At 35.4% G+C, this 232674-nt stretch overlaps 1 protein-coding gene across 2 annotated transcripts; it reads right to left on the bottom strand.

Moving 5' to 3' along the window:
* Positions 1-17485: 17485 nt before the first annotated feature.
* Positions 17486-206570, bottom strand: HMGCLL1 (3-hydroxy-3-methylglutaryl-CoA lyase like 1). Of its 2 annotated transcripts, XM_079148680.1 has the most exons (9): positions 206350-206570; positions 164018-164098; positions 163695-163802; positions 103902-103997; positions 101688-101836; positions 92499-92562; positions 90449-90637; positions 23148-23273; positions 17486-19478 (listed from the first exon to the last, which is right to left on the bottom strand). In XM_079148680.1, exons 1-9 carry the CDS (start codon positions 206455-206457, stop codon positions 19377-19379), a joined length of 1023 nt encoding a protein of 340 aa, XP_079004806.1. In that variant the 5' UTR covers positions 206458-206570; the 3' UTR covers positions 17486-19376. The 2 variants fall into 2 exon arrangements, with proteins under 2 accessions (XP_079004806.1, XP_079004807.1); XM_079148681.1 differs by lacking the exons at positions 163695-163802; positions 164018-164098; positions 206350-206570 and adding exons at positions 131966-132069; positions 132281-132364 and having other exon boundaries at positions 17487-19478.
* Between the last annotated feature and the right edge of the window lie 26104 nt (positions 206571-232674).

Genomic DNA, 232674 nt, shown 5'->3' with positions numbered 1-232674 from the left:
TATGGTGGAACAATCTTTCAGGTTACCTGTTGTGACCTTGAGTTTGCATCATGGGGGGAAAATATGCTTCCAATTAAAATTGTCCTATGGGGATGCTATTCTTTATGAAATCAGGGTGAAGGATAGCTAAGGAGTCTGGTCTGTGTCTGACAGCTGGTGCAAAGCACCTTGAATCAATAAAATTCTTATTAATTCCATCCTAAGTACTTGCTATTGGGTCACATGGACATGATTCTACAAATAAGTATAGATTTGGAAACTGATGATTTGGGTATTGTAGAGATAAATATCCAATATTCCTGAAAAAATCCCTACATACTAAAAAAAAAAAAAAAAAAAAAAAAAAAAAACCACCAAAGAAATAGTTGCACACCAGCACTTTTATGATCATTTGTAGGTGATTTGAGGATCACAAATTTAAAGACATAATTTCTTCTCTTAAGCAATGTTTCTAGAAAACAAGACATAAATTTTACCTTAAGTTTTATGTGAAGCAGGGCAGATAGAAATTCTCAAATAGGTGAATTTATTTTCAAAGATGATCCAACCATTCACAAGCTACTTCCAATATTGAACCCTACATAATGTTAAGCCTACTAAATATTGTGCAGAGTCAAGTAAAACCTATTAAAAGTTTGATTTATCTGTTTTTTTCCTTCACTGTTCTCCAGTTTTTCAGACTTCTTTTTATTGTACTTATTGCCCAGTATAAAAGAATATATCATGTTAATTATTTATTATTCACCCCTCATTAAAAGAGTTTTTGGGATCCTATGCCTTGTTTATTTCTGGAACATTTTACAACTTTACCTTCTGATTCATATGTGAATATAAAGTTCCAAAGAGACAATACCTTTATTTGCTACATGTACTTTAGCCCCTGGCCTCCAGTAGAATATCAACTTCATGGCCAATAATGGGGACTGAGTTGACCCTTCTTACTCTCCCTTTCACTGTAGGAATCTCGAGATAATTGCTGTGGTCCGAATATGGTTGAGTGTGTCCCTTCAGGTTCCATGTGTTGAAATCTCATCCCCATTTTGAAAAATTAAGAGGATGAAAATGTAATCCAACTACAGTGTTTAGAGGTAAGGTCTTTGGGAGGCATTCAGGATTAGAGAAGATCATTAGGGTCATCTCCCATGGCTGAATCTGGTGACTATTAAACACAGAAGAGACCACAGGAGACATCAATACACATGAGTGTTCCCTGTCTCCCAGCATATTAAGTCCTGAACCTTCTTGGGACTCTACCAGCAAGGTCATCACTAGTTGTGACCCCTCAACCTTGGATCTTCAAAACTGTGAGCCAAAATAAGCCTCTGTTCATTAAAACTTACCCAATTTCCAGTCTTCTGTTATTTACAATAGAAAATTGACTACTTCATTAATTAAGAAAAAAAAAAATTAGACTCATTTCAGATGCTCCTTAGTAGCCAACCAATGGGAAGAAATAATCTCTATCTTTAGTCCCAAGAAATTGGGGTATCATTCAAGAAACATTTATTAGAATAATAATACTACAATACATGGCAAAGCTAATTTTTTACATAATTTTTGATTTATGCCTTCTGAACAAATAGGCAAGGAGAGAGACTGCCATGACTCAGAAGTTTGAATTAGTAAACATGATTCCCAAGCATCTGCCTGAATGAATTCCTTACACATTACACTTTATGAGATTCTTATTACCTAACTTTTATTTATATATGAACATCTCCCCATTTTCTCCTATGCTTTCATCACACTTACCTTCTTTGGATTTCTGAAAGTATACTGTGCTCTGTCCTTACAGAGGGTCTTTACATATGTGTTTCCATCACAGGAAATGGCCTTTTCCCTTCTATTTAGCATCTTATTCATCTTTCAGATTTCATGTGAATCATGAATTGTGTCTTTTGAATGGTCATGCTTGGCACATACACTCTTAAAGACAAATGAGTTTCTCTTTCATAGCACTTATGATTATAATTATCATTTGATAATAATTTCTGTGATTGCCTGCTTACTGTTTCATAAAAAATCATTATTATTCTATATGCCTTATACCTAGCACATGACGAAGCCTGGCCCCTATTTGGAATTGCTAACATAGTTGCCATACATAGAATGATAATTTTGTTTGGAATGGCAATACCCCTAAGTAAAATGCTTGAATTGTCAGAGTAAATATGGTGATGTGACACAGTTGTGGTCAATGACATTTAGCATTCCTTGATTAACTAAAATTTTCCCAATAAAGAGGGTAGATCCAGCAATATTGTTATTGTTCTTTCTGGTATAAAATATGGATGGAAAGTTTGAGGTACAGTATCTTGGTACCATGAGGAAAACAGCATAATGATGAGAGCTAACATACTTCTAAACTATCCAGGATGGTGGAGTAGAAAGATGGCATTAAGAATGTTATGACTTACACAGACACTGTGGACCTCCCCCCAAAACTGGCCCAGATATTCAGACTGATGATAGCATACACTTACCAAGAGAGTATAAAGAGATTAATTACTTACACACTGAATCTTTCTGAGAAGAGAAGGACCAATAGCCAAGTAGAATCACAGATGCTTTGAGTGAAGGAGAGGTGAGTGGCACTAGTTTTATTGTGTCTAAGGCATAGAACCAGGGTGAGGGTTCCTATCATTTGAACTTACCTGCTGGTGATAACATGGTCAAACTTCCTCCACCGATGAAGGGGACACCTGGGCTTTCTTGCCAGTTTGCACACATATAGAACAAAAGTGGAAAGGAAAAGTGGGATCTGGAAGTTATCAGCATCAACTACTAACTTTTTATTGTACATGGCATTAGCACAACAACTGCATCTGTGTATCTCTTTACTCTTGTTATTTTCAAGCAAATGTGATCCTAACTGTCCATAAAGTGCTGAATAAATACTGGTTAACAGTAAATACTTGTTAGTAATAAATACTTGTTAAATAATGAAGAGATGTATGAGAATTTACAAGGTGTACAAAGGCTTAGACATTCAAGGTCTTAATTTTAATTTTACTTTTTTTCTGGGTAAAATGTCCTTTAATTTAGTCATGTGACAGAGAGCTGAAGATAGATTGGATAACTAAATCCATGCAATGGCTCATGATCATCTTTATATGCTAGAATTTGAAACCAGACATTGAATCAAAACCAAAGTAGGCAGTCTGGAGCTATTGTGACTAAGAAGGAGAAAGGTTGACCTGAAAATAGTCAAGTATGTAGAATTAAGCAATATGGCAGAAAGGCCCAAATTTGACATTAATTTCACCCATCTAGAAATGCCTTCATATTTTTCCACATCAGTATAATTGATTCCCAATAATATGGATTGATCTAGATTATGGGATCCATGTAAACACTTACCTGGAAGACCCTGTTGAGCATATCAGATATGCATTAGAGCTAGCCAGCAACATCTACTTCTGTCACTAGTACATCTATTAGATCTACCAACCCAGGTAAGTAAACCCCAATCCTGCACCAAGTTACCTTTCCAGCACTGGAGGGTGATATCAATAAAGACAGGACCTATGTTTGCTTTATTCACTATTAGGTCCTCAGAACTCAGTATTTATTTTGCACATATGCTTAATACGTATTTGTTAATCAATTAATAAAATGAACTATGCTGAAACTTACAGGCAAACAAGAATCACAATTTGCACTTGGACTTTTTTCAATTGTCTTGTAGGAGGATCTACAAGTTCATCCATAGTTCATCAACTTGCATATAAGTCTAGTGAGAGTGTTTCAAATATCAGACATATCTCAACTGCTTACGAACACTCATTTGGGCTCTTCATCTTTGGAGATTTAAAATAATAAGTGAAATAAAAAGTGTCACAGCTTTACAAAAAAAAAATTTGTTTTGGGCCACTGAGGGCAGGGCTTACATTTTGTCCTATATATCTCAATATTTACTTAGACTGGTATAAAATAAAGTTTAAAATCACACCTCCAATTTATTAAGATGGAAAATTACCTGAATTTATTCAACAAATGTTTATGGAGTGCTGCAATATATTAGGCTTTATGAGAGTCACTGAGGATACAGTTGAACATATGATTTAGCCTCTATATTTCAGAATCTCATGTCAAATGAGAAAGACTGACACCTAACAAATAGTCACACCCAAGAGGATTGAATATGAAGAATGCCATGGGGCATGCTGGATGAGTACCAGCTGCCTGAGAGAGAAGGACAGCAGAGGCCAAAACCTGAGCATGAAGAAAAGGCAGGAATTCAGGAGCAGAGAACTCCTTCCAGATATTTGAACAGAAGCTATGGAGGCAGAATAGAAGAAGATAATAGACAATAATGATATAACCCCAAGTAGCAATAGCCCTGTGTTTTGTTAGAAGTTTAGACTTAAGACAATTCTGATCAAAGCTCTACTTCTTACAGAAATTTTTACCACCCCCTTTATTTTTGAGATGGGGTCTCACTGTGTGTTATGGCTTGGATTGAGGGGTCCCTTGTATCTGGTGAGTAGAGTCTCTCTCTGTACTTTCTGATCATCACGTGAGCTACTTCCCTCTACCACACTCTTCTGCCATGATGTTCTGCCTCACCTCCAGCCCTGAGGAATGGAGTCAGCTGTCTATGTACTGAGACCTCTGGAACTGTGAGCCACCAAATAAACTTTTCCTCCTCTACAATTGTGCTGGTCAGATCTTTTAGTCATAGCAGCAAAAAAGTCGATTAAAACACTGTGTTGCCTAGACTGGTGTTGAACTTGTGGACTCAGGCAATTCTCCCACCACAGCTTCCCAAGAAGTATTTATTCTTTATATATTTGGCAAGTAAAGTGGAAACTTTGTTTACAATGGAATCACATGTTTTTAATAGTTCATCCTTAATTTGTTTAGGCAAATTACATTATATGGGTTATAATGTTTAACAAATAAAATGATGTTTGATGAAATAGAGAAGTAAATGAACACTCCTTCAAACTTGTCACTTTGCCACTCTGGACATGCTCATTTTGCCAGAAAGCAAAGTTACTGCTTATTGAAATTGTCTTAGAAACATTTGAAATATTCTTCTGGACTACCTGGAAAGTAGAAAATTTTCACTTGTTTCAACCTGGATTTGACTTTTAAAAAATTATTGAACATGGTTCGTACTAAAATCTAGTGAATAATATGGATAAGCAAATTGGTTAATGTTATGTTTGTTAATAAAACCTGAAAACAAAATATAGTAAATGCTATCATTGCTAACAATATCCACATAATGTAAAACAGAATAGTACAGTAGTAAAATTTTGTTTCTTATATGGAAAGGACTCAATACTATTTTATTTCTAAAATATAATGTCACTGACATGAATACATGACTTTCTCAAATGACAATTTCAAAGGGCTGTCTTGCCTGTACATGTTAAAAATGACCTCATGACAGTGGCATACTCTTATTGAAGGCCTGAGGTCCAAGCAACAGCTTCTAGTTACATGAGTGGTAAAAGAAATTGTCCAGGAGTCAGAAGAAGACTAAGAGGCTTTCAGTGTCTGTGTTAAACATCACCTTTTACATGTGTGTAAATCTCCTACAGGACAATAACCTCTATCTCCACCCCTGCTGCTAGTATTCATCTACACATATTTCTTCCTTGTCCTCATTGAGCATAATTCTAACCTGAACTCCTCTGATCCTCAACATCTATGAAGACTTTTAGAGTCAACAAAAACTAAGATATACTGCTCTTTGTTTAAAGAGGATCCATAGATGTGCTTTGTGAATGCCACTGTACAGTATTGAGTGTAGAGGCTGCTGTAAAAAACTGCTAGACACTAGTATTCCTTTGTTCCCCTCACCTGTAGAGTATACACACATTTACAAGATGAATTTTGTAAGTGACTCTAGACAATCTGTTTCATGTAGTGAAGCTCCTAGGAAGAACAGGCAAGTTCTGTTTGTAATACAGTGACCTCTCTGAATGCTTCCAGAATGTCAACCCTAGAGTCTGATACACTGGTATTCATGTACAGATAGAGAAAGACCGCTGTACAAACCTGCAGACGGAGAGCTATATTTTTGAGATTCATACAATACAGGATAATGGTCTGGTTACCTGGAACCTGTGGTGTACTTACCAATGACAGAGGCCTTAAAGAACTGACGAGAGAAAGGAAATTTAGATGAAACAGTCATTAGAAATTTTAAGGTGCTTAGAAGAGCCAAAATCCTTTCATAAACTACATAAGCTCAACACTATGACTCAGGTTAGAGGAGAGATGACTACCATGGAAGTCAAGAATAGTACTCTTTTTTCTAATAGAACCTTGTAGAACAAGAAGAAAGCAGAAGCCTGCCTAGTTGGAGAGTCCACCAAATAAATACCGGCCATTCATGTTGCAACAGGTATTAAAATCCACCTGCTCATGTGTCCAGCTGCCAAAAGAGTGGGACAAATTACTAATGTTCATAAAATTTCTGAATTTAGATGATACAGGATACAAAGACTGAGTGTACTATGATGTTCCACATGTAAGTTTACTCAACAAAGTCTCATAATAAATTACTAAGGCAAATTATACTCATATAAACTGCAGAAAGAAGTAACTCAGAGTACAAAGCTCAATGATATAGCATAAAAGGATATCATGCCAATTTAAAGTTACATGGTTTTGGGTTTGATAAGTGGTTGTTTTGGGAAATCCTGGCAGGCCCTTTAAGACAACACAAACTTAACCTGCAACAGGATAGATGATGATCTTTTGCAAGAGCCTCTCTGGGACTTTACTCATAATGGGGGAAGAAGTTCCACTCCAGGGCAGGGACATAGGAAGGAATCATAAAAATGATGATAGTTAACATTTATTGATTACTTACTAAGTGCCAGGCACTTTGCCAAACACATAAGCATTATATCATGAAATCCCTCCAACAGCTGTGTAAATAAGTACTATTGTTACTTGAGTTTTACAGGTGAAGGAAGTGAGGTTTAAAGGCATTAGATAAATTGAACAGGGTTGCATAGACAATGAATAACAGAACCAAGACTCAATACCAGCTGCCTGCCTTCAGAGCCCAAGATCAGATGTTGCCAAAGAAGCACCCCAACATAGAAATGTCTTAAGTCCATTAAACTCCTCTCACCGGTTCACCGGTTAGGTGACGACAATTTCTCTTTCCTGCAACTGATATATTAGTATCATCTTCCTTTATGTTTGTCTCTAGTACTCACTTTATTTGTTTTAATATTTTACAATGATTTTGATGGGTACCATGTATAGAAACCTGATGAAGTTTGTATCAGACCCAAGTTTTCTGGAAAAATCCTAATGATAAACTTGTACACATAATCCTTATACATTATAAGTTTGGGAAACAGAGTTAAGGGGATGAATGTGACAGAGGACATCAATGTTTGTTTTGCATGTTCTGTCTCTTCTATTCACATTGGAAATGTGCAATGATATGTTTAGATTATATGAATGTCAGTTTAAAATGATGCTTTGCTTTTATGGACATAGGACATGCAAAACTGAGTCTTGTCCATTTTTTCTTCTGAGCTAATTTCAAGTGTGGCAAATCATTATTTTGGAAGACAATTAACCCTTGGGCAGTGATTCTCAAACTTGAGGGTCCTTTACAATCATGTGGAGGCTCTGTTAAAATACAGATTACTGGGGCGCAGTTGCTTCAGGGACCAGGACAGGGCAGCCAGGGACTTCCCAAGCAGCCCAGCTCCCTCCAGTGGGAAGTACCTTTCCAGGCTAGCTTCTTGGAGCAGACTGCCCAGTGAGAGCCTTTCTACGCAGAGCCAGCCAAAGTCCCCAAGCTAGTGGAGAGCTCTGACCCGCAAGCAGCCTCTGGGACCAGGGCAGGGCAGCCAGAGACCTCTCCAGACGGCCCTGCCCCCTCCGGCCGCAGGCTTTTTCCACAGGGTGATCCAAGATGGTGGACAAGAGGGTGACTGCATCTCCAGTCGCTCCAGAACCCAGGATTCAAGAAGGGGAGGCATTGAGAGACTCAGACTAAAATAGAGCCACAGGGTGAGTCTCCCCCACCCGGTGAAGCTCGGCCTGGGTGGCAGGCCCAGATAGGGGCGGCTTATGAAAGTAAGACAGGGCAGCTAGAGTCTTCCCCAGGCAGCCCTACCCACTCCAGCGGTGGGCACCTCCCACACAGCCAGATTCTCGGAGCAGGGCCCCCAGTAAGAGCCTTTCCACATAGAACCAGCTCCAAGCCCTGGAACCAGTAGCAGGCTAGGGGCAACTTTCTTCAGAAGCACTGCATTATCAAGTTCCTCCAAGACTTCAGGCTACTGAAGGCTGGGAGGTGATACACTGGAAATCTATAGGGACACTATAAGCCAATAGAGGAAATCTGCAAGATCACAAAGTCCCACTGACATCTGACCAATATGAGAAAACAAGGGAAGAAAATGTCCCAAACAAACCTAGATACTATATCAATAAAGCCCAATGACAGCACAGCAGAAGAAATGTCAGAAAGGGAGTTCAGAATGTACATAATTAAAACAATCAGGGAAGCAAACGAGGAGATGAAAGAGCAAATGCAGGCATTGAAGGAGGAGATGAAAGAGCAAATACAGGCATTAAATGATCACACCAATCAACAGTTAAAAGAGCAAATACGGGAAGCAAGAGATCATTTCAATAAAGAGTTAGAGATACTGAAAACAAACGAACAAACAAACAAACAGAAATCCCTGAAATGAAGGAAACAAAAAACCAAGTTAAAAACTCCATAGAAAGCATAACCAATAGGATAGAACACCTGGAAGACAGAACCTCAGACACTGAAGACAAAATATTTAATCTTGAAAACAATGTTGACCAAACAGAGAAGATGGTAAGAGATCATGAACAGAATCTACAAGAATTATGGGATATCATGAAAAGGTCAAATTTAAGAATTATTGGGATTGAGGAAGGCTTAGAGAAACAAACCAAAGGAATGAACAATCTATTCAATGAAATAATATCAGAAAATTTCCCAAATCTGAAGAATGAAATGGAAAACCAAATACAAGAGGCTTATAGGACTCCAAATATACAAAATTACAACAGACCCACACCAAGGCACATTATTATGAAAATACCTAACATACAAAATAAAGACAGAATTTTAAAGGCCGCAAGAGAAAAGAGTCAAATTACAATCAGGGGGAAACCAATAAGAATATCAGGAGATTTTTCAATCCAGACCCTAAAAGCTAGAAGGGCCTGGAACAACATTTACCAAGCCCTGAAAGAAAACAGATGCCAACCAAGAATCTTATACCCAGCAAAACTTACTTTCAGATTTGACAACAAAATAAGATCCTTCCATGATAAACAAAAGCTAAAGGAATTTACAAAAAGAAAGCCAGCATTACAGAACATTCTCAGCAAAATATTCCATTTGGAAGAGATGAAAAACAACGATGCAAATCAGCAATGGGAGGAACTAGCCTAAAGGAATAGCCAAATAAAGGACACCAAATCATGTCAAAAAACAAAAAATGAGTCAAATGACTAGGAATACAAATCATATCACAATAATAACCCTGAATGTTAATGGCCTGAATTCATCAATCAAAAGACATAGACGGGCAGATTGGATTAAAAAGAAAAATCCAACAATATGCTGCCTGCAAGAGACTCATCTCATAGAAAGAGATACCCATAGACTAAAGGTGAAAGGATGGGAAAAAACAAACCATGCACACGGACACAGCAAAAAGCTGGAGTATCCATCCTCATTTCAGATAATGTGGACTTCAAGCCAAAACTAGTCAGAAGGGATAAAGAAGGACATTACATACTGCTTAAGGGAAGCATAAATCAGCAAGATATAACAATCTTAAATATGTATGCCCCAAACATTGGCTCATCCATGTACGTCAAACAAATCCTTCTCAATTCCAGAAATCAAATAGACCACAACACAATAATACAAGGTTATTTTTACACATCTCTCTCACCGCTGGATAGATCTTCCTAACAAAAGTTGAATAAGGAAACCATAGATCTCAATAACACAATCAACAATTTAGACTTAACTGACATATTTAGAATATACCATCCAACAAAGAACGAATACACTTTCTTCTCAGCAACACATTGATCCTTCTCTAAAATAGACCATGTTTTATGCCACAAAGCTACTGTTAGCAAATACAAGAAGATAGAGGTACTACCTTGTACTCTATCAGATCATAATGGATTAAAATTAGAAATCAATGACAGAATAAAAAACAGAAACTTCTCTAATACCTGGGGATTAAATAATACACTATTATATGTATTATATGATGAATGGATAGCAGAAGACATCAGGAGGGAAATAAAAAAATTCTTAGAAGTAAAAGAGAACAAAGACACATCATATCAAAATTTCTGGGACACTATGAAAGCAGTACTTAGAGGAAGATTTATTTCATGGGACACATTCAACAAAAGAAGTAGAAATCAACAAATAAACGACTTAGCACTACAGCTCAAAGCCCTAGAAAAAGAAGAACAGACCAACACCAAAAGTAGTAGAAGACTGGAAATAGTTAAAATCAGAGCCGAAATCAACAAAATTGAAACAAAAGAAACAATCAGAAAAATTAACAAAATAAGTGGTTGGTTATTTGAAAAAATAAAAAAAGTTGATAAAACCTTAGCCACACTAACAAAGAGAAAGAGGGAGAAAACTCAAATTACTAAAATTCAGAATGAACAAGGAAATATCACAACACACACAAGTGAAATACAAAACATAGTTAGAAGCTATTTTGAAAATCTATACTCCAACAAAACAGAAAATCTCGAAGATATCAACAAGTTTCTAGAGACATATGAATTACCTAAACTGATCCAGGAGGACATACACAACTTAAATAAATCAATTTCAAGCAATGAAATAGAAGAGGTCATCAAAATCCTACCAACAAAGAAAAGTCCAGGACCAGATGGGTTCCTCATTCCAATACTCCTCAAAGTATTCCATGAAATAGAAGAGGAGGGAACCCTCCCAAACTCATTCTATGAAGCCAATATCACCCTGATACCTAAATCAGGCAGAGACACATCGAGGAAAGAAAATTTCAGACCAATATCCTTAATGAACATCAACGCAAAAATTCTCAACAAAATTTTAGCAAATCACATACAAAAATATATTTAAAAGATAGTGCACCGCAATCAAGTGGGTTTTATCCCAGGGATGCAAGATTGGTTCAACATCTGGAAATCAATAAATGTCATTCACCATATCAACAGACTAAGAGTTAAGAATCACATGATTATTTCAATAGATGCAGAAAAAGCATTTGATAAAATACAGCATCCCTTCATGCTCAAAACACTAGAAAAAATTGGGGTAGTGGGAACATTCCTTAACATTGTAAAGGCCATCTATGCTAAGCCCATGGCCAATATCATTCTAAATGGTGAAAAACTGAAAGCATTCCCCCAAAAAACTGGAACAAGGCAGGGATGCCCTCTTTCACCACTTCTATTCAACATCGTCCTTGAGACTCTAGCCAGAGCAATTAGACAAACCAAAGAAATTAAAAGGATATGAATAGGAAAAGAAGAACTCAAACTATCCCTGTTCGTTGATGACATGATTATAAATTTAGAGGAACCTGGAAATTCCACCAGAAAACTCTTAGAACTTGTAAGTGAATTCAGTAAAGTAGCAGTTTACCAGATCAATGCTCATAAATCCAATGCGTTTTTATACATAAGTGATGAATCTTCAGAAAGAGAAATTAGGAAAACTACCCCATTCACAACAGCATCGAAAAAATAAAATACTTGGGAATCAATTTCACAAAAGAGGTGAAAGACCTCTACAATGAGAACTACAGAACACTAAAGAAAGAAATTAAAGAAAACCTTAGAAGATGGAAAGATCTTCCATGTTCTTGGATAGGCAGAATTAATATTGTCAAAATGGCCATACTACCTAAAGTGCTCTACAGATTCAATGCAATTCCAATTAAAATCCCAATGATGTACCTTACAGAAATAGAGCAAGCAATCATGAAATTCATCTGGAAGAATAAAAAACCCAGAATAACTAAAGCCATCCTCAGTAGAAAGAGCGAAGCAAGGGGTATTGCAATACCAGCTCTTCAACTCTACTACAAAGCAATAGTAACAAAAACGGCATGGTTTTGGTACCAAAATAGACAAGTAGATCAATGGTACAGAATAGAGGACATGGACACAAACCCAAATAAATACAATTTTCTCATACTAGACAAAGGGGCCAAAAATATGCAATGGAGAAAAGATAGCCTCTTCAACAAATGGTGCTGGGAAAACTGGAAATCCATATGCAACTGAATGAAACTAAACCCCTATCTCTCACCCTGCACAAAACTCAACTCACAATAGATCAAGGACCTTGAAATCATACCAGAGACCCTGCATCTTATAGAAGAAAAAGTAGGTCCAAACCTTCCCCTTGTTGGCTTAGGATCAGACTTCCTTAACAGGACTCCCATAGCACAAGAAATAAAAGGAAGAATCAACAACTGGGATAGATTCAAACTAAAAAGCTTTCTCTCAGCAAAGGAAACTATCAGTAATGTGAAGAGAGAGCCTACAGAGTGGGAGAATATCTTTGCCACTCATACTTCAGATAGAATGCTAATTTCCAGAATCTATAAAAACTCAAAAAACTCTAAACCAAGAATACAAATAATCCAATCAACAAATGGGCTAAGGAAATGAACAGACACTTCACAGAGGAAGATGTACAAGCAATCAACAGATATATGAAAAAATGTTCAACATCTCTAGTAATAAGAGAAATGCAAATCAAAACTACCCTAAGATTTCATCTCACTTCAATTAGAATGGCGATTATCAAGAACACAAGCAACAATAGGTGTTGGCTTAGATGTGGGGTAAAAGGTACACTCATACATTGCTGGTGGGGTTGCAAATTAGTGCAGCCACTCTGGAAATCAGTATGGAGATTCCTCAGAAAGCTTGGATTGGAACCACCATTTGACCCAGCTATTCCACTCCTTGGCCTATACCCAAAGGACTTTAAATGAGCATACTACAGAGATACAGCCACATCAATGTTCATAGCTGCTCAATTCATCATAGCCAGATTGTGGAACCAACCTAGATGCCCTTCAGTTGATGAATGGATAAAGAAACTGTGGCATATATATATATACAATGGAATATTACTCTGCCATGAAGAATGATAAAATTATGGCATTTGCAGGCAAATGGATGAAATTGGAGAATATCATGCTAAGTGAGATAAGCCAATCTCAAAAAACTAAAGGACTAATGATCTCGCTGATAAGCGAATAAGGACATATAATGGGGGGCAGGAGGTGTTAGTGTTAGTGTTAGGGTTAGGTTTAGGGTTAGGGATAAGGAGGGTGGTAAGAATGGAGGAAGGAAGGACTATATAGAGGGAAAAGAGGGGTGGGAGGTGTGGGGGGGACAGGAAAAAAATAACAGAATGAATCAAACAACATTGCCCTATGTTAATTTATGATTACACAAATGGTATGCCTTGAATCCATGTACAAATAGAGAAACAACATGTATCCCATTAGTTTAAATAATTTTTAAAAAATACAGATTACTTGTCCTGGATGCAACCCAGAGCTTCTGAGTCAGGAGATCTGGGTTGTAGTTTGAAAATGTGCATATCTAGTGAATTTGATCAGCATTCTAATGAGTTGGTGTTCTACTACTTTCCCTCATCTCTGAAGGACACCCACAGTCACAATCTAGATCTTATGACCTAACTTCCAGATGATCCAGCTCATCTGAATGAAGCTGCTGGGAAAAGCAGGTCATGATGCTTGTGCTGCTGGTCTTGAGATTACACTTTAAAAACTATTGCTCTAAAATGATGATTTTCAACTAAAGATTTAGTACATGAGAACTTCCTGGTATATATGTACATGTCTGTATACTTGTATATATAAATATACACACATATATATCTGTACATATTTAGTGCTAATGCATGAAGCCTAACTGCAGACCAATTAAATCAGAATCTCTGGGGCTGAATACCAGGCATTAGTATTGTTAAATCACCATTTCCTATCCTATACTGATTAACCTGTTTACCCTGGAATGAGACTGCAGAGAGTAAATTATTTTTATGTATCAAACACAGAGAATTGGAGGGTTTGTGGGAAGGTTAGATAGATATAGCCAATATTACAAATTTGATTTTGAAATATCTGTAAATGAAAACTATTGGAGGAATATTAGATTAATAAGGCCTAGGTATGAAATTTTTGTATACCTTAATCACAAGATGATAGCTAGTATAACAGTCACTTGTCCTTGACAATATGTTAGAGTGGATATTTGAATGAACAATGCAATTCTATTCCTTGAACAGAGAATAGATTACAGAGAATGTGATCAGGAAATTGAGTTTTATCAACCAATACTAGAGTAGCATGAGTGTGTGTGTGTGTGTGTGAAAGAGAGAAAGATATAGCAGGCAGAAAGTAATCACATGAACATCTTAGTGCCCCAAGCAAAGCTGCTTAATTGCTCTGTATAGCTATTGTCCCTTCTCCACTTCAGGAAGGTTTTTGTTGTTAATGAAATTGATTTGTTCTTATCAATTGCAGCAATTTCACTTTGGTCTGATTCCTGCTTAAAAATACATCTGTTTCCCTTACACTTTTGATTTCTTAAACATTTCTTAGCAACCTCTTTGATGCACATAAGCATTAATTCCCTAATTCAATCATTTATTATATGTCTTAAGGACTTGCAATAAGCATTTGCTTCCAAATTGAAACAAATAAATTCTGAAAAACCATTAGGGGCTCAGGAAATTCACAGATGCATACATATCCCCAAAACAGCTCTGTTGAGATGGTCTCCTTCCTTAAATTCCCAAATGTTTGAATTTAACCCATTTTTCTTCTTCTCTTCAACTAATATTTATTGACAGAAGTGGAACCAGGCCCTGGCACTATATTCTGGGCACTAAGGAAGTCAGAGTGCACAAGATAGGGAGTGTCTATTCTGTTAGGGAAAGAAAGAAAATAACCTAAAGAATAAGGAGTTAGAAATTCTAGAATAAATATTAAACAAGTTGATGTGAGAGAAAGTAACTTGAGGACTTACTTTAGACTTAGTTGTACAGGAAGACCCATTTGAGGAGGAGAAATTTATGCTCAGACCTGATCGACATGCTCAGGAAAAGAGCATTAGAGGCAGAGGCATTAGAGTATCCTGAGGTGGACCTGAGTCAGCCTCACTGGAGGAGCAGAGAAAAGACATGGGCTGGAGTATAATATAAGAGGAAAAAAGTGGTACGAGGTGTTTTGAAAAACATGAGGCTTCCAGTGCCTGTTACACATCCAAAGGGAGGTACCAAGCATGCAAATACTTCTCAAACTTAACATGCCCATGAGTCATATGAGAATACTGGTAAAATGCAGATTAGAATGCAACAGGTCTGAGATAGAGCCCAAGACTCTACATTTTTTAAAATATCCCAGGAGGTGATGATTCTTCTGGGCCTCAACCAAAATGTTGAGTAGTGAAAATATAGGCAATTGTGTATTTGTGAGGCTGTATCATGGAGAAAATGAGAAAGCCAAAGAATAAAATATGTGAGAGAAGGAGCCAGAGAGGTAGTAGAACACAGGGAAAGCAAAAAAGTACTTGAAACAGGTGGGAATGTGGCCCAGGCTGAATGGTAAAGTTGGCTTGAGGACAGATCGGTGTACTTGGATTTAGCACAGAACAACCACTGGAAAACTTTTGTAGAGTACGTTAACCTCTAATGGTGCTCTGTGTATGTTACTACCTAGTCCCCACACACTGGGCTTCCAATTTTACTATTCCCCCATCGCTAAGCCTGAAGACCTCACTTCCTACCTCCTTGGGGGAAAAAAAAAAGAGACCAATTATCAGCATCAACTACACTCATCTTAAAACATATTTCTTTCAAATTCAAACAAAAAAAGTTTCTGTTTCCATCCCTTTCTCCTGTCTCAGAGTAGTCAGATATGAGATCCTTCCTTGGAGTTGTTCCCTTGGGTTTTCTTCCCAGATCACCAGTGACCCCATTTGGTTTATCCAGCAGGTCTATTCCCATAAGAATGGGGTGTGTAATATCCTTCTCACTGGACTCTGAGGGGAAGTCTGGAACGGGGTGGAGAACAAACTTTACTGATTAATAAAGACCCTGGAGGTAGAGGCAAAAGCCCCTGCACCTGCTGAGCACTGTGGAATGTGAAGGCTGAAAGTGCCCACAGTCTTGCACCTGTGAGGAGCAGGGCTCTGAAGGTGCACCCATACCTTGAGGATGGACAAGAAGAAAAATGAGGAGAAAATGTTAACTTGTAACATGATTAAGCCGTTGAAATAAACAATGGAAAATCATTTTTTTTCTGAATACTCGTCACACAAAATAATTTTTATTGTGCTTAAGCCTAGTGAGTTTTCTGTTACTGATGTACCCTATCACAGCAGAATCTGTCCTTCTGTTTGAGCCATTCAAGGCAAGGAAGAGCTTCTCACCCTCTCTCTCTTTCTTTGCCTCCCACTCTCCTTCCCTCACTCCACTCCTGCATTCCCCCTCTCTGCTGCTCTCATTTTTCAATCTACTCCTCCCTATCTCTATATCTCTAAAACTATTCTTTTAACTCTTGGGCCTGCCCCATTCAAGCCCCAAATCCACATCGTTAGTCCACAAAAGCAAAATGATCATCACCAAATATAGCAGTCCTTCTCCTGCCTATTATTTGAATTCAGATTTCTGATTGTTTCCCAGTTCTTAGTTTTATTTATTACTTACAATTGTGACGGAGATAATATTTGTTACTTATTTATTCTGTGCTAAATAATTCCATGACTAATATTTGGAGTTAACATCTAGGAGACACAGAATGCACATATATAGAAATTAATAACCATATAAGTATAGCTAGAAGGGAATTTATGATATGTTACAGTGATCATAATGAATAATATTAAAATGGCATTCTGAATTTTCCCAGAAAGTCATAGCCAGATTCCATTCATTTGCTTTGTTTTGTGAATTTCAGGAATGCAGGATTTTAAAAATTGTTATTTTTCAAAGAATGTAGTCATAAAATATCTGTCTATAATAAGTCATCAATACACACAAAAGATAAAAACACATTACAGGTTCTAGGATAGAATAAATATTTTCTTGACTTAAGCATGAATATTATAAAAGATCATTTTGATTTGCATTTCAACAAAAGCTAAAATTACATTTTATCCTTAAGTCCTTCCACCAAAGTTAACCTGGTATTGATATATGAGCAGGTGAATTATTTGGGTGGGTCTTGCAATGATTCCAAGGTTTCCTGGTTAGCTGAGACATAACTTTGGGTGGATTCTGTCTGTGGATTTCAGACAGCTTTATGTGATTATCTGAGTTTTCCCCTGAAGCCTGAAAAAAAATTCTCATTTATCTAGCAAAGAAGTTGGGGTAAAAAAAAAAAAAAAAAGAATTCCAGATAGTTAAAACAAGATTTCTTGTTGCAAATATGATTAGGTAGCATCAAGGTAATCATGAAAATGAGTCCACAGATTGATATGGAGGCCATGTAACTGTGAGCTAGACTGCACCTGGAATTTCTATTTGCTCTGTTTTTTGAAGAGTCCATGGTTGTAATTTCAAAACAGCAATACTTCTCCTTCTCTGTTTCTATCAGCAGTTTGTATCAACAGGTACCTTGCCAAATATCTCAAAACTATAAACTCCACAGATTTGAGAAAGAGGAAAAGTCAGTCTCCTGCTGTGCACACTTGGTAGAGGTAACTCGTTGCTCCCCTATTATGCAAGGGTACTTACTTCATGATGAGAGATGCACAGGGGAGATGTAACTGAAACAGATTGATAACCGGTAGCCATTTTGTGTGCTACCTGCACTTCCCCCACCCCCACCTGAACCCCCAAACAGAGAACTGCTTTCAGTACTCCAGAAAATGAATGTGCTATTATAGCCCCTGCTCCAAAACTGTGTCACAAGCTGTTATGCTGGCTGCTACCATGGGAATTTAGTTTGGCTTTATCAATTATCAATGTGGACCTAATTCTTTTCTTACTCTATATCTTTAAAGATGACTTAGTTGCAATCCACACTTATTTTCTTAAATTTATTTTTATATTAATGGTTTTAAAGAATATGCTCCAAAAAGTCCATAAAGCTCACTTTCAAATTTCAATTTATATTAAAATTTATTCAAAGATAAGATCACCAGTAGCATTGGAAAAGTCTTTATAAGTAATAGAACTGACATTCCAGATCCACATGTAATAATACCATCCCCATATGATTTGCATAGGCTACAGTAATGTTTTTCTTAACACAGTTCCCTGTTTCCCCCTCTTCTCAATCTTTAATATATTAAATTTTGCTCTCTGGCAATGTTGTTTAGTACAAAAGACAAAACTTCTCTCATTTCAACTTTAAAATAATCATTTTAAGAGGTGAACCAAAAATGATCTAATATATTCAAAATACCCTGAATTAACATAAACCAGCACATTTCATGAATTTAAAATCACCTTAATATCCTTAGGATCACAGTGATATTTCCATGGACAATTTGGAAGTCAACTGAACATTATGGAGGTTAATTGTGGTACTTGAATCTACCTGTTCTCATTACTGCAACTTAAACATTAAGACAAAAATCACATCTTATGATTTCTCAATAGTTTAGTAACACCATGCTGTTATTTTGTCATTGTGGATGAAAGGTGAAGTATTGTAAAGTGGATGCATGTAACAAACATGGGTGGCTTTAGTGTGTTTTCAGGATATGGCGTCTTGCCATTGACCACAGTCTCTTGGAACCAGATAAAGTCACTGAAATAGTTAACATATGTTAGCCTTCCTTGAAATATAAAAGTTCTATTGCTAAAATTATGCAGGGTCAGATGGAGATTTGGCTCTTTGTCCATAACTTAACTGACTTGGCAAATGGAAAGTTGAGATCCAGAGGCATAACACATAATATCAAGGCCACACACTCTGCACACTACGCGGGAGCTCATAAACTACTGACAATATGTACACTGTGCTAAGCTAGCATGATTAAGTATTAACATAGTATGTGACACTTAGGGAAATCTGAGGTCAATATTCACATCTACTAAACTAAAAAGTCTTCTCTACCAGAGCAAAAGAGGAGAACTTTTTCCCCCCAGTTGTCTACTAGCTTCGTTCCTTATCCCCAAATTATGATTTACCTGATGACTGGTATTGCTTACTATTGATTCCATAGTCTATTCAGTAATTATCTTTTTTAAAAGTAGTTCTTTTTCTACCCTTGTCCATTACATTTCGAAATGAGTTGGCACTAATGATTTTCAGATGACTCTGCAGCTGAATGGATCTTCTCGATCTTAAGTAATAAATCCACCGATGTCAAGCATTGAAGGAGGCTTGTGCTACTTTAGAGTTTGTATTTTTATGGACGGCTTTGCAAATAAAGTCACCAGCTTCCATTACTTTGTAGAGATCCACACCCTAGTGAGGAAAAGAAGGGATAGCAAAGGGAATGGGGCATTAGAAAGAAAAAAGGCAAAACGGATCTATTTTAATTTTATTAGAAGCTGAATAATTATTTAACATTTCTAAACATTGTGCTGCTCTTATTATTGATTTGGGGCCAACATTTGTTTTCATGAATCATGTAGTCAATATTGAAGATTTTTCTGCTTCATTGAGACATAGAATCTTACATAGGCTAGGCATGCCTTAATAACTCTGTAACACCAAATTTCTAAGAAGTACAAATTGGAATTAGACGAGTTCACAAAATATCAGTAATAGATAATGAAAATGATAATGTCTTGGAGAAGTTTGTATATGAGATTTGAATTAGGAAAAATAATCTCTAATATATAAGAAACAAATTTGATAAAGCCATCTGGATTACAGGAAAGGTGAATGTTAGCTTTTTTTATTCATTATTACCCATATGAAGAGGGTAATTGCAAGTTAGGCAAAATGAGGAAGTATTTAGTACACATCTGGAACTTCTTTGCCTGGTAGGATGTACTATCTGAGTGTATAAAAAGGATCAATGAAAGCTTAGGTAAATCCATGGATGACAGAGTATGAAGGCCAAGTTCAGGGCCTGCTCCTCATCTCTGAACCTTGAAGTAGAAAAAGATCACCATCAAAGTCTGCACCCAGAACTCTTCTGTCCTAGGGAGAGTCACAGCATTAAGTGGATCAACCACAGCTTGGTCCTTGTGTAGCATTTCATAAACTTTTGTGTCCTGCCTTCACATGGACTAGAGCCAGTGAGGGCTTACAATTAAACATGCCCAGTCTTGCTTGCTATTAAGGAGCAGTTTTAATCTTTCTGGAAGTCTGACTTTGCTAAAATAGACAAGTATAAATATTCATAAGGGTCTTCATAACAATGATCATCATTTTAGAAAATAAAGACTTTATAGAAAATAAAGACTTTTTAAACACTTCTATCTGGAAACATTTAAAGCACTATTTTCTTTGTAGTTTACTTTTCTTCTCAAGAATAATCAAGAAATATTTTGTAGGATAGCACTTAAATGATTGCTATTATTTCTCTTTTATTGTAGAGCTTTTTTTTTCAGGGTAGTTGTTTTCAGAAGTGAATTGGCATTGGTATGAGAAATTTGGTTTTGTCATGGTAATGACTTTAGAAAGTATTGGTTAGGCACATTTTAACATCTTAATTCACAATTAACATCTTAATTCAGTGATATTTAAATTTTGTAAAGCTACCTTCTTGTTTCTTTTGCTTCTGAATGATATTCAGCAAGGGTTCATAGGAAGATTTTGGTCATTAATATTCTTATTTGCTTTCTAAGAATTCCATTTTATAACTATTAAACATGGAATTTGTTGATGTCATTCCAAAGAAGAATTTCATCTTGGCCTTTCTCTGCCATTTTTATTTAGTTCATAGAAATCCTTATGAAACAACAAAGCATTTATTCTTAAAACATTCATCAGGTGTCTAGACATGTCTCATGTGTTATGATTTGTTTTGGTGCTTTCATGATCTGACACAGAATGTGGTTTCTGTCTTTAGGGAGCTTCTGCTCCCTGATATAGACTCAGAAGCAGAAAATTCAAGCCATGGAGATAGGCTCAGCTGCTTATGGAGGCAGAAGTGTGGAACAACCAGCCCATGAGGAAAAGGAATGGAGAGACTGTGTCAGGTAAGGGTGTAGGAGGGGTAAATCCTGACTTGAGTTTTATACTGAAAGAGTCTTTGAGAGGAAGGAGGATATGGGGGGCATTATAGGCAGAGAGAAAAGCAGTATAAGATATCTGAAAAATAGCGTACCTATGGATGACACTGAACAAGCTTACCATGGTGTATATTGAAAAAAGGCAAAACATGCCTTTGGTACTAGAAAAAAGTATAAATAGGTCAGATTATATGATAGAGAACAACTGTGTTTTTGAGGAAATAAGAACACATTGATGGGGGCTCAAGTCACAATGGCATATTCATACTTGTATTTTAAGATAAAATGTTCTGATGGCAACACGGCGGATGAATTCAAAGGCAAGTTGGAAGTTATCATCAATGTAGGAGATGACTACTCAGGAAAGAGATAAGAGCCTGCCCCCAGATGGAGTCATGGGGAAGACAGTAAAGAAGGTACAAACAGCCAAAATTAGAAGTCAAATTAATGGTTTTTGGCAGATGATTGAGCCTGTGATTCGTAGTCAGATTAGATTCTAGAGAGGCTTGGCTTATTAGCTTGGACAATGGTTGAAACATGGCTACAACTCAAAGCTATAATCCTCCTTGCAATTCTTAGAACCAGACTGATTTATTTGCATTTGGATCTCAAAACTACTTAATAGGAACTGACACATACTTAGCATCATCGGTCAACCGAATTTGATTCTATTTCTCTACAGCTTCTGTCATATCCTTCTGATAGAAGTGATTAAGCTACTTTGTAAATGAAATTATACTTATTCCTAACCAGAGAAGATAAGCAATAGCTTTTGATGTTTGTGGAGAACAGCTGTTGGTATTTGGTGCCAAGCAAAATCTCAATGGATAGTTCTTGAACATTTTTTATGTCACAGGCATTGAGTATGAATCAGCTACAATATTTGCAGCCTGGCTGTGCAGGCAGTTGAACACATAAGCAGGGTTGTGATACAATCTTGTGTGGTGCATTCAGAGGTAAAGATACAGAGGGTAGCAGATAAGGACTAAGGAGAGAAGTCTTACCTGTTGACCTAGGGGATAGACAGGAAGCTAGAATACTTTCAGGATGAAGGTGCCTCATTTTCCAGCTGAAATGGAGTATGTGTCATAAGGCAATTGCAATGGATGATAAAAACATAAGCAACGGGTGGAGGAGAGGAACTGAATGTGGACAAGAAGCAAGTTTGGTACTGCAGGAACATTAATGAAATTAGGGTGAGAAAGTTGGAGAGGCAAAAGTGGGAGAGGAGAAAGATCTGTTTAGTAATTTAGTAGCTGCTTTCATATCTCAGAAAACAGTTTGGATTTCTATTCATCTGTGTGTAGGTTTCTTGCCTTTCATATTCTTTCTTTTAAAAGGCAAAGTCTGCCCTACAGTCTTACAGATTGCTATCAAGTACGTGGTAAAGCAGGACATTGATTTGGGTGGATGTTATCACATAGTATATGCCTTCTCAGGTGCTACTTGGAAAGAGACTATTCTTGCCATCAGTGTCTCACATGCTAAATATTTCTAAGCTCCACCCCCTCAACGATCATTTGAAAAGTGTCCTGGGTCTTTTCCAGAAGCCCTAGTTGTCACTGTGAGATCATCAAGATCTCATTTTCCTCCTAGGAAAACATCCATACAAAACATGAAATGGCAAAATTCAACAATCCTAACAGTGAAAGACAGAGACTCTCACAAAGTGTATAAAATCAAATCAGATTGTACTGGAAAGTACTTTGGAGTTCATAAAACACTACAAAATGTGAAACAGTAGCACTATTGGTGATTGAACTTTAGTAATACTTTATGAAGTTCCTGGAAAAAAAATAACTTTATTGTATTTTCCCACTGTGCATTTTAGCAAATAACAAATATGCAGTAAAACTTTGACCTCAACATTGCTTCCCAAATCTGAGAAGCATTTCAATTTGGAGCTGGAAGTCACACGTGACTATTGAAATATGTTAAAATAACTTACTGTATTGAGCCCCAGGCCATTAAGCATATATATCAAATCCTCAGTGGCTACATTCCCGGAAGCACCTTTTGCGTAAGGGCAGCCACCTAATCCGGATACTGCAGAGTCCACCACATTAATTCCCATCTGGAAAATAAACCAAAACACCTAAGGCTTCTATACTTACGGCGTGTAAATAGTTTCATTTCTAGTCAACCTTGGCAAACAGCAAATAAACAATACTGGAACATGTTATCCAAACATATTCACTTGCCCACCTGCTGCTAGAACAGTCCCTGGGGTGCTCAATTCTTTTCTGACTCATCTTGTCTCTTAGACTGACAGAAACTCTGCTGAGGATCTCCAGGATTAGAAACTCTTTCAACAGAAATTAAAATGGTGTTTTGTTTTGCTTTGCTTTTTGATAATAGCCCAAACTGTAGGTAGTAGAGCTTTCGAAAGTGAAGGTTAGTTTACTCCCAGTTTTATTCTCCAAGTTTCTAGCTTTATCCTAAAACCATTGCATAAACAACATTAAGTAATTTCAACATTACAACTCAAAATCAAGGTGTCTCAGAAGACCTGTATGTGTGCATCCGAGTGCAGACACTGAAACAGGATATTGTGGTTTGATTCACCCTTTCAGTTTGTCCGATTCTTTTTTTTTTATTATTTATCTTTTAATTTTCACAGACTGCATTTTGATTCATTGTACACAAATGGGGTACATCATTTCATTTCAGTGGTTGTGCACCATGTAGATTCCTACCATTCGTGTAATCATACATGTGCATAGGGTAAGGATGTCTGTCTCATTCCACCATTTTTCACATCCCCCCCCTCATTTTCTTCTACATAATCTAAAGATTCCCCCCTTCTTCTCTCACTCCCCACATCCCCACTCCCACTATATATCATTCCTCACTTATCAGGGGAAACATGAAATATTATTTTGTAGACAAAACTCTGCCCCTTCAGAAGAGAAGAGATATTTAAGAGACAACACACATCACTAACGATAACACCAGATCATTTATTGAGTGCTGGATACAAATCTTAGCACTCTATGTGGCTCAACTCTGCATTCTCAGAAAGTCTCATGAAGAAGAAAATATTCTTTTGTCTTTGCATGCATGCATAGGCGTATGTGTATGTGTGTGTATATGTGTGTGTGTGTGTGTGTTCCTGGGGATTGAACCTAGGTATGCTTTAACACTGTGCTATATCCCAACCCATTTTTATTTTATTTTTGAAACAGGGTCTTGCTTAGTTGCCCAGACTATCCTAGAATTTGAGGTCCTCCTGTCTCAGCCACCCAAGTAAGCTGGGATTGCAGGAAAGTGCTGTCATGCCAAATTTAAGAAGATACTTTTGGATTATTCCCTAATATCAGAGAGAAAAAGATAACAGGTACAGAGGGATGAAAAAGTTTGCCCAAGATCGCTGTCTGGCAGGTGATGTTCTCTGTCTCTAGAGAACTCATACTCTGCCTTGATTCATAGCCTCTGGAAACACACAAGGTGGTACCTGACTGTATGCTTAGAGGCAAAGAGGTGTAGACTCTGTGATAGGACACTGGAAGATGAGCACAGTGGAGTCCAGAGGGCTCTGGAAATCAGACAAAGTGTCTGAAAACATGACAAAGAGAGGGATACACATGTCGTTCCCCTTGAAAGGTAACAATTTGATGGTCAGAAGCTACAGAAAGACCTGACCTAATTCTTCATGGTATTGAAGAAAAAGTACCATAACATTATGTAAAATAAGAAGCTCCTTTCAAAACACTTGACCAGCTGGCTCCAAAGTGGTTCTCAATCACAGAATCTATCGTCGCAATCATAGACTGCTGCTACATCCTCAGTGTCCAGGAGATCTGGGTTGGGACCTGGGAATTTAAATTTTTAACAAAAAAGATTCCAGCAACTGCTGGTCCTCCTTCCTTGTTGCATCTCCATTTCTCCCTCCCTTCCTTTCTTCCTTTCTCCATTTATTTAACTTTATTTTTAAAATAGACTATATTTTAGAACACTTTTAGATTTTCAGAAAATTTGTGAAGATAATTCAGAAAGTCATCATGTACTACTCAGTTAGTTTCCTTCCTCCACGTTTACCATATGTTAAAGAAAACATGATGCAACCATACTTGTTAAAGCAGGATGAGGAAGACTTCATTCAGGTCATTGTGATAGCTATAGGGATCCCTGCGATATGGTTTTACTGTGGGAGAGAGACACTGAGCCCAACTCCAAATACAGCATACACAAGTGGGAATTTATAGCTAAAGAGCAGGGGGGGCGGGGGGGTCAATGAATGGAAAATTACTAAGAGGAAACAATAGGGGTAAAGGGGATTCTAACTAAACCAATTTAACAGACTTTTTCTGAAAATAGGCAGAGTGATCAGTCATCAGGTGGGGAGAGTAGAGGATGAGAGACCTCATCAGATACAGAGGGATCGGATATCAAGGGTTGGGGTTCTTGCTATACTGATTTAGCAAGGATTGCTAAAATTGGATTTTTGAAGGACATATACAGATGAACCTAGAAGAACATTCAGAAGTCTGACTAAAGTTTGGGTACACAAAGAATTTGCCAAATCTTACATTATTAATGGTATATTTATCACAACTATTGAACAGATACTGAAATGGTGAAATTAACTAATATTGATACTTCTTTAGACATTTTAAAAGAAATTTCTAGGGCTGGAGTGTGAGTTAGTGGTAGAGTGCTTGCCTTGCATGTGTAAGACCCTGGGTTTGATCCCTAGGTCCTCAAAAAAAAGTTCCTTAAGATATTTTTTAGCCAACATCCTCTTTTTTCTGTCCCAGGTCCCAGGTGCTCGTCAGGACAAAACATTACATCAGTAGTGATGTCTTCTCAGGATCTGCAGGACTGTGACAGTTTCTCAGACTTTGACTCTTTTGAGAGGTACTCTACTAATTTTGTATGATGTGCTTTAATTTGGGCTGCCTGATTTTATTTTTTAATTTTTTTCTTATTGCTAGACTGGAGGTATAGAGCCCTGGAGGGAAAACCACAGAGGTGAAGTATCATTCTCAAACATCATATCGAGGGTACCTACTGTCACCATGAGTAATGACTGCTGATATTAACCCTGATTACCTGACAGAGGTGGCATTTGCCAAAAGTCTACACCACAAAGCCTCTCTCTCTCTCTCTCTCTCTCCATTTCCATATTATAATCTTGGGGGGGGGGAGTTACTGTGTGCAGTTTGCCCTTAAAATGTGAAGAATATCTACATAAATTATTTGGGATTCTTCTGTACAAGAGATTTATCTATTTTACTTCACTTATTAATTATTTGTTTGAACATTTATTTGTATAACTAGGGACTCATAGACATTTAGATACTTATTTTGCACTTTGAGTTACAATCCAATACTGCTTTCTATGTTTTATGATATAGAAATTTTTCCACATTTGGTCATTGGGAGCTCTTTCAATTGGCTAATGGGATTGCAGTTTGGAACCACTTTTCTAGTTTTCCTTGGAAGACTTAACAAGGTATTCACCAAGACTCATGAGACCACAACTACATTTCAACATGCCATGGTATTATCAGGACCAGCTTATTAAAGATTGGTACACTGTTTTTGTACCTTCATTTTTCTCATTATATTCCTCAATAGGGGAAAGCCTCAATCACTCTTTCCATTCCCTGTAAACTTTCTCAAATAATGATCTGATAAGATCAATTATATGCAGGTGTTAGTAACTAATCAGCTAATAGACTAGTCTACATAGGGTAATTTACATTTGATATGAAACAAAATACTAAGAACAAAGGATTATACTCTAGAAGTGATATTGTCTAGTGGTCTAAAAAGGCAAATATTGAGGTGTTGGTCCATTTGGGAGAGTCTGCCATGACATTAGGTAGTCAGGGCTTTTATTGACATGTAGGTTAAAACTGACCTATTTAATAGAATTTAATCTATTACCTGACTAGACATAAATTTCAGTAGTTCTCAATTCTGTTTGTCTATTAGAATTACCTATGCCTCTTTAAAAATACCAGTATCAAAGCTTCTCCCAAAAGTAATTAAATCAGAATCTCTGGGTGTGGGGTCAGGTATTGGTATTTCTTTAAAGCTATGCCTGGTGATGTGTAGCTAAATCCTCTGGGGCAGAGGTTCTTCTCCATATCACCCTTTGCCAATCTCAGACATGAGTCAACCTGAAGAAGTCAATCATGGCCTTCCTTTCATCCAGAACTGCCACATTCCAGAAATTTGCCAAAACAATGAACACAAAGGGAAAGAGGTGAGGCACCCAATACTTTGCTTTCTGTCTTTTAGAAAACCTGGAGTTGTTTCCTTGGCCACATATGTGCACATCTGCAAGAAGGGTGTTGTTGTAGACATCAAGGGAATGAATACTGTTCAAAAAGGAACGCCCCACAAATGTTTCCATGGCAAAACTGGCAGTCTAAAATCTTATCCAGCATGCTATTGGCACTGTTGTAAATAAACAAGGACAAGATTCCTGCCAAGAGAATTAACACGGATATTGAGCACATGGAGCACTCTAAGAGGCAAAACGGCTTCCTGAAACACATGAAGGAAAACAATCAGGAAAAGAAGAAAGTCAAAGAAAAAGCTATCTGGGCTCCACAGAGCCTGCTCCACCCAGAGAAGCACACTTTGAGAGACCCAGTGGAAGGAGTCTGAGCGCCCAGAACCTACTCCCTACAAATTCACAAATTTTGTTGTAGAGTGATTGCAACAAAATAAAAGACCCCTGGACTGTAAAACAAAACAAAAGATGTTAACCATGGCCAGTCGACATTTCAAAGAGACTTTGAAAGAGGACCTCAAAAAACTCTGAGGCAGCAAAAATCGGAGACACTAACATGATAGGCAAGAGAAGGCTTCAGCCCACCATGTGATGATTCACCTCTGGGGTCTGAATTCCAAGCATCATATCCATTTTCTCACGGCTGAGGATCAATATCCTGCAACTATAGGAGGCCCAGAAGGAAAATTCTTTTCCTTTTCAAAAGAGCATAGGTCTTAGTCTTAATTGACCTTTGGGGAAACAACGAAAAGCAAAAACTCACTCTTCTATTTTGTAAATAAAGGCCCCTGTGACCTGTTGTTTGGGCAAAAATGAAAGATTAATTCACAGTAAGGCAACCGGGGTTACAATAGAAAAAAGAGTAAATGGCCAAAGACACAACAGAGCCAAAATAAATCACCCTGGAGGTCAAGCTAACTGTGCTCAGTCTCACAGAAAGTCAAAGAGGGTTAGAACTACAACACCAGGACTTCACACTTCCAGGCTGAGAAAGATGAAGAAAGAACATTGGCAGTGAAATGGGATAGTTAGACAACAAAACGTGTGACTTCAACGGCAAGCACACATCTCACAAAGAAAATTTTGCATTAAAGAAGTTTAGACCCAAAGAAGACATAAAAATGATTCCATTCAGATGAAGTCCTGAAATAGCCCTGAACAAGGCAGCTAGAAGCCAGAATGATAGCCATCCTTTCCCGTGTGAATACAGATGGGATCAATACAGAGAGGTTCTGGGCTGCTGGCTCCTCTCCTTTCCCGGAGCTTATCATCTGTGTGTTTTATATATGTGTGTTACACTTCAATGAATATTTTTAAAAAGGGCAACATTGTTGGAACTGAAGGGAAACAGTCAAATTTAAACTAGTAGAAATGTAAATGGAGTCTTTTGTGGTTAGCAATTAATTAGTATTATCAATATTCATTGTCCCAGAAATTCCCTATGAAAAAAGACCTTTTAATGAATATTTAATAAATCATCATTAAATAATTAATTAGAAGTAAATACAAATAAACACATACGGATGAGAGTATGTAGGCTGACTATGATAACCCATGCTATCTGTATATAAATATAGTGCAGTTATATTTTTCTAAGAAGGGAATTTTGAAAACAATCCAAATGTCTCATACTGGGGAGTAATTTAAATTACTTACAATGCATCAATAAAATGGAATGATAAATGCTATATAAATTTATAATTTAGGGAAATAAACAGGTTAGAGGATTTTATAACAGTATAGTCATTATACCATTTTCTAAAAAGTAAAGGATTTAGATAATGTATACCAAAATGTTAACACTGACATGTTAACACATGGGTAGAGTGTTGTAGTAATTTATTTAATTACAATTCTATTCATGTACTATAAGTAGACAATGAAAAAAAAAAGTTTTATGCAAACTTCAGCCTATGCAGTATCAGAGCAAATAAATGAGAATGATTGTCAACAAATCAAAGTCTCTGAATTTCTCAGTGAACATCATTGTTCTGCAGCTCATTCACCTTTCTAGGGCCTAAGGTCACAGGGCCACTCTACAGACATGACCTAGGGAAGAGATTAACTGGAAAGTGCTCTTTCCCTCTTTTCTAACATCACCTTAGCACTAGACACAGATCTTCCCCAGTAAGCTCTACTTACAGATTAATTGAATCAATCCTAAGAGCAATACACGGATTTAAGGTTTAAACAATTTTAAAGACAGTTTATTAAAAAACCTGAATGTATTACCTTTGAAGAAGAATATTAAGATATCGATTCCTCGAAATGGAACAAATTATATTTGATGCATATATGATTATGTCAAAATAAACCCTGCTATTATGTACAACTAAAATACACTAATAAAACATTTTAAATGGTTTCATATATCTTAATTTAAACAACAAAAATGATATTAGTTTCCTCTAAAGTCTTTTCTAAACAAAATTACAGTATGTAAAATATTTCATTTTATACAGTAACCCCTAAATTCTCTCCTCTATTAAGTGGGAATTCTCTTTCCTGGAAATAAAGATTTCAACGGATAATGTTATCTATGTACTACTATACACCCTTAAGATAGTAAAAAAAAATGACAAAAACAGTGTTCATTAACTGATGAATTGATAAAATATGGTACCTATATACATAAGAGAATACTTTTCATCAAAAAGAAAAATAATTCCTATTATTTGTGACAAAATGGATGGAACTGGAGATCATCATGTTAAACAAAATAAGCCAGGCCCAGAAGACAAGTTCTGCATGATGTCACTCATATGTGTAATCTGAAAAAGTTGTTGTAGAAGATAAGAGAGGAGCAGTGATCACCAGAGGCTGGAGGGCCGGGGAGGGGCATGGGGAAAGGCTGGTCAGGGAACTATTTTGTACCAAACAGGAGTAAGACTTTCTGATGAGGTATATTACAAAGTAGATTGACAATAGATAATGATACTATGTATAATGATACTATATATTTCAAAAAACTGGAAGAAAGGACTTTTAATATTTGAGGAGATAAATGTTTGAGGAGATAGATATGTATAACTGATTTAAACATCACACAGTGTATACATGAATCAAAACATCACAAGGTAACCTATAAATGTGTACAATTTTTATGTGTACCAGTTAAAAATAATTTGATTTAAAAACCTAAAATAAATTATGTGCTCTTATTTCTGATTAAACTGCTTTGTAAATTTCTAGGCATAGCTATAAGAAAGTTTGATTTTAATGTGGACATTGTCTTCAGATCAATTTCCTTGTCTAATTGAAAATGATCTGTAATATCACAAACACATTCTGAACAGATTTGGAATGAAAACATTATTTATTTTCATCAATTATTTATTTTATACAGAGGGAACATTTTTATATTTTTACCACTGAAATCATATCATCCTTTACTTGAAAATAATGGGCCACTTAGTCATTTTATCATGAAGGAGATTATCAGCATTAAAGGATTTCTCTTAAGAAATGTTCCCTTTTCCTCCTCTTCAAACACAAAGCACTACTTTCAGACTTCAGACTCAGGTTCTTGGTCTGTGGGCACGTGTGCATGTATGAGTACAGAGAGTGATTTTGTTGTTTTTTGTTTTTAAACAAAAGTGCATTTTAGATGAACATCCACAAGGTGGCAATGTAGCACCAAAATCCACCAAATTAAAGTTGCCTGTTTGCAACCCCATATGTTCCAGCACAATAGCAAACACATAAATAAGTAGTTTCATATTTACCAAATAGAAACTTTGATTATATTTAAAATAAGGATATTTTTACTAGTGGTGAAGAACACATGAAACTATAATTTAAAATATCCAGTATATTTTTGCTTATTTTTCCTTTTGGCTTAATGTGTTTATTAAGCATATTCTCTACACCAGGAATATACACAAAGCTGAATATACACAAAGCTCTGTAGCTCATGAAATCTAACATTAGAATATAAAACGATTACATGTTACTACATAATTAGATTAAGATTGCTACGTCAATTATTTCTCACTGGTAAGTGGCTTGTTATTAACAAATGAGAAGCAATTGTTGCTCTTGTCCCTCAAAAACAAAAACAAAAACAAAAACCCTCAGAGGATTGAAGTGTCCTTAACTCCCACTGTTCTCAAATTTGGAATTTGGTTATTAACCCATGGCCCCAGGATATGATAAACTTGGTGACTTCTGTTATATGTGTTCTGCTCCACAGAAAAAGTACTTGGTCTTAAGGACTGAGTAAAACACATAAAGTAGTAGTGGTCACTGCTGGCAAAAGCATATTGACTGCAGACATATCAGCGGCATATGGCTCTTATACTGCAATCTTCGGTGAGTTCTAAGAAGTGTTAATTTTGTGTGATTCTCAGTTACTCAGATCATCCTGAAAAGTTAAGTAAAAGAAAAGTGCTAACTTGTCTTTTTCTTGGTCCTGTTAAGAACTTATTCCCCAAGCAAAACTGATAAACACAATAAGAAGATAGAAAAGAAATCATTTTGCAAAATTTAGACTCTTCTACATATTCTTGTTTTCAAATTATTTAATGAAACCTGAACTTTTAGGTATTGAGGTTACAAAAGTACCAAAGAACATGCAGCATTTGAATAACGTTATTTTTTTTAATGTCATCTATTTTGTTCTAAAATTTTCTTTAAAAATCTGTAATTTAGATTTAATTTAAAATAGCAAGAAAATTCCCAATAGTGGAATTATTCATTCTGGGGTTAAAGTTACTCATTTTTCCAGTATTTTTCCTTCTCAACTTGTTCTTTAAAGCCAGTGTTCCCTCCAGAAAAGGAACAGAATTCCTTTGGGGCATTAGTCTTCAATGGCCAGGCCAGATATCACTAAAGGATATCCTTTCCAATAAGCACAGATTCTGCCTAGGGATGCTTCTGACCAGTACCCTAAATCATTATATACTGTACCTTGAGCAATGGGAACCCCAAGAGAAGAGTCTTTTTGCTATTTAAGTGTATTGAGAACATAACATGCTATGGGAGCCATTGATGATGACCAGTTAGCATATGTAAATGAAACCCAGAATTTAAAAACTGAAGTATATATCAAAATTGGTAAGTAAACAATTATACACACACAGACACAAAGACAAACATATACTGTTAAATTCAGGAATAAGATAACATAATTATTAATGCTTTTATATAACATCTTTGTCCTTTAGAAAAAGGTTTTCCTAAATACCTCAATCTCAATCCTTCTGGCCTCAGAAAAAAGAGATAGATTATTTTCTTTTCTTCTTCTCCTTTTTTTTTTTTTTTTTTTTTTTTTTTTTGGTACCAGAGATTAAACCCAAGGGTTCTTAACCACTGAGACACATCCCCAGCCCTTTTTATTTCTTATTTTGAGACAGGCTCTCACTAAACTGCTTAGGGCTTCACTAAGTTGCTTAGGGCCTCACTAAGTTGCTGAGGCTGGCTTCAAACTTGTGATCTTCCTGCCTTAGTCTCCTGAGCTTCTGGGATTATAGGACTATACCACTGTGCCCGACTTTTCTTACTTTCTTTTGGTACATTCACATTCAAATAGAAAACGCAGTGTGTATATAGAAGGGATAAGAAATGAAAAATATATGTAACAAGAAAATTCTCAATTTCAGTTAAGACTTAGAAAAAATAAATGATATTAATGAATGTTTGAGTCTTATTTTGTCAAAGGCATTGAACCATATGCCTCATATAAGGTAAAGCTCTGCAAAATCAATATGAAGTGGTTGTAATACATATCCATTTTACTGATGAGGAAACTGAGGCTCACAGAAGTCCAGTGATATGCCTTGCTTCATATGGTTGGTATAAGGCAGAGTAAGAATGGAAAAACTGTGCACTATTGTCCCATATTAATAGTTCAGATTCAACAAGCACTGACTATGCACCAGGCACATTACTAAACTACGTGCGTTCTTCATTTAACTCATAAACATCTCCAGGCTGCAGAGCATGAATTAAGAGAGTACTAACAAATCAAAAGGCTAAAGGCTTCATTTTCTTATAAGACTTCCTTGAACATTCTGAAAAGTTTCCACACAGCCTAGCAATATTATCAAGAGACTTCGGAAAATAAATGTTTGTTGTCCTAGTGTTTGTATTTCTAGGAAGCTAGCCCAAGAAAATAGCCAGCAATGTTGAGACAGATTGATGTTTGAGGATGGACATTCTTTGTAATAGTACTTCTAACAGTAGGAATAAGTCCTTAAGTGTACAACAAGAGGGAAATAGTTAATACACCCTGTAAGATAGACTATCATGAAATAGTTAAATATTTTCCAAGAACATTTAATGGTTTGGGGAAATGATTATGAGAAAATGGAAGATAAAAGAACAGGATACTATGTTTGGTCCAATTCATTTGTGTTTCCAGATTTTTTTTCCAATCCTGTATAATAAATACATATCATAAGTGAATTCTCACTGAGGCTCTGGGACTTGTACCTAGATCCAACATCAAGATCACTTTCTTCATTTTGGCATTAGGGTCAGGGCTCATTTGCCATATTTGTGCAAAAAGGAACCTTATTAGTAAATATATATTCTTCTTTCATAATCATTCCTTTCTTCTGCCAGTTCAATAATCCCCAAAGTATACTGGTCTGTCTCAGTCTCTCATTTCTTGGATTCTGTTCAAATTCTCTAGATGATTCCTTTCGGCATCATCTACTTTTGTCTATTCTTGAGTGGATGTTGCCCCTATCATTTCATTTCTTCAGTAGCAATCTATGTTTTCTAACATATTGGAATAAGATAATCAGATCAGTGATTCTTAATCTTTAAAAAGTATATTAATTTATTTAATGGGTCTGAGGTGATGCCTGAGATTCTGCATTTCCAATTCCTAAAATATGCCAAAGCGGCTGGTCCCCAGGACACTCTTGAGTGGCAAGAGACTAGAGTTAATCCTAGAAACATCACAGATGTCAATACATCCTGCTCCAGTCTCAAGGACTCCCTCCTGCCTTGTTCAGTCTCAGAATGAGAACATCTGAGCATTAGAATTTCCTGAGGTCCCTAGTTAACATGCAGATTTCTATATTCTATGCCAAAATCTATTTTTTCCATATAAAACTCAAATATATGCATTGTTTCAAATTCTGGGATGACTCTGGATAAAAAAAAAAAAAGTTTGGAAATCTCCTAACTTTTGACTTGACTGCTGAAGTATGGCAGATAGTGCTAGTTCTTTATCAAACATCCATTTCTTTATCTTCTGAGATTCTCAGCTAGATGACATTACAAAACCGCCATTGTTGTTAACAGTGAGTATGTGACTGTGTCAGTATGGCATATGAGCAAAGTGACACAGGCCATTTCTAGAACAGGTCTTTTCAGAAACCACGCACCTTCTACCTTCAATAGTCAAAGGCAGATGACAAAGGCCCTAGGAGATGATGAGCACAAAGAAGGAAGAAGCCTGGGTTCCTGAATAAGCACTTGGAGGGCAGACGCCCACTGACTAGGAACACTTGCAGAGTGGCCTGTTACATTCGTGAGAAACAAGCATCTCTGTGTTGGAGCCATTATTCACTTGGGGGTGCAGTGTAATAGCAGCACATACAATTAGAACTCAGGTACCAAGATAAGGTTGGATTAAATCCTGTCTTTTTGTGAGCTGCTTTCCGTTTCTTCCATCTGTCCATTCATTTTGTTTGTTTTTTTTTTTTTCCTTTTTCATTCCTTCTCTTTTGTTAGTTGAATATGTCTATCATTTTATCTCCTGTATTGACTTAATATTTTGTCTTCTTTAAATTATTTAATAGTTGCTCTCTGGTTTACAATATACATCTTTAATAACAATCTACCTCTAAACACTGCATTGCATGTAAGGAATGGAGCTTCTAACAACACAGTCCCAATTTCTCCCTATCCTTTGGGCTACTGTTTCCCTACTTTTTACTTTTGCATATGCAATCCCATAACTCAATGATACTCATTTTCCTTTAAGCAGCTATCTCTTACAGCAATTAAAAATAAGAAAAAATCTTTGATTTTATCTAGACATCCCATTTCTGAGATCTCTGAAGGAACTTGTCTGGAGTAAGAATGGCAGATATTGAAGTCATGGTGCTGGGTTCTCACTTTTATGGGAAGGAGAAGGAAGAAGCAATCAACAAACATATGGAAAAATGCTCAATATCTCTAGTAATAAGAGAAATGCAAATCAAACCCACCCTAAGATTCCATCTCACCCCAATTAGAATGGCGATTATCAAGAATACGAGCAACAACAGGTGTTGGCGAGGATGTGGGGAGAAAGGTACACTCATACACTGCTGGTGGGGCTGCAAATTAGTGCAGCCACTCTGGAAAGCAGTGTGGAGATTCCTTAGAAAACTTGGAATGGACCCTCCATTTGACCCAGCTATCCCACTCCTTGGCCTATACCCAAAGGACTTAAAATCAGCATACTACAGAGATACAGCCACATCAATGTTCATAGTTGCTCAATTCACAATAGCCAGACTGTGGAACCAACCTAGATGCCCTTCAATTGATGAATGGATAAAGAAACTGTGGTATATATATACAATGGAATATTACTCAGCCATAAAGAATGATAAAATTATGGCATTTGCAGGCAAATGGATGAAATTGGAGAATATCATGCTAAGTGAGATAAGCCAATCTCAAAAAGCCAAAGGATGAATGATATCGCTAATAAGTGGAGGATGACACAGAATTGGGGGGAGGGAAGGGTTAGTGCTAGGGTTAGAGTTAGGGTTAGGGAGGGGGACAAGTATGGAGGAAGGAAGTACTGTATAGAGGGTAAAGAGGGGTGGGCGGGGTGGGGGGAAGGGAAAAAATAACAATGAATCAAACAACATTACTCTATGTAAATTTATGATTACACAAATGGTATGCCTTTACGCCATGTACAAACAGAGAAACAACATGTATCCCATTTGTTTACAATAAAAGAAAAAAAAGAAAAAAAAAAGAGACAAAGAATTCAGGAGAAAGTTCAAATTAGGAACCTGGGTGGATTTATTTATTTATTTATTTTAATACTCATACCCCTGTGAAGAATCTGCACATAGTTAAGAAACATAACAGCTGAGAAAGTCCACTGGATTCCAAATATTGAAATGAATCATTTCAGCATCAGGGCAGGACAGAGTAGAGCTGACAATAGGTTTAAAAACCTAGTATAGAACCTAGTGCTTAAAGGATTCATTTTGGAAGGTAGACTTCTATTTGGACCTGATCTGTCAGTTGTTAACTTCGTGATCCTGATAATGTTATTTTACCTCTTTGTTCCCCCAACTTAAAATGAGAGCAATAGTACTGATTCATAGACTTGTTAAGGTACCAGTGAGATCTTTCAAAGAAATTGTTTATCATATGTCTTGGCACATAGCACTCAGTAAATACTGGATTTAAAAAGTATATGACAAGGATATAGAGGCAGAGAGAGGACAGTGACAAAATTAATAAGAGTGATTAAAAAAAATGTCGAGGGACTCATATATGCATGGAAGGGCATTAGAGTTATGTGAGACCTTTAGGTTGGAAACCACAAAGGACAGAGCTAATTAAAGTGAAGAATGATACCGTCCACAGAAGAGAGAAATTAACAATGAAAAATCCTTATAGATGGGTGTGAGTTGGGGATTAGGGTAGAAACAGAGAGGCAAGCCAGGAAATTAATAGGGAAAATATCCTTTGAACTGGGGTGAAAGGGAAGACAGGCAGAGGTACAGAGATGAATTAAAGGAACAAAGACCCTAAAGCTTTTGAAAAAAATAAATGACCAATCCTCTCAAAAACAGAGCAATTGAGTTCATCTGTTAAGAGTCCAGGAAAAAGTTGATTATGTTCTGGCTCCCTGACAGTCGTTTCCCTCAGACTCAGCCCTCCTTACCCTCACAACTCTTTTCAATCCACGTATAAAGAGCCGGGGATGGATATAATGGTAATGGGATGATGCAGAGGAAGAAAGTGGGATAGAGACACAAAGAACTTGTATAAGAGAGAGGCCACCATAATCTATTTCATAATAATCTGCAAATCACAGATTTTTACAACTAAATAAACCCTTTATATAAGTGATATTGATTGGTCGATATAAAAGGAATTAAGTCCCATAGCTCTTACAAGGAGTTTTATGAGCTTACCCAAAGTTACATAGGTGGCAGTTTAAAAATGATCTGGAACACCAACCTTTATATTTCTGGAATTTCTCTGGTAGTTCCTAAGTGGATGCTAGTGGGAGGCCTCCCTTACATGGTGAAAATAGAATTAATTATTAATAAGTAAAAAGAAGAACATTAAAAGAAAAAATAATTGAAAATACAGTGATTCTGTTGAAGAATGAGCAATGTTACCAATATTCACAAACCAGGGAGACTTTGTGAGGACATATGACCAAAGTTTTGGAAAATGTCAAAGCAGCAACCAATTTAAATTAACTTAATGATGACCAGAACGTCACTCTATGGCACTCCACTAAACTTTCAGTACATGGCACAGGACCTAGACCATAACAGGTTATTATTCAAATATTTTTGAAAGCAAAATTGAACAAATGATATATACAGAACTATAATGAATGCAGTATCAGGACAAGTGCAAATATGATGGCAATAATTGAACTTGGTACAATTCAATTTGGAGAACTACATCTCTGAGGATACAAAATCCCATGAAACATCTGAGTGGATCATTACCTATTTTGTTTGCTCCCTGAACCTTCTTCTCTTGGAAGTGCTTTCTCATAAAAATGGGTTTCTGGAAAGTGTCTGCTTGGTGACTTTTTTTATTAATCCTGGTTGCTGGTGATTGGACCTAAATTGGGTCAATCACACTCTCCTCCCCAGATTTGGAACAGAGACAATGACAAAATACATCCACCTAAGAGATGAGATGTGCAGCATGCAGGCTATGGGCAAACAACTCTTTCCATGAGCAATGAGGAACACAGAAATTCAATCTAGTAAAAGGGAAAATAAAGCATAGTTGAATGAGAGAAATGAAGCCTGAATTCCAGACATCATTTTAGTTCTTCCAGAAGTCCAACTTTATTCCTTTTCCATCTTTGCTTTTTAAATAACATTTAATGAGCTGATGTATAGCACTGTGGTAGAGCACTTGCCTAGTATGTTCAAGGCCTTGGCTTCAATCTATAGCAGTAAAAAAAAAAATAAGTAAAGGAATAGCATTTAATGATAGCCATGCAAAGTACTATAAACTATGCAAGAATCCTAGTAATAGGTATGTTAGTTAGCCTTTTGTTGCTGTGACCTAATTACCTGACAAGAACAACTTCCTGAAGGAAAAGTTTATTTTGGCTCATGGTTTCAGATAGCTCAGTCCATGGTCAGCTGACTCCTTTGCTTTTGGTCTAAGGTTAAGACAGAATGTTGTGGTGGAAAAACACAAAGGAAGAAAGCTACTCAGTTCATGGCATTCAGGAAGCACAGAGAGAGAGCAAGCAGGTGGGACAGATATGATCCTAAGCCACGTCCCCAGAGTCTTACTTTCTCCAGCCACACCCCACTGCCTACAGTTAACACCCAATAGTCCATTCAAATTATTTTTTAATTTGTTCTAATTCATTATACATGACAGTAGAATGCATTTTAACTTGTACACAAATAGAGCACAATTTCTCATTTCTCTGATTGTACATGATGCAGAGTCACACCATTCATGCAATCATACATGTACATGGGGTAATGATGTCTGTCACATTCCACAATCCTTCCCACCTCAAACCCCTCCCTTCCCCTCACTCTACTCTGGCCAATCCAAAGTCCCTCCATTATTCCCTAGCTCTCCCCATGACAGTATGAATCAGCATCCACATATCAGAGAAAACATATGGCCTTTGTGTTTTCAGGACTGGCTTAGTTTAGCACAATATTCTCCAACTCCATCCATTTACCTGCAAATGCCATAAATTCTTCTTTAAGTCCAAGTAATATTCCATTGTGTATATACATCACATTTCCTTTACCCATTCATCTGTTGAAAGGCATCTAGGTTGGTTCCATAGTTTAGCTATTGTGCATTGAGCTGCTATAAGCATTGATGTGGCTGTGTCATTGTAGTATGCTGATTTTAAGAACTTTGGGTATAAACTGAGGACTGGGATAGCTGGGTCAAATGGTGGTTCCATTCAAAGTTTTTGGAGGAATCTCCATATTGCTTTCTAGAGTGGTTGCACCAATTCTCAGTCTCACCAGCAATGTATGAGTGTTCCTTTTCCCTCACATCCTTGCCAACACTTACTGTTGCTAGTATTCTTGATAATCTCCATTCTGACTAGAGTGAGATGAAATTTTAGAGTAGTTTTGACTTGTATTTCTATAATTGATAGAGATGTTGAACATTTTTTCATATATTTGTTGATTGATTGTATATCTTCTTCTATGAAGGGTCTGTTCAGTTCCTTAGCCCATTTGTTGATTGAGTTATTTGTTGTTTTGGTGTTAAGTTTTTGCATTTTTTTATATATCCTGGAGATTAGTGCTGTATCTGATGTGTATGTGGTAGATTTTCTCCCATTCTGTGGGCTCTTTCCTCACGTTCTTGATAGTTTCCTTTGCTGAGAAGAAGCTTTTTAGTTTGAATCCATCCCATTTATTGATTCTGGATTTTATTTCTTATGCTTTAGGAGTATTGTTAAGGAATCAGGTCCTAAGCCATCAGGGTAAAGATTTTGGCCTACTTTTTATCCTATTAGGTGCAGGGTATCCAGTCTAGTTCCTAGGTCCTTGATCCACTTTCGCTACATACAGATTTCCAGTTTTCCCGGTAACATTTGTTGAAGAGGCTATCTTTTCTATAATGTACCTTTTTGACAACTTTGCCTAGTATGGTTTAACAGTATTTATGCGAATTTGTCTCTGTGGCTTCTATTCTGTTCCATTGGTCTACCCAGGTATTTTAGTGCCAATACTTGCTGTTTTTGTTACTATAGCTCTCTAGTATAGTTTAAGGTCTGGTATTGTGATGCCTCCTGCTTCACTCTTCTTGCTAAGGGATTGCTTTGGCTATTCTGAGTCTCTTATTTTTTCAAATGAATTTCACGATTGCCTTTTCTATTTCTATGAAGAATGCCACTGGGATTTTAATAGGAATTGCATTAAATCTGTATACCAGTTTTAGTAGTATGGCCATTTTGACAGTATTAATTCTGTCTATACAAGAACATGGGAGATCTTTCCATTTTCTAAGGTCATCTTCAATTCCTTTCTTTAGTGTTCTATAGTTTTCATTGTGGAGGTCTTTCACCTTTGTTGCTAGATGGATTCCCAAATATTTTATTTTTGCAAAGATATTGTGAATGGGGTAGTTTTCCTAATTTTTCTATCAGAGGATTTATCACTGATGTATGTATAAAAATTCATTTGATTTATGAGTGTTGATTTTATATCCTGTTATTTTTCTGAAATCATTTATTAGTTCTAGAAGTTTTCTGATAGAATTTTTTAGATCTTCTAAATATAGAATCATTTCATTGGTATAAACAGTTTGAATTCTGCTTTTCCTATTTGTATTCCTTTAATTTCTTTCACCTAATTGCTCTGGCTAGAGTTTCCAGAACTATGTTGAATAGAGATGATGAAAGAGGACATTCCTGTTTGTTCCAGTTTTTAGAGGGAATACTCTCAGTTTTTTACCATTTAGAATGATGTTGGCCTTGGGCTTAGCATAGATAGCTTTTACAATGTTGAGGTATGTTCCTACTACCCCTAGTTTTTCTACTGTTTCGGACATGAATGGGTGCTGTAATTTGTCAAATGCTTTTTCTGCATCTATTCAAAAGATCATATCTTTAAGTCTATTGATGTAATGAGTTATGTTTATTGATTTCCATATTGCATCCCTGGGATGAACCCCACTTGATCATTGTGCACTATCTTTTAAACATGTTTTTGTATGTGATTTGACAGAATTTTGTTAAGAATTTTTGCATCTATGTTCATCAGGGATATTGACCTAAAGTTTTCTTTCCTTGATGTGTCTTTGTCTGGTTTTTGTATCACGGTGATACTAGCCTCATTGAATGAGTTTGGAAGGGTTCCCTCCTCTTCTAGTTAATGGAATAATTTCAGGAGTATTAGGACTAATTCTTCTTTGATGGTTTGTAGAATTTGTAGAATCCATCTGGTCTTGGGCTTTTCTTGGTTGCTAGGCTTTTGATGGTGTCTTCTATCTCATTGGTTTAAATTGTGTATGTCCTCCTGATTCAGTTTGGGTAGATAATATGTCTCTAGAAATTTGTTGATGTCTTTGAGATTTTCTATTTTATTGGAGTATAAATTTTCAAAGTAGTTTCTAATTATCTTCTGTATTTCAATAATGTCTGTCATGATATTTCCTTTTTCAACATAAATTTTAGTAATTTGAGTTTTATCTATCATTCTTTTTGTTGGAGTGGATAAGGGTTTATCAATTTTGTTTACATTTTCAAAGAAAAAGATTTTCATTTTGTCAATTCATTCCATTGTTTCTTTTGTTTCAATTTCATTGATTTCAGTCCTGATTTTAATTATGTCCTGTCTTCTACTTTGGGTATTGATCTGTTTTTCTTTTACTAGCGCTTTGAGATGTAATGTTAAGTCAATTATTTGTTGACTTTTTAGTCTTTTAATAAATGAGCTCAGTGCAATGAACTTTCCTCTTAGCACTGCCTCCATAGCATCCTAGAGATTTTGATATGTTGTGTCAGTATCCTCATTTACCTCTAAGAATTTTTTTAATTTCTTCTCTGATTTCTTCTACTATCCATTCATCATTCAATAGTGTACTATTTAATCTCCAGGTGTTGAAGTAGTTTCTTTTGTATTTTATTGCTGATTTCTAATTTCATTCCATTATTATCTGATAAAATGAAAGGCAGTATTTCTATTTTTTAATTTATTTGCTAAGACTTTCTTTGACATTGGTCTATGTTAGAGTAGGATCTATGTGCTGCTGAGAAGAAATATATTCACACATTGATGGATGAAATAGTCTACATATATCTATTAAGTCTAAATTATTGATTGTATTATTTGATAATTTCTTTGTATTGTTTTTGTTTGGAATGTCTATCCAACGATGAGAGAGATGTGTTAAAGTCACCCAGTATTATTGTGCTGTTGTCTATTTGATTCTTGAAATTGAGAAGGATTTGTTTGATGTACAAAGATGATCCATTGTTTGGGGCATAAATATCTATGATTTTTATGTCTTGTTGATGTAAGATTCCCTTAAGCAGTATGAAATGTCCTTCTTTGTGTTTATCCCTTCTGACTAACTTTGGCTTAAAGTCCACTTTATTTGATATGAGGATGGAAACCCCTGCTTGTTTACACAGTCCACATGAGTGATGTTTTTTCCCATATTTTCACCTTCAGTTTGTGGATGTCTTTTCCCATGAGATTAGTCTCTTGAAGACAGCATATTGTTGGGTCTTTAAAAAAAAATTCCAATCTGCCAGTCTATGTCTTTTGGTTGATGAGTTTAGACCATTAACATTCAGGGTTATTATTGAGATATGATTTGTATTCCCAGTTATTTTGGTTTATTTTTGGTTTTTAAATTGACTTGGTTTCTCCTTTGATTGGCTTTTCCTTTAGTGGTTCCTCCATTTGTTAATTTTCATTGCTTTATTTTTTTCATTTCCTTCTCATGGAATATTTTGCTGAAAATGTTAATTGTGCAGACTTCCTAGCTGTAAATTCCTTGAATTTTTATTTATCATGGAAAGTTTTTATTTCATCATCAAATCTGAACCTTAATTTTGCTGGATATAAGATTCTTGGTTGGAATCCATTTTCTTTCAGAGCTTGGCATATGCTGTTCCAGGACCTCCTTAGCTTTGAGGGTCTGGGTTGAGAAATCTGATGAGGTCCAAATTGGTTTCCCATATATGTAACCTGATATTTTTCTCTTGTGGCCTTTAAAATTCTATCTTTATTCTGTATGCTAGGCATTTCATTATAATGTGCCTTGGTGTGGGTCTATTGCATTTTTTTTATATTTGGGGGTCCTATAAGCCTCTTGTATTTGATTTTTCATTTCATTCTTTAGATTTGGGAAATTTTCTGATATTAGTTCATTGAAAAGATTGTGCATTCCTTTGGTTCTTAATTCTGTGTCTTCCTCTATCCTGGTAAATCTTAAATTTGGTCTTTTCACATTGTCCCAAAATACCTAGACTTTCAGTTTATGGTTTCTTACCATCCTCACTGTGAGGTCAACTTTATTTTCAAGATTATATATTTTGTCTTCATTGCTTGAGGTTCTGTCTTCCAAGTGGTATAGTCTGTTGGTGATGCTTCCAATTGGAATTTAATTTATTGTTTCCTTCAAACATTTCTGTTTTTTTTTTTTTTTCAGGATCTCTATCTCTTTATTGAAGTGAACATTTGCTGCCTATATTTGTTCTCTTATATCATCCTTTACTTTGCAGATCAGTTTAACCCTGTACATTTTGAACTCCTTCTCTGGCATTTCTTCTACTGTATTCTCAATGGATTTTATTATTGTAGCATCTTCATTTGTTTGGGGCACTTTTTTCCCTTGTTTTTTCATGCTGTTAATGTGTCTTCCATTTAGTAATGTGGACCTGAGGTATTCCAGTTTCAACCCTATAGACTTATAGTTCCCCTCCAGGTTTCCAATACCTTGCCTTTAAGAGAGAGATCAATATTAACAGTACCCAATGCAAACAATATGCAGCCTTAAGCCAAATAGCTCTTATTAAGACATTAAAGATTTTTTTTTGCAATAAACACAACTGATGTTTTCAATTACTGTCCACAACAAACAGTACGTTTGCAAAAGGGTCTACAAGTTCTAATAGTAGAGAGAGAGAGAACAGGGGTGGTGTAGGATGTGGTATTTATAAGGTAGGAGGTGAGAATATAGATGTATTAAATAATATAGGAAGACTGAAAGAGAAATCAATAGAAGTTGGTTGCTAGCAGGAGAAAAGAGAGAAAGAGAATCCAGAGAAAGAGATAAGTGAGAAGAAAATACAGAGAGTAAATTAAAAAGAAAATAAATAAAGAAAAAAAAAGAAACATACAATGAAGTAACCAAAAAAGACAAAGAAAATAATGTAAAAATAAAAGAATATACAAAATTGTAATATAGTATTCAGACATCCCAGTCCTCAATAGTCTGATGCATGAAATATACTTGGTTTCAAAAATGGTTGGGATGTGAGAGTGGGGGGAAAAAATCATATCTCAAGGGGACAGGCACAGTTGCACATACCTGTAATTCTAGTGGCTTAGGAGGCTGATGTAGGAATATCATGAGTTTGAAGCCAGCCTCAGCAAAAGTGAGGTGCTAAGCAACTCAGTGATACCCTTCTATAAATAAAATTCAAAAATAGTCCTGGGATTTGGCTCAGTGGTCAAGTGCCCCTGAGTTCAGTCCCTTGTAGTCAAAAGGAAAAAAAAAATCTCAAAGGAAAATTGAACAATTATTTCTATCTCTGTGAAATTCAACAGTTTCTCTGCTTCCATTCTCATCTGATAAGTGGGGTTGTCTGGAGTTTTCTGATATCTCTGCCCTCAGGAAGGTAAGAGTTACTAGGATAGGAGGGGTAGTCTTGGAGGCAGGACTCCTAGAGATGGGGTATAATAATTGCCAGTCCCCGCTGAAAGAGTGAATCCCAGGAATCTCCTTTGGTATCCACTCATGTGATGTAGGGGCATGATTTTAGCCCTTTATGTCACTTGCATGTCCCACAATTCCTGGTCTTAATTTAGTCTGTAACATATATCTCTCCTGTCCTTGTCCTTTAGACTTCCCAATCAGGTACCTCTTTCTCCAGAAGTTCTGAGAGCTGAGCATCAGCGCCTGTGTGCTTGTTGTAGTGGAGAGCTAAGTGGATCAGGGTCAGGCATTGACAGTTGAGGGTCGGCCACATAACTGTAAGTGCTGGACTGGGTTGGTGGCTACTGAGGGGTTAGGAGACTGGAGATTGGAAGCCTGAGGGCCCTGTTGATTGTCAAACTGGTAGGACCAGGGGATTGGTGGATGCTGGATTGGGGAAGGAGTTGGGGATCAGGCTGGTATCAGGTCCCAGCAAATGCCTGCCTGAGGTGCCCTGGAAACCTGGTGGGTTGGCTAGTTGGTTGAGCAAGCCAAGAGCAAGATGGCCTCATATCCTCTTCAAATCTACCCACCCTATGTGACTCAGTGGTCGAGTTCCCCTGAGTTCAATCCCTGGTACCCAAAAAGAAAAACAAATCTCAAAGGAAATTTGAATAATTGTTTCTGTTTCTGTGGAATTCAACAGTTTCTCTGCTTCCATTCTCATCTGATAGGTGGCTATTAACACATCTAGCAGGGAGAACTCAGGTATAACCAAGCCTGCAGGAACCTTGATGGTGGTCTTCCAGGCCCTGGCTTCTGTTCCTAGATGGAAGTGGCCACATCCCTAGATGGTGGTGGCTCTTGAAGCAAACCTATAGGTACCTTGATGTTGGGCTTCTAGGCCCTGACCCATGTCCCAAGATGGAGGCTGCTGCAAAACAAGATGGTGATGGCAGTAGCAGATGTAACCCAAGAAGGTGGCAGAGGTGTCCCAAGATGGAGGCAGTCACATTGGGCCTTTCAAATTATTAGTCCATCAGCTGGATTTATCTACTGATGAAGTTGTATCCCTCATGACCCAATCTTTTCACCTCTGAACATTGCTACATTGCCTAACACATAGCTTATGGGGGGACATTTTTAGATACAAACCATAACAGCAGATAATATTATTAGCATTCCAATTTTATAATTGAGAAAACTGAGACACTGTCTGCTTAACATTATTATGCATATTGTTGTGTTTGGTTTTAGGTAAAGATGAAATTTAGGATCATGAGGAAAGATTTCCTCCCAAATTTCTCGTCTTAATTTGTCTGTATATTTCCTCAAAGAGGTATCTATAAGATATAGATACCCCTATATAGATCTCCCTTTTGCATATAGTGGATTGAGTTGGCCACTTTGACTTGCAAACAAAAAGTAATAACTAACATATCACAAAGTTAATGAACTGTCAGAGAAGATTTTTCTAAATTTGCATTACTATAATACAAAGTAAAATTCAGTAACTCTTATGAGAATTATAAACAAAACTATTCAGAAACATTAGTTAGATGGTTTTAGCTTGTGGTGGAGCAAGTAAACATTTTTATGAAGAGTTTGCCTTTGAATCAGACATGTTGCTATTTCAAGCAGGGGCATGGTGAATGAAGGGGCATTCTACAGAGAGGGGATGGCCTGTAAAAAGTCATACATAATGAACACATCAAGGATGTACTACACAAATTTCAATGGGACTTTATTGTAGGAGCTCCATTGCAGATGGAATGCAACTTCTAATCATGAGAGGCCCTGAATATCTTTCTATGGGCATGAATTTTACTACAAAATAAAGGTCTATTTAAGGCTAGAGGTTTATGAATAATTATGAATTCACCAGCAGTTCGTTTTACACATATCTCACCATCAAGGAAGTAAAAAGAAGATGGATAGAAGACTGAGAAATCTGTAAGTAGAATCACTAGGTAGAAAATTGGTACCATGAATCAAGTCATTAGTGGTGAGTATCTAAAATAAAGCAAAAGAAAGAGTTTTGTTAAGTCATATATTTGACATGAATTTATAAGGTAAAATAGTGTATAAAAGGATGAGGAAGGACTAAAGAAGTGAAGTGCCATTAACCAAAGCCCTGTGGCTTCTAGCTTAACATCTAAGTGGAGGGTGGTATGTTAACTAACACGTAACATAAAATAAACCCTAGTGTAAGGTAAAAATAGCTTTTTGAAAATTATTAGACACAGAAAACTAGATATTTACCACGTTTCTTTTGAAGCATTCCTGATTGCTCAAAACTAATTTTATCTTTCATTAAATGCCCCTTTCTACTTGCTCCTTAGAACTTTCAGTGATTTCATGTCTTTTTTATCTTTCTTTTTTTTTATTAGTGCACTACAGTTATGCATAACACTGGGGCTCATTTGACATAATTATATAAGCATGGAATATAATTTGCTCCAATTCAGTCCCCAGTTATTTCCCTTGCCCTCCCTTCCTCCTGTTCCCTTTCCTCTACTCTACTGGTCTTCCTTCTATTTGTCCCCAGTTCTTTTTTTTTTTTTCTTTTAATTAGTGTTTTATGGATATGTGTAAAGGTAGAATTCACTGTTATATAGTCATTTCGCTTTTCAATCCCCTCAACCCCTTGCCTCTACTCCTCTGAACTCACTTCTATTTTCATAGGATTCCCCACCTTTTCCCCTTATTTTGGTATAGGAGAGAATACACTCAACCCTTGACTTTCTGGATCTGGCTTTTTTCACTTAGCATAATATTCTCTAGTTCTATCCATTTACCAGAGAATGTCATAATTCGTTCTTCTTTATGGCTACATAAAACTCCATGGTATGTACATACTACAATTCTTTATGCATTCATCTGCATCTGGGCTGGTTCTACAACTTTGCTATTGTGAATTCCACCTCTATAAATATCGGTGTAGCTCTATTACTACAGTATTCTAAGTTCAGATCTTTGGGGTATATACTGAGGCATGGAATAACTGGATCATATATGGTGGTTCCATTCCTAGTTTTTTGAGGAATCTCCATATTGTCTTCTTGTGAGGTTGCACTAATTTGAAATTCCACCAAAAATGTATGAGTACACCTTTCCCCTCACATCCTTACCAACATTTATTATTATTTGTATTCTTGATAATTGCCATTATGACTGGAGTGATATGTAATGTCAAAGTAGTTTTGATTTACATTCCCCTCATGGCTAGAAATGTTGAACAATTTTTCATATATTTGTTGACCATTTGTATTTCTTTTGAGAAGTGTCTGGTTAGCTCTTTTGCATGTTTATTCATTGGGCTTATTTGGTGTTAAAATTTTTTGAGTTCTTATATATTCTGGATATTAATGCCCTATCTGTGGAGTAGTTGGAAAGATCTTCTCCATTTATGTAGGCTCTCTCTTCCCATTTATATTTCCATTGCTGTGCAGAAGATTTTTAATTTGATGCTGTCCCACTTATTGATTCTTGGCTTTAATTCTTACCCTTTAGGAATCTTGTTGAGGAAGTCAGTGACTTTGAAAATGCTCACATTTATGACTAAACATTCTTGTAACCCAGATAATTGGGTAGTAAAAGAATTCAAAAAATTTTGACAAGGTGATTTATGGTTCGCTCAGGAGATTATAAGGCCCTCCTCTACTGAGTATACCAGGTTGCGGGTAATGGGTGACAGCAATTCCATACAGGTTTAGAGGAGCGCTTTAATAGAGGGGTCTAGACTTGATTGTAAAGGGGTATGTTAAATGGTAAGACTCAGAAACTTTACTTCTGCTGACAAGGATGCCAGGCAGCAAAGGTCAAGGAAAGAACATGGTATGTAGTCTCAGGCAACCTTAAACACAACAGGATAATCAAACATGGTGGCATAGAAAGCAACTGATGACTTCTGATTTCTCCAAGAAGAACTTAAAGTGCACTGGCGATCATGACCAGGAGGACACAGAGAGTGTGGGTCATGGCTGGGGCGCCATCAAAGGACAGAGGCTGAATCGCCTGTGTAGTTGCATCTCAGGGACAAGAAGAGAGGATTAAAAATGCAATTCATTGAGACCAGGAAAGTCCCCCACCAAGCCAAGATGTGCTTAAATCCTCTCCAAATTTAGGGAGAAGAGGAAGAAGGATAGGAGAAACTTGAACCACATTTTAAATGAAAAGTAAGAAGTAAGGCAGTTTACACATGCATTTGATAATTTATCGATACATGTTTTGGTGGAGCACTTAAACTGCAAGATTTATTAAAATGAATACTTCATATAGCTCTAGTATATTATTAGGTATATTATGAGGTATAAAATATTTTATAGTACTACTTCACTATATGAATATTATCATTCACAATCTCATCATTCATTTCTGAGAGCTCATCATGATTTCTAAATGATTCACTGTAGAGCTACCATTGCTCAAAATGGCTAAATAGATATTTACAGTAACAATGGTAAGAATTTTTCTAAGCATTGATACCACTTGGAAGAAGATAGAGGGCTGTGTGTACATGAAATAATAGAGTTTTTCTCGCATAAGAAATAGGTCAGTTGAAGCCCCCAGGAAGAGTGTGATGGAAGTCAGTTACTCAAATAAGGTACAAAACAAAAGTAGGTATCATTATAGCTATACATAGGAGTTAAAGCAAGTTTGGAGCAAACCAATGTATCAGGAAGACATGATATATTCCATCTGAGTGGCAGTATGGCATACTTATCTTATAAAAGAGTTGTAGTTCCTTAGTTCAAGATAATTATGTAAGAAAGTAGACATACTCTGTATACTTCCAGAGGAAAACAGACAGAAGTAGATTTTGGTTCACTGTGAGGAATGACTCTCTAGCCATTTAATGCTGTCCAGACTTACATGGATGGCACTCCATGACACTTAAAAACTGAAAGACAAACTAAAGATCATAGAACGAATCCCTTCTAGAGTGAAAGAAGCCACCAGCTTTGATAGCCTCTAAGCAGCCATTCCTCAGGTTTTCTATAAATGCATATTGAATTTAGTTTGCTCAGTATCATCTAATGCTGTCATAACATTTTAACCATAGTGAAATTTGAATTAAAAATTATTAAGAACTTCAGCTATTGCAGTTTTGGGCACCAGTGTTATGGGGACAGAAAAATACTTTGGTGTCTAAAGACATAACAGACAATCTAAGCAAGGACACTGTGAGTTTGTGGGAAGCCCATATGCACATAAGCCTTCAGAATGTGTATAACTATGATGTCCAGTGCTGACAGCCAAGAAAAGAGCCGTAGTTTAAAAAGAAACACATTTGCTGAAGATTCTCATTGAGTGGGTGCAAAACCCACATGGATTTGGTGTTTGTGGCAAAGCTACCATATACCATGAGGTTTATGAAAGCTTCTATTGAACCTGTAATGTATTTTAGAATTTTTAAAACTTTAATACTTTTATTTTTTTAATTAATTAATTAATTAATTTTTTTTTTTTTTTTTTTTTTTTTTTTTTTTTTTTTTTTTTTTTTTTTGTGGTGCTGGGGATCGAACCCAGGGCCTTGTGCTTGCAAGGCAAGCACTCTACCAACTGAGCTATCTGGCTCAAAAGTATTGAGCCAGCCCAATACTTTTAAATATCTAAAATTCAATGTCACTCTTTAAACATGAAAATATAAAAGCAGATAAAAATTTTTAGGTCTCAGTAAAATTCAAGGGCTATTTTACTCACTACCTAGGTAATTTAAAAGAAAAGTCACCAATGGAGTGTTCAGGAAAACACACTAAATACTAATCATTGACACAGACAGATATGACTAAATATTTTTTCTGGGTAAGAATGTTTAGAGTCTCACATTTACACAAGATCAAGAAAGCTGCCATACCTCTGATATCCAAAGAACAACCTGTGGCGCCAAGCACCTGTTCTTCTTTGTCTATCCTTTCTCTGCTCTTTATCATAGGGGGCAGATGAATCCCTGCAAGCTGAATCCCCCAGTCTCCCATATCAGCTCAAATCCTCCTCTATTCAGCCAAGAGATGACGCTGGTAGGAGGGAGAAACCAGGATATTTTCCCCGTCTCTGTGTGCTTTTCGTGGTATCTCCAGCAGATTTATTTCCTCTGTGGCTTCCAATATACTCTGCTGACCGTAGACAGGCCAGCATGGTCTCCTGGCATGTCTGAATCTGGGCTCCAGGGGCACTACCTTCTCCCTTGGTCCTTGCTGCCTAGGGGCCCCACTGCTTATTGCAGCGGTGGCTTCCTGCTACTGCTAATCTCCACGAGTGACAGAAATAACAGTGTTTCAGTCACTACTGGGGAATGCTATTGACCAAATTATATTGTTATATTACATGTATGTATGAATATGCAACAAGAATCCCACTGTAAGCATAACTATAATGCAGCAGAAAAAGTTGCAAAAGAAAACAACAATAACAACAAAAGAACAAGATCAGTCCTAATGCCTTGAAAAAGGAGGATGCTTGGTGTGTTTAGAGTAAGAAGGAGACAATTGTGCTTGGAGGAGAGAGGACCTGGAATAAGATCAGATACACAAGGCCAAGGCCATAGCTTGTGAATAAATATGTATTAATCAGGGCTGGGGTTGTGGCTCAGTGGTAGAGCACTTGCCTAGCATGTGTGAGGCGCTGGGTTTGATTGTCAGCACAACATATAAATAAATTAATAATAAAAAAAGGTCTATCAACATCTAAAATAATATTTTTAAAAATATGCATTAATCAGATGAGTGTTACTAATGTATCAACTTAGTGTCTCAACCAGCATTTTTTCGATAAGAATAAAATACAACATATCTTTGTTCATTGTTGTTTCTTCCATCTCACAGAACATTCTGAATAAATAAGACACATGAGGAAACTTGTTATGGACCACCCACAAGTCCATTAACAAATTATGGTCATATTTATGCTTTCTTATCACTTAAACTATGTTTTAGTTTTTCATTTCTTGCTTAACAACATATTATGAATTTCATAAATTTCCATAACTTAAGTCAGAATTTCATGGAGGGAGATCTTCTTTTTTGCCAAAGTTAGTATGGAATAACTGTTCTGAGAGCATTCAGATTTATGTAAGATAAAGAGTAAACCATGCAACCAGCCAATATTTAATAATTATTCACTCACAAAAGGCCAAGCATCTAATATATTTAAGATACAATTGGATTCAAAACTTATAATCTAGTAGGAAAGCTATGATATACATGTGAATAATTAAAAAAGATTGTGACAAGTGTTAATTCAGGCCACTTGAGAAAATATTGTTAAGAGTTTAAATGTAATAAAATTATTTCAGGCTGGGTTAATCAAGGAAGGTTTCATGGAGTCAATGACATTTGAACTTGGACTTGAAGAGTAGGAGAATTTGTCAGGCACAGATAGGCTTAGAGAACACCAATTACAGAAGTATAAACAATACCAATGACTGAGTTTCTTAATAGAAGTTTCCTGTTTATGACATTTAACATTAGCCTGACATAACACTGGATCCTTCCTGCTATATAGCAGTTTGGTAAAATTATCCTCATTAACTATTTATTAGAAATTATTTACTAAATTATTTCTATGTGTAACTCTCTGGAAGATATAAATAAGAGTAAGATGCAGTATTATAAATAATTCTAGATACTCACTGGAATGAATTTTTAATACAACAATATATTCATCTATATATGTGTTTGTATGTAAATATGTATATATGTGTATATATTTGTATATTTGTGTATATATACACATATATAGGCAATATATACACACAAACACATACTTTTCAAATGTAACTCAAATGGCTATGGTTGAATAAGTTTAATATATCCACAGATAAATACATAGATATGTATACCTGCATCGAGTTGTGTGTATGTGTGTACTTTTGGACATATTGTGCAGTAAGTATTTAATTTAGTATTTAATTTAGAATTCTCATTGTTACAGATTCTTCTTCCCAGCTCATGTTTATAGGACATCAGTAAGTACTATTGAGTTTTTTAGTAGAACTATGTCTGCTCTTGCTCACTATTTCAGACCAATACCTAATCTTGCATCAATTACTCACATCTCACATGTCCAGGAGGAATTTACATCAAGGTTTGCGAGCTAACAAAGGCATGCTGCCTTTGACTCTTGCAGGCAGCCTATCTTACTAAGGATTAAAGAAATCCAAATTTTAGCACAAAAATGTATAATGTAGTACTATAGCTATGCATGCAAAAAGTTTTAATATATACAAAACCCCACATTTTATTTTCAAATTGGTATTTAGTTCTAAACTGACTCATATATGTACACAAACAACTCATTTCACTCTACTAGATACACAGGACAAACAAATGAAATCATAGAAAGCACTAAAATTTAATTTTAATCACATTTTTGTCCCTTTTTTCCAAACACATCTATATAAAAATTATTTAAAACTAGATAAGATTTGATAGAAAAAACACAATAGCAATTGACATTGAATTTTTTTTTTTTGACATTGAATTTTGTTTATAGCTCTTCACTAACTAAAGAATTAACTTTGGAAAAGTCACTTTACTTCTTTGGACCCCTTTTTCCATATTTGAAAAATGAGTTGTTGAAGTAGTTCTCTTAAAAGCCTTATTCTTAAAGTCATACAAATATTATTTTAAAAAAATATAGGGGAAGAATAGAGTTAATGGTTACTCAGCTGATTATAAAGTCAGTAAGTGATACTTAGGACTTCCTTTTGCTTTTCTAGAGGCTAATATTTATACCTGGCAAATATTGTTTGGCTATAGCATGATACAGGCTTGCATGAGGTAGGCAAGCAGTCTAAATATTTGTTGATTAAAAATTAACATTTGTACTTCCAATATGTTACACTATTGATAAAATAAATGAACATCTAAAATGCATGTTCAACAAAAGAGATGAATGTGTTTATTGTGCTATAAATCCACATGCTTCTCAAGATGAAAAGAGAGTTCTTTTTCAAAATCAAAGTTTTAAATGTTTTATAAGTCATAGATTCCTCTAAAAACCAGAAGAAAATATAATATCCTCTTGGTAGGAAAAAATTCACATATATAAATACATACTTAAAATTGTGGACACTGATCTGATCTATGGCGGAAATGCTTTTTTCAAATGAAATATATTGATCTGGGCACAGTGGCCCATACCTGTAATCCCAGGGACTTGGAAGGCTGAGACAGGAGGATCTCAAGTTCACAGTCAGCCTCAGCAACTTATTGAAGGAATAAGCAATTTATCAAGACCCTGTCTCAAAAAATAAAAAAGGACTGAGGATATAGCTCAGCAGTAAAGTTTCCTGGGTTCATTCCCCAATACCAAAACAAACCAAAAGTGAAAAAAACAAACTCAAAACAAACAAATCAACAAACAAAAAACCAGAATAGAAACACGGTGAATTCACTTGTTATCCAAATGGGGAAAGGGTATATTATGTTCTTACTTGTGACTCTGTAGTCCATGTATCTTAATAATGATCCGCTATATATTTTTAGTTGTCTAGACATTCTTTTAAAGCAGTAACATTTTTTGTTTTGTTTTTGTTTTTGTTTTTAAGAGTAAATGGTTTTTTGGAGAATCAAAAGAGAAACATGCAGGCCTAGTGGCACATTCCTGTTATCCCAGTAACTTGGAAGGCTGAGTCAGGAGGATCACTCAGCCAGCCTCAGCAATTTAGTGAGGCCCAAAACAACTTAGAAGACTGTGTCTCAAAATAAAAAATTCAAATATAAAGGACCAGGGATGTTGCTCCATGGTAAAGCACCACTGGGTTCAGTTTCAAGCACCAAAAGAAGAAAGAAGAAGAAAAAAGAAAAAAAGAAAGAAGAAAGAAAGAAGAAGAAGGAGGAGGAGGAAGAGGAGAAAAAGTGTATAATCCCATTCCTAAACTTTCTGTAATCTCTAACTATGAGTGACATATGTATAGAACTTTAAAAAGTTTTTAAAAGTGTAAAACAAAAGTCAAAGCACAGTATAATTCTCCAAATAAAATAATACTATGTCCATCAAACATTATTGCTATCACGAAGGTTAGTAATAAACCAATTTGCACTGCCTGCTTATCAACACTGAGGGATGGGGTTGGGAGTGGGGGTACTCGTGTCAAATAGTATATGAGAAGCTGATGCTAATTTTGAAATATAGTAAGGGCTGAATAGACTAGCCAACATGGTAAGAACAAGATTATAAATATCTTTTTCCTTCAAGTTATTTTGACTAGTATATTTATTTATTGAAAAGTGACTTGTTTTGACATTTCACCGGAAATTAAAACAGAAGGTAACTAAATTCCTCAGAACTTAAAAATTAGCATCATAAAATTAAAGCAATATATCTTCAAAGGAATAATTTCTATTTTAAATATCAGTACACTCAATTAAATTATTTGTATTGAAATAAACTGAAGACGTGCACAAGACAGTCAATTAAAAAAAAAAAAAAAAAAAAAAAACTTGTCACACTGGATGCTACAAAACCCCCAGTTGTGCAGAAGTACTTAAAAGCACATTTCTAGTGGAAACAATAGTCTCTCTCATTTTAGAAGATAGAAGTTAAATTGTAGGGAAAGCAAATAAGAATACAATTCAGGATGGCTGCTTCCTAACATCCAGAAACTGTGTGATTCTTGGTGGTCCATGTGAATGATATCTCTACCAAATGCAGCATATCAAGACCAATCTTACCATTCCATTAGGTATGCAAAGACACATGCAACGTTGTGATCTCTAGGGTACATAATACAAGCTGCCAAAAATTAAAATTAACAAGGAAGGATATGGAAATACTGCATAATTAACAAAAAATAAGAAAGACTGTTTTGCTTCTCTGTACTGAGTTTTCTAAAACATAAGTTACTTCTTGTGTCAAACACTACTATCTACTCTCCACATGCCTTGCCTTTTTCTCATCTTTATCTGTCACAACTATGTATAAATCATTTCCCTCCTTCCTATACTGATCATGTATGCTCACCTGTTACATCTCTGGACTTGATCCTTTTCTAAATTATATCACATCTTAGCTTTCTCTCCTCATTCATGACTTCCTAAACCATTCTCTCCCACACATCTGCCTTCAACCCCTATATCTTGAATAATAATTACAGAGCTGTAATCTCATCAAAATATTTGTTTCAAAATATAATCCATACATATTGTGTCAAGAGAGTCTTCTAATTTCTTCAAATTTGACTAAATTAGAAAATGCAAATGATCAAAGAAAAGGCCAGACATCTTTACCTGTGCTTGGATAACCTGGCATAATATGGTTTAAGAATTACTTTAAAACCATCTATGCAAACGTCCTATGTTGTAAGCATGGCTCAGCTATAACTTATAATGCTGCTATACATTTCAGTTGTCTTCTTAGAAGTAATTAATTGCAAAACATGTAAACACAGCACAACTCTATTTCAAATAAAACATCATTGGGAGGGTCAAGTCTGTACAGTCTTTACCTGAGAAGAGAGGGAAATTAAATATTGAAACAGCAGCCCTTATGATATAAAGAATTATTCAGCTATTTTAAAGTGAATGAAAAAAAGGATGTTATGTTTCATAATGAAGTTATTTACTTTTTGTGCTTTAATTTCCTTAAGAATTCTCTACTAAGGAGAAAATCAAGAAAAGTTATGATGGAATATGCAAATTTTCAAAGAAGTTCCTATAAGACAGTAAAATATATTCTGATACAAGCACTTTAAAATGTAGCAATGGAGACTAAGAATTTGGGTGGGAAACACTGGTGCACTTGCCGACTTTCAAGTATTTAGAACAAAATATCTATTTCCTCCCCCCAAATCCAGAAAATCCAGGCACCTCTCCAAATGGACTCATCACTGAAAGAAAGTGAGCTTTGTCTTTTGTTCTGTTTCTGATTGAGCTGTTCATTTTTCTATTCCACAGACTCCTGCCTTCCTGAGAGAACACTTGGGATACACTTTCAGGATAAAATATTTCCAAGTTCTTTTGAACGTGTTGGGCCTCACCTCCAGGGTAATATTTTGTATGTATAGGATCATAAAAAGAAAAAAAAAAAAGAATACAAAACAGGTGGAAATCAGGAACTACACAATGGATTAGACTAAAGTATTTTATTTTAGCTTCTTTCATTCTTCAATTATTCATCTATTGGTAAATCAATATTCATCTAATAATAGTAAATTGCTAATGAGGAATGAAATAAAGTTTTGATCAAGGCACACATATCAAGGGACAATCACTGTGAATAATATTATCATTAAAGACAATTCAATTTATTTTATTTGCTAATATATATAACCAACTGAAAACATACTTTTATGTCATTAAATTTTCATGAAGATGATTTCTTGTTTATTTTTATTTGAATTTACATGAATGTTAAAGAATAAAAATGTGAGACTCTTAACTGCAAGTAGAAATCAAATAAAATGGGCCAAAAGTGAAAGATGTGAAAGTCCTATCCAGGTGCAACACTGACTGGTGTGACTTTTAGGGATTTAATTATTTTTTGAGTTTAATAAAATGTTTTTACTACCGAGTTTCTATACACGCTCTGGACCGCCATCTAAGGGATACTTTTAAATAAGTAGAGCCTCCTACAAAATTCTCCAAAATACAAACAAGTCATTTGGCAATAGTGAGCTTCACACTCAGTTCTGAATGTGGCTCAAAGTTATTCAAATTAACAACATAGTCAAGATTAACAATTAAACAACATTTCTTCCTTCTCAATGTTCTTGGAGTTCCTAAAACTTGTCACAAGTAAAACTAAAGTCCTAACGGTGTGAGAATTTTGGAACTCAGAGCTCAAGCCTTCCTACCCTCTCCTCCTGTTCAGCCTGAACCTGCTCATCTGAGAAGATTATATCTCTAGCCTTTTATCCTTATTTATTTATAGATTTCCAATAACATTTTGTAATTGTTACATACAGGTTTTACAACAAAAGTTTCAACAGTATTTGATTTTAAAACACATTTTATTTCTTCTAATACTTTACAGTTTGTGTTGCAAACTTGAATTTTTTTTCTATTATATCTTTCTTTATTGGTTGTTGTTTCTCTGTATAAACACTATTATTTTAAATGATTTTGCTTAACACTCTACCAAATTCTTTTTTTTTAATTTCAATAATTTATTAATATAGTTCAACAGGTGACAATTTTTTTATTTACTATTTTTTTATTGTAAACAAATGGGATACATGTTGTTTCTCTATTTGTACATGGAGTCAAGGCATACCATTTGTGTAATCATAAATTTATATAGGGTAATGTTGTTTGATCCCTCCCACCCCTCTTTTCCCTCTATACAGTTCTTCCTTCCTCCATTCTTACCACCCTCCTTAACCCTAACCCTAAACATAACCCTAACCCTAACGCTAACCCTTCCCACCCCCCATTATATACCCTCCTCATCCGCTTATCAGCGAGATCATTCGGCCTTTAGTTTTTTGAGATTGGCTTATCTCACTTAGCATGATATTCTCCAATTTCATCCATTAGCCTGCAAATGTCATAATTTTATCATTCTTCATGGCTGAGTAATATTCCATTGTATATATATGCCTAGTTTCTTTATCCATTCATCAACTGAAGGGCATCTAGGTTGGTTCCACAATCTGGCTATGGTGAATTGAGCAGCTGTGAACATTGATGTGGCTGTATCTCTGTAGTATGCTGATTTTAAGTCCTTTGGGTATAGGCCAAGGAGTGGGATAGGTGGATCAAATGGTGGTTCCATTCCAAGCTTTCTGAGGAATCTCCATGATGATTTCCAGAGTGGCTGCACTAATTCGCAACCCTACCAGCAATGTATGAGTGCACCTTTTTCCCCACATCCTCGCCAACATCAATTGTTGCTTGTGTTCTTGATAATCGCCATTCTAATTGGGGTGAGATGGAATCTTAGGGTAGTTTTGATTTGCATTTCTCTTATTACTAGAGATGTGGAACATTTTTTCATATCTGTTGATTACTTGTATATCTTCTTCTGTGAAGTGTCTGTTCATTTCCTTAGTCCATTTGTTGATTGGATTATTTGTATTCTTGGTGTAGTTTTTTGAGTTGTTTATAGATTCTGGAAATTAGCACTCTATCTGAAGTATGAGTGGCAAAGATTTTCTCCCACTCTGTAAGCTCTCTCTTCACATTACTGATAGTTTCCTTTGCTGAGAGAAAGCTTTTTAGTTTGAATCTATCCCAGTTGTTGATTCTTGCTTTTATTTCTTGTGCTATGGGAGTCCTGTTAAGGAAGTCTGGTCCTAAGCCAACAAGTTGAAGATTTGGACCTACTTTTTCTTCTATAAGATTCAGGGTGTCTGGTCTTATTCCAAGGTCCTTGATCCATTGTGAGTTGAGTTTTGTGCAGGGTGAGAGATATGGATTTCGTTTCATTCTGTTGCATATGGATTTCCAGTTTCCCAGCACCATTTGTTGAAGAGGCTATCTTTTCTCCATTGCATATTTTTGGCACCTTTGTCTAGTATAAGAAAATTGTATTTATTTGGGTTTGTGTCCATGTCCTCTATTCTGTACCATTGACCTACCTGTCTATTTTGGTACCAAAACCATGCCATTTTTGTTACTATTGCTTTGTAATAGAGTTGAAGAGCTGGTATTGCAATACCCCTTGTTTTGCTCTTTCTACTGAGGATTGCTTTAGCTATTGTGGGTTTTTTATTCTTCCAGATGAATTTCATAATTGCTTGCCCTATTTCTGTAAGGTACATCATTGGGATTTTAATTGGAATTGCACTGAATCTGTATAGCACTTTTGGTAGTATGGCGATTTTGACAATATTAATTCTGCCTATCCAAGAACATGGGAGATCTTAACATCTTCTAAGGTTTTCTTTCTTTCTTTAGTGTTCTGTAGTTCTCATTGTAGAGGTCTTTCACCTCTTTTGTGAGATTGATTCCCAAGTATTTTAATTTTTTCGATGCTATTGTGAATGGGGTAGTTTTCCAAATTTCTCTTCCTGAAGATTCATCACTTATGTATAAAAATGCATTGGGTTTATGAGCATTGATCTTGAAATCAGCTACTTTACTGAATTCACTTACAAGTTCTAAGAGTTTTCTGGTGGAATTTCCAGGTTCCTCTAAATATATAATCATGTCATCAGCAAACAGGGATAGTTTCAGTTCTTCTTTTCCAATTCATAGCCTTTAATTTCTCTGGTTTGTCTAATTGCTCTGGCTAGAATGTTAAGAACGATGTTGAATAGAAGTGGTGAAAGAGGGCATCCCTGCCTTGTTCTAGTTTTTGGGGGGAATGCTTTCAGTTTTTCACCATTTAGAATGATATTGGCCATGGGCTTAGCGTAGATGGTCTTTACAATGTTAAGGAATGTTCCCACAATCCCAATTTTTTCTAGTGTTTTGAGCATGAAGGAATGCTGTGTTTTATCAAATGCTTTTCCTGCATCTATTGAAATAATCATGTGATTCTTTAAGTCTGTTGATATGGTGAATGACATTTATTGATTTCCGGATGTTGAACCAACCTTACATCTCTGGGATAAAACCCACTTGATCGTGGTGCACTATCATTTTAATATATTTTTGGATGCAATTTGCTAAAATTTTGTTGAGAATTTGCGTTGATGTTCATTAGGGATATTGGTCTGAAATTTTTTTTCCTCGATGTGTCTCTGTCTGGTTTAGGTATCAGGGTGATATTGGCTTCATAGAATGAGTTTGGGAATTCCCTCCTCTTCTATTTTATGGAATACTTTAAGGAGTATTGGAATGAGCCCTTCTTTAAAGGTGTTGTAGAACTCGGCTGAGAACCCATCGGGTCCCAGACTTTTCTTTGTTGGTAGGCTTTTGATGAGCTCTTCTATTTCATTGCTTGAAATTGATTTATTTAAGTTGTGTATATCCTCCTCATCCAGTTTAGGTAATTCATACGTCTCTGGAAACTTGTTGGTGTCTTCGAGGTTTTCTGTTTTGCTGGAGTATAGATTTTCAAAATAGCTTCTAATTATGTTTTGTATTTCACTCGTGTCTGTTGTGATATTTCCTAGTTCATTCCGAATTTTAGTAATTTGAGTTTTCTCCCTCTTTCTCTTTGTTAGTGTGGCTAAGGGTTTATCAATTTTTTTATTTTTTCAAAGAACCAACCATTTATTTTGTTAATTTTTCCGATTGTTTCTTTTGTTTCAATTTCGTTGATTTTGCCTCTGATTTTAACTATGTCCTGTCTTCTACTACTTTTGGTGTTGGTCTGCTCTTCTTTTTCTAGGGCTTTGAGCTGTAGTGTTAAGTTGTTTATTTGTTGACTTCTACTTTTTTTTGTTGAATGTGCCCCATGAAATAAATCTCTTGCTTCCCGTATTTGCTCTTTTAACTGTTGAATGGTGCGATCATTTAATGCCTGTATTTGCTCTTTCATCTTCTCCTTCAATGCCTGCATTTGCTCTTTCATCTCCTTATTTGCTTCCCTGATTGTTTTAATTATGTACATTCTGAACTCCCTTTCTGACAATTCTTCTGCTGTGCTGTCACTGAGTTTTATTGATATAGTATCTAGGTTTGTTTGGGACATTTTCTTCCCTTGTTTTCTCATATTGGTCAGATGTCAGTGGGACTCTGAGATATTGCAGATTTCCCCTATTGGCTTATAGTGTCCCTGTAGATTTCCAGTATATCACCTCCCAGCCTTCAGCAGCCTGAAGTCTTGGAGGAACTTGATAATGCAGTACTTTCAAAGAAATGTGTCCCAGCCCGCTACTGGTTCCAGGGCTTGGAGCTGGCTCTGTGCGGAAAGGCTCTCACTGTTCGGTCTGCTCCAAGAAGCTGGCCATGAAAGGAGCCTGCTGCCAGAGGGAGCAGGGCTGCTTGGGGAAGTCCCTGGGTGCCCTGTCCTGGTCCCTGAAGCTTCCTGTGGACTGGAGCTCGCTGTTGTCTCCAGGACTTGGAGCTGGTTCTGTGCAAAAAGGCTCACTGGGGGGCCTGCTCCAAGAAACTGGCCGTGTGGGAGGAGCCCACCACCGGAGGGAGCAGGGCTACCTGGGGAAGACTCTAGCTGCCCTGTCCTGCTCTGAGCCGCCTTTTTCCGGGCCTGCCGCCCAGGCCGAGCTTCACCCGGTGGGGAAGACTTGCCCTGTGGCTCTATTTTAGTCAGAGTCTCTCAATGCCTCCCTTTCTTGAATCCTGGGTTCTTGAGTGACAGGAGATGCAGTCACCATCTAGTCCTCCATCTTGGATCGCAACAGTGACAATTTGACATCACTTTCCATCTACATTTCCTGGTGTTCAAAAACCAGGCCTGCTCCCTGGGATCTTCAGCACCCCCACAGCTGAGCAACCAGGGACTACAGAAAGTGAGTGTGAATCCTAATGCCAAATCTCTACCAAATTCTTTTATTACTATAGACACACATACATATATATTATATATACATATGTATATACATTACATGATATATATACATATATACATCATATTATATGTCTATATGCCCATTATTACACATGCACACACAGAACACGCACAAAATGCGTGTTCCTTACTACTAATCCTTACTACTAATGATGATTGTCTATATGAAGAGTCAAAAATTTTTAGCATACATATTCCCTCATTTGAAAAATTGTATAACTTTTTAAGCATGCATAATCCCACATTTGACAAAGTGTGTAACATTTTTTATCTCTAATTATTTTCATCATTTCCTCTTTCTTTATTCTACTGGGTAAGCCTCCTGAAGTGCTGAAGCAGTGATAGTTAACTTGTCTTTTGTTTCTTGAAATCGATACTGTTTCTAAGTTCATCATTAAGTATAACATTGATTACTAGTTTTGGGAGGATATCCTTTATGAGTTCCAAGTATTTCCTAATCTATTCTTAGTTTTAAAAAGATTTTAACATGAAAGTGTATTTAATCTTATCAGATTTCCTGTGTTCCTTAAAACATGCTTTCTCTTTAATCTATTAATATTATGATTATATCAATTTTTGATATTGAAAAATATCTTTCCTTCATTATGGTATAAACCTTACTTGGTTATGTTGTGTTCATCCTTATTAGATTCTACATTTTAACAGTTTAAAATCTGAGTTGTTAAAATTATCCCTTGTTATCTTTTAAGATTTTTGTTTTACAGTTACATGTAAACCCATCTATTTTGAAGACTATTAGACTCAAAAACCATTGAAGTTACCCTCTATTGTATAGCCCTCATTAGTAATGGAAGTGAACAATTTTGCTAAGACATTGATGACTGTGCTTCTCTGAGGCTCTATGCTGCAACCTAGCAGGTCCTACTCAATAAACCTTTATGGGAAATAAGATAGAAATCCAATTAAGATTATGCCTCATGCATTTAATTATTTTGACTAATCAAGAGGCAGTTGTCAATGACCATGCAGGAGGAATCTTGATCAAAAAGGAACCTTAGAATAATCATAGCTGAGGACATGGAATGAGACTGGGAATTAGGAATAAGAGCTTTGTCAAGTGCCACAGGAAAATGATGACTAAGTCCCATTTTTATATACAAGTTCCATTTATATATATATATATATATATACATATATATATACACACACATACATGTATGTGTATATATAACAATATATGAACTGATTTGCAATTCTCACTGGCCACTGTGCCTTCCATCATTTATTTCCACTGACCTGGCTTAGTTTAGGCTTGTGTCTGTGCTCTGGCAACAGTTACAGCAGTTAGTAAATGGATCCATGTGTTCAACCTTGGTCATTGTCCATCTGTCATGCCCTGAGCATATGATTTAAGCTCTGACTCTACCCTCTCTCTTGCCTTCCATTCTTAGACATGAGGTTCTACTCTTCTCTTAAATACATTTCCAATCTGCTTTGTTCTCTTCTGTAATGTGTATGCCCTGCACACAAGGCCTTCAATATCTCTTGACTGATTTACGGAAAGAATCTATAATCTGAATTGTTTTCTCCTATGTTTTGGAAATCTGCCTTCTATAGATACACCAGAAAAACTTTTCTAAAATACAAATCTAAATAATCCCTTCTCTGCTTAAAACCCTTTGTGGTTCTCCATCATCTACTGGATATAGTCCAAAATTATTATCATTATTACCGAGGCCTCTGATGACCTGACATCAGAATATCTGACCCAGCCTCATTAATCATTGTCTTGCAGTATGTAACTTTATAACTCTCTTTAAGTTAATTCTCTTGGACTTTATGTTTCAGCAGCATAAAATTTCTTGTAGATTCTCCCACACTGTTTTTAACCTCCTTGTGCTTACTGGAATATCTTTTCTGCCTGGAATCTTTGCCTATATATTGATTAATTCTTCCACAACTTGAGGCATTATTTCTTTCTTAAGAAGCTGTATTTCTAGGGTATAATTTTGGCTTCAGCTAATAAAGATCTTACTTTAAGACATTCTTGCACACATGTAAAAAATATTCAGTGGATTCCCATGCCTGTAGTTCAACTATATAGCCACCGTATAACATGAAATATATTTTCTCTATGTGGATATTTTCATCACATATTTTACAAATGTTTCAACCAAGTGTCAGTCCTGGTTTCTTAGGTACAAATAATAAGGACCAAGTTGCCATGCTACCTGACTGAATATTTTCTCATTCCTTGTTTACCTTATAATCAATTCCTACTAGAACTAGATGAGAATAAATACTCAAAGAAAATTGGCAGATCTTAAAAGACAGAGCTCTGAAATGTAAGTCACTTTGCAAAGGCTCTTAGTGTACCCCTTTGAGTACAGGTGAGCTGCTCCTTTTGTACCCTGGGTACTATGAAATCAGGTAACCTACTATTCTACAAGGAAATCAGTTTTTAAAAAAAACCCTATGGATGTAAGAAATGGAGTGCTTCTGTTGGAGCTATTTTGACAGTGTGCAGTCATTCCTTGAAGACAGATTTTAAGTATTGATCATATGCTATGTGCTAGATCCTGTGGTAGAGACCAGGATCATGAAGCACAGTCCTCCTCACTCACCAGTGCAGTAATGAGATATGAGTGAGCAAAGGAGATACCGTGTGAATAGCACTACCATCGAGAATTGCCAGGTGGCTCAGCAGTACAGCCCAGAAATGCTGATTCAAGAAGTATGTCTACATTGTGGCTTAAAATTGGGTTGTAAGAGGTAGAGAAGGATGAGGTGCACCAAAAGAACAGCCTGTGCAAAGGCCCCCCATCCAGGGAATGTGGAAGTAAAAAGAAGCACAAGAAATGAGCCTACAACAGCAAGCAGAGGGCAGCTGAGCAAGAGTTGGAATCTGTTTTGAGGACCTTATATTAAATGTGCAATAGAGTCACCAAATGGTTTCCAAACTTTTGAGTTCTTATATCTAACAATGTGAACTGTAAAATGACAAAAATTCAGCCTTAGTGATTTTGGAATTGTTCAAAATGAACCACCCACATACCACTCTAAAGTTGCATTTATAGTAACAGCATACACGTTCTGTCAAGAAGTATGATAGTGGAGTCAACAGAGAACTTTCAAGCATTAAAGTATATGATATGAAGATGACCAGTTAAACCTAGCATCTGGCAAAGAACCACATCTTATAGGAGGTACTTGATAAATGAAGAATTCCCTTGAGGGAGAAAAAGAAGTGTTCTTAGAACATAACACTGCCACACCCAATTAAAATAGGCATCTATCTTTTAGATTCAGTACTGAGAGAAAAAGCCAAAGGTGATATGAGTGAGTGATATTCCTGATTCTGCTATGAAGATAAGACTACTCACAGCTGGGGAATGGGATCCATACAGAAGAGGAGGAAGAGCTGAAATACCCAGTGTCTGATGTGTGCCCACATCCAGTTCATTCTCACAAAGACTCACAAGCAGAAGCTCTTAATATCACAGTTAAATCACTTCTTCCAAGAAGCCATCATTTAATCCTTATAGCAGTTTACATAACAAGAAACATGGAACATAGAAGAGTTAAGTAATTTTCCCAAGACCACAGAGTCAAAATTTAATCTTAGATATTGAAATTCCAGAGGTCCTGTTTATAACTGCTGTGAAAATATCCTTTCAGGATCTGACACACTGTAGGTACAATCAGAAGAAAAATAAACATGGCTTGGTTTAGTAGAAGCAATAGCTCTTCTTTATTTCTTTTAAGTAATTTATTTATTTGCATATTTGTTTTGTGGAGAGACTACCAAGAATGTTTGAGCAAAAAAGAAAAGCTAAAGTTTTAAGCAGCATGTATTTAATGAGGAATTATGTAAACCTATGTTTAATTGTACAATATTTCCTTTATTCTCTAATTCATTTTCTGAATTTCAAATCCAGTGTATTGGGGGTAATATTCTGAAATTGGAACAAATTTATTAATCTCAAAAGAGGAATTTAGTGGAAGTAAAAAGAACTGGAAAAAGAGAGAGAAGCCTGCTAAAAAGAACAACTCATGCCGCAGTTTAAAAGTAAGGGAGCATGCTACATGAAGCAGGAAGCGATTTGCAGACAGACTCAACATGAAAGATGGGGTGACAAGTAACAAGAAGTCCAGATCGTGGCCCTGTTTCACTTACTGCTCTATGTGCCTTAGGAATACTGCAAGATAGAGATGACTTCTAGGGTCTGTTAACCTTGAAGATGGCCATCTATTTATTGAGGGACAAGTCAAAATGCAATAATTATAATTTTGGTTTCATGTATACACATTCACATCCTAATATATTTATGCAGTGACGCTGAAGTTCCCTTATTGATAGCATGCAAATGTGTGTGTGAGAGAGAGAGAGTTCTTTTGTTCTTGATTGACTCCTTAATTCCTTAATTACCTGCTAAATGTAATAAAATGAAAAGGAGGGACTGAGAGAGAAAGGGAGCACCTAAGGAGGCCTGGAGAGAGTGAGCAGAGTAGGAATGAGGCAAGAACTGGGGACAGAGCAGGAGGAGAAACAGAAGAAATAACTCGCTACTGTTTGCTAATTTTCAGTGGCCAAATGAAACCAGTGCAAAGGTGGACAGATTACAAAGCCCAAGTGTAAACAAAGAATTCAGGGAGCTTCCTATGTCATGGGATGGATGCAGGTGCATATTCATGTTGGTACCTTTGGGAAATAAAAATTCTATTCTGTATTCAGATGCCATTAAGTTATTTACAACTAGATCTGGAGGCTTCATATTTATCATTATGAAGTATAAAGCCAAATGTCCCTTTTTCAGGAGCACCAAAGATTAACAGATTAGAATGTTTTCCACATGTCCACTTTTACTGTCAAGAGAATTTTAAAGAAGTTTTCCAGCTTCCGCAGCTGAACCAGATGTTGGTGGATCCCACAGTGAAATGAAATTGGCAGAGTAGCCTTCTCATGACCCTGGGGTTGTTTTATCAGGGATCAGTTTAATGTCTAAGAGCCATGCCTTGCTAAAAGACTATAAAATTTGGGGGTCCAATCAGCCACCATTAAAGAAATCTGCTGACTTGCTCGAAGTACTGAAACCCAGCAATATTTCTTAGTTTTTGCACGTGGTGCTGTGATTGTTGTTTGTGTTGGCGCAAGAACAGTGAAAGGTCTCGTTTCCACTGTGTGTTTCCGGTCTCTAGTTTCAGAAACAGTAGAGAATATTTTACAGCCACATTTGTGTTGTGTAAACAAGTCCTGGTGATTTACCTTATCAGTCTTTTCACTGTGTTCTCAAATGACCATGGGGTTGAAAGATCATATGGATCATTTCTAACATAACTTTAGCAGTTAACGTATTTTTTTTAACTGATAGCTTTAGTCCAGGAAATCATGGCCGAAAGTTCAAACGTGGATATAATGACTTATTTTATTATTTTTTCTTTAACTTTTACACTTCTGTTACCATTACTATAAAAGTCTATTTAAAGTACACATATACTGTAAAACATAGTAAAATGAACATCTACTCACCACAGTTTAAGAAATGGAACATTACCAATATATTTGAATCCCTGCAAGTTCTCCTTAATTGCATGTTCCCCTTTTCCACAGGAAAATTCTGTAAATCGTTCCTTGTCTTTCTTTAAAGCATTGCAATACACTATGATTGCAAATTTTGTCTGGTTTGAGCTTTCATAACTGGAATATTACTTTATATGTTCCTTTGTGAATTTTCTCTTGACATATCCTCCAGCTCACTTATTTGCTCCTTGGTCATGTCCACTCTACTAGTAAGGTAATCAAAGGCATTCTTCATGTCTGTAATAGTGGGTTTTTCGTTTATTTCTAGCATTTCCTTTTAAATTTTTCTTAGAGTTTCCATCTCTATGCTTATATTTCCATCTTTTCCAGCATCTTGACTTCTTCTGCCTGTAAACCACTTAACCTATTGGTCTTGTTACTTAAAAGTTCCTGTCTCACCACTCTTATCTATCATGTCAGTCTGATTATTAGTGTCACTGTGTCACTTCGGGTATATTTTTTCTTGTCTTTTTGCCTATTGCATGATTATTGATTTATTTAGTGAAGCCCAGAGGCTTCAGATTTCTCTAGCTTCGTGGCTTTGTCCTCCCTCTTTTCGGTGGGCTTCCCTAAGTGTTCCTTCTCGGTTAGGCTCTGAGTCTTGCAGCTCTTCTGACCCTATTGCACTGTTATTGCAGCAGAGCCCTGTTTGCGTGGTGACAAGGTGCGGGAGAAGGAAAGCATTTGACCATCTCGTGATTAAATCACAGATGTTTAAAGGTCCTACACGTTCCCAGCACTGACCTGCACAAGCATTTCTCCAGTGGTATATAGTTTTAAACACCTATGGTGAGACAAGAAGTCTAATGAGGACCGAAATGGAATGAACACATATCTCCCACCAGGGATAAAGCTCTAGCAAGCTCATTTTCTCCAGAGAATAAGCCCATCTTATGGAGAACATTCTGGCAATATTTCATAGTTGATTATTCCTCCTTTCTTTTTGCCAGAGTCATAGGAGGATCCTTCTGGACTCCTCACCTTCAGAACCAGAAAGAAGATGAGACTCATGAAGCCGTGGTGACCCCTCTCCCAGGACATCAAATGTTTCCCACTCATGCTCATCTATCTTTGGCCTCCAGCAATTTGTCAAAACTACCATCTGAGGAGAACTCTACTGACTCTCTCTGGCTTAGCCTGTCTCTCCAGATTCTGGGGTGGAAATTTGCAACCTCACTTCTCATGAGTCCAAGAAAAGCTATATATTTTAACTTTGTACAGCTTTTCCTCACATTTTTTTTTACAGAAGGAAAACCTAATTTCAATGTCAGCTATTTGCCAATCTTTTAAAAATGTAGTTGTATATCAATCTCGGTATCCTTTTTCATGCAGAATGTAGGAAATCTCTGCCTATGCAAAATATTTCTTTTAAGCTATTTAACCTCACACAGATTTAACAATCAGTTAGGAGGTGACTTTGTGCATAGTATGAGGTAAGGGTTAAGATATTTGTTTCTTCATGAATATTCATTTTGCCTAGCATCATTCGTTAAAAAGATCATGATTTTCTTACTAAAATAGTAATACTTTAATCATAAATCAATGATGGGTTACATCCAGGTCCTGTTCAGCTCTCTATTTTATCATTTGGGTCTATATGGCTTTCTTTGAATTATTAGTATTCTTTTTATTTTTAGCTTTATAGTAAGATTCATTATCTACACTCCCCCCATCTTCTTTTAGATTGTCCAGCTATTTTGTTTGAGATCATCGTCATTCCCATGTCAACTTTAGAATCGTTTGGTAAAAACTGACATTTGTTCACTATTGAGTCTTCCAAGTCAGAAGCTTACTTTTTCTCCATTTATTTAAATTTTAAAAAACTTCTTTCCAAAATAATGTTCCTTTCTATAAAACAACGTTACATTTGTTGTTATAGTTATGCCTTATTATTTGATATTTCAATGATACTTTAATTGGAAATTTGTTACCACTACATAGAGAAATATTGTTGATTTTTGCATGTTATGATTGTATTCTGCAATCTTGCTTAAATTTATTGACTTGAACAGTTTAACTGAGAATTCTTTTGGAATTTTGAATAAGCAATTGTGACAACTGATGTAATGATATTATTTCATTCTTCCCACTTACTACTTCACATAGTTCTTTTCCTTTCCTTCTTGCACTGGATAGAGCTTCCTATTTGGATAAGTATGTCAAATAATTTTCCTCATCATTTGAGATGATTGTAAAATTGTTCTTCTTTATTTTATTATTGTTAATTTCAGAGTGACTGATTTAATAATGTTCCCCTTGATTGATTTTAGAATATTGAACTAGAATTTCTGGGACAAATTCAATTTTATTGAAATGGATTAATCTTTTTATATATCACCAAATTCTACTTGAAAAAAAAATTTAGGGGTGTCATGAAATCAATTTGGCTATAATTTCCCTTTCTTATGCTATCCTTGTAGGATTTGGAATCAATGTTACGCTGACTTCAAGTGAGGAGGGTTGAGAATAGTGGAACTAGAATGGGGGATCTAGCTAGCACCACACTGAGCCTTGAAGCAACTTAGCATTTTGCTTCCCTAGCTGTTAGACCTATTTTTAATTAACAATCCAAAAAAAAAAAAAATCCCACAAAAATGAAGTCAGAAAAACAATGCCTAAATATCCCATGATGGAAGAATAGAGGCATTTTTTAAAAGTTATGATTTATACATATTATACAGCCATTGAGATAGTCATATCTTTTTATATCTAATTAATCATTGAACCAAACTTAAATTCTTAGAATAAAACAAACTTCTTTGTGATACATTTTCTTTTCTAAATGCATCATTTGATTTGGTTTACAAATATTTTGTTGAGGATTTGGAATCAATGTTCTTGGATGAAAGTCTTAATTTTCCTTTAATATGCTCTCCTTATCTAATTTGGGAACCAGTAATATACTATGTGTAAAATTGAATGGGGAGATGCTGTATTTCAATATGTTCTGAAAATGTTTGTGTAACACTGGATTTAGTACTTTTATCTTCAGTATAACTCACTGATAAAATATTTGGACTTGATGTTTCATTGGGTAAAAATATGAACTACTCATTTGATGAGATTGTAATTTTTCTGTTATTGATAATTCATCTCATTTTATGTATTTTATTTTTTGGCTAAGTTTTCAGGTGTTGGCATAACCTTTTCATAGGATCCCTTTTTATATGTTGATATCTGCTCTACCTGTAATGTGCCTTTTGTATTCTTTTATCTCTCCCTATGACATAAAAATAAGATAATGTGTTGGTTGCTTGTAAATCTTCTGTGAAGTGTCTGCTCATTTCCTTAGCCCATTTATTGATGGGTTATTTGTATTCTTAGTGCAAAGTTTTTTGAGTTCTTTATAGATTCTGGAGATGAGTGCTCTATCTGAACTGTGTGTGGCAAAGATGTTCTCCCACTCTGTAGGCTCTGTTTTCACATTGTTGATTGTTTCCTTTGCTGAGAAAAAGCTGTTTAGTTTGAATCTATCTCAATTATTGATTCCTACTTTTATTTCTTGTGCTTTGGGAGACATGTTAAGGAAGACTGGTCCTATGCCGACATGATGAAGATTTGGACCTACATTTTCTTCTATAAGATGTAGGGTCTCTGGTCTAATTCAGAGGTCCTTGATCCATTTTGAGTTGAGTTTTGTGCAAGGTGAGAGATCTCTAATAATAAGAAAAATGCAAATCAAAACTACTCTAAGATTTCATCTCACCCCAATCAAATGTCTATTATCAAGGGTACAAGCAACAATAGGTGTTGGCGAGGATGAGGGGAAAAAGGTACACTCATACATTGCTGGTGGGGTTGCAAATAGGTGCAGCCACTGTGGAAAGCAGTGTGGAGATTCCTTAGAAAACTTGGAATGGACCCAAATTTTTATCCAGTTATTGCACTCCTTGGCCTACCCAAGGCACTTAAAATCAGCATACTACAGTGACACAGCTACATCAATGTTTATAGCAGCTCAATTTACAATAGATAGATTGTGGAACCAACCTAGAAGCCCTTCAATAGATGAATGGATAAAGAAACTGTGGTACATATACATAATGGAATATTATTCATCCATAAAGAAGAATGAAGTTATGGCACTTACAGGTAAATGGATGGAGTTGGAGAATATAATGCTAAGTGAAATAAACCAATCCCAAAAAACCAAAGGCTGAATGATTTATCTGAGAAGTAGATGATGACACATAATGGGGGATGGAGGGAAGGCAAGAATGGAGGGAAGTATAGAGGAAAATGAGGGGTGGGGAGGAGGTGGGGGTAAGGAAAAATAATAGAATGAGACAAACATCATTACCCTATGTACATGTATGGTTATGCAAATGGTGTGACTGCACTTTGTATACAACCAGAGAAACGTAAGTTGTACCCCATTTGTGTACAATGAATCAAAATTTTTAAAAAATAAGATAATGTGAGGTAACTCATGAAGGAATTCAAAGTTTCACAGAAAAATAATTTAAAAACGCATTTTTGAAGTTGGAGAGGAATATAATTGAATTTCCACATATATTTTTTTTCTCAGTGCTGGGGTTCTAACCCAGGGTCTCAAGCATGATAGGCAAACACCCTACCACTGAGCTACACCCTTAGCCCTACCACATATTTTAAACTGGAAAAGTGAAAAAAACAAATAGAATTGTAGATACAAAAGAGATGATGAATTTGATCTGTCAAATTCATTGGGTGAATGGATTAGAAGAGAACAGATATATTTTAAAAAATAAACATTTATTACCAAAATATTCCCTAGAATCCCAAACAAGAGTTTTTCACGAGGGAGATGGTATCTAACCAGGTTACCTAGTTTGGTTTCAAACTTGCAAACTCAAGTGATTTTCCTGCCTCAGCTGCCTGGAACTACATGCACCTACCACCACACTGGGCTCAAAAAAGTAATGCTCAATGTTGGAAATACTTAGAAGAAACCTAACAAAAGTGAGCATGGGAAGGTAATTACATTAAAGTCTAAGTATTTTCATATATAATTGTTTTTTCAATGATACAGCAAAACACCCCAATCATTAGTGACAGACCTTTGCAAGTCAGTGTCCTTGACTTTTTTGTACTTGTTTTTAGATATACATGATAGCAGGGTATATTTCGACATATTATATATCCACAGGTGCAACCCATTACAATTTTGATCCCATTCTTGTGGTTGCACATGATGTGGAATTACACTGGTCATGTATTCATATATCAGCATAGAAAAGTTATGTCAGATTCATTCTATTGTCTTTGCTATTCCCACCGCCTCCCTTCCTTTCATTCACCTTTGTCTAATCCTATGAATTTCTATATGTTCCCTTCCTATTATCCCTTGTTATGAGTTAGCATCTGCATATCAGAGAGAACATTTGGCCTTTGAATTTTGGGGACTGGCTTATTTCACTTAGCATGAAATTCTCCAATTTATCTGTTCACTAGCAAATGCTTAAATCTCATTCTTCTTTATGGCTGAGTAATATTCCATTTTGTATATACACCACATTTTATTTATCTAGTCCACTGAAGTGGACTTCTTGTTCAACTAAATTATTATTAAACTAATTTTAATTTAGGCTATTCTCACATGGCACTGTATTGGCTAAATGAGAATTTCATATGAATTAAATATCAATTTATTTTTGGATAAATAGATTAATTCATTCTTTCTCTTTTTTTCTTTTTTTTTTTTTTTGTTTGATATTGGAGATTGAACTCAAGGTTGTTGAACCACATCCCCAGGATTTTTTATTTTTTATTTGGAGACACGGTCTCATTAAGTTCCTTAGGGCCTCATTAAATAACTGAGATTAGTCTCGAGTTTGCAATCCTTCTGCATCAGCCTCCTGAGCTGTCAGGATTACAGGAGCCCACCATGATGCCCTGTTTAAATATCTTGGATAAGAAATCATCACCTCGAAGATCAAGGTTCTTAATGTCCTTCTGCCTCTTAATTGGTTGTGTGGTGTTTTGGTTTTGTTTTGTTTTGTTTTGCCTGTACTCTGACAATGAAGTTAACCAGGTCTAGTTTTAAGTGGTTTTGATCTGAAGTCAAAGCTTTCAGGGATCTCAGATCCTCACTGACACTCAGATTTTGCAGCTGACAAGACCAAGTATATGGACACAGGGAGCACCCTCACCAGGCTTGGGCATTATAGATGGATCATTTACTATGTAACAGGGAAGTTCTTTGCACATTCTTCATGGGAGCCTTTGCTGTGAGTCTATCTTCCGTTGAAAGCCAGACATCAGATACATATAAACTGCAGACTTTTCCTTCTAGCATGCTTATATTTGGAAGTTGCTTAGGTGTTTGCATTATAGTACATCCTGAGATATGTGTGGTTTATTTGAAATATCAGGTCTTAATAAAATCTGGGCAGGTTTAATGAGTTTCTGAATCATTTTCATTGACCGTGAAATTACTAACCCTTTGCCATACTCCTCCTACACATTTTGTCTATGGAGCCACAAGCAATTCTCAAAATAATCCTTTACTTTCTTTTTACTTCCTTTTTACCAATTTTCTAAAGAATTATTTTATTGACACAACAGGTTAGTACAATGTAGACACTCATTTGTAGACATTTAGTGACTTTCAAAATAAAAAAAGAGACTATACCAGTTTATGGAGGTCTGAAGGTTAAAATTATAATCAGTAAGATAATGACTAATGTGCATGTGTGTAGCAGTAGTTTTTCCTCACTGTAGCTTACCACAATTCAACAGGATTCATTTTAAGCCCCACTTTCTACTAACTGAATTTAGGATGCATCTGCTTACTACAGGTGGCCATCTTTCTAATTGGATTCAGGATTACTAAGGAGTCTAGGATTTTGTTTATGCATTTACCATTTCCTATTCCCACTACCACCATCTCTTCTGTTGAAGATTTAGATGGGTTCCTAAAACTCAAATGAAGATTTAGAGCAGGATCCTAAAACTGAAATTCTTGCAGGGGTAAGACAGGTAAGTGGGATAGAAGATGTGAATTAGATCTAAGACATTAAGGCATGGCCAGTTTATGCATACTGGACAAGACATACCTATTTCTGGGGGTTATCTGTAACTTAGTATCAGTCTTTTTTCTTTTTTTCTTTTTTTTGGTCATGCAATAATGTGAAATCACTTTAGACAAGTTAGCCCTCCAATTAAATTCACAACAAAGCAGAGTTTTATGTGAATTCTCTCAATTTCAGAAAGCAGGCAACCCATGTATACCTATCCATGTTTGTGTACCAAGACTGGGGGGTGGGGAAAGGATAATAATATTTGGCATGAGATATTTCCTTTCTTTCTCTTTTCAATTGCACATTTCAAGTCAAATACTCAAGCAAGGCTCCTTTTCATCTGTCTCCCTCTTATTATTATTTTACACTCTGCACCCATAAAACTTCCTTAAGAATAGTGGTTTCATTTCTGCTTGTTTATAACTTAGTCACATCTTCCCACTCATGCCACATATGAACTCATATACCTGGAATCTGAGACAAAAAACACACTTCCAATGTTGGATTTTATAGTAAGACACTACGATTTTAAATAAGCAAACATCATTACATCATTGACAAATATATTAACATTCATAAATCATAATTATTTTAAATTAACTTAGTCTTAGAGTTCCCCATAGGGGACTCTCAGTCCATAGGGAGTTTTCCTTTTTTTTTTTTTTGTGCAAATAAGGGAAAATGAAGCAAGGTAAGATTTAGTAATTGCCTTGATCACTTTATTGAGTTGTGTATTAGCATATATAAAGTTTTCCTTCTTTTAAATACTTCATTTTAATGGATTCATCTATAGGTATTCTTTTAAAATAATTTTGTCACACTTCTTACAGCTGAAGAAGTTACTAATACTTTTTACACTAAGATTTGCTATCTACAAAGTCCTGTGTAATTTCAAGGAGAAATGTTCCAAAATGTCTATATAGAAAAATAAATGACATTTTCTTTCCTTACAGAATAAAAACACTATTCTTTTAATTTGAACCTTCAACTGAAAATGGTAGGTTTGGGTTACTGAAGCAAATGTTTCTTTTAAGAATGTTTACTGAACTGAAAACGTTTTACTGAAAAATGTGAGCTTTATTTGGTTATCTGTAGTTACTGTGAGATCAAAGTGAAAGGAACCTAATTCCCAAACCATCCTTTTTAAACCTCAAGATTTTTACCTCAGGAAATTGATGTCATAAAAATATTTTCCATATCCTGCAAGCAAAGGTTACACCCCAAAATTGCTTGTGGTATTCGTATACTTAATATAAACAAATTTAAATGTTTTATATATAAATAAATTAAAGAACATTCTGAGAAATTAAAAAAAATACTTCTGTTTAATGAAAAAAATTAGTCTTGGAGAGACTTGATTTCTGAATGAATAGAGGACAGAGTGAAAAAATAGCAGGAAAGATGCAGTTCAAATGAGAAAGAGAAACAGAAGCAGTATTTAAACAGGAAAGAAATCGAATGAATAGGCCTTCTAAAAAACAAACACCCCAATTTCATTTTTATATAAATAATAAACATAATAAAAATATATAAATGTATAGTATGGAAAGACAGCATTTTCTTTGTTAATCATCTCTAAATTAATCTATATATTTAGTGTTTGGAATATTTGGGGGATGGAATTTTTAACATATTTAGTTAAATTCTATTAGATAACATAAGCATTAAAATAATCAAGAATATTTTAATAAAAGTACTGATAAATAGGACACAATCTTTCAGATTTAAAATATGATAGTGTTTTGATTAAAATAAATATGAGGATCCCCAAAAGTTCACATGTGAGACAATGCGGTAAGTTTCAGAGGTGAAAGATTAGCCTATGAGAGCTATAACCTAATCAGTGGATTAATCCATTTTATGGATGACTAATTTGAATGGATCAATGGATAGTAACTGTAGGTGGGTAGAGTGTGACTGGGGGAAGTAGGTCACTTGGGATGTGCCCTTGGGGATTATATTATCCTGTACTCCTTGAACTCAAGCACTGTTTCCTGACTGCCATGTCTTCAGCTGCTTTCCTCTGACATCTTCCTTCTGCCATGATGTTCTACCTCATCTTGGGACCAGTGCAATCTAGTTGGCTGGTCATGGACTAAACCTCTGTAACCATGAACCAAAACAAAGATTTCCTCCTATAAATTATTCCTGTTGTTTGTATTGGTCACAGTGACACAAAGTTGACTAATATGAATGTTAAAGCCTCATTTAAATTCAAGGGAAATGAAATCTGTAGGACAAAGAGATATCTACATTCCCATGTCCCCTGAAGAATTTTTATATTAACCAATGCAGAATCAACCTAAGAATCCATCAGTGGTTAAGTGAATAAAGAAAACGTGGTGCATATACATCATGGAATACAATTTAGTCATGAAAGGAGGGAAATTCTGTCACTTGTAACTACAACAACAACAAATAAAAAGCTATGTCTTTACTAACCATATAAACTTTTTCCTTGTCATTTTTACATAGCATTACATTGTATTAGGTATAATAAGTAATCTAGCGATGATTTAAGGAATATGGTAGATGTGTGTAGGTTATGTGCAAATACTACATCAATTTAAATAAGATACTTCAGCATTCATGGATTTTTAAAATCTGTGAGGCAGGAAGGTTTTGTCCAGAATCAACCTCTGGTGAATACAGAGAGACAAATGTACTTCCCAGTTTACATCTTCAGCAATGACATCTTACCCAAGAACAATTCTTAGTGTCACTTCCTGCTCTACATCTTCATCTAGATGTTTAATAAATTTCTCAAATATAGCATACTCCAAATTTAAATTCTAATCTTCACTCTCAAATTTTGTCCACTCAAAACCTGAAACCAATTCAAATTTCAGGATACATCTAGAATCTTCTCATTACCTCAGATAGTATTCACCTTTATTCAAATCATTTTCACTTGTTGCCTTAACTATAGTAATTGCCTCCATCCTAACTTGTCCTCCCATTTCCAATCTTAATCCCTTCCAGTCTAGTCTCAACAGAACAGCCAGCATGATCCTTTACAAAACTAATCCAGATCTGCTCAAAACCCTGCAATTTTTCTCCATCTTCTACAGATTATAAGGGAGCAAACTTAACAATGGCTTACAAAGATCTATTTCCCCACTCTTTACTCACCCAGTTCCAGTCACACTGAACACATGGTTGTTTATTGAACTAGAATCTTTGATGTAACTATTCCCTCTATCTGGAATGCTCTTTATCCAGATGTGAGACAGAGTAACAGCCTCATCTCCTTGAGTGTTTGCTTCAACTTATCAAGATTGCCTCCCTAAACTATTCACTTCCCCATGCTTCCAATTTCCCTTTCTGTATATTTTTCTTTCATTATTTTGGTTGTCTTTATCATCAATTAATATATTGAAAATGCACTTTTATATCATGTATTTTTTTCAGCATCTATACTTCTGAAAAGAATATGAACCGTCTGAGGACTTTTTTATGTGCTTACAAAAATATTTGGTAGGTAGTATACACTCAGTATGTTTTTGAATAAGTTCATTAGTGCAGAAATACAAATTTAAAGCATATAAACACTAAAACAAGCTAAAATGAAATTTGAAAAATAATTTCACAATATGTATGGACATAGGGAGAGACAAGTGATAACTTACTAACATATAAGTTGATCTTAAGAACTTAAGTTGATCTTAAGAAAAAGGACTTCAACAGAAAAGGTACTACCACAAAAAGCAGGCAAAGACCTGGATTAACATTTTGTCAATAAAATACAAATAGTCAAGCAAGAAAAATTGCTCAACCTAACTAGTAACAAATTACATCCAAAACAAAATTAAAATGGCATAACAATTGTACAACAATATGATATGCATTTTAAGTTCTACTGTTAAAGATTGCTGAATTCAGCAATATTATATAAATATAGTATATAGGGTAAAAATATACTTTCTGAAGAAAATTATCATACCTAATACATCAAAAACCCTCTATTCTTCTTATTATTTATTCTGTAAATTTCGTTCTAAGATGAGCAAAAACTTAAAAGAATGTTCAACACAATTATATTACAAGAACAGTAAAATAAAATAAATGCTCCCAATCAAAGATGGGATTGGTTAAAGTAACATAAACATTTAACATACACACATACAATGACAGGCTATGCTTAATAGAAAAATCATGTGTACTAAAGCTATAGTGATAAGAGTGCTTATTGTCTACAGTGTATTAAGAAAAATAAACTTGTGTCTCAGGATTTTCATCATTCACATGAATATATATGTATAAATATGCACATACATATATGAATATGAATGATATATTTTAATACTACCACTTTCCCCTGTGTGGCAGGATTATATGTCACTAATTTTTATTCTTTGTACTTTTTATATTTTCTAAATACTTAAAAATCAACAAAAAATTTAATTAGTAGAAAACAACCAGTAAGTCTCACTACAACAGTTTCAACCAAAAATAAAATAATAAATGCAGAATTTAGGTTTGACTGTATACACTACTTTATTTGACAGGCAGGCCTTCCAGAAGTCTATTTGCCTAAGGGACTGAGGAGGTCCTTAGAAATTATTTCCACAATATTCTGGGCAATAACTCTGCAGGATGGACATGGCCCTGTGGAACAAACAGCTTGTAAAATGTGGATTACTATCATTAGCAAGCTGGTTCCACATCTGTTCTCATGAAGCTGGCAGTGCCAGAGGAAGTTCAAATATTCTGATGAAATCCACCTAATTTTCTAATTTTGCAACTTCAGAGTCATTGTGCTCTTTCTTCTTCCCAAACCTTCTCTATCACCTCACCTTACTTGCACTCACAAGCAATTCCTACTGGCACTGATTCTGCATTGAATAGCATTTCTTATACATACCCTTCCTCTTGCCTTACAATTTGTCCTAGTTTTTTTAGGATGTCATAACAAAATACCATTAACTGGGGGGCTCACAAACAACAGAAATTTCTCATAATTCTGGAGGTTGGGAGGCCTAGGACAAACATGCCAACAGATCCAGTGTCTGATCAGGGCCTGTTTGGTTCATGAGTGCTACCTGGAACCTTTTCTCTGTGAACTCACATAGAAGAAGAGGCAAAGAAACTCCCTCAGGCCTCCTTTTTTAAATTACATTTTTTATTGCTACATTATAATTACACATAATAGTGGGATTTATTACTATATATTCCAACATGCACCACTGCCATTGGTATTTATACTGGGAGTCAAAGTGCAAAACATGCTGCAGAGTGGCAGGGTCTCAGGCCATGCAGAATTGACCAGTCCTGGGTACCAACCACATCCTTGCTTGGGAACACTGCAATGCAGTCATACTTCTGTGGTTCTTCTCCATTTCCTTTTGCTGTTTCTCTCCCTCACCAATTATTGTGTCGTTCAAGCCCTTGGTTTCTCACTGTACTTCTGAGAGCCCATCCTATCTCTGGATTTACCCCAGCTCTGAACTCCTCACGATGACCATGGTATTATTGGGTATCTAAAAATGACAACACTATTTTGGCAGCCAAGATGAAAGCTTGGAATTATCTTTCAGTTGTGTGTGTGTGTGTGTGTGTGTGTGCACGTGTGCACGTGCACATGCATGCACATGCATGCACTGAGCATTAAACCAAAGCTTTATACATGCTAAGCATGTGCTCTACCACTTAGCTTTATACCCAGCCCTCTTTCGGGACCTTAAAGCTAGGGCCTCTTTTAATAAGGGCATAAATCTCCATGAAGGCTCTGCTCCAGGATCTAATCACCTCCCAATGTTCTCACTTCTTGATCCCATGACATTAGGAACTGCATTTGCACATATGAATTTGAAGGGTACACAAACATTCTGACCACAGCACCCCTCATCATTTTTCATTAACCGCAGAACTTCTTCAGTAGTCTTCTCCTTAGTCTTGGTGTCTCTGATCTCTACATCTGTTCATCTCTGCAGCACCCAGAATTATACCAGTTCATATTTCACAAATAATTTATATTCCATTTCCTAAATCAAAACATTGGTCAAGTCATCCCAATTAAAAATATCCAGATGACTGTCCATCACCTTAAATGTTCGAAACAAAAAAGAAAGAAGAAAGGAAGGCAATGTTAAAAAAAAATAAAATATAAAAGGAAAGCACAACTCCCCAGGTTTGGGGCAGTGTCTCCCCTGGGTTCATGTGACATAGCCCAAACCTACCTGCTCCTACCTGAAACTCGGAGATTGGAAAATTGTACTTACTCTTGTGTGACTCTTCCTTAGTATTTGAGCATTTTCTTGTTTGAGTTAGATTGAAACACATAAAAAGTTTATGTTTTTAAAGAAAAAGAATAAACTACGAAGTATGATAAGAAAATTTTCAGTACTATGGATTATATCAAAATATAAAATGACATTTTGGACTAGGATGGCTCAGGCTATTATGATCTTTATATTTCTTGGGTAATTTGTTAACAGTTCCCATTCGGAAAAAAAAAAAAGTTACTACAAAAGAGTTTCACTTAATCTAAAAAGTCTTTAGGAAAAACATATAACTAAGGACTGGGGATGTGGCTTAGCAGTAGACCATTTGCCTCGCATGCATGAGGTCCTGAGTTCAATACCATCCACTGTAAAAAAGAACAAGAGAAATATGTAACAATAACTTGATTCTGACAGTTATTATAGTACACAATTTAAAAAAAAATTAAAATCAGCCTAACTTAAATTTGTAATATGAATGAATATAACTTGATCTTTACCTAAGTGGCTTGAAGTGATTTCTACCTTTTTTTTTTTTTTTTTTTTTTTTGGTCTTTTCATGTCCTAGGGATCAAACAACCTGGGCCTGCCTCATGCCTACTTGGCAAGTGCTGTACCACTGAGCTATATCCTCAGCCCTCTACATTTTACTAGATAGATCAAGAAATTATTGAGGAAAGAGGACTGGGGTATAGTGCAGTGGTAAAGAACATGCTTAGCAAATGTGAGGCTCTGAGTTTAATCCCCAGCACTACACTAAATAAATAAAATAACTTAAAAAGTTATTGAGAAAAAAGATGGTATTTCATCCTGCTTTTTAATTATTCACTATACCTAACAGCAGAAAGACTATCACAAAAAAGGGAGTCATTGAATCTTTTTTGGTTAAAATAATTTTTAAAAATAATTCTAAATGGTCAGAACTTACAGAAATAATTTCCATTCAATAGTCTGCCTTATAGTAAAAAGACATTTATAAGCAAATGGAAAGAGTTTGGGGCCTTTCAGATGGGGATTCCAAGTGTTTGACTTGCAATTATTGAACTCATCCTCCATCTGAAAAGGCTTTAGTTGAAACATATAACTACAGGCTGGAAATGTGGCTTAATGACAGAGGGCTTGCCTGGCATGCATGAGGTCCTAAGTTCGACAACCAGCACTGTAAAACTGAACAAGAAAACTATGCAACAACCTGACTCTGACAGTTATTATAGGTGCCATTGTCTTTCAGTGTTGAATCTAATCTTTACAGGTACTGATATTCTATACTGAGATATAATTTCCTAAGATTGAGCCAATGTGATCTAATGTTGTAAATACTTCCTCTTAGCTCAAATCCAGAAATAGAAATATTTTGACAATATATAAGAAAGTTGTTCATACAACAAAGTTAACAGCATCTTGATTTGGGGTTATTATAATTATTAGTGGCTCTAACTCTGTGCGTGTATGTGTGTGTGATGTGAAGGCTGGACATACAACAATTAATTAGTTGCATGATATAAAAAAACAGTCATGAGATTAAGAGTTGATTTTCAATAACAAACTGGACAATTGTGAACCAATATTCTAAAGGAAAAGATCTATGTTACATTATATTCAAGGGCAAGAGTGTATGTACATAAAATTTCCTGTAAATATGATCTTTGAAGAGAGATAAAATTTTTTAAAAGCATGAAAAGAAATTAGAAAATGAAAAGCTTAATGTGTTTTGTACAAACAGAAGGGCATAATAACAAGATTTCCAAATTAAAGCCACATGTGTTGAGAGAGATGTGACAAGTACTTGGGAGAAAACAAGATACTGCAAACAAGATTAAAGTAATGAGACATTTGCAAAAGTGACAGGAAAGATGCTCAAAAAGGTAATATGTTTTGAAATTTCCATTTCCTATGCCAAGGAAAGAATTACATTTCCTAGTCCTATTCCCTACAAATAATAAAAAAGACAAAGTTTAGTCCTAAGGAGCAGAAAGATTAGATTAAAAATAAAATAATGGTAGTAATATATGATGCAGTTTTTTTTTTCTCTCTGAAGATGATAATAGCAACAAACATTGATTTTAAATTAAGAATAACTAATTTTAGAAAAGATGAAGATTAAGCAAGATGACTCTATCCTCCTGATTCTAAATATGATAAAAGCCGAGGCCCAAAATTGTTGTTTAATTTGGTATAATTAGTAGTGCAAACAAAGAGAAACCCATGAATTTAAATTCTGGAATTCATAAGATCACACAAATCAAAATTTCCAAGAAAACGAACAGGATACTTTGGTTAACTATATGTACTTTGAATTGATAGAAAATTTCATTAAAAGGTATTAAAATGCAGCTTGCAATTTCTTTTGATAGAAAAAGGAAGTCCAGAAAAACATGACATTTCTAACATCATAATCTACAGGTAATCTGAAGTCAACGTCCTTGTCAGTGTAACCTTGCTTGCAACCTGAAGGGAAACACAGAAGTACCCTTTGGGAGGACATTGGGGAATTTCAATAAAATGAAGCAAAACCACAACCCTTGGCTTTGTGGGAAATGAATGGATTTCAGGGAGCAACATTCTACATCTGATTTCTCTCAGTTGTATGGCCCTTCACTTTGCTTTGCTACCACCTACTATCCAGTGCTCCACCTCCGACCTGATCAGTCTCTAGACCCCAAGTAAAATATTCTGTCTAATCCATATTCGAGATTTCCCTTGGTCCAGTGAGCTATGACTTTTGGAAATGCAGATCACAAGGTATATAGTTCCCTATACTTATCCCCTTATCCCAGAGTGCTAATCCATTTTAAATCAGAGCCCCCACAAGGGAGAAAACAATTTTTAAAAACAATGACTTAAAAGAAAAACAAAACCCCAAACACCTTCTGCTGATAAATTTCAGCGCTCACTTTTTTTTTTTTTTTTTTACTAATAGGAAAAACATGGTAATGAATTTTACAATGCTTCCCTGTTTGGCCAGCATGGATGAAATGATGTGGAATCAGCAAAGCAGTTTTAGACACATTTGCTTTCCTGTCTTGTCTTTTCCTTTTCTTTTTGGGTGGTACTGGGGATTGAACCCAGGAATGTTCTACCAGTGAGCTACACCACAGCCTTTTAAATTTTATGTTTTTATCTTGAGAAAAGATCTTGTTAAGTTGCTGAGGATGACCTTGAAGTTGAACTTGTGATCTTCCTGCCTCAGCCTCAGGACTGGCTGGGATTCTAAGCATGTGTCACTGAGCCAAGCTAAACACATTTACTTTTTTTGGTGAGTTTCAAGTTTATAGCCTCTTACATGAAGAATAACTACTTTCATTTTTAGTTCTTTATGGTATAATTTTACATAAGTGTTATTTTAAAAATGTTGGTTAATTGAATGTCATGTAGTTTAATAGCACTTTTCTCCAAGTATCCACTGATTCCTATGGAAATTAATGAAAATTAGAATACCCCTGAAAACAAACTGACTGGTCACCTTTATCAAAATCAGAGAAAAGAGTGAATCAAGTGCTATATAAACCCCTAGACTGGCACACTTGTGAGGACAAAGCTATTATCAGGTCCCCTCTTGTACTGCAAGAGTTCTATTCCTATTTTTCAATAAATCCTACTGTTCTACTCTTACACTCAAAAAAAAATCAGAGAGACATTTATATTAATAAAAATATTTGGAGGCAAACTGAAGTGAAAGGAATAACTCAAATATTTAACCATTCCTCACCAATGTAAGCAGTCTAGCCACTTGGAAAAAATATATAGTAAGGTTCTGTGTTCATCTTTTTCTCATAGCCATCGGTGACTCAGGAACCTTAGTTATCACTTGAACATCCATCAATCCAACCAATCTAACCAATGTCTTGCATTTTCACAAAGCTTTGTTCTAGAAATCCTGCATTGCCTCCCAATTTTGTATAAGTCAGGAAAATAGACATAATTACAACCATGGTAGCAAATGGCTTTCCCCTATCCCTCTCTACTATCCTCCCCTCCCCCCCCCTCCTTTTTGTGGTAACTTGTTTATTATTCCATCTTTCTACAAGAATATTTTCCTGCAGAACACTATGTTGAAAGAATTAATTGTGTAGTGAGGACTATATTTCATAATCCAAAAGACTTTGGGAATATGGATAAATGATAATAATTTTCCTTATAGCAGTAAGGAAATTTGAATCAGTACTTTTAAAATCTGAATATAATTCAGGATTGATATATCTGCTAAATAAATTAATGATGGCTTTTGTAAAACCTCTGTGGGGGGATAAAGTTTTCAACTTCTTTTCATTTTTAGACATCTATTTCTATTTAATTGTTTAGTAGTTGTTGTGAAGAAATAAATACATGTAATGTATGTATTTATAAAACACATTTATAATGCAAATCTTTATATATTCTACTTCTACTCACAAATAAGTTGTATAATTAAAGTTATTATTACCCATTAGTAGTAGTAGTAATCATAGTAACAGTAAAGATACTTCTAATCAAGTGCATTATATTATTCTAGAAAATCTGCACCTCATGTCAATTTTGCATAATTCTGGGAAGCAGACCTCATCACATCCTTTGTAACAAGATTTTAACTGGGAAACAGAGAAGTTTATCTGGCTAGTGATGGGAATTTTTAAAGAATTTCTTCTTTAGAAATCTGAAAAACAAATTACATGAAGAAAGATTTGTTGCTTGGTGGCATTTTAATGTGGTTTATTAAGAGTCTATATGAAAAATGAATGTTTTTGATGTGAGAATTAGGTTAACAATTTGGTCTTTCTAAAAGAATAATAAACATATGGAAAACATTATGAGCAAAGGCACATTAGCTAAAAGTCTATTAAGTTTAAGAGACAAAAAGGCACACAGTATTTCTTCATGAGGAACCTAATATTGCCTGTTCTGTTTTGTCTCTGTGCTACCAATTAGCATGTTCCGTTATTTGAGGTATTGGATCTCATTTGTTTTATTCTGCTTTTACCAAGTTATGGAGACTCAAATCATTGTAGTGAAGGAAAATGACCAACTTTTTAGTATTAAGTAGATTAAAGAATTTGTTAACTGGTGTTTGACTTAGGTACTTGGGGAATATGCAAGGGAGTGAAGTTCAATTTTTACATTAAAAATTGAGACAAGAATATAGAACCAGGTATGTTTCTTCTGTTACTAAAATGTTGTACATTTTGTCACCTCATTTTCTTGCTCTTTTGCTTTTGGGTGGTTATAAATATCCCACACCTAAATCTATACTCTCAGAATAATTTATATTAAATAATATCTAACAATTATGAATTCTTGACTTCTATACAACCATCTCTAGTCCCATAAGTCATATGTTTAAGTAATAAAAAAATACAATAAAGCCTGGGAACCCAAGAAAGATCGCTCTATTACATGATTAGTATGTGCTTTCCAGACTGAGGGGGCCGTTCCATTTATAACTCTCATTTGTTTCCTACCATTGTGGCCAAGTTTCCACTTATTACATGTCTCCTTGCCTTAATATTAACTTCCAGTTTGGAACACTGTAAACTGTTTCTCTACCCCTAAATTAAAGCAAATGATATCCACCCCACATCCACCACCAATTTTACTAGCAGCCACTTCAAAGATTCCATTTTAAAAAATAAAGTATGGCCACTGCTTCCTGAAGCCAAGATCTGCCCTGTTCATAATGAAGCTGGACTTTCTCTGACTTCCCTTCTATTTAAACACTGCAAGTTTTTTTCCAAGACATTCTTCCACCTCCAAAGTGGAACCTGGTTGTTTTGCTGTTGTTATTATGGAGGGGTAGAAGGATAAGAAATGGGCTCTGGTGGGCTCTCCCTAGGCAGTACTGGTTGGGACCACCAAGTGGGCATTTACTGTGACATTTCAAGACCGCATCCAATTATCTTTAATAAACCTTAAAATTCCAAAACATTTAAAGATTGCCTCAGTTTCATGCAGTTTCAGGAAAGCAACAGTGTGTTTCTTTTTAAGATTATCAATGTCTTAATCAAACTATATGGGAGTGGATGGCAAAAAAAAAAAAAAAGAAGACAGACAAAAAAAAAAAAAAACTCTATAATTGTTCACCTTTCAGTTTTCTCAGCTCATCTCTCCTTTTTGACCTTTTTCTCAATCGTTCATTGATAGTGACCTCACTGGCTTCATGTGATGTTGCTTATTATACAAGTCACTGTTACCCTTTGTCCATGTATGCACACTGTGACTATTAATTAAGCTCTGGGGCAAGGTAACATGAAGCTAAAAGTATACCAGTACTTTCCTAGGCTCTTGCCTCCCTCTGTACCCTTGTCTGCCATATATACATACAGCTCGTGTATATAGGAAAAAAGGAAAACACAATGGCAAATGCTTTGTAATAACCTCCACGGGAGCTGCTTAAGGGTAGAAAACCTGCCTTTCCCCTGATACACACACACACACACACACACACACACACACACACACGCACAGTAATCCAAATAGTAGTTTTGCTTAAATTGATGACGTGTTCCTTCAGAAGAGACACATTCTTGGAATCTGAAGGTTCTGACTCTCACCTATCCGAAAATAATTTATATGCTTGGGTCTTTCAAATTCTGCAGTCAATGTGAATTTGAACCCTAAACCCACATGAGGGCCTATGAAAGGTTATGCGGTACAAAAGGAGACTTTGTAATTCTCCCCGACTCACAACCAGAATAACAGGTATCTGTAGATTATCATCCACGTTCCCTGCCTTGCTTTTGCCCACAGTTGTTTTTTGTCCCCTGCATGGCTATAACATGATGCTCAGGTGCCCCAGGATTTCACCTCTTATCTACAAAGACAATGCAATTGAACTAAATCTGTAAATCATATAGATCTTGATATTTCCTTTAAACACATTAGTCTTCTTTCAGTTCTGAGGACACGATCCTCCCATCCCTCAAGACATTTTGCCCAAATGGTTTTTAAACATTCTTTTTAACACACACACACACACACACACACAGTGAGAAAGAGAGAGAGAGAGAGAGAGAGAGAGAGACTCCTTACTGGAGATTGTTCCTTATAATTCTTTAGATTTGATTTTAACAATTACAGTCATGCATCTTTTAAATATGGGAAAGATATCATTAGGTGTTTCTGTCACCATGTAAATATCAGATAGTGCACTGGCTGATCACTCCAGATGGCTTCTTAATGCATCCCAGAGACTCAGTAAACTTAGGATCTATGAGGCAACTGTTTGCATAACATGGCATTACTGTTTTATAGTATTATTTTAGTAAACAGAAGGAGCATATTCTAAAATACTGATGGAAGCCAGGCATGGTGGCACACACCTAAATCCCAGCAACTCGGGAAGCTGAGGCAGGAGGATCACAGCTCAAGGTCAGCCTGGGCAACTTAGTGAAAGTCTGTCTCAAAAAATAATAATAAATAAAGGACTGGGCTTATAATTTAGTATAGACTGACCTTATTTTCAATTTCCAGCCCCACAAAATCAAAAAAATTAATTGATTAATAAAATAAATAAAATAATGTTATGGCTAGGGGTGGAGTTCAATGGTAGAGTGTGGGCCTAGGAACCGTAAGATCCTGGGTGGCTCTAATCTCTAGAACCACCAAAAAAAAAAAATCCTCCCCTGAAATCAACAGGAAAAGAAATAATAAAAAGTACAGTATAGTAAATGCATAAACCAGTAACAGTTCTTTATTATCATTATAAAGTATTATGTGCTGTACACAATATTTTATGTGCTACATGGTGTGTACTATGCTGTATGTGCTAGACTTTCAATGGCTGGTAGCCTGCTAGGTTCCTTTACAGGTCATCACCATAAACACATGAGCAGCACATTGCAGTAGGACATTATGATGGCTGTGACATCACTAGGCGATAGGAGCTTTTCAGCTTCATTATAATTTATGAGACCATGGTTGACTGACACATAATTATGTAGCATATGATTATTCTTCCTCAGGCAGACCTTCCTTAAGCATTAAAGTCACAATGGGGAATTGGAAATACATTTTATATTTGGGCATTTTCAAGAGGCATACAGAGGCCGCAAAGAAAAGTTTGGGTTCCCAGATTTTGCACTGTTTAACTCTCCATCCCCAATAACTAAACTACCATTCATTAAGTAGTAAATATGCTACACAAATAAAGTATTCAAATATGGAAAGTACATCTTACAAAGAGAAATAAAAGAATGAAAGAGAGAGGGGTGGGGGGAGGGAGACTAAGACCACTTCAGGAACTTGCTCAGGAACACTTAATCTGTTTCAGTTGTAGCTAAAATTCAAAACCCTGAAACGAAGACTAGTTGTCTATTCTATTGTTTTAGAAACCAGAATACCTAGACAAGGAAAATTGTAAAAATCCCCATGTCTGAAATACCATAGGACAACATTTTCTCTTCTCTCCAAGTCCATAGAATGTTCCTCACTTGGTACCGTAAGATAAATAAGGATTTATGCACATATGTTACTAAGTCAAAATAAGCTCTTGTGGAGCTTGTTCTTTCCATTGTTTTTTAACATTTGCCAAGCAACTGTACACTTCTGGGTTGTAACATTAAGCTTTACATATTGATTTTCAGCCTCACCAAAAAGCTTTCATACAATCTTCTATTTAATTGGCAAAATCTTGGGTTCTAAGAACATCAAACTCGTCTATTTCTAACTGTGTTTAATAAACTAACACTAATTTTAACATACTGCTCACAAAATGCTACTTACATCTATTTTTCAAAAAGTAAACAAAATAACTCAATTTAATAATCAATTCCTAATCTTGGAACTTTCTAGATCTCTTTATTTTATCATATAATGGAATACACTTGATTTTTTTTTTTTAAAAAGGCTGTCAAATATGGGGTTGCCAACATCAGGAAAACATTTCAAGCAAAATATTCTGCACTTTGTCTTCATATATAATCACCAAGGCTCATGAAATAACAAAAAGCATTTGTTTCAAAATTACAAAAGTATATTCTACTATTTTTGTTTACACTCCTCAAAATACCATCATGTTTCAGTCTATTAATTTTTATGAGAGTAAATGGGAGTTGAAACAAGCAGACATAGTTCTACTACAATTAATAATTTAAAAAGAACAGATCCACAAATTTAATCATATCAAATTAATAGCAATGAGAGCTTCACCTCCCTAAAAAGAGCATGTTGAATTTACAACAGCTTCCTGAATGCCCATCATATTTAAATCATATTTTTAACATTTTAATATGTTTTATAACATGCAATGCTTAAACATTATACTCATAACACTTTATAAATGTTATGCCATTTTAAAAATACTCTTAACATGCTTATATTACAAATAGGGAGACACATGCTAACATGTAACTCAAAAATGCAAAATACCTGAAGGGCCGTAAGGATATTTGCTAAGGCCTGTCCGTAAGTGTCATGACAGTGAACAGCAAGAGCACCTGGTGGGATTTCTTTCATTACACTTTCCAACATTCTCTTCATGCTTCCTGGAGTCCCCACTCCAATGGTGTCTCCCAGAGAAACCTCATAACAACCCATGCCATACAATCTCTTAGACACCTGTTGAGAAAGACCAAGTGCTTGTAAGACAATGGAAATGAACGGACTCACACCCTCTTGTTCCTCAGCAAACATCATCTAGAGGTAAAATCACGACTAAAATGACTTTATCCATGGAAATAAATACTTTAGGTTTCTAGTCCTTTCCCTTGCTCATTAGATTCAAAGCATTACATAATGAATGAAATCACTACCATTATCCTGTTCTGATATTCAGGTTTGTCTAGACTCATATCTGTTTGATTATCTATTTATCTGTTCAATTGTGAAATTATAAATCACACTTTCAATGATAGAAGGCTTATATGCGTTAACACTTTAATTAAACATAAGAATTATAAATTTACTTGGAAAGTAGTAGTTTTCTAGGCATGTTATCAAAGTTCAATAGATATATATCAGTAGCAGCTTCAGCTTTTCAATTGGTAGAGTACTGGTCTAGTTTTTTTGGCTCATAAATGAGTGCACTTGTGCAAGGTAAATTGCAATCTCTCTTCAAACCCAATAAATAATGTCACTATCAAAGGACAATGTGAATTTGCATGAAGACAGCATGATACTTTGACAAAGACATGGGTTCTAGAATCAGAGAGATTTTGATTTAAATATCAGCCCCATTCATGCTAGTGATGGATCTACCTATTAGGACATTAAGTCCTAATCTATAGGATACAGACAACAAAATTTCTTCTTTTGGTATGTTTTCTAAGCCTTAGTTAGGCCATTTTTAAAATTTATGTTAATCATAGCAATGTTAACGGCATGTTTGGTTGTGAAAATGAAATAAGAATGTGTAAAAGTCACTCTACAAAATCTGGCACATAGTACTCATTCACTCATTCATTTTTTCAACATGCAATTTCCCAGTACCTACTTTATGCCAGGCACTGTGCAAATTAATAACAGAACCTTGGAAGGGTCCCATGCAAGTGAAGGACTACAAAATCTAAGTGTCATTATTTCATAAATATCTCTTTCATAACATGCCTCCGTGTGCAAGTGTTTTGTTTCAATTAGATGATGAGATAGTTCTCATTTGAAAAATATGTAGCAAGTTTCAAAAGTTCAAATGAGTATATGAAAGAGAAGTGGCTTTAGTTGGACTGAAAGTTTAAATTCTGTCTAAATTTGGATTTTCTAATAATGCCATCTCCATTGCTTTAGTGACACACTACTAAATTTCTGACACCTCACATAAAACCTTAGCAGCAGGTTCACATTAATATGCTTCATATACAAATAATTATCTGAGAAACCTAACATAATTCCCAAGAAGAGCATTACATTCATTAAAATAAAGGAGGAAGTAAAATATAAAAAAACTTCAATAAGAAGATCCTAATGACTGTAATCTGTTGCTGTAAAATTGCTGTGGAAAAACAAACTTTATCACAACAATAAGATCTGCAGGATCACAAATGAACAAAATCCCTAAAGTAGTTCACATTCTGATCTGACACCAAACTATAAAGGAGAAGCAACAAAGGCCAAGTTTAAGTATGGATACAAACTGCTTCAACATTCTATCAGAAAAGGGAAAAGTCACTATGTAAATGCCACATAAAAATGAAACGGAAGTTTCTATTCCATCCACCTTAAAGCACTCAAATCATAAGAGTCAACTGTCATTTAACATTGAAACATGGTAGCCAACATGTAAATCTCAGTGTTAAAATAAAATAATTAAGTGACCAAATCTGTCTTCAGGGACAGTCTTCATTCTACAGTTCTCTTTAGTCTTTGTTGTGTAGAACCAATAAATAGTAAAAAATTAAAAAAATTTAAAAAATTAAAACCTACTTTAAAAAAATAATATGCATTATTTTTACCATTAACCAAAAAGGCTGGAGATGTATCTTACTTCTGTGACTTTTTGTGGTATAATACTTCCTTCGTATGGGCAGCCCAGGGCACAAGACACATACCTAAATTTAAAATACAGAGCAAAATGAATATATATAGGGTGGACATGTGGGATTTTCATTTAATGAGAATGAAGTAGCCAAAAATGCACCATGAAATTTCACTCTACTGTCTTCCTTCATTATTATTTTATCATTAAACCAAACAAATTGAGAATTTTCAATTAGTCCATATTTTTAATCTTTCTAATAACTACAATTTCATGCATGTTATTTGATGGCAGATGAGGATAAAATAGCAGATCTTTATCTTGTGAAGATATTGATAATATAATAGCATGCTAATGCTCAGAGCAGAAAGTACCAGTGAAACACTTTAAATAATTTCATATGTCCAGCTGTAAAATACTGAAGTCTTCAGAATTATCCATAGGCGACATGTAAAAGACTCACTGAATTTCTCTCTGCATTTCCATCTAGATGGAGGTTCTGACCTCATTTTGATGCACTCATCAATCACCACCCCCTCAAACTCCTGGAACTAGGCACAGCCTCAAAGTTCATCTTGCTTCTCTCTCATGGGCTTCCCTAAACAATTCCAACAGGAGAGTATCTAATGTGCTTAAAAGGCTACAGATAAAAAGTATTCTATAAGTAAGCTTCTTCAGCAATTCACTCTCAGTTAAGTCAGGTCTTTTCTGCAAAGAAAATGGTCCCTTTCCTTAATAAATTATTAAGCTCGGGAATAGCCTGTTTTAGCTATTTTCAGCTCATCACCAATTCCATTTTATTAAACTTAATTCAGATACTTTTACAAAACTCTTATTAAAATAGTGCATCTTGTGTCTGGCCATCAGGAGTAGAAGCAAGCCACAGAAAGGAGAGAGGGGTGGTGAGAAATGATTGGGAGATACAGATTTTGGGGTCAGAATAGGAAAAGTTTTACATACCCAGTTCCCTTAAATGCCACACCAAAGATGCTGAGCTTTAACAAGACTAAAAATTATTTGGGGGCACTCAAAATTAGTAGGTAAGATAGTGACAAGGTCAGATTTTTTTTCACCCAGAAGTATAATCTCCACTGGAAGTACTTGTCAGAGGAAAGACGGAAGCAAAAACAAAAGAGAAAATGTTATCCTATCTCCTTGATTTTAAGAGCTGGTGTTTATTGGAAGATAAACAACGCAACTCATTATAGGCTTTGGGGTACAGAAACAAAGCACATATTCATTGACTTAGAACGTATACATTGATTCCAAGATGTCACTAAAATTTTGAGTTATTAAAATATCAATAAGAGTAATGTTTATGGATTAAAATAAATGAGCAGCTTTAAGGCCAGCAATGTAGCTCAGTGGTAGAGCACTTCCTAGCATTGTAAGGCCCTAGGTTCAATTCCCAGGAAATATATGCACAAATAACTCAATAAATAAATAGCCCCAGGATCCAGGCAAGCAGCTGGAGTGATCGGCAGTGATGACAAGGAAGGAGAAAGAGCAACAAGTAATAAGTTGAAAGTTATCCTGGATAGGAAACCTATGTCTCTTCTCTTCTAGTTACTATACGATAACTGTTTAATAAACTTTCTAAATTTAATCATGATATGTGAAAAGAAAATGTTCTTATTTGAATATAACCCTGGAGAAGATGGTTGAGGATGGAACTAAAAAGACTAGTTTGAATACAAACAAGGATTGCAGTAACATGCTAAATACATGCCACACATTGATCCAGAACCCAAAACATCTAGATGAGAGTAAACAGAAAATTCAAGCCATCCATTTATGTTTCCTCCCACAAAATGTGAAAAACAACAAATAAAATATAATAAATGCCCAAAACAGACAAACCTCTCATGTATTTTCAACTCATTACTTGGCTGTAGCAACCTCATTGCCAGAATCCTAACTCTCACGAGGGCATTTTCGTTCATTCGGTTTTTCTCATTAATGACCTTTCCAGGTCTATGGTAACCTTGGTCTTCATGCTAGATTGCATTTTATTTTCATATGCTCTTTTTCTGTCTTGCCAGTGTCTGTTTTGACTTTTCACATGTGGATTTATCTTTTCCAAAGCTATTGTGATAGTTCTCAACTACATTTTCTTAACTTACTTCAACACTCTAAAGCAGGGGTTGACATACTTAGGCCCAGGAGCCAAATCCTGCCCATCATTCTTTTGCAAATAAAATTTTACCAGAACACAGCAAGGTCCATATGTTTACATAGAACATACGATTGCTTTTGCACTAGAACAGCATAGTTGTAGTTGCAACAGAGACCCTCTGCTTCCCCCAAACCTAAACTACTATCTGCAAGTTCACAGAAAAAGCTCTATGAAAAAAGTTAGCCTCCTTTTCCTGAGTGTGGAAAGTTCACTGCCATTTGAAAATGAAGCTCTGCTTTGAAAAGTGACTAAATCCAGTTTCTGAACTTCTCTTTCCTAACAATCCATTATACTGGTCCTCAATCTCAGCTGCACAGAATTACCTGGAGAGCTTTAAGAAACAAAGCAAGGACTGGAAATGTAGTTCTATGCTAGCTCAGTGGTGTGAGAATGACCCTGGATTCATCCCAAGCACCACAAAACCAAGGCAAAACAAAAAAACTCAACAACCACTACCAAGCAAAACTCTAATACTTAGGACACATTCAAACATGTTAAATAAAAAAGTGAGAATAGAATCTATTTCCCAGTATTTTTGAATTTTCAAAATCTATTATTTTTACCTAGATTCAAGTTAAAATTTTTTAAGCTTTCCTTGAAAGAGAATACCAAAACTTCCTTCAGTAGTCCATTCTAGGTGAAGCTGCTCCATAAAACATTTAATAATATGCTGAGCTATACATTTGCTTAACATATGATAATCTGCATGATAAATCCATTTTATCAATGGCAAACCAGAAGCTAACAGGAATTAAGTAGGTTGCAGAATGTAAATAAAGAGAAGATCCAGATGGATGAAATCTGTCCAACTTCAGGTTGAGTCTTTCTATTAGATCAAATTAGTTGTTTATAATTATTTTAAGTCCAGTTCAGAGAGCCACTTTAACAGCTGGGGTCCAGGGAAATATATCAAGTTAGACATACAGACTATTTATGATAGACTCATACCTTTAAAGTACATTTATTTGCTGGTATTTCTGACCACATCCTTTGAAACTTGCTACACTTCTCATCCATTTGCCTTTCTACTCTAATTGAACCAAGTATCTTATTTGGACTTTATGTTTTTATCTCCTGAAATGATGCATCCTTGGGCTAATTTTAATTAAATGACTTCAGCCTCACCCATAGGAATCATGGAAGGACATTAGAGCCCCATATTTATAAAGGTCCCTTGGGACAATCATAGTGGGACCCTGCACCACAAACTCCAAGCTACACCTAACTCCAGATCTTGACAGGCTTCCAGTGACCTACTTCAGATACCTCAAGTCATGTTTCATGTTCAAGCTGACATTCAATTATATTGTTGTTAGCTATTCAGAAGAGATTTGAAAAAATATTATTTTTAAATGACATGATTGTATACAGTATACAAACAAAATCAAAACAATGACACCTCAAGAAATTTTTCCTCATAGTTTCACATTTCTTGGCTTTTGCTCCTCTAAAATAGCCTAGCTCTCAAATTTTTAATGATCCCCTTTAATCTCAGAGACATGAAACTTACATCACTGAGTTGTTCTCCTAAGATACTTGTCTCCCTAACCCCAGATATTATATTATATTTAATAAAGTCTAATATCATGCCTGTTTTTTGGACAATATGAATCAAAAACCAAAGCAGTAATGTGAAATTCATCGTCCAAACTTTGTTTTTGTGATCTGGTTCTAAAATGTAAATCAACGTAACTTTTTAGCCAACCACTCAAAATATCTATCTCCCAGGTAATTTGTCTGTAGAACTGATTGATGTATCCAGAAGTGTGAACTGAAGAAGACTAGCCACATGAGATGAGTATTGAAAAGAGGATACCAGACAAACAATAAATTTGGGTAATCGATCCCTTACTTCTCCAGCCAGAGTTTAAATAAGTTTTTCATTTAGAGGAGCTGCATGTCCTTGTTCAGTCCAGATGCTCGCAAATTTTTGAATCATGAAATCTACCTTCCACAACCACTGATTTTACTTTAATGTGACACCACAAAACATGTTAAGCAACACTTTGGGAAAATCCATCTGAATAGTTCCCAAGGCACAGCTCTGGGCTTGATCCATCTCAGTCTCTAGCTAAAATTTTTAAAGAAAATTTTTGGATTTTAAATTAAGAATGTCTAATACTAAGTATATTTTCTTTAATTACCATGGGAAAGTTAAGTAAGTTTATATAGTGTGCCAGTATTTTTTCAGAATACTTCTTCCAGGTATTCTTTATATTCTGATTTCAAGTAAAGTTTCTATATTTTTTATGAAAAAAAGTATTTTTCATATATATTTTTAAGAAATTCATAGTTTTTTAAAATTTGGAGTTGAAAAATGTTTGCCTCACCAATTAAAAACTTTGAACATTCATTTTTCTATTTCATATGATACACAAATCTTTCTATGCTTATTTCTTAAACTTACTGTCACAGACCTGCTTTTACACAAATTCCACACTTAAAACAAATAGCATGTTGAAAATACTTCTAAATTGTTACGAGTGACTATATGCAATAAGAACATATGCCATTCAACCAGAACCTGGGCTAAAGTAATTTCATACATTAGAAACAAGTTGCTTAAAACAAATTATAAAATTATAAATCCATTTCTTGCCCAGATATGCAAAGGTATTACCTAACCAAAAAATAATTAATAACAATAAGGTCTTATTGCTATTAATTTTATTGCTAATTTTCATTTAGAATGAAATTCTAAATTTAATTTAAAAATTCCCTCAGAATTTCGAAATGAAGGCTATTTTAGACAACTCTGCAAACATAGCTTACACAAGATAACTACTGTTGGGTATGTGTTATTGTGGTACACAGCAGTGCGAGAATAATATGTAGGGCTAATAAAACGCATGAACCTTTAAATCAACCATATATATGAAAGAAAATAATTTTAACGGATGTCTGATTTTTAGTTTTAAGTTTCATATTTAGTTACATATTTTGATATCTGTTTTTTTTTTAATTATTCTTCCAGGTCAACACCTACACCTCAGTTTAATATAAGTTAAAAACAAACTTCTATAGAAAGCAAGAAGCTGCCCATTTATGACAAGAGAGCAATACATATACAAGTGTATTCCTCAGAAGTACATCATTCACTGAATCTCTCGAACTGGAAACTGACCATTTTGAGGGGGAGGACTGTGTCCTTACTTCATGTCATTTAGGAAGATTGCCATTTTAAAAGCTGTCAATTACATAAAGTTGGTAAATATATTAAAAATAATTAAGCTCAGGAAGAATTTCTTAGCAATGATGGTCTTTTACTAAAGACTAATTAGATCACTACTATAAACGATATGATCTCTTCTGGAAATCTTTAAAATCAGACTTGATTTTGATTGGTTTTGGGTGTATTAGATAAAGAGATGGAGAAAATGAGCATTCTGCCTCACCTCCTCCTACAAATTAGTAGGTATTATCCACATTTTGTTCACAAGTTATGAAAAAAGTCAAATATTATCTTATCCTACAAGTGCCTTTGTTTTCTGGGTATAAAAGAACTCTATATATTGTTCACATTAGCTTAGTTTTTGTTTTCCCTTTATCTTTGATCTCATTATTTCCAGTTTTACTTTATTGTAAATTTGAAAAGAAATGCAACAGGTACAGTTCACAGATGAATATTATTGCATTTTGTAACTTTTAAAACAATGGATGAATAATTTAGTTGTTTCATAGGAAAGTGTGAAAAATATACTTCACTGAGTTTCAGTAGGCTCAGACTTTCAAAATAAGTCATGAATCCAATTATTCTAGGCCATTTTATAGAATAGCTTCTCTAGGCCACTTTGTAGAAGAGTTTTCACGGTTTATGCTTTGATATACAGAGCTGCTGACTTTTTTATTTTTTTTATGTGCATGGATAAGCATTTAAATAGTGAAATTAATGGAACCTTAATGATGATTTTCCCTTTAAATTTATACTCTCACAGAGAGAGTGAGCATACAATTCATGTGAGTTCATTAAAGAGAAGTTACTACTCATTTTAGACAAAGAGCAATAAATACTAAGTATTTTAAATGATAAATAGAACATTATTTCACATCTGAGACATTTCAATTTAATAGAATCCTGGCAAACCAATTATTTCTTTCCATAAATGCTATTAATAAGAGGAGAAAAAATGATTATATCCTACACAGACTTTCATGTTTCTTTATCTTTAGACTCTTTTAAATTTTAGATAAATATTAGATAAATAAATCAGATTTTTAAAACCTATGACACATGAATTAAGTAATAAGGAATTAAATATAAAATGTAGACATTTCATTGTTCATGTACATATATGTATATGCAGCAGTAGTGTCTCAGAGATTACATTAAGTTCTGAATATGTATAAATATATGTACACACATATGTGATGCATGGAATTGACAGGAGCAATTGAGCAATCGTCTTCTTAACTCTAATGAAACCCACTGGTTATTTCACATGAAAGTTACCTTTTATAAAAAAAATTAAATGGTTTTAGTGAACATTTAGAAAGTGTGTACTACATTATAGCCTTTAAATCTGATGGGTGATGACATAAATTTTCTGGATGATGATCAAGCACATACATGATAGAGCAGCCGTTGCCATGTGAGACAAGCTAAAGCATCTATGAGTTTCAGCTAGTGGAGAAGGCTCTTTTCCTGGCATGACTACCAATGGTTTGTGAATGACAATAGCAAGTACCTAAAATCTAGATTGCACATAAAAATAAAATCTTATTTAAACTCTAAAAAAAATTCTGTGGGAGGGAGAGAGAGAAGATAATTTAAAGGGCAAAGATAACTAATAAACTCACATGCTGAAAGGTCTATTCCTAAAATGGAATAGTGTTCCAGAAAATCCAGAAGTTGATTTCAAATAAAAAATATCATATTTGAAAACACTTACTCGTTTACAGTATTCTATAATAAAGTTTTCCATAAAGTTACTTTCTTGGTTTTACTGAGTCATTTCTCATCCTTCTGGAGCCTTCTTATCAGAGTCTGAGAGGTTTTTAGGTTGCAGCATGGTTAGAAGTTTCTTTACTGATGGGGCAATATTAATTGTGAATAAATGAATTTCAAGATGACTTTGGATTTCAATTAGTTCAATTACATTAACCATTTTTATATGAGAAAGCTAAAACCTAAGAGTTGACTTCATACAATTTATGTTTATATATATCGTTCAACAGTAAAAATCCCCACAGACTTCCTGTTTGAAGAGCAACACTGTTTACAGTTTTGTCTTTTTTCAACTTTCCAGTGAGGACTACTTTAGAGCTTACACTTCACATTTTAAAGACACTGAAATAGAATAGGGGCTTCTTACTTTCCTTTTTTTTTTAAAGGTAAACAACACAAAACACCTTATTCATATTGAATTTAGGAACTTATAGTACATACTTCTTTGATTATGGTTATGTAAATTTTGCTTAAAAAAACTACCCTTTGTTTTGTGCCTATGGAAAGACATTAGCTTAGCTTTTAATTTTTTTTGCTAGTTCTTCCTATTGCATATATATATATATAAATTTGAAAATTCCACATCTTAAATAGCTCATGTTGAAGACTTACCATGAAAAGTGAAGAAAGAAGTTAAAAAATAGTAAATAAACCAACAAGAAAGTTCACTATGGCATAGCCTAACTCTACGTGTTCTCCAAGTGACCTCAACTAATTTCCAGTCCTTTTCTAATATCCCCACTTAAGGCTGATTCACTTGTCTTTCTTATTAACTATTCAATCGTTCTCACCACTATGGACTTTGGTCACCTCAACTAAAGGAAGTACAACCTACACCTAAATCAATTTATGGCACTCAGTCTTCCCTTGCAAATGCCATCCTTTTCAATTTATGATATTACAGTATGTTTTTCAAATTTGTATATTTATGAAACCAATAGACAATTTGGTAATGTCTTTCTTCAGTAACAGAGACTTTATTTTGTGTGCTACATCATGTAGGCATAGTTGTAATATTTGCTGCAACTGCTGGTCCTGGTAGCAAGCAACAACCAAGGTAGGTGGTTCTCTCTTTTCCCTCCATCCTTGGCTCTCATAGCTCCTAAGGGCCTCCTTTTACCATTTTTTTTTTCTATTACTCTGTCTTGTCACTGATTTGCATGTGGCTCCATCCTAGGAACCCCAAAAGAGAGATCTCAGCAGAAAAATTACATAATCTTTAAACTCAGGTGACCAGGTTTACTACCCCATTTCAAAACTCCTGGAGAGAGAAAATTGGGTTTGTGGATCCTGGGCCAGGAACCACCTGGGATGAAAAAGCTGATGGCTCAGACCATGAGCAATGCAATTTCTACAAGAAAAAGGCAAGACAAGGAGAAAAGGCCAGTATCCTGGATATACCTGCACTTACAGAAATAATGAAACATATAATAGAAAATAGAGAAGAACTTAAAAAAAATCTATGTTTATATTCTGTATGCAGTTTGTCAAATATTTTTAAACAGGGCTCTGCAAGGTGCTATGAAGGTGCTTTGGGGTTATCCATCGAAAGTAAGGTAGTCAGCAATTAAGGAGAAGTTGAATGGGTGAAATGATGGTCCCAACTTCCCTGAGCAGCTCAGAGGCTCAATGTTATGTCCAACATACCCTTTTAAAGTAATAGATAAACTTGCCCTTAAAACAAGTCATGCTTTTAAAAAAACATATTTGAAACCACATTACATGATTCCTTTCTTAAAGCTGCTATGACTTTGTATCAATATATCAACACTCACGAGGATGAGATCAAAAGATAGTTGAACCTGGACAGCTGAGTGTTAATGTAAGAGTTAGTGCTGGAATTGCATGCTAGTCCTTCTGATATTAATTTCATATACATTCCACAGGCCAGATACCCACTAATACTCATTAATGGCATTAATGAGATGTGACTATATAGATTGCCTTGATTAAATAAGGCACAAATAAGATATTGAATGTCTATTTTTATACATTGCAAAAGGATGTCTAGAGAGTTCATAACTAAGTTGTAACAATAGATGCTGATGAAATAGAATTTGCCAAATTCCATAAGTACCCTCGTACTGGAATATTCATATGCCTTGCAGACTTAACGACCTCTTCAAACTTTCCCATACTTTCTTCAATGGAACAGTTAATATTCTTCTTGCTAAAGGATTCAGATGCAGCACCAAAAACTGATATCTCAGTGGCTCCAGCAGCAACCTGAAAAATATAGTTTAAAGCCGAAAGTGAAAATTTTCAAAAGTATAAATGATAGCAGATGAGTAACTATAAAAGTATGCTTATGTTACCATTTCATTTAAAATTTAAAACTAGAATCCTCTCATCCTGCCACACACACTGTTTTGAAGTGGAAAAACTTCTTAATAACAGAGTAATTCTTCAAACTAACACTTGTACGTCTATGAGGCACAGAAAACACAGTGATGATGTTCCAATTTAATTTTGCCTTTCAACATGTTATCCTGAGAAATACTTCAACCCTAATTATGGAAAATACTTGCACCCCAATAAAACCTTTATTTTTCATGGAAAACATTATTTTCAAACCAATTATTAAAATAAAGGATAGAAAACATTCTGTTTTTGTTTTTCTTCTTTTCTTACAATCCAAGAGAAAAATATTTTTGTAATTCATTTTGGATTTTTGCCCAAAACTTTCCTCCCAACTCTTAACCCAGCTTCTATTGTTTTGTATCCTGACTGCTGCAAGCACACACTTGTGTGTCTAAGACTCTAAACTTCCTGCCAGTTTTTTATTTTTATTTTTTGTATGAGGGATTGAACTCAGGGGTACTCAACTACTGAGCCACATCCCCAGCTCGCTTTTGTATTTTATTTAGAGACAGGGTCTCACTGAGTTGCTTGGTGCCTCGCCATTGTTGAGGCTGGCTTTAAACTTGGGATTCTCCTGCCTCAGCCTCCCAAACTCCTGGAAATACAGGTGTGCACTACTGCCCAGCTAGATTTTTTAAGACCTTCTGCTCATGCATCACTAGGGCTCTGCCTAGGTTTCCCCCAAGGGGTCTGATCCCCTTCTAATATATTAAAAAAAAAAAAAAAAAAAAAAAAAACTGTCACCTTTTCCCCAACATTAAAAAAAAGTAGTTTTATGCCTCTATCCAAAATAAGTTTAGGCCCTCTAAAATAAAATGGCTGTTCATTGAACACCTACTATTCACCAGTACTGATGTTTGCACTTTGCAGATCATTTTTGTAATTCACTGACAATTCTGTAAACTAAGTAAGATTATGCCAATATTGTGGCACAAAGAAACTAATTAGCAAGCATAAGCTCACATAGTTAGTCAAATTCAGGGAGCTGCATTTTAGTCCAAACCTGGCTGACTCCCAAGCCATCTGTTCCATCCCAATGCTTGCCCTCTACTCTATCCTGAGGATTCTTCTCAGTAACTTTCTCAAGTTGGAAGATGGAAACATGTACACATTCTTCAAATGCCTCTTTCTTTATAAACAAGTAATCATATCAAATAAAAGGAAAGAAAAGATAATTGGTTCTAACAACATATACACACACAGGTAATACACTAACTAGGATTCCACGACTTCAACTTTATCCAATACAGTCTCAAATGCAGAAACAAAAACATTCTTTAACACTGGAGTAGCTACAGCAGAACCATTGCAATAAACCCAAGTAAGCACAATATAGTAAGTTTCTGCTTGAAATTGGAATGGCTCTTCTTGTATGTATATTATTTAAATCATTCACTTAAAACATAAATCCCTAAATCACACAGGATTGGAAGAAAAAACAAAGAAGAAGAAAATTCATTAGATATACATATAATGAAGAAGTTTAATTTTGCCTAGAGGGGGGAAGCAACAGAAACAAAAAATTGGCCAAAGATTTTTGACAAAATACCCACCAGTAATATTAATGATTATAATATTTTATCAATAAATGTTTGAGTTGTACTCTGTATTACCTACTTAAGAGGAAGACAAAAAATACACTCTCAAAAAATTCATGACAATGGAGAGTATTACTTACATATTTTGTTTCTGTTGTTTTCATGTTTTGATTCTTTAATCTTCTTGAATGCTTAAATTGAAAGAGCCAATTACGTAGCACTTTGATCTCTAAAATGCCAGGAGGGTACTGATCTCTATGCATTCCTGTTAGTATATTAGTAGAGTACTTACATAAGTTAAGTTAATTACACATGATGCCATTTTAACTTTGCAAAGATTTTTTAAACAATTAAGGACATGTAAATTTCAGAAAAACGAGTATCACACTTACAGCACGGTGGAAACCCTGAAGATTAGGAGTAAGGACAGGATATCGAACTCCTGGATATTGATTAATGCCTTTCATCACTTCAGTGTGATCAGCCATCTTAAATACATAAGAGTTATATTTCAATATGTAACTGAATACTAGATCAAACATGTTCTTAGATTTTCAGGTAGGTTATCATTACATATGCAAATATATACTACAAAATAATGTTTGAAATAATAACACTATGCCAATATGTGTCATAGGTATATAATGACTGGATATGAGTTTCATTAACTCACATAATAAGATCTGGCCACATGAGTGATGACAGAGTCTCAGGAACTTTCCTATTTTCCTTTGACTAATGTTCACTGGGCCAATACTTATTCCCTATCATTCTGTATAATTTAATAGTTCAAGCCTCAAACATTCCTGATAGTGGGGAGAGTATGAAAGTCTCTGTGCTATATCTTTACCTCCCACAGGAGAATTTTATGACTAAATATCTTCTAGTGCATGAAATTTTACAATGTTTAGTAAGATATGAATTATGTATGTCTATTAGAATAACTTAACGAAGCTGAGCTATGTTATTTGGTTAGCACAGGTATTTCAGTTAATAGTTATAATGCTTAATATAGTAAAATCAAAGAATTAATATATTTTTGCTTCTTCTCACAAGCAAAAAAATAAATGCAGTAGAGGAAATACCCATGACAAAAATTTAACCCACCCTGTCAAGATTTTATTTTCTGAATCTCTTAAAAACTAAACTTTGATTGAAAATATCCAATGGGCAAAGTCTATCAATTACTCTTTTAAAGCAATAAATGATAATCAGATCCCATGATCAACACAAAAAATTATACTTTATATAACTATAAGTATTTCATATTTTAAAATATAAAACTATGCATGAACTGTATATACATGAAATAATAAATGATGGAATGTATACAAAACAAACTGGAGAAAACTTTGTAAACTAATACCAAACAAAAACTGATATCCTTACTACGGGAATGGAGAATGAAGACTATTGTTTTATCTCTATACATTAGCTTCTTATAATGAGCACATAGTATTATGAACTTTAAAAACACAAATTAACTAAAGCATAGTGGTTTTCCTTAATATATGTATACATACTTTATATTTAGTGTGATTGGTCTATTAGTCTTCTTAACTCTTAGTTAAATGCCGGCAGACTTAAATTAAATATTTTGAATGATTATAACTTGGATTAATTAAATACCTTAAGTATATTTTTAAATTTAAGTTAAATATTTTAATATGTAAAAAACCTCTCTGGTTGTCATTTTCCAGGCTTACTGGTAAAGAAGATTGCTCCATTCATTCAATCCAGACACACTTATATATGACTAACATGTGATTCTTGATCATTTATTTCTAAGGTAACATATTCACTATTGCCCCCCCCCACACTATTATATCTTTTCCAAAGTATATAATGGCTACCATATCCATTCATTTTTGATTCATAAAAGCCAAATCTCTCATTTCATTTTAATCTCATTTGATGTTAACTCAGATGTTTACTGATCATCTACCATGTACAAAACCATAAGCCAGATCCCATGGGAAATACAGACCTTACTTTTCTGTGAGAAACTAAAGTCCTATCACTGCAGTCATTAACAGAATAGTTGTGGAGATAAAAGAGATACACATGGAGAATTAAAAATCCAAAGGAATATACTGGTTGCTAATGAAAACACATAAAAGTTTGGAAAGTAGAAATACTAGTATGACCTATCATAGTCTATGAATATTTAAAAGAGAATAGGTAGTACAAACTGAAGTCCTTGATTATAGCATATTATAAATTTTATAAAATGGTCATAATAAGTTTTCCAGTCCCACATACTCTTCCAGGTTCTCTCCACTGTCAATCAAGTGGTGTATTCTATTTACTTCCCCTCCTGGCAGCTGGGTGGGCTGTGATTGTTCCAACTAATAGTATACAGTGGAAATAATACTATATGACTTCTGAAGCTAGGTTATAAAAAAGGATATAACTTCCATATGGCTTTCTATTTGGAGAAATTCACTGTGGAGAAATCAGCCAACATGCTAGGAGAAAGCACAAATTTGCCTATATAGTGAGACCATCTGAAGAGGCCTCCTGGAGAATCTATGTGAGGAGAGACTGAGGCCCTGAGCTAACAGCTATTATCATACCCTAGATTTGTCACTGAAGTAACCACCATATAACATTGACTTCTGAAATAAGTCATGCAGTTGAGATCCTAGACATTGTAGACCAAAGACGAACTGTTTCCCTGTGCCTTATTCAAATTCCTAACACACAGAATAAGTAAACATAATACATGCTTATTTATACCACTAAGTTCTCAAGGACTTCATTACATAGACATAAAATTTGGAATTCTGAAAAATGGATAAGACTGGAAAAGAAGGATGGATGAAAAACATTTGACTAGAGAACATCACTGGTGAATAAGGGATGAGATTATAAAGATGGAAGGCTTACACTGTGACACATCTTTGATGTACATTCGCATTAATCTAAAGATCCCTAATTTATCCTGGAAGCAACACAAAGGCATGGAGAGTCAGTGTTGAAATGTCACAGGTCTGAAATAAAAGCAGTATTATAGAAGGATGAACCAGAGAGAGGTATAGAAGTCAGTCTAGAGAGAAGGAGATGATTCTTAGATGATGATGAGATTCCAGCTTGTGGGAAATTCTGTTGTAGAAAAATGACACTAGGAATAGAACCCCAAAGAAAAACTAATAGAACATGGAGCTGATCACATGAAGGATTACTTGAAAATTCAATCCTCTCTCTTTTATAACCTTCCTTTTAAATATTTGACATTTGTACAGATTTCAATACAGATCTTGATTAACCATGGATATCACCTTGGTGCCTGATGCTATTTAGAGTGTGAATTTTCTCCATCTCCTTTCTCCTTGCCTTTCTCTCACACTTGCTCTGTCTCACACACACAAATGAGCATGAATATGCAAATTGTAAGAAAATCAGAGCACTTCTTTATAATTTGAAGCAGAAAGAAAATAAGTTACTTTTAGTTTTAGCATGTTGAAATGAAGGAAAAAACAAAATTCTCTTACTAGAAAATAATGTTAATTAAAATTATTAATGTTTAAAATTACTTAAATATGGTAACCTTAAACATTTATCGGAAACATCTATACTACCAGGATAACAGAAATGAATGCTCTGTCCCTAACCACATATAGATTAGGATAAAGTATGGCACAAAGGGCAAAGCAGAAATTTTAATCTACAAAAAATATTGGTTATGTCAGCCTACAGGAGATTTTCCATTCTGTATGTAATTTCATGAAAGTCTTGAATCAATGTGAAGAAACTTACATGATGAAATAAACATAAATTGCTTTTCATAAATATTTCAACCAACAGAATAACAAAAGACTTAATAATAACCATGTTTCCGCATCATAACAGCTGAATTTTGATAATCATTGAAGATACCTTCTTTTTATGATAAACACATTAAATAGAATCCAAAAAATTTCTACTTTTTGTTCTCAAAAAAGTCACATAATGAGGTCATTTAGAAAATAATAGTATTCTGTCTTATTTTGTTTAATAAAGGCAATAAGAAAATAGATTTAGGATATTCTAATAGGATATGATTTTATTATAAAGGATAAAATAAAGTAGGTTTCAATTAAAGCTATAAAATCCTTGATTTAATTTTTTTTTCTTGGAGAGTTTATGTTATATTTCAATCTTGATGTTATTTTAATGTCTAAAGTTTAACTATTATTCAAACAATGGAACTAACTATTCCCTTACATTACTGGTTTGACATTTAATTTAAAAAAAAAAACTTTCTACATCTGGTTTGATTTAAAATATTTTTCAGATTTTGCTGTGGGTTTTTATTGAATAAAATGAAAAATCAAAAACCCTCATGATTTGGATAGTAACATGTTTTGCCATCATCTGGATATAGTCTGGAAACAAAAATACCTGTGACTATCTATCCAACAAAGCAGGCATGCCATGGGTAATCAATTCCTTAAGCATTCACATGTTGATATGAATTCAAATAGTCACAATATTTATGGAACCCTTTGTAAGAGTTTTAATGATATACAAAAGGTCACAAGGATTAGAATGTAATAAGCTTAGAGTTTAGAGAATTCATTAACAACTAATAATATCATGGTACGAGTAAATTTAAGCAGTCCATTTTATACATATTTAGACATCCTACTAACATTTTGTTATTCTCTGAACACTATAATCTCTCCTAAACATGTAGACTTTCATTATGTTCCCCAGTCAATGGCAATGGCTAAATACAGATTGAGAATTGTTCATGAACAGTTCTCACCCCAGTTTCCTGAGATTAGTGGAAGTTCAAGATAATGCATATGAGTAAACAGTGATAAACAATGACAAGAGTTTCTCATGAGCTTTAGAAAGGCTGTAATATTAAAAGCTTTAATTTTATTTTGTAAATACTCTATTAACTTTACAATTGAGGGAATTTAAAAGTTAAAATATTTTTAAATATCATGAGACAATTAATTTTTAAAGTCTATTTCAATATTTAAATTTTCATTCATTTTAATATTTATTTATATACTTACAACTACGACCTAACAGTTAGGTGTAGGAAAATGAAGCAAATATAGTCCTTTCTTTGATATATGAACTAGTGAGGGGGCATATACAATGTGTGTGTGTGTGTGTGTGTGTGTGTGTATGTGTGTGTGTGCATTTGTATGTATTATATAAAAACATATACCAGAAGTACAAAATAATACATAACCACGTCATCTGAAGTTCCAAAGAACATAAATCAGGAAACATTTTTCTTTATACTTCAAGCACACATAATAACACACCTTATCTATGTCAAATGTAAATAACCCAGGAGCCTATTTTTTAGTGGAACAATATTATTCATGGTATTTGAAAGTATTCCAAATTTTTCATTGAGCAAAGTTATTCAGATACATATATGTGTGTGTGTGTGTGTGTGAAATTCAATTTTATCCCTTATTAAAATGATAACTTTAGGTGCCCCTTCCACCCTGCCATGCCAGCAGCTGTCAATCTACCAATGGCAGCCCCCTCCATAGCCCCCTCCATGTGGTAGCTTCCACCTAGGGACACCATACAGGGCCTGGAGGCAGCCGCTTGTCATAGCACCACCTGCCACAGTGCTGCAACTCCTACCATATTGCCCAACACCACATGGCCCGCCTTCACTGCCCCACCTCTGAAATAGTCGACTCTGTCTTGAGACACTTCCGCCACCATCTTGGGTTACATCCGCTGCTGCCATCACCATCTTAAGGTGGGGCAACTTTCATCTTGGAGACACCAACCGGGAACTGGAACCTCAACATTAAGGTAATTACAGGTTAATTGTCACCATTGCCACAAACTTGGGACATGGCTGCTTCCATCTAGGGACAACAGTCAGGGCCTAGAAGACCATCATCAACGTTCCTGCAGGCTTGGTTACACCCTAGGTCACCCTACTAGGTGTGCTAATAGCCACCATCTTGCTGAAGAGACAGGAGAGAGCTTTGCACAGGGTTGGTAGGTTAGAAGAGGGCGTGAGGGCATCTAGATCCCTGCTCACCCAGCCAGTCAGTCTGGCACTCACCAGGTTCCCAGGGCCAACTCAGGCAGCAGTTGCTGGGACCCAACACCAGCCCAGTCCCTGGCTCCCTCCACAATCTGGCATCCACGGATCACCTGGTCCTGCCAGTTTGGCAATCAACAGTGCCCTTTGGCTCACCAATCCCCAGTCTCACAACCACCCCTTAATCACCAACCTGGTCCAGTACTTGAAGCTAGGTGGCTGGCCAGCAGTTCTCAACATCCAGTCCTGATCCACCAAAAACTGAACAGCTCTCTACAACAGGCCCACAGGTCCTTTCTCAGGACCTCCAGAGAAAGATATTCCTGATAGGAAAGTCAGCATGGATGGGAGGGATAAAGTTCAGAAACTAAATTAGGAACCAGAATTGTGGGGTCCACAGGTGTTGTTAGGGACTAAGACCAGGTTCCTATATCACACAAGAGGACCACAAAGGAGATTGCTGGGGTGCAATCTTCCAACAGGGACCAGTAACTCCTGCCTCCAGGAGTTCCACCTTCAAGACTAACCCTCCTACCCTAGTATCCTTCACCATCCTAAGGGTGAAATATCAAACTCTAGACAACTTCACCTATCAGATGAAAAGGAAAGCAGGGAAGATACTGAAATTCAACAGAAACAATTATTCAATTTTCCTTTGAGATTTATTTCTTCATTCTTTTCCCACTCTCACATTTGCAACATTTTTGAAACCAAGTAGTTTTCATCAATAGGCTACTGAGGACTGAGATGTCTGAAGAGTATATTACAGTTTTGTTGTATATTCTTTGATTTTTACATTTTTTCCTTTTTCTTTTCTTTCTTTCTTTTTACTCTATATATTTTGCTCTCACTTATCTGTTTCCTCAGAGTCTCTTTCTCTTTTATCTCCTGCTAACAACCAACTTCTTTTGATTTTACCTTCTCTCTTCCTATGATCTAATACCTCTACATTCTCACCTCCTACCTCATAAACATCACATCCTACACCCCCACCCCACCCTGGTTCTCTCTTTGTCCACCATTAGGAACTGTAGTCTCTTTTGCAAAGAGAGCTACACCTTAAAGGTGAGATATTGGAAACCTGCAGGAACATTATAAGTATATAGGGTAGAAACCGTAATGCCTCAGATCCACACTGCTAGAGGGGAAGACACATGAACAACACAAAAACACATGGGAAGAAAGTGCCCCCTCCAACAAAAGATACTATAATAATAGAATCCATTGACATAACAATAGAAGAAATGTCAGAGAGGGAGTTCAGAGTGTACAGAGTTACAGTAATCTGTGAAGTAAAGAATGATATGAGAGTAAATACAGGCAATGAAAGATCACTTCAATAAAGCAATGAGAAAGTAAATATAGGTAGCAAAAGATTACTTTAAGAAAGAGATAGAGATTCTAAAAAAGAAAAAAAAAACAAGAAAATCTTGAAATGAAGAAAACAATAAACCAAATTAGTAATTCAATATAAAGAACCACCACAGATTACCTCAGGCTATGAAGACAAGATATATAATCTTGAAAATAAAGTTGACCACACAGTGAAGACAGTAAGAAACCATTAACAGAAACTCTTTAGAACTATGGGAAATGTGAAAAGACCAAATTTTAGAATTATCACAATAGAGAAGGCACAGAGATACAAACCAAAGGAATGCACAGTCTTTTCAATTAAATAATATCAGAAAATTTCCCAAACCTGAAAAATGAAATGGAAAATCAAATACACGACACTTAAGGGACACCAAATGTACAAAATTACAACAGATCCAAACTGAGGAACATCATAATGAAAATGCCTAGTGTATTAGTCAGGATTCTCTAGAGGAACAGAATCAACAAGAAGCATGATTAGATTTGCTTACATGACCAGAAACTGGATAGTCCACAATGACTGTCTGCAGGCTGGAGTACTGGAAGCACCAGTAGCTGTGCAGCCCAAGAGATGGAAGTCCCAGAACAAAAGGGGTAAACAGTGCTACTTAGTCCAAGACTGAGGCTTCTGGAAACTACCTAGAGAATCACTGGCAGAGTCTGCTTTGGACATGAGAGTCTGATATCCTCAAAAGATCAAAGCAGTATTCAAGAACATGTTCAAGAAGAGTGGAGCCTCCATCTTCATCTGTTTCCTTGTTCTTCCAAGTTTTATTCCATCCAAGCCACTATCCTATTGGGAGGTGCAGCCCATGCTTAGGGATGATCTCCACTTTTGTTCACTATCCTACATTTCAATCACTCCTAGACACACCCTCACTGACACACCCAGAAACCTCATAATCATTGGCATCTCTTAATTCAATCAAGTTCATGATTCATATTAACCATTACCCCTAGCATACAGAATAAGGATATAATATTAAAGGTTGCAAGAGAAAAGTATCAGATTACATATAAGGGGTAACCAATACGGATCTCAGCAGTTTTCTCAATCCAGAACCTCAAAGTTAGAAGGTCCTGGAACAACATATACCAAGTTCTAAAAGAAAATGGATGCCAAGCAAGAATCTTATATCTAGCAAAATTAAGCTTCAGATTTGAAGATGAAATAAAAACATTCCATGACAAACAAAAGTTAAAGGAATTCACAACTACAAACTACAGAATATTCTCAACAAAGTATTCCATGAGAAGGAGATTAAAAAAAAAAATGTAAACCAGCACAGGGAGGAACTACACTAAAGGAAAGGTCAATTAAAGGAGAAACCTAATCATGCTAAAAAAATAAAATAAAATAACAAAAAAAAAAAAAAAAAAAAAACCGAAATGACTGGGAACACAAATCATATCTCAATAATAACACTGAATGCTAAAGGTCTAAACTCATCAATCAAAAGATAGACTGCCAGATTGAATTTAAAAAAAAGGTCCAACAATATGTGGTCTTCAAAAGACTCACCTCCTAGGAAAAAACATCCACAGACTGAAAGTGAAAGGATGGGAAAAACATATCACTCACATGGACTATGTAAACAAGCAGGGGTTTCCATTCTCTTATCAGATAAAATGGACTTCAAGTCAAAGATAGAAGGGATAAAGAAGGACATTTCATAATGCTTAAGGGAATTATAAATCAACAAGACATAACAGTAGTAAATATTTATGCCCAAACAATGCCGATTCTATATACATCAAACAAACCCTTCTCAATTTCAGGAATCAAATAGAACACAACACAATAATACAGGGTAACTTTAACACATCTCTCTCACCACTGGAGACATCTTCCAAACAAACTCTAAGCAAAGAAAGTATAGAACTAACTATTAAGTCTAAATCAATAATTTAGACTTAATAGATATGTGTAGAATATTTCATCCATCAATGAGCGAATATACTTTATTCTTAGTAGCACATTGATCCTTCTCTAAAATTATGCCACAAAGCAAGTCTTACCAAATACAAAAAATACAGATATTACCATGCATTCCATCAGATCATAATGGAATGAGATTAGAAATTAACAATAAAATAAAAAATAGAAGTTACTCTAACACCTGGAGGCTAAATAATATACTATTGAATGATGAATCGACAGTAGAAGAAATCAGAGAGGAAATAAAAAATTCTTAGAGGTAAATGAGAATACTGATACAACATATGAAAATCTCTGGGACACTATGAAGGCAGTGCTAAGAGGATGCTTTTATTAAAAGAATAAAATGTCAAGAAATAAATGACCTAACATTACATCTCAAAGCACAAGAAAAAGAAGAACAAATCAACACCAAAAGTAGTAGAAAACAGGACATAATTGAAATCATGGCTGAAATCAGTGAGACTGAAACAAAAGAAACAACTGAAAAAAACTGACAAAATGAAAAGTTGGTTCTTTGAAAAAGTAAATAAAATTGGTAAACCCTTAGCCACTGCAAAAAAAAGGAGAGAGAAAACTCAAATTACTAAAATTCATGCTGATAAAGGAAATATCACAACGGACATTATTGAAATACAGAAGATAATTAGAAACTACTGTGAAAATTTATACTCCAAAAAAATAGAAAATCTAAAAGACATCAACATATTTATAGAGACATGTGATCTTCTCAAACTGAATCAGGAGGACATACACAATTTAAACACTTCAATTTCAAGCAATGAAACAGAAGACATCATCAAAAGCCTAGCAACCAAGAAAAGCCCAGGACCAGATGGATTCTCAGCCAAGTTCCACAAGACCATCAAAGAAGAATTAATGCCAATACTCCTGAAATTATTCCATGAAACAGAAAAAGAGGGAACCCTTCCAAACTCATTCTATGAGGCTAGAATCACCTTGATATGAAAACCAGACTAAGACACATCAAGGAAAGAAAACTTCAGATCAATATCCCTGATGAACATAGATGCAAAAATTCTTGCAAATCACATACAAAAACATTAAAATGATAGTGCACTATGATCAAGTGAGATTCATTCCAGAGATTCAAGTTCAGTTCAACATAAAGAAATCAATAAATGCAATTTATCACATCAATAGACCTAAAGATAAGAGTCATTGATCTTCTCAATCCATGCAGAAAAAGCATTTGACAAATTACAGGACCTCTTCATGTTCAAAACACTATAAAAACTAAGGATAGTAGGAAGATATCTCAACATTATAAAAGCTATCTATGCTAAGCCCAAGCCAACATCACTCTAAATGGAGAAAGATCAAAAGCATTCCCTCTAGCTGGAACAAGATAGGGATGCTGTCTTTCACCATCTGCATTCAAATAGTCCTGGAAACTCTAGCCAGAGCAATTATATAGACAGAAGAAATTAAAGGGATATTAATAAGAAAAGAAGAACTCAAACTATCACTATTTGCCAGTGACATGTTTCTATTTAGAAGATCCAAAAAATTCTACCAGAAACTTCTAGAGCTAATAAATGAATACAGCAAAGTAGCAGGGTACAAAATCAATGCCTGTAAATCAAATGCATTTCTATACATCAGTGATGAAGTCTCTGAAAGAGAAATTAGGAAAACTATTCCATTTGCAATAGCTGCAAAAAAAAAATACATGGGAAAAATCTAACAAGAGATGAAAGATCTCTGTAATGAAATCTACATCATGTACAACCATAGAAATGAAATGATGTACCCCATTTGTGTACAATGAATCAAAATGCAGTCTGTAAAAAATTAAAAATTAAATAAATAATTTTAAAAAAGAAAACGATCTCCAAAAAAAAAAAAAAAAGAAAGAAAACTACAGAACACTAAAGAAGGGTGAAGCAGGAGGCATCATGATACCAGACCTTAAACTATACTTCAGAACTATAATAACAAAAATGGCATGGTATTGGCACCAAAATAGATGGGTAGATCAAGAGTACAGAATAGAAGACACAGAGACAAACTCACATGATTACAGTTAACTCATACTAGAAAAAGGTGTCAAAAACATACAATGGAGAAAAGATAGCCTCTTCAACAAATGGTGCTGAAAAAACTGGAAATCCATATGCAGCAAAATATAATTAAACCCCTATCTCTCACCTGCACAAAACTCAACTCAAAGTACCTCTAGGACCTAGGAATTAGACCAGAGAACCTGTGCATAATGGAAGAAAAAGCAGGCCCAAATCTTCATTATGTCAACTTAGGATCTGACTTCCTTAACAAGACTCCTATAGCACAAGAAATTAAATCAAAAATCAATAAATGGAATGGAATCAAACTAAAAAACTTCTCAGCAAAGGAAACAATCAGTAATGTGAAGAGAGAGCCTACAGAATGGGAGAAAATCTTTACTACATGCACCTAAGACAGAGTACTAATCTCTAGGATATATAAAGAATGCAAAAAAAATTAACACCAAAAATCCAAGAAATAACCCAATCAATATGAATGGGCTAAGGAACTGAACTGACACTTCACAGAAGATATACAATTGATCAACAAACATATGAAAAAATGTTCAACATCTCTAGCAATTACAGAAATGAAAATCAAAGCTACTCTAAGATTTCATCTCACTCCAGTCAGAATGGCAATTATCAAGAATACAAGCAACAGTGTTGATGAGGATGTGGGGGAAAAGGTACACTCATACATTGCTGGTGGGACTGTAAATTGGTACAACCACTCTGGAGAACAGTATGGCAATTCCTCAGAAAACTTGGAATGGAACCACCATTTGATCCAGTTTTCCTAGTACTCAGTTTATACCTAAAGGACTTAAAATATACAGTGATGCAGCCACATCAAAGCTTACAGCAGCTGAATTCACAATATTTAAACTTTGGAACCAACATAGATGCCCTTCAGCAATGAATGGATAAGGAAACTGTGGCATATATATATATATACAGTGAAATATTAGCCTTACAAAAGAATGAAATTATGGCATTTGCTGATAAGTGGATGGTGCTAGAGAATATTATGCTAAGCAAAATAAGTCTCCGATATGCAGGTGCTAGTTCACAATAAGGAGGGGGCTAGGGAAGATTAGAGGTAGTTTGGTTTAGACAGAGGGGAGTTAAGGGAGGGAAAGGGCCATGAGAGTAGGAAGGACAGTATAACGAATAGGACATTATTACCCCTATGTGCATATAGGATGATATTACCAGTGTAACTCTACATCACGTACAACCAGAAGAATGAGAAGTTATACTCCATTTATGTATGATATGTCAAAACATATTCTATTGTCATATATAATTAATTAGAACAAAATAAAATATTATTTCAAAAAAGTTTGCACACACATTGATAGCAGCATCATTTCAAAGAGTAGAAATAACTTGAATGTCTTCAACTGATGAAAGGATAAATGAAACAGTATATACATGCAATGGAATACTATTCTGCAATGAAAAGGATCAAGTGACTGGTACATGCTACAGAAATAGAGAAATCTCAAAAACATTATACTAAGTAAAATAAGTCAGAAACAAAATACCATATATTGCATGCATTGGTTTACATTAAATGTTCAGGCAAATCTATGAAGATAGAAAACACACTAGCATTTTCAAGAGGCTAAGGGAAGAAGTAGGTGGGGAGCAAGTAGGAGGTACAGGGCTTATGAGGGGGCTGATGGAAACATTCTAAAAATTAATGAGATGATTGTTACACAACTCTGGGAACATATTAAAATCCACTAAACTGCAAAAAAAAAAAAAAAAAAAAAAAAAAAAAGATTGTATCTTAAGCTTTGCTCAAGTATCGTCAAGGTCCAGAGTAATATGAAAAGGTCACACCACTCTGAACATATTGGACATTAAGAAATTGGAATCAGGTTGTATCAGACACCTATGACCATTAGAGATTCAAAAACAGCATTACATCAAGATTATTCATTCCCCAGCTGAAATCCTGTTATCTTCTCTGCACTGTAGAAATTCCAGAATGTTTTGCAGCTAAGTCTTTGAAGATATTGAGAACTCCAAACTCCTCATTCTCTTTATCAGAGCATCCAATTCTTAAAGAAATGCTCCCAGCTCATCTCTAGCATCTAGCATCTAGGTCTTCAATGCTACACAAGCTGGTTCAGATCTCGAATCCTCCATATCATTCCATCTGCCTAAAATTCATTCCTCCCTTTTCCATCCAGTTAATTGGCTTAATCTTCCATTTTTAAACTCAAAAGCTCATCTTCTAAGACCTTTTCAACAATTAGCTTGATTTAGATGCTTTCTACTTTCATAGGTCCCTGGGTATCTGTTCATCAATGCTCTTATCAAACCTCATATAATTTGTGTTAATTTATGTGTTTTTCTCCCGGACTAACTTATCTGATCCTAAAATACCTTGCATAAAAGAAGGATTTAATAAATGATTGCCAAATTAAATGGTCATTTGTCCTCCTTGGTTCCATCCCTTTATTGTAGTTTGAATTAACTTTGAATTCAATTAACTATAAATCATGACTCTTTTTCTCCATTAATTCCACTAATATTGTATTGCTAGTAATAATAATAATGACAAAGGCACATTTACTTTATGCTGAGCTAGAGGTTAGGTCTACATGTGCTAAGTTATTTATGTGCTATCTCTTTAAACATTTCTAACTATTCAATGAGCGAGATGGTTTCTGTAGAAGAAAAAATAGGTTTAGAGATATAAAGAAGAGGAAAGTCATCTATTCACTGAGTGGAATTGCTTGACTGACATTCAAATCCACCTGACCATTAAGTGTGTTCTCTGTCTAACCTCCTTGATAAATACATCTTTCAAATCTTCTGCATGTTCCTCTTGGCTACTGCTAAATATTTTGTATATCAAAATATTAAGGACAAAGCCCATAAAAAGAACTCAAGTACTCAAGTTTCTCTCTCTCTCTCTCTCTCTCTCTCTCTCTCTCTCTCTCTCTCTCTCTCTCTCTGGTGGTGCTGGGGATTGAACCCAGGGCCTTGTACATGCGAGGCAAGCACTCTACCAACTGAGCTACATCCCACAATCAACAGTTATATGAAAAAATGTTCAGCATCTCTAGTAATAAGAGAAATGCAAATCAAAACTACCCTAAGATTCCATCTCACTCCAATTAGAATGGCGATTATCAAGAATACAAGCAACAATAGGTGTTGGCAAGGATGTGGGGAAAAAGGTACACTCATACATTGCTGGTGGGGTTGCAAATTAGTGCAGCCACTCTGGAAAGCAGGGCGGAGATTCCTTAGAAAACATGGAATGGAAACACCATTTGACCCAGCTATCCCACTCCTTGGCCTATACCCAAAGGACTTAAAATCAGCACACTACAAAGATGTAGCCACATCAATGTTCATAGCTGCTCAATTCACAATAGCCAGATTGTAGAACCAACCTAAATGCTCTTCAGTTGATGAATGGATAAAGAAACTGTGGTATATAAATATATATATATATAAATATATAAATATATATTATATAAATATATATAAATATATATAATAAATATATAAATATAGATATAGATATTTATTTATATATATGGAGAGAGAGAGAGAATGGAATATTACTCAGCCATAAAGAAGAATAAAATTATGGCATTTACAGGCAAATGGATGAAATTGGAGAATATCATGTTAAGTGAGATAAACCAATCTCAAAGGATGAATGATCTCACTGATAAGCAGATGATGACACAAAATGGGGAGTGGGAAGGGGACAAAAATGGAGGAAGGAGGGACTGTATAGAGGGGAAAGAGGGGTGGAAGGGATGGGGAGAAAGGGTAAAAATAACAGAATGAATGAAACATTATTAATGAATCAAACACTATTATCCTATATAAATGCATGATTACACAAATGGTATCCCTCTACTTCATGTACAGAGAAACAAGTTGTATTTGTTTACAATTAAAAAAAAAAGCCAACCAAAAAAAAAAAAAAAAAAAGAACTCAAGTTGAAGAAAAAGAAAACAAAGATATCTAACTTTTAAAACTTTCATTAAGATACATAACTAGGTGCTTTAGTTAGCTTTTTGTTCCACAACTAAAATCCCTGACTAGAGTAATTTAGAGAGGGAATAGTTTATTTTGGCTCAGGGATTCAGAGGTTCAGTCCATGGTCAGCTGACTTCATGGCTGAGGTAAGTCAGAACATCATGGTGAGAGGGTGTAGCAGAAGAAAGCAGCTCAGGGCATGGGAACAGGAAGCAGAGAAAGCTCCATTCACCACAGACAAAATATAAACCCCCAAATCACTCCCCCAGTGACCTGCTTCCTTTAGCCCACCTGCCTATAGTTACCACCCAATTAATCCATATCAGTGAGCTTTTGGGGGCACCTCATATCTAAATCATAACAGTAGGTAAACACATTGATAAGATTACTCATAGGGCTTGGGGAGGGACTTAAACAAATCTGCTCCTGTCTGTATCATGTATTGAGGTTCAACAAAAGATTTTATCCAGGGTAAAAACAAGAAGTTTCACTGATTAAAAAAATGAAAGTTTGGAAAACACAGCCTTTGTGAAATTTTCTATCTTCCATAGTGACATCATCATGATAGTCAAGGAATTTTCTGAAATACAGACTTATAGTATCCATAATATTCCTTTCCCTTCTCACTTCAGAAATACTACCAACAAAAAATGTGAAGTCAGCTGAGTATGTCTTATTCTTGGCATATTCATAATATTTCTAAGCATATCTATGTTTCTAAATTCTCTACTTGATAAACAGTCTTAAATATTGCCAGGAAATAGACTTACATTCACAGACCTATAACCCCACAGTATGCTAAATATTTTTCAAAAATATTTTTGAGGGATGCTTTGCTTTTGCCCCACAACTGACACCATAATCCAGGACAACATTCATATTTCTTCAAGATAAGTAGATACCATCAGGAATTGTTTGTCTACCATTTCCACTGGCCAGATTAGACATAACTGATGGTATTATTTTCTGTATGCAGGAGTACATCAGGAAAGAGATACAGAGCATGCAATTTCTTCAACACATGCCATTGATTACTCTAAAAATGTAAATAATGTGGTTTCAGACCCTATAACTCAAAATTCAATTTGAGCTGTAATTCCTTTTAATGGTACCATTCATAAATTCAGTAATGAGAAAAAATGGTTCTAATGGCAACTGTCCTGACAACTCTGGGTGAAAATACTCTGGCCAGCTATGCGTAATGCTGTAGCCTGGGCACCATAACCCTATCTCATTCACAGACTCTTTACACAAACTCCATATATCTTAGCCTCAGTAGCATAGAGGAAATCTTCGTCTGCTTGAAGAAGTAAGACAGTTTTAATAAATCACAGTCTTATAATAATAAACACAGGAAATCTCTGGAAAATTGAACATCCAGTTTTGTTTTGTTTTGTTTTTTCTCTTCCCAATACTCTGTCTTGGCTGCCAAAGCTAAAATGGTCTGACACCATACTCACAAAACTTCTTAAGTCCAGAAGCCTGAAAACTAATTTGGTCTGCTGTATGGCTTCCTGTATTTCCTTATTCAACCTTCCCTTTGTATGTCAAGGACCTCTGTACTGCCCTCTCCTGGGTGGAATGCCCATGCACTTCAAGAGTGTCCACACCATGGCCATACTCTTCCCGTAAACACAGGCGTTTTAATCCTAATCCACCAAGGACTACAAATATTTATTTTTAAATTATAAAATAACCTCAACCTACTCGTATGAATTTGGGGGTTGCAAACTGGGAGGGCGATGTTCTGGATGGGGAAACACAGGTCATTTTATTCAATAACATTTCCCAGTATCCTAAGATAAACATAAGGACTACGCATTAGTTATTCTTTGTTCAGGTCAATGCCTTTTGTGACAGCCCTCCTGGTCTTCCCATGTCAAAACAATCACGTTCCCAACATCATTCTGAAGTAGGGGCAAGAAGTCTCAAAGCTCCCAGTATAATTTTCTTCCCACTCAACTCTGCTACCTCTCATATATTATGCCTTTGTGTTCTATAATAACACTGTCTGTAGTTATTTTCCTTGCATGAAAGCAGAAGTGAGTTTTAAGACTGGATCTAACTGTACTCCTTCTGTACTGACTATAAATGGAGTTTCCCTTCTATTCTTAAAGTCCCTTCTGCAAGCCAACTTTAACACTATAGGTGGCTGCAACAATGAGAAAAAGGGTTGTATGAGGTAAACAAACTCCCTGGAAATAAAACACTGACAGTGAGAAAAAGTTGAGGCAAAATGTATTTTATTGTCATAATAGTCAACACCATCACTCCAATGGCTTTGATTTAGACATGATGTAGCTCTGGAGATCTCTGATTGATAAACAGCACAAAAGACAAAAGAACTTTAAAGGTTGGTCGGAATGCCATATTCTAGAGTTATTTGATTATAACTCTGTTACAGATATTCACTGGATTTTAGAACATCTTTGTATGAGTTTTAACTATTTTAGTGATTTTATTGCTAGTATTCATTTTAACTTTATAAATGCCTTTTTAGGCATACACTGGGGTTACTGGTAGCAACTGCCTGTTATTCATTTTTTGAGCCCTACAAAGAATTTGATACAGTTGTTAATAGAGACAAAATAAAAGCAATGAATGGGAAAATGAATAAACAGAAAGGATCCAAGAAACAGAAAGATTAAAATACTTTGCCAAATCATATCATAAAATGAGTAAGAGTCAAGTACCATATTTTTTATTGCTCCATCAAAAAGCACAAGTTAGATAATAGATAAAATGGTGTCCCCAAAACTTCAGAAAACCTACAACTTGGAGGATGTGGGGGAGGGTGTCAGAATTTATTATACTTAGACTACAAGTAATACATTTCTTAGTATACACTATAAGCAGAATTCCATAGAAGAAACATCCATTTTTTTCTAATGATTGCATTAAATTTATCAATATATCTCATAGCAGTAAAAGGTCTAGAGTAAGTAGGATTACTACTGTGAAGTTATTAACATGAATTTGCTTCAACATATTGATATTAGAGTGTTTAACTATAACCTTTAACTATAAGCTTTTTAAAAGCAAATTTAAATTTTTCAAAGGCATTATGAAATGAACAGTATTCTTCAAAAGAAACTCCTCTATATTACTGTGAAGAATATCTAAAATCTATAGATGTTACAAAATATTCTATTATTCTACAAAGTAATAATCCAAATTAGCCTATGGTTTTATAAATCAGATATTCAAGATAAATGAATAGAGATAAAAAATGTAAAGGACAATAAAATCACAAGCTTTAGAAAATGCTTTCTATTTATAGATATACTGAAAGGGAAAATATACTTATTCATTTTATTTAATCAAATGTGTGACAAGTAAAACATTAGCACTTTTAAGTTTAATTAGAGTTTAATTTTGAAATATAAAATGTATTCATATAATGTGATTATGAAGATATAATATTACTTTTAACATTAAAATTTATCCAGTTCTCTCTTTAGTCCATATTCTCTCTAGAAGATTTTCCAGCAACTTAATCAGACTAATATCCAGAGATCTAAAAACTAGAAAATCTTCTTTTTATTTTTAAAAATTACTTTAAAAATGAAATTCTTTATAAATATCAGCAAAATTCATATCTTTTAAAGTCATTATCTATTTCTAAAGAACTGGTATGATGTGTTTCATTTCTAGTGCTCAGTATAGAAGGATCATAAATTCTTGAAAACCAGTGCTACTTGAATATACTCAAAACTGGTGAGCACATTAGAACACATTAACACCCTACTGCTTTATATTTTAAACCAGGTTTTGAGTAATGGATGTGATTTTTCAAGTGAGCAAGTTGTAACTATGCCACATAGGAAGGACTGTAGGTCCCCCTCAACTAGTCCTTTGGGCACATTCTGCATCTCCCGGAGTAGATCACATTTAAGTGGCTTAGCAGGAGAGACATCAATGGAACGAGTTTCTGCTAAAATAAGATCAACAAACTCATCAGAGAACTGCAAAAAGACCATTAAAATGTCAGAATCAAGTCTTCCTGGGCCAAATGGACCTTTATTTGCTCAACATTTTACACAATTATATTATGTACAGAACTTTCAAATGTTAGTACATCCAGATAGCTCTACTAGATCAAATTTTAAGAAAATTTTGGTCAGATACAAAAGTGGAATTGTAATATAGCCCAATGACTTTGAAAATTTATTCCTTTATTTTAATGGGGAAACTTACAGAAAATTTGATGAAAATAATAAACTCAGTGAAATTGAAGAAAAAGATGAGGTGAAATGTTTTATTATAATATTTTGTTTTGGTTACTCTCATAAATCTAAGAACAAAGAAACCCAATTTGTTAGTCAAAATGTAACTGATCAAAGCAACAAACTATCATTTATTGAAAAGTAGTACAAACTTGGCATGATGAATCTTTTAATATAATTGGTTCTAGTCTAATGGGGGAAAAGGCCAAAGTAAATTGGAACTAAATGTTGCCTTGAAAAAAAAATCTAGCCAATAAAATTGCTGGCATTATTGCTTTTAATTATTAGCTTTGCTTTTTCTTTGATACAGTAGTGTAACTACATCTTAGCTGCAGAAAAGGTCACTATTGAATGCTAAAAAATACCAAACAATACTAGCAACACATTTATTTTCCTCATTTTATTGTATACTAGCCTTAAACAGGTTCAAAGACAGAAAAAAATGCTATGTTTTCCCACCTGCCAAACTTTTATCCACATTTCCATATTCTGTTCTCAGAGAAGCAATGGGTATTTTAAAAATGTATGAATATACTTCAGTCAACTGCTTGCCCTATGTGATAACAGTAGTAGGGATACAATTGTACAATGCAACAACTTTAAAATATTGTATTTCAAGTTAATCATTGCTTAAGCCAAGCATGGTGGTGCACACTTTAAATCCCAGTGACTTAGGAGGCTGAGACAGGAGGATTGCAAGTTTGAGACCAGCATCAGCAACTTAGCAAGGCCCTAAGGAACTCTGTGAGACCCTGTCTCAACTAAAACATCAAAGAGGGCTGGAGATGTGGTTAAGCACTCTGGGTTCAATCCCCAGTACCATAGATATAAAGTTAATACTGCTTTAAACACAGAAATGATGAAGTAGCACCCCTCCCTTCTCTTGATCAGAGAAATGTAGAAATTTAGATCATCATTCTATGTAGAGATGTAGTGAGATCAAATACTATAAAAGCAACACTTGCATGGGATATAAATCAACTTTTACACTATTGTGTAGACAATGCCTAGTTTAATATTCAGAATACAAATTATTTTCATTTAAAAGGAGAAAACCTTACATATTTAGACAAACATTTTAAGAGAGCAACTTAAAATAATGCAGGGGACTCTGTGCTAAGAAAAGATCAACAAAAATCTAATTGCTACTTTCCATTTCTGGAGTATAACGACTTTTGCTCTAAAAAATGCCTTCCTCACATTTTTTTTTTTCTTTCAAGAATAAGTAGACATTACCTCAGTAATGTAATGCACTGAACTGATTCATGTGTCACACGTGAGACATGATAGGTAGGTTACAGATTTTCTGCAACAGTGTCCATCCAGAGTTGGGACATAAATGACCAGGTCTGGATATGCAAGGCATGCTTCAGAAATACATGGAAATAACACATTCTTACAACAATTTGTGTAGCAGTGTGTGCTCACTATTTTCAAAATGGGTTTCAGGGGCTCGTTGGGTGAAAAAAGGAAACTGTAAGCTCTCATTTTTGCCTTTTACTTTTTGTCTTTTTCCTTCTTCCTTTTTAGTAGAAGAGTTACTCCCCCCTCCTGAAGTATTTCCCTCTCTAGCTTAAGCTCCTTATTTGGTAATAGGTATACAGGAAAAGTCTGGCTTCACTCCAGAAGAGAAGTGGTTATAAAGGCAAGTGCCTATGACTCCCCTTCACCAGTTTCATCCTTAATGCAGTTTTTCTCTCTCATCTCATGTTGTCTACACAACACCTCTCCCTCAAATGTTCAATGTAATCCCACTTGAGGGAAAGCAGTTTTATAAAGGGCATGGGTAGGAGTGCTGCTGTTATGTGTTCCATCTAAGTGAGGGGCTACCTGGACTCATTTCAAAAGTGCTGGTAACCATGACAGCATTAAGGTATGTATTGCTTAGAATTTAGGCATTTCAGAATGCAGAGCTCGTTTCTCTATAAACTATATTTATTCTTTAATTATTTGTAAGGAAAAAATACATAATTAGGTTAATTACCAGGCCATTTTAACATCTAAGTGTGATAGATTTTTAAAAGTGGCCCCAGTGATATTTCCCTTCCCACTTGCCCTCCTTCCAGAATGCCGCACTTCGCTCAAAAGGTAGTGCCTTTATCCTCCCTTGGGTAATGGGTGAGCTTTGTCACTGTCTCTACTAAGAGATCATGGAAAGGTAATGCTATATAATTTGCAAGGCTTGCTTATGAAAGGAACACCACTTTTGTCTGACTCTTGGTGCATTCATCTTTGGAGCTCTGAGCTGTATTATTAGATGTCCAAAGAGAATCTCATATTCATATTGGAACCATGTGGAAGAAGCCCAGAGAACATGAAAAGAGGTGCCCAGTCTGTCCCTATTATCTCATCCACTCAACTCCACCTTTCAGCTCTGACCACTATCTGTCTATTAGTACCTGAGAAAACTCAAGTGCCCATCTGAGCCATTCCTGAACTTTTGATCCACAAAAATTAATGTTGCTGTGTTTCAAGCCACTAGATTTTGGAATTATTTGTTATACAGACAATGAGAAGAACCTGGTCAATTTTACTAGCTCTCAGGGGTATGTGGAAATTGTACATATTTGAAAACACACACACAAATGTGTACACACACATATGCACACAGAATATAAGTCACAAACTATATACTTATTGGAGCAAGTCTGAAGGGTCTACAGTTCATGCTATTAAATATTAGGAATAAATGAGGTAGCAAATAGTATATGCTTTTGTATTTTCTTGAAGAACTAATGTATTTCATCTATATGAATATAGTTCTTATAGTAGAATTTCCCCATTTATATTCAATAATCATCTAAAGTCATTTACAAAAAGCACTTAGCTTCTTCAATTCTCCCCTAGGACCAAATATTGAACAAACAATGTTTATCTGACATGCAAGAAATTCAGTATGCTCTAATAATTTGAAAAACAATGTTTAGACATAGCTTCTAAATAAAATGTACTATGAAAACTCTTAATATAAAGCTTTGTACAAGGAAACAACAATGTGCACATGGACTTCAACTCATAGAACAGAAAAGATATAAACTTCAGGATATTCTTGGTGATTTGAAATGGTTGGTTCCTGAGGCTGACTGAGTCACTAAACAGATCCATCTCTATGATAGAAATACATGGAAGGTCTACAGGTACGGAGTTAGGACCATGATGGAGAGACAGGTCACAATGCAGCATTCACTTCCATGGCAGCATCTTATTGGACATTAGAAAATAGTGCATTAAGCAGAGAATTTCGAACTCCAGAATTTAGTATTCCAAGTATTCCAAGTCAAACTCCTTTGGAGAAACTTGGGTCAAGTCTTGCTCCCTTTCAACTTATGTCCTGCTGCTCCCACCCCACATCTGGTTAAAGGGATTCCTGTAACACCAGAAATAGGAACTGAGATCTTGATAAATTTCACCAGGATCTTTTGTGTAGAGATGGCAGGGGACAACTCACCTGGTGACATAATATGCTAGAACCCTCCAAAATGATTCAGATGCTCTGACAGCTGGCTGTGCCTTACAAGCAAACAATCTGGGGCTCTGACTTCATCCTTTCTCACTCCCATTCTTTCTTAGACATACACATACATTCTACATCTCCGCGACATTATCCTCTTTCTACTCTTTTCCACACACCATGTTCTTCAGAAAGAGCAGAGTTAGAAACACCAGGACAGGACTGGGGCGCAGAAGCTACAGCCTCCTGCATCTCATCAATACAAATTTACAACTGAAACCTCAATCCAGGAAATGTGATTTCATTGCCAATAAAGAACTAATTGTATTACATACTAAAAAGCAAGTAAGGAAAAGTTTACACATTCCTCAGGCTAACCTGTGCTTAGGCCATATTTTAAGTATTAGAGTGAGTAGTAAATAATTGTTACTTTTCTTTCTACTTTTATAAAGCAAATGCATTTCTGATCCTGCTGTTAAAACTTGTAACCTTACCCATTCAAATAGTTGAAAATTAATTAATCAGGGATTAAATATTCATAACTGAGTCTTTGCATATGGAATACATAAAAACACAATGTTAGATACAGTTAACATATTCTTTTTAAATAAATTATATTCATTTTAATCATTCATGTGAATGAAAAAGTTTATAATCAAATGAGTAAATTAAAGATGAATGAAAATTCTAGTTTACTTTTTAAAATTATTTATAACAATTTAAACATCTTAACTACTAACAGATACATTCCAAAGTTGCAAGGAGCCTATCTTTTTTTATAAATGTGTTTTTTTTCCTCTATTATTATTGCATATTCCATCCAAGTGAAGGGCTACTGGACTTGTTTCAAATGTTCTTACATTACATGTCACTCTAAGGAAACCTTTTTCCAGATAAGTTGTAAAGAACATGTATTTTTTAATGGCAGATATTTTATCATCTCTGGCCATTTAGATTATAGGTGTGGGATCCTGTTTTATATGGCACCCTGCTACTGTGGAGCTATTCTTTTAGCTGTTCAAGTTAGAAAGTCTTTGCCAAACAAAACAGTAGGAGGGAAGCTGTAAAAAATAAAAAATAGCCTCAAAATGCTAAAAAAAGAAATAAGTGAACAAGCAGCAATGTAAACACCAACTAGAGTACTATTCCCATGACCTACATTTGATAGAAAAAAATATATTTAAGATGCAGAGAATTCAGAGAATAGGTATTTAAAACAACATACATTTGTCTTTAGAAACAGAAATTAATTCAGACAATATTATAAATAAGCTATTGTGCTACAATAATTAATTGATCAGGGATTAAATCTCAAATCACAAATCTCAGACCTTATTTTAAGGTAAATGAGTCTGGTCTATGATTTTCTTCTGAAATGAAAATGATGTAAAGCTTTAAAAGAAATTTTAAAAATACAAGCTCAATGAAATCTAAATAGTCAAATTGCACAAATAGATTAGGCTCAAGATTGCCTTTTGAAAAGCACTCCGTTTGTTACGTAGAAAGTGACAGGTATGACTTAGGAAGATGAATCCCATATCTTTCTTTGATTCAAGCACACTGCTCTTTTACAGATATGCACTTTATTTAAATCACTTCTTTTTGGTTTGGAGTGGATATAACCAGATAAACATTAAAATGAAATACATGGTAGCATGGCCAATGTGGAAAACACTGTGCCAGTGTGCTCCAGATGCCGGGCATTCACATGCAAGGACCATTTGTGTACCCTAGGAGCCTCCTCACAACCCTCCTGTACTGCAGGCATCACTGCTGGGATTTCTGGGGTTCAGAGAGGTTAAGTCACTTACTCAAGTGCAAGGCAGAATGTGGACAGGGACCCAGTTCTAGAAGCACTTCTCATCACAGCTGTCCTCAAGAGCTATGCAGGGGAATTCAGTTGCTTATTTGATAATACTTTGAGCCTAGAAAGAGCTCATTAAATCTCAATAGGTTAAGTCCCAAATTCAACTCAGGATCAAACTCAGAATAAATCATATGATTTTATAGTCTGATCACATGTATCTATTTAAGGGAGGCCAGGAGGCATTTTCCCATTATTGCTCACAGGGGACTGCCTTTCCTTTTCTTTTGTCCATCTTTCCTCTTCCCTAGCTGTGTAAGAAGTATGGCCTTTAGAAAGAATTCCAGCCTCATCTTTTTAAATGTCATCAAAGATGGGTCTGAAGAATAACCTATCAGTCAATGTTTACTCTTGCGTAATAACAGAATATGGCCATGAGAATCATTGTAGGGAAGAATATTTTATATGAAGCTTCATACAACCACTGCAGGGGGGAAACACTCTTGAAGAGGATTAGCAAAAGTTGGTATTTGAAATATAACTTTGGTTAGCCAATATTCCTTGGTTAATATTATCAAGAACTATCCTTTCCTAATCCCAATTCTAAAGTTAGACCAGCCTGTCCTATTTCTTTCCAACAGTAATCAAACATGGGAAGTGAGCACAGACAAAACAAACAAACAAACAACAACAAAAAAAAAAAAACAGAAGTAACTTCATGAAGATTTACAGATGATGGAAAGTCTCACACTCCTTTACAAACAATGAGAGCTAGTGAAATAATTAGCATTTTGCAAAATAAAAAATTTCAAGGAAATATGCCTAGAATAATCAAGCCATTTGTGTTTACCTAAGGAAAATAGGTATGCCCTTAATTATGCAGAAATAAATACATGAATAAAAATAAGAATCATTTGCCCACACCAGAGAACTGAAAATAATACTTCATTTTTCTTTACGATTGATTCCTTATTCATTTCACAATAATTTACTGTGTACCTAATTATTATATCCCAAGCACTGGGGATACAATGATGAATAAGAGTCCTATTCTCAAAATGCCCATGGTCCAGGTAGTAGATAATTGGAGAATATTTACAAAATACAAAGTGATAGTAGGATAAGAAAAATAACTGTTTGAGGAGAAATAAGGTAACTGAAAAGTGACACATGAGTAATAAACCTATTGCAGCTTCTGTTACCTCAAATGCATTGTAATAAAAAGGACTTTAATGTTTTCACTGTTTTTACATCATTTTGTAATAACTGCAGAAAATGGGATGAAAATAAACAAGTATATATAAGCAAGCAGGATATGAAAATCGGGAACAAGTAGCAGTTTGGTTCAGCCAGATCTTCAGCAAGTGAAATAGAGTAATGAAGTTAAGCCTGCAAAGAAAAAGAGAGACTGCAAATGGAGGACCTTGAATAGTAGACCAAAGTTTCCAGCCTTCTTCAATGGGGAGAAAGGAACTGTTAAAGAACTTAGTACATGAGATGACAAAGGCTGATATTTCTGAACAATTACTGTAGAAGCAATGAACAAAACATATATGAAAGGGAGAAACAATGCTTAGAAACAGCATTTAAAAAACAACCACATGATTGGTTGATGAAGGTCGGGGTTACTAATATACCTGAGATTGAAAACAAGAGACAAGTATAGCCTACACTAGGGAATAAGAATTCTAAGAGCCATAAATTGTTATGCACCAATGTCTGAATCCCTCCAGAATTCATGTTGAAATTCTAAACTCCATTGTATTAGGAGGTAAAGCTTTGGGCAGGTAATCAGATAATAGAGGATATGATGAGATCAATGTTCTTATAAGAAGAGACAAGAAAAAACTTGCTTCTTTCTTCTATCCACTATATGAAGATACAATAAGAAGACAGTTTTGTACAAACCAGGAAGAAGTTTAATCCCTAGATACTAGCTCTGCTGAAATCTTGATTTTGGATTTCCCAGTGTCTAGAACTATGACAATTCTGTCACCCAAGCTACCAAAACTATGGTATTCTATTATAGCATCCCTGACTACAATAGCACTGAGGAAATAAAAAGGATACTTCCCTTAAGAATTAAAGTCCAAGATTCCAAAAGGAACAGTTGAACTCTTCATATAAAGCAGGATGGACACTGTGAGCTTGATTTTGAGCCCAGTGAGTTTAAGGTGCCAGTGGCACATTCTAGTGAAATTTATCAGAAGTGGTAGGACAAGAAGTATCAATTTGCACACCTCAAAGAGATGGATGTCAGCATAGGAAGGACACCCAAAGAAGCATAGGTAGAGGACAGTACTAGAAGCAGAATCAGCAAACCCTGAAACTTAATGGTCATGAAAAGATGTAATAGATGATAGGGCGCGAGTAGGTGGTGAAACAAACTAATTAAGAGTAGAGAATAACGGAAACCAGGGAGTGGGATCAGAAGTGATCTGCAAAATTAAGTTACAGGGTGGAAGGAGACTGAGGGATCCCAGGTTGGAGAACAGGCACTGGATTGGGAAAGGAAAGGGCTGTCCTGGTTGCTAAATGTTAATTGTGGTTTAGAAACTAGAATCCAATCTCAGAATCAAGGACCATTGCCAAACACCTAAAAACTCTGGACAAAGCTCTATCATCTTATCAGTTTTCAAGGAGAAGATTATGGATGACTGTTCTCACCCCATCTTTGATGACTCTCAGTCTATCTCTAGCAAATATAACATAAAGAATCAAAGTTAAGGGAACATATATGTATTTCTCATCCTTTAATATGGAAATTCTGTCAGGCCAATTATCGTCACTTCCTTTTAATACACAAAAAAGCCTAAAGCACTTGGAAGTGTTTAGATTATTCATAGAGGAAGTCGTAAAATGGTAAATGGATGGCAAGTCCTTAAAATTCTATTTAAGAGCTTTAACTTCTACTCATTACATTGGGCCATATATTCACATGAAATTAGTATGGAGTTTCAAGTTAGTTTTCAATTCATATAAGATTTCTTAAAAGGAGTTTTGTTTTAATCAAATCAGTGCATAGGCTAATAGTCTGTAATAATATGGAAAGTTAGTGTTTTAGTCAGCTTTTTAATTGCTGCAATTAAAGGACCCAACCAGAACAACTGTAGAGCAGGAAAATTTACTTGCAGGCTCATGATTTCCGAAGTCTTGGTCCATAGAGAGCAGACTCCATTCCTCAGTGCTCAAGGTGGCTGTACATCATGGTGGAGAGTGTGGCAGAGGGAAGCAACTCACACAATGAACAGGAAGCAGAGAGACTCCATTTCCAGATATAAAATGCATACCCCAATGAACCACTTTCTCCAGTCCGTACCCCCTGCCCCTGGTTATCACTTAGTTAATCCCATCAGGTATCAATTTACTGACTAGGTTAAGGCTATGAACCAACCATTTCTCCTCCAGACCTTCTTGCATTATCTCACCTGTGAGCTTTTGGGGGATACCACATCTAAACCATAACAGTTAGTAATTACAATCAATTATATCATGTTAATATCACAATATTATTTATCAGAGTTCTTATTAAATAATTTTTGTTAAATTAAAATATAATTAAAAATTATAGATATTTAAATTATGGATTTAATACCTGTGGTACCCATTTGGAGGACACAAAGCTGGTTACTTCTATTACAGTCAAGCCAGTTTGGGAAAGTCGATTGATATTCAATTTATATCTGTAGGAACAATAACCTATAAAAACATAAAAGTTATTTTATTATAAGTAAAATCATATAGAGTCTATCATAGGACAAACAGAAATTTACTTCCTAACTGAAAAGAAATGTGATTTATAAACTCAAGGAATAAGTGAAAATGAACATGTCTTTAACATCCTAAGAAATTAATATTTAAACTGAGTATTTCAAACACTCAAATGCTCTGTAAAACTATATAAAAGTACCTTTTCATTCTGCAATCCATCCCTAGGTCCAACTTCTACTATTTTAACATATTCGGGGAGCCCAGATAACTGGGACGATTCCTGAAAAACAAACATAAAACAAGAAAAATACAACAGTTTTAGATTGCAATTGAAAGCTAAACAATTATACTATATTAATAAAGCCTCATCCCAGAAAGCTGCCAACAGTAAGAAAGCAACACATGATACAATCTAAATAACCCTTCTATATATTTGTAACATAAACATTTTTCTTACAAGTGTCTGATATTTTATGATTGCAATTCAAAAGAATAATTTTTGAAAATATAACTGTGGAATAAGTGATTTACCCAGGATCTAAAGAGCAAAACTGTTGAATAATTCTGCATGTGATTAGATCACATGTGTTAATACAAAAGTTAATTCATTGCATTTGCAGATTTCTACCACACACAGTCACACCAGCTGTCACCTGCAATACAATGCACTTGAGGGTGAATTTGGTATTCTGGCTCATGCACAGAAAGATGAGGTTAGAGAAGAAAGTATGCTGTTTGCTTTTCTGTGTCACACAACACAGCTACCACACAAGCACCGCTTCCTAATGGATATTCACCTAGTGGGAGGTAAGCCTAAATATCCTCCCAACATTCTGGCTTTAGCCCAATGTAAGAAACATGTTCTTCTGTTTTGCCCAAATCTGAGATAACAAATGGGTTAGTTTCTGGAATTTCTGTCCCTAGACTAGGCAGGATGGACCTAGTTTAAAAGAGGTATATGCCTTCTAAATATATGGAATTAAATTTTATTATTTAAAATAAGAAAAGCAGAAATAGCCTACGTATCACATCACAGTTTAAATGAGAAGGAAGCTCACCTTTTTCAGACTACCAAAATAATCTCTTGTTACCTCTGAGCCAAGTGTCAGTAACTCATCACCAAATTCTTCAAATGGATAGTTGGTAGAATCAACCCAGATTCACAGGAACTGTGCCTTTCATCAGTAAAGACAAATTCTAGCTGACCAATTCATCTTGTCTCACTCTGACCTTGTGACAATCATTGGCATAAAATGGCGAAGTGGTTGTTTCAGATGAAGGATGCAGTTTGTGTCTATAACAGAAAAAGGCTCACTGGCCCTTTAGTGTTCAAACTGCATTAGACTTTATTAGTATTCTGTGTTAATTCAGTTGAAGAAACCAGATGGTCCCTGATACAATGTTAACAGACCATCCTCCACAATTTCCCTGAAATGGGGCCATTTGTTAACAAAAATTAGTCAAGAAGGAAGAGAATTCTCATTTCTGCATCTTCTCTGCAGGTTATGATGCATAAAGTTAACAGGAGAGTAGAGAGTTGAGAGAGGAGCATGAGTCCTACACTTTAGGTTCAGTTCTGAATGGCAATCATGAAACCATGCCTAATTATGGAGTGCCTATGTCAGCCAAGCAATAAAGAAAATGTATGACATGGGAATATAGTGTAAACGAGAGAAGTTCATTCCTTTTTCTAGACCTAAATGGCAGCAATGAAACAAAACCAAAAACAAAACGAGACAGCCTTACTTAGCACATGTGGTCTCATTATTGATGGTTGTTTCACAAAACTACATTTTTGACAGCAAATAGTTTGCAGCATACATGGACAAAGAAACTTCTTTATTAAGTGGCAATTTTGACCCAAAGAAAGAGCATAGTGTTTTTTAAGGCAGTAACAATATGCTTGAGTACAATTAAAGAGCTGGGTACATTTCTCTGCATCAATTTGATAAAGCTGGATAATTATTCACAGGTAATATGAAGAAAACCAACAATTACGGTCATTTCAGTCCAAGCAGCATGTGTGTCCATTTGATATGATTTTAGATTCTTCTTGAATCTGATGCTACTTACTCTTCAGTCTTTCTAGACAATTTGAATTAAGCTGGTGATCAAAGATATTCCCCAATAAAATCAATAGATAATCATTATGCACAGTCTATGTGTCATATACTGTAATAGGTGCTGGAATTACACCAAAATGAAAACTGTAATGAACCAATTACATAGAAACATTAAGAGATGCAAAGAAGGAATCACACTAGATGGAGTATCTGAGGAGAGACATGTTCTGTGTTCTAATGAGAAGATTATGATCAGGTTTTTATTTATTTAGTTTTTGAACTCAGGTTTGGTCTAGTTAAGACTCACCCATAGCCACATTGAAATTACATGCAATTGTATTTGCTTGTGTGTGTGTGTGTGTGTGTTTAGGGCTGGGGATTGAAACTGGGTGCTGTGCATGCTAGGCAAGTGCTCTACCACTAAGTTACACCCCCAGCCCCATGTGCTTATATAACATTGAGGTGGGATTTTACATTAGTCATTATTATCTGTGGTAGCAATGCTTAGAAAGAGATTAAAGATTACCAGGAAAGGACTCTCACATCACACATATTCAGTTAATATATGTTAATCCTAATGATGACCCACTGAAGAATAAGAAAAGATCAGAGGACACTTGCTTGTGCTGTGGGTTGTATTTCAGGAGCTGCACTTGGGGAACCTTAGCATTTCCTAGTGGGCAGAAAGTATGCCTGCCTTTGCTCCAGATGGACATACTATCTCTTCTTCCAAGGCTCTCTGCTAGATGAACATCCCTGAAAGATAATCAAGGAAAGATATCTGCTACTAAGACATGCAGATATGCAAGACAAACAAGAAGAAAAATTTTCTGACAATTACTGCGATTAATATTCAATTATTTTCCTCAACCAAAACTCTAATTCATTATCCAAGATTTCATTTGTAATCTACTCAGGACCTCTTCAGATAAAATTAAGTAATTTAATTTCTATGATGCCATAATACTTTAAAGAGACTAATTTTTAAAAAAATATATCTGCAAGAACTTCTTTCTTACCTCTATCTCTCCTTCTCTCTCTTTCTTTTTAAGTGAATCAATTATAAATAATGAATGAATTCACACCTAAAATTTAGATAGTAAGGCTGATCTTTCAATTAGCGAGTATATTACCCAATGTTATAAGTTATTAGGTATATGAAATGAACAATACAAACAAAACTTTCTGCCCACAGCTAGTAAAGATTTTAATGGCACTGGGGTCTTCATGATACTCTGAGACAGGGATGAGGGGGTACTTTTTCTATACACTGAACATGAATGACTTAGAAGTTACAGGAATTGAGGTTTTACAATATTAGGCTGCAGAATTTAGTAACATAGTCCTCAAACATTTTAGCCTATACTCTAAAATTTATTTTATAACAATAAAAGTCCTATGTTACTGAGCTCAGTGTATCCTGTTTAATGCTCAGTATAGTATATGATACTAGTGAAAACAAAAGAGGTATTATCTAGAGTGAGGGTTTCAAAAAGCTGTGTTATACAGCTGGGTGTGTGCCCACATTTGGCATCAGATTTCTAATGGTTCACTTTCATAGAGCAACAATAAAAGAAATACTATCTTGCATTTATATGTTGTATTTTTCCAAAGAACTTGTCTATCTACATTTCATCTGTGAAGTTACCCTATTAGCAAGGCAGAACTGAAAGAGAGATTAAATGACTTTCTAAGTTTACCTTGCTAAATTCCCTGGCTGTAAATCTAGTTTTCTTGAAGATGAGATTAAATACATCATCAACTATTGAATTTTACTTGAAAAATTAGTAATGAATCTTACTTTTAAATATCATAAGTATTTTGCTTTATTCACAATTTTCAATTGTGCAGAAAATTAAAAGGCAGGCATAATTTGATGCACAAGTCTGAAATTGTGTGTGTGGGTGTATGTGTGTGTAATACATATATTTTTTTAGCAATAACAATGGGTGACATTATACTATTCATGGTGATAGATGTCATTTCTTATTATCTACCCTACAAGTACAGTTTTTATCCCTACACAAATAACACTATCCATAACAGAAATTTCTACACTGATTTGTATATGTTCCACTGACTTCATTTCTTGAGAACTAGTTTTCTGTGTGTAAAGTTGAAATATCCTCTTTCATAACCAGTATTCCCAAGGAGAATACCTATGAAGACCAAAACAAATGCTCCCACTACACAGATGAGAAGTTTGAATCAGGAAATTGTGTGATTTTTCTTTTGAAATTAAATCAGACTTCTTAAGGGGGCATTAGATATCAGCTTTTCCAAAAGAATCTATTTTTGTCATCACATCTGAAATATGCACGTGGTTCATTTGGTGGTAATGTTAAAATCGTCACTCTCTGCTATTTGTTATTTCTTGGATATTAATTTCTCTTTTAACTCAATATAATCAGAAGCATGTAAACCATTATCAGTGACGTAGCAGATATCCACAGAAACCTTGGTCCTCCAGAGCAATCAAAAGACATTTCTCTCCCTGGGTGCCTCTTTGGAACCAAGAGATGAATAAGCAAAGCTGATATTTGAAACCATACTTCCAGAATATCCATGTGCCAGGGTTAATTCAAAGGCAATCTCTGGCAATTTAATATGAATGCATTCACAATTAATATGGTTGTAATGCAAAGTAATTTATTTTTACCTTTTTATTTTTATAGACTGCATTTTGATTCATTGTACACAAATGGGGTTACAACTTTTTATTTCATGATGTAGTTATACATGATGGTTATACATGATGTAGATTAATACCATTCATGTAATCATACATGTACATAGGGTAATGATGTCTGTCTCATTCCACCATCTTTCATACCCCCGCCCCTTCCTCCATCTCATTTTCCTTTATGTAATACAAAGTTCCTCCATTTTTCTCTTACCCCCACTCCTGCACCCCCATTATGTATCATCAACCACTTATCAGAGAAAACATTCAGCCTTTGGTTTTTTGATATTGGATTATTTCACTTAGCATGATATTCTCTAATTCCATCCATTTACCTGCAAATGATATATTTTATTCTTCTTTATGGTAGAATAATATTACATTGTGTATATATAGCACAGTTTCTCTATCCATTCATCTATTAAGGGCATCTAGGTTGGTTCCACAATCTAGCTATTGTAAATTGAGCTGCTATAAACATAGATGTGACTGTGTTACAGTAAGGTTGCTAATGAAAACACATAAAAGTTTGGAAAGTAGAAATACTAGTACCTATCATAGTCTATGAATATTTAAAAGAGAATAGGTAGTACAAACTGAAGTCCTTGATTAAGCATATTATAATTTTATAAAATGGTCATAATAAGTTTTCCAGTCCCACATACTCTTCCAGGTTCTCTCCACTGTCAATCAAGTGGTGTATTCTATTTACTTCCCCTCCTGGCAGCTGGGTGGGCTGTGATTGTTCCAACTAATAGTATACAGTGGAAATAATACTATATGACTTCTGAAGCTAGGTTATAAAAAGGATATAACTTCCATATGGCTTTCTATTTGGAGAAATTCACTGTGGAGAAATCAGCCAACATGCTAGGAGAAAGCACAAATTTGCCTATATAGTGAGACCATCTGAAGAGGCCTCCTGGAGAATCTATGTGAGGAGAGACTGAGGCCCTGAGCTAACAGCTATTATCATACCCTAGATTTGTCACTGAAGTAACCACCATATAACATTGACTTCTGAAATAAGTCATGCAGTTGAGATCCTAGACATTGTAGACCAAAGACGAACTGTTTCCCTGTGCCTTATTCAAATTCCTAACACACAGAATAAGTAAACATAATACATGCTTATTTATACCACTAAGTTCTCAAGGACTTCATTACATAGACATAAAATTTGGAATTCTGAAAATGGATAAGACTGGAAAAAAGGATGGATGAAAAACATTTGACTAGAGAACATCACTGGTGAATAAGGGATGAGATTATAAAGATGGAAGGCTTACACTGTGACACATCTTTGATGTACATTCGCATTAATCTAAAGATCCCTAATTTATCCTGGAAGCAACACAAAGGCATGGAGAGTCAGTGTTGAAATGTCACAGGTCTGAAATAAAGCAGTATTATAGAAGGATGAACCAGAGAGAGGTATAGAAGTCAGTCTAGAGAGAAGGAGATGATTCTTAGATGATGATGAGATTCCAGCTTGTGGGAAATTCTGTTGTAGAAAAATGACACTAGGAATAGAACCCCAAAGAAAAACTAATAGAACATGGAGCTGATCACATGAAGGATTACTTGAAAATTCAATCCTCTCTCTTTTACCTTCCTTTTAAATATTTGACATTTGTACAGATTTCAATACAGATCTTGATTAACCATGGATATCACCTTGGTGCCTGATGCTATTTAGAGTGTGAATTTTCTCCATCTCCTTTCTCCTTGCCTTTCTCTCACACTTGCTCTGTCTCACACACAAATGAGCATGAATATGCAAATTGTAAGAAAATCAGAGCACTTCTTTATAATTTGAAGCAGAAAGAAAATAAGTTACTTTTAGTTTTAGCATGTTGAAATGAAGGAAAAACAAAATTCTCTTACTAGAAAATATGTTAATTAAAATTATTAATGTTTAAAATTACTTAAATGGTAACCTTAAACATTTATCGGAAACATCTATACTACCAGGATAACAGAAATGAATGCTCTGTCCCTAACCACATATAGATTAGGATAAAGTATGGCACAAAGGGCAAAGCAGAAATTTTAATCTACAAAAAATATTGGTTATGTCAGCCTACAGGAGATTTTCCATTCTGTATGTAATTTCATGAAAGTCTTGAATCAATGTGAAGAAACTTACATGATGAAATAAACATAAATTGCTTTTCATAAATATTTCAACCAACAGAATAACAAAAGACTTAATAACCATGTTTCCGCATCATAACAGCTGAATTTTGATAATCATTGAAGATACCTTCTTTTTATGATAAACACATTAAATAGAATCCAAAAAATTTCTACTTTTTGTTCTCAAAAAAGTCACATAATGAGGTCATTTAGAAAATAATAGTATTCTGTCTTATTTTGTTTAATAAAGGCAATAAGAAAATAGATTTAGGATATTCTAATAGGATATGATTTTATTATAAAGGATAAAATAAAGTAGGTTTCAATTAAAGCTATAAAATCCTTGATTTAATTTTTTTTTCTTGGAGAGTTTATGTTATATTTCAATCTTGATGTTATTTTAATGTCTAAAGTTTAACTATTATTCAAACAATGGAACTAACTATTCCCTTACATTACTGGTTTGACATTTAATTTAAAAAAAAAAACTTTCTACATCTGGTTTGATTTAAAATATTTTTCAGATTTTGCTGTGGGTTTTTATTGAATAAAATGAAAAATCAAAAACCCTCATGATTTGGATAGTAACATGTTTTGCCATCATCTGGATATAGTCTGGAAACAAAAATACCTGTGACTATCTATCCAACAAAGCAGGCATGCCATGGGTAATCAATTCCTTAAGCATTCACATGTTGATATGAATTCAAATAGTCACAATATTTATGGAACCCTTTGTAAGAGTTTTAATGATATACAAAAGGTCACAAGGATTAGAATGTAATAAGCTTAGAGTTTAGAGAATTCATTAACAACTAATAATATCATGGTACGAGTAAATTTAAGCAGTCCATTTTATACATATTTAGACATCCTACTAACATTTTGTTATTCTCTGAACACTATAATCTCTCCTAAACATGTAGACTTTCATTATGTTCCCCAGTCAATGGCAATGGCTAAATACAGATTGAGAATTGTTCATGAACAGTTCTCACCCCAGTTTCCTGAGATTAGTGGAAGTTCAAGATAATGCATATGAGTAAACAGTGATAAACAATGACAAGAGTTTCTCATGAGCTTTAGAAAGGCTGTAATATTAAAAGCTTTAATTTTTTTGTAAATACTACTCTTTAACTTTACAATTGAGGGAATTTAAAAGTTAAAATATTTTTAAATATCATGAGACAATTAATTTTTAAAGTCTATTTCAATATTTAAATTTTCATTCATTTAATATTTATTTATATACTTACAACTACGACCTAACAGTTAGGTGTAGGAAAATGAAGCAAATATAGTCCTTTCTTTGATATATGAACTAGTGAGGGGGCATATACAATGTGTGTGTGTGTGTGTGTGTGTGTGTATGTGTGTGTGTGCATTTGTATGTATTATATAAAAACATATACCAGAAGTACAAAATAATACATAACCACGTCATCTGAAGTTCCAAAGAACATAAATCAGGAAACATTTTTCTTTATACTTCAAGCACAATAATAACACACCTTATCTATGTCAAATGTAAATAACCCAGGAGCCTATTTTTTAGTGGAACAATATTATTCATGGTATTTGAAAGTATTCCAAATTTTTCATTGAGCAAAGTTATTCAGATACATATGTGTGTGTGTGGTGTGTGAAATTCAATTTTATCCCTTATTAAAATGATAACTTTAGGTGCCCCTTCCACCCTGCCATGCCAGCAGCTGTCAATCTACCAATGGCAGCCCCCTCCATAGCCCCCTCCATGTGGTAGCTTCCACCTAGGGACACCATACAGGGCCTGGAGGCAGCCGCTTGTCATAGCACCACCTGCCACAGTGCTGCAACTCCTACCATATTGCCCAACACCACATGGCCCGCCTTCACTGCCCCACCTCTGAAATAGTCGACTCTGTCTTGAGACACTTCCGCCACCATCTTGGGTTACATCCGCTGCTGCCATCACCATCTTAAGGTGGGGCAACTTTCATCTTGGAGACACCAACCGGGAACTGGAACCTCAACATTAAGGTAATTACAGGTTAATTGTCACCATTGCCACAAACTTGGGACATGGCTGCTTCCATCTAGGGACAACAGTCAGGGCCTAGAAGACCATCATCAACGTTCCTGCAGGCTTGGTTACACCCTAGGTCACCCTACTAGGTGTGCTAATAGCCACCATCTTGCTGAAGAGACAGGAGAGAGCTTTGCACAGGGTTGTAGGTTTAGAAGAGGGCGTGAGGGGCATCTAGATCCCTGCTCACACCAGCCAGTCATTCTGGCACTCACCAGGTTCCCAGGGCCAACTCAGGCAGCAGTTGCTGGGACCCAACACCAGCCCAGTCCCTAGCTCCCTCCACAATCTGGCATCCACGGATCACCTGGTTCCTGCCAGTTTGGCAATCACAGTGCCTTTGGCTCACCAATCCCCAGTCTCACAACCACCCCTTAATCACCAACCTGGTCCATACTTGAAGCTAGGTGGCTGGCCAGCAGTTCTCAACATCCAGTCCTGATCCACCAAAAACTGAACAGCTCTCTACAACAGGCCCACAGGTCCTTTCTCAGGACCTCCAGAGAAAGATATTCCTGATAGGAAAGTCAGCATGGATGGGAGGGATAAAGTTCAGAAACTAAATTAGGAACCAGAATTGGTGGGGTCCACAGGTGTTGTTAGGGACTAAGACCAGGTTCCTTATCACACAAGAGGACCACAAAGGAGATTGCTGGGGTGCAATCTTCCAACAGGGACCAGTAACTCCTGCCTCCAGGAGTTCCACCTTCAAGACTAACCCTCCTACCCTAGTATCCTTCACCATCCTAAGGGGGAAATATCAAACTCTAGACAACTTCACCTATCAGATGAAAAGGAAAGCAGGGAAGATACTGAAATTCAACAGAAACAATTATTCAAATTTTCCTTTGAGATTTATTTCTTCATTCTTTCCCACTCTCACATTTGCAACATTTTTGAAACCAAGTAGTTTTCATCAATAGGCTACTGAGGACTGAGATGTCTGAAGAGTATATTACAGTTTTGTTGTATATTCCTTTGATTTTTACATTTTTCCTTTTTCTTTTCTTTCTTTCGTTTTGACTCATATATATTTGCTCTCACTTATTCTGTTTCCTCAGAGTCCTCTTTCTCTTTTATCTTCCTGCTAACAACCAACTTCTTTTGATTTTACCTTCTCTCTTCCTATGATCTAATACCTCTACATTCATCCACTCCTACCTCATAAACATCACATCCTACAACCCCCACCACCCACCCTGGTTCTCCTCTTTGTCCACCATTAGGAACTGTAGTCTCTTTTGCAAAGAGAGCTACACCTTAAAGGTGAGATATTGGAAACCTGCAGGAACATTATAAGTATAGAGGGTAGAAACCGTAATGCCCTCAGATCCACACTGCTAGAGGGAAGACACATGAACAACACAAAACACATGGGAAGAAGTGCCCCCTCCAACAAAAGATACTATAATAATAGAATCCATTGACATAAACAATAGAAGAAAATGTCAGAGAGGGAGTTCAGAGTGTACAGAGTTTACAGTAATCTGTGAAGTAAAGAATGATATGAGAGTAAATAAGGCAATGAAAGATCACTTCAATAAAGCAATGAGAAAGTAAATATAGGTAGCACAAAGATTACTTTAAGAAAAGAATAGAGATTCTAAAAAGAAAAAAAAAAAACAAGAAAATCTTGAAATGAAGAAAACAATAACCAAATTAGTAATTCAATATAAAGAACCCACCACAGATTACTCAGGCTATGAAGACAAGATATATAATCTTGAAAATAAGTTGACCACACAGTGAAGACAGTAAGAACCATTAACAGAAAACTCTTTAGAACTATGGGAAATGTGAAAAGACCAAATTTAGAATTATCACAATAGAGAAGGGAACGAGATACAAACCAAGGAATGCACAGTCTTTTCAATTAAATAATATCAGAAAAATTTCCCAAAACCTGAAAAATGAAATGGAAAATCAAATACACGACACTTAAGGGACACCAAATGTACAAAATTAAACAGATCCAACTGAGGAACATCATAATGAAAATGCATAGTGTATTAGTCAGGATTCTCTAGAGGAACAGAACAACAAGAAGCATGATTAGATTTGGCTTACATGACCAGAAACTGGATAGTCCACATGACTGTCTGCAGGCTGGAGTACTGGAAGCACCAGTAGCTGTGCAGCCCAAAGATGGAAGTCCCAGAACAAAGGGGTAAACAGTGCTACGTAGTCCAAGACTGAGGCTTCTGGAAACTACCTAGAGAATCACTGGCAGAGTATGCCTTTGGACATGAGAGTCTGATATCCTCAAAGATCAAAGCAGTATTCAAGAACATGTTCAAGAAGAGTGGAGCCTCCATCTTCATCTGTTTCCTTTTCTTCCAAGGTTATTCCATCCAAGCCACTATCCTATTGGGAGGTGCAGCCCATGCTTAGGGATGATCTCCACTTTTGTTCACTATCCTACATTTCAATCACTCCTAGACACACCCTCACTGACACACCCAGAAACCTCATAATCATTGGCATCTCTTAATTCAATCAAGTTCATGATTCATATTAACCATTACCCCTAGCAATACAGAATAAGGATATAATATTAAAGGTTGCAAGAGAAAAGTATCAGATTACATATAAGGGGTAACCAATACGGATCTCAGCAGGTTTTCCTCAATCCAGAACCTCAAAGTAGAAGGTCCCTGGAACAACATATACCAAGTTCTAAAAGAAAATGGATGCCAAGCAAGAATCTTATATCTAGCAAAATTAAGCTTCAGATTTGAAGATGAAATAAAAACATTCCATGACAAACAAAAGTTAAAGGAAATTCACAACTACAAACTACAGAATATTCTCAACAAAGTATTCCATGAGAAGGAGATTAAAAAAAAAAAATGTAAACCAGCACAGGGAGGAACTACACTAAAGGAAAGGTCAATTAAAGGAGAAACCTAATCATGGCTAAAAAAATAAAATAAAAATAACAAAAAAAAAAAAAAAAAAAAACCGAATGACTGGGAACACAAATCATATCTCATAATAACACTGAATGCTAAAGGTCTAAACTCATCAATCAAAAGATAGACTGCCAATTGAATTTAAAAAAAAGGTCCAACAATATGTGGTCTTCAAAAGACTCACCTCCTAGGAAAAAACATCCACAGACTGAAAGTGAAAGGATGGGAAAAAACATATCACTCACATGACTAGTGTAAAACAAGCAGGGGTTTCCATTCTCTTATCAGATAAATGGACTTCAAGTCAAGATAGAAGGGATAAAGAAGGACATTTCATAATATGCTTAGGGAATTATAAATCAACAGACATAACAGTAGTAAATATTTATGCCCAAACAATGCCGATTCTATATACATCAACCAAACCCTTCTCAATTTCAGGAATCAAATAGAACACAACACAATAATACAGGGTACTTTAACACATCCTCTCTCACCCACTGGAGACATCTTCCAAACAAACTCTAAGCAAAGAAATATAGAACTACTATTAAGTCTAAATCAATAATTTAGACTTAATAGATATGTGTAGAATATTTCATCCATCAATGAGCGAATATACTTTATTCTTAGTAGCACATTGATCCTTCTCTAAAATTATGCCACAAAGCAAGTCTTACCAAATACAAAAAATACAGATATTACCATGCATTCCATCAGATCATAATGGAATGAGATTAGAAATTAACAATAAAATAAAAAATAGAAGTTACTCTAACACCTGGAGGCTAAATAATATACTATTGAATGATGAATCGACAGTAGAAGAAATCAGAGAGGAAATAAAAAATTCTTAGAGGTAAATGAGAATACTGATACAACATATGAAAATCTCTGGGACACTATGAAGGCAGTGCTAAGAGGATGCTTTTATTAAAAGAATAAAATGTCAAGAAATAAATGACCTACATTACATCTCAAAGCACAAGAAAAAAGAAGAACAAATCAACACCAAAAGTAGTAGAAAACAGGACATAATTGAAATCATGGCTGAAATCAGTGAGACTGAAACAAAAGAAACAACTGAAAAAAACTGACAAATGAAAAGTTGGTTCTTTGAAAAAGTAAATAAAATGGTAAACCCTTAGCCACTGCAAAAAAAAGGAGAGAGAAAACTCAAATTACTAAAATTCATGCTGATAAAGGAATATCACAACGGACATTATTGAAATACAGAAGATAATTAGAAACTACTGTGAAAATTTATACTCCAAAAAAATAGAAAATCTAAAAGACATCAACATATTTATAGAGACATGTGATCTTCTCAAACTGAATCAGGAGGACATACACAATTTAAACACTTCAATTTCAAGCAATGAAACAGAAGACATCATCAAAAGCCTAGCAACCAAGAAAGCCCAGGACCAGATGGATTCTCAGCCAAGTTCCACAAGACCATCAAAGAAGAATTAATGCCAATACTCCTGAAAATTATTCCATGAAACAGAAAAAGAGGGAACCCTTCCAAACTCATTCTATGAGGCTAGAATCACCTTGATATGAAAACCAGACTAAGACACATCAAGGAAAGAAAACTTCAGATCAATATCCCTGATGAACATAGATGCAAAAATTCTTGCAAATCACATACAAAAACATTAAAATGATAGTGCACTATGATCAAGTGAGATTCATTCCAGAGATTCAAGTTCAGTTCAACATAAAGAAATCAATAAATGCAATTTATCACATCAATAGACCTAAAGATAAGAGTCATTGATCTTCTCAATCCATGCAGAAAAAGCATTTGACAAATTACAGGACCTCTTCATGTTCAAAACACTATAAAAACTAAGGATAGTAGAAGATATCTCAACATTATAAAAGCTATCTATGCTAAGCCCAAGCCAACATCACTCTAATGGAGAAAGATCAAAAGCATTCCCTCTAGCTGGAACAAGATAGGGATGCTGTCTTTCACCATCTGCATTCAAATAGTCCTGGAAACTCTAGCCAGAGCAATTATATAGACAGAAGAAATTAAAGGGATATTAATAAGAAAAGAAGAACTCAAACTATCACTATTGCCAGTGACATGTTTCTATTTAGAAGATCCAAAAAATTCTACCAGAAACTTCTAGAGCTAATAAATGAATACAGCAAAGTAGCAGGGTACAAAAATCAATGCCTGTAAATCAAATGCATTTCTATACATCAGTGATGAAGTCTCTGAAAGAGAAATTAGGAAAACTATTCCATTTGCAATAGCTGCAAAAAAAAAAATACATGGGAAAAAATCTAACAAGAGATGAAAGATCTCTGTAATGAAATCTACATCATGTACAAACCATAGAAAATGAAATGATGTACCCCATTTGTGTACAATGAATCAAAATGCAGTCTGTAAAAAATTAAAAATTAAATAAATAATTTTAAAAAAGAAAACGATCTCCAAAAAAAAAAAAAAAAAGAAAGAAAACTACAGAACACTAAAGAAGGGTGAAGCAGGAGGCATCATGATACCAGACCTTAAACTATACTTCAGAACTATAATAACAAAAATGGCATGGTATTGGCACCAAAATAGATGGGTAGATCAAGAGTACAGAATAGAAGACACAGAGACAAACTCACATGATTACAGTTAACTCATACTAGAAAAAGGTGTCAAAAACATACAATGGAGAAAAGATAGCCTCTTCAACAAATGGTGCTGAAAAAACTGGAAATCCATATGCAGCAAAATATAATTAAACCCCTATCTCTCACCTGCACAAAACTCAACTCAAAGTACCTCTAGGACCTAGGAATAGACCAGAGAACCTGTGCATAATGGAAGAAAAAGCAGCCCAAATCTTCATTATGTCAACTTAGGATCTGACTTCCTTAACAAGACTCCTATAGCACAAGAAATTAAATCAAAAAATCAATAAATGGAATGGAATCAAACTAAAAAAACTTCTCAGCAAAGGAAACAATCAGTAATGTGAAGAGAGAGCCTACAGAATGGGAGAAAATCTTTACTACATGCACCTAAGACAGAGTACTAATCTCTAGGATATATAAAGAATGCAAAAAAAATTAACACCAAAAATCCAAGAAATAACCCAATCAATATGAATGGGCTAAGGAACTGAACTGACACTTCACAGAAGATATACAATTGATCAACAAACATATGAAAAAATGTTCAACATCTCTAGCAATTACAGAAATGAAAATCAAAGCTACTCTAAGATTTCATCTCACTCCAGTCAGAATGGCAATTATCAAGAATACAAGCAACAGTGTTGATGAGGATGTGGGGGAAAAGGTACACTCATACATTGCTGGTGGGACTGTAAATTGGTACAACCACTCTGGAGAACAGTATGGCAATTCCTCAGAAAACTTGGAATGGAACCACCATTTGATCCAGTTTTCCTAGTACTCAGTTTATACCTAAAGGACTTAAAATATACAGTGATGCAGCCACATCAAAGCTTACAGCAGCTGAATTCACAATATTTAAACTTTGGAACCACATAGATGCCCTTCAGCAATGAATGGATAAGGAAACTGTGGCATATATATATATATACAGTGAAATATTAGCCTTACAAAAGAATGAAATTATGGCATTTGCTGATAAGTGGATGGTGCTAGAGAATATTATGCTAAGCAAAATAAGTCTCCGATATGCAGGTGCTAGTTCCCAATAAGGAGGGGGCTAGGGAAGATTAGAGGTAGTTTGGTTTAGACAGAGGGGAGTTAAGGGAGGGAAAGGGCCATGAGAGTAGGAAGGACAGTATAACGATAGGACATTATTACCCCTATGTGCATATAGGATGATATTACCAGTGTAACTCTACATCACGTACAACCAGAAGAATGAGAAGTTATACTCCATTTATGTATGATATGTCAAAAACATATTCTATTGTCATATATAATTAATTAGAACAAAATAAAATATTATTTCAAAAAAGTTTGCACACACATTGATAGCAGCATCATTTCAAGAGTAGAAATAACTTGAATGTCTTCAAACTGATGAAAGGATAAATGAAACAGTATATACATGCAATGGAATACTATTCTGCAATGAAAAGGATCAGTGACTGGTACATGCTACAGAAATAGAGAAATCTCAAAAACATTATACTAAGTAAAATAAGTCAGAAACAAAATACCATATATTGCATGCATTGGTTTACATTAAATGTTCAGGCAAATCTATGAAGATAGAAAACACACTAGCATTTTCAAGAGGCTAAGGGAAGAAGTAGGTGGGGAGCAAGTAGGAGGTACAGGGCTTATGAGGGGGCTGATGGAAACATTCTAAAAATTAATGAGATGATTGTTACACAACTCTGGGAACATATTAAAATCCACTAAACTGCAAAAAAAAAAAAAAAAAAAAAAAAAAAAGATTGTATCTTAAGCTTTGCTCAAGTATCGTCAAGGTCCAGAGTAATATGAAAAGGTCACACCACTCTGAACATATTGGACATTAAGAAATTGGAATCAGGTTGTATCAGACACCTATGACCATTAGAGATTCAAAAACAGCATTACATCAAGATTATTCATTCCCCAGCTGAAATCCTGTTATCTTCTCTGCACTGTAGAAATTCCAGAATGTTTTGCAGCTAAGTCTTTGAAGATATTGAGAACTCCAAACTCCTCATTCTCTTTATCAGAGCATCCAATTCTTAAAGAAATGCTCCCAGCTCATCTCTAGCATCTAGCATCTAGGTCTTCAATGCTACACAAGCTGGTTCAGATCTCGAATCCTCCATATCATTCCATCTGCCTAAAATTCATTCCTCCCTTTTCCATCCAGTTAATTGGCTTAATCTTCCATTTTTAAACTCAAAAGCTCATCTTCTAAGACCTTTTCAACAATTAGCTTGATTTAGATGCTTTCTACTTTCATAGGTCCCTGGGTATCTGTTCATCAATGCTCTTATCAAACCTCATATAATTTGTGTTAATTTATGTGTTTTTCTCCCGGACTAACTTATCTGATCCTAAAATACCTTGGCATAAAAGAAGGATTTAATAAATGATTGCCAAATTAAATGGTCATTTGTCCTCCTTGGTTCCATCCCTTTATGGTAGTTTGAATTAACTTTGAATTCAATTAACTATAAATCATGACTCTTTTTCTCCATTAATTCCACTAATATTGTATTGCTAGTAATAATAATAATGACAAAGGCACATTTACTTTATGCTGAGCTAGAGGTTAGGTCTACATGTGCTAAGTTATTTATGTGCTATCTCTTTAAACATTTCTAACTATTCAATGAGCGAGATGGTTTCTGTAGAAGAAAAAATAGGTTTAGAGATATAAAGAAGAGGAAAGTCATCTATTCACTGAGTGGAATTGCTTGACTGACATTCAAATCCACCTGACCATTAAGTGTGTTCTCTGTCTAACCTCCTTGATAAATACATCTTTCAAATCTTCTGCATGTTCCTCTTGGCTACTGCTAAATATTTTGTATATCAAAATATTAAGGACAAAGCCCATAAAAAGAACTCAAGTACTCAAGTTTCTCTCTCTCTCTCTCTCTCTCTCCTCTCTCGTCTCTCATCCCTCATCTCTCTCTCTCTCTCTCTGGTGGTGCTGGGGATTGAACCCAGGGCCTTGTACATGCGAGGCAAGCACTCTACCAACTGAGCTACATCCCACAATCAACAGTTATATGAAAAAATGTTCAGCATCTCTAGTAATAAGAGAAATGCAAATCAAAACTACCCTAAGATTCCATCTCACTCCAATTAGAATGGCGATTATCAATGAATACAAGCAACAATAGGTGTTGGCAAGGATGTGGGGAAAAAGGTACACTCATAATTGCTGGTGGGGTTGCAAATTAGTGCAGCCACTCTGAAAAGCAGGCGGAGATTCCTTAGAAAACATGGAATGGAAACACCATTTGACCCAGCTATCCCACTCCTTGGCCTATACCCAAAGGACTTAAAATCAGCACACTACAAAGATGTAGCCACATCAATGTTCATAGCTGCTCAATTCACAATAGCCAGATTGTAGAACCAACCTAAAATGCTCTTCAGTTGATGAATGGATAAAGAAACTGTGGTATATAAATATAATATAATAAATATATAATATATATTATATAAATATATATAAATATATATAAAAAAATATATAAATATAGATATAGATATTTATTTATATATATGGAGAGAGAGAGAGAATGGATATTACTCAGCCATAAAGAAGAATAAAATTATGGCATTACAGGCAAATGGATTGAAATTGGAGAATATCATGTTAAGTGAGATAAACCAATCTCAAAGGATGAATGATCTCACTGATAAGCAGATGATGACAACAAAATGGGGAGTGGGAAGGGGACAAAAATGGAGGAAGGAGGGACTGTATAGAGGGGAAAGTAGGGGTGGAAGGGATGGGGAGAAAGGGTAAAAATAACAGAATGAATGAAACATATTAATGAATCAAACACTATTATCCTATATAAATGCATGATTACACAAATGGTATCCCTCTACTTCATGTACAGAGAAACAAGTTGTATTTGTTTACAATTAAAAAAAAAAGCCAACCAAAAAAAAAAAAAAAAAAAGAACTCAAGTTGAAGAAAAAGAAACAAAGATATCTAACTTTTAAACTTTCATTAAGATACATAACTAGGTGCTTTAGTTAGCTTTTTGTTCCACAACTAAAATCCCTGACTAGAGTAATTTAGAGAGGGAATAGTTTATTTTGGCTCAGGGATTCAGAGGTTCAGTCCATGGTCAGCTGACTTCATGGCTGAGGTAAGTCAGAACATCATGGTGAGGGGGTGTGTAGCAGAAGAAGAAGCAGCTCAGGGCCATGGGAACAGGAAGCAGAGAAAGCTCCATTCACCACAGACAAAATATAACCCCCAAATCACTCCCCCAGTGACCTGCTTCTTTAGCCCACCTGCCTATAGTTACCACCCAATAATCCATAATCAGTGAGCTTTTGGGGGCACCTCATATCTAAATCATAACAGTAGGTAAACACATTGATAAGATTACTCATAGGGCTTGGGGAGGGACTTAAACAAATCTGCTCCTGTCCTGTATCATGTATTGAGGGTTCAAACAAAAGATTTTATCCAGGGTAAAAACAAGAAGTTTCACTGATTAAAAAATGAAAGTTTTGGAAAACACAGCCTTTGTGAAATTTTCTATCTTCCATAGTGACATCATCATGATAGTCAAGGAATTTTCTGAAATACAGACTTATAGTATCCATAATATTCCTTTCCCTTCTCACTCAGAAATACTACCAACAAAAAATGTGAAGTCAGCTGAGTATGTCTTATTCTTGGCATATTCATAATATTTCTAAGCATATCTATGTTTCTAAATTCTCTACTTGATAAACAGTCTTAAATATTGCCAGGAAATAGACTTACATTCACAGACCTATAACCCCACAGTATGCTAAATATATTTTCAAAAATATTTTTGAGGGATGCTTTGCTTTTGCCCCCACAACTGACACCATAATCCAGGACAACATTCATATTTCTTCAAGATAAGTAGATACCATCAGGAATTGTTTGTCTACCATTTCCACTGGCCAGATTAGACATAACTGATGGTATTATTTTCTGTATGCAGGAGTACATCAGGAAAGAGATACAGAGCATGCAATTTCTTCAACACATGCCATTGATTACTCTAAAAATGTAATAATGTGGTTTCAGACCCTATAACTCAAAATTCAATTTGAGCTGTAATTCCTTTTAATGGTACCATTCATAAATTCAGTAATGAGAAAAAATGGTTCTAATGGCAACTGTCCTGACAACTCTGGGTGAAAATACTCTGGCCAGCTATGCGTAATGCTGTAGCCTGGGCACCATAACCCTATCTCATTCACAGACTCTTTACACAAACTCCATATATCTTAGCCTCAGTAGCATAGAGGAAATCTTCGTCTGCTTGAAGAAGTAAGACAGTTTTAATAAATCACAGTCTTATAATAATAAACACAGGAAATCTCTGGAAAATTGAACATCCAGTTTTGTTTTGTTTTGTTTTTTCTCTTCCCAATACTCTGTCTTGGCTGCCAAAGCTAAAATGGTCCTGACACCATACTCACAAAACTTCTTAAGTCCAGAAGCCTGAAAACTAATTTGGTCTGCTGTATGGCTTCCTGTATTTCCTTATTCAACCTTCCCTTTGTATGTCAAGGACCTCTGTACTGCCCTCTCCTGGGTGGAATGCCCATGCACTTCAAGAGTGTCCACACCATGGCCATACTCTTCCCGTAAACACAGGCGTTTTAATCCTAATCCACCAAGGACTACAAATATTTATTTTTAAATTATAAAATAACCTCAACCTACTCGTATGAATTTGGGGGTTGCAAACTGGGAGGGCGATGTTCTGGATGGGGAAACACAGGTCATTTTATTCAATAACATTTCCCAGTATCCTAAGATAAACATAAGGACTACGCATTAGTTATTCTTTGTTCAGGTCAATGCCTTTTGTGACAGCCCTCCTGGTCTTCCCATGTCAAAACAATCACGTTCCCAACATCATTCTGAAGTAGGGGCAAGAAGTCTCAAAGCTCCCAGTATAATTTTCTTCCCACTCAACTCTGCTACCTCTCATATATTATGCCTTTGTGTTCTATAATAACACTGTCTGTAGTTATTTTCCTTGCATGAAAGCAGAAGTGAGTTTTAAGACTGGATCTAACTGTACTCCTTCTGTACTGACTATAAATGGAGTTTCCCTTCTATTCTTAAAGTCCCTTCTGCAAGCCAACTTTAACACTATAGGTGGCTGCAACAATGAGAAAAAGGGTTGTATGAGGTAAAACAAACTCCCTGGAAATAAAACACTGACAGTGAGAAAAAGTTGAGGCAAAATGTATTTTATTGTCATAATAGTCAACACCATCACTCCAATGGCTTTGATTTAGACATGATGTAGCTCTGGAGATCTCTGATTGATAAACAGCACAAAAGACAAAAGAACTTTAAAGGTTGGTCGGAATGCCATATTCTAGAGTTATTTGATTATAACTCTGTTACAGATATTCACTGGATTTTAGAACATCTTTGTATGAGTTTTAACTATTTTAGTGATTTTATTGCTAGTATTCATTTTAACTTTATAAATGCCTTTTTAGGCATACACTGGGGTTACTGGTAGCAACTGCCTGTTATTCATTTTTGAGCCCTACAAAGAATTTGATACAGTTGTTAATAGAGACAAAATAAAAGCAATGAATGGGAAAAATGAATAAACAGAAAGGATCCAAGAAACAGAAAGATTAAAATACTTTGCCAAATCATATCATAAAATGAGTAAGAGTCAAGTACCATATTTTTTATTGCTCCATCAAAAAGCACAAGTTAGATAATAGATAAAATGGTGTCCCCAAAACTTCAGAAAACCTACAACTTGGAGGATGTGGGGGAGGGTGTCAGAATTATTATACTTAGACTACAAGTAATACATTTCTTAGTATACACTATAAGCAGAATTCCATAGAAGAAACATCCATTTTTTTCTAATGATTGCATTAAATTTATCAATATATCTCATAGCAGTAAAAGGTCTAGAGTAAGTAGGATTACTACTGTGAAGTTATTAACATGAATTTGCTTCAACATATTGATATTAGAGTGTTTAACTATAACCTTTAACTATAAGCTTTTTAAAAGCAAATTTAATTTTTCAAAGGCATTATGAAATGAACAGTATTCTTCAAAAGAAACTCCTCTATATTACTGTGAAGAATATCTAAAATCTATAGATGTTACAAAATATTCTATTATTCTACAAAGTAATAATCCAAATTAGCCTATGGTTTTATAAATCAGATATTCAAGATAAATGAATAGAGATAAAAATGTAAAGGACAATAAAATCACAAGCTTTAGAAAATGCTTTCTATTTATAGATATACTGAAAGGGAAAATATACTTATTCATTTTATTTAATCAAATGTGTGACAAGTAAAACATTAGCACTTTTAAGTTTAATTAGAGTTTAATTTTGAAATATAAAATGTATTCATATAATGTGATTATGAAGATATAATATTACTTTTAACATTAAAATTTATCCAGTTCTCTCTTTAGTCCATATTCTCTCTAGAAGATTTTCCAGCAACTTAATCAGACTAATATCCAGAGATCTAAAAACTAGAAAATCTTCTTTTTATTTTTAAAAATTACTTTAAAAATGAAATTCTTTATAAATATCAGCAAAATTCATATCTTTTAAAGTCATTATCTATTTCTAAAGAACTGGTATGATGTGTTTCATTTCTAGTGCTCAGTATAGAAGGATCATAAATTCTTGAAAACCAGTGCTACTTGAATATACTCAAAACTGGTGAGCACATTAGAACACATTAACACCCTACTGCTTTATATTTTAAACCAGGTTTTGAGTAATGGATGTGATTTTTCAAGTGAGCAAGTTGTAACTATGCCACATAGGAAGGACTGTAGGTCCCCCTCAACTAGTCCTTTGGGCACATTCTGCATCTCCCGGAGTAGATCACATTTAAGTGGCTTAGCAGGAGAGACATCAATGGAACGAGTTTCTGCTAAAATAAGATCAACAAACTCATCAGAGAACTGCAAAAAGACCATTAAAATGTCAGAATCAAGTCTTCCTGGGCCAAATGGACCTTTATTTGCTCAACATTTTACACAATTATATTATGTACAGAACTTTCAAATGTTAGTACATCCAGATAGCTCTACTAGATCAAATTTTAAGAAAATTTTGGTCAGATACAAAAGTGGAATTGTAATATAGCCCAATGACTTTGAAAATTTATTCCTTTATTTTAATGGGGAAACTTACAGAAAATTTGATGAAAATAATAAACTCAGTGAAATTGAAGAAAAAGATGAGGTGAAATGTTTTATTATAATATTTTGTTTTGGTTACTCTCATAAATCTAAGAACAAAGAAACCCAATTTGTTAGTCAAAATGTAACTGATCAAAGCAACAAACTATCATTTATTGAAAAGTAGTACAAACTTGGCATGATGAATCTTTTAATATAATTGGTTCTAGTCTAATGGGGGAAAAGGCCAAAGTAAATTGGAACTAAATGTTGCCTTGAAAAAAAAATCTAGCCAATAAAATTGCTGGCATTATTGCTTTTAATTATTAGCTTTGCTTTTTCTTTGATACAGTAGTGTAACTACATCTTAGCTGCAGAAAAGGTCACTATTGAATGCTAAAAAATACCAAACAATACTAGCAACACATTTATTTTCCTCATTTTATTGTATACTAGCCTTAAACAGGTTCAAAGACAGAAAAAAATGCTATGTTTTCCCACCTGCCAAACTTTTATCCACATTTCCATATTCTGTTCTCAGAGAAGCAATGGGTATTTTAAAAATGTATGAATATACTTCAGTCAACTGCTTGCCCTATGTGATAACAGTAGTAGGGATACAATTGTACAATGCAACAACTTTAAAATATTGTATTTCAAGTTAATCATTGCTTAAGCCAAGCATGGTGGTGCACACTTTAAATCCCAGTGACTTAGGAGGCTGAGACAGGAGGATTGCAAGTTTGAGACCAGCATCAGCAACTTAGCAAGGCCCTAAGGAACTCTGTGAGACCCTGTCTCAACTAAAACATCAAAGAGGGCTGGAGATGTGGTTAAGCACTCTGGGTTCAATCCCCAGTACCATAGATATAAAGTTAATACTGCTTTAAACACAGAAATGATGAAGTAGCACCCCTCCCTTCTCTTGATCAGAGAAATGTAGAAATTTAGATCATCATTCTATGTAGAGATGTAGTGAGATCAAATACTATAAAAGCAACACTTGCATGGGATATAAATCAACTTTTACACTATTGTGTAGACAATGCCTAGTTTAATATTCAGAATACAAATTATTTTCATTTAAAAGGAGAAAACCTTACATATTTAGACAAACATTTTAAGAGAGCAACTTAAAATAATGCAGGGGACTCTGTGCTAAGAAAAGATCAACAAAAATCTAATTGCTACTTTCCATTTCTGGAGTATAACGACTTTTGCTCTAAAAAATGCCTTCCTCACATTTTTTTTTTTCTTTCAAGAATAAGTAGACATTACCTCAGTAATGTAATGCACTGAACTGATTCATGTGTCACACGTGAGACATGATAGGTAGGTTACAGATTTTCTGCAACAGTGTCCATCCAGAGTTGGGACATAAATGACCAGGTCTGGATATGCAAGGCATGCTTCAGAAATACATGGAAATAACACATTCTTACAACAATTTGTGTAGCAGTGTGTGCTCACTATTTTCAAAATGGGTTTCAGGGGCTCGTTGGGTGAAAAAAGGAAACTGTAAGCTCTCATTTTTGCCTTTTACTTTTTGTCTTTTTCCTTCTTCCTTTTTAGTAGAAGAGTTACTCCCCCTCCTGAAGTATTTCCCTCTCTAGCTTAAGCTCCTTATTTGGTAATAGGTATACAGGAAAAGTCTGGCTTCACTCCAGAAGAGAAGTGGTTATAAAGGCAAGTGCCTATGACTCCCCTTCACCAGTTTCATCCTTAATGCAGTTTTTCTCTCTCATCTCATGTTGTCTACACAACACCTCTCCCTCAAATGTTCAATGTAATCCCACTTGAGGGAAAGCAGTTTTATAAAGGGCATGGGTAGGAGTGCTGCTGTTATGTGTTCCATCTAAGTGAGGGGCTACCTGGACTCATTTCAAAAGTGCTGGTAACCATGACAGCATTAAGGTATGTATTGCTTAGAATTTAGGCATTTCAGAATGCAGAGCTCGTTTCTCTATAAACTATATTTATTCTTTAATTATTTGTAAGGAAAAAATACATAATTAGGTTAATTACCAGGCCATTTTAACATCTAAGTGTGATAGATTTTTAAAAGTGGCCCCCAGTGATATTTCCCTTCCCACTTGCCCTCCTTCCAGAATGCCGCACTTCGCTCAAAAGGTAGTGCCTTTATCCTCCCTTGGGTAATGGGTGAGCTTTGTCACTGTCTCTACTAAGAGATCATGGAAAGGTAATGCTATATAATTTGCAAGGCTTGCTTATGAAAGGAACACCACTTTTGTCTGACTCTTGGTGCATTCATCTTTGGAGCTCTGAGCTGTATTATTAGATGTCCAAAGAGAATCTCATATTCATATTGGAACCATGTGGAAGAAGCCCAGAGAACATGAAAAGAGGTGCCCAGTCTGTCCCTATTATCTCATCCACTCAACTCCACCTTTCAGCTCTGACCACTATCTGTCTATTAGTACCTGAGAAAACTCAAGTGCCCATCTGAGCCATTCCTGAACTTTTGATCCACAAAAATTAATGTTGCTGTGTTTCAAGCCACTAGATTTTGGAATTATTTGTTATACAGACAATGAGAAGAACCTGGTCAATTTTACTAGCTCTCAGGGGTATGTGGAAATTGTACATATTTGAAAACACACACACAAATGTGTACACACACATATGCACACAGAATATAAGTCACAAACTATATACTTATTGGAGCAAGTCTGAAGGGTCTACAGTTCATGCTATTAAATATTAGGAATAAATGAGGTAGCAAATAGTATATGCTTTTGTATTTTCTTGAAGAACTAATGTATTTCATCTATATGAATATAGTTCTTATAGTAGAATTTCCCCATTTATATTCAATAATCATCTAAAGTCATTTACAAAAGCACTTAGCTTCTTCAATTCTCCCCTAGGACCAAATATTGAACAAACAATGTTTATCTGACATGCAAGAAATTCAGTATGCTCTAATAATTTGAAAAACAATGTTTAGACATAGCTTCTAAATAAAATGTACTATGAAAACTCTTAATATAAAGCTTTGTACAAGGAAACAACAATGTGCACATGGACTTCAACTCATAGAACAGAAAAAGATATAAACTTCAGGATATTCTTGGTGATTTGAAATGGTTGGTTCCTGAGGCTGACTGAGTCACTAAACAGATCCATCTCTATGATAGAAATACATGGAAGGTCTACAGGTACGGAGTTAGGACCATGATGGAGAGACAGGTCACAATGCAGCATTCACTTCCATGGCAGCATCTTATTGGACATTAGAAAATAGTGCATTAAGCAGAGAATTTCGAACTCCAGAATTTAGTATTCCAAGTATTCCAAGTCAAACTCCTTTGGAGAAACTTGGGTCAAGTCTTGCTCCCTTTCAACTTATGTCCTGCTGCTCCCACCCCACATCTGGTTAAAGGGATTCCTGTAACACCAGAAAATAGGAACTGAGATCTTGATAAATTTCACCAGGATCTTTTGTGTAGAGATGGCAGGGGACAACTCACCTGGTGACATAATATGCTAGAACCCTCCAAAATGATTCAGATGCTCTGACAGCTGGCTGTGCCTTACAAGCAAACAATCTGGGGCTCTGACTTCATCCTTTCTCACTCCCATTCTTTCTTAGACATACACATACATTCTACATCTCCGCGACATTATCCTCTTTCTACTCTTTTCCACACACCCATGTTCTTCAGAAAGAGCAGAGTTAGAAACACCAGGACAGGACTGGGGCGCAGAAGCTACAGCCTCCTGCATCTCATCAATACAAATTTACAACTGAAACCTCAATCCAGGAAATGTGATTTCATTGCCAATAAAGAACTAATTGTATTACATACTAAAAAGCAAGTAAGGAAAAGTTTACACATTCCTCAGGCTAACCTGTGCTTAGGCCATATTTTTAAGTATTAGAGTGAGTAGTAAATAATTGTTACTTTTCTTTCTACTTTTATAAAGCAAATGCATTTCTGATCCTGCTGTTAAAACTTGTAACCTTACCCATTCAAATAGTTGAAAATTAATTAATCAGGGATTAAATATTCATAACTGAGTCTTTGCATATGGAATACATAAAAACACAATGTTAGATACAGTTAACATATTCTTTTTAAATAAATTATATTCATTTTAATCATTCATGTGAATGAAAAAGTTTATAATCAAATGAGTAAATTAAAGATGAATGAAAATTCTAGTTTACTTTTTAAAATTATTTATAACAATTTAAACATCTTAACTACTAACAGATACATTCCAAAGTTGCAAGGAGCCTATCTTTTTTTATAAATGTGTTTTTTTCCTCTATTATTATTGCATATTCCATCCAAGTGAAGGGCTACTGGACTTGTTTCAAATGTTCTTACATTACATGTCACTCTAAGGAAACCTTTTTCCAGATAAGTTGTAAAGAACATGTATTTTTTAATGGCAGATATTTTATCATCTCTGGCCATTTAGATTATAGGTGTGGGATCCTGTTTTATATGGCACCCTGCTACTGTGGAGCTATTCTTTTAGCTGTTCAAGTTAGAAAGTCTTTGCCAAACAAAACAGTAGGAGGGAAGCTGTAAAAAATAAAAAATAGCCTCAAAATGCTAAAAAAAGAAATAAGTGAACAAGCAGCAATGTAAACACCAACTAGAGTACTATTCCCATGACCTACATTTGATAGAAAAAAATATATTTAAGATGCAGAGAATTCAGAGAATAGGTATTTAAAACAACATACATTTGTCTTTAGAAACAGAAATTAATTCAGACAATATTATAAATAAGCTATTGTGCTACAATAATTAATTGATCAGGGATTAAATCTCAAATCACAAATCTCAGACCTTATTTTAAGGTAAATGAGTCTGGTCTATGATTTTCTTCTGAAATGAAAATGATGTAAAGCTTTAAAAGAAATTTTAAAAATACAAGCTCAATGAAATCTAAATAGTCAAATTGCACAAATAGATTAGGCTCAAGATTGCCTTTTGAAAAGCACTCCGTTTGTTACGTAGAAAGTGACAGGTATGACTTAGGAAGATGAATCCCATATCTTTCTTTGATTCAAGCACACTGCTCTTTTACAGATATGCACTTTATTTAAATCACTTCTTTTTGGTTTGGAGTGGATATAACCAGATAAACATTAAAATGAAATACATGGTAGCATGGCCAATGTGGAAAACACTGTGCCAGTGTGCTCCAGATGCCGGGCATTCACATGCAAGGACCATTTGTGTACCCTAGGAGCCTCCTCACAACCCTCCTGTACTGCAGGCATCACTGCTGGGATTTCTGGGGTTCAGAGAGGTTAAGTCACTTACTCAAGTGCAAGGCAGAATGTGGACAGGGACCCAGTTCTAGAAGCACTTCTCATCACAGCTGTCCTCAAGAGCTATGCAGGGGAATTCAGTTGCTTATTTGATAATACTTTGAGCCTAGAAAGAGCTCATTAAATCTCAATAGGTTAAGTCCCAAATTCAACTCAGGATCAAACTCAGAATAAATCATATGATTTTATAGTCTGATCACATGTATCTATTTAAGGGAGGCCAGGAGGCATTTTCCCATTATTGCTCACAGGGGACTGCCTTTCCTTTTCTTTTGTCCATCTTTCCTCTTCCCTAGCTGTGTAAGAAGTATGGCCTTTAGAAAGAATTCCAGCCTCATCTTTTTAAATGTCATCAAAGATGGGTCTGAAGAATAACCTATCAGTCAATGTTTACTCTTGCGTAATAACAGAATATGGCCATGAGAATCATTGTAGGGAAGAATATTTTATATGAAGCTTCATACAACCACTGCAGGGGGGAAACACTCTTGAAGAGGATTAGCAAAAGTTGGTATTTGAAATATAACTTTGGTTAGCCAATATTCCTTGGTTAATATTATCAAGAACTATCCTTTCCTAATCCCAATTCTAAAGTTAGACCAGCCTGTCCTATTTCTTTCCAACAGTAATCAAACATGGGAAGTGAGCACAGACAAAACAAACAAACAAACAACAACAAAAAAAAAAAAAACAGAAGTAACTTCATGAAGATTTACAGATGATGGAAAGTCTCACACTCCTTTACAAACAATGAGAGCTAGTGAAATAATTAGCATTTTGCAAAATAAAAAATTTCAAGGAAATATGCCTAGAATAATCAAGCCATTTGTGTTTACCTAAGGAAAATAGGTATGCCCTTAATTATGCAGAAATAAATACATGAATAAAAATAAGAATCATTTGCCCACACCAGAGAACTGAAAATAATACTTCATTTTTCTTTACGATTGATTCCTTATTCATTTCACAATAATTTACTGTGTACCTAATTATTATATCCCAAGCACTGGGGATACAATGATGAATAAGAGTCCTATTCTTCAAAATGCCCATGGTCCAGGTAGTAGATAATTGGAGAATATTTACAAAATACAAAGTGATAGTAGGATAAAGAAAAATAACTGTTTGAGGAGAAATAAAGGTAACTGAAAAGTGACACATGAGTAATAAACCTATTGCAGCTTCTGTTACCTCAAATGCATTGTAATAAAAAGGACTTTAATGTTTTCACTGTTTTTACATCATTTTGTAATAACTGCAGAAAATGGGATGAAAATAAACAAGTATATATAAGCAAGCAGGATATGAAAATCGGGAACAAGTAGCAGTTTGGTTCAGCCAGATCTTCAGCAAAGTGAAATAGAGTAATGAAGTTAAGCCTGCAAAGAAAAAGAGAGACTGCAAATGGAGGACCTTGAATAGTAGACCAAAGTTTCCAGCCTTCTTCAATGGGGAGAAAGGAACTGTTAAAGAACTTAGTACATGAGATGACAAAGGCTGATATTTCTGAACAATTACTGTAGAAGCAATGAACAAAACATATATGAAAGGGAGAAACAATGCTTAGAAACAGCATTTAAAAAACAACCACATGATTGGTTGATGAAGGTCGGGGTTACTAATATACCTGAGATTGAAAACAAGAGACAAGTATAGCCTACACTAGGGAATAAGAATTCTAAGAGCCATAAATTGTTATGCACCAAATGTCTGAATCCCTCCAGAATTCATGTTGAAATTCTAAACTCCATTGTATTAGGAGGTAAAGCTTTGGGCAGGTAATCAGATAATAGAGGATATGATGAGATCAATGTTCTTATAAGAAGAGACAAGAAAAAACTTGCTTCTTTCTTCTATCCACTATATGAAGATACAATAAGAAGACAGTTTTGTACAAACCAGGAAGAAGTTTATCCCTAGATACTAGCTCTGCTGAAATCTTGATTTTGGATTTCCCAGTGTCTAGAACTATGACAATTCTGTCACCCAAGCTACCAAAACTATGGTATTCTATTATAGCATCCCTGACTAAAATAGCAACTGAGGAAATAAAAAGGATAGTCCCTTAAGAATTAAAGTCCAAGATTCCAAAAGGAACAGTTGAACTCTTCATATAAAGCAGGATGGACACTGTGAGCTTGATTTTGAGCCCAGTGAGTTTAAGGTGCCAGTGGCACATTCTAGTGAAATTTATCAGAAGTGGTAGGACAAGAAGTATCAATTTGCACACCTCAAAGAGATGGATGTCAGCATAGGAAGGACACCCAAAGAAGAGGCATAGGTAGAGGACAGTACTAGAAGCAGAATCAGCAAACCCTGAAACTTAATGGTCATGAAAAGATGTAATAGATGATAGGGCGCGAGTAGGTGGTGAAACAAACTAATTAAGAGTAGAGAATAACGGAAACCAGGGAGTGGGATCAGAAGTGATCTGCAAAATTAAGTTACAGGGTGGAAGGAGACTGAGGGATCCCAGGTTGGAGAACAGGCACTGGATTGGGAAAGGAAAGGGCTGTCCTGGTTGCTAAATGTTAATTGTGGTTTAGAAACTAGAATCCAATCTCAGAATCAAGGACCATTGCCAAACACCTAAAAACTCTGGACAAAGCTCTATCATCTTATCAGTTTTCAAGAGAAGATTATGGATGACTGTTCTCACCCCATCTTTGATGACTCTCATGTCTTATCTCTAGCAAATATAAACATTAAAAGAATCAAAGTTAAGGGAACATATATGTATTTCTCATCCTTTAATATGAAATTCTGTCAGGCCAATTATCGTCACTTCCTTTTAATACACAAAAAAGCCTAAAGCACTTGGAAGTGTTTAGATTATTCATAGAGGAAGTCGTAAAATGGTAAATGGATGGCAAGTCCTTAAAATTCTATTTAAGAGCTTTAACTTCTACTCATTACATTGGGCCATATATTCACATGAAATTAGTATGGAGTTTCAAGTTAGTTTTCAATTCATATAAGATATTTCTTAAAAGGAGTTTTGTTTTAATCAAATCAGTGCATAGGCTAATAGTCTGTAATAATATGGAAAGTTAGTGTTTTAGTCAGCTTTTTAATTGCTGCAATTAAAGGACCCAACCAGAACAACTGTAGAGCAGGAAAAATTTACTTGCAGGCTCATGATTTCCGAAGTCTTGGTCCATAGAGAGCAGACTCCATTCCTCAGTGCTCAAGGTGGCTGTACATCATGGTGGAGAGTGTGGCAGAGGGAAGCAACTCACACAATGAACAGGAAGCAGAGAGACTCCATTTCCAGATATAAAATGCATACCCCAATGAACCACTTTCTCCAGTCCGTACCCCCTGCCCCTGGTTATCACTTAGTTAATCCCATCAGGTATCAATTTACTGACTAGGTTAAGGCTATGAACCAACCATTTCTCCTCCAGACCTTCTTGCATTATCTCACCTGTGAGCTTTTGGGGGATACCACATCTAAACCATAACAGTTAGTAATTACAATCAATTATATCATGTTAATATCACAATATTATTTATCAGAGTTCTTATTAAATAATTTTTGTTAAATTAAAGATATAATTAAAAATTATAGATATTTAAATTATGGATTTAAATACCTGTGGTACCCATTTGGAGGACACAAAGCTGGTTACTTCTATTACAGTCAAGCCAGTTTGGGAAAGTCGATTGATAAATTCAATTTTTATATCTGTAGGAACAATAACCTATAAAAACATAAAAAGTTATTTTATTATAAGTAAAATCATATAGAGTCTATCATAGGACAAACAGAAATTTACTTCCTAACTGAAAAGAAATGTGATTTATAAACTCAAGGAATAAGTGAAAATGAACATGTCTTTAACATCCTAAGAAATATTAATATTTAAACTGAGTATTTCAAACACTCAAATGCTCTGTAAAACTAATATAAAAGTACCTTTTCATTCTGCAATCCATCCCTAGGTCCAACTTCTACTATTTTAACATATTCGGGGAGCCCAGATAACTGGGACGATTCCTGAAAAACAAAACATAAAAACAAGAAAAATACAACAGTTAGATTGCAATTGAAAAGCTAAACAATTATACTATATTAATAAAGCCTCATCCCAGAAAGCTGCAACAGTAAGAAAGCAACACAATGATACAATCTAAATAACCCTTCTTATATATTTGTAACATAAATCATTTTTCTTACAAGTGTCTGATATTTTATGATTGCAATTCAAAAGAATAATTTTTGAAAATATAACTGTGGAATAAGTGATTTACCCAGGATCTAAAGAGCAAAACTGTTGAATAATTCTGCATGTGATTAGATCACATGTGTTAATACAAAAGTTAATTCATTGCATTTGCAGATTTCTACCACACACAGTCACACCAGCTGTCACCTGCAATACAATGCACTTGAGGGTGAATTTGGTATTCTGGCTCATGCACAGAAAGATGAGGTTAGAGAAGAAAGTATGCTGTTTGCTTTTCTGTGTCACACAACACAGCTACCACACAAGCACCGCTTCCTAATGGATATTCACCTAGTGGGAGGTAAGCCTAAATATCCTCCCAACATTCTGGCTTTAGCCCAATGTAAGAAACATGTTCTTCTGTCTTTTGCCCAAATCTGAGATAACAAATGGGTTAGTTTCTGGAATTTCTGTCCCTAGACTAGGCAGGATGGACCTAGTTTAAAAGAGGTATATGCCTTCTAAATATATGGAATTAAATTTTATTATTTAAAATAAGAAAAGCAGAAATAGCCTACGTATCACATCACAGTTTAAATGAGAAGGAAGCTCACCTTTTTCAGACTACCAAAATAATCTCTTGTTACCTCTGAGCCAAGTGTCAGTAACTCATCACCAAATTCTTCAAATGGATAGTTGGTAGAATCAACCCAGATTCACAGGAACTGTGCCTTTCATCAGTAAAGACAAATTCTAGCTGACCAATTCATCTTGTCTCACTCTGACCTTGTGACAATCATTGGCATAAAATGGCGAAGTGGTTGTTTCAGATGAAGGATGCAGTTTGTGTCTATAACAGAAAAAGGCTCACTGGCCCTTTAGTGTTCAAAACTGCAATAGACTTTATTAGTATTCTGTGTTAATTCAGTTGAAGAAACCAGATGGTCCCTGATACAATGTTAACAGACCATCCTCCACAATTTCCCTGAAATGGGGCCATTTGTTAACAAAAATTAGTCAAGAAGGAAGAGAATTCTCATTTCTGCATCTTCTCTGCAGGTTATGATGCATAAAGTTAACAGGAGAGTAGAGAGTTGAGAGAGGAGCATGAGTCCTACACTTTAGGTTCAGTTCTGAATGGCAATCATGAAACCATGCCTAATTATGGAGTGCCTATGTCAGCCAAGCAATAAAGAAAATGTATGACATGGGAATATAGTGTAAACGAGAGAAGTTCATTCCTTTTTCTAGACCTAAAATGGCAGCAATGAAACAAAACCAAAAACAAAACGAGACAGCCTTACTTAGCACATGTGGTCTCATTATTGATGGTTGTTTCACAAAACTACATTTTTGACAGCAAATAGTTTGCAGCATACATGGACAAAGAATACTTCTTTATTAAGTGGCAATTTTGACCCAAAGAAAGAGCATAGTGTTTTTTAAGGCAGTAACAATATGCTTGAGTACAATTAAAGAGCTGGGTACATTTCTCTGCATCAATTTGATAAAGCTGGATAATTATTCACAGGTAATATGAAGAAAACCAACAATTACGGTCATTTCAGTCCAAGCAGCATGTGTGTCCATTTGATATGATTTTAGATTCTTCTTGAATCTGATGCTACTTACTCTTCAGTCTTTCTAGACAATTTGAATTAAGCTGGTGATCAAAGATATTCCCCAATAAAATCAATAGATAATCATTATGCACAGTCTATGTGTCATATACTGTAATAGGTGCTGGAATTACACCAAAATGAAAACTGTAATGAACCAATTACATAGAAACATTAAGAGATGCAAAGAAGGAATCACACTAGATGGAGTATCTGAGGAGAGACATGTTCTGTGTTCTAATGAGAAGATTATGATCAGGTTTTTATTTATTTAGTTTTTGAACTCAGGTTTGGTCTAGTTAAGACTCACCCATAGCCACATTGAAATTACATGCAATTGTATTTGCTTGTGTGTGTGTGTGTGTGTGTGTTTAGGGCTGGGGATTGAAACTGGGTGCTGTGCATGCTAGGCAAGTGCTCTACCACTAAGTTACACCCCCAGCCCCATGTGCTTATATAACATTGAGGTGGGATTTTACATTAGTCATTATTATCTGTGGTAGCAATGCTTAGAAAGAGATTAAAGATTACCAGGAAAGGACTCTCACATCACACATATTCAGTTAATATATGTTAATCCTAATGATGACCCACTGAAGAATAAGAAAAGATCAGAGGACACTTGCTTGTGCTGTGGGTTGTATTTCAGGAGCTGCACTTGGGGAACCTTAGCATTTCCTAGTGGGCAGAAAGTATGCCTGCCTTTGCTCCAGATGGACATACTATCTCTTCTTCCAAGGCTCTCTGCTAGATGAACATCCCTGAAAGATAATCAAGGAAAGATATCTGCTACTAAGACATGCAGATATGCAAGACAAACAAGAAGAAAAATTTTCTGACAATTACTGCGATTAATATTCAATTATTTTCCTCAACCAAAACTCTAATTCATTATCCAAGATTTCATTTGTAATCTACTCAGGACCTCTTCAGATAAAATTAAGTAATTTAATTTCTATGATGCCATAATACTTTAAAGAGACTAATTTTTAAAAAAATATATCTGCAAGAACTTCTTTCTTACCTCTATCTCTCCTTCTCTCTCTTTCTTTTTAAGTGAATCAATTATAAATAATGAATGAATTCACACCTAAAATTTAGATAGTAAGGCTGATCTTTCAATTAGCGAGTATATTACCCAATGTTAATATAGTTATTAGGTATATGAAATGAACAATACAAACAAAACTTTCTGCCCACAGCTAGTAAAGATTTTAATGGCACTGGGGTCTTCATGATACTCTGAGACAGGGATGAGGGGGTACTTTTTCTATACACTGAACATGAATGACTTAGAAGTTACAGGAATTGAGGTTTTACAATATTAGGCTGCAGAATTTAGTAACATAGTCCTCAAACATTTTAGCCTATACTCTAAAATTTATTTTTATAACAATAAAAGTCCTATGTTACTGAGCTCAGTGTATCCTGTTTAATGCTCAGTATAGTATATGATACTAGTGAAAAACAAAAGAGGTATTATCTAGAGTGAGGGTTTCAAAAAGCTGTGTTATACAGCTGGGTGTGTGCCCACATTTGGCATCAGATTTCTAATGGTTCACTTTCATAGAGCAACAATAAAAGAAATACTATCTTGCATTTATATGTTGTATTTTTCCAAAGAACTTGTCTATCTACATTTCATCTGTGAAGTTACCCTATTAGCAAGGCAGAACTGAAAGAGAGATTAAATGACTTTCTAAGTTTACCTTGCTAAATTCCCTGGCTGTAAATCTAGTTTTCTTGAAGATGAGATTAAATACATCATCAACTATTGAATTTTACTTGAAAAATTAGTAATGAATCTTACTTTTAAATATCATAAGTATTTTGCTTTATTCACAATTTTCAATTGTGCAGAAAATTAAAAGGCAGGCATAATTTGATGCACAAGTCTGAAATTGTGTGTGTGGGTGTATGTGTGTGTAATACATATATTTTTTTAGCAATAACAATGGGTGACATTATACTATTCATGGTGATAGATGTCATTTCTTATTATCTACCCTACAAGTACAGTTTTTATCCCTACACAAATAACACTATCCATAACAGAAATTTCTACACTGATTTGTATATGTTCCACTGACTTCATTTCTTGAGAACTAGTTTTCTGTGTGTAAAGTTGAAATATCCTCTTTCATAACCAGTATTCCCAAGGAGAATACCTATGAAGACCAAAACAAATGCTCCCACTACACAGATGAGAAGTTTGAATCAGGAAATTGTGTGATTTTTCTTTTGAAATTAAATCAGACTTCTTAAGGGGGCATTAGATATCAGCTTTTCCAAAAGAATCTATTTTTGTCATCACATCTGAAATATGCACGTGGTTCATTTTGTGGTAATGTTAAAATCGTCACTCTCTGCTATTTGTTATTTCTTGGATATTAATTTCTCTTTTAACTCAATATAATCAGAAGCATGTAAACCATTATCAGTGACGTAGCAGATATCCACAGAAACCTTGGTCCTCCAGAGCAATCAAAAGACATTTCTCTCCCTGGGTGCCTCTTTGGAACCAAGAGATGAATAAGCAAAGCTGATATTTGAAACCATACTTCCAGAATATCCATGTGCCAGGGTTAATTCAAAGGCAATCTCTGGCAATTTAATATGAATGCATTCACAATTAATATGGTTGTAATGCAAAGTAATTTATTTTTACCTTTTTATTTTTATAGACTGCATTTTGATTCATTGTACACAAATGGGGTTACAACTTTTTATTTCATGATGTAGTTATACATGATGGTTATACATGATGTAGATTAATACCATTCATGTAATCATACATGTACATAGGGTAATGATGTCTGTCTCATTCCACCATCTTTCATACCCCCGCCCCTTCCTCCATCTCATTTTCCTTTATGTAATACAAAGTTCCTCCATTTTTCTCTTACCCCCACTCCTGCACCCCCATTATGTATCATCAACCACTTATCAGAGAAAACATTCAGCCTTTGGTTTTTTGATATTGGATTATTTCACTTAGCATGATATTCTCTAATTCCATCCATTTACCTGCAAATGATATATTTTATTCTTCTTTATGGTAGAATAATATTACATTGTGTATATATAGCACAGTTTCTCTATCCATTCATCTATTAAGGGCATCTAGGTTGGTTCCACAATCTAGCTATTGTAAATTGAGCTGCTATAAACATAGATGTGACTGTGTTACAGTAATGCAAAATAATTTTTATAATGTATTATTAAAGTAGGTACCTAATCCTCCATGAATAGTATTTCTTAATTTATGAGCTTAAAAGGTAAAGGAAAGTACCTGCATTGTATTTTAGCAATTTGGGAACAGCCAGAAGGAAAGTGAAGAGTGTACAATGCTTTGCTTCCCAACAACCTTCAATCAAATTTTCAAAAGAGATTAAAAATAAGCTCTACAAAACTGAACATTCCCCTCTCTATATGTATACTAATGTGTATGCTTGGCACTTGATGGGAAAGCAGTGTTGGGTGTCAGTGTAGATACGCAGAATGACTACATATAAACCCATTCTGGAATAAATTTTATGAACACTGGAAAAATCAATAGTAGTTACAGAAGTATAAGAATATTACCTGAGTCATCTGCCACATATTTGCAGATTGTAGAATAAAGAAGGATGAACAATAGAAAATCATCTAAAGTTATTTATTAATTTTTTTTAAAAACAGACTCTCAACGTGTAGCATGTATGTTCATTTCTCAGTTAAATTCCTTATTTAGAAAGTGGCTTGAGCAGTAAAAGCATGCATGTCTCTGATAGTCATCAGTTAATTATTGCTTTAATACAAAATCACAGCTGTATTACAAATGAAACAAGATATAAGGTTAAAATAGAGGCTATGAAAATGGATTGTGAGGACAGTTTATAAAACACAAGTGATAACAAAATAATAGTAACCTCAAAAATGAGAGGAACTACACTTAAGGACAAACATATCAAAGAAAATAATAATGGTAACTTTTAATGCTTGCATTTAATGAACCACTTAACCAAAGCATTAAAATAAATTTAAAGAAATTTCTGCCCCCCCAAAAAAAATTTTTTTATACATTGATAGAGCATAGATCCTGCATACATAGCTCTGCTTCTTTAGGTGGTATTTTTTATTTACATTAGTTTCAATAAATAAAATTATTCTTTACTTTGGACAACTTAATAATCAAATTGAGTTTATGAAAAAACGAGCCAAAAGGATCTATATTTATTTCTATAGTTGTTTAATTAATATTATCGTTACCACTTAATTATAGTATAAGATAAAAATAAAAGTGTCAATTAAAAAACCAATACTAAAAGTTTGAGTCAAAGGATTTTAGTTATGAAAAATTTCTTTCCCTCAGTGTCTTTGCCAACAAAACTTTTTTACCTGATATTCTGCCATTTTGCTGCCATCAGTCTCAAAGTTTATTTTGGAACCCACTAAAATTGCTTTTGCATTCTGCAAACTCAAAAAGCAGTCAAATTGATTGAATATATGCAAAACGATAATATAAATTGAGTTATTATTATTGACAAAAAGCAATTACATTGCTCCTCTTGATCTCCTCTTATACCATATTGTCCATATAATAACAGCAAGTTGGAAAATCACATCCAAAATGTCCTCTGAGTTTTCAGTTTTCTAATATACTCTTTAGACATAATAAAACTATTAGATGTCATTTAAATTTTGAATAAAACTTTTTAGTGTTTAATGAAGCTCCTCCATGAAAATAGTTATGTAATGTTTATTTTCTGATTGTCCATAATAGATCATGATGTCTGAGTATTTGCATGCTTACAGATATACTACAAAAATTCTCAGAAAAATGACAAAAACACATATGGTGTCTTATACCACATAATATTTAACCAGTTTTGGATATTTGTTAGGGATGAGTTGTTGAGTAATAAAGGTAGCAGAAAGGGCTAACAGAAATACTACCATATACTAGTGAACATAGGTAAAGTCTATCCCTTGGAATTTTGATGATTATTATTATTGGATTACTGTGGGTATGGTGAAGTGGTGCTCAGATATTCCATGCAGGACTGAGGCATTCCCAGATGCAAGAGTTTTGGTGCATTGTCCTTTTAAAGTCCTTTTTCAGGAATGGCCCCTAACTAGAGAAAACCTCCTTATCTGAGCTCTCGCTCATTCCCTATGATCATCCAATGGGTTGAAGTAGGAACAGAAAGGCCTAGCTCCTTTGCTTCAGGGTAGTATGGGCTCCAGAGATCCTGTGTGACTATGACCTTTGTTGCAAGCACAACAGAGTTCAACTTTCTCCTCTTCTAATCCTACATCCTTCGCTGCCCCACAGGTATTGAATCCAAGGGCAACGACTTCCTGCAAACAACTCTTTATCCAAGAATCTATTTCCTAGAGAACCATAACTAAGAAAATTGGTGCCAGAAGTGACCTGAGAAAACAGTCTCTAAAATGTGATTTGGGAAGAAACATCCTGGGGGTTTTCAAGATGGCGGCCTAGAGGGTGGCTGCATTACGTGTTGCTCCAGAACTCAGGATTCAAGAGAGGAGATATTGAGACGCTTGGGACCAACTCAAAGTAGCCGGGTGACTCTCACCCCCTGGGGGGGGCATCCCGGATGGGACGGGGGTCCCGGAACGCAGGAAACTTTGTGAAGTAGAACTGCCGGCGAGACGCCCCTCCCCCCGCTGGAGCGCCATAGAGGAGGCCGGTCGGCACAGCGCTGGGACTCGGAACAGCCACTGGGGCTCCGGCGGCTGCCCGGGGGAGGAGAGGCGGGGAGAACTGTGTGGACTCAGGACACCGGGGCCTGCCCTGAGGAGGAGGAGAGGAGCGTGGCCACTTGGATTCGGAGAGACTGCGCCAGAGCTGCAGGCGGTTGCCAGAGGAGAAGCCGCGCGGCGAGCTGTTTGGAATCAGAACAACGCTTCTGAACCCCGGGGCCTGCCCTGAGGACGAGGAGGAAGAGGAGCAGCCGCTTGGATTCGGGCGACTATACGGGAACTACAGGCGGTTGCCAGAGAAGGGGCTGCGTGGCGAGCTGTTTGGACCCTGACCACTTCTGAACCCCGGGGCCTGCCCGGAGGAGTAGGAGAAGGAGGAGAAGGAGCGCGGCGGGTCCTTTGGACTCGCAGTGACTGCATTAGCGCTCCAGGCGGCTGCTCAGAGGAGAAGGCGATTGGTGAGTTATTTGGTCTTAAAGTGACAGCTCCTGAACACAGGGGGGCTGCCTGGAGGAGAAGCGTGGTGGGACGCTTGGTCTTGAAGGACCACACCAGAGCTCCGGGCGGTGGCCCAGAGGACCCGTGCAGCGGGTCACGTGGATTCAGAGCCACTCAGAGGGACTGCTCCTGAACACCCGGGGGGTTATCTGGAGAAGGAGGAGGAACGGGCAGGGTCACTTCGACTCGGAGTGATTGATTGCCCCGGGCTACGGGTGGTTGGTGGGAGGAGGAGGCACGAAGTGAGTTTCTTGGACTCCTAGTGACCGCACCGGCATACTGGGCAGCTGTCTGGAGGAAGAGGCCTGTGGCGGGTCTCTGGGACTCAGAGCGATTGTTCGGGGCCACAGGTGGCTGCTCAGAGGAGGGGCCACGCAGCCAGGCGATTAGGTGCAGAACAGGGTCCCAGGATCTAGGAGGCTTCTGGGTGGAAGAGCCGCACAGAGACAGGCTTAGGGCGGAGCGAAGGTTCCAGGCCTATGGGCAAATTCTCTGAGGAGGGGCAGCCTAAGGAGATTCATCTGCGAAGGGTGAGGCTCCCAGGCCCAGGAGGTAGGGCCGGGCCCCTGGAAACTTTGCAGAGGAAGGCAGCCCAGCCCAGGCAGTAGATGTAAATTGAGGGGAACCTCTAGGAGGAAACTGACCAGCGAGACCTCCCCACCGGGTGAGTCTTCCCTGCTGGGTGAGGTTTCCCACAAGGACAGTAAAACCAGAGGCTCAGGCCCAAACAGGCCTTGCCTCAGCCCACAGCCTAGGTCCCCTTTGGATGACCATTGGTCAACAAGTGGAGGCACCTCTGCCCACTAGCAGGGAATATACCCCACCTGAAGGCCACTACTCCTAGAGAGGCAGCTTCCTTGTGGAGCACCGCATTATCAACCTCCTCCAAGACTTCAGCCTACTGAAGGCTAAGAGGGGATATATATAGAAATCTTCAGGGTCATTGTAAATCAACAGAGGAAATCTGCAATATCTCAGCGGTCCACTGATATCTGAACAACATGAGAAAACAAGGAAAGAAAATGCTGCAAACAAATCTAGATGTTACATCAATAAAACCCAATGACAGCATGGCAGAAGAAATGACAGAAAAGGAGTTCAGAATGTACATAATTAAAATGATCAGAGAAGCAAACGAGGAGATGAAAGAGCAAATGCAAGCATTGAATGATGAGATGAAAGAGCAAATGCAAGCATTGATTGATCGCACCAATCGACAGTTAAAAGAGCAAATACAGGAAGCAAAAGATCATTTCAATAAAGAGTTAGAGATATTGAAAAAAAACCAAACAGAAATCCTTGACATGAAGGAAACAATAAACCAAATTAAGAACTCCATAGAAAGCATATCCAATAGGATAGAACACCTGGAAGACAGAACCTCAGACATTGAAGACAAAATATTTAACCTTGAAAACAAAGCTGAACAAACAGAGAAGATGGTAAGAAATCATGAACAGAATCTACAAGAACTATGGGATATCATGAAAAGGCCAAATTTAAGAATTATTGGGATTGAGGAAGGCCTAGAGAAACAAGCCAAAGGAATGAACAACCTATTCAATGAAATAATATCAGAAAATTTCCCAAATCTGAAGAATGAAATGGAAAATCAAGTTCAAGAGGCTTACAGGACTCCAAATACACAAAATTACAACAGACCCACACCAAGGCACATTATAATGAAAATACCTAACATACAAAATAAAGACAGAATTTTAAAGGCTGTGAGAGAAAAGAACCAAATTACATTCAGGGGGAAACCAATACGCATATCAGCAGATTTTTCAATCCAGACCCTAAAAGCTAGAAGGTCCTGGAACAACATTTTTCAAGCCCTGAAAGAAAATGGATGCCAACCAAGAATCTTATACCCAGCAAAACTTACCTTCAAATTTGACGATGAAATAAAATCCTTCCATGATAAACAAAAGCTAAAAGAATTTACAAAAAGAAAGCCAGCATTACAGAACATTCTCAACAAAATATTCCATGAGGAAGAGATGAAAAACAAAGAAGCAAATCAGCAAAGGGAGGAATTATCCTAAAGGAATTGTCAAATAAAGGAGGAAACAAGTTGTGTCAAACAAATAAATAAACAAAATTTTAAAAATGAACCAAATGACCGGGAAACCAAATCATTTCTCTATAATAACCCTGAACGTTAATGGCCTGAATTCATCAATCAAAAGACATAGACTGGCAGACTGGATTAAAAGAAAGATCCAACAATATGTTGCCTGCAAGAGACTCACCTCATAGAAAAAGATACCCATAGATTAAAGGTGAAAGGATGGGGAAAAACATACCATGCACATGGACTCAGCAAAAAAGCTGGAGTATCCATCCTCATTTCCGATAATGTGGACTTCAAGCCAAAGTTAGTCAGAAGGGATAAAGAAGGTTATTTCATACTGCTTAAGGGAAGCATAAATCAGCAAGATATAACAATCATAAACATCTATGCCCCAAACAGTGGCTCATCTATGTATGTCAAACAAATCCTTCTCAATTTCAGAAACCAAATAGACCACAACACAATAATACTAGGTGATTTTAACACGCCGCTCTCACCACTGGACAGATCTTCCAGACAAAAATTGAGCAAAGAAACCATAGATCTCAACAACACAATCAATAATTTAGACTTAACGGACATTTATAGAATATTCCATCCAACCAAGAGTGAATACACTTTCTTCTCAGCAGCACATGGATCCTTCTCTAAAATAGACCATATATTATGCCACAAAGCTAATGTTAGCAAATACAAGAAGATAGAGACACTAGCATGTATTCTATCAGATCATAATGGATTGAAGTTAGAAATAAATGAAAGAGTAAAACACAGAAACTATTCCAACATCTGGAGGTTAAACAATATGCTATTATATGATGAATGGATAACAGAAGATATTAAGAAGGAAATTAAAAAATTCTTAGAGGTAAATGAGAACAAAGAAACATCATATCAAAACCTCTGGGACACTATGAAAGCAGTACTTAGAGGGAAATTTATTTCATGGAGCGCATTTAATAAAAGAAGTAAAACTCAACAAATAAACAACCTAACACTACAGCTCAAAGCCTTAGAAAAAGAAGAACAGAACAGCACCAAAAGTAGTAGAAGACAGGAAATTGTTAAACTCAGAGCTGAAATCAATGAAATTGAAACAAAAGAAACAATACAAAAAATTGACAAAATAAATAGTTGGTTCTTCGAAAAAATAAACAAAATTGATAAACCTTTAGCCACACTAACAAAGAGAAGACGAGAGAAAACCCAAATCACTAAAATTCGGAATGAACAAGGAAATATCACTACAGACAGGATGGAAATACAAAACATAATTAGAAGCTATTTTGAAAATCTATACTCCAACAAAATAGAAAATTTCGAAGACATCAACAGGTTTCTAGAGACATATGAATTGCCTAAACTGAATGAGGAGGACATAAACAATTTAAATAGACCAATTTCAAGTACTGAAATAGAAGAAGTCATCAAAAGCCTACCAACAAAGAAAAGTCCGGGACCAGATGGGTTCTCAGCCGAGTTCTACAAAACCTTTAAGGAAGAGCTCATTCCAATACTTCTCAAAGTATTCCATAAAATAGAAGAGGAGGGAACCCTCCCAAACTCATTCTATGAAGCCAATATCACACTGATACCTAAACCAGACAGAGACTCATCAAGGAAAGAAAATTTCAGACCAATATCCTTAATGAACATCGACGCAAAAATTCTCAACAAAATTTTAGCAAATCGCATACAAAAACATATTAAAAAGATAGTGCACCATGATCAAGTGGGTTTCATCCCAGGGATGCAAGGTTGGTTCAACATCAGGAAATCAATAAACGTAATTCACCATATTAATAGACTTAAAGTCAAGAATCACATGATTATTTCAATAGACGCAGAAAAAGCATTTGATAAAATTCAGCACCCCTTCATGCTCAAAACACTAGAACAAATAGGGATAGTGGGAACATTCCTTAATATTGTAAAGGCCATTTATGCTAAGCCCATGGCTAATATCATTCTAAATGGTGAAAAGCTGAAAGCATTCCCCCTAAAAACTGGAACAAGGCAGGGATGCCCTCTTTCACCACTTCTATTCAACATCGTTCTTGAGACTCTGGCCAGAGCAATTAGACAAACCAAAGAAATTAAAGGGATACGAATTGGAAAAGAAGAACTCAAACTATCCCTGTTCGCTGATGACATGATTATATATTTAGAGGAACCTGGAAATTCCACCAGAAAACTCTTAGAACTCATAAGTGATTTCAGTAAAGTAGCAGGTTACAAGATCAATGCCCATAAATCCAACGCATTTTTATACATAAGTGATGAATCTTCAGAAAGAGAAATTAGGAAAACTACCCCATTCACAATAGCCTCGAAAAAAATAAAATACTTGGGAATCAATCTCACAAAAGAGGCGAAAGACCTCTACAATGAGAACTATACAACACTAAAGAAAGAAATTAAAGAACACCTTAGAAGATGGAAAGATCTTCCATGTTCTTGGATAGGAAGAATTAATATTGTCAAAATGGCCATACTACCTAAAGTGCTATACAAATTCAATGCAATTCCAATTAAAATCCCAATGACGTACCTTACAGAAATAGAGCAGGCAATTATGAAATTCATCTGGAAGAATAAGAAACCCAGAATAGCTAAAGCAATCCTTAGCAGGAAGAGTGAAACAGGGGGTATTGCAATACCAGATCTTCAACTCTACTACAAAGCAATAGTAACAAAAACGGCATGGTATTGGTACCAAAATAGAAAGGTAGATCAATGGTACAGAATAGAGGACACGGACACAAACCCAAATAAATACAATTTTCTCATACTAGACAAAGGGGCCAAAAATATGCAATGGAGAAAAGATAGCCTCTTCAACAAATGGTGCTGGGAGAATTGGAAATCCATATGCAACAGAATGAAACTAAACCCATATCTCTCACCATGCACGAAACTAAACTCAAAATGGATTAAGGACCTCGGAATCAGACCAGAGACCCTGCAGATTATAGAAGAAAAAGTAGGTCCAAATCTTCATCTTGTTGGTCTAGGACCAGACTTCCTTAACAGGACTCCCATAGCACAAGAAATAAAAGCTAGAATCAACCACTGGGATAGATTCAAACTAAAAAGCTTTCTCTCAGCAAAGGAAACTATCAGCAATGCGAAGAAAGAGCCTACAGAGTGGGAGAATATCTTTGCCAATCATACTTCAGATAGAGCACTAATCTCCAGAATCTATAAAGAACTCAAAAAACTCTACTCCAAGAATTCAAACAGTCCAGTCAACAAATGGGCTAAGGAAATGAATAGACACTTCACAGAAGAAGATCTACAAGCAATCAACAAACATATGGAAAAATGTTCAACATCTCTAGTAATAAGAGAAATGCAAATCAAAACCACCCTAAGGTTCCATCTCACCCCAATTAGAATGGCGATTATCAAGAATACGAGCAACAACAGGTGTTGGCGAGGATGTGGGGAGAAAGGTACACTCATACACTGCTGGTGGGGCTGCAAATTAGTGCAGCCGCTATGGAAAGCAGTGTGGAGATTCCTTAGAAAACTTGGAATGGAACCACCATTTGACCCAGCTATCCCACTCCTTGGCCTATACCCAAAGGACTTAAAATCTGCATACTACAGAAATACAGCCACATCAATGTTCATAGCTGCTCAATTCACAATAGCCAGACTGTGGAACCAACCTAGATGCCCTTCAATTGATGAGTGGATAAAGAAACTGTGGTATATATATACTATGGAATATTACTCAGCCATAAAGAATGATAAAATTATGACATTTGCAGGCAAATGGATGAAATTGGAGAATATCATGCTAAGTGAGATAAGCCAATCTCAAAAAGCCAAAGGACGAATGATATCGCTAATAAGTGGAGGTTGACACATAATGGGGGGGAGGGAAGGGTTAGAGTTAGGGTTAGGGAGGGGGGCAAGTATAGAGGAAGGAACTACTGTATAGAGGGTAAAGAGGGGTGGGAGGGGTGGGGGGAAGGGAAAAAAATAACAGAATGAATCAAACAACATTGCTCTATGTAAATTTATGATTACACAAATGGTATGCCTTTACGCCATGTACAAACAGAGAAACAACATGTATCCCATTTGTTTACAATAAAAAAAAAAAAAAAAAAAAAAAAAAAAAAAAAAAAAAAAAAATAAAATGTGATTTGGGAATTAGACCATTTGGTACCTAATTTTCAGTTATTTCATATCCTTAACAATAGGAGAAATATTAATACTACTTGGTAGCCTGTAAAGATATTCACTGGTTCTCCATCAGGACAATTTTGTCCACCAGAGTACATCTGGCAATGTCTGGAGACATTATCTCTTGTCATAATGGCTGAGCACTACTGGCATCTAGTGGGTAAACATGTTACAGTGCACAAGTCAGATCTCCCTAACAAGGAATGATGGCTGTGGCACCCTGGTCTATACAATCAAAATAAACCAAGGATGGAGTTGACCAGTTAGTTTAGGTCAGCTACCTCAATAAGCCTTGACCTCTTGCTGGTCTACATACCTGAGTCAATTTTCAGGTCAAAAACCAATAGAATGAAGGAAAAAACAAGTTCCCATGAAAAGGACCTCGTAATACCATAAGAACTATATATACTGTAGTTCTCTAATCTTTCGCTATGTGATTTTCAATAAATGAGCACAGGGTAAAGAAGATCACTAAACTTTCCAGACTTGAACACAGTATCCCTTTGGAGAACCTCCCACCCTTATTGGAATGGAGAATATGTAGGCCACATAATAAGTGAAATCCTGTGACTCTCTTCCTCTACAATCTATTTCAGTTCCTAAGTGTAAAATTGGGACAGACATATTTGGTAGTTGGAACAGATACTGCCATATATTGGTTCTCTAACCTGTAATATAAAGCTGTCATAGAAGGAAAAGGCAAAGAGAAGCTTCTGAAAGAACTCATTCCTTCCCTTAGGCCAAGAGAGCAAGGAGGAGGAGGAAGGGAAAGGGGAGAAGGAGAAAGGGAGCAAGGGAGGGGAAGGGGGGAGAAGAAAGCAAAGCATCCTGAGAAATGGAAGAAATTATGGTCATCTTTAAGTATCTAAAGTAAAGGGGTGATGACCTATTATTATAAATCCACTTTAATAACCAGTACAGCCTTTACGGAAGCCAGAAAGATGCTAAAATTTTCAGGGATGTCAATGGACTACCAAAAAGTCAACTCCGAATGTAGCTTCTGTGCCTGTTGTGTTCTTTTTGCAAAAGCAAATTAACACTGCCTCAATAGTATGACATGCAGTCACTGATTAGGTGAATGTATTCTTTTCTACCTGATGGAAAGGAGAGAATAAAATACTATCTTTTGTTGGGGGCTGTGCCATGTTGATCGTGCCAGGGCGGCGCCTGATCACATCGGCAGCAAGGAGATTAATTGACATAAGCACACTCAGGTGATTTATCGTCCACGCACACAATGTATGCGCATGTGTTCTCGAGCACTCCTAATTGTGCCTGCTCAGAGCGTCTGGCCTAATCTTTGCGTAAGAGGCGTGGCCCTGCTCTCCGCCTCCTGGAGGTGATATAAGCGTTGGCAGAGCGAGACAGCACGACACAGAGCAGCAGCTAGTAGAAGAAGACACACGCAGCAGCTAGTAGGGAAAAGCGGAGGCAGAAAGCAGAGACAGCAGCTACCAGGAATGGGGCAAGAAGAAAGAAAGGAACACAGCAGCTAGTAGAAAGAAGAGGTAGAAGGCAGATCACAGAGCAGAGAACTGAGACACATCACTAAAGCATCTTAGGTAGACACACCCTTAGTTCACAGGATGCAGGACGCACCAGTGGGAATCAGCGGACCTTAAGTGGGGCGTAGCAAGTCTCTCTTCCTCTAAGCTCTAAGCAAAGCCTGTCCTTCTCTCAAAGTCTCTCTTAAGCAAAGTCTCTTTCTCTCTGATAAGCAAATTCTCTCTCTCTCTCTCCTCTCAAAGCAAGTAAACCTCATTTCCTCTATCCTCTATAAACAAACAAGCAAGAAAGCAGGGCACTAAAGAGAAAGATAGAAGTAGCTCAGTTTCCAGTCCACCACCCATAAGACCCGTGCAAGTTGTTGCTGCAAGCGGTGACAAATATCCACGGATTTTGTACCGCAAAGAGCCAGCAACAATCTTTCTCTTTTTTTTTTTTTTTTTGAGACAGACAACAGTAGACACTTATAGAATTCTCCTTGGGCTATATTAACTCTTCTACTGTTATAATATATTTCAAAGAGACCTGAAAAATCCAGACACTCTGCAAATTATTACACTGCTCCACTATGTCGATGAATAAAAGGAAACTCAAAGTTCATTAAGAAATAATAGAAGTAGACCCAGCTATCCCACTCCTTGGTTTATACCCAAAGAACTTAAAATCAGCAGAGTACAGTGGACACAGTGACATCAATATTTATAGCAGCTCAACTCACAATAGCTAAACTATGGAACCAACCTAGGTGTCCTTCAACAGATGAATGGATAAAGAAAATATATAAAATATGATATGATATGATATATATATATCATGGAATATTACTCAGTTTTAAAGGAGAATGAAATTATGGCATTTGCAGGTAAATGAATGGAGTTGGAGAATAACGTGTTAAGTGAAATAAGCCAATCTCAAAAAACCAAAGGTTGAATGTTTTCTCCAACATGCAGATGCTAATTCACAATAAAGCGAGGGGTGGGGGGGGGGACACACACACTAGCACACTAGGGAAGAATAGAGTTACTTTAGATTAGGTAGAAGAGAGTGAAGGAAGGGGAAGGGGAGTGGGGATAGGAAGGATAGTAGAGTCAAGCAGACATTATTACCTCAAGCACATATATGACTGCAGGGCCAATGTGATCCTACATGTACAACTGGAAAAATGAGAAATTATACTCCATTTATGTATGATTTATAAAAATGTTTAAATGCATTCTACTGTCATGTATAACTAATTGAAACAAATTAAAAACATAATAAATATAAAATAATGCAGTTTGAAATAACAATAGAAAAATAAACAGAAAAAAAATCATAGAAGTAATTCAGGGGGCCTTTTTTAAAAAAATTCAGCCATCCAAAAACACATACAGCCAAATGAAAGTGACTGCTAAACAGTACAAAATTCAAAATGCTAAATAGTCTGACAAATAATACAGATTTCATTTCTGTAGGACATGTTGACCTAGTAAGAAATTTAAAATACCAAGCATGAATAGTACTGCTCTTCTATTTTACACTCAGGGCAGACAATTGTAATCAAACACAGTAGGCTTTCACAATGAGTCCAAGTACCTCATAGGCCTTCTCAATATAGCTATCTACTCCAATATCTGCTACAGAGAGATAGTGTAAAGCTCCCATTTCTATCAATGTTAAGTCTGATACAGAAGACAAAATGTGTTTTCCACCCTGAAACAATAGGGAAAAATTATTTTGCCTGTGTGGTTCCGATGATAAAACTCAGAACCTTGTGCATGGTAGGCTTTATTTCCAAATACACCCCAGCCCTTTATATTTTATTTTGAGACAGGGTCTTACTAAGTTACCCAGGCTGTCAATGAAATTGGGATTATCTGCCCTTAGCCTCCTGACAAACTGAGATTAGAGGTATGCACCACCATACCTGTCAGAAAATGTTCTTACCACTCTGTACTTAATTTATCAATTTAGAATAAATTAAGATAATAGTTCTAACAAGTTTTCCAAAGCATATATATAAGCTTTCCATGTAAATAATAGTCATTAGACAAGTAAAATATAAGGGCAATAGTTTTTTGTTCATTTATTCATTTTCTTAATATTGATCAAACATGCAAGACCTTAAGTCAGATCCTGGTCAAAGAAAGCTTTTCTGGATATAGTGATTCATTTCAAAGGAGTTACTCTAATTAAAACATTGCTAAGATAAACCCTTAGTTACTCTTTCAGCTGCATTTTCAATACCACTACTAAAGCAAATCTGAGAACATCTGAACAACAATGCTATAGTTGGCCATCCAGTGTGATGGTAAAAATGTCTAGAAAAAAATATCTAGACTATACCAGACACTGTTGCACAAATGTGGAAAATATCATCTAGTTATTCTTCCTCTGCTAGAAATGGGGTAACAATGATACTTGGCCCATAATTTTGTTGTAAAGATTCAGTGAGAATATGAATATAAAGCATTTAGCGTTGTCCTTCCCAAAGAGTATTTGAGCAATGTTTGACTTTTTGTAAATAAAACTTATAGATATAAAAAAGGGTTTAAAAATATTTTTTCAACAGAGAAACAACATGTATCCCATTTGTTTACAATAAAAATAAATTTTAAAAAATTATAGCTTAAAGTTATTCCATTTATCATTTTAAAATATACCTACTAGCTTAAAATTTTCAATGAAAAGGATCATTGTTAATAGTGGAGCAGATTACCTATACAGTCCCTGCCACAATCAAAATCCTACATGGAAATTATTCAAGATCTCTCAGCAAGGAGCTCAAAACACTTTGGAGACATTATCCCATTCTAGAACTTGCCAACAATTTTATCCACCTCCAGTGCTGACACCATCAACTCCACCCATCCTGTTCCACTTGGCAATGTCAACCTCAGTTTGAACCTTTGAAAGGCAACAGAGGGGCACTCACTTCAACATGAGGAAAATGAGGGCTCATATTCAAAACCTGGCTGAATAATGCTATAAAACGAATACAGGAGCCATAGCTATTTACTTATTGGAAATGTTTTTTTTGGAAAAATACTAATTTAAAAGGCAAATTAAATACATTAATAATTCTGATTGGCATCACATACTCAGAGACAAGAGTACTTTTAAAAAATCCCTATGTCCTCTTCTCAAGCTAGGTTTTAACTTCTCCTTTCACTTCAGGGACATTCTTTTCAGTTTTAAAACCAATTTTGAGAATAGAAGATTGAATTTCTTTTTTAAAAAATACAGATCTTCTTGTGATATGGGTCTTGCAAATAAATAGTTAGACATTCACATCACAACATACCATGAGAGTTGACCCACATCCTTGACCAAAGAGATTTTACAGTGCCTCTATGTAGCCCAGTTAGTCGTTTTATCACTCTTCGGTACACCAGTTATTGTAATTGACACTGGATAATGTTACAAAAAAAATTGTGACCTCAAAATGCATCAGAATGTTCAGAAACTACATCATGTGGGACAAATTAGAAGAGTAATGAAATATATTTAGAACACTTCAAGCAGTGGAAGACGACTTGAACAATTTTAAAGAAGCTATACCAATACATGAGGTCCTTCAGGCATGCTGCCCAGAGCCCCTTTGCCCAGGACTAAGGGGTTGTGTAGAAAACTGATACTTAATCAATTCTTCTACAACCTTTCTTCCCAAAGGTTCCCCACCCCTATAGGAAATCCAGATTTTTCTTTGAACTGTTAAAAGCCAACAATGTGAACTCATCCCTGACTCCTTTTTTATGCTGATACTCTATATTAGTGCTATCAGCAGATTAAGTTCTATCTTGGGAATAATTACTTCTTACCTGGATTACTGCAAGAACATCATAAGTATTATCTCAGCTTCTACTTCTGCCAACTCCTTTCCAAAGCAGCAAGCAGCCTGATAGTACTTTGAAACATTCACTGAATCACATCATTCTTCCATTCAATGCCCTCCACAATTCCCATTTTCCTCAGTAAAAAATCAAGACTTTGGTCTTTATCAAAGCTTTGGATGTCGTTATGGCTTGAATCTAAAATGTTCCCCATAGGTCATGTGGTACAGGCTTGGTCTCCCACCTGTGGTACTATTGGGAGGTAGTAGAAACTTTGAGGTTGGTCACTAGATCTATGTCCTTAAGGGTATATCTTGTTCTCGTCTCTGAATCATTCTTTCTTCTATTTCCCCTCCGGTTCCCCTCCAGTTGGGGGCTATGCCGTGCAGACGGCCAGGATGGCGCCTGGCAGCTAGCCAGAAGTTGCTTTGATCACATTGGCAGTGAGGAGGTTGATTAACATAAGCATACCCAGGTGATTTGTCATTGGCCATATTCAATTAAGTCCACACACACAAGGTGTGCACAGGTGTTCCCGAGTGCTCCTGCTCCTGCCTGCTCGTTTTGACCTTTGCCGTGATAGGGCAGCTGGCTCCTCGCCTGATCGCAACTGGCGTGGCCCGCCCTCCACATCCTGGAGGGGATATAAGCGGGCAGTAGGCGGAAGGCAATTAGCAGCAGTAAGCAGCAGCAGTTGGCAGAGAGAAGAAGCAGCAGTAAGCAGAAACAGCTAGCGGAGAGAAGAAGCAGCTAGAAGAAGCAGCTAGCCCTCAGATAGCACCTAGTTCACAGGATGCGGGACACAACTCTAAGAAGAAATAGATCTCTGATAAGCGTAGAAGCCTCTCTTTCTCTAAAACTTTCTCTATAAGCAAAGCCTATCTTTCTCTCAAAGTCTCTCTTCCTCTATAAATTAGTGAATATAGGAAAAGTAGTTTATTTCCAGTCTACCTCTGATAAATACCTGCACAATTGTTGCTGCAGACGGCGACACCCTCCACCCACCTTTCCCTCTGCTTTAGCTCTGCCATGAGATTAGGAGCTTTTCTCCATCAAGCCTTTCAGCCATGCTGCTGTGTTTCACCTCATACCCAAATGAAGCCAACAATCATGGACTGAAACCTCTGAAACCATAAACTAAAATAAATCTATTCTCCTATAAGCTACTCTTCTAAGGTATTTTGTCACAGTGACAAAAAAGTGACTAACACAAATGTCTTCCATGATCTTACACCTTAGTACCTTCTGACAGCCTTTTCTACTTGTTCCTCACCTTTGCTCCAGTCACTCTGAATTCTTTGCAGTTACTTGAACACCTAGGCATTTGCACTTCCCCCTGCTGTTCTTCCATCCATATCTCTGTGGCTCATTTCCTTCAGTAGTTCTACTCTCTAAAATTTCTACATAAAATAATGCAAATAATAATAATAATTCAGTAGCAGAATTAACAACACCACAAACAAGAATAAAACTCCTCTCTACTCTCCAATATCCTTAGTCTTTATTATGCTGAGCTGGGTATACAGAACATGCTTAGTAAACACTTAGGGATAAATATGTAGCTATTATTCATCTAATCAGAGTTCATAGATGTAAACTTTCTATCAGTCGTATAATGGACTGTGTTCATAGTCAAGTCATAGATTTGAAAACTAACAAAATCTACTACACACAATGCTCCCTAAAACTTTGGAATCATTATTTGCACATTAATTGTCCAAGGGAGGCCTTCAAAAACAATTTGAATGGGAACTGCATAAGGAAAGAAGCTTCAACAAAAGGATGGTTGCCTAATATTTTTACATTTCTTAAGGATTAGGAAGTCCCATCACCTAAAAGATATACTTGTGTCCATTGTGCAGATTCTCCTGAACTGGTCAGGGTGATTGAACCTTAACATTGGCCTTACTGACCATAATATATCAAAATTATTGACCCTACAGGTTCAAATACCTACCAATATTCAGGATCATCTGGGAGTTTTCTAAATCAGAAGAGGAAAGATTGTGATCATTTTCAGCAGTAATAACCTTGGGTTCTATGAAATTCTGTATCAATAAGCTGAGTTATTTTCCTTAGATGGGAATTGGTACCCTGGCACACAGAAATGACCAGAACAGTAAAAAGGTCCTGTCTTCATAAAATTTATAAACAATAGCAAAATAAAAAGGCAATAATTAAAATCCATAAGGATAAGTGCTATAAAGAAAAAGAAATCAAGGAAAAGGAAGAGAGGGCAACAGAAGACATGATACAATTTTACACGAGAAGGTATACTTCAAGAACAGAGGGAGGCGGGTGGTGGGGAATGATGCCAAGCTGGACAAATACATTGGGGAACAGTCTTTTAGTCAAGAGATCAGCCAGGGCAATGTTCTCTGAGTGGACTTAAGGAAATATGCCCAGTGTAATAACTGTTCTAGGAAGTGCCAGAAGGCCAAAGTTAGAGAAAAAGCTAACAAGGGGTAAAGTAATTGAAAACATCAGGATATGAGGTATAGAGAGGGCCCAGGTAAAGATTTTTATTCTGGGCAAATGGAGCCAGTGGAGTGCTTTGGAATAGAGGAGAGATATGATCTGAGGTTCATTTGATTGGACTCACTCTAACTATTATCTAGAAAATAGACTGAAGGGATGGTATTTGAACCCAAATGATGGAAACACAGAAACCACAAAATTAGGAGGTTATAGAAATAACCTAGATGAGAGATGATGGCAGCTTAGATGAGAATGGATGGGGCAAAGTGGGCAGAGGAGGCCCTGAGAGGACAATGACTTTAAATCATGTCAGAGTAAATCTCCTAACTCCCAGGCTGAGCGGTCAGATGTGTACCTTACATCCTGATTTCCTCTAAAAGTTTAACAACGTAAAATGTGTAGAAAGAATATTTACGAAAAGGAAATACTCCCAAATGTAAGAAAAAGCAAGTTGTTAAATTTATTCAAAACCTGCATCTCCATTAAACTCTTTCCTACCTTGCCCCAGAGCACTACTAAATTCTTTCCTACAGGAAGCTGCCTCACACTTTATAAAGTTAGATTCAATCACCCAAATGATACCAATATTTTGCTTTCTCCATTTTATTTACAAGGCCTCAAAAACTGAGATCTCACCTACGGATGCTAATTTATACTAAATATCTTTATACAGTGACTTTTTTTTCAAGGGAGATCTTAGAGGAAAGGGACCAGAGGCAGGGAGAAGGGAAAAAGAAAGGGGAAATACTGGGAAATGATATTGACCATGTTGTATTACTATATTGTGTGCATACATGAACATTTAACAACAAATCTCACCATTATGTGTAATTATAATGCACCAATAAAAATATGGAGGAAAAATACTTTCTTTAAACCTTTGACTCACTGCCTGTTACATCTAACCTCAGGCCAACCATAGCAAATAACTCCATCTTAGGGAGCCTGGCAACACTTCCATGTTCCCTGGCAGAACCTGCCATCATCAACTCCAGCTCTACAGTCAATAATTACTAGATTGCTTCTCACTCACTGACTCCTCACCTGGGTTCACTTTCTGACACAGTGACCTTTCCTGGCCCAAATTCTCATTAAAGTGTGTGTTTTGTTTCCTTAGGGCTCTGTACCCAGCTGATGAGGTTGCTACTGGCTTTATTATTCTTTCTTTCCAGGTGGCCTATTTCATTTTAGAGACAACATATCTTGAACCCCAGAGGTGTCTCTAATGTTGGGAATGTGAGCTGGCTGATGAGGGGTGGTCCGGGGCCACTGAATTTCTGATCCTTCTTAAATCACCTCACATGTGTATTTGTTCCTTCCACGTAAGTCGAAATCTAGCTCTGCTTAAATGTTCTCTAGGTACCGGGGAGTAAAATGTTATGTGATAAATCATGTTGCCTCTGCAGACTACAGCTGGTACCCATTTTGCACTGAAAAGTGTATCATATACTTCTCATACTTTCAGATAGTTTCACATACTTTCATACTTTAGCATAGACTGCCTAGTTTATTCTACAACCTTCTATCCTCAGGCTAAACGAGGGAGAAACAGGATACTTAGATAAAAGTTTAGTGTATTGGGCTCAATCTGAAATACTCCTGCCTTACTCAGGACTGGGTTGAAAACTAGCTTTAGAGAAACCAGTCTTGCATCAGGCGCCAATTACAGAGATAAAAAGAACTTAAAAAGTGTCTACAAAATAATTAAAGCAGCAGCTTACAGGAAGGATGAGCAAGATTTAGAAGTAGTAGAAATATTTAATCTTGGGTATAGAGAACTAACAAGCAATTTTATAACTTAAATATATGAAGGGATACCTACTAAGATTAGTGTTTCTGTCGATTTTTATTTACCACAGAATTACATTTAAACTCTAGGTTCAGAATGAGAATGAAAGCTTTTAAAGTAAGGGCCATTAAATACTTTGAAGGGTTATTGTTCTATGAATCTCTGTCCTAAAGGAAGGTGACTTTTCCTTTGAAAGTGGTCCTGTTGCATACTCATTGTTCTAGGACAAATAATACTATCCCCTTTTACTCTCAAAGTATATTGGTTTTAACCATAAATTACATAATCATCCTAATTAAATTTATTACAAAATATAATTTGAAGAAATACAGATTTAATTATATTACACATTCATTCTATTCCTGCAAGAATACTTAGCCTTCATATTGACAGAACAAGGCCACTGCCTCTACCCACAGTTCCTCCATGTGATATGATGTCCAAGAACAATCACACTTCTGTAAAACATCCCTGCATCAGTCCCCTTAATTCCAAGATGTGGGTTACCCTAGGATCAAGGTTTTTCTAGTTTCTGTGTTTTTATATTTCCCATTTCCAGAGAAATGTATATACTGGCAAACTACAAAATCATGTAAAAAAGAAGCCTTGTTTTCAACTCTGCTTTTCAAAACAAATTTTTTTTTTCTTCTCTCCCTCTATGGGCCTATCACCAGCAGAAGTATTCATACTGCTCCTACCTAAATCTCATCAATATTTATCCTCCCTTGTTCCCAATCTAGTCCAGTCCAGTCCAGACTGTGATCTTAGTTATTTAATTGTTTTTTGTTTTGTTTGTTTGTTTTTGAGACAGTGTCTCACTGAGTTGCTTAGGGCCTCACTAAGTTTCTGGGGCTGGCTTTGGACTTGCAATTCTCCTGCCTCAGCCTCCTGAGCTACTAGAATTATAGGGATGTACCCTGGTTTTTGGCTGATCTTGGTTATCACTCCAAACTTGCCCAGAAAAGTATTAGGTACAGGTAGGCATTACCATACCTTTCACCTATGAATGGAAACAATTCCAAAGCTCATTTTAGCAGTCTGGAATTCCTTAGGTTTTGACTTCTTAAAGTCATCTAGTGAAACCATCGCTCTAACAGAACACCTGTCTGAAGAGCCAGACATTCACTAAGGCTGGAGAGGAGGAGGAGCCAGAAATTATTTTAAAAGAATTAAATGAAACTTCTGTCTGAAAAAAGAAGATCCCCCCCCACCAAAAAAAAAAAAAAAAATAGGTTTTTGCTCTTCAAAGTTGTATTGTGAAGCAAACTACTATACATATAGCCCTCTATTTAACTTGCCCAGTATGTCTCTGCATTGTGCCCACTTAGATTACATTTTCTTAAGGTCAAGAAATAGCTGCCTGAAGATTTGGCAGGTAGGTTAAATCTAGATGCACAGACTGCTGTAAACAGTGTTAGGGCTACCCACTCTTCCTGCTACCCTCTCATCGGGGTTGACCATAAAAGGGATTTCTAGACAAGGAATGAAGTCACAATAATGTTACCTCTTGAAGTGGTAAAAGTGGATATGTCTTCCCTCTGCGTCTTTTTTGCTATCCTCCAGTTAACACCAGGAAGGACCCATAAGGAGAGCAGCAACACAACAAGGAGCAGTCTGGGTCCCCCTAGACTTCAGCTGGAAATCACCTGCGCAATTATTTTAATGTAGAGATTGTATCGCAATTAAGGCATGTTGTACGTGAAGTATAGTTCTATGTGTACAGAGGATGCAGCATTGTGTGTATGAAATCTCCACCATGAAGGAAGAAAAAGGGCCTCTGAGTGACACTTCAATAAGGATGACTGGAGCCAGACCGGACATTGGTTTCCTTAATGCCGCTTTACCCTCTTTCTCTTTAAAATCTAACTTTCCCAAGATGCTCAATGTGTATCACCAGGAAAACTCATGTTCAGAGGTAAACTTGATTTGTTGCTAAGGACGAACATGAGAACTTTGGGGGAAAAATTGTTCTTATCACTTATTCTAACTAAACGTTTGTTTGTTGTTTATTTATTTCTCTATTCCTTAATGAGTCATTCATTCATTCATTCATTCATTCATTCACAATTGAGAGTAGGCAGGAAGACAGATTGTTCACAAGAAGAGTAAACAGAAATATTTGTTCAAAGTAATTTAAAGCAACACTGTCTGCTCCATTATGAACGAGTTAGTATCAAACTGTTAAACCAAAACCATTCATTTGATCAAAGTCTTGGATTTCCATTTCCAAAGCCAGAGCTTTCTTAGGACTTTAAAGTAGGGCCCAATATAATTGGAGTAAGACTATAAGTTGTAATAGCAGGATGTCTTTCCAACTCTAAGAAATGATTTCCAGTGGCTCGAATAACTAGACATCATCACTGTCCTTACTGTTCCAAAAAAGTACTTCCCAGAGTGTTCTGCATTATGTGAATCTCGTGTTCTGTTTCATGTGATACCTACAAGCTGTGCTGTCCAAATTCCAATTGCAGTTTTTTATAAGTTCAGCTGTGATCTACAGTTCGTTCTGTTAAGTCTTTTCCATAATCCCTCCGTTCCATATTATATATACACCTTCAGTGCTTCCTCCCTCCCTCACATCCTAACACCCTTCATTAATCACCTCTTAATCATTTGCCTGAAAAGTAAACCCTCCAGTCACTTATTGTTCCTTCCAGATGCTGCTGTTGAACGACTCCCTGTGGACTTCACCTAACATTCCATCCATGTTCATTGGCTGTGCCGAGACTGCGATCCCAGCACTCCCAAGCTTTTCAGCTCTTTCTTTCCAAGAAAACTCATAGCTAACACCATTATTTCCTCACATAACAAACAGCTAAACATCTGCAGACTGAAACATCAAAACAAAGAAAAAATTTGCACAGTTTCTGCTAAAGTTGGATGCAATCTTATCACGCCCATCTTAGGCAATAAATCAATGGTTCTTTTCGCTTTCTATTAAAATATAAACCATAGTGGCCAATTTCGCATTTCCTCACAAAGAAATAGTTAACAAACAGTCCCGTGAAGTGACTTATTAGTCTTGTGCCTTCCAATTAAGTAAGCTAAACCTCTATTGGAAAGTCAATTTCTGACACAATTTATCAAGTTATTCAAAAAGTTTAATTTTTTATTCTTTGTATGTAAATAGCTGATTTCATCAGTTTTATTATTTAATTATCAAATAAAATAAAACATCCTAAATAAACTGCTTACTTTAAACAAAGAGTATGTAAGTTTTTGTCAAAATTATTACTAGAAGATGTTGACATTAATATCAACTATGAACATAACTGTTACATTAGTTTTATAAGATCATTTAAAAACTTTTGATCTTATTTGTCTTACAATCTGTTCATTGAAGCTTCCCTTTTAGAAATAAGAAATAAGGCCCCTACAAACAAGACTGAGACAAACCCAAGCTTCCTAATTCCAGCGTTTCCTGTATAGATCATAATAGCCTTTAGTCATGGTTCTTTTTTAGTATCAGTGGTTCTCAAATTTGAATCCCCTGTAGAACTTGTTAAAGCAGCTTCCTGGGATCATCTCAAGAGATAATGATCATTAGGTCAGGCTGGGTCCATGAATTTGCATTTCTAATCAGCTCACAGGTGGTGGTGATGCTGATGATCTGAGGACCACAATTTGAGAACCAGGTTCTGGCTTAAACCAATTTAAAAAAATTGTTATGATTATACTTAACTAACAGCCCATCACCATCAACTGGAAAAGCAATAAAATCCCTCTATCAATATAATGTAGCACTGTATTAAACATTTAGATTCTAGGTTTTATATCAATATATTCTAATTGCCACAGTTACAATAGTGATTCTAATTTCTTCCTTCTACAAAGTTTCACAAGTCATTTCACATTTTTTTTTCATCCCTCTTTAAATTTCTAGTGGTATTTTAGAAATATCAATAGCAGGAGCTCTACATATATTAGAGGGCATTGAAAGAAAGACACATACAACATACATACAGATTACAGAGACACTATTTTTAATACCGAATACTTTGAAGGAATGGGAAATGATAGTTCAGGGAAGGTATCACCATCATCTGCCACCTCCACAACCCTATCTCTAGGAGTCTCTGTTCAATTCATGTGGAAAGAACAGATTGAAACATCAATGGTTGTCTTACACAGAATTGGTCCAGTTATTTAGTGAAAGTAGGTCCTATTGTCCAAAGTCTTTTAATAGCAAATCAAGTAACTTAATGTGATTATTTGAAAGCTTACTTGAAATAATATTTTGAAGTTACGGAACACCCAAAGATGACCACAGAATGGGCTAAGTAATCAACTACAAAGCAAATGGAACAAACAAAGCAAACACAGTAGAGTCTACCCAATCAATGCCTTCTCACTACACCCAATTTTTCAGGGGTCCCTCTCAGTTCTTATTTCAATTTTATACAAAAATGTTCTCAGTTGTTACAGGGTCTATTGAATAGTCAACTCAATACTTTTTCCTGGGTGCTCTAACTCTAAAAATAAAAATATGCTTTGATAGATCACTATTGACAAAACAGTGATAAATATGCACATATATATATATATCCATAAATATAAATCTACATACAAAGAAGGAATTCACACACTCTCAAAGGTTGGATGTAATGGTTATCAATTTTGGCAAAAAATATGTATGAATATGCTAATAAATTCATATTTCTAGAACAGATTTGAGCCATAAATTGCTCTAGTGTATAAGCCATTATTAATTGCTCTAGTTTCCTTATGAAAACTAGAGCAATAAAATTTATAAACACTTGAACAGTGATTCAAATTTTAGTTGACTTATAATTTATAAAATTATTGAACCTAAATGGTATTGATATGTGCTGTGGAGGGGGAATATATTAAAACCAAAATTGTAAAATATAAAACACACTATAGACCAAAAGTAATTATGCTCTGCCACAACAATAATACAAACAGCAAAACTGTATGTTAGCTTTTTTGACTTCAATTCCTATAATTTCCATTGTACATAAAAATGTTTTTACTTATGCATAAATTTAATTTTCTATACATTTTCTTATCCTGAGAATTGATAAATATCTTTATAGCATATTATCAGCACATTTTATGTATTTTAGACTTAATGAAAATGTTCTCAGTATTCACTTTCTACAGTCCCTACTGATTAAAAGAAAATGTCTCAACTACACTAGGAATCGAAGACAAAAGAAATTTATTACAGAAAGTCTGAGTAACTAAATAACTGTTATGAGTTTTACATGTGATGTCATCAAAACTAGCTAAATCAGAATTAACAATAAATTAATAATAAGGATCATATTTTTATTCTCCCTTCCTAATAGCTTGAGAAGAGGTGACTTGGCTTCTCCTGCTCTTGCCTTTAGTAGAAGATGGAGAGGTGACCTCAAGTATAAGGGCTCTGGCTTCCTGTGAGGTCCATGGTACAGCATCACAGACAGCTGCTTCTTGGAAAAAGACAAATGAGAGTTATTGAAACAGGGCATAAGGAACTCCTGGCTGCCTCGACATTCTGCATTTTCAGTAATTTCTAGAAATGCTGAGCAGAAATGGAAGGACAGCAAGGCTCATGAAAGTGCATTTCTGATACTATTCAATTCAAGTGTTCCTCACTCTGTGACTGACTTGGAGTTCCTCAGCGCCTCATTTTCTTTATGTAGAAGTACACTGAAGTGTTATATCAGGGAAGGGTTTCAGGTATTTAGAATATCAGCCTTGTCATTGATTTTTTTTTTAATCAGGTATTATATTTTTTATTCTGTAATCAACCATGTACAATTTGTTTTATTATCTTACTTTTGCATTTTCAGTGACAAATGACTGAAAACTATTGTTTTCTATGCTTCAAATAACTAATGTCTGATTAATAATGACCTTTAAAAATATCACAGTGGTGATTCAGCACCTTTTATGTGTATTAAATCTTTCTTATTCCATTACTGCACTATGGGTATAGTTTGCTCTATACATTATGGTCTTGGATGGCCTCTTAGGGACAAGAATATTCAGTGGTTAAAATCAATTGATGAAGCCAATAGATTTTTTTCCAAAAGAAGCTTTCTCAGATTTTTCAACATGCATATGAATTCTACATGCACAATATCTAGTATAAATGCAAAAATATACTTAATATAAATCTGACCTTTCTGATGACTTTGAGTAAACTGTACTTTTCCCAAGTTTAAGCTACTTACTAAAGATGTATGTCATAGAAATATCCTATAAAGCTATTTGCCTATGGGTGGAGAGAGAGAAGGAGAATTGGTTGGAGTGGCATGTAAAGGGTGAAAGAAGAAACTCATGGAAGGTTACAAGGAACACTGTGCAAAAATTTGAAAGAATTGGAATAATCTGTATCTAAGACACAGATGATTTATTTGTGTTCCTTCCTTCCATCTGAGGCTGGAAATATGGGTTCTCAAAATGAATTAAAATGGAACCTGGGCTACATCGTCCTAAGCATTTGTAAACAACTTCAGTTTGACTCAAACTGATAGCTAATCTGGGATTTGACTAGTATGTTAAACAAAAAAGTATTTTAACATGAGTACCAATTTTTTTTTCTTATAACTGAACTTCCTACTGCTTGACAGACTGGCATGATGTGGGGGAAGAAATACAAGCTTTGGAACCTGACATAGGTTCAAGTTCCATATCTCCAGGTGAGTGTCTATGGAATCAACTACCAACTCTGAACCTCTCTTTCCTCATTTTGGAAGTGAGAATGACAAGATGGTATTTGCAGAACTAGAAGCGTTCAGAAATAAGTTGTTATCTGATAAAGAGTAAGTTGATATTATTATGATGTCATTTCCAAATTCTAACTAATAATACAGTATTAACAGTAACTGCATTTTGTATCACATAAATTCTTTTGATTTGTTCCATGTGACAAGTCAGTTGAAAATCTGGAGCAAGTATGCTAAAATAATACTACTCCCCTAATAATACATTTGATTAAGACAAACAATTGACATTCTATATAATAAATTATCACTATAACTTTCCCATTTAAAAAGTCAACTCTGTATATATTCTTCAATGAGCAAGCCATATTTAAGAAATCTAGTTCTCTGGGGATAAGCATTATGTAAGCTTTATGTACCATCTCCTCTAGTTTCAACTTTCCTTTCAATATTGCAAGAGTATACATGCAGCAGAATTATATTAAATTAATATTAAAATCTTGTCATAAGGGAATGGGGGTTAAGTGATAGCAGACATTCACGAGTGAAACTCTGAATAACTACATCTGTTTCTCCAAAGGCCTTGGAAATGTCTTTTAAACACCACCCTAAAACCTTAGGCAAAGAGGCACAAATACCCTTTAACATCTAACCCGGTCCATAACTTTTGTAAAAGTAAGATTAGAACTGTCCCATATCCTTTTAAAATTGGGAAATTCTCAGTCCTTACATCAAATTCTCAAGGAAAGTTAGAAATGTGTCCTAAAGAAAATAAGATTCATATTTTGACTCTGACATTAACCTATGATCAGCTTCTATTTTCACAGCAAAAATAAATACAGATGAAGTGAAGAATTTTAAAAGTGAACGCCAGACTCTGTACACCAGTGGGTTACAGATGTAGGAACGTGGTGGCAGAGAGCCACTCTACTTCCTTTTAAAATCCAAAAACATTTGGAAGGAAACCCCAAAAAGGAAAGACGTCTGACAGACATTTCTCTTTGGGGTTTCCTTGCCTCGTGTTTGCCAAGCTTCCTAGAACCCATTGCTTGTTAATAAAGTTCACCAAAAAGACTTTATGAACTGCTGATTTCATAGAAGTGAAACTTGCATTAAAGGAGTTTTTATATAGTCGAAGTTTTCCTGCCATCTGTATTTCCCTACTTCACAAATCCAAGGAAGCGTGACTTGGAAAGTACAAGCAGAAGGTGACATTTGACGCGCTCACTATCAGTGGGAGACAGAGTCCAATACTGAATTCAAAACCAGAGACCATAGCTTAGACACTGCAACAGAGAAGCTGCTTAACCCCGAGGGGATCATTATACCCCTTGGTGTTTCTACTCCTGTAAAATGGAGAGTCTTGAAGATGCGCCATTGTGCACTGTGTGAATTAACTCAATAGAAGTAAAGATATGGGAAATGATTTAAAAGCTAGATTCTAATTCTCTGACCTTAGCAAAAAAGGGAAAAGATTTTATAACTCCCTGTAGCACCAGAATTTAAAAATGGACATTACAGTCCAATACAAAAAATAAAAAAGAGCTAGAACTACCTATGCTAGTACTCAAAAACAATCTTTGAATCCTCAGCACCATAATAATAATGGCAATAATACTTTTCATGAAATTAAATATATATATTTTGGGGCAATTGAAGGCAGTTGATTTGGCTAAACCCAACCAATGTAGATATCATGGATGTTTTGCTGTATTTATCATATGCAACTCTTCAACAAGCATTTAATGAGAATATAAATCTTTTACCTTCCTCTGGATAACAGAAAGGAACGTAAATTGTAGATGAGCCCCTAAAGAAAAACCCCAATTCATCCATACAATTGCCATTACTTAATAAAAGATATTCCAATCTATTTAACCATATTAGATAGGGAAAACAAGGATGGGGTTGTTCAAGAACTGGGGCTTGGCAGGGGAAAGGTGAAGTGCACAAGAGAAACACAGTTTCAACACTTACAAAGATGAACTAGCATCGATCCTCAAATCAAATCAGAACAAAATAAGAAGCGGTTTTAAGATTATGGGACCTTAATTTTTTTTTAAGAGATGATAGATTAGATAGATGAATATAAACACAGAGATTAATATCTCTTAATATCTCTGCACACATACATATACACAGTGTGTGTGTGTGTGTGTGTGTGTGTGTATTTGAAGGAGTAACACTCCAGGATTTTACTCTATTAATTCTGCACATCAATCTTCAATCAGGTTATTCTGACTGGAAATACCCTTACTTATCCAAATCCCATTTGACCCTCAAATCGACCTCTACCACAAAGACTACTGTTCTTTTCACTATCTTCCCCTGCAGCGGATTAAAACAAGTTACAGTTTTGTGCTTTTAGGTTAATTGCAAAAAAGAATTGCAAGAGAAAAATGACCCAAATAAAAATCTGAATGGAAAAATTAACTTTTGAAGAAACATAGGAATGAAGAATGGAAATGTAGCCAAGGCAACAGCTCTACTGGCTTTCTTTCCCCTAACATTCTGTCCCACCTCCCACAATGGTCCTCACCACCCAGCTCCTCCTATCAAAACCATGTGCCTAACTCAAAGCTCTGGTTCCTTCATAAATGACAAACAACCATAGGGGTGTGTGTGTGTGGGGGGTGCTGGGGGTTGAACTCAGGATCTCACAGATGCTAAGTAAAGACTCTACCACTGCACTACACCCCCAGCCTTGTTCATGTATTTTTTTTTATTTTCAGAAAGCTTTTCTAATCTTATTACTGAGCATTCATATAGATGACATGAAAAATAAGTTAAAAATTATAAACATCCATGAACCTGATAATTCTAAAAGTCACCTTCATGTATGATTCTTTTCATATAAAGCCTGGTTTCAGAATGAATTTTGGGGAATAAGAGTCACTCCCCAATATTGTCTCTGTAAGAAAATATCATACACATTGACTTATAAACATCATTAGATCCAAGATGAAGAAATTTAAAACACTTGAGTATTTATTTACATCTGAATTCTGATCACTCAGAATAAGGAAGCTTGTCCAAATGAGAAGACGGCAAACTCCTGGTAATTTAAAAACGATGTCTTGCCAGGTAAATGATTATGGTGAATCTACATTGTTGAAAAATATGCTAACATTCAGAAATGTCCTGGATGACCTTCCTCAAATATTTCCATGTTACTGACCATTCAAAATCATGAAAGCAAATACTCGTGAGCCAAAAAAGGTAACCCTGATGTCTAAGGCAGTCTGGTACATGAAGAGAGAGTGCAAGTCCTATTTTAAAGACATTTGCATATACCTATATTTTAAGTGTACTGTCAACCGAACAAAATATTTCCAGAAGTTAAATTCTGCTCACCTGGGCAGTAATTGCATTACCTATTTAGATTAACAATAGTCAGAACAGTGGTAGGAAGATGGCATTCTAAATGTTGCTTTTCTTATTAGGGCTTCAAGAAGCCTGGACAATCACTTTTGAGTAAGCATTTCTGTTAAAATGATAGTTGTCTAATATATCATTTTGTCTCATCTCTTTTAAGACCATGTGTCACATGACAGTGACCCATAAAGCTATGGGTCCATGCAGTCTAGCCTCTTGGTTGATTAGGGGTAATAAAAGAAAACAGAACTAAAAGTTAAATGTGAATGGGGGTAGAAGAGGAGAGAAGAAAGGGTCAGGGAAGTTACAGCACAGAGTGAATAAGCATAAAGAAAGCCAGAAGACTTGGAGGAGCTCAGAGCTAATGAAAAAAACAAGAGCACAGTAGGGGGAGGGAAGGATTGTGAAAGCCAGCTGGAATAAGAGAAGGCAAGGAACACAGGAGCCAGCAGAAATCCAAGGACAGAGAGCATTGAAGATTGAAGGGAACAGGAAATTTATTGGAAACCAAGTTGTTTTTCCTCTTGTATCCAATGCAATTCTATTCCAGGCTGAACTCTAGTCTCAACCTCAAAGAGGACAGAAGGGAAGTCAAAAATCACAGCAGTTTTTTTTTTTTGGTTTTTTTTTTTTTTTTTTTTCCTCATGGGCAAGAGCCAGGAGCTCTGAAAGACAGATGAGAGGAAAACGTGATATGACAGCAGAGTCTCCGACAGCAGATACAGGGGGTAGAGGGTGGCAGCAGCATCCTGTACAGTGTTTCCACAAACTGGTGAGTAAAAACAAAGACAGTTGGATTCCAGCTCAGAGCAGCTGAATCAGAATTTTCCAGCATATTTAATAAACACCTCAGGTGATTCCTGTCACCAGAAAAGGAAGCACTTGGAGTAGTGGTGAAAACTGCAGGCTCTGGAACCAGAGCTGCATGAGTTCAAATCCCTGTTCTGCTTTTCACTAGCTGCTTGTCATGAGCAAGCTATTTCAACTTTCTGGGCCACATTTCCTAAATCTTTAAATTGTGTTATTGTGAGGATTAAATGAGTTATTGCATGTAAAGTAACTAGGCAGTGCCTGGAACATACTGAGAATTAAATAGTGGTAGCTGTACAGTTATAAAAGTCCTTGAATAGGAAACTCACACAATTAATATAGCTTACTGATTAAGAAATAAAAGATGAGGAGAGGATAAAATGGTTATATCTTTATAAAACATCAAAAAGCACACTTCCTAATGGCACAAAGGACTAAGCCATAAGCCCAGGGTTTCTAGCCTTGGTCTCAGCATGCATAAGGCAGGCATTTGAAGAAGCAAAATGTGATTTGCCTTCATCTAAAACTTTTTCAAAACGTGCATAGAATCAATTGTAATAAAAGGTAGCACCAAGATCTGAAGTCCTCATGCTAAAGAAATGAGGATTCTCTTAAAATGATAAATCCAGGACTTGGCTGATGCTGAGACACTCAAAGAAACAGGCACCATGAGACTGCTGAGACTCATTCTCTTGATAACCCACCTTATTTCACCAAAGAGTGTGAAATTGTCTGAAAAGAACAGATTCTCTTAAGTTAACTCCCAATATATTATTCCCAATAATTATCTACTTCTTCTATAGAATCTCACATAGTTTTCTGCCTTTCCCTTTGTGTTCAGATTCAAAATTAGGCCACAATGATTCCATTCATCCCAAATACCAACTCCATTCTGCAGTGCTTTCAATGTCCTGGTGGACTTCCCTCCTACTATTTGTTTTCTAGTGAAATTCACTGGACTTTTCTCTATTGCAACCATTAATTCACATGATCTTAAAAATAGCTTTTCATTGTTTATAGAGGCTCACCTATTAAAGTCCTGGCCAAGAATACCTATCGTCTCAACTCTTTATCATTTCCATGATTAAATCATAGACCTCAAATCAGTATCACTAGTCTGTGGAACTCTTACTTTCCCCTCAGCTGTCAAATATCTTACAGCAACAAAGAAGGTCTTAAGAGTGGCAATGTGCCTGGCACCTGTTATTTGAGGAATTATGGTGTAAAAATGAGAGACGATTATCTTAAGGTGAATTGATTTCATTGTTTGAGATATATTTTTTGCTCCAAACAATAGTATTGATTCAAATATAAAATAATACCCAAAAGATACAAGCCATAAAGTTTAGAAATGTAAGGATTTTAGTGATGATGATATTTAAGGCAGAAAATATAAAAAAAAATATGAATATTTACAGCAAACAATTAAATTCAAAGTTGTCTTAGGAAGATGAGTACTTAGAAAAGAGCTCTTAAAAGATACATTTAACACAAAATAATAGATGCATGCACATGCCAAACCCAGTAGAAAAGGGTTATTTTTTGCTAACTCAATAAAAATATGTAAAACAGATACAAACATACACATAGTTAAAAGAATAAAAAAAAATCTACAAGACACTTTTGAGAACTGATATAAAGTACAGAAAAGAGAGAAAATAGAACAAACCAGGAGCAAAACATGTTCAAGCAAAATATAAAATTAAAAGGGATGAAAAATCATTAGACTTACAGCGAGAAGTTCTGGTGTGCTACTGTTGCACAATAGGGGGGCTACAGATAACAATAATGTACTGTGTATTTCCAAAACTAGAATAAACGATTGCTAAAGTTTTCATCATAAAGAAATGATAATTGTTTATGGAACTGTTTGGTCTGATTTTAATATTCTACAATGTATCAAAACATCCTATGTAGCCAATATTTTGAGTTCAGTTCCCATCAAGGAGGAGAGATCCTAGTAAAAATCCTAGGTTTTCATTAAGACATCTGATGGGCTTACAAAATAAAAGCAAGGAGAAAGGGGAGAAGTCAAGCCCTAATCAATAAATTAGACCCAACCTCATACCAGCTAAACACCTTACTGGTTTAAGGTGATTAAATCTCTACATTTACTGATTGCCAAAAAGAAAAAAAAATCATTTCTGGAGAAAGATAGTACCAATGAAAGTCTTAAACTATGCCATAGTTCATGCCAGGTGTTTACTATACAATCTAAATTCAGTAGGCATAACAGGAGAAAAAATACAGGCAACATATTGACTGGAAACCTAGATACTGAAGTTAGCAATGGAATGTAAAATAATTCTGATAGATCTTTAGAAATCATGGTCATATAGAGAGTTGTGATAGAGAAGTAAAGTTCAGTTTTAAAAATCTCAGAAATGCTTTAAATAAAATATATAATAACTAAAATTAAAAATACAATACATTAGATTACCAATTAATTAGACAAAACTGAAGAGGGAATTGGTGAAAGGAAATATAAGTGAGAAGAAAATATTCAGATTGACAATGGAGAGAATATAAAGGTTGTAAAACACAAAAACTAATGGCAGAAAAACAACAACCATTAAGTCATGGATCCAAGAAGTGCTACAAAGGCAGATAGAAAGAAAACTAAATCTAGACATATCATACTATATGATTAGAAACAGAAATAAAGAGAATGAAAAGTATGCTACCATCAAACAAAAAATAGGAAAAGTACATAATATCATGGTTTTCAGCTTAAGAAATATGCACTTTGTACTACTGTCATGTATTTTAATTCTTTATATAGAATATATGTTTATAGGAATATCAATTTATAATCAAATATTTTACGTATCTGTGGGTATGTAGTTATACACATGTGCATTTGTTGTTTCAAAATATAACTGAAAGAAATCACCAGCAGTCTTCTTACTAAAGAAAACATTGAAACAAATACTTATGGTTGAAAGACAATAAGGATGGAAATAAAAAATGAAGGAAAAGCAAAGGAAAGGGAAATATGTATATAAAATATAAATAGATATTGACTGAATACATGTTTTGTAAATATACCATATAGGGAATGACTACATATGACAATAAAAATAAAAAGTAGAAGTCAGTAAGTGGAGTTTATGAGCTGTACTTTCATTTTAATAAAATATATTAGTAATACTTTGTTATATTTTAACAAATCAAGGTTGTGTGTTGATGTAGGTAGCAATTAAGATTACAATAAAATAGCATATAACTAAATTCTAATGCAGGAGAAAAATAAATATTAAAAATGAAGTATTTAAAATGCACCAAAAAAGAAGGAATGAAAGGGGGAGGAACAAAGAATGTATTTAATAAATGGAAAACAGAGTGGGATAGGAGTCTGGGTCCTATCTTAAAATTGATCCCCAGTAATCAAAAGGTACTTAATACATTTACTAACAGCTACAAGGTTGCCAACTAAAAGTATATAGTTACGTTGCTCTTTCATTACATTTAAGCAAAAATATAATATATTCAGGTTAAATTTCGTACCTGGAATTATAAATTTTACTGACAGCAAACATGAAGAGTCAGGATCTAATATGAGCAACACTAAATTTAATCTCACATAATCTAAAATTTTACTTTTAGAAATCTAATAGGTTTGAAAAACTGTTAGAATTTAGGTCTTGGAAATTTTTATTGTTGTTGTCAAAGCAAGGTATATTAATATTGAAGAGATTAAGCTACTGCTTTAGCAGCACTTAAAAAACAAAGAGATATTGCTGAACCAGGAACTTGAAATTTAATAAAAACATCATAATATACCAGTTAAACCAGGTTCAAGATAACCATTTTGACAGAAACAATGATAGACAAGTATGAAAAATAAACCAGGTCCAAAGAAATAGGTTTAGCCAAAGAATGAGCAAATTTAACCACCTTGTCTATCAAGAGAATTTTCTGAAAAATCATTTTCATTAGCAAATATACCTTGACCCAAAGAATTCAATTAATGGACCCATGGTAGAGTAAGTCTTTCCTTTACACCAACCCATTTTACATCGGTCATTAAATTGTTAAACTTCATGTAATGAAAAAGTAAGACTACGAAAAAAATGTCAGACTCCTATGCAATGAAAAGGTTAGGCATAAACAATATCCATCTACACTTAGACCAAACTACTGACAACCTGTTCTGATTCTTATTGATTTTACACTAATTTAACAATTGTTAATTTTAACAATTTAACAAATATTTATAATGGTACTACAATGTGCCGATCATTGTTTTATGCTCTGAACAAATGTTCAGAAGAATTTCAGAAGTATATGATGCTTATGGTCTACAAGGGTTAACAGTCTTTTGTTCATTCAACAAGTACTTGTTGGCCTTCAAAAACTGTAACCAGACACTCCATTATGTAGGGAGAATTCAGTGACGAATTGTTTCCTTGCTCTTATTGCACTTAATGTCTGGCCAGGAGATTAAACATCAAATAATGTTGAAACAGATATAGAAACCATATTATATCTAACAAATAGGTGACTATGCAACAAAAATATAACAAAGACTGCTGGCCTTGAGAGTTTGGGAAATATTTCATGAGAAAGTAGCATTCAGATTGAGAACTAACAGTTAAAAAGAAGCTAATTAGTTGAAAAGAATTTTTCTAGGAGAGTGAAAAACAAGCAAATACCATGTTTCCAGAGCAAACATGATTTACAGAGAACTCAAAGAGGGCCCCTGTGGCTAAAGTGGTAAGAACAAGAGAAAATAGCTTAAGATGATGTTGGTGAGTGATGTAATGAAAAGACTTTGGGAGGCCTCAGAGAACATATTTAAAAATTGGGTTGTCCATTCCTAAGAGCAATGAGGATTCAAGGATGGCTGTGAAATAGGGGGACAGCATTATTCTATTTGTAATAAAGAACATTGAGGAGGGATGCATGGAAAGTAACAAGACAATTGCAACAGTTCAATCATTCATATGCATGATAATGAAAATTGGTGGTAGCAGCAAACTTGGAAAATCAGATGCATTTGAAGGAATTTCATCATGGAAAGTTGCAGGGCTCTGTGATACCTTGGGTTTGGGGAAAATGAAGGAAAAGGAGATTCTGGTTTATTCCTTGGAATATCTGAATGAATTGTGATGGCCTTCCCTGCAGTAGGGTATGTTTGAGAAGGCCAAAGGCTGGAAGAAGTAGAAGATGAATGCCATTTGGGAAATGTCGAGTTTAAATTGCTCTTGAGATATCTGAGTGGTGATATCATGGGAGTACCTGAACATCAGACTACAGCTCAAGAAAGAGATGGGAATATAAATCTGGAAGACACTTATAAAAAAATAATAACTGAAACTCTGAACCTGGTTAAGAAGCTCTGGGAGAAATGCAGATAGTCCTGAGGAACCAGGCAGATAAAAGCTACTGAGCCTGCCAAGGAGAGTGAGGAATCAGAGAGGCAGGGCTTAAAGCAGTAAACGTTTGTTACAACAGATGCCAGAGAAGGAGATCATTTCAAAACGTCAAGTGTCAGGTGTCAATGCTGCTGTGAGTTCAAATAGGAGGAAACATTGTTTTAAAAATTAAGTTTGATAGAACTGAGACAAAAACAAAATTATTTATAAAACACCAGAGGCAGAGAAAAAGAGGAATTAACTTTGAAGGGAGAAAAGAGTTGGACAAAATAAGTGACTTTTAAACTATTTTTGAAGAATGCATAGGAGTTTCTTAGGCAGAACAGTTGGAGGGGTAAAAAGGGAATATTTAGAGAGGGTTTAGCTATTTCTTCAGAAAGGAACAAGAAGTCTGCAATAGGCTGATGGGAGTCCCAGAATCCCTTTTCTCATATTCCTTCATCAGTAATGCTCGTCATTGTCAATGCACTGTTTCTGCATCTTAACAGGGCAAAGTAGACATTCTTACCTATCAGTTTATCCTTTATCATTTTTATCCTTTTGTGGGTTTTCCCACAAAATATGTATATCAGAACATGAGGGACACAGGAAAATAGACGTTTCACCCAGTACTAAAAGTCAAGTCATATCATTTCAAACTTGAGAAATAAATGTGAAGGATTTCTGATTATCAAACAGACTGGACAGAAAGTAAAGAATATTAACAAAGTTACAATAGGAAGCTTAAAACAATGTAGGAGCTGGGCACCATGTAGCATGCCTGTAATCCCAGTAGCTCAGGAGGCTGAGGCAGGAGGATTACAAATTCAAAGCCAGCCTCAGCAATTTAGCAAAGCCTGAAGTCACTTAGTGAAACCCTGTCTCAAAAAAAAAAAAAAAAAAAATTAAAAGGGTTGGGATGTGGGTCAGTGATAAAGTGATCCTGGATTCAATCCCTCGTTAAAACACACACACACACACACACACACACACACACACACACACACACACAGAATATAGGAAGAATATAGGAAAATTCAACAAAATTAAGCAAACAAGTAAACAGGAGGGATGAAGGATCGCACTCCCCTCAACCACTGACTTTAACAGGTTTTGAGTTAGATGATCCTGGTCCTCTTTTAAGGAATGAGGAACAAAGCATCTTTTTGTGAATCCACAAATGCAGAATTCCTACTTGAGTTAAGATTATAATTGCACATACTGCTATACTAAACTGACAATACATTATAGAAAAATTAATTAGAATAATTGATGTAATGCCACATAGCAAAATTATGCTTGTCCACTAAAATATTACAATAAGACCAGTTGTTATTTTATTTCCAAGATGGATTGGGAACAGTTTTGTATTCAGCACCTGTAAATCAAAAAAATGACAATACCTAAGCCCTCATAAGGGTGCCTCCCTTTTAACATGTTCGAATATTTATGCTACAATTATTATTGTTATTTAATATTGTTATAGATTTTAAAATTTTTCAGGGAAAAGTAATTTATTTATATACTTTTTCTTCATTCTAATATTTTTGGTTGAGCATGTATTAAATTATTAGTATGTGGATACTAGTAAGTTGGTTATTATCTTTATGTGGGTTTTCAGGAATAATGTGGGAATAAATTTTAGTCTGCAATAGCCATTACTTACACTTCTATTCAATATTACTAAAGCTTGTTGATACACGGATACATCAGGGACAATTAATGATCTGATGGATAATTTTGTCCTATGTCTTCCTAACCTCTTAGTTGGCTTTATATCTTTTTTTTTTTTTTTTTGTCTTATGTTGTGACACATTTGTCATCTTTGTTACACAGTATAAGGAGGGAAATTAGCATAAGGATAATGTACTTGAAAAAATGCCTGTATATGTAAATTACATTAGATAATGCATCCCGTCCAAGAAAAACACAGACATAATCCTTTCCTTTAGGCGACCTGCAAATCACGGATAGAGATTTTGCTGGGTTTGACCTGTAGCAAGGAGTCTACTGGTTCACAGCAGATAGATGATGGGAAACCTTTTAAGGGGCACAACATTACAGGCAGAACTGCCCAGGAAGGGGACATAAAGGGAGAAGAGGGCACTAAGAGGTCGATAAGAGAGAGGCCGGCTGGCACTGTGCATGAGGGTGTGGACACCCTAGGCCGCGAGGTGGTACCTGCGCCGAGTCGAGCGCCCCTGCCACTGAATCCCCGATCCAGAGATGCTCCCGGAGAAGCTGCTGGTAGCTGAGGCAGTGCTTCACAGCGGATGGCACATTCCCCATGACGGGGCCTGGGGCTGCAGTCGGCGGTGGAAGGGAACCTGCAGGAAGATGCGGGGCGGGCACGGAGCTGGAAAACTGCGCCAGTCTTAGAACGCGCGCCTCCCGTACGCGAACAGCGAGCACCAGCTCTGCTCTGCGCACTGCGGCGGCGCAGACTAGGGTGGGGTGCAGGCGCTTGCCAGCGGCTGTGCAGGGAACAGGGGTACAATAGGTACCTTCGTCGGACTCAGGGATCCCGGAGAAAACAGAAGCAAGGAACTGAGCTGGATGATGCTCAGGAAAGGCACATTTTTCTGAGGGCTCCTGCCCTCAGGGCTGACGGTATCCATTTGCACTTGTCCACCCATTGGACTTCTCACCTAATTCAGATTTACATAGAAAGAAAGAGGTTTAAGGGAAAGGAAGGGGCACGGGCTTTTGTAACAGTGAGTTGGTTTTATCCTGGACGCGGTGTAGCTCAGTGTGGATTTTTCATCGCTGAGATTATTTGTGTTTATTTTTTATGACAAAAAAACGGTATTTAAAAATTTTGAGGCAGTTTCCAAGGTTAAAACACGTATACAACAGTCTAATGAAGAAGAAAAGCTAGAAGGTCCTAAATTAGGGAAGAGTCAGTAAATCATCAGTATGTTGGTGCTGCTAGTTTAATATTGAAATGGCATTATGTCTTTGAAGACACGTGACTCAAGGCTTAGAGTTATTGAAGCCCAGATTCATTCAAATGGAAAATTCTAAAAAAAGTACTTAGGACATTAAAATTGGAGAAATCCCTAGAGAGTGGGAAATTTGGAAGATGGTTCTGGAGCTGACCACTGCCCACAGTCATCCCAGTGCCCCTTCACAAGCACAAGCATACATGGACTGTTGCACTCTAAAACTTAAGTGTGCCCAGCAACCTGCAACTGAAACAATACAGTCTTGAAGAATAGTCTTGAGCAGGGTACCTGGAGTCTCCTGGAGGCCCAGATAGGTGTCCATAACCAGGGATATCTCTTGGCCTTACTGTTTTCAGAAGCAATTATAAACCAGGAACAGACTGCTGCACCACAGTTGCCACAACCGCTAAAAGTATCAAAAGATCACCTTGTAAAACATATTGTAAATACACTTGGAAGAATTTACTCTTCAGAATTATTGTTTTAAACATCATTACGACTTGTGTGGTGGTAAAACTTCCACTGGTGAAAGAAAGGTGTAAGGGAAGAAAAAGGCAAAGAATGGAGAGGGTTCAGAGGATTTTTCAGTAGAACAGCGTCAGAAAAGGCAGAGGATAAGATCTTAGACCCCTCACAGCTTTGACCAAAGATGGTTAGGTTGGAGCAAGGTCTGAGGTGCTACAGTGAAGTCATGCAGTTAATGGATACCTCTAAAACCTTCTAAAGCACCAAAACCCCAGTAGGTATTCACTTGAATATGGTTATTTTACAGGTACATATCCATAGAACCAAATCTCTATTAGATATTGTTTCCAGCCGAGCTCAGCTGTTAATTATTTTCCATGAAGTATCCAGGTTGCATTAATGTCTACTAACATTTTACTCTCTGTGTTGTAATTCTGTAATGGAGTATGATACTTGAAAGAATGTACAAAGATTCAATTTGAACAACAAGAAATTGTAACTTTCAAAATGGAGTTAATCATTTAAAATTTCAAAACATTTTGCAATTAACAATGTCAAATAAGTTTCATCCAAAGGAGGAACTTTTGGAGAACATGGCCACTAGAATATGTCAAATACTGTATGATCTTCTACAACTAAGAAAAAAAATGCATAGAAATAAATTTTACTGCTTAGTAGTGTTCTAAATTGAGAAGGTCTTAAGAAAATTTTGTATTTCTGTCAGTTGACCATAGTAATATGATTTTTTAGCAGTAGAACTTTATAAGTATGCAAATATTTGTGAGTTTTACCTGAAGGCACTTCATATGACAAAATACCATAATCACAAAAATTTAAATTTAAATGAATGAAAGCGAATGACAATATATGTGCTTTTATTGGTGAGGTTTAATATTCAATCATGAATGCTTATAATTATTAAATTTAAATGGTTTGTGTTCTTATAATTAATATTAGTGTACATATTTACTGTTTTTATCAAAAAGGGGTTACAGGAGGAGAAGGACAAGGGATGGGAGAGATATCACGTGAACTTGTTTTAATAATGAGAAGTTGTAATATGTACACATCACTTGCAAGTCTAAATAAAAAGCTCAATGTAAAATGAGGATAAAGCAAAACTTTTGGAAATAAGTATCTGCTTAACACTTCTTATTGAAACTTCTTAGAAGTTTCCCACAACAAATGAGACGTTACATGTCTTAAAATAACACTTATTTTTTTCATTATGGAACTTAGCTATGTTTTCAGCATCAGCTCCTTCCTGTTTCCTAAAATTACCTGCATACAAATCAAATTATACATGATTCCCCAAGTTTCAGAGCTCTCTTGAAATGTCCTATCATTCTAATTCTGTTCTTTATTATAGAAACTTTGGGAAATATGAAAGATACATATAGATATCAATGAAACCGCCCATCATTCTCATTCTAGAAATATTTTAATATGCTTGCTTTCTGAGAAAAATTGTATTTTCCCATTTGTTCTTTTTATTCTAGCCTTTTCATTTGATTTTAAATTATTTGAAACAATGATGCTGATGATACATAATATCCATAGATATGTAGTCTATAAAACAATATCATCTTCTACAATAATCCTCTGAAGTATAGCTCAGTATTCAATTATATCTGAGGGAAGCAGCTATCAAACATATGATCATATGAATGTTTTTATACAAATAATTATCTAATTAATCTTCCAAAATAACATGGCAGTGTTAATTCTCCACTATAATTCTGTTCCTTAGTTTTCTTCCTATACACAATATTGCCTTGTGTAGTTGGTAATTTGCTTATAAAAGCTTATCTTTAATGATGGCTAAGCATTTTTTCCTGTGACAATCTTCTATGAGATATTGAAATCACTGTGACAAATTATTTATCCTTTGCTTGTCTGGGATTTCTAATTGGTTTGATAGCAATGATTTATTTATTTATTTATTTATTTTGTTAATACGGTAGCTTGGAGTACCATAAGGGTGTTGTGAGTCTGGTACTTAAAACCATGCATGTTAGCACTTGCCTTCAATTTTCTTTCAATGATTAATTTCTCATTCATGGAACCAGGTGAACTTTTTCTATTTCCTATATATAACATGGCCTTTTGAGACCAATGATTCATGCCTGGGGCTCAATTGGCTACCTGTCCTCACATGGTCATCTGCATAGATGTACCTTCCTATGTGTTGCTTAAAACTTCAGCCCCTGGCTGCCAAGGCTTATGCTCTCTTGTGAATTTCTTGGCATTATTTGACCTCTGGAGATGTCCTTGTTATCAGTGGTTGAGGGATAGAAGGGCTACTCAAGTCAGCTTAGTCCTCTATATTTAACAGAATTTCTGACTTGAAACTTTTTCTATGATTATTGTGTTTGTGCCTTATTTTTCAATGCATTCTGGAATTACTAGCACTTCCAGGAAAGTAAAGATAGGGAACAAAAGATGCTAAATTAAGCTAAGAACACTGAATTTGACTCAGCCTGGTAATACTACAATATAGTTCTGATGTCTCAGCTAATCCACAAGAAAGAAACTTAGACTGAAATCATATACTCTCTATTCCAATTCCCATTCTTCTATTTCTTCTTTGTATAAAATGTCCACAATAAATGGCAGCATTGTGTAATGCCTTTCTTCTTAACAAAGCGTTTCGAAAATGGAATGAGGAGGGAATTGTGTTTCCACCTCAAAATAGGTAGACTGGCTTTATCAATTCTCTCAAGTGGCAAGTACTTGATGGGAAGGATCCATTTAAAATTCTCTGATATTTTGTGAATCTCTTTGGTCTCAGATTTGGTTATGTATAAGTCTGTATGCTAACAGCATGAATAGAATTAGAAGTCAGTGAGCAAGTCAAAATTCTTACAGTAATAAGTGCCAAACTGGCAATTTGCCAGGTACCTACTGGGCAGGGATCAAAGACACATATGGTGAATCTCAAGCAATGATACCAAAGAATTTTGGCAAATATCACAGCAGTAATGTGCTTCATTCGTAAACAATAAAAAAGAAAGAATAACAACTAGTATACCAATAGTGGATTATACCTAAGGGGAAGCAAAACTTTCATCATCTCAGCTTTATTGCTAAAAAATTCAGATAACTTCTCACATGTGTTGTTTCTGGATTATCTGAATTGATGGAGAGTATAATAGTTTTTAAAACATGTTTGGCATTGGTCACTAGAAAGTTCCATTAGCAATAAAATTGTTCTGATACAGAGCATTCTTTTGAGAATAAGTAATAAGTTCTATTTTATTGAAGTAACTCCCTACCACCAGGTGATGGATAACTGACACTAGTTACCAATTACAAAGTCATAAGCCATATTTGTCCAAATGCAGGAGTTTATTTATTCTTTCACTAATTCAGAAAGATACAAAAGTATTAATTTTGCCAAATGTATTAAAAAATAAGACACAGAATTTAGCTATTTCCAGCTCATTAGATGGCTGCAGTGCACAGATTTTTTGTCACTATACATAAAAGTATTTTTTCATTCCATTAACTGTGAACTTAAACTCTATTTGGAAAATGTTTCTTTCATTTTATATATTTTGGTGGGTTATTATAAACGTGACTTTAACACATAAACTAAGCTAACTCTTACTCCTGGACAATATCATTCTTTGAATTTGTATAAGAAGTATTTAGTGAGAAAACAAGCAGTCTTTATGAAGTATAAAGCACATATTGTTTTGCCTTGCACATAGTAGGTGCTCACTAACTGTTTACTTTCTATTTCTTTTCTTGAGTCACATCAGTCCATTGTTTAAAAAATGATGTGGATGCTAACACTCAACAAGGGAGGAAGGGAAGAGTAAAAGTTCAGTGGATTAGACAAAAGTGAATGAAGGGAAGGGGAAGAGCATAGGAATAGAAAAGACAGTGGAATGAATCTGACATAACTTTCCTGTGTACCCATATGAGTCTCAGTGAATCTCACCATTGTGTGCATCCACAAAACTGGGATCCTAATTAGAATAAGATATACTCAATGTTTGTATAAATATATGTCAAAATAGACTCCACTGCCATGTTTAACTAAAAAGAACAAATTTAAAAATGTATATGTGACTTTGTCCCCAGTTAGAGAAACTCTGCACAATTCAAGTTTAATGACTTCTTTAGAATGTTCAATCTACCAAAAAAGACATTTTAAAATTTTTATTCTCAATGGCTAATGGAAAAATAAACATTGGAAGATATTTAAGATATGCATTTTTGGCTTTAAAGACCTCACATTCTGTCAATGACATCTGAAGAAAAATAACTATAAGCAAATACATTTTAAATAGGAAGTGTAAGAAATCAAAATCCAAAGTTGTAGGATGTTGATACAAAGCAATTTTAAAGCAGAATCAGCATGTCAAATGTTTATTGCATATTCAATTGAATAATAAATATAAGACCAAATAGGGACTAATGAAGAATAAAGTCATCTTTAACACAAGAAACTTCTAATTTGGTAATGAAATATGCTCTGCTCAAATGTCTGCAACAGGGCAGAATGCCAGAAAAGTGCCAGGTGATGTAATTTCAGAGCCACAGAGAGAAAAGCTAAGATAATGGGAAAACTTCAGACAGGATGCCACATTAGGAAGACTGAGGAGACTAGGCCTATCACAAGGAAGGGAAAGCACAGGGAAGGGTGAGAAGAACAATAGACAGCAACCCACTTTACTACCAAGAAATAACAAGCCATGGAAATAAAGAGCTCCTTAAAACTTCCTGGCTCAATGAGATTTTTCTTCTTGTTATCTCTATGATTTCCTTTATTGTGGATATTATAAGTAAAATGCCCATTTTAAATTTCACCACAGGAATGAAGATAAGCACAGAAATCCCCTAGAGGTGAAAAAGAGATTATTTTTAATGTATTTATTTTGCAGTGCACACTTTTATGTTCAGCTTTAGTGTTTCAAAATGTGTCATATCTGTTTTCCATGGGCGCAAAGGAAAGATGATATTGGTTACCTGACAAACCTATGAAGCATTTCTCTGGATGTTTTAACTCATGTGCCTAAATTATTATCCCCATTTTACAGATGAGGAAATTGAGACTTGGAAATGGTACACTACTACTCTAAAGTAAAAGGAAAGTAGAGTGGATTTAATTTTGTGCCTATCAAAGTCTTTGTTCTTTCTTTATCATCTCATGATATTCAAGAATAAATAGACATCCTTTATACACATGGTCATTTGCCCCTCATTTTATAGCAAAAGAAACCTTGCTCAGAGAGCTAAATTTTTTTCCAGTGGAAGTTCTGGGGTTTTTTTCCCCATATTTTTATGGGTGCATTAGAATTGTACATGATGGTAGAATCCATTGTTACAAATCTGTGAATGTACACAATAGAACAATATAATTGAACCCAAGTTTCTCACTCTTCATCTGAGAGTTCTAGACTGTAAAAGGAGCCAAGAAGAATGAAATTATGGATTTTCCAGTAAGTGGATGGAGTTAGAGAATATCATGCTAAGAAAAATAAGCTGATCCCCCCCCCCCCAAAAAAAAAGCCAATTTTTTTTAAAATTCACAATAAAGGGGTAGGGCTAGGAAAAAATAGAGTTACTTTAGATTACATAGAGGGGTATGAAGGGAGGGAAGGGGGTGAGGAGGTAGGAAGGATAGTAGAATAAATCAGACATTATTACCTTATGTACATATTAATATATAACTCATGTGATTCTACATCATGTACAACCGGAAGAATGAGAAATTATACTCCATCTATGTATGATGTATCAAAGTGCATTCTACTGTCACGTATAACCAATTAGAACAAAATTTTTTAAGAACCTTGGGGGGAAAAAAGGAGCCAATCTTGCACTAAATATAAAATCCCCAAGGAGTTTCAGGACTGGTGACTTAAGTAATGTCCATGGAAACAAGAAGAGGTTCAAGATTCCTCCTAATAACTTCAGCAGTGTGTGCTCTGCCTCCTCAGAGGGTAGAAGATGCAGTTCTCCATCTTCAAAGGAGACAGGGAGGAGCCTCCATCTTGAGGATCATGTGCCATGGGGTTGGGTTTTTCATTTCATAAATCCTTCCAGTGGTGGATTTACTATGGGTGCGCAGTGATCAAGATATCTGCGTGTCTGATAGGAATTAAGAGTTTGTAGTTTCCCATTACTTCTTTCCTTTCACTTTCCCCCTATGGTGTCGCCTGGCATACTCATTAGTATCTTTTACCACATATCATATGGTTTTGTTTTGTTTTGTTTTGTTTTGTTTTGTTTCCTAAGCTAATGAGGTTTTACTCTGCCATTTAAGGAAGTTTTCCATCAGGAAAATGGTAATTTCCTTGCCAAAAACTTATCAGATTTCTCTTGGAAGTATAATTCTCTAAAGAATTCATAAAAATTGATTGGCTAATGGAATTCTTTCTAGAATGCCATCACTCCAAGAACCATTTAGTTGAATATTATGAGGGAAAAAAAGTCATAAGAGTGCTTTAATAACTGGCATCATTCAGTGCCTTTCATTTGGCAAACCTCAAATCTCCACAAAATTCACAAATGAAATGAACCAACATAGAACTGTTACTCTTTGTGGAAATGTCCTATAGTTATTCTTTAATAAAATAAAAATGTCAGTTGTTTAACTTTCAAAAACTCTTATTTAATATTTACATAACTTTTCACTCATTCATTTAAAGGTTGAATTAACTTAAATGTTACATATGCCAGAAACCTAGGAGGAAGAAGGTTGGGGAAAGTGGAATAGGAAGCTTAAAACTATATTGCTGAGATCTTTCTTTTCCCACTCAATTTCTGCTCCAATGTCTTCCATATCATCTATCTCCCCTCTATGGTTTATAAAGACATTTGTTACCTTAGTAATTACATTTTCCCCTCAGAAACTCTTCCTTATCTCATATGTATTTATGGAGAGTTCTGATTCTCAGTTTGCTTAACAGAAGCTTAAAAATAAATTAGTGAGTTAGAATTAATCAGAATTATACCCAACCTTTTGAAAATACTTGTGAATGTTACACTTCAATAGAATGTTACACTTCACAACAACTTCAGTAATGTTGATTTGGGAACCGACATTCTTTGTTGTAGGAGCTGCCCTGTGTCCTGTAGGAATTTTAGCATAATCCCTGGCCTCTACCCTCTGTCCTCCCTGGGATGTAAAATCACCCCTGATAGGGAACCACTGGTTGAAATAATGATGATGAAGAGGAGGAGGAAGAGGAAGAAGAGAAGGAGGAAGAAGAGGAAGACAATATTTATTGTGCATTTATCACATACTGGACACCATTCTAAGTACTTCATGTGTATATTCTTATGAGAAAGGTCCTATGGGGCGGGGGTTGTGACTCAGTGGTAGAGTGCATGCCTAGCATGTGTGAGGTACTGGGTTCAAATCTCAGCACCACATATGAATAAATAAATAAATAAAATAAAGGTCCATCAACTATATATATATATATAAATATAAATATAAAAATATATATTAAAGAAAAGAAAGGTTCTATGGTTCTTATTTTATAGATGACTTAATTAACTAAGTCACTAGCACTACATGGCTAGCAAGAGAACCTGAATTCAAACCCAAGCAGTCTGAAATCAGAGGCTACATCTTTACTCATGAGGCTAAAGCTGTCTTGCTGAAATCACACTAAGTAAGAGTGGAATCCATCAAACACATAGTTTATGTTAAGTTTAAATTCCTTCCTATTGTTTCAAATATTTAGACTTTGAAAAGGATACTTGCTGCAAATCCAAAACTTCTCCATAAGTAGGTTTCCTTATTCCCTTGGCTCTTTCACTGAGCTGCTGAAATCCCACCAAAAGACAGCTTCCCCAGGCAGAGATCTAAAGTTAAGGTCAAAGAGTTTGATTTCTGCAATCTCATCCCCCCAAAAAACAGACTCCTATAGGAGACCCATAAATAACGAAAGGCTTCTTACATGTTTTATTGCTTTGTAATCATTTGAATCTTAAGAGAATCAATTTATTTTCATTTATTATCAGTAGTTTAAAAGAAAACAAATTATTTATTATAATTTTCTCTATATCCCTCACCATTCAGATATCATTTTATAAATCTTGTTACACACAACAACCAGGGACTAGCTAAGGGTGTGGCTATCTTAGAGTGCTTCTCTAGTTATGTGTGAAGCCCTGGATTGGATCCCCAGCACTACAAAAATAATAGTAACAATAACCAGTAAAAATTAAACTTCTTTTCCCACCTCTCCATCTTAACTGTGTTAGGCAGAATACATATTTCTACACTAAATAAAAATCATCATGAAGCATGATCTCTAAAGGTTTCATCTCTGTTATAGCTATACCCTCAGAAAATGATTCTTTTTTACTCTGAAACTTAAATAGCTTTGGGTTGACCATAGAACATTAAATGAAATACAGTCTAGCAGCCAAAGTTTTATATTTAATCAAGCAGAATTAATTTATGTAATTTTAAATGACATGGTATATATCTTCCCTTTTTGAGGTTTCTTAGAAAGCTTATGGAAATAATAATAATTACTTATATTTAACTTACATTCTTTGATTGACTTCTATGAGCCAGGCATTAACTTAACAGTTCCTTATGTTTACTCTACATACAAACCAGCCTAGATAGGAACCTTTAAAATCCCCATTTCGGATGTGAAGAATCAACCACAGACAGGTAAATAACTTGACCAAAGTGGAATAGCTAGAAAATGGTTTAGCTGTCTTAAAGACTCAGCAGATGGGCACTTGTTATGGTTGAGGTATTAGGCATTCCCCAAAAGCTCATATGTGAGACAAGTTTTAGAAAAGAAAAGATTTGGCTATGACAGCCTTAACCCAATCAGTGAATTAATCCCCTGATTGGATTAACTGAAGGGTAATTGAAGGCAGGAAGGGTATTGCTAGAGGAGGTGGGTCAGTGGGGGCGTGTCTTTAGGGTATATAATTTGTATCTCGAGAGTGGAGTCTCTCTCTGCTTCCTGGTCATCATGTGAGCTGCTTCCTTCCACCACACTCTTCCACCATGATGTTCTGCCTCACCTTGAGCTGGAGGAATGGAGCCAGCTATCTTGGACTAAGACCTCTGAAATTGTGAGCCCCCCAGATAAATTTTCCTCCTCTAAAATTGTTCTTGTGGAGTCTTTTAGTCTCAGCAGTGAAAACGCCGACTGAAACAGCACCAGAGCTTTGCTAGCTATAACTTATGTATATGGCTCTCCTAAAGTAAAGGAATTATCAGCAATATAATAATATATCAATAGATATTAATAGACTATGTTTTATACTGACACGGTAGGAAAAAAATGTATTTGGTAGTTTCTTAAAATTATACCACCTATGAGATTCTCGGAAACAGAGGGTAAGACTTTCATTATAGAATAAATGAATTAATAACTATTCAAGTGATTCATTCTAAATTATTACTTAAACTGTTATTTTTCTGTGCTTCTCATTAGTTCATGTATCTGGATTCCTCCATGGTTTTTCACTTCACCTGTGTTATTGAGACAACCTGTCCCATTTTTCCTGGATCAATCTGTTTACACTGGTCCTGTAGTATTTAGAGTTTCATGAATTAATCATTTTAATAAAGAATTTTGCTTAATGATTGTATTAAAATAAACAAGGGTCAGTTAGGTTGAGCCCCACATTCTACTTCTAGCTTCTGCCAAAATACCTTCTTGTGGTGTGTGAGACATTTGTTCTGAGAATGCAGTTCTCACTTTAACACATGGTTAAATCTGCAAGAGGACCAACAACAAGCCTCTTTCTTTGCTTGATTTTTTCCAGATGGAACATATTCACTATCTTCCTTTCAAAGTCAGTACACAGGGTGCCAGCTGATAAAATGAAATTTGCTTTCAGAGAAGCAGCTATGGAGAGCTAGCTCCCCTGGTCCTGCGTGGTGACGAGGGGGGAAGAAATTGACCCTGCTGTCCTAACGGTTCCTTGGTCTACCATCTAGTAGTTCCATGTCCCCTGTCTAGTCCTGTGATATGCCTGCCACTGGATCAGAGGCAAATATTTGAAATTATAGGCCAGATATACATGAATTATGTGATGTTATAGAGGCTGAGCAGTCCTGCTACCGAGTATAAAAATGCATATTGAACACTCTGGATATGTTTAAAAATTTTTCACTGTTCAATGAAAATCTACAATTGTATTTTCTCTTTAATCTCTATTAATACTTTTTATTTTTCAGTTAAATCTTTCAATGATCATTGCTTTAAAAAACAGAAATGTGCATTTTTTAAAAATGAGTTTTGAATTTTGATTTCTCATAAAACTTCATAATGAACTTGGATTTGAACAAAATGCTTTTCAATATTTACCATCTGCCACAAAGTTTGTACTGACCATATGGAAATCAGAAGACATTAATCTACTGAAGCATTAGCCTTTTAGGAAGACTATGACCAAAAACAACACTTAAACACATATATTTATTTATAATCATGACTTTTCATTTAGATAAATGGCTGTTTCTAAATTTATCCTGCCTGTTCACATTCCAAGAGGCTTATTGCTATTGTGATTACACATGTATAGTGAAAAAAGGCTATTAATAAATCCACTCCATGAGGAAGAACTCTGTAATGAGACACTCTTCTTTGTTATATTGTCTTTAATGATTTCAAGTAGAAAAGCAGCTCAAATAAGGTTAATCAAAGTTAGACTATATTTTACTTAGAAATCATGGAATCAAAGCTGCTGACATTTTTTGTACTAGGAATTGATACTAGAGATTCTCTACCTCTACCACTGAACTCTACCCCTTCTCTTTTTTTCTTTTTATTTTGAGACAGAGTAACACTAGGATGCTCCGACCAGCCTTGAACTTGAACTTTTCAGTCTTTTGCCTCAGTGTCCCAAGTAGTGAGGATTACAGATGTGCACCACCACAGCTGACAAAACATCATACATTTATTATCTCACAGCTTCCATATATTACATTTCTGGACATAGCTTACTTGAATCTTTTCCTCAGTTTTACAAAGCTGCAGTAGGGATAAATAGGTTGTATTCCAAATGAAGGTTTGACAGGGGAGGAATCTATTTCTAAACTCATTCAGGTTGTTGGCAGAACATATTTCTTTTTGGTTCTATGACTGAAGGTTCTGATCTTTTGCGGGCTGGAATGGTAGTCCATGCAGTTTTTGCTATATGGGCTTCTCCATGGTGGCTACTTTTCTCATTGAGCCCAGAGCAGAGTCTTTATCTCCTGTGTGCGAAGGCAGCACCTTACATGACAGAATGCAATCACAACTTTGCCATAGTCTATTGGTTGGAAGCAAGTCACAGACATTGCCACATTTGCAGAGTGTGATTGCACAAATATTGTTAAGTTTTTGATTTGGAATGTTTCCCAAGGCTTGTTCACAGGTAGAGCATTTGGGAAATTATTGGATCATAAGGGCTCCACTGGATGGATTCATAATTCAAATGAACTATTTGGGAGGTAGTAGAAACTGTAGGAGGTTGGACCTACTTGAAGAGAGTGGACCCTTTGGGATGTAGCCTTGGGAGCTATGTCTTCCTCTGTATTTCTGTTTCTCCATTGCCATGAAGTCAGCAGCTTTTCTCTACTATGTACATTTGCCATGATTCTCTGCCTCACCTCCAGCCCAAAGCAATGGAGCTGGTTGGCCTTGGACTCAAAACTTGAGCCAAAATAAATTTTTCCTGTTCTAAATTATTTTTCTCATGTATTCTGTCACAGCAACAAGAAGCTGATTATGACCAATACAAATGTCAGAATATGGGAATCAAAGGTGTCAATTTAGGATCTGCCATATAATTCAAAATATAGAAGTTAATGCATTGGTATAAAATCACCTATTACTCATATATTGTGATCATATTACTTAAAATCTGATCACAAATACTTTGCTTATGCACCCCTTAGAGGTGATACGTATAACCCCTCTCCTTAATCTATGTCAATCTCAATGGGCTCTTTTCTGACTTATAGAATCCTGTGGTAAAGCTGCATTGTGACTTCTAGGAATAGATCAGAAAAAGTCATGCAGATTTTTTTTTTTTTCCGATTCACTTCTATTACTCACACTCGGAGGAGTATGGGACACATGTTTCAGAATCCAGCTACCATGCTCTGAGGAATCTGTATTACATGGAGAAGCCATGTATAAGTACTCCAGTCAACAGTCTCAGCCCAGAGGCCAGAATGCAAGCAAACGAGTCATCTCGGAAGGAAATTCCCAGCTGTGACATTCAAGACCACAGCCATCCCCAGGCTTTCCCAGCTGAGGCACCAGATTGTGGTTCAAGAAATGTTTGTCCTCTTTGTGCCCTTTGTTAGTTCCTAATCCACAGAGTCCGTGAAATAACTTTGGTTTATAGCTGTAAGTTCAATGTGTTTTATTGCACAGCAATAACTAATACTGAGTCCTCAGGACACATACTGAGGACTTAATGTGCAATTTTTTGTTTAAAATCATAAGATCAGAAAATTGACATAACTCAAAATATTCCTGGCAAAACAGAATAAAGACATAGAGAGAATTTGAAAACTTCATGGATTAGCATTTTGAAAATCTCCTTCAAGTACATTTCTCCATGCATTTAAATTACATATTCTAAAAGCAAACATTTTTCTTTCAAATCTGTTATCAGCAATTAGCTCATAAAATGCACATCCCTAGGAGATTCATTTTTGCATCAAAATATTATTTGTAAAGTTGAGTATTTCACATTTAGAACAGCTGGGACATTTCTGTTTACTATGTAGACATTGAAAATCAATAAAGAGCAATAAAACACACATAGCCCATAATTAAAGCCAGTTGTTAACTTATCAACATGAAAAAAACATTTAAATTAAATCTCACCATCTAAATGAAAAATATATTAGAATAGCATGTTATGTGTAAAAAAATAAAATGCCATGTGCAAAACACAATAATTCTTGTGATCAGCAACCAAATATGGGTATCTTTTACTTCACCACATTTTGTTTGGATTTTATTTCAAGGTCAAGTTGTAGCATTTAGATGTTATGAATAATGTAAGATCTTCCTTGGAACCTAACACATGAAAGTGAAAATATTATGATTGTTGGCTTTCATTACAAACACCATGTCAATAAACTTAATAATATTTTAATAAAGACATGCTGAAAAAATCTTGGAACCATGTACATTTTAATAAAGTTCAAAATATGATGCCTCTCTGAGACTTCCCTGTCATCACAAAAGCACTAAAGGCATATTAAAATAAAATGTTTAGATATGATTTACAACCACTTTCTATCTATGAAGACATAGCTTCATCCATAACAAGACAGTTCTATGTTAGAATGAATCCCAGATTTTCAAAGCTGTGATTGAAAAGAATACAGAAGTTGGTTAAAGGGAATTGAAATACAAAATACATTGAGAAGTTGCAAAAGGTAGAGGTTGCAAGAGCTGAGGGCTCATGGCCTGGAAAATTACATGTCTAGATTTGAGGGAAGCCCCACAACCTCACTGGCCCACAAAAATCCTGCACTCATTTCATTACCTGTGAGAAATGATGGAAAGAAACTACCAATGACAATGGTAAAATGAGGTAAGTATTTTAAAAAGTAAAATATGAATTCCAGGAAGAATTATAAACTAAATTATAAATGGATCAATTTATAAGAATAGAAAATGGAAATGTTCATTATTTGCCAGCACAACTTGACAAAAATCAATCACTTCAAAATCATTTGTTTGGGACAGACTTACTAGCCAGTTAAGAGAAGAACAGACTTGAGTATCTGGATGTCACAACTTCATGAGGCAAAACCCAGAAAGAAATATGATAACTAAAGTGAAATGTTTAGGGAAATCTATTGCGGAAGAGGCATTAGACTGATCTGGGTGATTATAAAGATTAGAATTTGGATCTGTGGGTAAAATACTAGGCTTATTGTAGTAAGGAATGGGTTTCCACAGTAAAATCATGGTCCACTATCTATATAGCTAATTTACACACCTTTAGGACACATTAGTTCCTTATCACTGAATGTGTTAAAATACAGGATCAAAAACAAATAAATAAAACATACTTTCTCCTGTGGAATGATCATTCCACAGTTTTCTATGGCTACTAGGTTTGCCAAATATCATATATATTCAGAACATGTCCTCCTATATTTAATTAGTTTTGTATTATGTCCTGAATTGACTTTGACAGGATGCCCTAACTGTCCTTTATTCAGTTTACATTTAAAAAATTACAAAAATATCACAGAGCTATTTTTCTGTCACAGGAATTGATCCTTAAATCACTTAAGTGGCAGCACTAGTTGAAAGCTATAGTCTGCTAAGTGAGAGACAGACAGTCCCTTAGAGTTTTTCCTATAGTTGACTGAGGAAAGACTAAAAGGGGGACTGAGAATTTGAAGTACATATTTTTCACATTCAAACAAGGAAAAGAAAAGGACTGCTTTTGGCCAGAGTTCCAAGTCATGACAAATAACTACATTAATTAGTAAGATAGCATCAAATCTGTACAATGCTCTGAAATTAGCCAGTCAACCACAGCTTTGCTTCTGAAACTTAGCAAATGAATAAATAGCCCTAAAAATCAGCCAGCCAGTGAGTGATTCCTAGAAAGACCAAAAAAAAAAAAAAAGAAAAAAAAGTTATACGCCCTATAATTCCCTAGAATTAGATTAATTAGATTTTCCTTTAAGTTACAATCTTTAATGATAATCTTTGATGATATGTTGCAGGCATTTTGTAATTTGTTTTCTTGACTTGTTTTTATTTTCTTCCAGAGTTAAACATGAAATCAACCAGATTAAGTCCCATAAGCATTTAGATGGCACTAAAAATTTGAACCTTCTGTTACATGTGATAATTAGTAATCAGGTATTGATCATCAGGTATTATTTAACTTACACAAAAGTTGTGATAATTCTATTTCAGTAAGATATATCAACACTTTTTAGTATTTCTATGTATTGTACTCTTTGTTGAATGAAGAAAATAAAAGGTAATCAAAGCAATCATTTTCAACAATTGAACCAGTACTAGCTGAAGAGATGATCCTGAGGGGGAGAAAAATTGGTATCAATAGTTGGAACCACTTGATATGAGTCATTCAATTTCTGTTATTCAAAGTTCAAACATACAAGAGTTGAGATCTGTGCATGATTTTAGTAAGACTATGTGCCTTTTTCCCAAACAATAGTTATCAATCTTCAGTGTGCCTCAAAATCACCTGGAGGTTCTATTTTCCCAGAGCTTTTGATTTGGTAGAACTGTGATGGGGCTTAAGAACTTCAATTATTATTATTTTTTTTTAAATAAATTCCCCAGTAATGGTGATGCTGCCAGTCTAGGGCACAAATTTTGAGAATTGCTCATTTTAAAAAGATTAAGGAAATAATATTTTTTTAAAAAGTCACCCTTTGTTATTATTGAGTATTCAGTCTTCTACTTCTTTGAGTAAATGATCCATTTTCTAGTCAACTTAATAAAACTTGTTTTCTGTAGTAGTGTGAACACAAATGCTGCTATTAAAGATCATAGAGCTAAATCTTAACTTTTTCCATTAGACATTGAAGTATTGTCCCAGACTCACACTTGCTTGATAGTTTCAGATATTCAGGACTATCTTCAAAATTTGTTTATTTAAACTGCACTTCAATTATAATTCATTCTAGATTCTATCTTTAACTAATACGCTCCATTTCCTAATAAAATACAGGGAGATAATGGTGAATGTCCTTCCTACATGTCTATATTCATATCACTTACTCTCACTGCTCTGTTTGAGAGAAGGATGATAGTTTTCCATCTGTTTGTGCATTCAACACTGGAATGTACAGTTTATAAGTATCAAAATCTTCTCAATGGTCTTTGCATTTGATTCATTTCCTTCACGATTTGAAGGGCAGAAAATATTCCTGCTTACTCAATTTCATGTCACCAAAAAAAAATTGCTGGTATCTTTCCTACCATCATTAAGTTTAGTCTTTTACTACATCTCACCAGTCTCAAAATGATTAAGACCTAAGCTTTTTAAATTTCAAATGACAGAAGTTATATAGTATGTTTACGCTTCTCTAAAGCTTACATGAAAACTCATTTTTTCTATAGCTTATGATTTGTCTAGCAGAAAACTCACTTTTTTTACTAGGGGCAAAATAAAGAGCAGGAGGATAAGCAGTCTCCTGCTTCTCTCATGTACTGATGTTAGATTTTTTTTCCATGAAAATATTCAATAAGAAAAGGTAACTTGATTTTATTCCATGAGTACACACACAAGTTGTATTGATTCAGTGTTTATTCCCATAGAGAAGTAGTTTGTTGGGTATCTGGAGAGTTTAGTGGGGGAAAGGTCATTCATAAAATTGTCTCATGCAAAATTTTCCTTCCCTATATTTCTTTTAAAAGAATGCATTTAGAGAAAAATAAAGTGCGCAAGGAAGCTGGCCGGGTTGCTGCAATTTCCACCACCAGCAAGTGTTTTATCTACAAAGCTCTTGCCAAGTTTCCAACTGACAAAGAAGCCTTGAAATATGAGCCTCCAGGTCAATTCATCAGAAAACAAATATTACATATAAATTAGTTTGAGGAAAAGAAAAATACATACATTCTTTAACTTTCACAGGTATTTTCAAACAAAACAAACCACTCCTACCCCAGCCAAAGTATTTGGCAAACAAATAAAATCAGCTGCATTTTAGGACTTATAGACTTAATGTTGAATTTATCTTTCTAGATTTGTTTCTAATTTAGTATTTCTTAAGTCTTCTAGGCTGTATTTTGAAATTTCACGATCATATTTTCAAGACTTTAATATCAGGAAGCTTTAGAAAAAAAGAAATTTGTTAATGTATTTATATTAGGGGGACATTAAAATATTTAAAACATGAAATTTTCAAGGGACATTGACATATAAGCTTGCAGTTTTAAGGGTTTTTTTAAAGTTTTTAAATTAATCATAAATGAAATGTTTTCCTTGAAAATATTACATTTGGCCAAAAACCTAAATCTACAGAAGAATTATCATTAGAATGATACATGCTATGCTGGTTTCACCCTTTCTTGATACGAGGAGTTATATTAATATTTTATAATTACTAACATTCATAGTGTAGGTTGGTATTACATTACAAGGACTACTCTAAGCATTTTTGCACGTATAAATTGTACCTATCCTAGGTACAAGCAATTATTTTTAAAAATGAGAAAACTGAAGTATATGGAAGTTAATTAGCTAATAATCATGTTATATTTAAACTTATAATATGATCTGTTTGGGAACCTTATTAAATGCACTGTCTAGTCCCCTTAATGAGGAATTTTCAGCTCCAGCTGCTAGACAAGCTATAGGCAGGAAGTCTTCCGTTGCCAATGCTTGCTAGGATCACCTCAGTGCAGAGACCTACACTCTGCCCAGGGTGATCTACACCTAAGACTGATGGGGATAGTGGTTAACAGACTTGACCATTCCATCTAGAATGGACCAACTCTGGCTGGCCATTTTAGCTCCAGAGGCAATTTTCTGACTTATATTGAAACCTGACTGCTCATTCTATCTAGTCCTACCTCCTCCTCTCCACGTATCCCTATTCCACTAACACGTTCTAATAAATGTCTTGTGCACTAAGCTCCATTTCAGTTACCTGTCTTTCAGAAAACTCAACCTGGAATGATATTACTGCATAATACTTAAAAATGTCTGCAATAAACATTTCTAATATCCTATATACTGCTCAACAAAATCCTTATATACATATTTATAGACATCAGTGAAAAATTCATATTCAAGTGGGTATGATTTTTTAATTTTATGACTAATTTTGCTTGAGTTCAAGATTCCATTTCCCATCTGAAAAAATAATTATCATATCATGATTTAGAAAACTTAACAATATCCCTTGAATTTTAAGTCTTCCTATCAAATCTAGATTTATGGATTTTTATCTCTTCAGTACCACTTTCAACAGTGTGTGATCCATATTACCACATCAACTCTAAATCACCTTCCCCAATTTCGTAGGAATATCCTCCAAATGTCATACAATTTTTCATAAATTCTTTCCAACTGTTATATAAACTTTCGTTATTTTTTCATGAATATCATAGATGTCTTGTAATTTGCCTCCAACAAAATAACAATGCATTATGGTATAATTTTTCTTCAAAAATAGATAAAATGGCAGGTGCAGTGACAAACACCTGTAATCCTACAGGCTTGGGAGGCTGAGGCAGGAGGATGGCAAGTTCAAAGCTAGCCTCAGAAACTTAGGGAGGGCCTATGTAACTCAGTGAGAACATGTCTCTAAATAAAATACAAAAAAGGGCTGGGAATGTGGCTCAGGGGTTAAGTGCCTTTGGGTTCAATCCCTAGTAAAGATATAATACTCCAAAATTTTACTTTTTAATTTTTCTATTAGATAAATTAAGGAAGTACAGATTATTGAATGACATCATCTGAAACAAAGATCATCCTTCTATTTACTTCTACTGCTGTCTTTCAAATATTTTATTGCTCTGTAAATATTTCACTGCATCAGTCTCGTGGTGAACTAAGAAATGAGTACAGGAAATAACTTGTAAAGAATCCAAGCTATTGAGGTTCATCTCTCTAATTAAAGCTTTGGTTTAAAGAAATAGTAAAATCTGAAAAATTAGTCAAAATTAATATGTGCAATTTCTCAATGAGATTTCATACATACACATGTCATATCTGCAAATTTGGGACAAATATTCCATTTAAAGTTATGCTGAAAAAGTATTTTTACATTTTATTTTTTATTTTATTTTGGTACAGGGGATGAACCCAGGGTCATTAATCACTGAGCCACATCCCTAGCCCCTTTTTATATTTTATTTAGAGACAGGGTCTTACCAAGTTGCTTAGGGCCTTGCTAAGTTGCTGAAGCTGGCATTGAACTCTAGATCCTCCTGTCTCATCCTCCCGAGCTTATGAAATTGCAGGCATGCAACACCACTCCTGGCTACATTTAAAATCTCCAATGATGCACCAAATTTTTAGAAAGAAAAACTATCAATCGTGAGTTTTCACACAGTTAGTGACAAAGGCAAGATTTGAACTCAAGTATCTTCATTCCCATCCCAACATTCTACTATCAACCAATGAGTGCTTCAAAGACAACCTAACCACAGTTCTCCATTTAATTTACTGCACAGGATAAACTGACAAACAAATATTGTAAAGATTTTTTTGGCAAGTATCCTAAAAAGGGGTGTTCTACATTTCTACATCACAAATGTTACTGCAAAAGCAACTTGCTAAATCAGTTTTGTTGTGTGGCAAATCCAATAATGCTCCACCCCAAATACATATATGTTCAAATCCCCAAAATATGTGAATATCTCACCTTACATGTCAAAAAATATTTTGCATGTATGATTAAGTTAAGAATTTTGAGTGAGGGGATTATCTTAGATTTATGGGGTGGTCCCAATGGAATTACAGAGGTCCTCATAAGGAGTAGCAGAGGAATGAGAATCAAAGGAGATATGACAGTAGAAACAGAGTTAAGGAGGAAAAAAAAACCAGAAAGAGACAGAAATTTGAAGATACTATGCTGCTTGTTTGATTTTAGCCCAGTTGGATTAGTTTTGGACTTTTCAGAACCGTAAGACAAATTTTTATTGCTTTAAAGCAACTCAGTTTTCAGATTTTCTTATTTCTTTTACTGCTATTTTCTTTTACTTTTTCTTATAGATTTTCTTAATTGTATCTTCCAATGTTTTTATCCAGTTTTCCTTTTCTGTAACAATACTTTTTTTCCCTTGACAGTTCCATTGTTACAATCTCATTCTTCTTGTTACATAGTGAAAAATCATCTCTCATCTCTCTGAGGACATTAAATAAATTTTCATATTTTAGTCTTTTTACTGGTTGTATTTCTCTTAGCTCTTTTAACTTTTCAAAAGATTGTTTTGTTTTCAGTTTTCTGTTTTTCTCACACATGAGTTAAGTACTTGACTTTCTTTTTTAGGTTGAGAAAAGAATTAGATCCAGTAAGACTAGTGAGAAATTTTAAGTTCAAGAATGGTTCTCATTCCATCATGGTTATTATAATAGAGCAATCAGCTTATGTTTTCTTTTTCGTTGTGTAGAAAATCACCTTTAAGATGAGTAGCTTAAAACAACAGCCATTTATTGAGCTCATGATTCTGTGATTAGAATGGAGTCTGGACTGACCAACTGATCTCTCCTTTGGATTAGTTCTTGCTTCTATGATCAGCTGCCATGTTGGTTGGCAGCTGGATGATCTAGGATCTCAGATGCTGTGGTTGGAAAGTTGTTGGCCGAGGCATCTTTGTCTTTCTCTCATCTTCTAGCATGCTAGATTGGGTTTATTTACTTGATGTTTTTAGGATTCCAAGTGCAGTAAGAGAGCAAATCCTAGTGCAGAAGTGGTTTTTAAGCATCTGTTTTGTATTACGTTTGTGAATATTCCTTTGACCAAAGCAAACCACATAGCAAACCCAGATACACAGGGTGGAGAAATTGTCCCCACCTTTTAATGGGAAAATCTGCAATGCTGCACTGCAAGATGCAGAGAGAAGTCTGCGTGGCTATTTTTATCATCTACCATGGGATGCTTCACAGCTGTTTTGTTGGATATTTTCAAACGTCATGTTCTATATGTCTTTTCTCTTAAGGAAATCTTACCACAATTAAAATTTTTAAGGGACTATAAGTCTGAATATAGCTGTTCCAATTGGGGGAAAGTGCACAAAGTGTGTCACAAGTTGCTACTGTACCAATTTTCTCCAAAATCCTGTATTCATTGTGCTACCACACACTCATCTTTGCTGCACTTAAATCAAGAGACTCCCTTGCTTAGTTTTCCCAGAGAACAAGTTTCCAGTTTCTGTTAGGGTGATGGAGAAAGAGTTGTTTAGTTGTATAGATAGCAGACAAGCCTTAAAATAGAAGAAAAAAATTGCATTTGTGATACAGTAGTGCAGTCAGCAATGAAGGGCTTTTAAGCAAGACTCACCTGGTACTTTTGTTCAGAAATATTTTATGGATAAATCTTGCCAGGATGGGCAAATGTCAAATGATGTATATTTTATCTGTCAAACATTAAAATTAATTAATGTTAAGTCTAAGACATTCCACAAAAGCCTGGTCAACCATTGTATGTACCTTAAGTAATTGAATTGGGAACTCTTTTTATAAAGACATCCACTAAACCTCCTGTTTTTTTATTCCACTGTCATACAAACATTTTAGAGAAACCAGATGCCTACAATCCTTGAGCCTTGCAAGTTTCTGCAGTGCTCCTCAGATCGCTAGTTTTGGATTTACTTTTCTCTGGTCTGTTGTGGCAGTTTTTCCTCATGTGTTTGCTTTCCAGATTACAACATTTTGTTGCTATCATCTCCTCTCCCGTCCTGTACATTTTTTTTTTAAATGGGGTACATCTTGTTTCTCTGTTTGTACATGAAGTAGAGGCATACCATTTGTGTAATCATACATTTACATAGGGTAATGGTGTTTGATTCATTCTGTTATTTTTTCCTTCCCCCCACCCCTCCAACCCCTCCTTTCCCTCTGTATAGTCCATCCTTCCTCTATTCTTGACTCCCTCCCATCCCCCAGCAAGATCATTTGTCCTTTGGTTTTTGTAAGATTGTATTATCTCACTTAGCATGATATTCTCCAATTCATCCATTTGCCTGCAAATACCATAATTTTATTCTTCGTTATGACTGAGTGATATTCCATTGCACATATTTTCTGTTTCTTTATCCATTCAATTGAAGGGCATCTTGGTTGGTTCCACAATCTGGCTATGATGAATTGAGCAGCTATGAACATTGATGTGGCTGTATCTCTGTAGTATGCTGATTTTAAGTCCTTTGGGTAAAGGTCAAGGAGTGGGATAGCTGGTGTTTCCAAATGGTGGTTCCATTCCAAGTTTTCTAAGGAATCTCCACACTGCTTTCCAGAGTGGCTGCACTAATTTGCAACCCCACCAGCAATGTCTGAGTGTACCTTTTTCCCCACATCCTCGCCAACACCTATTTTTGCTTGTATTCTTAATAATCACAATTCTAATGGGGGTGAGATGGAATCTTAGGGTAGTTTTGATTTGCATTTCTCTTATTACTAGAGATGTTGGACATTTTTTCATATATCTATTGATTGCTTGTAGATCTTCTACATTTTTGTGAGTTTTAACTATATCATAATTTTGCAGGAGGCAATGGAAGAGGTAGACATATTTTCCTCATTTTTCTTTTATAAATGAATTCTTTTAAATATATGAATTTTAATATAACTTGGTTTAGAAAAGTTCTGTTTTGTCTGCACCAAAAGCCAATCTAATAAGAATTGTGGCCTTGGTAAATAGCAACAAAATATAATTTGCGATTATTATTTCTGTTTATAAATGTATTCAATAGAATACAGGATCTATTTTCTAGATAATATTTAGTGAAGAAAGTGACTATACATGGGACTACTAGTTGCTTTTTTTAATAACTATTTTTTTTAATTTGGCGGTTTTGTTCTTGTTTTTGTTTATTTTTTTGTTTTGTTTTGTTTTGTTTTTAATGGGTCCTTAGGATGGACCCAGTGCCTCACACAAGCAAGGCAAGCTCTCTACCACTGAGCCACAACCCCAACCTGTTAGTTGCTTTTTCTAGAGCTAAATAATGGATTCATTATTGTAAATGTTCTTGAAGTTTTATGATTCTTAAGATTAAATTCTAAAAATAATTATATATTAACCAATCTATAGAGATTGAACATAATAAAAACCTAAACTTTCTTTAGGCAAGATGGGTTAATAATAATGAAATTAGCAAATATCCTGAAATCTTAAATTACTGAGAAAATAATTTTAACAGAATGTATTATGCTAAAATATTGTGTATATGCATGCTATTATAATTAGTTCAAAATACAAAAATATACTTTGACATCTTAGTTTTGGATGCTTTAACAAAGTACCATACCTTGCATGATTTAAGCAACAGATATTTATTTTTCACACTTCCAGAAGCTGGAACATCCAAAATTAAGGTGTTTATAGATGTCTGGTGAGGGTCTTCTTTCTAATTGCAGACAGCTGCCTTTTTACTATATCCTTACCTGATGGAAAAAGAAAGATATCTCTTGAATCCCTGTTAGGGCACTAATGACATCATAAATTCTCATTCTTATAGAATAATTATATTCTCAAAGCCCAGTCTTCAAACTCTATCATATGTGGCATATGTGGGATTAGAGCTTCAACCTATAAATTTGAGGAGAGATGCAATTCAACCTACAGCATATGGTCATTTCTAATGCAATTTATTTATGTAATACATTTACACATTTCTATATATGATTTTATGTATATAATTAAGTAGAAAAAGCATAGAGGGAATGTGCATATTATGAAAAAATTATATATTAAAGTCTTATCAATATTTATCAATACTTGCAATTGTTTGGGAAAGAATTATTTTTTATTCCCTAAAGCAAATGCATTGATGTTTTTTGATGTGCTTTAATAACATTTTAAGAATTGTTGTTGAATTCTGCTTCCTGTTTGCCATGTTTTGAGCTGCTTTCCTATGCCATGTCCTTCTGCCAGGATGTTCTGTTTCACCTTGGACCTAGAGCTATAGAGCAGACAATCTACAGACTGAGATTACTGAAACTGTGACCCAAGGTAAACTTTCCCTCCTCTACATTGTTGTCAAATCTTTTGGTGACAATAAAGAAAGAGCTGAAAAGACCAGAAATTGATACCAAGAAGTGGGGTTATTGCTGTAACTAACCTGATAATGTGGTACAATAGCTTTTAGAGCTTTTTGGAGTTTGTGGGAGAAATTTTGATATAAATGTTTAGTGATACAAACTGGAAAAGTTTTAGAATGTTATAAGCAGAGCTTAATGGGTGATTTGGGTAGGAGCTCAGAGGGTCATAATGTTGGTAGGACTGGGGATAGTAAAAATGGGGTTCAAGAGGTTTCAGAGGAGAAGGAGGGCTCTATTGGAAATCGAACTACAAGTCATTACTACATTCCAGCAAAGACGTTGTCTACAGTTTGCTTGTGTCCTGATACTTTCTATGAGGCTGAATTTGAAGGTGATGTACTCATTAATCTGGCAGAGAAAATTTCAAGGCAGCACAGCATTCAGGCAGGGCATAAATATTGCTGCAACTTCTAACCAAGTTTACTGTGATAATCAGAAACAATTTGAAAATCTTTTAATTTGGCCAGAAAAGTGCAAGTAAAACTGAGAAGTTTAGGGATGTCAAGATTGTGGAGGAAGGGAATAAGAAAAATGCCAGATGGAGAACAAATGAGTCATCATTTTCCTGTTTCTGATAAGCCCCATTACCATGACTTCTCCCACTACTAAGAGCCTATTGCTCATGGTACTGTAACCACACATTCAGTATTCTAATTAGGCAAAAATAAAGTAACCAATGGGACTAAATGGGGCAGTATCTAATCAGGTATCATCAGGTAACCAGTAGGAACAAATAGGGCAACGTCTTTAATCAGATCTCTGTGGGGAAGGGAATATCTTATAGTTCAGGATATAAGACAAGACCTGGAAACCTGAGACAATCTTTCATTTGGCCTACACTCCACTCTATGAAGTGTTGCTCTCACTTTCACTTTTAATAAATCTGTGCTCTGCCTGTCATTCCTGTGTGTCTAACTCAATAGCTCTTATACATTTAATCTATTAAAATTATGTTTTTAAGTCTAGTCTCTAATTTTGCATTATTAGAAATTCAACATATATTTCAAGCTAAAAAAACACTTTAATGGGCAGAATAATAAAGAATTATCAATATTCTTGATATTTGCTAACAAATAGTGAACTTATATTTAAAATATATTTGTAATACTATAAAAGATGAAGAGTCTTTTGCCAGTTTCTTTCCGTCATCATTAATCTACAAATGTACTAACATAAAGGCTGTGAAGTCTCAACACTGCAAGTTTCAGTTTTTTTTAACTTCATCTATTTTTCCTTTATGCTTTGTTATATTTTGTTTTTGTTGTGTATTCCAGTGGTACATTTTTTTCTGAGACATATATAAACATAAAATTTAATGTTTTTTTTAAACTAAATAAAACATGGCTTTTAATATAAAAAGAATTATTGTTGAAGC

Source organism: Sciurus vulgaris (genome assembly GCF_902686455.1).
Source record: "Sciurus vulgaris genome assembly, chromosome: 7".
Taxonomy (NCBI): domain Eukaryota; kingdom Metazoa; phylum Chordata; class Mammalia; order Rodentia; family Sciuridae; genus Sciurus; species Sciurus vulgaris.
This window is presented reverse-complemented; position numbering and strand designations above follow the sequence as displayed.

Coding starts and splice junctions, on each gene's coding strand:
- HMGCLL1 (XM_079148680.1), bottom strand. CDS start 206,457: ATGGGGAATGTGCCATCCGCTGTGAAGCACTGCCTCAGCTACCAGCAG. Junction 164,099..206,349: donor GGGCGCTCGACTCGGCGCAG/GTACCACCTCGC, acceptor TTTGTTTTTCAG/GAATCGTCCCAGTTATCTGG. Junction 90,638..92,498: donor TACCACAAAAAGTCACAGAA/GTAAGATACATC, acceptor CTTTCTCAACAG/GTGTCTAAGAGATTGTATGG.